The sequence below is a fragment of the Lissotriton vulgaris genome, chromosome 3_1, assembly GCF_964263255.1.
Source record: "Lissotriton vulgaris chromosome 3_1, aLisVul1.2, whole genome shotgun sequence".
Lineage (NCBI taxonomy): Eukaryota > Metazoa > Chordata > Amphibia > Caudata > Salamandridae > Lissotriton > Lissotriton vulgaris.
In genome coordinates this window covers 909,241,521-909,529,878 of record NC_141689.1, presented here as the reverse complement: position 1 = coordinate 909,529,878, position 288,358 = coordinate 909,241,521, and the positions used below count along the sequence as shown (strand labels likewise).

Here is a 288,358-nt window from a genome sequence, read left to right as displayed (position 1 = left end):
GAGCACATTCAGGTCAAGGGGGAGACGATGACTGTCTCGTTTGTCAGGTCCAAAACCGATCAGGGTGCGATTGGGGACTGCATAATCATACATAGGATGCCCGGGTCTCCCATGTGCCCTGTTGTTTGCGTAGAGGAATATTTGGCGCAGAGGGTGGCATCATGGGGGGGGACCTTGTTGAGACACGCTGACGCCACCCCACTGACGAGGTTTCAGTTCCAGCGGGTGCTTGCGATGTCGATTTCGGCCGCGGGCTTGAACCCCGGCGAGTTTGGGACCCATTCCTTTCGGATAGGGGCTGCTACAGAGGCTACAGCCAGGGGTCTGAGTGTAGAGGAAGTAAAACGTGTGGGGCGTTGGTCCTCGAACTGTTATAAAAGGTATGTGCGGTTGCACATGTTGTGAAGCTGTAATGATGTACTCACGCTTCTTGTTTTTGTTTGTTTTTCAGTTGCGCAAGCCTACGAGGCGGGGCGGACTGTGCAGTCGACCCGACACCTGGGGACCAGCGGTCAGACATCACCGGCTGTGAAAAAGGAGGTGTGGGTCGTGGGCCACTCATACGTGAGGCGTGCCGCGGACGTATTCAAAGCAGGTGACATGATTCACGTGGCTGGGGAATACGGGTACAGTGTGTCCTTCTACGGAAAGGGCGGGCTCTGTATTGACCAGTTTCAATCATTTTTCGAGGATTTGTTAGGGCGGACAAGGTCACCGCCGTCTATAATCATAATCCATCTTGGGGGCAACGATTTGGTGGCCACTGGTAGACGACTTCTTCTTGAGGCGATGCTTTCCACAGTAAGTTGGTTGGCAAGAAGTGTTCCAGGGTGCACAATTGCATGGTCCCATATGATCCCACGAAAAGTGTGGCGGGGGGCTATTTCGGTTTCTGCTCTGAATCATTCAGTAAGGAAAATTAATAACAAAGTGAGTAGATTGTTTCGTTCAAGTACACTGCATTCTATTTCGCATGGTTGTATTAAAGGGGACAGTATGTATTTGGGGGATGGTGTTCATTTGTCCCGGGTGGGGAATGAGTTACTCATAGGAAACCTCATAGCTTGGTTAAGGGGTTTATAACATGACCTTTAGGCAGGAGTGGTTGTGGGGGGTCCGGATAGCCGGTCAACTATCCGGCCTGTGGCGGTAAGGTCATGATCGGTGAGCAGTAATTGGAAGATCCCTATGGGGGGGCGTCACCCATTACGGATGGGAACGCTCGGGGGAGGTGGCCATTGGCCCCTCAACGGGGAGGCGGTCCCGTCTAAGGATAGGCCGCCGGAAGGAAAGGAAAGGTGGTCAAAGCCCCTTCCTGGATAGGAGGGGCTACGGGCCCTCCTGGGGAATTTCCCGGGGCCAGGACATCTGCGACGGCAGATGGGTAAGTTGTGTGGGGTGCGGGAGGGGGTTTACGCTACCTTTTAGACACCTCACACGAGTCCTCGGACGACCGTTAAATGGCGTCGAGTTCATTGGGGCCCCCGTCAAGTCCAAGGGAAATTGGTAGATGCACTTGAGGTACGCCTCTGTGCGGTCGCGCCCCTCACAAGTGAGGGTGGTATTTCTGGTTTAGGGATCTGACACCGGTTACGACCTTGCCGTTGGCCCTTAACGTTAGGATGTACAATTTCAAGTCAAATGTTTTGTAGAATGTTAGTTCGGCTAGGAGAACCTTTGTATTAGAGATCTGTTAAGGTTAGCCAAACATCGTAATGTGGAAATGAAATTGTACATAATATGAAACTGTTATTTTAATGTTTTGATTTTGTTTCATATTTTAATAAATACGGCCGGGAAGGGTAACTCCCTTCCCGCCTTCCAAAAGTTCAAGAACTGTTTCCGGTTTCCCAATTCTTGGGGATTGTGTTGAGAGGGGGTGGCGGGTATCTCAGCCATATGGAAAGGGGCGACCATTCGGTCCCCCCGAACGTATGGTGGAGTACCACGATCCCCCCGGGAAGCCATCTTGGGCGGGAGGCGAGTCTCGGCTGGTATGCCCGAAGCGGCATAGCCGGGGCGCGCCTTTTTCCCGCCCTAGAGTGGGTTGTCCTAGACACTGACGCGGCCGGCCACGCCCTCGGAGGCAGGCGGGGGCGGGTTTACGCCCGCCCTGAAGACGGATAAAAGGAGCAAGAAGCCAAGAAAGCATCCTCTTGTTCCTGTGCTCTGAAGCTGCACCTCCCCGCTGCACGTGAGCTCGAGACGGAACGAAGAGCCAATTTTGACCCACCCACCAGCCCCTGAGGACAGCTAGTTGTTTTTGAATAAAGTTTGATGTGGTAACTCTGTTTTTTGCAGGTTGTGATGATTGTCGTGAAATTTTTGAATATGCAATAAAGGACGGTTAATTTCAGTATGTTTTTGCAAATAAAGTAATCTTGCACTAGTGTTGATCAGTATTCATGCTTGTAATAAGTTATGTTTGTTTTGTAATCTTAGTAAGTTAGGTAGAATTGTCGTATTTATTTTGGTCGGGCGGTAAGGTCATGATCGGTGAGCAGTAATTGGAAGATCCCTATGGGGGGGCGTCACCCATTACGGATGGGAACGCTCGGGGGAGGTGGCCATTGGCCCCTCAACGGGGAGGCGGTCCCGTCTAAGGATAGGCCGCCGGAAGGAAAGGAAAGGTGGTCAAAGCCCCTTCCTGGATAGGAGGGGCTACGGGCCCTCCTGGGGAATTTCCCGGGGCCAGGACATCTGCGACGGCAGATGGGTAAGTTGTGTGGGGTGCGGGAGGGGGTTTACGCTACCTTTTAGACACCTCACACGAGTCCTCGGACGACCGTTAATTGGCGTGGAGTTCATTGGGGCCCCCGTCAAGTCCAAGGGAAATTGGTAGATGCACTTGAGGTACGCCTCTGTGCGGTCGCTCCCCTCACAAGTGAGGGTGGTATTTCTGGTTTAGGGATCTGACACCGGTTACGACCTTGCCGTTGGCCCTTAACGTTAGGATGTACAATTTCAAGTCAAATGTTTTGTAGAATGTTAGTTCGGCTAGGAGAACCTTTGTATTAGAGATCTGTTAAGGTTAGCCAAACATCGTAATGTGGAAATGAAATTGTACATAATATGAAACTGTTATTTTAATGTTTTGATTTTGTTTCATATTTTAATAAATACGGCCGGGAAGGGTAACTCCCTTCCCGCCTTCCAAAAGTTCAAGAACTGTTTCCGGTTTCCCAATTCTTGGGGATTGTGTTGAGAGGGGGTGGCGGGTATCTCAGCCATATGAATCTGTGAATGTATAATTTAGACTATTTACAATTTGTTAACAGCTATATTTGATAAGATTTAATTAAATTAGTTTAAATTAGTATTGTTTCTCTTACTACGAAGTTCCTGCAATATGGAACAGCGGTCCTCTTTAGTGAGCGGCATGTATGTCTTTTTGGAAACCATTCCTTGAGTATTCTGTGTCAGCTCAAATTCTGTGCACCCATTACACTATCCAGTTTGTGTATATGTGGCTATGTCCTTCTGATCCCTTGCCGGTCTTTTTTGTCTGCCATTCAGACTGCGTGTGACTTAGATTACTTCAACTAGACATAACGGTTCAAGTTTCAATTATATTCTAATGACTCACAATTGTCACAGGTTTTGATATATTGGTGACCCAATATGACTGCTTGAAAAATGATCTTGCTAATGTCCAAATAGCTTAATGTCCTGAGAGTGCTTCCTGAATGAGATCGTACTACTGTTCTATCTAAAATCAAGCATCCCATCTGATATGCCACTTCTGTTGTTGGTCTACCAAATGGATCCTCTGCCCCATCTCTCTTTCCCTGTTACAAAATGGGACTCCAACATCCATGGTGTTTCTAGGGGGAGAAAAACCAGGCAGTACTAGGAACCTATTACCCGCTGCTGGTACAAGGTTTCAAGTCTGGATCACCAACCATTCAGCAAATGGTATTTGCAAATGTGTGTCCTACAAAAGCTCACCTGGTATATACTTTTGCTGCAGCCAGCTCACCAGCAGTGGGATACGGATGTAGTTACCAAGGTGTTAGCTCAGCCATCGCCCTCAACCATTATCATGTTTCTTTGCCTTTTGATTGCCAGTGGTACAGTCTATTCCATGAGGCGCCTTCACCATGATTTAATCCTGTCTCAATGTGCCTGAAACCTCAGCAGCTAGGCACAGTCCAATGCACATGTTCTTCTTCTCATTCCACAGTGCTCCAGCCCCACCTCTCCTCATTAGCGTTGGGCTAATTGCAACCCCTCTTCTTCTGACTAGAGCTGGCACCTCATATTAGGCCCTCCAACCCAGTAATGGCTCAGATTCACAATAAAGCCGGGCATCAGCGTCCAACTGGCGGATCCTTTCAAAGCAGTTTGGGACATTTTCTAGGGTGAAGGACCGGAGCGTCATGGACTTCCATCTGCCAGTTAGAATGACTGAGCCATGTTACGACTGAGCTTATGTTAATTTATATTGAACTTTCCTCAACTCCTGAACTTTTATGTTATAAATGAACTATTATTTGCAATCTACAGCATTCACCAATAGTCGGAGAATGTAAGAGGTAATGACATTTGACCTTTGAGCTCCAAAATATTTCAGCTATATTTCTAGCTTTTCCATAGCGAACATTACATAGATTGCTAGAGATTATGTAGTAATACCATTACCTTTTTTATGCAGTTTATGGTGACTTAGTAGGACAGACTGAATGTTAAAGAGTTTTGACCCTTGACCCCAAAATATATTTTCTGCAAGTGTTAAATTGCTATGTGTCCTCCCATCATGAATCCAATGGTAGTTTTGTGAAAAGTCATGAAATTAACTTTTTATTTTTTGGTCGAAAGTGTGTGTGCCAATGTGATTTAAACCATGATATGAAATATCGTATTCTGATGAGGATTGCATGGTTACGTCACCATAGCTATTAATCATGATTTTCTGTCATGAAATGTACTTTCCAATAAATGGGTGAGAAGTCAAGTAATTTGACAAGTGACCCCTAAATATTGAAAACTAGGCATGGTAAATTTTTCATCAGCATGCAACTAAATTTAAATGGCGGGTGTTTGGACAAAATATTGAGTTCAAAATATTGGAACACATAAATATTGAAAAAAGAATACTGTGATATAAAAATACCATGGTATAGAATATCGTTGTCAAGAATATTGTTTTTTGTAAGTAATATTGTTGTTCAGAATATCTCTGTTTTAATATAGTTTTCAGTAATATAGTTGTAAAAATAATGTTTCTTTGTCATTTTAACATGTTTTAGTTATAATAATTTTAGATGTTAGTATTGTTGGTATAATTATTATTAATATTAAAAAATGTAGCGTGTAATGTAAAGTGGTTTTGTTTTTATTTTTTTAATGTTGTTAGTGATTTAGAGTGTAATAGCAGATTGCTGGGTGTTTAGGGGTACAGGGTGGGGAGTTATTTAATTTAGAAGTTGGCTTACTTTATTTTTATTTTTTCTATCTCTAATCCAGTTTTTAATTGATTATTAGTTATATAATTTGTTAAGTGTTAAATTATATCTTGGATTTTTAAAAACATGTTTTTATTAGCAATAGTAAGTTATATTTTAGTAGCAGATTGTTGGGATTCTTGAGGTATAGGGTAGGAAGTTCATTAAGTTATAAAAAATATATAAATTATTGTTAATTAGCTTTTAATTGTTCATTAATAATTTAATTGATTGTTAAGTATGTAAATAGTTTAATACTGATTTATTTAAGTTAGAACTTAGTGGAAAGTGTCTTGGTTTGTATGGGAATAGAGTGGAAAGTTGAACTAAATTAAATGCATTTTGATTTATTGGTTTTCTTCTAAAAAATAGTTGATTCTTGGTTATGTATGTTACATGATTTATTCATTATTTGTAATTCATTTGAAAGTTTTATTCATTTTAATATGTATTTTAGTTTATGTACTTTTATGCTTTGTTTTGTAGGTGGTTTATTACGATGAAACTAAAAATAGATTATATGTTTTATATAAATTGATATTTGGCTATAATTTAGTAATTACTCATTATTTAGATGTAATGTTTTTATATGGTTTTTAAAGTAATTGATTTACTGATAAGTTTAAATGTAATTTGTTTTTATGTATTCATTGACATTAAATAAATAATGATTTCATAATTTAGTTTTTGTAGTTAGTGAAGTTGATATTATATATCATTTTGTTTTATTTTTTTATTTTTTTACTTATGTTAACATTTTGCATAAATATATATTTATTTCTGTATACTAGAATTTTAAAATGTTTTGTAGTGAGTGTTCAAACATCTTTACTAAAACAATAGGATTTGTATTCATGTATGTAATTCTTTTTAAGTCAAACACTTTCACTGTTGTTGCTTAGACTGGAGTGGGAATAGCAAATCTATTCCTTCCAAAGACCAACACTTTTAATACTGTTGCTTAAACTGGAGTGGGACGAGTAAATTTAACCCCTCCAAAGTTCAGCACTTTCTCCACTGTTGTGCAGACGAGAGTAGGAATAGTAAATCCAACCACTTCAAAGTACAATGCTTTGCTTACTGTTGTGTAAACTGGAGTGGGAATAGTAAATCTAACTCCGTTGAAGCTCAACCCTTTCCCTACTGTTGCTTAGATTAAAGTGGGAATAATACATCAAAAATGCAACACTTTCTCTATTGTTGTCTAGGTTGATATGGGATTAGTAAATGTAACTCCTCTAATGTCCAGCACTTTCCCTTATGTTGCATAACCTGGAGTGGGAATGGTCTATCTAATTTTTCCAAAGTCCAACACTTTTCCTACTATTGGTTAAATAGAATTTATATTATTATTTGTTTATATTTTTTTTATTGTTTTACTGTTTATAGCATTTTTAGTAAATGTGTTATTTGGGGTTTATATTTCTAATATTTTATATATTGGCTAGTTTTATTGATATATTTTGTTATTGATTGTTATCTTTTAATGATTTTTTATTTGTGTATGTATTTTGTACATATATATCTATACATATGTATGTATATATATATATATATATATATGATTTTGATCAAGGCTCCCCGGAGGCGAAACGCGTAATGGCCGGCAGAGTTTGGAACCAATAAAGAAGATTCTGTGCACTTAACGGTGGTCTGTGCTCCATTTGTGAAACTACAAAGTGGCTGGGCAGTGGAGTTATCAAGATGTATCTATACATATGTATGTCTATATATTATATATATATGATTTTTATATTATTAAATGTAAAATAATAAAAATGTAAACTGCAAAATAAATATTTGTGTTAATTGTAATGCACTATATAAATATATATTTATATACATATTTACCTGTTAGTGGAATTTATATTATGGTAATTTTATACATTATAAAATGTAGCATTTCTAATGTAAACTATATATATATATGATACCCAGAGACAGTATTGACGTTTTCCACGATGTGGTAACCAACGACATTAAGAAATTATACCCCAGAACTAGAAACAAAAAATGTAAGAAATTTTCCAATATCAAACGGGAATATGCTAATTTATTGAAAAAACTAAGTGACAACCATGAAATTGTTATAAAGAACTCTGATAAAGGGGGAAACTTAGTTATCTGGCCCAAAAAAGACTACATAATAGAGGCTAAATCAACTTATAAAGAATATACTAATGCAAAAACTATTTTGAATAAATTACTTGGACAATGGCGCAAAGAGGGACTAATTTCTTTCGAGGAATACAAATTCATGAATGTTGAACATTCGGTCCTTCCATCTTTATATTTAATCCCGAAAGTGCACAAAAAAGTAAGCCCCATTCCTGGCCGCCCCATTATTTCGGCGATTAAAAGTATGGGTGAAAAAGTTGGAGAATATGTTGATTTTTTCTTGCAGGACATAGTTAAACATTTACCTAGCTTTGTCAGAGATACTAGCGATTTTTTAACTAAAATTGCCAGTTTAAAGTGTAGTGCCAATATGCTGCTTATTACTCTGGATGTAGAGTCGCTCTACACCAGTATTAATCACACTCACGGAATGTCAGCTGTTTGCCATTTTCTAGCTAAGCGCCCCATTATGTTTTATGAACATAACAAAGTAATTCTAAAACTTATTGAGTGGTGTTTATATAACAATTTCTTTCTTTTTGGAAAAGATGTTTTCAAACAACTACGAGGTGTTGCAATGGGGGCCTGTTTCTCTCCCAGCTATGCGTGTTTACACGTCGGCTGGTGGGAGGAACAGGTCCTTGCAACCAAACACAATAAGTGGATGAGCGAGCATGTCAGATGTTACTTAAGGTATATCGATGATATTTTTATTTTGTGGGAAGGAAGTAAGGAGCAAGCAGATGAATTTATTGCAGAGATAAATGACAACTCTCTAAATTTAAATTTCACAGCTCACATTGATTCTACTAAAACACAATTCTTGGATGTAGAAATGTATGTTTCTGATTCTTCCATTCATACCACATTACATAGAAAATCTACCGCTGGCAATACTACCCTGCACGCGAGTAGTATGCATCCCAGACACACTATTTCCAGTATGCCCCACAGAGAAATTTTAAGACTTAAAAGGATATGCAGTACCAATACTGATTTTGAGTCTTGTCTAAATGATATGATTATCTGTTTTAAAGCACGAGGATATAGTGATGACAAGCTCAAATTAGCCATTGATAAATCCAAACTTAGAAGTAGAGAAAGCTTATTTAAATCAAATGAACAGGAAAGTGATGTTCAAGCCATCCCTGTTAGGCACAATTCCAATTCCAACTGTCCACACCTGATAACTACTTTTAGCAAGGAGGATAGACAACTCAGATCCATTATAAAAATGAACTGGCCCATTGTTTTAAGTGATAATGTTTTAGGACCTACACTTCCTCAGTCCCCTATAATCACTTTTAGAAGAGCTCAAAATATGGGATCATCCTTAGATAAGGCAGCACCAGAGCTAAAACAGAAGAAAATCTGGCTACAGCCAGCTATGGGTTTTCATAAATGCTCTAGCTGTCGAGCTTGCAAATTTGGAACAAACACCTCTTGCTACTCAACTCCTTTTTGTCCTGAAGGTAGGCCAATCAATGGCAATTTTAATTGCAAAACAGATCATGCTGTATATGTCCTGACGTGCACCTGCGGCTTAAACTATGTTGGTAGTACTCGGCTGCAGGTGCACGTCAGGATATTGCAGCATCTAAGAGCCATCATCTATAGCGATCCGGCCTACCCGGTTGCCCGCCATTTTAAGACTGTCCATAATAAGGATGTGTCATGTCTAAAATACTTCGTGGTGGGAGCCATTCCTGTATCTAGAAGATGTGGTGACCGAGATCTTATGCTCAGACAGTTGGAATCTAAAATGATTTTAGAATTTGACAGTAAATGGCCCAATGGATTAAACACTACTGAGGAGATGCATCACTATATATAAGTTTACTGTATATTTTAAACTTTTTGCACTCTTCCATTTCATCACTTTTAATATGTACAGCTGTTCCACACTCAATAGTTAGGATCCCTATTATTGAGTGTGATATCATCTTCAGCCATTGTACAGTTATTCCTGGTTGTTATATATCCTTTAGATTCTAATTTGGTGGTCCCTAATATTTTCTGATCAAGTTTGATATATACGATGAAATGTGGGATGTATATAAATGGAGTAAGATCATAAATATTTTGATACGGTGATATTAATCTATTTATTTATTTATTTATATATATTTACTTGGTTTCTTAAATCTGTACAAACTATCAATTTGTGTATTTTTTTTCTTTTTCTCCATTTTTAGATATGATATCTACATTCAAAATTGAAAATTTCTATTGCTTTTCTATTTTACATTATTTATGCATTTTTAAATATATGTATATTTATTTATAAAATGTATGATGATCCTTTTTCTTCTTGCTATTTATAATGTTTACACATGATTCAATGCATATATCTTGTTGAGATTCATGGTTTACATACATTTGCACATGTTTTTACTGCTTTTTAAAGATGGTTTAGGAAATTTTAATACTACTATCTCAGGGCTCTGGGAACATATAGTTGTGAATATTTAGTGACATCTTGAATATACAGTATGTACTACTTTTTTGCACTTCTTTGCTATCTTTGCACAATCTTTTGCACATTTTTCATGCACTTTACCTCAATTGTCGCTTTTTTAGATGTTGCACTAGTCACTTTATGGACGTAATTATGAAATGAATCCGTTGTTAAATTCTGCAACATATAACATGTATGTATTTATACAGAAATATGTTTTTTGCTTCTAAAAAATCAATGTAATTGAATTTTGAAGCTATTTGGGATTTATCCCCTTATTGTTTTGTTAAACAAAATGTTATATATATATGTTAAATAAACGGATGGAAAGTATGAACACACATATATCCTTTCCTTCTTTCTATGTCTATGGTCATGTGACTTATGACACTGTCACTAGAGGTGTGTTCACCTTCCTAAGCATATATAAAATGCAATTGGCTTTCAGTGCAATTACAGTGTGATCAAGGGCATGTCGGCCCGAAACGCGTAACTGTTGTTCTGTGAATAAAGAAATCCATCTTGCTGTACCTGGTTGGTCCGTCTCCTTCTATGCTGGCATAGCGTGCTGCTGTGGCTACGCAAGGCGAAACTGCAAGGAGTTAATTCTCATATATATATATCAAGACAGCGGACGCTGTCGAAACGCGTTGGTTGTTTTTGTTTTGATACCCCCCTGGATTGATGGAATAAATATAATCACTATAAACAAGCGAATCGATTCCAATTTTTGCGACTCCACATCTCCCCAGAACTGGGGAACCCTGTAGAAATATGTATATGTATATACATATATATCCTCTTGTAGCGAATGCAGTTGTGCTGCCTGAGCGTCAGGTGTGCCCTCTTCAGCTCGCTTGCCTTCACGCTAACATGTCACCAACATCCTACAGAGATTATTACACAAGCACACAGCACTCCAGGCAGTATGGAAAATCTACGCGTTTCGGTTGCACAGCCACCTTGGTCACAGTACAGCGCCATTTCTGATTCATTTTAATTTTATATATCAACCCAGTGCATAAACATAAACAGTGGATAACCAGTATTTCTCTCACCCTTCATACATTTGGTTCGGTTACAAATTCACTACATTATATAAGGTTGTGTGCGATTAAATAAAAAAAATTAATGAGGGTCACCATATATAATGCAACCTCTATGTATATATAACTGCATTTCATAAACCAATTGTAACAAAATTACATACCTTAAGATACCATATGACCCCCTGTCTTATTATAATACAAGTATGGCGGTATCACCCAAATCATATTCAGGTATATAGAAAACCCATACAAAATTTAATTCAATATTTCTCAGACCGCTCAGTGAGCTACCAAACAATACAATTATCCCCAATATTTAACTTACTTATATTTTGCCCCAATGTTTAACCTATCCCAATATCTGGATTACTGTGGTCACCACTATATTGAAGATAATCCATACATATTACTAACCGTGCAAAGAATAATAAAATGCCTCCCCACTACCTACTACCTAATGAAAAGAAAAATTGTAAGGTATATTATATCATATATTCTGGTTAAAAATCCATTCTGAAGATGAATGTGTGTTTGTAACATGATTTAAGAGATTACTTACAATTGCCTAAAAATAATAAATATCGACAAAGGGGATCTTTGAAAAGAGGAGTAAGTCAGGCAATAGAGAAACTTATTAACAATGAGAATATCATAGTTAAACCATCGGATAAAGGGGGAAACATTGTTCTATGGAAGAGAGACTTATATTTGGAAGAAGCTTATAGATACCTTAATGATGAGGATTGTAATTTCAAAATAACTGAGATTGAATACATAAGGGCCGTTGAGGAATTTTACAATCCTGCTAAGGGAAAGGAAGGAACAAGATCTCCTGAGTTGGGATGAATCGTATTTTCTGAAACAACCTTACCCCAAGATACCTCTGTTTGATAGAATTCAGATAGTGCATTAGAATTTAACAGCACCATCGGGTCACCCAATCATTGCAGCCCAGGATAACAACTTTGAAAATATGTCTAAATACATAGATCATTGTTTGAACCTTATTGTGATAATATTACCATCATATATACAGGACACAGCAGATTTTCAGGCTAGAATATTTTACATCAAATGGGAATTTGACATGTATGTAATGATATTGGATGCTATGGCACTATACTAGTATAAGGCACAGTGATGGTTTAAATGCAGACAAACATTACTTAAGAATAAGACCTATTAAGTATGTGGAACATAATAAAATGTTGATAACAATGATGGCCAAGGACATGTTTGTGTTTAGTGATAACATATACAAACAGACCAGGGGAACGGCCACGGGCACCTGCTTCACCCCAGTTATGCCAATTTGCATCTTGGCTGGTAGGAGGAGCAGGTGCTCTGTGTTATGGAAGAAGGGACAGAGCATATTATGCTGCAAGTTAGATACATAGATGATCTGTTTTTACTCTGGAAGGAAACATTGAAACAAGCCAAGAAATGTGTGGAGACTCTTAACCAGAACAATTTATATTTTGTAAAATCATTAAAACTAAAATAGAATTTCTGGATGTGTTGGTAAAAGTAGAAAAGGAAAGATTGGTAACCCCAATGTACAGAAAAGCCACTGCAGGCAATACCATCCTTCACATCCGTAGTTTTAATCCCACTCCCATAATCAAGAGTATCGCATTTGGGGAATTTTTTAGAGCACTTTCACTGTGCAGTACAGAGGAACAATATGATGCTATGGAGGCGGAAATGATTACTCGCTTCAGAGCCAGGGGATACTCAAGTAGTAGCCTGAATGCAGATTCCAAAAGGCTAGATTGATAAAAAGAGATAAACCCTCTTTAAACCAAAAAAAGCTAGATAAAAAACCAATAAACAGAGGTTTATTAAATCATGAATGAATGAATGAATGAATGAATGAACAGGCCTTTTCCGTGTAATTTACCCTCTTTTCTACGACAGGTTTTATTTTGCCTCAGTTGCCGAACAGGCCTTTTCCGTGTAATTTCCCCTCTTTTCTACGACAGGTTTTATTTTGCTTCAGTTGCCGAACTCTCCACTAGCGCCAAGAAACCGTACGGTGCACGCTGCACTTTATAAATGTTTTAAATTGGAAATTGGAAGTGGAATTTGTAACGCGCAACTATGCCCAATGGGCGTCAAGGCGCCTAACTCAAACAACTAGCTGAGGGCAATCAGATACAGGAGCTTACTGATATGCTTTAATGAAACACCAGGTTTTCAACGCTTTCCTGAAGAGATCAAGTGAAGGCTGTGATTTGATCTCCAGGGGAAGTGTGTTCCATAACTGGGGTGCCAGAATGGAGAAGGCCTTGCTCCCCATCTAGCCTTCTTAGCGCGTGGGACTACCAGTTGGTTTAGCTCTAGAGAGCGCAAACATCTATTCGGGATGTACCTAGTAAGCAAGGATCCCAGGGCATCAGCCGGGCCTGCCATCAGGGCACTGTACGTGAGGCAGAGAAGTTTGAACGAAACTCTGGAGGGAATAGGGAGCCAATGGAGATTCTTCCTAGCCAAGGTCGCAGAGGACAGCCAAGGCAGGGCCAAAACAAAACGCGCCGCCGCATTCTGTACAACCTGCAGGCGCTGCAGAAGGCCCTTGTTGGCCCCGGCATAGAGTGAATTACAATAGTCGAGCTTTGAGCCAACAAGAGCGTCACAACCTGCTTACGTGCCTGTGGGGAAAGATAATGGACGATTCTTTTCAGAGTCCTGATGACACCCCAGCAGGTGGCCACCGTCCTATTGACCTGAAGTTCCCTGGAGAGCCGGGTGTCAAAGATGACGCCTAGGTTCCTAGCAGATTGTGTAGGAGTGGGGCAGATACCTAAAGATGAAGGCCACCACTCCCCTGACCACATGCCCTGGTCTTTGCCAAAGACCAGGACCTCTGTCTTGTCACCGTTCAACTTTAGGGAGTTGAAAATCATCCACTCTGCAACAAGTTGCATGCAGGACCTAAAGTTGAATGCGGTGACATTCACAGAGTGGGTCAGGGACACCATAATCTGCGTGTCGTCGGCATACGACACTACCTCCATCCCCTGGGATCTTACTAGTCTTGCAAGGGGGGCCACGTAGATATTAAACAGGGTCAGACTCAATGCCGACCCCTGTGGCACCCCACATTGCAAAGACTTAGCAGGGGAGAGGTAATCTCCAAGCATTACACGCTGCTCTCGTTGCTGTAGAAAAGAGCTCAGGAGACTGAGGGCCGGTCCTGCTACCCCTGCCTCCCTTAACCTGGATGTTAAAGTACAGGGAGACAGGGTATCGAATGCTGCTGTAAGGTCCAGCAGTACTAGCACAGTGGTTTGACCCAGATCTACTTTCCGGTGGATATTATCCGCGACTTTAGTCAAAGCAGACTCCGTGCTATGAAGCTTTCTAAAGCCATGTTGGGACCCATCCAGAAACCCTGAAGCATCCAGGAAGTTGGAAAGATGACAATTCAAATGGGCCTCCAACATCTTAGCAGGAGCCGGCAGAAGGGATATTGGTCTAAAGTTCTTCAATAGACCAGGATCCAGGGTAGGCTTTTTGAGAAGAGGTTTTACAATAGCCCTCTTCCATGCCACTGGGAAAATACCTTGTTCCATGGCTCCATTCATTATTTCCAGCATCGGAGGAAGAATGATATCCCTACAGTCCTTTAGTATTTTCAAAGGAACCGGGTCCAGAGGAGAAGCTGATTTCGTTTTATCTAGGAGGAGATTGAGTCCCTCCAGGGAGAGCGCAGGGAATGGTTAAGGGCCTGAGGAGCATCCACGTCCCAAGATTCCAGATGTTTAACTCGAGAGGAGTCCTCCTCACTCAAAGAGTTCCTCTGTGATTGTAGAGCTAGATAGATATCATCTATTTTTTTATAGGAGAAATCTGAAATGTTGTTAAAATGTAGACGGTGATAAAGTATGCATGGTCCTGCATAAACATCTTATCAAAATGATTTAATAATTGGGCAGAATATACCCAATCACCCACTAATTTGCTTTAAAAGGGCTAGGTCCATAAAAGATCAATTGGTAAGAAGTGACCTGAATATACAAACACCTAAGCAAACTTGGCTCAGACGTAAAGAGGGTTTTATTAAATGCAATCACTGTAAAGCTTGTTAGCATGGGGAAAATCTCTCACAGATTATAACACCAGTTAACCAATTGAGAAAAGTGAAAGGACACTTAACTTGTAAAAGTGAATACATTGTTTACATGCCATAATGCCTATGTCCCAAAATCTATATAGGAAGCACAATATTACAGTACATGAACGCATGTTGCAACATCTTAGCGCTATAACAAACAAAGATAGAAATTATCCTGTGGCCAGACATTTTGAGAAAGTACATAATGGCAATTTACACCTTATGAAATTCAGCTGTTCAGCACAAGTCCCTAAAGACAAAAAAAGTGGGGACCATGAAACAAAACTGAGACAATTTGAAAAAAAGCTTATATGGAACATGGATTGTAATGAACCGCAGGGCCTTAACACTGACAAAGAACTACATGTATTTTTAAGATAGCCTACAGCTATGCTTTCTTTCACAAACACACATTTACCTTCAGTATGGATTTGTAACCAGAATATATGATATAATATACATTATAAGTTTTCTTTTAATTAGGTACCAGGGACACATTTTAATATTCTTTTCACGGTTAGCTTCTATGTATAGATCATGTTCACTATGGTGGGGACCGAAGTGGTCTACATATTAAGGGAGGTGAAACAAAATGTGTGCCCAATGGGACAAATTATAAGTAAGTTAAATATTGGGGATAATAGTATTGATTAGTAGCTCAGTGGGGCGGTATGAGAAATTTTGAATGAATTTATATACGGGTTTTCTATATACCTGACAATGATTTGAGTGATATCTCCATACATATATTATACGAAGACAGGGGCTCATATGGTACCTTAAGGTATGCAACCCGTTATAATTGGTTTTATTATGAAAAGCAGTTATATATACATAGAGGTTGCATTACATATGGTGATACCATTAGAAATGTTTAATTCATCCCACACAACCTTGTATAATATATTGAATTTGTATTATGATTAGGAACACTTAAATATATTTAAATTTTGATCAATTTCGGTAGAAAAAAAGGTAATTTGACTTTGATTTTCCAAAAACTTGACAATTTTTCTTGTAACAATAATAATATGCTGTAAGTCAGCATGTGCGCTTGTAAATCACTGTGAGGAAGCACTTACCACAAGATGGAAACATCCATGAGCAAAAAGACCAATGCATGCAGATAAAATAGTGTTTGTCTAATGAACAGTCCGCTTTTGCTTGCTAAAAGAATCATCCAATAGCAAGCAACCAAGCTGCACTTAAAGCTCAGTCATGTGTTTTTAAACTGATGCTACCAACATCGAGAAAGGCAACTATGCTGAAACGTTTTGTTGGCAATGAATCAGGAAATAAGACCCGTGAGTGCTCCTGTTTGCTTTAAAAAAATTAATTGTGAATGCCACTTTCACCGAGGAGGGACCCGTTGTGTGTAGTGTTCGGCAGCATTTAGTGGCCTTTGGAATCACATGTTTAATTTGACTGCCAGAACTGCTGAAGCCTGAAAGCAAGAATGTGCCAGCTAAACATTGAGTTTTCATTATTAAATGAGGAGTGAATGGTTACCAAACCACTGCCAGCAGGTATATTATACGCAATATGGCAATTTCGGAAGAAATTAGGATAATTTGACTTTGATTTAAAAAAAAAAAAAAAAACTTTTCTTGGAACAATAATAATATGCTTTAACTCAGTATGTGCGCTCGTAAATCACAGTGAGGAAATACTTACCACAAGATGGAAACATTCACGAGCAAAAAGATCAATGCATGCAGATAAAATAGAGTCTGACTAACGAACAGACCGCTTTTGCTTGCTAAAAGAATCATCCATTAGCGAGCAACCAAGATACATTTAAAGTTCAGTCATGTGTTTTTAAACTGATGCTATCAACATTGAGAAAGGTGACTATGCTGAAACACGTCTGTTAGCAATAAATCAGGAAAAGAGACCTGTGAGTGCTCCTGTTAGCTTAGAAAAAATGTATTGTAAATGCCACTTTCACCGAGGACGCAACCCGTTGTGTGTAGTGTCTGGCAGCATTTAGTGGCCTTTGGAATCCTTTCATCACAAAGGCTCTGTGCCGAAACGTGTAGATGCTTATTACTGACGCTCTCAGGATACAGCACACACAGTGAGAATATATATATATATATATATATATATATATATATATATATATATATATATATATATATATATATATATATATATATATATATATATATATATATATATATATTAACGCTCCAAAACTCCCAGGAAAATGACTCCAAAGGAAAGTAGCACACGCAGGGGAGGTTTCCACAGGTGTTTAATGAAGAAACCAACAGCAAAGACGCGTTTCGCCTTGGGGCTTCGTCAAGTTGTGCAGAGAGCCGAGGCGTGCGTCGGATTTAAAAGGACACCATGTGAATACATGAAACAAAGGTAGGACTATACAGTACATTCATGGTCGCCATGTTGGAATGGTGAAATTAAAGTAAACAATTACAAATAATTCAAAGCGATATCATCATGAATACCATCACGGGCTGAATTCTTTCTTTCTTAGAGGGTGTGACTAGCATTTCGATATTCGATATTATTGGGCCTGATAAACAGGCTTTTATTGTGTACATTTCTTTGGTTTGCCGAATAATGGTATTCATGATGATATCGCTTTGAATTATTTGTAATTGTTTACTTTAATTTCACCATTCCAACATGGCGACCATGAATGTACTGTATAGTCCTACCTTTGTTTCATGTATTCACATGGTGTCCTTTTAAATCCGACGCACGCCTCGGCTCTCTGCACAACTTGACGAAGCCCCAAGGCGAAACGCATCGTTGCTGTTGGTTTCTTCATTAAACACCTGTGGAAACCTCCCCTGCGTGTGCTACTTTCCTTTGGAGTCATTTTCCTGGGAGTTTTGGAGCGTTAATAAAAAAACGGGTACACCCCCGTTTTCGTGTGCACCCACTCGTGTGTGCAATTGGTTGGTGTCTGGGAGCTATTATATATATATATATATATATATATATATATATATATATATATATATATATTACCTACTGGCTATCGCCAGTAGGTATATATAGTTAGGATTTTTTCCCTATGGGATTTTTGAAAATTCTATGTCTAATAACTTTGGCGTTTGTGGACGGAATCGGCTGAAATTTTCAGGAAAATGGCACATTTTGTTTCTGAGCAGCCCCTGAAAATTTGGGGGGGTTTCGTCAAGGGGGGGCCGAGAAAAAAGGGGGGTCCCAAAACGCATTTTTCCCATGTTAATTTCCATAGGGCGGTTGGCCTCACTTTTAGCTCGAACGGCTGAATGGATTTGCACGAAACTTGGCAAAATTGTAGGGACTGTTAGCCCGATGTGCCTTTGCTAGGTCTCAATATATGTTCTCCAGTGGATTTTGAGAAATTAACGTTCAAAACAAGATATATATCTGTAACAGCACTCTGGGCTGCGCTCCGGTCCGCTTACTTTCCGCGAAACGGAACTTTGCGATGCAAAGCTGATTGGCTTTCCGGTGTCTGTCAACATTCTAAACAGTCCGGAGCGGCCGCCATCTTATCTCTCGGTAGGATCGAGAGAGAAGAAGAGGTGAAAAACGAAGGGGGAATTTAATGAAAGGGGGCAAGGTAGACCCCTCTTGACCCCCTAGGAATGATGTTGGGGTTATTAAAGGGTCCCGTGGGGAAAATAAAAAAAAATTGATTTTTCACGGTAGAAGCGCTTCCCGGGCCGCGAACTGGGCCGCAAACTGGTAGCGAAACGGGAATTCGCCATTTTGTGTTTCGTTTTAATTAAATTACTAGGTATAAGGGGGTGCGGGAGACGTATCCTGATCCCTTATGTTTTCTGAGGGTGGCTGAGGAGGATCATATATGTTGATACATGTCTTCCAGCGGCTGTGCGTGAGCGTTTTTTTTTATTTGCTGCGTGACGTCTGTTAACGTTCGATTCGATGGAAATCAGGAAGTGTTGACCGCCAATTTGTCACTGCGATAAAATATTTTGTTATAAATGAATCCTTATTGATAAACATTGTCTTCGCCATCATGCCTTTTTTCCAATGCCACAATTTTGTCGTGCACGGCAGCCATTTTAGATGCCTTGACCAGACCCACTCTCTGCACGCCGTCGATTCTCAGCACGGCTCCCCACCCTCGCAAGCATCTCCCCCACGCACTGGTCACCCCCGCTCTCTCTCTCATGCATGGGCCATAAACTTCCCCCCATCTGCGCTGCTCTTCCCTGAGAATCACACCCTGTGCCCGCCCGACACCTCCCTTTCACCCTATTCACTACCGCACCCTCTGACACTCCTCTTCCTCTGTGTCCGATTGTCCAGGCCGGTCCCAGGCTATCACCTAGCCCTGCGGATGTAGTTTATGGCCCCAGCTGTAGAGAATCCAGACATGCCAACCCTCCCGATTCAGGCGTGAGACTACCGTTTTCAGTGCTAGTCTCCCGCCTCCCGATTCCTGCAAGCAAAAACCCGATTCCTCGGGGGTTTCAGCTGACAGGGCTTGGTATTGTGTTACGTGCTAATTCTTCCAGGAAACGTCAGAGGGCCGATGCAGGGGCTCTAGAAGGGGTGATAAACCATTTAAGCCTCATTAACAAGCGCATGGTCTTTTTAGTACTCGGGCGGCGGTGTGTGTGTGCCCTTTTTCAGGAGCGGGCGGGGGGGGGGCACTGCCAGCAACTTGCCAGGCCAGGCAGTGTTCAACACTTGCATCACCCTTTCTCTGCCTGCTATTGCGCTCCATGCTTCGGAAAGGTAAGAAAAAGAACGTGCATTTGAGTTTGAAATGTCCGATCCTGTAGCAGCACACTTCCAAAGCCCACACATGACAATAACCCGATTCAAGGCCCCGTTCACCCGATTTTTTAAAAATATATAGCACTCCAACAAAGTAGTAGGATTATAAAACTTTATTAACTTATAAATACATAGAACGCAACAAAAACTGTAAATACATTTAAAAAAAAATTGGAAAAAAGAAGCAACAATGGTCAGTAGCTGTCTTTTGTGCGAATAGTCCCAAGGCAGCACAACATGCTGAGTTCTGGACGGCACCCAGGTGATGTCACCTGGGTGCCGCACTGGTTTTTGGTATCCTACAATGCAGCTCAGAAAAACAGTGTGGGGCGCCCCGGGGGGTGCGCGGGGAGGCCTCGTCAGTAGCGGTCTGTTGTGCGAATAGTCCCAAGGCAGCAGAACGCGCTGAGATGTGGATGGCACCCAGGTGATGTCCAGTAAGTTGCCGCACTGGTTTTGGTATCCTACAATGCTGCTCCGAAAAACGGCGTGGGGCGCCCCGGGGGGGGGGCGTGGGGGAGGCGGCGTGAACGGGCCTCCCCAGGTGGAGGCTCGTCTGCTGTACTGGGGCGCCCCTTTACCGTTTCAGTTCCCATTCCGCCCGCTTTTGCTACACTGTGCCTCATCCTCCATTCAGCTGTTTATCGCCCGCTCTTGCGGCTACAGCGTCTCGCTCACCATGTAGTTGAGTTGCGCCCACTCTTGCGGTGCAGCGATAGGCGGCTGCCATAGGACTCTTAAAATGGCGGACGGCTCTTCGGATTTGGGCCTGGTCCATTAAAATGGCCCTGGGACACCTTGGAACTCGGACGCTTGCCTGATAGGGCTTGGGCTCCATTCTCGAAAGCGTCCCCTCAGCCGTGAAGATTCTACAAAAGTCTTGGGGGCCCTCGACTCCTGCAGGCTTCCGGTGGGGAGCGGCTGCCATGATTGCTCGCGGAATGACCACGACGGAGCCACGAGATGGTGGTGCTCTCATGCTGACGCCAGCTTCAGTCTGAATCATCCAGAAACAAGGTGGGGCTTTCATCGTTTGGGAAAAAAAAATGTTCTAAACCAATGAAAAGTGTTATTTTTAGGTCATATGACCAAGCCTTCCATCATTAGGAAACCAAAAGTAAAATGAACCAATGAAAAGTTTTATAAACAAGTCACATGACCTGTTATGTGGCATAGGGCTACAAAAAGCGTAGAAAATCCGTTGGCACGTGAGGCGGCGTCAGTAGCGGACCGATGTGCGAATAGGCCGAAGGCAGCACAACGCGCCGAGATCCGGATGGCACCGAGTTGGTGTCCAGCAAGTTGCTGCACTGGTGTGGCTATCCTACAATGCTGCGCTGAAAGTCGGCGTGGGGCGCCCCGTTGGCCTGTAAGGTTGCGTCAGTCAGTGGGGGCTGTGCGTCTCCCCCAAGATGGAGGCTCCTCGGCTGCAGTGGGGTGCCCCTTAGCGTTTCACTCGCCGTCCAACTGAGTTGCGTCCGCACTTGCGGCTACAGAAGGCAGCACAGCGCGCCGAAATCTGGATGGCACCGAGGTGGTGTCCAGCAAGTTGCCGCACTGGTGTGGCCATCCTACAATGCTGCGCCGAAAGACGGCGTGTCCAGCTGAGTTCCGGTCACTCTTGCGGTACAGTGACTCGAACGCGCCGAGATCCAGATGGCACCGAGGTGGTGTCCAGCAAATTGCCGCACTTGTGTGGCCATCCTACAATGCTGCGCCGAAAGACGGCGTGTCCAGCTGAGTTCCGGTCACTCTTGCGGTACAGTGACTCGAACGCGCCGAGATCCGGATGGCACCGAGGTGGTGTCCAGCAAGTTGCCGCACTGGTGTGGCCATCCTACAATGCTGCGCCGAAAGTCGGCGTGGGGTGCCCCGTTGGCTTATGAGGTGATGTCAGTAGTGGACCGATGTGTGAATAGGTCGGAACCAGCACAAGGCGCCAAGATCCGGATGGCAAGTCCTGGATGTTGAGTGCCATAGTTGAGAGTTCTGAGCAGTGTTTGTAACACTGTCTGAAGCTTATTTGCACCTGCTGCAGCTTCATTATTGCCCTGGTGTGGCCAAAGATCGCCCATGACATAGGCGGCCGGCTCCCGAGGTCCGGCAGAACTTTTTTCCTTTTCTTTTCTGCATCTTGTCCCACAATCCGTTTGACCTGAAGACACGACCAGGTCCCTGAATGTGTGCAGGGGGACGTTATTGATTGAATCAAAATGGCGGCTTCACACAAAGCTGACTCAAGCGTTGCTGTTGATGCTATACAGACAAAAATTGGTTTTCAGTTTGTACATTCTTCAGGATTTTTTTTTCCATCCAAGGCTGATTGAGAGTTTGTAGAACAATGGCTTCAGATTTTCAACATACTACTCTTCAACATTCTTCCTAAATGTAACAATGTGAGACTCACTAGGAGAACGGCTGTTTATCTTTCCTTTCAAAATGCTGCCAACAATATTTTCTGAATGGAAGACACCATCTTGTAGCATAAAGGGCCGAAAGGGGTTCTGGTCTGGACGATGGTTGGTGGAGACATTTTGAGTATATCTTGGACCTGCCCGGCCTCGCCCAAAATGGCGCCGGTATAAATGGGACTCGTAACTCCTTGTTGTGTACTGGTTGAACAACCTTGATATCACGAGATATGAATGCAGTTTTGATGCTCATGGCGGGCGGGGACGAGAATTGATTGAATATTTCGACATCCCTATTGATATTAAGTTCTGATGTGTTATTGATTACTGTACTATTGAAAGTTCGAATTAACGTCACCCATGGTACTTGCCCGCAAATGTATATCTAGATAATTTTTTTGTAAGTGGCCCTGTCGTATTTTAATTACAAAATGTACGTCCACCGATTCCGCAACTGTTAGACACCTTAGTTCTTGCAACCTAATGGCCCGCTCGTTACGTTCCTCTACAGTGTAAATGTCTCCTCATCATATACGATTTCAGTTTGCTCCGTGGCCGGCCCACGTGGTTATAGGCCCGTATTTGTATACTGACATTTTCACAATAAAGGTTTTTAAAACAAAACATGGTAGTAGTATTTACATTGGTAAAGTTTTTACTTTTAGTCACTGTTTTCGAATCAGTAAAAGGCAAGTGAAATAAAGCAGTCCAATTACATGACGGATAAAAGGTATAATACGTAGGAACGCAGTAAAGATAAATGGTCAAGGGCAGTTGTGTTTTCCACTCCTGCAACATAAAGTGATCGATAAGAATCTGATAATCAGGCGTATCGGCGACTAAGACAGCAGGCCGAGCCTCTTTTACTCAACGGCTCCGTCATGGGACGAAGAAACGCCCTTTTTCTCGAAAAAGGAATATATTTTACTTGCAGGACAGTTGTAAATTTTCCGGGAAAGTACATTAGCCTGGAACATTATAACATATATGTTTAAAAAAAAATAATGTTCGAAACCAATAAAAAGCGTAATTTTTAGGTCATATGACCAAGCTTTTCATCATTAAAATAACAAAAGTAAAATGAACCAATGAAAAGTTTTATTAACAAGTCACATGACCTGTTATGCTTACGTTACGCGCTGCGCGCCGCGCCCCGGATCACTTCCGGGTGCGCTAACGCGGCGTGTCATATAACGCATTACGCGACAACGTAGGTCAAGAATATAGTCAAAATGTCTCCACCAACCAGCGTTCGGAACACAACCCCTTTCAGCAGTCCAAAAAGTTCTGTTAAATGACAACAGAGGGGACAGGCAACAAGAACCATCAGTCAAAGAGGGGAGGGCAAGTTCTTCTCTACCGGGTCATGTTGGGGCGCTACCGGAACTGATCGAATTGGTAGTCTACAGTGTTTCTGGATGTTTCAGACTGAAGCTGGCGTCAGCATGAGAGCACCACCATCTCGTAGCTCCGTCGTGGCCATTCCACGAGCAATCATGGCAGCCACTCCCCACCAGAAGCCTGCGGGAGTCGGGGCCCCCAAGACTTTTGTAGAATCTTCACGGCTGAGGGGACGCTTTCGAGAATGGGACCCAAGCCCTATCAGGCAAGCGTCCGAGTTCCAAGGTGTCCCAGGGCCATTTTAGTGGACCACGCCCAAATCTGAAGAGCCGGCCGCCATTTTGAGAGTCCTGTGGCATCCGTCTATCGCTGCATCGCAAGAGCGGGAGCAACTCAACTACATGGTGAGCGAGACGCTGTAGTCGCAAGAGCGGGCGGTAAACAGGTGAATGGCGGAAGAGGCACAGTGTAGCAAAAGCGGGCGGAATGGCAACTAAAACGGTAAAGGGGCGCCCCACTACAGCGTGTCTTCAGGTCAAACGGATTGTGGGACAAGGTCCAGAATAGAAGAGTCATCAAAAGGCAAAAAGTTCCGCCGGACCCCGGGAGCTGGCCGCCTATGTCGGGGGCGATCTCAGGCTACACCAGTGCTATAAGACTTGGGGAGGGGGTCGGAGCCAAGCGTCTTCTCCGAGTCCGTGCCATCACACCGCCCCTCGGGGGCCTCCGTCAAGCGGTTTAGGGAGGTACCATATCACATTGTTTTCAAATGCAGTCAGGTCCACAAACGGCCCTCACTTACTTTGAGAATAGTGAAGCTGCAGTAGGTGCAAATAAGCTTCAGACAGTGTTACAAGCGCTGCTCAGAACTCTGAACTATGGCACCCAACATCCAGAACTTATGCCATTTGAGAATGGCAGTGACATCGAAGCAACTCAGGGACCAAAACCATGAACGTACTTTCACGTATGAAAATCTTACTTGGGGAGGGGGCAGGAGGCAAGCGCCCCCTCCCAGTCCGCGCCACCACACCGTATGTTGAAAATCTGAAGCCATCGTTCTACAAACTCAACCAACCTTGGATGGAAAAATCTAGAAGAAAGTACAAACTGAAAACCAGTTTTGGTCTGCATAGCATCAGCAGCAACGCTTGCTATCAGAGTGCATGAGTTTCATGCTCGATCGATTGAGCTAGCCGGATCGGGCAACAAAAAGTATAAAATAGTTATGTAAATAGTTATTTAATAAAATGTTTTACCCTGTTACTTTGCTGGTGTGTTGTATATATTTTTAATATTTGCATAGGGTTTGTCGTTATTTTGGGCGGGGTGGGTGACGGAGCCGAGCTGTCTTGCAGCCCTCATGGTGTGGAGCTCAGTTCATCTCACTATTTTCGTATTTCTCATGAAGGGTTGTTCCTAATGTTTCTATTTTAGCGAGGTCAAAAAGAGATCCAATTAGTGGCCTACTGATTTTGCTCGATTACTTTTATTTTTTTACACAATTTTTCATGATTTTTCACTATCTGCAAAGACTAAACAGAGTATTGCGACTTTGTGCTTGTTTGTAAATAGAGAATGAACCAAAGAGAATCAATTGTAAAACAGTAAATGCTTGGATAACAATCAATCAAATGGAGAGACAAGCAGGCACGACGGATTACAACGGGGGTAAAGGCCTGCGTTAACTACCCTTCACTATCTGCAAAGAGAGAGTACTACTAAGAGAAAAGAGGGGAGGGGGGGGGGGCAGCGTTCAAAGCACATCAGCGTGCATAAACACGAAAAAGTTTTTACCTATCACGTACTTGACATTTGACAGCTTTTGATATTTGCTATTAAAAAACCATTGAAATTCACAGAAAAAACCATAGGTTTTAGGCCATATATAGTTAGGAATTTGCATTTACAAAACCTTGAAAATTCACTGAAAAGACCATTGGTTATAGACCATATATAGTTAGGGATTAGCCTTTTCAAAACCTTATTTTACTCACACAAAACCATTGAAATTTCATATATAGTTAGTAGCACTAACTATATATCGCGCACCCGCAATCCACTGCTGATGATGTCACATATTACATCATTCATGACATGATTAGTGACATCACTGATGACATCACTGATGACATCTCAAATGACATCACTGATGACATCACTGATGACATCTCAAATGACATCACTGATGACAACATCCAGTGACTGTATGTTTCTGTAAAGTTAAAATATGTCTTACATATTGAAGAATGAGTGGATGTATAAGTGTCTGGAAGAAGGATTTAGTAGGTGCATGACTGACTGTATGAGAGAATGATTAAATGTGTCTTACTGAGTGCATGGGTTAGTGACTAAACTGTCTTAATTTGTGCATCATTATATCTGTTGTTCTACAAACTGCTGCATGTGTTGATCAGTAGCTATATGAGTAACTGTATGGGTTATTGATTGGTTGTCCAAGTATTTGTATGGGAGACTGAGTGTGTGTGTATGGGTGGCTGGGAGGTGTGTGACTCTGCACATAGATGTGTGAGTAGTTGATTCACTATATGTATGGGTTCAAAAGTGCATGTGGAAACAGCTGTATGGGCGGTTGACTGTGCATGAGTGTATTGGTGAGTGAATGGATATCTCAGTGCTACATGTCAAAGTAAGTACATATGTAAAACACAGTACATGTGAGAGTTGACATATATAAATAACTGTGCATAAGAGCCAGTGAATGTGTGAGTGGCTGTATGGATCATTGTGAACATGTATCAGGGATTGTATAAGAGAGTAAATATGTGTTAGTATATGTTTGAATAAGTAAGGTGTGTATAACTGTATAGTTGAGAAAATGGAGGTGTGATTGATTCTTTGCATGACTGACTAGGTGTGTGAGTAACTCCATGGATGAGTGACAGTCTGTGACTGTCTGTTTACACTGATTGTATCTAAGGTTATATTAGAGTCTGAAGAGGTTCATGGTATTATCACATGAATGATATCATTAGTGATGTGATCAGTAATGTCAAATGAGATGTTATCAGTGATTTTATCAGTGATGTCATTTGAGATGTCATCAGTGATGTCATTTGAGATGTCATCAGTGATGTCATTTGAGATGTCATCAGTGATGTCATCAGTGATGTCACTAACCATGTCATGAATGATGTAATATGTGACATCATCAGCAGTGGATTGCGGGTGCGCGATATATAGTTAGTGCAACTAACTATATATGAAATTTCAATGGTTTTGTGTGAGTAAAATAAGGTTTTGAAAAGGCTAATCCCTAACTATATATGGTCTATAACCAATGGTTTTTTTCAGTGAATATATATATATATATATATATAGATATATATAGATATATATATATAGATATATATATATATATATATAGATATATATATATAGATATATATATATAGATATATATATATATATATATATAACTGGAAACTGTTTACTTGGTCCAGCAGCCCTGAGGGGACCGGAGGAAGAACTTTGTAATGCGGATGCACTTTGGGAGTCTTACCTTCATCACTGCAAAAGACATTGGAGCAGATTTTTACATTTTCTTCCTGCCTCCCATACCACCGGCCCAGCAGCATGATGATGGTGCATGCTGGGAGTTGGAGTTCTCCTATGCTCACGTGACCTCCAACAGGTGAGCCTATATACTAGGGGAGGAGTCCAGTGTCAACCGCAGCACACAGCGAAGCAGTTATGGTGAAGCTATTCAGAGACTCTGGTTTGGAGCACGGGCACTGAGGAAGGCATCGTTATGCCGAAATGCATTTGCCGCTACCAGCTGGTGTTTTCGTTTAATAAAGGGCTTCCAAAAGATTCCCCTCTGACCTCCGCGCTTTTCTTCTTCGAGGGAAGTGGTTCTACATATATTCGCGCCAAGCCAGGAGCGCGTCACGGAAGGTCCTGCTTACAAGTTACCCAGACTAGACTGGCATTTCACTGCGTGCAGTGTTCTGTGGACTCGAGGGATCGAGATGTCTGGAGTACGCCGGAGGGACAGGAGGAACAGTGCGGTGGGAGGGATTGGCCCCCGTTAGATTGTTGTGTTGCCACACGGCGATCCCGCACAGGTTCAAAACTGTTTACTTGGCCCAGCAGCCCTGAGGGGACCGGAGGAAGAACTTTGTAATGCGGATGCACTTTGGGAGTCTTACCTTCATCACTGCAAAAGACATTGGAGCAGATGTTTACATTTTCTTCCTGCCTCCCATACCACCGGCCCAGCAGCATGATGATGGTGCATGCTGGGAGTTGGAGTTCTCCTATGCTCACGTGACCTCCAACAGGTGAGCCTATTTACAAGGGGAGGAGTCCAGTGTCAACCGCAGCACACAGCGAAGCAGTTATGGTGAAGCTATTCAGAGACTCTGGTTTGGAGCACGGGCACTGAGGAAGGCATCGTTATGCCGAAATGCATTTGCCGCTACCAGCTGGTGTTTTCGTTTAATAAAGGGCTTCCAAAAGATTCCCCTCTGACCTCCGCGCTTTTCTTCTTCGAGGGAAGTGGTTCTACATATATTCGCGCCAAGCCAGGAGCTCGTCACGGAAGGTCCTGCTAACAAGTTACCCAGACTAGACTGGCATTTCACTGCGTGCAGTGTTCTGTGGACTCGAGGGATCGAGATGTCTGGAGTACGCCGGAGGGACAGGAGGAACAGTGCGGTGGGAGGGATTGGCCCCCGTTAGATTGTTGTGTTGCCACACGGCGATCCCGCACAGGTTCAAAACTGTTTACTTGGCCCAGCAGCCCTGAGGGGACCGGAGGAAGAACTTTGTAATGCGGATGCACTTTGGGAGTGTTACCTTCATCACTGCAAAAGACATTGGAGCAGATTTTTACATTTTCTTCCTGCCTCCCATACCACCGGCCCAGCAGCATGATGATGGTGCATGCTGGGAGTTGGAGTTCTCCTATGCTCACGTGACCTCCAACAGGTGAGCCTATTTACAAGGGGAGGAGTCCAGTGTCAACCGCAGCACACAGCGAAGCAGTTATGGTGAAGCTATTCATAGACTCTGGTTTGGAGCACGGGCACCGAGGAAGGCATCGTTATGCCGAAATGCATTTGCCGCTACCAGCTGGTGTTTTCGTTTAATAAAGGGCTTCCAAAAGATTCCCCTCTGACCTCCGCGCTTTTCTTCTTCGAGGGAAGTGGTTCTACATATATTCGCGCCAAGCCAGGAGCGCGTCACGGAAGGTCCTGCTGACAAGTTACCCAGACTAGACTGGCATTTCACTGCGTGCAGTGTTCTGTGGACTCGAGGGATCGAGATGTCTGGAGTACGCCGGAGGGACAGGAGGAACAGTGCGGTGGGAGGGATTGGCCCCCGTTAGATTGTTGTGTTGCCACACGGCGATCCCGCACAGGTTCAAAACTGTTTACTTGTCCCAGCAGCCCTGAGGGGACCGGAGGAAGAACTTTGTAATGCGGATGCACTTTGGGAGTCTTACCTTCATCACTGCAAAAGACATTGGAGCAGATTTTTACATTTTCTTCCTGCCTCCCATACCACCCGCCCAGCAGCATGATGATGGTGCATGCTGGGAGTTGGAGTTCTCCTATGCTCACGTGACCTCCAACAGGTGAGCCTATTTACAAGGGGAGGAGTCCAGTGTCAACCGCAGCACACAGCGAAGCAGTTATGGTGAAGCTATTCATAGACTCTGGTTTGGAGCACGGGCACCGAGGAAGGCATCGTTATGCCGAAATGCATTTGCCGCTACCAGCTGGTGTTTTCGTTTAATAAAGGGCTTCCAAAAGATTCCCCTCTGACCTCCGCGCTTTTCTTCTTCGAGGGAAGTGGTTCTACATATATTCGCGCCAAGCCAGGAGCGCGTCACGGAAGGTCCTGCTGACAAGTTACCCAGACTAGACAGGCATTTCACTGCGTGCAGTGTTCTGTGGACTCGAGGGATCGAGATGTCTGGAGTACGCCGGAGGGACAGGAGGAACAGTGCGGTGGGAGGGATTGGCCCCCGTTAGATTGTTGTGTTGCCACACGGCGATCCCGCACAGGTTCAAAACTGTTTACTTGTCCCAGCAGCCCTAAGGGGACCGGAGGAAGAACTTTGTAATGCGGATGCACTTTGGGAGTCTTACCTTCATCACTGCAAAAGACATTGGAGCAGATTTTTACATTTTCTTCCTGCCTCCCATACCACCCGCCCAGCAGCATGATGATGGTGCATGCTGGGAGTTGGAGTTCTCCTATGCTCACGTGACCTCCAACAGGTGAGCCTATTTACAAGGGGAGGAGTCCAGTGTCAACCGCAGCACACAGCGAAGCAGTTATGGTGAAGCTATTCAGAGACTCTGGTTTGGAGCACGGGCACTGAGGAAGGCATCGTTATGCCGAAATGCATTTGCCGCTACCAGCTGGTGTTTTCGTTTAATAAAGGGCTTCCAAAAGATTCCCCTCTGACCTCCGCGCTTTTCTTCTTCAAGGGAAGTGGTTCTACATATATTTGCGCCAAGCCAGGAGCGCGTCACGGAAGGTCCTGCTGACAAGTTACCCAGACTAGACTGGCATTTCACTGCGTGCAGTGTTCTGTGGACTCGAGGGATCGAGATGTCTGGAGTACGCTGGAGGGACAGGAGGAACAGTGCGGTGGGAGGGATTGGCCCCCGTTAGATTGTTGTGTTGCCACACGGCGATCCCGCACAGGTTCAAAACTGTTTACTTGGCCCAGCAGCCCTGAGGGGACCGGAGGAAGAACTTTGTAATGCGGATGCACTTTGGGAGTCTTACCTTCATCACTGCAAAAGACATTGGAGCAGATGTTTACATTTTCTTCCTGCCTCCCATACCACCGGCCCAGCAGCATGATGATGGTGCATGCTGGGAGTTGGAGTTCTCCTATGCTCACGTGACCTCCAACAGGTGAGCCTATTTACAAGGGGAGGAGTCCAGTGTCAACCGCAGCACACAGCGAAGCAGTTATGGTGAAGCTATTCAGAGACTCTGGTTTGGAGCACGGGCACTGAGGAAGGCATCGTTATGCCGAAATGCATCTGCCGCTACCAGCTGGTGTTTTCGTTTAATAAAGGGCTTCCAAAAGATTCCCCTCTGACCTCCGCGCTTTCTTCTTCGAGGGAAGTGGTTCTACATATATAATTATATGTATCTATCTATCTCTAATATGTGTATATATATATATATATATATTGTCAATCCACAGGTTGCATGTAAGCAAACGCGCACTCTGCCATATGTCTGCTTAAAGAATTTTATTCCTCACATAAACGTTACGCGTATCGACACTAAGTGTGTCTTGTTCACACGTTAACCAGCAAAACAAAGTGCCTGTATTAAATAAACATTGACAATGGACTTAATTCATCGACATAGAAAAAGTACACGTAGTTGAGGCTCGTTGGTGACAGAGGTAAATACGAGTGCCATCTTAGAATGTATACAATAACATCACATTACTATATGTATTGATCATATAAAGGTGCATTTTGCAAAGACTCAAGTATGTCCAGCAGAACATAGATAGGCAAAAGAAATACTTATAAGTAATTTCTAACTCTGTCTGTAAAAGCATGTAAATCAAGACACTTCAAGCGGTCCCCCTGGGGTATATTACATGGGTGCTGTACAATGTCTGATGAAACAGTAATCTATCTAAGGTCTAGTGCCTGTTGGTGAATAGAGTGCATGCATTTGATTGCTAATAGCGGTAGGTATAAATCTCACAGGACAAGTGCCATTGTGAAAAAAACTGAACATGCCAAATTGCAGAACCACATTAAGAATAAGCAGAAATACTTTGCTCTATGATTTCATGAGGTCTAGTGCCTATGAAATATAGAAAGGAGTACTATGTTTGGCATTCTGTTATTTGTATCCAACCAAGTCCCAACATTCGTGTAATGGTTTGTACAAGCAAATAACCTTCAGAGATTAATTTCTAAAGGCCATGGAAAAAGAAACAAACAGTGAAAAGTGGATTCCTTATCTTAACATGGTGAAGTGACTTCATTCGCCGAAGAAAAGGGTAGGGAAGATGTGAAGTGAATAGAGAAAGTTGTGTCTCCCTTCCTTTCCTCCTGAAACACATATACAAATAATTAAAATCTGCATTAAAACTGGAATCAAGAAAACTAGATAAGACATACTAGTTTCATATGGACTGCAATGAACACACAATATATTACTAGAGCACATCTATTACATATATTGTACATGCATAAATTCAATGACATCAATTTGAATTGCTATTCTTCATAAAGATGAGTTGGCAATTCCTCGTCAAGATTGTGGCCCCTCGGGGGAGGAGCCAAGATGGCGACCGGAGCAGACCTGTAGGCTCCCGGCTCCGCCAGCCTTTCAGCGCCGCACCGACATCCTGACACAGATCCTGGTGCAAATTGGCGACAAATTGTGTGCGGCGCGGCGCTGATCTCGGCGATGTTTCCCCGGACTCTCGACCTGCCCGGCGGCCGGAGATAGCCGCGGAACAGCCTGCAGCCCTGGTCCCCGCCTGCACGGTCTCTTCCTGCCGTGCCCCGGAGAACTGCTGACGGCCGGAGTGCTCGATCAGCGCTGGCTGCTGGACCACCGGTGAGATCCCCGCGATGCGCTCTCTGTGATAAGCCACCTGAAGCGACTCGAAGCGGGCGGGGAGAAGGAAGCGCTCGCAACGCTGCAGCACCCCTTCGGACCGGCTCCTTTGTTGGCGGCGGACGGTACGAGGAGAGGCTTGCTCGGCCATATTTGTTTGACCAAGATTGCCTGCCCCATGCCTCTCTACCCGGGTCTGCCACAGGGCGCCTATCCTGCAATGTGTGCCTCACTGGCACGGTATACAGTGCTCCTCCAGCATTGAATGGGCAAACGCTGGTACTTCGTCTATCCTGTGATTACCCCGGAGTCTCGCCATAATGGCTTTGCTTGGTGCTTTGTGTGGTGGGGGAGAGTGCCCGCTCCCGCCAGTGGCCTGTGTTGCCCCGCCTGAGGTGGGGTCCGAGTTTCCAGAGACTCCCCAGGGAAGCGAGAGGCAGGAGCTACAGCCCACACTTTCTCTTGGCACCGTTCTGTCCGCCCTGTGCGACCTCCGTGCGGATATGTGCCATAGTTACGGAAGATTGGGAGGCAAGCTGGACGACATGGCGTCTGCGCTACGGCGGGAGTGTACCGCGTTGACCCCGCAGAGCTGCCACTCGTCTCCACCTACATTCCACGAAGATACAGCGCCTCCTCCTGCCTGCTGGTCACCTGTGCCCGCTTCCGATTTTGTTGGCGCCCAAGACTGCCCGCCTGGCAACTCCGCCCGGGATACTTTGTTTCCCCCTTTAATGGAGAGTGCTACATTGTTGTCGGACTTAATATCGAGTGCGCCTTGGGACCTATCTACGGCAGTGCTGGTTCTATCGACGGCTCCTGTGTTGTGTTTTTTGACTTTGCTGCCTAAAAACTCATACTATCCTGAAGTCTCGGTGGATCTCCCTGCTACAGTCGACGGATTTTCTGGTGACTTTCGACGGCCATTTTGTGTTCCTACTTCACTTTCGTTCTTTCTCTCGCCATGTTGCTTCTTTGTTCTACAGTGGGCGGGCCTCTCCCGGGGAGCATATCTGGGGGTGTATCCACGTTCGGGCCAGGGCTAGGCTGATTTCCTTATTATCGGCTTCTTGGCTGGTTGAACCGGGTTTGGGATTATTTTTATGTCCAGTTTAATCGAACGCTGCTAATTGACGTCTCACCCCTGTATCTGCCTTATTGCTAGCCGGCTATCCTGACCTTGGGGTGGGAGATGTATCTGTGACTGGTGGGGACCGGGATTGCCTAGAATTGATCCTCCTCCTGTTCTACTTGTTTTTGAGAGTTGGTGATTAGGGTGTCCTTTTCTCACTCTCTATATTGGATGTTATACCTTTTTTCTTTTTCTCTTTCCTTTCTTTTCTTTCTCGCTACATTTCGGGTTTATTGGGCGACAGACACACTGCTGGGGGGGGGCAGGCCGTAGCCTTTGCATGCGTGTAGGGTGGGGGGTTAGTAGTTAGCTTCTAGTTATTATTTCTATGGTGCCTTATTTTATTCCTATTGTTGATTTTTTCCTTTTTGTCTGGGTCCATGTCTAGATTACTAGAGGTTGGGTGGCGGCGGGCGACTGGTGGGACGTTAGAAGGGTCATCTAGTTGGCTCTATAAATTGCTGCCATGCTGCCTGGGAGGGACTTGACGGTTGGGTCGATATCCTGTGGAGTGATTTATAGCTAATGTCATGCTCCTCCCGCATGGATCCTTCCTTTTGCTTCTTCTTCTCTTACGATTTGGGACAGTACGATTTGATTCAATGATTGCGCAAAAAAAAAACTTTAAAATTAACCTTCACTGGTTCTGGGACACGGTACTACAGCAATTAATGTGTAACTCTTTATTGCTTGACTAAGATGATGGGGTACTACTGTGTCACCGTAATGCTTGCACTGGTGCTTTAAAAGTTTTGTGGCCGGCCGGATGGTTGTAGGCCCGTATTTGTCCTTCCTTCATGCACAAATAAAGGTTTTCAAAAAACTTTTTAAAAAAAATAAAAAAAAAGATTGTGGCCCCTCGGGAATCTACTTTCTAACTCCATGATCCACTTAGATTCTTTTTTACTAAGTGCTAGGAGACGGTTACCACCTCTTTTGCCCATGTTAACCTGTTCCACTGCATAGTATCTCAGTAAAGAAGTATTAGATTGGTGGAACTCCTCAAAATGTCTGGCTACTGGGTAATGGGTGTCACAATTAGTGATAGCTCTGAGATGTTCCTGTATACGCTTTTTTGCCATGCATACTGTACTTCCCACGTACCTTATTTTGCATGGGCATTCCAGGATGTATACAACAAAGCTGGTGTTACATGTGAGAAATTGCTTGATCTTACGTTTAGTGGTTTGCCCGGGTATGTCTATCTCTTTCACCATGTAGCTTGATTTACAAGCTCGGCAGTGGCCACATGGGTAAAACCCTTTGAGCCCCTGTATATGTTGTCTCTTATTGCCCGAAATGTCGCCTTTGACCAAGATATCCCTAAGATTTCTCCCTCTCCTGTATGTGATTTGGGGTCTTTTTTTCATTCCTGGGCCTATCACATGGTCAGACTGGAGTATGTTCCAGTTGTCTACTAATATTTTACGGACCTTATCTGATTTGTGATGAAAAGTAGTTATCAGTCTGGTTGTGTTGTTCTCATTATCAGTATAGGGTTTAGGTTTGAGGGTTTCTGATCTTTCTACCTCTGCTGCTTTTCTCATGGCCTTTTCTAGCACCCATTCCGGATAGCCTCTTTCCCGAAATCTGGACATCATCACTTCTTGTTCTAGCTTAAAGTCTTTCTCATTACTGCAATTTCTCTTGGCTCTGAGTAGTTCCCCATAGGGGATACTCCATTTGAGGGGGTCTGGGTGCGCACTAAGCGCATGGAGAAGGCTGTTCCCAGCCGTTTCTTTTCTGTGTAAGCTGGATGTCAGCTTTCCATTATCATTCTTGACTTCTGTATCCAGGAATTCAACTCGATCCTCACTTATGGTGTAGGTTAGTTGTATATTATATGTATTCCTGTTCAGTTTCTCAATGAAATTCTCTGCTTCTTCTCTTGTGCCACTCCAAACTAAAAACAGATCATCTATATATCTGATCCAATTTTGCACTTTAGAAAAATCCTCTCTGAGACTCTCATCATTTGTCAGCTCCTCTTCCCATTTACCTACAAACAGGTTTGCGAAACTCGGCGCGAATGCAGAACCCATGGCCGCGCCACGGGTTTGTTTGTAAATTGCCCCATCAAACATAAATATATTATTTTTGAGACACAACTTCATCATTTGTATTAGCATGTTGGTATGTTCACAGTAGCCTATTTCCCTCTTTTTTAGATAATGATAGCTGGCTTCTAGGCCTTGGGTGTGGTCTATGATAGTATAGAGGGCACTCACATCCATGGTGATAAGAAGGAGGCCCTTAACCCACTGGATAGTTTCAAGTTTGGTTAGAAAATCAGTGGTGTCTTTAGTATAGGAAGGTAGTTGGCTAACGTAGACCCTGAGAAAGTAGTCGACATATTTAGACAAGTTCTCGTTTACCCTGCCAATGCTAGAGATAATGGGTCTTCCCGGAGGTTCACATGGCATTCACTAGTGAAGAAGAAACCAGGGACCAACCCAGAGACATTGGCACTTTGTTTTGCTGGTTAACGTGTGAACAAGACACACTTAGTGTCGAAACGCGTAACGTTTATGTGAGGAATAAAATTCTTTAAGCAGACAAATGGCCGAGTGCGCGTTTGCTTACATGCAACCTGTGGATTGACAATTAATTATCGGCATTTTGGGTTCGCCGATCAACGCGCCACCTGACGATGGGAGCAGGACCCCAGTAGAACCCATTCTGGCGTTTGCTCATATATTATATATATATATATATATATATATATATATATATATATATATATATATATATATATATATATATATATATATATATATATATATTACATACACACATTCAAAATGTATTTTGTTTTACTAATGTAAGTACAGGAACACAATATTGTGGCAAATTGAATTTTTGGCATGATATTTTTGTCAACGATGTTGTTTACCATGATAATGTGTCATTAATCCAGATGGCGATCAGTAATTATGAAGATCTTGTCATGTGTTTACACTGAGAAGCTTCCAAGATTCTGATAATGGCTTTGAGCTTCAACACTGTATAGCAGCATTAACCATTCGTAATGGGCGTGGTTTAGGCGCCGACCGGGATGGCCGTGTGAGCGTGCAGCTCCGCGCCGAGTCCCGACAATAATCCTGCTATTCCTGCCATTGGTGCCCCCGGAGGTGTGGATTCGCACCATAAGGTGTTGCTTAAGCGGAGGGGAGACTTTGACACTGGTGGGACCTCGGAAGACGTGCGGAGATCTGACCCCGGAGTCCAGAGGAGCCGGGCCGTGGACAACAGAAAATGGCGGCGAGCGATCCTTGAAGGACCCAGGGGCTGACGCGCCCGAGCTGCACCGGTGCTCCGGTGGCAGCCAACAGAACAAGCGGAGTGGGGGTTAGAAGGAGGGTGCCCTCGGAGCCGATCCTGAGGAGCGTAGGTATCGAACCCCGGAGCTCGGTGAGTGCGGCGCCCCTCCCCCCCCCGCCCTCCGCTCCTTGAAATGGTGGCCGGGTAAACAACAGGCTGCTCCTGGACGGCGATGCCTGCAGCCAGCGGCGGTTGCGTTCCTGGGGAGCTGGCCGGGTTTTATTGGCAGGGGCCGTATTGGAAGGCGGGCTCGGCCACCTACGAGGGGAGCGCTGCGGGCGGGCAGCGGGCTGCAGCTCGGCAGCGGAAGCGGACACAAGCTGAATATCTTCAATCCTTGGATGCCATGGAGCGCTGCGGTTCCCGGGAGTGACTGGGACTGGATTGGGGCGCGCCTTGCTTGCCGGTGGGGGCCTTGGGGAGCCTCAGTCAGCGGCGGACACCACCCGCTCGGAGAGCTCACGCTGTGGTGGTAGAACGAACGTGGAGCGAGAATTGGGACAGTGCTCTCAGCCCACTACAGGGCACTGTCTTGGGCAGCTGGCGAGATCGGCTCTAGAAGGCGCCCACTTGCACTCTCAGGGGTGTGCTGCGGGATCGCGTGCCTGGTTTGCGAAGTCCCCTGGGCCTCTGCTGGAGCTCTGGAGGCCCCACACAGCACACATACATAGATCGTCTGTGGTAGTCCGTGGGTGGCAATGTGCTTGGTGGGCACTGCAGAAAGGAGGACAGAGCATGGACGGTCCTGGATGGTGAGCGTGGAGCCCTTGTGTTACTAAACATTGATCCCCACGGGGAGGTGCCAGTGGGTAGAGGGCCTGTGTTGGAGGTGCTGTTAACTGGCGTGGCCCTTGGTGGTGGAAAGGGAGGTGCACCTAACAGGGTCAAGATGGCCGCTCTTGGCGGGGCTCTGACTACGCCATTAGGGCGAGACGACGCGACCGCCTTGGTTCAAGATGGCGGAACCCAAGCCCCACTGGAGGCTTCAACGCCGGAACAGAGGCTGAACCTGCGTCTCGACGCTATCCTGAAAGCGATCCCCACGACGAAGGAATCACTACACCAAGACATAGTGCAGGTCGCAACGGGGCTGGGCCTACTGAGAGCAGATCATGCCAAGCTCGCGGACAGAGTGAAAGAGAATGAGCAATTGCTTCAGGAGCTGAAACCAGCGGTAGTGACCGCGGAACACAAACTGACAGATATCTTCGGCCGCTTGGCGACTCTGGAGCGACGGGCGGAGGATGCTGAAAGTCGTAACCGGAGGAACAACGTGAGGGTGGTGGGTCTTCCGGAAAAAATTGAAGGAGGTGACGCCGTGTCCTATATGGAGAACTGGTTTAAAACGGTTGTGGCACCGGAGGGTCTATCTCCCTTCTTCTCCATGGAGAGAGCGTATAGGGTCCCAGCCAGACCGCCCCTGGAGGGCCGACCGCCTAGACCGATGGTGGTCAAATTGCTGCACTATAAGGACCGTGACCTGTTGATACAGAGGGCACGATCTCAGGGCCCCTTTCAAGTGGACAACAGCAAAGTTACGGTCTTCCAGGATTACACGCAGGAAGTCCAGAAAAACAGAGCGTCCATTTTGTCAGTGAAAAAAGAACTGAGGAATGAGGGGATTCAAATCAAATCAAATCAAATCATCTTTATTCGGTTTCCATTTTTTTGAAAGCCATAAAAGTACATAAAAAACACAATAAATATTAAAAATCACATTCATTTTGTATCGAACTGTACATTAAAAACATATTTTTAGAAATCCATCTTATATCAAATATCAAAAAGGATTCTCCATCAGGATTCATAAGTTCCGTCGATGCCTGATACATAATTTGAGATACTGTACAACCGATTTTGTCATCAGGTTATTTTCCAGAAATTGTAGTGCCAGGTAGGCAGGGCGACATCTGCGAATTTTTAGAACTTTTAGTACTGGTATTATTCACCGTCTGCGTAATGGTGTATAAAATTTGCAGAAAAACAAGACATGAATTGTGGACTGTGGAGACATTGAATCACAAGGGCATACTGAGATATTATGTGTCCAGTCATTTTGTTTAGGAAACAGAACCAAGTAGTGATATAAATTAAACATAAAACGGGTAAGAAGGAATTTTTCATATTGTGTTAAATCATACTGCAGGTACGGTTGGATGGTGGGAACCAGCTGAATTAATAGGCAATGCTGAACTGATGGCTTCCCTAATTCACTCAGCATCCGAAGTTGAGATAGATGCGACATTCAGATTGTTTTAAGTTCTTTTTTCGATATGTCTATTACTGACAGGGGGTCGTCAAAGAACCTCAGGAAACCAATGTCTATAAAAAAAGATTTCACGTAGGCCAACCATTTTATCTTTCTCATGTTGTCTAATTTCAGACAGTCCTGAATTATTGATTTTGTGAGCTGGCACTCGTCCGTTGCCCATATTCTGCGCCATAACATGATCGGTTGGATTTTGATGATGTCAGAAATAAAGTCCACCCCGAGTTCGAGGTGACATCCGTATGTAGTTGTACTTCTTGGGACGGCCAGTAGGAATCTAAGAAAAGAGTTTTCAACTTTTTGTAGTTGTTCGACGTTTGTCGTTCCCCATACCCCTGCTCCGAAGGTGGCTGTACTTATGCATTTGGCGTTATATATCTTGATCATCTCGGTCGGGGGTCTTTTTCCGAGGCTAAGGGAGAAGGCCTTTAATGCACCAATTGTTCTTATGAGGGACAGTTTTCGGGAGTTGACTGCTTCCTTCCAGTTGAATGCCTCGTCCATAGTGATGCCTAGATAGGGGTACGTATTTGTTATTTCAAGGGGTAGGTTGTCCACGTATATATTCTTTACTTTTTTCCCCTTGGTACCCGCGTGCATCACATATGTTTTCTTGATGTTAATTTTCAGGTTTAAACTGGTCATGAAGGAGCAATAGTTATTTAGGGCCCGTTGAAGTTGGACTGGAGTTTGGGCGAGAATTACCGCGTCGTCGGCATATAGTAGTGCAGGAATCTGCCGACGACCGGCTTCTGGGAGATCTTTTACATCCTTTAACATTGCACTCTCGAGGCCGTTGGTATAGAGCGTGAATAAGAAAGGGGCCAGTACACACCCTTGTCTGACCCCCTTCTGTATGGGAAAACTGTCTGTCAATTGTCCGCCTGTCCCAAATCTAACCTTTCCAGTGGCTCCTGTATATAGTTTGCGGAGAAAGTCGACTATTGGTGGTTCAATCCCCATTTGCAGCATTATTGTCCAGAGTTTAGAGTGTTGCACACAGTCGAACGCTGCTGTGAGGTCGACGTAAACCATATGTAGGCAAGATCTTTTTGCGTTTACGTATTTTCCGGCTAGTAATGTTAAATTTAGCACTTGATCCACTGTACTCAGTCCTGCCCTAAATCCGTATTGCAGGTCTGAGAGTACGCCATGTTCTTTCGACCACTCCTGGAGACGATCAAGAAGTATACGCCCCGCCATCTTTCCGATCGAGTCCAGGAGGAAGATTGGGCGATAACAGGAGGGACTTTCCCTCTTGCCCTTCTTAAAGATGGGGACGAGTATCGAGGTGGACCAGGAGTCAGGAAGGTTAGTGTTCTTTGCCGCGTTTAATACTTTGGTAAGGAGAGGGGACCAGAGGTCAGGTGAGAGTTTATAGAAGTCCATTGGGACCGAGTCGGGTCCTGGTGATTTACCTGTTTTGGCCATCCTTATAGCTTTTATCGTTTCACTGAGTGTAAAGTGAATAGCTATTGGATACTTCACAGGCAGAAGGGAATCCTGGGAGGTTGAGTCTACAGATTTAACCTCACCAAATACTCCTGAAAAATGTTGCACCCAGTCCTGTGCGTTTATGGCTACGTCCAGGGAAGGATCGTCATTGTTGTCTGTTAGAAAGGGATTTTTAACTATCTCCCAGAAAGCTGTGCTGTCTTTTAAAGTGCTGCTTTTTAGTAGTTGTATCCAGAGGTTTGCTTTTAGGTCCTTTTTTCTTTTCCTGATTGCTAGCGTATAAATTTTTCTTAAGTTGATTACCTCTTGTCTGTTTCTTTCTTTTTTTGTTAAGGCCCTCTTTAAGTCGGAGTAAGCTTTAGTGCATTCTGTGTCAAACCATCCCTTTCTTATTGCCTTGTTATGTTTATATGGTTTGGTTAGTTCATTTCTTATGTTATTCACGATCTCTTCGTAGTTAGTCATGATCTCTGTTGAAGATGTCGAAGGATCTAGGCACTTGTCTATTTGGTTTTTGCATGTTTTAATTATTCTTGTATTGATGGCTTCCTGATCTATTTTACTCCATTTGAGGGTGTAGCCATTTAATCTGTCCAGTGTTAGTACTTCCTGGTTGAGCATTCCGAAATTGGCCTTATCTTTTTTCTTTCGGTGGGTCGGTTCTTGATAGGTCAATCTTAGTGGGAAATGATCGCTGAGTGCGTTTTTGAGCACCTCAAAGGTCCTAATACATGTGGCTTTATTACTAGATATTAATATATAGTCGATTAAAGTTTCGAGACCTCTTCCGTGAAAAGTAGGAGTAAATTGGGTTATGGGGGTTTTTAACAGATTGGCAAACCCTATGTCCAGTTCGGCCATGATTACAAAAAACAATTTGATGGACAGAATGTAGATCAATGTCTTACATTCACCCCAGTACAAGGATCTGGGCCTAAATCCATCGTTTTTTGCACTCCACGCCACCCTGGGTCAGATAATGGCTTTATGCAAATCAGCTCTGACCCTGTGCCCCATGGGAACAGTCCAGTCCGAACTACAACAGCCATATCTTTCCCAGACCGGAATCAAGCATCCGAGGACCAGACCGGTTTCGAGGTAACACCTCTCATCAGCCCGGCTAGCTTGACTCCAGTGGTGTGGAGGCTCTGGGACCCACGTCTGAGCTACCCCAGTACACTCAGGGAGAAAATTACAAAAAACAATTTGATGGACAGAATGTAGATCAATGTCTTACATTCACCCCAGTACAAGGATCTGGGCCTAAATCCATCGTTTTTTGCACTCCACACCACCCTGGGTCAGATAATGGCTTTATGCAAATCAGCTCTGACCCAGTTCGGCCATGATGGCCTGCATGTTGTTGCCTTCAATGATGTGGGAAAAATGGGTTAGGCAATTTCCTTGTTCGTCTGGGGTCCCACAGACGGAGGTATTACTTTTATTGCATAAGTGAAGATTAAAGTCTCCTCCCCAGATTATTGTATGGGAGACCTTAGCGTACTTTGTTTTGAGATCATTGGTCTGATTCAAAATTTCATTTAGGGTCTTGGTCAGCTCCGTCGTGTTCATATTGTTGTAGAAATTTATGATGGTATAAACCTCTTGATTGTGGGAGTTGTTTCATGACATGGCCAGAGGTTGGAAATATATACTGTTAGTCCTCCTTTGCTTCTCCCTGAGTTTGATCTTATTGCTTGGGAGAAGAATGTTTTATATCCCAGTAGATGGATTGGGTTGTTAAGCCATGTCTCCTGGAGACAAATTACATCGCTTGATTCGATCAGTTCAAGGAAACTTTTTTCTGCATGTTTGGTCGCTAGTCCCGCAACGTTCCAGAATAGCACCCTCTTATCAAGATTTTCTAGAGTTGCAGTGAGTGTCGTATTCTGAACAATGATTTCTTCAAGTTGGATGGGTTGTGAGTCGGATGTCATATTTGGGGCATTTGCCTGCACCTTTTGGGCTGTTTGTGGCGTTGTTAGGGGTCTCATTTGAGCCTTGGAAGTATGTTGTGAGTCATGTGTCATATTTACCTTGATTTGAGTTTTTAACATCGCAGTTGATTCGTTTATCCTGGTTTTTGACACAAGGTGATCTTTATTGGATACATTGCTTAAGGGGAGGCTAGCTAAGTTGTTTGGTGGGAGTCTGTTTTTCGATAAGGGAATCTTATCATAGATCTGTGGTGATGGTCAGTCGACCATCTCTAAACAACTATAGCTGTTGAAAGTTGGTATTCCGGCCCATGGTTCCCTCTGTGGTGGTTGCTGAGCCCTCCTGCCGTAGATGTTCCAGTCATCCCGGTCTTTTTGGTCATACCCCCATTCTCCTTGGAATCTGCTCCTTTGAATGTTTCCGAAACCCCAGTCGCCCTGGCTCCAACTTCTCTGCCCGTGGTCATGCTGGTTACAAGACCAGTTTGACGGCCAGTTAGGGTCCTCGGCACGATGACCTTGTCGGGGGTAAAAGAAAGATAAGCGTTTGGTGTTTATTCCACCACTACCTTCCAGTGAGTCCCAAGAGCATATATAATCCACAGCACGGGGATTTTCAAGGTTGACTATTATACAGTCACCAGGGATGGTTTTTGGTTGGTGACCTATCCATGGAACCCTTCTGACCGTGGTGATTCTGGTGATGTTATTGGGGTGGTTAGGTCTGTTAATATTCAGCCAGTACCGGGTTTTGTTTAGCAAAGACCAGGTTGGTTCGTCTGCGTCATTGCTTAGTTCTGGGACCCCTGTTAGAATGACTACATAGGGAGCTGCCTCCGGGGGGAGGTTTGCTGGTTTGGTCCATCTTTTTTTTGGTCGTTCAGGTTTGTTGGTGTGCCTTTGTGTCTGGTCGGGCTGTGAAGGTGTGGGTGCAGATGGTCTGGGTGAAGCGTTTGCTGGGGGAACTTTTGCTGAGGGAACACTTGCTAGTGGTTGGTTTTGTGTGCCTGATGCTGTTTTAGGGGGTTCTTGAGAGGGTTTAGTTTTGATTGAAGGAGTTGGATTTTTTGAGTTTTTCTCTGAATTGCCTATTTTTACGTTTGGGGTTTTTGTTATCATCGTGCTATTGACTAGTTGTTTTGAATTGTTAGCAGACTTTGCGTTTCCAACTAAAGGTTTAGGCCCAGCCGAAATTGATAGGTCTTGTAGTCTTGGATTTGTGGATTTTTTTGAGGAAGCAATTAGTATCGCTACTTGTTTTTCTATCAGCTCTAAGTTTTTATGGATGGGTTGTAGCTGATATTTAACTATTTCCGCTATTTCTTTTATTAGAGAGGATTGTATCTTATCGTTGTTCAGATTTCTAACTCGCGGTGGCACTGATTTTTTTTGGTGGGTTTGGTTGGAATTGACTCCGTCGTTATGATCTTCAATTGTAAGTATGTCAGTATTGATGTTACTGTTAAGTTCTATAACTGCTGTAGTTTTGATGGTATTCGAACTCTGGTCTTTATTTGAATCACGAAGATTAGGATGTAGGCTAGATTCAGAGGTCACTACGTCTGTTTTTGCGTGGTTTCCTGAATGAGATGTTGGATGTTTCGGGATTGCTCCTTCCCTTATCCCTCTAGTTTCGCTCTGTATGGGGTCATTTTGAGGTAACTGGGGGCTTGCAAAAATGTCGAGGGTTTGATCGAGGCCCTGGGACAATTGTGAGTCAGACAATTGTGAAGATACCGAAAGGTCAACTGTATTTGGAATTACGTGAATGTCAGCGTGGGATTCCAACGTTGTGATATTATGTGATTGTACATTTGGTGTTCGTGCCTGTGCCAACAGACCCATTGATGAGCGTCTTGCTTGCTCTAGTTCATAAGAGACACGTCTGTCAATCAGCATTACAGTTTGGTCTATAGTTTAGTTCACCTTGGTGATGAATTGGTCTATGGGGCCAGCGGAAGTCGTCATATTTTTCAATGTTTTGCTTCTAGAGCCTCTTGTAGACATTGTGTGAGGTTTGACCAAGTGAGTGATTAGTGACGGTTTGCTCCTGGTAATAAGGGATGAGTACTATACGATCCCTCCCCAAACAGTGTGTTTAGTTTATGGTTTGGAATTACCTGATAGCAGATGTTAGGGGGGTGGGCCCAGCCCAGTCTTCTCCGGTCTGTGACGGGCTAGGACGGGCCCACCCTTGGCCCAGGCTTCGCCCAGCATCCCGCTCGCGTCCCGCGAGAGGGAACAATGAGCACCTTTATGCGCCTCCTGGCGCCGAGTTATGACGGTGGGGCTGGAGACCTCGAGGGCTGCCGGGAGTTGTAGGCAGCCCCTCGCCTCACTCCACTCTACGGCCCCGCTGTCAGAAGGTAGGAAACAGCAGGGCGGCGGGAGGCTGGCGGTAGGGGGTCTCAACAGCCCGGGGACGGTTGCTTTCGAAATCTCCTCTGGGCGCTGTGCAAATACAAGTTCAGGGAAAGCGGGGAAATAACAGCGTGACACCACTCGCTGCAACAATGAGCACCTTTATGCGCCTCCTGGCGCCGAGTTGTGAAGGTGGGGCTGGAGACCTCGAGGGCTGCGGGGAGTTGTAGGCAGCCCCTCGCCTCACTCCACTCGGCGGCCCCGCTGTCAGAAGGTAGGAAACAGCAGGGCGGCGGGAGGCTGGCGGTGGGGGGTCTCAACAGCCCGGGGACGGTTGCTTTCGAAATCTCCTCTGGGCGCTGTTCAAATACAAGTTCAGGGAAAGCGGGGAAATAACAACGTGACATCACTCGCTGCAACAATGAGCACCTTTATGCGCCTCCTGGCTCCGAGTTGTGACGGTGGGGCTGGAGACCTTGAGGGCTGCCGGGAGTTGTAGGCAGCCCCTCGCCTCACTCCACTCAGCGGCCCCGCTGTCAGAAGGTAGGAAACAGCAGGGCGGCGGGAGGCTGGCGGTGGGGGGTCTCAACAGCCCGGGGACGGTTGCTTTCGAAATCTCCTCTGGGCGCTGTGCAAATACAAGTTCAGGGAAAGCGGGGAAATAACAGCGTGACACCACTCGCTGCAACAATGAGCACCTTTATGCGCCTCCTGGCGCCGAGTTGTGATGGTGGGGCTGGAGACCTCGAGGGCTGCCGGGAGTTGTAGGCAGCCCCTCGCCTCACTCCACTCGGCGGCCCCGCTGTCAGAAGGTAGGAAACAGCAGGACGGCGGGAGGCTGGCGGTGGGGGGTCTCAACAGCCCGGGGACGGTTGCTTTTGAAATCTCCTCTGGGCGCTGTGCAAATACAAGTTCAGGGAAAGCGGGAAATAACAGCGTGACACCACTCGCTGCAACAATGAGCACCTTTATGCGCCTCCTGGCGCCGAGTTGTGACGGTGGGGCTGGAGACCTCGAGGGCTGCCGGGAGTTGTAGGCAGCCCCTCGCCTCACTCCACTCTGCGGCCCCGCTGTCAGAAGGTAGGAAACAGCAGGGCGGCGGGAGGCTGGCGGTGGGGGGTCTCAACAGCCCGGGGACGGTTGCTTTCGAAATCTCCTCTGGGCGCTGTGCAAATACAAGTTCAGGGAAAGCGGGGAAATAACAGCGTGATGAGGGGATTCAATACTCCTTGCTCTTCCCTGCCAAATTGAGGGTGATTTTGGATGACAGGACCCACTTCTTCCAGACTCCTGACGAGGCATGGTCGTGGCTTGAACTGTACCGTGCTGGGACGGATCGCATGAACAGAAGTGGAAGGGAACGGCAGAAGCCGGTCCGGATTAGGAAGTCGCAGCGTATCCGCACCCGGAGCAAACTCCAATGGGCTGTGCGAGACGCTCAGATGGCGGCCGACAGGAAGGGAGAATTGGCTGCAACGGCGAGCATCACGGGGTCACAGCAGGAGAAAACATCGGGGGGATCGGACTCAGAGGAGGAAGGAGAGAAATCTGGGGGGGACGAGTCGGGCACGGGGAGTGCTAAGGGTCCGGCGGTCACGCCACAGACTTCGGATGGACTGTTTAACGAGTGAAGTCTCGGAGCACTGAGCAACTCCGAGGTCCCCATTGGAACGAGCTCACCAGACTTTGATGGACTACCAGGTGTGGGGCTGTAAAAGCAGCATGGGACCGTGGGCTCGGGGTGGGAGCTCTGCCCACTTTGGATCGGCGCTCGATCACCCTCTTGTGGCCCTTAAGGCCTTCTGTGGTGGCGACCACAGATTAGTGTATTGTGTGGGATGTTGGTGGTTTGGAATGGGGCTGAAGCTGTGTTATTAGGCCCTGTCCTGGGGAGAGGGGTTTGGGGGGTTGTGTGGGGGGTTTTGAAGGGGGGATACAACTGCTGCGATGCGGAGAGTAACTGTTTGTTAGTGTCAATGTGCAGAAATGTATCTTATGGGGACGTTACCTAATTTAAAATGCATTACATGGAATGTCCGAGGACTTCGAACGATGGTGAGATGCCATAAGGTGCATGCCTATTTGGTGAGCCGGGGCATACAGATAGCGATGCTTCAGGAGACTCATTTGACCAAGAAGGAATGTGGGGCCCTACAGAGGAGGTGGCGGGGTCAGGTGTTTGGCACAACATACTCCGCATATGCCAGAGGGGTGCTAATATGGGTAAGAGCAGGGACACCATTCCAGGTCACGAACCAGAGGGTTGATCCTGAGGGTAGATATGTAGCGGTTGTGGGCCGACTTTACGGTAGGGAGGTGGTCCTGTGTAGTATGTATGCCCCCAACTCCGATCAGGCCCACTTTTTTGAAGGTTTAACAAGCTCGCTGGCTTATTTCCTGGCTGGCCCTGTTTTATTGGGGGGCGACTTTAACTCGATCACTGATGTGGTGCTGGATAGATCGCACCCGCAATTAGCCGACTCCCCCGTACGCAGGCTGGCAGCTCACAGGAAGGATTGGCAAGAGAAGTGGGGTCTGGTGGATGTATGGCGGGAACAGCACCCTGAGGATAGGGATTACTCCTACTTTTCCACACTATACAAATTGCATGTTAGACTAGACTCGGTGCTGTGTGGTGGCCCTTTGGCGGCTATGGTGACTCACACTGAGTATTTGGCCAGGACCATTTCGGATCATAACCCCTTATTGGTATCAGTGCAGTGGCAGCAGGCGAGGTCAGCGGTTCCGTCATGGCGGCTGCGGCCTGACACATTAGAAGATCTGGTGTTTTGTGACACGGTTCAACAGGGCATTGACCGCTATTTTGAGGAGAATGAAGGCTCGACCACGTCAAGATCAGTGGAAAGGGATGCGATGAAAGTGGTGGTGAGAGGCGTGTGTATGGGTAAATTTTCGAATGCGAGGACGGCAGTCTTGAATGACTTAGCGAAGGCGGAAGAGGCATTGAGGGGGCTGGAACGGCAAAGGCCTGAGCAACCGGGTCTACAGGAGCGATTGATGGAGGCTAAGGAGGTGGTGGCGACTGAGACGGAACGGCTGCGGTGCTATGATTATAAGTTGTACGCCAGTAAGGTGCATGAGGAACGCGATAAAGTGGGAACGCTCCTTGCCAGGCTTGCCGATCCAGAGCCTAGGGGGTGCCCGGTCAGGAGTATAAGAACAGAAGAGGGGAGCGTAGTCCATTCGCAGTCAACAGTTTTAGCGCGCTTTCAGTCCTATTATACGGGACTGTATGAATGCCAACTGGAGGCGGAGGTCTCTGAGATAGGCGAATACTTGGACTTGATCCCACTGCCGGTGCTGGACGAAGAGGATGCGGAGGGACTGGGGGGCCCCATAACATTAGCAGAGATCAGAGTAGCTATTAAACAGATGGCTCAGAATAAAACGCCGGGGGTGGACGGCTTACCGATAGAATTCTATGCTACATTTGTTGATGTACTAACGCCCAAACTATTGGTGGTGTACTCAGAGGCAAAGCAGCTGGGGTGCTTGCCTGAGTCCATGAGGGAGGCATTGGTAGTGTCACTGTTGAAGCCAGGCAGGGATGCGTTGGATGTGACGTCGTACCGACCCCTGTCTATGTTGACGGTGGATTATAAGATCTTAAGTCGCATCCTGGCCACCAGGTTACTGCCTCACATGACCGCGCTAGTGCATAGCGACCAAGCGGGATTTATCCCGACTAGGAACACTTCGATGAATATACGTCGTCTGATCCGAATTTTGGATGGTGCTGGGGCTTCGGCCCCTGACCCCGTGGTGTTAGCGGTTGATGTCGAAAAAGCTTTCGACAGCCTCGAGTGGGAGTACCTAGATGGGGTGTTGCTGAAATTCGGAGTCGGGGAGGGGTTTCGGAGGTGGACAAAGGTGCTTTACTCGTCGGCGAGGGCGCGTGTGCGTCTGGGACCGATTGTATCTTCGGCTTATCCTGTTTGTAGGGGTACGAGACAGGGCTGCTCACTGTCCCCCCTGTTGTTCGCATTGGCGATGGAGCCGCTGGCGGCACAGGCTCGATCAGGTGCAATGTACAGTGGGATCGCGCAAGGGCCAGACTCGCATTACATATCATTATATGCTGATGACCTGTTATTGTACCTAGCAGACCCTGGGCAGTCCCTAGAAGGAGCAGTGGATATGTTGGCTAGATTCGGCCAGCTATCAGGCCTTAGGGTAAACTGATCCAAGACCTGTGTATTCCCATTGCGGGCGGGTGCGCCCTGTCCCCCACTAGCGAGAGAGGTGTATGGGAGCCCTCCTGCTTCACCAACTTGGGTGTGCGCATTTACCATGAGTCTACGGACCTCTTAGAGGGGAACGTGGGGTGTTGCATTCGCGCGCTGAAGGGTTGCATGGATTTTTGGGCCTCCCTCCCTCTGTCAGTGTTGGGCCGAGTAGCATTATTGAAGATGGTGGCACTCCCGCGGCTGCTCTACTATTTCCGGACATTACCAATATGGATCCCGCAGCGGGTCTTTAAGGAACTGAAGATGTTGGTGACTGGCTTCCTTTGGGGTCATGGAAGACGTAGGGTGGCACTGGGTACCCTGACTAGACCCAAGGCTGAAGGGGGGATGGCAGTCCCGGACTTTGAACTATACTACCTGGCGGCACAACTGCAGGTATTGACACAGAATATTGCTAGAGAATTCAGGGGTCCTGAACGTGACCGTGGGATCGGTATCCAGAGGTGTGTTTTGTCATATATAGTCATGCAACAGAAATTGGATACGAGGGATCTTACGGTGGAGGAAAGGACGCTTAAATTATGTTGGCATAGGAGTTTGAAAAGAGCGAAAAGAGACCGGCCGTATGCACCTGAGATACCGTTGGGGATGCTGACCGCGCTGCCGCATGGGGGCGATTGGTCTCAGCTATTGGAATGGGAGGGATTGGGCTTGCAGATGGTGGGGGACCTGTATATCGATGGGACCTTGGTCCCCTATCAGACGTTACAGGAGAAATTTGGTCTACCAGACGGGACTTTTCTATTGCACGCGGCGGTGGTGGCTGCGATGCAAAGGATTTGGAGGGGAGGGCTGGCTGAGCCAGAAGTGACCTTGGCATGCCAATATGTGGTGATGGCCACGGGCACTGTTAAAGCGGTGACTTGCCTCCACACTAGAATGCTGACAGAGGGACTGATGCCACTGCTAATGCTGAAGTCGCGATGGGAGGATAGTTTGGGCAAGCCCATTCCGGACACTGTCTGGAGCCATATGCTGCGACGGACATGGAAGGGTACGAGGAATGCACGATTTCAGCTGGTGCATTTCTTTATTGTACATAGGGCGTACCTGACACCGGAGAGGATAAAACAGTACTTTCAAGTGCCTGATGCAGTGTGCCCGAGATGCTTGGCGCCCGAGGCTGACCTGGACCACCTGTTGTGGGGATGTCCGAAACTTGGGGCGTATTGGCCGGCAGTGGGGGAACTCCTGAATGAGGTAACGGACAGGGAAGTGGACTTTGATATGGCGGCCTGTCTGCTGCTCTGGTTCCCTCATACTAAGAAGACGAAAATCACGAGTAAATTTATTGACCTGGTACTCATGTTGGCTCAGAGGGAGATAACTTGGCACTGGAAGTCCAAAGAAGGCCCGTCGGTGAGGAGATGGATGAATGAGCTGTTGAAATGGTCAGGTTGTGAAAGTACTATCAGAATGCGGCAAGCTACTAGAACTGGCAATGAGAAATGCTTGGAAATGGCGAGAGCCTGGGAGATGGTGGTCCAGGCATTGCGTGACTATTTGGTAGAGGATGCAGAGGAGGAGCAGTGATTGTATGGGACTCCATGTAGGCTAAGTGATTGTAGGTAACTCCTGATGGGTGGCGTGCTCCAGCGTTAGTACAGACTAAGTGTGCCCGCATCAGCAGCAGTTGAGGGGGTGGGGGGGGGGGGGGGGTGTTAGGGGAAGTAGCTAGGCACCGCGGCACAGTTTAGGAGAACCAGCGGATAGGACATAGGGCTGGACCATGTAGTGCGGGGCACCCGTAGACCGCGGACAGGCATCCGGGATTTACCACTGAGGGGATCCGGGAGGAATTCTCGGGAATGACAGAGGGGGACCTGCATTGGTGCGGGTGAGAGTTGCTGACGGTGTCCCCATGAGCAATTTGTGTCAGTTGGTGGTGCGTGGGGGGTGGGGTTTTAGGGGGGTAAAAGCAGATACTACATGTGAAGCTGGCCGGACGCCCGAAAGGACCAACACTGAGGCATCTTCTTGGGAACAGAAGACTTGGCGCGCCGCCCAGCCTCCGGGATGTGGGCTAAATGGCTGTGCAACATACCTATGTCATTTAAGCTTTGTGTGATGCCGTAAGTGTACTGGTTGGCCTATTCTGAGGTCTTGTTTCTGACTCTGCAATAAAAATATGTTTTAAAAAAAAGAAATTAACCATTCGTAATGTATTATGAATGCTTCTCATTATTTTTCAATACATACTACTACATAGTGTTTCTTTAGAAGTTCCATGAGATGTAAATATGGATTAGGTGAGTTTACTTGTCACATAATTACACATATACCACCAGTTAACTTATTTTCATAACTAAGAGCCTGACATATTCTGACTGATGGCATATCGTTCTGCTATAAGGATGGATATTACCCCCGACTCCAAGCAGGTGGTCTTTTATAATGCATTGACAGGAACTGCAGTCACATCCCTATCCAAATACCTTGGGAAACCTTGGACACACACCGAAGTCACACACAGAAACAATACTTGACATGTTGGGCCACCTTAGCATTATGGAGCACATTCCTAGCTCTTTGCTGACCTTGGCGTAAGGGCAGTCATCCCGAAATCTATAGAATTCAAAAGGCCAAACCTATTGCATTTGTAAATTATTGTTTACATTTGCTATAGTGTCTTTGAGCTAACAAAAAAAACGGCATGCGTAACTGAAGCAGCAAGATACTGACTCAGATTGTTATGACAGTAAACAATCAGTAATCAAATGAAGGAAGCTAACATATGAAAGTACTTAACACAGCACAATGGAACGATCATGAAAGCATGCTGCTGCCAAAAGCAACTTGAACCAAGATAAGTATTTTTGAAAGCAAAACATTGTTTAAAACCCCTTCAAAGCCAAAAGATTAGTTTAGAGTCAAAGGAATACGAGGAGAGAGATCCGCCTTGCAGGGCCGAGAGCAACATTCATCACTGCCACCCAAAGAGGAACTTCTTACTCCGTACAATAAAACAGCCACCCTAAAACTGTAGATTGTCCCCTGTGATACAGTAGTTGCTCTTGTTCCTTCTACATGCAGACACTTTACCATAAGCAGCTGATGTGCCACTGCAAGGACAACACACCAGATTGTCACAGACACAGTCAGAATAGGTTTCACTCATACAATGTTTTCTGCACTCAGGTGTCACCTAGGTGTGCAGAGAGCTGAATGTAGGTCCATAAATTCCAAATGCCGATTTCTGGAATCAGGGCTGTGAATTTTCCCTAATGGACAATCCACTTATCCACGTATTGAAGTCCACCTACATGGCATAATTTTCCACAGGTATAATTATATTTCATGTAGAAAAGATGGGAGGAAAGTGGTATTATATGGAGGAGGTCAGTGTACATGCAAACTCATATGAACACCAACAAAGGCGTGCAGTTGTGCAAATTCACAAAAGGTTTCTGTAGAATTTCTCATGCAGAAGTGCTATGAGAATCCACTCAGGTGAAAGGCAGGATACACAATACTTTCAGGGTTGTGAATGGCACAGAACAGCATTATACTTATCGAATATTTCAGGGAAGGTTCAATGCCTCAAGTCTTACGAATTTTTCATATTCAGAGTATAATCCTTTGCCATTCCTCGAATTCCAAAAAGTGTAAATCTATAGCCAACATTCCTTCTACCTAGAAAAAACAGTAATATACTCACTTAGCACCTGCTTATGAGTTAGGTGGTCTTAGAGCGGCTGTCACGCTAGTGCCACACTCCAAGACCGCCAAACCAATAGGCAATCCGCCCTCCGGATTGTGAGTTGTAATCCTGGCGGGCGGTCCTGGATTGTCGTCTCATGGGGGTGCCTTTCTAAGCCTCATTGTGTTATGTTCCTGAGTTAGGCCCTCCATGGGGCGACAAAGCTATCTACATTTACATGACATTGCTAATCTATACGTACAATGCAAGGCTGCTTTCTATTATAAAAGATGAGCATCCAGCTAGATAAGCAGAGGAGGCACTTTCGCTGACATCGAGGTCCTTCCATGCTGAGGAATCATCACGCAGCAGTCTGATATATTGTGAGGAGTGTCTAGTTCGTGATCAAGACGGGGTCCACTATTCTATCTCACCAAGATGTACCTATGTTGTAGGTTGGTGACGAACGATAGATATGTTGAGTTTATATCCAGTTGCATTATGCTAGGGGCTGTGAGGTATGTTTTAACTGTCAACAGCTTGGTATTTAGAGCTTCCCTTCTTGTCTGTAAATTAGATAGCAAATGAACTTTCAGGTCATTATTAGGAATAGACCAACAGGTGGTAGAGTCTACAAAGAGATGATGTAACCTAGCTAGGTTCAAAGTAGATTCGACATATCGTAGCCAGGTTATCTTACCCCCGTCTAATATCAAAACATCTTTTATAATATCTCTTGTCAGTGTAAGGGTCTCCTTTCGCCATATTGAATGCCACATTAAAATAGGCGCTACAGAAATTTTATCGGTAATATAAGGGGCTCTAAAATTCCATATGGCTTTTATAATTGGTGCATGACTTTGGCAGTGAAAGTAACTTTTTTTTAAAGTTATCTTTCTAGTGTGGGATACTTTCAATCAAACCCCTCCCCGCCCCTCTCGCTACTCATGACAGTGGACTTTTAAACATAGTGAACCGTCCCACGGTCACTATATTGATGAGTACATCCTGCAATCTCATTAACGGGTACGCTTACCGAACCCAGTCCTTATGCCTCAAGTCTTAATAATATTCCTCATCTATTCATTTCTGCACTGCAGCCTTTAACATCTTATATTTTGTTTGACCCTATACCAGGTGCATTCAATATCCCAGCACCGCAAAATTCTTTACGTATCCCCATTGTTCAGATGTCTCTTCAAATCTGCTAAGGAAAACCCAGCATGCATGCATACTAGTCCTCCTGATAACACAGGTTGTCACTTTGGGCACTTATATTACACGCATGTCTGTAGTGGCATCTTTCCTTATTAGTGACCTGAGCATAATATGTATAGGGGCTCTCCCTGTATAACACTATTCTGTTTTCTTTTGGGTTCTCATTCATGTTATAAGCTTTTTCTGCCCTCTTTTTTTATGAAGTACGATATTTGGTGTCTGTAGGGATTTTCCATATATCCATGATCTAGTCAACTATCAGTTTTTTAAATACTTTTGCATCTAATATTTTTTATCATTCTCTTCCTATGACAAGTCGCATCAACATTCTTTTAAACATTAGTCTTGACTATTTGTCAAGCAGAAACCCTGAGTAGGACCCTCAATATGTAACTTAAATGTTTTTTCTATATATATCTTCTTTAGGATTCATAAATACACATGGCTACCTGATGAGACAAATTTTCTACAGCCATGCCATGCCATGCCAAACATGAATGTTCTTTAATATTTAAACCATGCTACAGAAGATGAATTGAAGTGACTTCATTATACGGCCCATGTCTTGTCCTAAAATATATACAAACCTTGTATGACATTTTTACAAAAAGTTATGCAGCATTAGGTATTGCATGAATGCATCAGTGTGCCTGAATATTTACAGTAGGAATCATGGACTGACAATCTGGCTGATTATAATCTAAGCACATATATATTGTCCTCATTGTGACATTGTTTTTTATGATATTTTTCTTCAATCTTTAACAAAAAAATTAAATAATATACATATAGAAAATGTTTGAATAAATAAAATATGTATTATTGATACTCAACAATATCTGGGTGTTTACATATTAATATTGTCAATTTCAAGGTCCACTCTTAATTGTAGTTCCTAACTGTTTTCTTTACATTTGGAATCTAGACCCTGATTTAGGAAATTTAGTCAGGGGTACCACTATTTTTGCAAACATATATACATTGTTTTAGCAACATGGTAGAGCTATATCTTCTATTTACGTTTTTGGTGCTTGTAATCGCATTGTTTATTTCTATCTGTGAAGGAACAGGGGTGCATAAATATAGGGGGGGGGGCACAGTATGCCCCCCTTGCATGCACCCCCCTGTTGGGCCCCCTTAGTGTCCTCACTGCCACCCTCTTCATGGTGGGCTCACCGCCATAAAAAGGGTTGCAGTTAGGAAACTTGTAATATGTTAGCATATTACAGCCTCACACCGTTGCGCCACTGCCATGGGTTCAGGGATCCCCGGTGGTTGCAGCGGTCCTGTAGCGGTCCCACCACTGCAGTTGTAATACGACAGGTGGACCGCCAGTCAGCCGGTCCAGAGACAGCAACCACGGGTTTGGCGGTCCCATGGACCACAAAACTCGTAATGAGGACCTAAGTCTTCAGCTCCAAGTCCCGCAGTTCTAGGGGGGGTGGGGGAAGGGGGTGAAATTGCTCCTGGTATTACCAAAACCAGGGATATCATGAGAATCTATGCTACTGGTTCAATGTCCACATTCTACCCTGCAATTCAATGCCTTTTTTTCTTTGACAAATTTCTTCAGTTTTGACCCAGAGGAGTTGTTCCCAGAAATAAAGTGCAGTGTGGGGCATGTAATGCTTATTTTGGTGGAAACTACTGTTTCCAACAAAATCGGTATTAATGCCACATGTATAATGTGGGCCAAAGTGGCAAGATTAATTCCACCGAGATAACTATGAGATACAAACAGTAACATATCTCTTAATGGATGATATTTATTCTATCTCAACTGCCTAGAATCATTGAATATTATTATGTAACTACCTGAGCAATATATAAAATTATTGCCACTCCTCCTTTAAACAGGTCCTCTAAAATGAGTCCAATTAAAAAGGGTTCCCCCAAATGAAATATCATGTTTTGAAGAGAGGTCTAGTTTGTTGTTCGTATTTTCACTAACTCTCCATCATAATCAGGATAATAGGTACAACCGTAGTAAAATACAGTGCTTATGATGGCTTACCAGATCTCCATGAGGGAAGAATTGCCCACCTGCAATATCAGGTTGAACAATTAAAGTAGTGATACCCACAAGTGTGCATTCAGCCCATTCTCATCCACAATGCCCAAGAGGGGTACCCCAGGTGTGAGTTCAATGTAATGATCCAAGACCTCCGAAAGTTCATGACTGATATGTTACCAAGAGGCTGAAAATTTCAGACAGGCTCAAACTATGTGAAAGAAGTTGGCTGGAGACATAAAGCAGTGAAAGCAAGCTCAGTTCTCAAAGATGAGGTGTGCCCAGATGGATTGCCATGCGATCACAGTATCAGAGCTCCAAGAGCGTTTTTTCCATCTGGGCACACCTTGTCTTCGAGAACTGAGCGAGTCTTGGTTCTTGTCGTTTAGACCAGTGTGGATCGAGTGTATTCTGCCTGTCCTCCAATGCCTGTTCTGCAGACAAGAATGCAATGGGAGCTATATCCTGTAGTCCCTATAAACCTATGTAGGATCTGCATGTTTAGACAACATACACTATAGGATTGGTGTTAGACTGATTCTAGACACCTCTACCGGATATGTTAGCCTGTATACCAGCTAGCTCACAGTGCCACTGGAAACCCCTCTTACCAAAGAGAGAATCGTTCTTGGCAACTATCGAACATGGTAACACTGATCCCTCAGGATCGTGGAAACAGTGTACTACTTTTTGCTCAGTCACTCGTGCTCATTTAGTCTAAGACAGATACACAGAATAAAATGTGGGGACGTTTTTCAATAAGCATTTATTGAGCCAGCGCCATTTTATTGTAGAATAGGTGTGCTGAAACAACCATTAGACAGTAACAGATATAAATGATTATAAGTACTAACAGAGTAAAGGGTGGTTGATTTCTACCATTGTGCTAAAACAATGAATTGAAGCAAGTATTTAAAATACATGACAGTAAGATGCGTACTCCTACGATGCGACCCTAACTAGATGTACCCGTGTGCCTACCATGTACATAGGTTTAAAGCCAAGAATCCCTCTAGGAAAAAGTCAACCCCATTACCTGAAGTGAGAGACTGTGGGACCCCGTCTTGGTCTTGAGATGGCCACTCGGCAAAGGATGTTAGACCACTGCGAGCTGGAGTGTCTGCATGCAGGAGCCTCAGCCTCTCTTGTCAGTGTGTTGGCATGGAAGTCCTTTTCTCCTCCGACTACCTCAGCAAGATATGGTGTATATATACCCAAAGTAGTACCCCCTGGGGATAAACCTTGCTGTGTCATGTCGGACTATGATGACGAATGGAATGACCCATATACATAGTTATTATGCAGGAGAGGATAGGCCTGCTGTTCTGCTGAGATTCCAAGAATCCTCATGCATAATGGATGACTCAAGCTTTTCGGAGAAAACCTCATGTCATCTTTCGACATTACCGTAACTAGGTAAAAGGTCAGTACTAAGAACCGTTATGCGGTGTAATGGTAGGGTAGAATATAAGTGAAGGTTAGGTGACTACCCGAGCCTATATTGGGGTACTTATATGAAACAAAACAAGGCGAAAGTGGAAATGTCTAAATGTAGGTTCGAGAATAGCATTTTGTAGTGCGAGTAGTACTATTGTAGTTCCACAAAACATGCTACAAGATAGAGCTATAAATACAGACAGTTCCCAAGACCTTTGTTTCTACATTGCCAGAGGTAGCCAGTTGTTTTGCGTTGTCTTTGTGCATAACTCCAGCTTGTTGACACAAGTGTGTGTAGAAAAGCATGTGTAGGGTGTCTAAGGAATCCAATGTCTATGTAACTGGAATTTATAAGCAGTGAAATCTTTTTGGTACAAATGACAAGATTAAATTGTATTTTACTGGTATTTATATGGTCCTCTCCTACTCTCTTGATGTTCAAAGCACACACATTTAGTATTTGGAATCCCAAGTGAGGAACCACCCCATCAGGCCAGGTTTTCCCCAAACTACATGATCAGAGAGCTGATTGCTTCTGGTAGTCAGTGATCTGCACACCAAGTCTGCAACAGAAACAATGCCTCACAAAACACAAAACACACAACACAATTCATAAGACTAAGATAGTATTCACACAGTTATCTTATGATAGGAATGATAATACCCACTAATAAGCACATGAAGCAGAAGGTAATAACACTATTTAACAAATGATCCTGGGCTAAGTACAATCTGGGGTTCTCAATTGTCTGCAGGCCAAGCAGTGCAATCAATAGCAAATCATAACACCGTAACAAAGGAAAATAACAATCTCTTGACAAAATGGTTACTTTGTAGCGATTCCTTAAGGTTATGTTTATGCTTCACAACCTAGAGGTTTGCAGACATCTAAACACCACAAGGAACACACAGCAGAACATCAACTCGTTAGAGCATCCCTGGTGACTGAAAAGGATCGGACAGTCTCTCGGAATTTGAGTGCTGATGTGATTCTCAAGTTGATGAAATAAATACAAGAGGTGCAACTGGAATAGCACAAAGGGTTGGCAAGAGGCCACAAGAGTCTCTCAAAGAGCCTATCATGGCCTCCAGTGAAGATGTTTTAGAGGTTCCATGGAGGTACATGAACATCCACAGTTATGAAGGTAATGATGTCATGAGCCTACCTCTGGTTTCCAGTTGAGGGGTATAGTTGACCTCAAGGCAATAGGCACACTTCTGAATTACCTTAGCTTGCAGGTTGGTCACAGAGTCCAATCTTCCAGCAGAAGTGCAGGACAGCAGAGCTTCAGCACAAGTTTCAGGACTTAGCCAAGCCAGAATGCCATTGATAGCACCCCGGCTCCAGGCTCTGGGGAACAACCTTTAGCAACAGTGCCCACATATGCCAGAAAACTGAAGGATAGCTTCAGGTTCTATGTACAAAATCAGGCAGTTGGGTAGTAGTCCACTGCCAATCACAGTGATTCATCTTTCAGTTTTGAATGCTCAGAAAATCAGGCTATTTTCTGCCTCAGAGAGACTTCTGTGATGGCTCTCTTCTCAGAATCCTTTGGCAGCAGCAAAAGGAGTAGAGGAAATTGTGGTTGGGGTTGTCGTTAAAATAGCATTCATTCTCCATTTTGCAATCCCAAATCTACACTAAATTAATTTGCCACTGACGGTTACGGTAAACCCTAATGAAATCTGTACCAGTGATGCTCTCTGAGCCTTTTACTGCTCACTATTTCTAATGCTCATGAAGACAGAATAGCAGTGATGATGGCCATATTCACAAACATTACCTTCATGAAAAACAGTGAGATAAAGAGGATGGGGCAGTTGTCAGCCCCACACTTCTAAACATGTATTTACAGAGGCCAGTAGGCAACTCTACAGGGAGCTAATGTTCACCCCAAAAACAATAACCAGATGCTACCAGCCAGTACTTTTACAGACTGGGATTAATAGACTCCCCCTTAAGACAATAAGGAGAGGACATCTGTGGAGGTTCTCTCCATTCACAGGACCCACCAAGGGTGTACTTCAAAAATGCCAGGTTTGCAGTTTGATGAGCCCTGTAGATGTGAGGCCCCACAAATACTGTCAAAAGGCAAAATCATCAGGAACATCTACAGATAAGCGAAAAAGTCAGGGATGGCACACTTACTCGTTGTGAACACTCATTCCTGACCAATGGATTGGTGCTAAAACTGAGTTTGATTCACTCACTGTCTGTATAACAGCAATATACATAACCTCAAGTCAGAAGTCCTTACTTAATAAAAACAATGTCTACATTGTAAAAGGTACCAGGGTCTGTTATAACAATTTCCCGCTTATCCTGCATGCTGCCATTGCAGTGTTGCAACAAGAATAAGTCACTCTCAGCAATGTTCATCAAAGTATCACTTGTGCAGGCATTGTAATTACACTGTCTGTTTCCTGGTTCTGGTGTCATGGCAGGAGGGCAAGACTGGTGAGGTGTCACCGGGACAAAAAGCTGGAAGCCCAAATAATAGGTATCCCTTTCACTTATCCTCATCACATTCTAAAAGAGAAGCTAGGCCTGTAATCGTTTCCCCAAGTTTGTTACAGACATCACACAAAGGATCACAACTCAGCAGGCCAAAATCTAGAGAACAGTTGGTGTTCTCCATTGTTCATTTACCATCCTCGATTAATCACTTTCCCTATGTGTACTACCTGCCAGACTCTAGGATACAGTTATGACTGACCTTAGGAGATTGTTGAATACATCCATTTCTGGCATTCAGTGGAAGGGACCCTCAGGTCCAAGAGCAAGTGGTCCATTTTCCTGTTCTAATCTTGAGGGAACCATGTCAATTGTCAGTAGACTTACTCTGAGAGCTAGCCACTCATTAGTTATCTGTGTCAAGTGATCCTTCTGAAATCACAATGACACTGTAACCAGTTTAGTTAGCTTTGTACGCAGTGGTGTGAGATGTTCTACTGCCCCAGAGATTGCCTCTTTCCCTTGACCATTGTTCTGTTGATAGGATAAAAGAGTCATGTATCCAAGAATTTGCTCAATCTGACATGATTTTCAGAGGATGAGGTTGGGTTGTTGAACTCTCCTGTTGCCAAAAGCTTCTCTTGTAGTTCCGGAACATACGCTCATTCTACTGCAAAACGTCTGAAGGATGCCTTGGAGGAGCTGGATCCCCTAGTGTGTTTGTTGTTAGTCTACTACTGTACTTCTTTCAACCTGGATGTGGGACACCATTTCCCTACTCACCCACCATTTGTTGTCAGTGCTTGGTATCTTGCCTCTTTATTCTGATTAGCGTCATAGCTATAAAAAAGACTGTAAGAACTTTACATTTTCATAAAGGTTATAGGGAGATATTCAATTTCCTTCGCTCTTGGGGACAGATTATTCACCCTAGCAATCAATGAGGTTAAGCCAGTAAGCGTGATCCCAGATGCTACAGAAAATGCAGGATTGTTGCTTGTGAACTGTGTTTGCTCTCCTATGGAGCGACTTCAACTCCTTATTTGCTATTGCTATTGCAGTTCTTATCACTTTTTGCATCAACTTCTGTCCTCAGACAAAAACAGGAACTCAGCTCTCATACTCATTAACATCTCAGCAGCTTAATACTTTGCGGACCACAGATTCCTGGCATGGGCTTGAATACCTTAGTTAATGTAATCCTTTCTCTCCAAACTCAGCAAACAACTTCAATTAAGACAATAGTATTGTCATGTCACAAAGTGTCATGTGCGTTACCACAATCCTCATTTCTTTCATGCCTGCCCTTGAACGTCAATGTGTCCTACAAAAATATGTAATTTTGCCATAGCGTAACTGTAATTGCTGCAGTATTCATTCTCCACTTGCTGCCCAATGCATTTAAGTTGTGCGTGTTACGTGTAAAGCATTGTTTCGATGTCTGGCCCTCGAGCCAAGGATTTCTGTTACGTTTGCTCACTGGCAATGGTTTACATTCCTGCATCTATATGAAGGTTGTTTGCTTACTTTCTTATGACTTCAGAATCTTGCACCTGTGTAACTTCTAGAACACTGTATGCTAAGACCTGGAAATTTGAGTCTTGTCTTTGCTTTAACAGCTTATACTCATGTGCGCTGCTGGGAGGAATCTTGGTCACCCGTTTTTGTGATTCGCAGGCAAATTTCTTTTTGCTGAATAACTCTTTTTACATTTCAAATTGGCATGTGAGTAGACTGTTTTTCACAGTTCATTGGTGCAGCATTTAGAGCAGGACCAGGTGAACCTCCAAAGGCCTGTTGATTGCACCAAAAGTTAGTTTCTGGTAGGAAATCGGCCAGAGAATTAGGTCAACATTTTCACCTCTCTGGACAATGTTTTCATGTGAATAATAGAGCTTCCTTTGAGAGAATGAAGTAAATACAGAAATATTATTATTGGCAGGTTATGAATCTACCTCACAGCCATTTGAGTGACCTGCCAACCTACGGATACCACTCTAGGAAATCTGCCTTTTCTGGGAAGTCACCCCAGGTTGTTTGTCTTTTTCTGGATCCTATTTAGTTAGGATTTAAAACTCTGTGCACTTTACCTCTGCTAACTGTAGCGTTTTCCCCAGACTGGGTACGCGCAAATGACGTCACCCACTGAGCTTAGTATTGCACTTCCTTTATCTTCTGCGTGTATCGCAAACCCAACATTCTAAATCAGCCTTCATCGCATTCCGCTCTAAAACCGATGTCATATCTCTACGGAGTCCATCAGGAGCCAAAAAGGTTCTGTCATTTTTAACTCGCAAGAAACTACACTAACCAGAAGTAAAGTGCCTGTGCTTCACCTTTAAATATGGTTACATTGGCTTACTCCTGACTTGTCTGTAAGCTTGTAAGTATTAATATGGTGTAGAAAGTGCACCCAGGCCCTGGAAGTTAAATGACACTGCTGGACTGTAGCACCTATAGTGCCATCCACCACAGTGGCAGTGTAGACATGGCTGCAGGCCTATCCTGTGTAGCCTGCCTGCTGCAGTGCAAAATCTGCAATTATACCTCTCAAAATAATCCCTTTTGACAAGCAAAGACCTCCCTTTTAAATATGAGTAAATTACCCCTAGGTAGCCTTGTAGCCCACAAGACAAGGTACACAGTACTTAAAAGTAGAACATGCAGAAAATTAACATTACCATCTCTATAGAGTTACAGGGTCCAAAAGGCTATTTTCACTGTGGAAGACCTAGCTTTCCTATGTAGAAAATCAAAGCACCAATGAAATACTAATACTGCATCTTGGGAATGGGACTAGCTAGAAAAATAAATAAACTACTCTTTTTAATAGTTATTAAAAATCCAATTGAATGGTGAGGCTGGATTTTTAGTAAATATTGAGGAAAAGCAACTTTTGAAAAGTTTTTGGGGACTAATTTCCATTAACTCTCTTGTAACTTCCAGCTTATGCTCACCCCGGAGAAGAGAGGTGAAATGTCTCCCGGGAGCAGACAATAGACTGACCTGACTGGGCAGAGATGACTCCTCTGAGCTCAATAGAATAAGCAAGGTGGAGGTAGTGGTAATTCTGTTGACAGCACATTGTCAAGTCCTGCCTAACTCCCATATTGTTGTACAGAATGGCAGACAATGCTTCTGCATTTTCAAGAGAATATTACTAGCTAGTTACTTCTAATAAAATAATACATATCTGTGCCTACCTAGAAAATAAGGGTCAGGTCCAAGCCCTGAGGCAATGCATAAACCATGGAAAAAGTAAAATAAATTCTGCTTCTATCACAGTTGCATGCAGGTGCTTTTATTTTACCAGCTTTTACCCTAAGTTACTTCCTTGTCGATTTGTGAAGAGATATGCAGAGTTATGCAGCACAAACTTTTTCCAGATTTCTCTATTCGCTGTGTTTTCCCAACAGAATGCTTTCATGCATGAAATTACAGAATGAACATCTGCAGTGTTCGAATGCTCATAGGCAAAATCTACCCAGCTGCAAAAATCACGTGGGTATTATTTTCAGTTGCTTGAGTATGCCCTTAATCCCCGTTAAATGGAATTCTTGCCCCTAGGTGAGGTTACGTTGGTAACCAATGCTTCCTGCTGCTTTTGACTTTTAGTCACTGCCAAGTGGCTTCTACAAACGAGGCTCGTCGCTGCCCGGACCTGCTAGATTTGTATTTTTCCGAACAAATAGTGGGAGTTCAGTTAATATGAAACATTAAAAGAATTTTCCGTTAAATATTTTTTTTATTTATACGAAATAAACGTTTTACGTAGATTTGGCCTGCTGCTGCTCTAATAGATCACAGTTTGTTCGGAGTATGGCAGCCAAAAAGGAAAGAGGCAGGAAACAGAGGCATGTGACTGTTTTTGGTGGTCGAATGTAGTTCAGATTTCCTGCTTATAAGCTCAAGAGAAAATGCTGCTGATGAGTCCTTTGACCTGAGAACTTCAGACTGAAGTACAAACACATCCGGGGCAGCATCTGTTCTATCAATATACATAATGCTCAACGCTATTGTTCTTAAGTTTCACCTCTCATGTCTGGGGCATTGTCGAGGGTAAAGCTGTTTTTAAGTAGGAAAACATGTTCAAGATTTACCACCCAGGTCGAAAATAACGTTCAACATCTCAAGACGCAACAGGTGTTTCCTTTAACCTTAAAGCTCTCATAAATGTTGACCTTCTCATGCACCCGGATGTAAATGCAGCCACACTAATAAAACAGCGACTAGCACAAAACATTCTTAAAAACATTACTAGAACTCGAGAACATTGTTTTATAGATGTAGGCATGCATGACTTCCCACTCCAAACAGCACAGCAGGTTCTAGGTACCTGTCCTCATGTGCACATATTTGTTGTCAATCGCTTCTTTTCCCGTCATCCCTTTCGACCTCACTTCCATTTCTCTTCCGACGGTTGTCAACTCACAATCAATCTCCCTCTGCATGGCATCAGCAAAGGTGCTCTATATTCTGCTCCGTGTTAACAGAATCCATGGAACCACTGCCAGCTGTTCTTTCTTCCTTAACAAAAATCCTTAATTAAAACAGGACATATTATTTCTTGTTAGACAAAATCATCTTATTCAAAATAGCAATTTCAATGGATCTCAGATCATCCGCAGGTTCCATCTCTCGCTGCGCATGCCAACTAGCAGAAAATGTCCCTGATTACTTATTACTAATGGTCATTACTCTTAATCCTAGTGTATACTCATACCAGTCATTGATTGTGAGGTAAGGATTTACCTATAGACCGAAAAAACAAATGAGCAAATGGGATCACTGACATAATATCGAGGGACAGAATATCGACCATCAAGAATATCGTTCAAAACATATCGACAGACAAAATATCGAGTTTCTATCTACAAACAGGTAAGTACAAAAATATTGACTTAAAAATATCGTTTACTAAAACATAGTTTTTAATAATATCGACTTTACTAAAAACAATGTTAAATTAAATTAATATTAAAAATTAATTACTAAAAAATACTTAAATTAACTTATAATAATTAAATAATTAATGAAACTTAAAAAAAATTGTATTCATATTTGTTAAAACATTCATATATAGTAACAAAATATAATTAAATAATAGCCAATATTATTAACGTACAATAACAAAAGTATAAAAATTACTATTCCCACTCCAAAGAGTGCAAGCATAGGGAAAGTGTTGGATAGCGTAGGGGTTAAAATTACTATTCCCACTCCAGTGAGTGCAACAGTAGGGAAAGCGTTGGATAGCGTAGGGGTTAAAATTACTATTCCCACTCCAGTGGGTGCAACAGTAGGGAAAACGTTAGATAGAGTAGAGGTAAAATTTACTATTCACACTCCAGTGGGTGCAACAGTAGGGAAAGCGTTGGATAGCATAGGGGTAAAAATTACTATTCCCACTCCAGTGGGTGCAATAGTAGGGAAAGCGTTGGATAGCATAGGGGTTAAAATTACTATTCCCACTCCAAAGAGTGCAACAGTAGGGAAAGCGTTGGATAGCGTAGTGGTAAAAATTACTGTTCCCACTCTAGTGGTTGTAACAGTAGGGTAAGCGTTGGATAGCGTAGGGGTTAAAATTACTATTCCCACTCCAAAGAGTGCAACAGTAGGGAAAGCGTTGGAAAGCATAGGGGTTAAAATCACTATTACCACTCCAGTGTGTGCAACAGTAGGGAAAGTGTTGGATAGCGTAGGGGTTAAAATTACTATTCCCACTCCAGTGGGTGCAACAGTAGGGAAAGCGTTGGATAGCGTAGGGCTAAAAATTACTTTTTCCACTCCAGAGAGTGCAACAGTAGGGAAAGCGTTGGATAGCGGGTGGGTGAAAATTACTATTCCAACTCCAGAGAGTGAAACAGTAGGGAAAGCGTTGGATAGCGTAGGGGTAAAAATTACTATTCCCACTCCAGAGAGCGCAACAGTAGGGAAAGCGTTGGGTAGCATAGGGGTAAAAATGACTATTTCCACTCCAAAGAGTGCAACAGTAGGGAAAACGTTGGATAGCGTAGGGGTAAAAATTTGTATTCCAACTCCAGAGGGTGCAACAGTAGAGAAAGCGTTGGATAGCGTAGGGATAAAAATTACTATTCCAACTCCAGAGGGTGTAACAGTAGGGAAAGCGTTGGATAGCGTAGGGGAAAAAATTACTATTCCAACTCCAGAGGGTGTAACAGTAGGGAAAGCATTGGATAGCGTAGGGATAAAAATTACTATTCCAACTCCAGAGGGTGCAACAGTAGGGAAAGCTTTGGATAGCGTAGGGATAAAAATTACTATTCCAACTCCAGAGGGTGTAACAGTAGGGAAAGCGTTGGATAGCATAGGGGAAAAAATTACTATTCCAACTCCAGAGGGTGCAACAGTAGGGAAAGCGTTTGATAGCATAGGGGTAAAAATTACTATTCCAACTCCAGAGGGTGCAACAGTAGGGAAAGCATTGGATAGCGTAAAATTTAAATATAACATACTTATAAATAATTTTTATATTTAAAATAATGTATAATTACATTTTTAAATAAATCTACATCATTTACAAACAATTAATAACTATTAATATTATGTTATGTTTTTTATGTGTGTAGATGTATTTGTAATCTATAGTATTTTTTAATAAGGTATAAGTAATTAAAATAATTAATGAAATTATTATTAAGTAAGTATATATTATATATTTTATGTTTATTTTTAATTACATTTTTATTATTAACTATGTATTATTTAATAATTTTAAACAATATTATATATGTTTAAATATGTTTATTTTATTTATAAGTATTAGTGACTTTATTTTCCTTTTTTTTTTACAGAAAAAAACGATATTTTTAATTACAATATTTTTAACATCGATATTTTGGTTTCGATATTTTTGTACTTACCATGTTGTAGATAGAGTGTCGATATACTTGCCTTGGATATTCCAGCGTCGATGTTTTGTAGGTCGATATTTTGTCTGTCGATATTCTGTCAGAGGTTCCATCTGTTGCTCTCAGCCCATCCAGGGGCCTAAATTCTGTAGAGGTATGAATGAGCCAATCAACAAAACACAGAATCGCATTCCATCTCTGGAGATGAAGAAGAGCAATATATACGGGCACAATTTCCGTAAACATCTGGGGTGGGCCAATTTCAGACCATCTTCATCTGTCACTCTGGAAATTGAGAAGTCACCTTCTGGAAGCCATTTACAACTTTCTCAGACCTTCTGGGTTTAAGGCCGTCACCAAACACTGAGAACGTTTTGAGAAGGGGGTTTGACAGTCCGAACAGTAGCAGACTGGATTGAAAGTGAAGAATTTGTACACACAGCCTCATGTTTTCCTGCTAATTGAGGCTTAAGTGAACCCTAGCGCCATGAAACCGTCAGGTGTACGTGCGCTTTAGAAGTGATTTAAACTTAAACTTAAACTTTAAACTTAAACTTAAACTTAACTTAAACTTATGTACTTCTGATGTTTTGGATCTATGGGTATATGAGGTCCATCAAGTCCACCATTATTAGATAGCTTTCATCTGATATCAGAGGTAAAACTTTCTGGAGAGTCTCCATCTTGCAACATATTGTCTTTACCCACAGGTTCAGGAGTTCCAGATTGGTCACCATTCTAGACATCCTAAGACTTTCAACACCAGAAATATTGTTTAGTAATTTCCTTTCTCACTCTCTCTGTGGGACTGGAGTTACTGCATTTTTGTTCTGAAGATCAAGGATGGCATCTGAGAATGTTTCAATTGTTTCCTAAACTTTAGGCCATGGAATCTTTTTGACACCTGAATCTGGGGTGTACAAATCCTATTTGATATCCTGTCCTGTACTACTCTGGCGTCTGATGGAATTGTTCACAATATTGCCTAATGTTCTAAATTTGCCTTCCCACTGGCAGGTCCAGGGCAGGCTCAGTATAGCCAGGAGCAATTCTGCTTGTTGATCCATTCTGTTGCCTCTTTTTTAGAAAAATTCTTGCATTGCTTCCGACACTGGACTCCATGAATGTGTTTTCTTGATAGTTGCCTGAATACAAGAATACTGAAACAAGGAAGAAGAATTTTTCTTACCCTTCAGCAATCTAATCATTCCCCTAATTCTGATCCCAAAAGTTTCACCCCCTAATAAGGCATGTGGAAAGTAGCTGCTTATCTGAGATAACCTTGTTTCAAGAATGGGTTTCTTCTTGTAGAAATAATTGTACATTCAGCCAAAGCTGCCACCCTCACCACATCATAATACACATCAGAAAGGAATTGAGTTTGTCTTTCCTTTCCTTCTAGGGGGGACTGAGCACTCAGCTCATCCTTGATTGCATGAAAAAAATGTAAGTCCCAAATCAATTCAATTCAATTAAGCTTTATTCGATTAGCAAAATCATAAAAGCATACATTCAAAGACAATTATTGACTGGGCACTATACTCCCCATATACCCCAGATTTCAGGGCCAAAGAGAGCCTGAATAGGCATTCTTTAAGGACAAATCAACTTTCCTGTCTGTGATAACTTTGAGGACAATATCATCTGTTGTCTAATAAATACAACTTTGATGTTAAAGCGAGGGGCAATAATCTTGTCAGGGGCTTTCCATTGCTGTGAGATAAAGTCCATCGCATAGGCGTTATTAGACATGTCCAATTGACCTGCCTTTTCGAACTGCTTTAACCCCTTCCATGCTGATGACGAACCCCAGCCGTCATGCACTACGGTGCTCGTGTGCTGATGACGGCTGGGGTTCGTCACGGCCCGCCCCTGTTCGTGCTGTTTACAGCACACCAGGGGAATCGCGGCCGCATCGAAGGGGTTAACAAAGCATCAAATGAGGTTCTTGGCATCTCCCTAGATGGAAACATCATATTTTGTCGCACATGAGCCACCCTAGAGGGAAGTATCTCATTTTCAACAAACTTTCTTTTCTATTCTTCAGAAGGTAAGGATACCTAACTATTAGACCTTGAAATGTCAGAAATATATCCTGTTATCTAACATCATCCGTGGTCAAGTATTTTTTAGGCTTCTTTTTAAAGGCAGCAATTGCTTCTATCACTAGCTTCTTAAATGTTCCATCTGAAATTCCAAAGAACGTTTCCTCCCCAGATAAGAGGAAGAGAATATATTGATATAATATATGTATATATATCTGCATCCTTTTTAGCATGTTTTGGCATCTCGGTCCTAACTTGGAGGCAGGAAAAACAAAACAGGAGAATGCTGGGTAACCTTGGCTATTTAAGAGTGCCCAAGGGAGATTGAGACATTAACCTTGGATAAAGAAACCAATACGCTTCATGATACATCCAAATTTACATTTTTAATAATGACACGGATTCCCAATAAAGAGCAATTTAGGGCTTATCCATAGTCATTTTTAACTGGGACCCTCCACTTTTTCAAGAGGAATACTTTATTACGAGCTCCTAAACTTTTCAACTTGGTTGAACCCCTTTGGGTGGTACTCACCTAAATGTATGAGAAGAGGCACCTATGATAAAGCATGCCATCATATGATGGGTAAGGTGCCTCCTCTAATATCTAGAATATACCCATGTAGGACATCATTTTAAGCCTTAAAAAGAGGACTAACTAACTCTCGGCGATCATACATTTGTGGTGTGAGCTCAAAGGAGATGGGCAGAGCTTTGTTTACAGAATTTCCTGATTTGTCTGTCCTATTTGGAGGTAAATACTTAAGTAATGAAAGAGACGGAGATGCAGGTCTTAGAGGTAACGAACTTGATAATTCAAATGTGTCTATGTCCAGTTTTAATGAAGAATGTTTAAGAAAGTCTCAGCATTTGCTCCCATTGTGTCAGTGGTCTATGAATCTCTTCTACCAGAAGTATTTTTTTAAATATTTGTGTCTTGCTTCAGTCCTTGAATTTATTGTTTCTTTAAAATTGGATGACAATATTTGCCAACAGATGCAAAAGCCTGGGAGCTTGTGCATCAAGCTCTCTGCCTGCGCTGGCACACAAACTGCTGCCTAGTGCCAATGCAGGCACCCTTGCACCATGATGAAAGGGTGCCTGTATTACAGGCAGGATGGATTGTATGCAGGAAGGGACACGTTCTATAAAAAAAAATGTACGTTGGCTACTGCTACCTTATAAAACTTCCCCATACAGTTGGCAATTTCATTCAAAGCACATACAAACAAAAGTTTAACTTACGTATAGAATATGAGAAAAGGATTGCCGTCTGGCTGCCCCACTGACTTGAATAACTATCTGTAAATATCCATCAACGTAAGTTTGAGATCCATGTTGTCTCGGAACTGATGTAAAAATATGAGAAAATAATGAGAAATGTATCTCTCTAGCAAATGTTAGCATATAACAGCAAACTTCACTTGGAGAGTTAGTGTGATGAGATCCATGCTACACTTACTCCTTAAAGATTCTAGTGGATAACAATCAAAGAGGTTACAAGGCAGCAATATTCACTAGTTTGTCACCTGCTTTTTTACATGTCAGCAAAATCAACATAGTATACATGAAATGCGGTCAACCTAGGAAAGGATTCATTATAGGGAGTCAATCAAGGTAGATGAGACCATCAGGCATATTAAGCAACATTCATGATAACAACATATGTTGTATTTTATATATAGTTTTTGTAAAACATTTATATTTTTGTAATATTGAATGCAGATTTGACAATGTTTTATGCTCCCAAGATGGAAGCCACATTCATAAGCATCTTGCATGTCTTCCGATACCAAGAAGGTGACCACATTCATGCAAGAATTAAAATGACAAACAAGAAAAAAAATGTAAACTTAGTATATCAATATGTTTACAGTGAATATCCCTGCTACTCAATAGCTGTAATTCATATGATTTTGTCTCGCTCAGTTCCAAGACTGAATTGATCTAGACTGATCATTGAATGTTGTTCCTCATTGCTATTGCTGAAAGTTCTTTTGTTCCACTGATTGCTACTGGATAACTGACACTACTGTTTGTGCACATTTGGACATTTCTTCAAAGGTGATATCATTTTCAGAACTGATTCTATTGAACTGAACTATGTTTGGGTTGCAGAGTTCCAGTCATCTCTTGCTTCAACTGCTTTAAACTACTTAATTGATCTTGTGTTTCAGGACACATCAAAACTGTATTTGAATTTATTCAAGGTAGTTGAGTATTTATGTTCTCCATGTATATAACTTCAAATCATTTGACAATCTAGAATTTATACTGAGATTAGTAGTATATTTTGCAAGAGAATATTCAGTATTCACAAGCACACATAGCTGCAGAGGTTTTCCCAATCATAGTTAATGTTGTTTGCTTTCTTCAGGACTTAAGTGAATAAGACAAAGCCATACCTAGTCCAAGAGAGGGTGCTATGCAGTGACATGTGTCTTTCCTAATTCCCATTTGCCTGTGTGCTCAGGAGTAGTGTTTTTTATCCTTCTCAGGGAACAAGGTGGGAGCGACAGAACAGAATCAAAACCCAGACATCTCCGCGGTTATATAACATTATCTCACACTGATTTGCCCTATCTCCTTTAGCATGCTATTGAAGTATTGGGGATGTAAAATATTATACAGTTAACTATAAGCTATCATACTGCCTGATACACCTGTAAATGCTATACCGAGTGACGAACTTCAGGCATAATAAGCAACTGCCACTTTCACTGGGACCTGTCTTTTGTACAGTTTTAGAGTTGCATTAATTGTTCAAGACACCTGACAAAGAAAGTACAGAAAATTATATACATTTACCAAACCTTTAAATGATTTAACAACAGCATTTAAAAGTGTAAACACTTTTTATTACACAACCTGTACACATCTAAGTAGAAATTCGAAGAATTGTACTGATGCCACTGGCTTGGATGCTGAGATGTAGAGAAATTAACAGGAACAGTTGCATGATTGTTCAGCGAATCAAAAAAGATGTGACCACAATCTCCTTTATTTGAACTGGGCACAGCAATGCAACCTGTCACATTAAGTTGCGTTTCTTTTCAGTGACAGTAATGGTACTTCAGCACAATGCCATGCTGCTGGAGGATAGCATGCTTTGACATTCCCTTCCATTGCTACATGCATTGTCTTATGGGATCGGTGCGCTTACATATGCTTTCTTTTATTTCCCTGTTAGCGTACAAGCCGCTCTCGTCCTGCCAAGTGTTGACGCCGCACCGCTTGCAACCATCTGTGTCCACGAACTGAGAGGGGCACATCCTATATGCCGCGGGAGGGGCACTCACACCGCGGTCAAGCTGTGTGAAGTAAAAGGAGAGACACTTTAAAAACGCTGTTAAATTCCGTCCTCATTCACACAATTTGCGCAAGAATACTAACAATTACATAAGGGATGGAGAGACCTGTAAGCGCATGTGCTGGCCAATGGGATTCTTAAACCACAGAACACTCATGACCCGTGATTAGCGTAAAAGGCCATTTATTAGGACATGGTTGCAACATATTAACCTTATTAAACAATACCATCAAATTTGTAACACTATGCACGATCCCCCATATATGACGCCGACATTCACATCTCACACCGTCTTCCGTTCCCCCAAGTGTCGTACCTTGTTCCATCCTTCCCTGATCCAATCCTCACATTCTTGCCTTCTCGCCAGGCTCTCTTTCTTTTCTCTCCCAAACACCCTCCCCTAAACTCTCTCCTCACTCTAGAAGGCACCGCACACTTAGTTTTCACATGAGCTCTGTTCTTCCCCATCAAGGGTGTGGAAGAACCTGTATGTGACTCTCCAACCCCTCAAGACTTTCCCCCTACGATCCCTGCAACCTGTTTAAAATTTGGCAAACAACGCTGTAACACCATTAGCAGCCCTCTGCCACCTCAGACTGTAGGGTGGGCGGGCTGACAAACTTTTATTAATTCCCTCTCTACCCCACCTGGTGATGGACAGGATCCGGAAGAGGCAGATGACGCCTCTCCAGACCCTTATATATTTCCCCTAACACCCGACCCTACCCCCTCCACCTACCTATCCCCGCCCATGTCCTGTTTTGAGCACGAAATCCCCCCGGGAAAGACTAGCCTGTGAAGTGCTTTTCACTGGGGGCCATCATTGTGAGGAAGCTGTCCTTCAATGACTGAGCTCAAACTTTCACTGCAGGCCCTTGTGAGTTGTAAGCACAAATTAAGACATCATGTGTTTAATAAATTCTTTCCTTATTTAGAGTTTTTCACACTTGAATTATTGTTGGAAAACCTTTATTTTGTGCACAGGAATGAGGTCTTAGGTTATACAATGAAGAGAGCTCTCTCGCGCTTCTTGCTCCGGTTCCTATGTCTTGCCCGCGTCCCGGCAGTCGCATCCTCTCGTGTTTGGCCCGACATAAATCATCATGCATGAGGAAGGAGATGCAATGGCCAGGCAAAGAACCCCAAGACATTACATCCTCCCACGATAAATGTGTATGGGGGCTGGTGGGTAGGTTGGTAGACAGACAGACAGACAGACAGACAGAGAGAGACAGATAGATAGATAGATAGATAGATAGATAGATAGATAGATAGATAGATAGATAGATAGATAGATAGATAGATAGATAGATAGATAGATAGATAGATAGATAGATAGATAGATAGATAGATAGATAGATAGATAGATCATACTTGTGTTGTGCTACGGCATTCAGGGGTCTTGATTTGTCTCTTTGATCAGGAAGGGCAGCTTGAAGACAGAGAGGGTAAAACAGGAGGGATGGAACAATTATCAGAAAGAAAAGAAGAAAAGCCAAAAGAAGGAGTAGAAAAAGAGAGTCAAAGTATGAAGGGGAAAAGGATTGCAGTGAACAATTTATTGTCTGCTCCCTGAAGATCGCAACATGTTAACTTGCAAAGTTTAGAGTGGAGATATTGTTCTACTTGCTACTGTCAGCGAAAGGTGTTAACTGTGCTTGGAACTGGTGTGACGATATTAAAGTGTACCACTTTTTTGTGAGTTCTTATATTGGAGCACTGATTAATACAAAAAGTCAGGTATGTACCAGGAACAGAAGTTTACTAACCCCAGAAAGGAAAAAAGGGCCAAAAGATACTCCGCTGCAGAGTCAGGGCAGAGGCTTTATCAAGATCCAGGTGCACGCACTCTTGTGAGAAAATATGTCCACAGAATTTCAGTGAGGTTGTCTCTAGCTAGCATCTTACTTTGTTGAGCACGAGACATGCTTCCTGAAGAGTTTGGCCTACATTGATCAGCTTCTTGTCCGTTCCCCCTTGGATTTCCCAAACAATATTATGTCATCAATGTATTTCAAGTGTTAACTCACAGGATTTCATCATGGAATATCTTAGCAACTGAAAAAGGCCAAAGCGGAGGTGCTTGTATGGAATCAAGGCACAGTGGGTTACACAGGTTATTGTGTAGTATGACCCTTAATCTAGCTCGAGGTGGCTATGGCCTCTGTTTAAGTCCAGAATGGAGATGTGCGGACCATTTATTTGGTCAATCATGTCTTGGATTCTTGATACGCTTTCATGTTGACTGGCCAGATATGTCTGATGCATGTCAACGCAGATGCAAATTCCACCTTCAACTTGTTGTTTAGGTACTGGTACAGAGGGGGAGGTGTGTAGGGGTGGCCCTTTAACACGTATGATGAAACTGTGCTCCAGGAGGGTCTGGATTTCCTCTTCTACTTTTTTTAGATGCCAAGTGGGATGCCCCTGAAATCTTGAGCTCTGACAGTTTCATCCATGTGAATACAGATCTATCTGTCTTTTATTTCGTCTGTGCCATGCAATAGGGCTGGAAAGAGGTACTCCACATCACCTTCAACATCAATTGACACCTCATCTATAGTCATGAATAGTATCTGCGAAAGGCTTAGTTTGATGGCCGACCTGAATCTCAGGAGACATCCAGTGCTAGTAGCAGTTTTAACTACATAAATGACCACAACAATTGAGTGAAAGCCATGTGTTAGCTGAGGGTGAAAGGCATCAAGATATCTGAAAGGGTTATATGGAGCCATATGTGAAAATGCATATCCTGGTAAGCAGAAGATCAGGTTTATGAGGTGTTTGACAAAGTCAATGTTGGTCATAACATTGATGGTGGCACCAGTGGACCAACATCTTATTGTCACACACCCTAATCACAAGATCAGATAGTCCATCATTATCTTCTGATTGCACACTACTCTCGATTGAGAAAATATTTGCACTTGTATGATGTTCAGTGTCCAATGATATTGATCCAGATGATGAGGATGGTGATCTGCGTCACACAGGGACCTCACTAATCCGGAGCTGTGAATAAGTTGCGTTCTTCAACTTTCTATAAGGATGAAGTCTTGGTCACTGGGGGATTGTTAGCTGAAGACATTCAAAATGCCATGGATTCTACAGACACTTTGAAAGTGGCCTAATGTATTCACTAGTGGCATCTGCTTTGTGAAGCTGAGCACATACCTGAATGTGAAAGGTGGAAGATGCAGTAACAGCAGGCGGAAGACATAGTGACAGCACGTGCAGGGTCCTTCATAAGCAAGGTGCATTCCTTCTAAATGGTTAATAGATTTGTTATTACATTCTTGAGTTTGTGGTGACCCATGACCTTAACCTGATTTTTGAACGTGCAGGATGTTCTACTCATAGCATGGATATCATCTAGTTTCCTTGGGTTTTGCAGCAGCTACTTTCGGAATGCACCAGATTCACAGCCAGCAATTACATGAGAGTGAAGGGCTTCCTCACAGTTGTAACTGGCAAAATTACAGTGCTGACCATGCTCTTTTAGTCTCATATTAAATGAGTCCATTGTTTTGCCAGGTTTTTGCGAGGTTGAGTGGAACAGAGAGAAAGCTCCCAGAATCAAAAAGTTTCTTTGCGAGGAGTATATCATCAGACTGTGCTTCAATCTATCTCATAACACTCCCTCCACCTCTTCAAATTTGAATATCACGTCACGAGTATATGGGACAACACAATGTAATAGGAGGCAGATAAGGCACCTCTCATTCTCAGTGCCAAATGCAACTGACATCAAAGTCCTTAATCCAAGTGCACCATCTAGGCCCTAGATTGTTAATGCTACTCATGCTGAAAGGTAGCAGGTCCCAATTGAAAGTGAGTCAAAGACTGGTAGATGCCCTGAGAAACCGGCTCAGGCATCTGTTGACACACAATATTGTAGGTCTGTGAATCACGTTTGATAGTAGAGTCCATCTTCAAATGACAATGTTAGGTAGAGTCAAAGCGCCAGGATACCCTCTGGGTGACAGACTGCGCTATAAAAGTATGCGATACATACATACATACATACAATGTTCACATGATGCAGGCTGGCAGAGTTGAGGACACCTGGGAGAAAGGATGAGGATCACCAGAGTGATGTAACATATGTGGAATCCAGGTCTCTTCATCGCCAATGTTGAGCTGCAACTATTAATTAGGTCGAAGGAGACATCATCTGTGATATAAATTGTTTCACTGGGAGCTAGTACCTTGTTAGTTCTTGCTGTCAAGAAATGTTTATTTTCTTGATTCTTGTCTTTATTTTGTGCGTACGCAGTGTATGTATAAGAACACGGCCTTGGGCTATCACATTTTAAGTATAAACTATAATAAGTGATAAAACCACACTGAAAAGATAACAACCCCCATCAGTGTAAACATATAAACTATGATAAACACCTGCACAACCACAAACTAAAATGCTATTCAAAGAAAGGAAAGTGAGAGAGAACAAGTCTATTTCATTTCATCCTGAAAGTGCCAACACAATATAACTTTGTTACATAAGGTAGAAGAAGGAAAGAATGGTCCAATATTATTCTGCTTGAGTTTTGTCGTTTAGGGGTGTCCCTAAAAATGTGTGTCTTCTTTATTTTTTTTCCTCTAGTTTTGTGTGCTTGGATTAAAGGTGCAGAGTTTAGAAACAGGTTTGTGGTCTGATCTATTTTTTATACATTGTAAAGAATCTGGGACTATTAAAACCATATTTGATATTTTGGCAGTGCTTAATGATTTCATTAGTTGGTGAAATGGCTGGTTCATAAAAATCTTAGCCAATATGTACTTCATATTTACCTACAGATACAGAAATGGTAAAACCCTTTGATTTGATATATCAGCCCTCATTTCTAACGAGCCAATATTGAGAGCAGGTGAAAGGCCAAACACCACACGCTTCAAACATTTAATGCAAGTTGTAGTCACAGGTACCTGTGAAAAAATGCTGTCCCTGTACACATAGGATACTGGTGAAAACATGGGACAAGGTTTTCCACATATCAACAGAGTTCATAGCAGCAATGTGTCCCATTGTTATGTGTGATACTTTTAGCTATTCCTGTCTTTTTACCCAACTGCACTTTACTGCTGGGGATTTTGAGCCCATATTTACAAAGTTAACAGCTAAATTTCAATTCCCAGGACACAATACGATGCCTTTTAAAAGGTCGGCCTGGCGTAAAGTGAGACATTTGCCATGGTGACACCAGGTAGCTATAATGTCCACACAAGACCAGCACCACCTAAATGTGGTAAGACAAAGAGTGCAGAAAGGTAATGGCGAGCATGTTTCAAGTATCAAACTTCAGATGCCTTTGAATGCAGGACTACACATTTATCTGGTGTAATTCAAAACTTTAAAGGTTTCACAAGGTACTATGCTGTTGGTAAGGATAACCACCCCTACATTGTCATAATATTCAGTAAGGAGCAGATGAATGGCTACCAGCTGTGCTCACAAATGTGTTTATAAAAAAAATTGAATATATCACTCTGACTTTTAAATCCATTAATAACCCTGCAAAGCAGAGCGAGTCCTGACATAATGTGTGTGAGAGGTAGTATCATGTGAGAGAGGGCAATGAGGTGTGAGAGTGAGTGAGAATTCAATACACAGACTTCATATGCTTAAAACAGTCTAACATATGCCCATTAAACAAACTGACAATGGGAAGACACTACTATCCCTGCATTACTTCCTTTAAATTAAATATGTGTTTTATAACAATCAATAGAAAAAACGTTTTGTACCCAATGGAATAAGAATTTCTTTTATCTTTTGGGGGATCTAGGCATCTGAATAAACACTGATAAGCACTGACTTAAAAAAAGGTTTGGTAAACACTGAGCAAACACCACTGAAATCCACAGAAAATAAACACTGAAAACAGAAAAGCCAGGCTATACAATAATCTCAAATGAAGGGAGTATGGCCAGGGTCGGATTGGGATCACAATTCGGCCCGGGCACTGACGAAAAAAGTGGCCCACATTCAAGGGGCGTGACCTTTCATGAAACACCATTTGCACAGACAAGGAATGAAAGTGGGAGGATACTGTTCTTGCACAGGACACAGGGCCAAGGTTACCATGGCCTACATGCTGAGCAACTAAAAAAAATAGCAAGGCCCCTTTTTGTCACAAAATTATTCCAGCCCTCCAGCACAGGAGCACCTGAAAAGCAGCAAAGCCCCTGCTATTACTAACCTACTTAGCCCTCCCCAGACCTTCAGCTCAGGAGCACATGAACAGAGGTAAGGCCCCTGCAATTAGTAAATTAATCAGCCCTCCAGGCCTCGGGAAAATGTCCTGGCAGGGGAGCACAAAACACAGCTTTCTGGGTCATCCAAGGTAGCCAGGTAGCCAGGGGGGAGGCTGAGGTGAAGCTGGTGCATGAGAAGTGCCTTCCCAGTGTGTTCTGGCAGTTTGAGTGTTTATCATTTACTGTAGTATTACCCTTGTACCTGTGTATGGTACCCTTTTGTAACTTGCACATGTCACTTTTCTCTGGCATCACACTGTATGCTACCTTTCACTTTTGTTTGCTTTAGATACTTGCACAAGTGCCACCATTGCCTATGTAACGTTTGTTCTTGTGCTGGAGTGTCTGCTATTAATTGCAGTATTATACCTCTACTTGTATTTTGTACGCTTTTGTAACCTGCACACATATCTCTTTTTCCTCCTGTAATGTATCGTTTGCTCCTCTTGTATTTTGGTTGCTCAGTATTGTCACTTTTGATTCAAGTAACTTAACGTTTGCTTTTGTAATTTGTCCACTTGTAATTTTTCTCCTCATGTATTATTGCTGTTCCTAGTGTGAAGCGCTCTGACACCTTCGGGTAAAGTCCGCGCTATATAAAATCGCATAAATAAATAAATAAAATAAAAAAATTCCAAACATCACCTGGCCCCCACAGCAAGACCCATTCTTCCTCGCCCACTATGCCCTGAATGTGAAGGGCTGTGGGCGAGGTGTTAAGACTAACACCGTTTCTGGGCTGCATGGGCGCCAGGGGGCCGGGCCGAGGTGCAAATGGCTCAAAGGCCTGAGAAACACCTGGCCCCCAGGGAGGCCGATTCTTGCAAACAATCACCCCTCCCCAGCCCAGCCTCAACTTGATTGCTTGGCAGGGCAGGGGTGAAGAGAGGCCACAGCTGACAATCGCTGTCCGGCCACACAGCGAGGCTGCTTTCATTTTCTCTGTCTGTCTCCATGCACTCTTTGGGCCGTTTTCTTTTCTCCCCTTTCCTAGTCCACTCTCTGTGGACTGGGACGGGGAGGAAAAAACGGCCCACAGAGGGCACTGAGGCACCGGCCCTTCGGCCCAGTCCCGAATGCCCGCCTTGCCAATCCGCCCCTGAGTATGGCATCCTCTTGACCTTCTTGGTCTGAGTGCTCTCCTGCCCCATCCCAGCCTACCTCCCTGCTGATTGCCTCCTCTCATGCATAGACCGGAAATCATCACGTCGCATTAGGAAAGCGACACAATGGTCGGGCCCACAAGCACGACACACAACTGCCCCAAATCTACAATTGGGCCCTTTTCTAATGGGTTAAAGAATTGTGCAGCAGGGCAGAAGCACTAATGCACAGTGGAGTGGCACGTCACAGGCAGTCAGGTTTGCCCCCAAGTATTGCATGCTGGCAATCACTTGCGTTAGTATGTTCTACCAGCAACTGAAATCTGCCAGTGGTAAGCCCCTGTAATATCTTTGGAGCAGGGCGTGCAATGCATGTGTGTATGGCGCACGTGGCCTGCAAAAAATCAAACACGGATGCCAGAGTGGATCAATTTCTCTTTTGCACGATTTTGCCAAATTAGCATAGATTTAGCAAGTTTTTGTCTTATTAAGAGTAATCGCAATAGGGCACAAACTGCTTTATTTTTGCTTGGCTAACATAATAAAATATGAAACAAATATATTGTTGATTGACCAGTTTTGAAATGTAAAAGAGAAAACTAAGATTCAAGTACAATAAGTTCGCATGCTTTCTTTTTACAAAAAAACACATGTCATGCGTGAAATACAGTTGCGTAATCTGATACTGGACAAGCATCCAAAACCGAACAAAGGAGAATGTGTTACATTTCACCAGTATAACATGCATGTGAAGTGACCCATGCCGTTAACCGTGGTATTTATGTTGTATAACGATGGCTCGTGTGCAGTAGGTTGAGGAAGTTGCTCGGCTGCTACAGCATTCTGAAGGAGAGTCCAAAAGCAGAGCCTCCCTGGACACAGATCACAGCTGTGCTTCACTGCAATAATGAGCACCAGAGCCAGGACATCTGCAGCAAGGCTGGCCCAGCACACCAGCCATTCTGTTTCACATTACACTCAGGGTAGACACTATAAAGCAGTACTCGCATTAAATCACAAGGGCTGACGACTTCAATATGCCTCTTCTGGGCCCATAGGAACGTATACACCTGCAGCATAGTTTCTCCAACTTTAACTTACATGTTTTATGCATTATGGCTTTTACACAGCTCTCAGCCTCACGAATTTTGGTCATTTTGTCGCTCTTTAGACAAAATATTTTACTGTGCTACAATTTTATCAGCAGTAGACGGATGAAAGGCTTTGTGGGCCCTTTCTGAATTAAAACCTGTAGATTGAGAGCTCTGATGAGCATGCATGACCCCAAAGCATCACCTCACGAGGCTGTAACCATTTACAGAAAATACATTTTCGGGTGGGGGGTTGAAGCCTGATGCATTCATTCTCTGCATAGAGGGTCCTTAGCGGAAGCCAGGTTCACAAGCTGCAGGCCCTATCCTCTCATTTGGCACCCTTTCTGCAATGTTCACTGCTTTCCATTACCAAAGCCATTTTATTAGCAAATTGGTGGCAGTTAAGGTGTCAAAGGTGGGCGAAGGGGGCTAACCAGGCAGTGCCACGTGGTTCCGAAGGGTAATTATGGCACTCCAGCTGCACATGCCGTTCTGGTGAATCCATGTCTATGGTTTCTGTTACCTTTTTCCATCTGTCCAACCTCATCACCTTGTGAAGGCCTCCCTATCTGTGAAATCTTAGATTTTAGTGTAGCTCTAATGTATTCCTTGCAGTGGTGGAAACGATTATATTTGCAAGTGTTTGTATGTTCACCAACCTGTTGTTAACTTATTTTAGTGGTCTGGGGACCACCCTAAAACCGGCAGGTGGCAGATTTTAAAACCAGCAAAGTCAGTAAACTTTTCACCTTTCTGAGGTCGTTTAAATCAGTGCCACTAAAAAATACCATACAGCGACACGTCACTGTGTGTAGTGCACCAAATAAATTGCCATTCATATACCAGATTTCAGTGCGTTGAGAAAGGAGGAATGTAATCAATTGGGCCAAGATTGCCCATAGGATGTTTTGGAGACAAAATCAATCACAGGCGTTTTTTAGGTGTAAAAAGGTAGCTTTAGTGGAAGCAAGCTGGGCATATCAACAACAACACCGTTCGCATCCTGCTGTACAAACTAAAATGCCCTAAACAGTGAACAAATCAATTACAAGCTAGCTCATTCCACCTCCTCTAAACATTTACCACCCCTTTTAAATTACCCTGTACTTTATCAATCCTTATGCCTCCTTGAGGCTACTCTTAAGTTTTCCATGGACCCTTCTGCTTTTCCCTTCTAGCAGGTTTGTGAGCCCATTGACCAAGGCTGCCATCCTTGTGTTCACTCCTTGACTCTTAATCCTCCTTTGACGCTTCCCTGATATCCCAAATACTAGCCTTAGTGCCCTTCAGACCATATGCTCTTAAGCGATTCCACCAACCTTAATTAATTTTTTAGGTCCAGACTTCAAGACCTGCTTTAATCAGTCTGTATGCATCAAGTCATCCTCTTTTTAGGTCTCGCCAGAGCCAATGTGCTTGCGCATTACTCCGGCGAGATTATAGTAAGCGGAAAAGAAAAGTCTACCAAAACGGCTGTGGATTGCATACGGTTCATGTGATCTATGTGCGTGCACACCATCGCCAGATACATAACACACCACCATTTGTCTGTGCCTCGGCATCAGACTTTAACATCTTTATGACTCCTTTGGCGACATTGGTGGAGTCTTTCGGGGCCCAGATCGTATTTTACGCCGACGATACCCAGCTCCTCTTTTCATCTCAGAAAGGAGAAGATTTTGACGGAGAGAGTATCCGTGAGTGCCTTGGGGCTGTTTTTAAATGGTTCCAGCTAAACAGCCTCAAGTGCAACTCAGATAAATCCGAGATACTCTTCTTCGGTTGCTTATCTGACCCAGAATGGCATGAATGGTGGCCTGCTGACATGTTCCCTCCAGCACACTCGTCTCAGATAGCTAAGAATCTGGGAGTTAAGATCGACAATGGGCTGACATTAAAATCCCAGGTTCTGGCTCTCTCGGGAACCTGCTTTGGTCTCCTCAAAATGCTACGAAATGTTCTTCCCCCTGCTCTCGGAAGAGCACAGGAGGACCACGGTCCTGGCATTAATCGGCTCAAGATTGGATTATTCCAACATCCTCTATCTTGGCCTGCCTGAGTATCTCCTGCAACGTTTGCAGGTCGTGCAGAACGTGGCCGCATGGGCTATCTTTGGCCTCCATAGACGTGCCAGAGTATCCAGCCTATTGCAGTCACTCCACTGGCTGCCCATCCGGAAGCGGATAGAGTTTAAGGCCTTGACACTGGCCCATAAGGCCCTGCACTCCATGGGAGCTCAGTATCTCCAAAGGAGACTTGCCTTTTACCATCCGGCTCGTTCTCTGAGGTCTGAGTCTTTGTTTTTAGCTGAGGTTCCCCGAGTAAAAAAGGCGCGCATTGGAGGCCGCTCTTTCAGTCTGCGAGCTCCGCAGCTCTGGAATTCTCTTTCCACTGTCACTGCGCAGCACATCCAATCTACTGGCCTTCAGGAAGGGCCTTAAAACATGGCTCTTTGCCCAATAGCGTTCTTTCCCCCCAGTGCTGGAGCTCTCTACTCATTGCAGCAGTTCTGTTTTATGTTGTTGATGTCTGTCTTTTCCGGTCACTAATCAAAGCGCCGGGACACTCCTTTGGAGTAGCCGTGCGCTATAAAAGACCAACCTAACATCAATAACATCAATAAAGGCTGCGTTTTCCCAGCCCCCAGCGTGCACATCGCGCACCACCATTTGTCTGTGCCTCGGCATCAGACTTCAAAGGCTGCCGCTTCCCCGACCCCCCGCCACAGCAATGCTGAGAGCTTGTTTCTGGACGAAAGTGAAAGCCTACCATGCTTGTTTACAGTAGCCTTGCTCCTCAAATGCTGTTGATGTGTTGTCATCTCTCTAGGGACACTCAGCTTGAAAACACTCGACTTGCTAGCTGCAATGCTACATCCGCTATGCTTTGCCTCTAGACACGTTGATCCCTCGCAGACTGTGCTGACTCTGCCCCTCCTGATTCTGAAACTGACCAACGCAACCACCACTCAGTCTCTTCTCTCTGTCTATGATGTCTGCCCTGTCCCATTTACTTCGGACCCTCACCCTCACACCTCCTCACCCTCACACCCCCTCACCCTCACATTCACACTCCCTCACCCTCACACACCCTCACTCACCCTCACCTCCATCACCCTCACCCCCGCACCCTCACCCTCACACACCCTCACTCACCCTCACACCCTCACCCACCCTCACACACCCTCACAACCTCAATCCGTCACACCCCTCACCCTCAAAACCCTCTCACCCTCACTCACCCTCACCCCCTCACACACCACATCACTCAGGAACATCCCCACATCACTCTGGGACACCACCACATCACTCAGGGCCACCACTCAGGGGCACCACCACATTACTTAGGGACACCACCACATCACTCAGGGACACCACAACATCACTCAGGGACACCACAACATCACTCAGGAACACCACCACATCACTCAGAGACACCACCACATCACTCAGGGACACCACCACATCACTCGGGAACACCACCACATAACTCAGGGACACCACCACATAACTCAGGGACACCACCACATCACACAGGGGCACCACCACATCACTCAGGGACACCACCACGTCACTCAGGGACACCACCACGTCACTCAAGGACATCACCACATCACTCTGGGACATCACCACATCACTCAGGGACACCACCACATCACTCGGGGACACCACCACATCACTCGGGGACACCACCACATCACTCGGGGACACCAGCACATCACTCTGGGACACCACCACATCACTCAGGAACACCACCACATCACTCAGGAACACCACCACGCCACTCAGGGACACCACCACATCACTCAGTGACACCACCACATCACTCAGGAACACCACCACATCACTCAGGGGCACTACTCAGGGACACCACCACATCACTCAGGGACACCACCACATCACTCAGGGACACCACCACATCACTCAGGAACACCACCACATCACTCAGGGGCACAACTCATGGACACCACCACATCACTCAGGGACACCGCCACATCACTCAGGGACACCACCACATCACTCGGGGACACCAACACATAACTCAGGGACACCACCACATAACTCAGGGACACCACCACATCACACAGGGGCACCACCACATCACTCAGGAACACCACCACATCACTCGGGGACACTACCAAATTACTCAGGGACACTACCACATCACTCAGGAGCACCACCACATCACTCAGGGGCACCACTCAGGGGCACCACCACATCACTCAGGGGCACCAACACGTCACTCTGGGACACCACCACATCACTCAGGGACACCCCCACATCACTCAGGAACACCACCACATCACACAGGAACACCACCACATCACTCAAGGACATCACCACATCACTCTGGGACATCACCACATCACTCAGGGACACCACCACATCACTCAGGGCACCACCACATCACTCGGGGACACCACCACATCACTCAGGGACACCACCACATCACTCATGGGCACCACCACATCACTCAGGGGCACCACTCAGGGGCACCACCACATCACCCAGGGACACCACCACATCACTCAGGGACACCACAACATCACTCAGGGACACCACCACATCACTCAGGGACACCACCACATCACTCGGGCAGAGCCACATCACTCAGGGACACCACCACATCACTCAGGGACACCACCACATCACTCTGGGGCACCACCACATCACTTGGGGACACCACCACCTCACTCGGGGACACCACCACATCACTCGGGGACACCACCACATCACTCGGGGAAACCACCACATTACTCTGGGACACCACCATATCACTCTGGGACACCACCACATCACTCTAATACACCACCACATCACTCTAATACACCACCGCATCACTCAGCCCAACCACATCATCACTCAGCACCACAACAGCACTGTCCTTGCTTGCTACCAACAAGCATTGCCATAGTCAATAGGACTCGCATTAGGAAAGTGTAAGTTATGGGCACTGTGAATAACAATGCTATAAATTTATATATTTTCAAAACCAACACATATTAAAAAAATCTGTAATTTACAATACAATTGCTCACTCTTTCCTAATGCGAGACCTATTGCATTGCAAATGCTTGTTTTCCATTGCTTTCCATTTGTCGATGTCAGTGTCCTTTAAAAGATCCCTGCTTGCTAGTGGTCAAACCTGCCTCTTTGTCCCTCCTTTCTCTCTTCTGTTCCTCCCACAGAGCAGGGACTTAGTACTGTCTCATTCCGCTCTGGTTCTTTATCTGTTCTCTGAAGGACACTATTTTTCTTGTTTTCCTGCTCTACTGCTGTTTGGCTGTTTTCTGCTTAAATTCCCTAGCTGCTTACATTTAAATATAGCATTCTTCCCCCATCCCTCTTAACGCCACAGTTGTGTTACTGCTGCGCCTCCCACTCCCTTGCTTGTTTTAGTTGCTGTGAGACCAGCCCATGTTTTGGGAATTGTTCCTTTTTTTTGTTCTTTTTTAACTTGTGTGTGCACTTTGGGCTGAGTTTTTCTGTTCATAATCCAAGATTTAGTTTCGACATGAAGTAATTACAGTTGAATATAAATTGTGTTTATTTTAACCAAAAGGTGTTTGTTTGTATTAACAAGGTATTTTTACATTGCTTTCAGCCCAGCCCATGTTTTAGGAATGCAAGCTTTTGTTCCATTTTAACTGGCATACCGTGCGCACATTGGACTGTGTTTTTGATCCAAAATGCTAAACCCAGATTGCTTTCAGAATTAAAAACAAACACTCACCATGAGCTTCTCACCGTGATGTATCAACCCTTTCGAAATGAAGCATCCATTACATGGGATTTATTGTGCACCAGCATGTTCCTTTTCTTATTATGGCACCTTGTTATGCATTTTTTGGTTTGATAGTTGCCTGGGATACTTTTTAAGCTTTTAGTTTAAATATTTGGCTAACCTTGCCTGGCTTAACCCTTTGCGTGCATTTGTCGGCCAACGGCCGTCTCGAGCACTACCTCCGTAGTGTTGCGAACGTCCGTTGGCCGATGTGGCCCCTCCCACTCCGCTAAGCGGCGGAATTGCTGCAGTGGTTAAGTGGTTAACAGTCAATGTTGTAAGGATCATGTTTACATGGGCTTTCTATAATTTATGTGCTAGTTTGTTTCGTACATACTTTGCCGCGCCTTAACGGGCCATCAGAAGAACCATTCGGCTTACAATTTAATGCGTTTCAAATACTTCATTGACCCCTGCGAGACTTGGCATGTCTTACATTCCCAACCCAACTGGCATTCCCAACCCTATTGGTCGTTCAGAAGCAGCAAGTTCTCATCCATCACTGCTTTAAAAGTGCTTGCTTCATCCACTGGTCTACCAACCATTCAGAAGCACTAATTTTATTTAAAATGTTATTACCATACTAGTGGCATCCTCCCCAACCCTACTAGCCTTTTAGAAGCAGCGGTGCATGACATAGGACTGCTTTATAAGGTACCTGTTTCGTAACTAACCCTACACACAACGCCAATACTCTACTGCTTATTTGTTTCATGCACAGTCTGCCCGCCTTAAGGGGCCATCAGAAAAGCCATTCCGCCTACAATTGACTGCGTTTCACCAGCCGCGGCCGGTAGTGGTAGTGCTTGCCGGGTGGTGACGTGGGGAGGGGGAGGGGCTGGGTGGGTGGTTGTAATGTATGGATTACAGACCTTAACAGGTAAGTAAACATAAAAATAAATAAAATGAATTTCGTTGCGTGCACTGCGCATCACCAAATGTGATGCAGTGCGCGCAATGAAAATCGTTTTATTTATTTATATGTTTACTTACCTGTAAAGGTCCATAATCCATACATTACTACCCCCCACCCTGCCCCTCCCCCACCCCCCCCCCCCCCCCCCCCCCCCATGTCACCACCCGGCAGGTATTCCCACTACCGGCCCGGCTGCGTTTCACATGCTTTATTGGCCCTTGTGACACGCAGCTTGTCTCAAATTCCCAACCCTTTTGCCCGTTCAGAAGCAGCAAATTCTTATTTGTGACTGCGAGTAGCAGGATTCTGCTTAAAATGCACTGACTTTGATTCGCTTTACCAGCCGTTGCTAGATGCTGCATTTCTCACTTCCCCAGCCCTACTAGCCATTCAGAAGCAGTGGTTTCTTATATGTCACTGATTTATAAGTGCTTGCTTCATCCACAGGCCTACCGACCGGTCAAAGGCAGAGATTTTTTTTAAATGTCATTACCTTACTATAGGCTTTATCCCTACCCCTACTAGCCTTTGTTTTTAGGTCTGGTTTAAAATTGCTGTCCCTTTAAATGCAATACATTGTCATTTAAGGCTCTTCCTTTCCGAATACATTGAAGGAGCTAAAACGGAGCACATTACACCTTCTAAAACAGCAGCCTTTCAGAATTGCAATTGGGAAACAGGGATGGAGGTTGCAGTCAAGTGTTATATGGCAGCCAGCCTTCTGTCTATCTTAAGCACACTATACTATAACGCGTTCACACCTCTTTATACATGTTTGGTGGGTGCACCAGGATGGAGACAGCCCTGCTGTGACCATACCCCGTATTCAAATGCTGTGTCTGGTGGTTACCAGGTTGTTTTGTTTTAGGGACCAGTGATATAGATTTTATCAAACAAAAGGATCAAAAGGACGAAAGCAACTAAGATATTTATCACTGTAGTTAATGCAATCTGCAGAGCAGATAGAGGAAGTGAAACATTTGCAGCGCTCTTGAGATTTGTGCCACTGCCAACTTTGGGGCTCGACAGAAAACTGATGTTGACATTTACTTGCGCTAACTAACTAAACCTTCTTCAAGCTGGCAGCCAGCAGTGTGTTTATTACGAATTCATTCACTCAAAAGTCTTTTCTAGAATTACATCTTGTTTGGTCATACTCAAACTACATTATGAACTACAAAGTTTTAGTTATAATAAATAGTGTTATAATTTGTAATCAATCTGAAAGCATAGGAGTGGATGCATCGATGAACGTGGTCGTCTCCTCTGAAAGTGATGCTGACATCGCACATCAGGCAGAGGTCATTTATGCAACTCCTCTTATGAACACTTGACCCAAAAACACTAGCAAAACAGTAAAAATGTGATCCTCTCATATCATTGAAAATCTCACGATGGAAGAGAACCCTCGAAGCACCAACTGTGAATATGTAAATGCACATTTTCATACAAATGCCAAAAATAATACGCCTGTGCTTAATTTAGAGCTCAAAAAAGAATACATAGAAATAACTGGCGGGTCCAAAAGATTTTCTTAGAACACAGCTGGCGCTGTTGAATGCCGGGGTTGCTGAATATCAAGGAGGTGGGTCTTCATTCCACCTCATGCCACTTTCTTCCACCACCCTACACTTCTTGCCTCTTTCTCCCACATTTAACAAGTTTTTTTTCTCAAAATGCTTTATTCGGTATGCAGTGCACAACCATATAAGCAAAAACATATACACGTATTAAAATCATCACAAATACAAGTAGATGAGAAGACAGAACGTCTAACTCTTGAAACTTAAAACACATGTTATCACTAATGTAAAGACGAGATTATTTCTAATTTCATATCGATTGCAAAAATGACAGATATTCTTAACCGGGCGCGTCGTGTGCAAATCGCAATAAAGTGCATTAATCTAGGCTCAGCAATGTGCAAATTTTGCTTTTAAATGCTTTCGGGTAATACAAAATAGAAATCTAAAAACAATTTAAAATTCCAAGAAATTACATAAAACACAATTATTCTTGGAAATTAACGTCACATAAAAATAGAGGAATACAGTACTTAATGCTGGGCTCAAAGATGTGCAAATTAAGCTTCTAAGTGCCTACTGAGAGTGCAATTAACAGTGCTTGCATCATGAGTGCCCCGGTTGTAGTATCTACTGTGTTATATAGATTTCTCTAGAGACTTTCTTTAGTGACCAAGTAAGGTGCATCAGGAGTTTTCCTGCTAGGACGTAATTCCTGCTAGGACGTAAAATACAGATCACAATCACACCCTGTTTACTTAAGATGTTTCTTATCTAGATGTAAAAACATAACTAAACTCAGGCTACAGATTGGTTCGATGTTGAATACAAAATTTTAAGAACCTTGACATGTTTATGACTGTAAGCTCTGAATACCGCATTTGAAGAGCCAAAAAAGCTGGTCGGCATTGACGTAAACCCATGAGTTTCAATAACGGAATCAGCCAACGTTTTCTCGGTTCAGAGTAAAATTTACTAAAAAGGGTTACATGGAGAAGGGACTGCGCTGAGATGCCATCACACGGGCATTGGATTGGCTGCTTAGACCAGTCGTTTGTAGCTGGAAAAGTAATAAAATGATGGAAAACGTTTAATCTAAATCTAATGAGTAGGAATGTTTCGTGGTTAGATAACTTCAAGATTAGATAGGGCTCGATCCTGTCAATAGTTTGAATTGACAGTGAGTGCTGTACAGAAATGTTATTCGCTTCAACAGACAGTCGGAGATCAGCTAGGTGTTTTAAACATTCGTTTCTTATCGACTTTCGTGAGATCCTGGCCATTTCCTGAGGATAAAAATAGTAGTTCTGCAGGCCCAAATCACAGAGGAACTTCTTAACATATTGAAGCCATGGGATCTTATGAACGTATTCTAGCTTTAGGCAATCCGTTACAATGGCTTGGGTAAACTTTAATTTGTTTGTTGTCCATATACGGTGTCATAACAGAACTGGTTGCATCCGGATGATGTCGGAAATATAAAGTAAACCCAGTTCTAGGTGGCAACTGTATGTTGACGTGGATTGGGGTACAGCAAGTAAGAATCTTAGGAAGTTATTTTCAACCTTTTGGATAGATTCACCTTTTACATACCCCCAAACCCCGGCCCCGTAGATGGCTGTGCTCACACATTTGGGGCGATAGATTTCAAGCATCTCTTTGGGCGGTCTTTTTGCAAGCCTCTGGGTAAATGCTACTAATGCCATAGTGGCTTTCAAAAACTGCAGCTTTCTGACCTCAATTGCTCTTTTCCAGGTACCCTTCTCATCTATATAGGGATAAGTTGTTGTGTGGTCAATCCTGGAATTGTTTATGTAAATATCATTTCCCTTTCTTAATTTGTTACCAGAGGTCATTATGTAGGTCTTTTTTATATTAATTTTTAGGTCCAAATGTGACATAAATGTATTGTATCGATTTAAGGAACGCTGCAGTTCGAGTGGGGTGCGGGCCATGATGACCGCGTCGTCCACGTATAGAAGTACGGGGATTGGGCGATTCTGGACTAAGGGAAGGTCCTGGCTACCTTCCAACATGGCTGCTTCTAGACCGTTTGTGTATAGACTGAAAAGGAAAGGAGCCAGGACGCAGCCCTGTCTTACTCCCCGCTCAACATTAAATGGTGAAGATAACTGCCCCCATGCCATATCTTACTCTTGTGGTTGCATTTGTATAGATTTCTCTCAAATAATTAACCTGAGGCTTGTCAACCCCCATTTCTATCAAAATGGCCCAGAGTTTTGCATGTGCCACGCAGTCGAACGCTGCAGTGAGATCGACGTATGACATGCATAATCTACCACCCTTTGTGTCCACATACTTGCCTCTAAGTAACACCAGGTTCAGGACCTGTTCGATGGTGCCATGGCCTTCCCTGAAGCCGTACTGGAGGTCAGATATGATGTTGTTATCTTCCGTCCAGCACTGTAGGTGTTCTAATAGGATTCGGCCCACCACCTTTCCCAGTGAGTCAAGTAAAGAAATAGGGCGGTAACACGTTGGACTGTTACGGTTCCCTTTTTAAAAATCTGGACCAAATTGGACTCCGACCAAGAGTCCAGGAGACCGACCTTGCCGGTAGCTTCTAGGACCCTGAATAATAAAGGTGCCCATAGGTCCATGTTAAGTTTGTATAGGTCCACGGGAACCCCATCCCCTTCCCTCCTCTGCTAGCTGTCAGGGCTAGCTCGACTTCGGCCAAGGAAAAGTCTAGTGCCGTTGGGCTAGGGGGGTCACTTAGATTTGCAGGTCCCTGTCCGGGACTCCCAGAAGTTTGTATGGGAGGCTCAGTAAGGCTGAACATCTGGGAAAAATAAGCTATCCATTCCCTTTCAGTAATTGTGGCCTCTATGTTGCCGCTCTCTCTTGGGCCTGAAAGAAATGTTGAGTTGATAACCTCCCAGAATGCTGTAGGATCTTTAGTTTTACAGCTATTATGCAGGGCAACCCAGTGTTCCTCTTTTAATTCTTTCCTTCGTTGCCTAAGTATTTGGTTATATGTTTTCCTTAGTTGGATGACCTCGGTTCTATCTCTTGGGGATTTTTTCATGGCGGCTTTAAGGGCGGAATAAGCTTTGGAACAAGAAGAATTAAACCAGCTGGTCTTAGGTTTTCTTTTCCCTTTAGAAGTGATGGTTAGAGCCTCGTTAACGTTTTTGGTTATTATTTTAAAATTATCTATAATCTCCTGGGGAGACGAGCATTCGGCCAGGCATACACTAAGTGCTGTCTTGGACCCTTTAATGATCTTTTCCGTTATTATATCAGGATCAATGCGGGTCCACTTTATTGCATAACCGTTTGGTCTGTTCATCGTAAGATTTTCGTCCTGAAGCAATGTTTTTGGCTCTTTATGTGGCCCTATCAGTTGCATTGTGACAGAAATAGGGAAATGATCACTAAATACACAGTCATGCGTGGTAAAATTAGTGATAAGATTAGAAGCGTTAATTGCCATGAGTATGAAGTCAATGCAGCTCATCGCTCCTCTGCCATTATACGTGGGGGTTAAACTAGTGGCAGGTGTTAGCAGCTCATTGGCAAAAGACAATTGCAGAAGTGACATTGTCTCGTTCATGTACACCCCTTTTGGGGAGTGGGGAAAATGCGTAATGTTATTATCATTGTAATCAAGGAAGCCACAGGTGATATTATTGTTTCTCTACATAGTGCTAGATTAAAGTCACCGCCCCATATAATGGTGGGATTTTTCCCTTGATTGATATTAATATAATCTAGGAGAAAATGGCGGATTTACTTCAGTATTTCCAACAGGTTGATTTCTTGTAAATTATTATAGAAATTTACTATCACTATGTGTGTTTGTTTGCTTATGTTTATTGTAATTATCTGATAGTTCTCCTAATTTTTTATAGAGCCAGTTTCTACTTCTTGAATTAAGCTGGAAACATAGACCACTAGCCCACCTTTCGCTCGCCCTAAAGGTGAAGAAAGTCCTGGGGAACAAAAAGTTTATAGCCGCTTAAATGAATGGGGGATACTGCCCATGTCTCCTGTAAACAGAGGATGCCATAACACCGCACAAATGTTGTCCACCCTTCTTGATTGATCTTAGACCGGAGACTGGCAATATTCCAGAATATTAAGCTAATAACTAATCCTCCCCGGGAATCAGCCACTATCTGATGGGATAGATTTGAATGTCTAATTTCTTTGAGAGGGGAATTATTAGTTGGACAGGCCGCCACTAATTCTAGGTGTTTGGACTGATTTCTCTTATGGTCAAAGTTAGAAATTAACGATTCCTTTGCCTGTAGTATAGGTGGCAACACTGGGTGAGAGGGCGGAGAGAGAAGGGTTACCAGGGATAGATTATCTTGGAGGTGGTCAGGGACTGTTGGTCGTTGCTCTTTGTTACTTGCTCCCACAATATTGGAAAAAAGGGTATTTATTAGGGGTGTTAGTTGTCAGTCCACCTCCTCTATTAATGCTAAAAGTTCAAATCTAATCTGCGTTAGAATAGAATCATTGGGTTTTATGGAGGAATTAGACGCTGGTCTACAGAAGAAGCTGAGTGGGACAGAGAGAATTGCTGTTGGTGGAGTCAGCGATTCCTCAATATCGGCTAGAAGAGAGCGAACAGTTCTTGGAGTGTTGAAATTTATAACAATGCAGTCCCCCTGAATACTTTTTTGGGAGGGACCAACCCAACCTACTCTCCGTACCATAAGAATTTGGTTGATTTTTTGGGGATGAAAATGCTTGTATTGTACCAGTCAGTCTACTACTTTGTTCCGGAGAGAAAGCCAGGATTCTGGAACTCCGTGTTTTAAAGGTGGAACGCACTGTAGGTGTTCTAATAGGATTCGGTTTAGTACCATGACGTAGGGACATGATGCAGGTGGCAAATTTAAACAATCTGGGTTTGGCTGGACCCTACTATTGGAAGAGTTAAGTAGCGCCTTTTCCTGTCTATGGTTATTGGGAATCTCTTCGCTATCAGTAGCCTCCGATGTAGTTCCCCCAATGATATAATTTTGATTCTTTTTTTGCGATATCATTTCAGGACCAGGTCCAACTGCTATATTACATTGTGTGGGTGGATGTCTTGAAGGTGGTAAAAAGTTATTTACAATTGAAGTGGGGTAAGAAACTTTTGGCTAGCTATGGGTAAGTCAAAGCCCGCTTTCATTTGGGTCATCTTGTTCTCTAAGCAGGCGAATTTTTCAACAAAAAGGAAGGAGAAAAAGGAGGCCATTTCCCCGCATTTTTGTTCTAAGATGTTTTTTACATGGGCTTCCATCTGTTTCCCTAGGTTTTGTAGGTATACCTCGGGATTGCCAAAGGGGTGGCCTAACTGAGTTACGGGGGAAAATTGACTTTCGTCTGTTTGGGTTCCTACAGTACATGAACCTACCCCAACAGAGGCCTTTCCTTCTTTGGCCGACTTGCCTCCCTTCAGCTTTGGATCCGTAACACAGTTTTGCTTTTGTTTAGATTTTCCCAGAGTTTGAAGGCCCCTCCCTCTTGGAGTACGTATATCATGCAGCCTTTCTCTTAGTTTAGGTGATTTTAATAGAGAAGGATCTGCAGGTGAGGAAGAGAAACTTAGGGAAGGTGTGTTGTTCAATGAAAGTGAGCTAATATGATCTTCCTCCCTAGCAAGTGGAAATTGTGAGGGTTCAATTGAGAGCCTACGCTCTGCTAACTGGATCTCCTGGTTGATTAGGGATTCAGCTCTTAGTTAATATGCATCTAGTGTCCCCGCTGTACTCTTACGTTTCTCCATCGTTAAGGAGTCACATTATGATTCTTGAGAGACAGGATGTGCTTTGGGCCCTAGGTTTCAGAGTAAGAAGGACGGGACTTTATACAACAATGTATCAATACACAACCATTACTATTGTCCGAGTCTTAAATGTTTTTACTGTGGTAGGTGATATGGCCGGCAATGTTGTAACACCAAGGGACTGGGCCCGCCCCGGCCTCTTCTGGCCCCTGATGGCCACAGATGGCTCGCCCTTTACTCGGGCCTAACCCGGTGCCCGCCCACGCGCGTCCCGCATGGCGGGAAGGGCTAGCCGTCTATACCCCCATGAGATGAAGGGGGAGGAGCGTGCAGTCCGCTCGTGGACCCCAGTGGCACCTGGATCTTGTAGGTGCTCTTCGTACCCCTGCGCTGGTTCTCCTCGCGGTAGTCCGCCCTTCAAACAAACCGCCCGCGGCAATGCGTCTCCAGCGAAGCGGGAGGCGCGAAGAGCAATTGTAGCCCCCAGAGGAAGGGGGAGGGGCGTGCAGTTCGCTCGTGGCCCCCAGTGGCACCTGGATCTTATAGGCGCTCTTCGTACCCCTTCGCTGGTTCTCCTCGCGGTAGTCCGTCCTTCAAACAAACTGCCCGTCGGCAATGCATCTCCCACGAAGCGGGAGGCACGAACAGCAATTGTAGCCCCCAGAGGAAGGGGGAGGGGGGTGCAGTCCGCTCGTGGCCCCCAGTGGCACCTGGATCTTGTAGGCGCTCTTTGTACCCCTGCGCTGGTTCTCCTCGCGGTAGTCCGCCCTTCAAACAAACCGCCCATCGGCAATGCATCTCCCCTACAAGTTACTTTTCTTCCCTGATTTTTCCGTTGGTCACTGTTTTTTTATCTCCCGTCTCCTCTTTCTTTCTCTCTTTTCTGCCTTGCTCTGTCTTGCTATTGGGCAAAAGCTGTTGAGGAAAAATAAGTCCTGGCACAAAAAATGTGTTTCAGTGCCCGGCACCTGCAACCACCTGCACAAATTAACCAGTGTGCACATGAATTATTCACCCATCCCGTCCTTAGACACCAAACAATTTTTTTAACGTTCAGCTTTCGACAGATAGTCAAGGCTTTTCTGAGGCCTTATGCTGTCAGGACAATATAGACATATACTGCAACTACACACAGGGTGAGACAAAACATGTAATTCCAACCAGATTGTAAACTTCTACAAACTATGACCAAATGTCAATAACGAAAATGAAAATGTATGGCAAATGCAATTGGCAGACCACGTAAATGCATTCATAGTGGGTTGGTTGCAGACTTTTGGGTGCGAAGATAGAGGAAACTGCATGGGGTGAACAGAAGGATAGTAAAAAGATGCCAAGAAAAAAATACTGGCCTTGAATAAAAGGTACCTGATTTAGATGTCTGAGTAAATGAGATAAATGGGGCCATGAGGCAGGGTAAATGCAATGAAGGTGAGCAAGAGGTTGACGTGCTGTCTAAATAATTGTCTGCATGCTTTGCCACTGTCAGACTGACTATCAATAGTGTAGTATTTTGGGAGCTGACAGACAATCCCCTAACCCAGGTACTGTCATCCAACGCCAATCTGTTGCTCTTGAAGAGAATGCATTTTTCACATTCCCAACTTTTGTGAACTAGAAACTAGAAGGGGTGCCAGTGAGCTGAACGCTAGTTTTGGCATTTATGTAAAGACATCAGTTGAATGAGTTTGTCAAAGCAAATCCACATGTTTGCAGAAGTCACCTGATCAATATTTTGGGGGTCGTCAAGAAACTCTGAATGCAACAACTCACACCCACAAGTGAGTGGTGTAGCAGTCACACCCAGAATAAGTCCAGTCTCAGCGTCCGAAGATTAGTTAATTTGAAAATGTCAAAATAAGAAGAGGGTTTTGTTTTTATAACTTTGATGTTTCTCGTGGACTGTGCTTTGCTCTACCTCAGCCGCGGCCGCTGCAGGTAAGAGCAGTGGGGCGGTGGGCCGGCTGGAGAGGGATTTCGATAGAGGACCACAATGGAAAATTAAATAAATAAATAATTTCCTCTTGTGGTCGTCTCTCGAAATCCCCCCCAGCCGGCCACTCCACCCCACTGCTCTTACCTACATCAGCCGCGACTGATGTGCCTGCAACAGGAGAAGAGTATTTCTTTAACACTGGTCAACAAAAAATTGATTCTCAGTCTCCCAACTGCAGGGCAGGTTGTCCTCCCGAGTTATATCCAGGTAAATCTCTGTTTCACGGAGAATGGTAGATTATTGTAGGATCACGAAGAAATGCTGCACTGCAAAAGTAGTGTACTACGAAAGACCTTGTTCAGGAACTGAATCTGGCTATACTCAAGGACTGAAAAAGAGGTGAAGAAACTCAGGCGGAATTTCATGGTGTGACAGGTCAAAACAGCTGAGCAAAAGCAAGCAAAAAAAAAAACATGGACTATAACTTGACAACACCGGTTGACCACATGATACACCAAACTGATGTTAAGACAATGGTTTTCTAATTAGGGGTTACTCTAGCATAATTTTCAACTCATAAAACTTGTGATAAAGTCCTAGTAAAAGGGTGCTTCAATTAAAAAACAGATAGCCATAGCACTGGCATTTAGTGGGCATCAGTAATTTTCTGGATCTTCTAACTAATCTTGAGCCAGAAGAGGGTTTTACACTAGCTCCAGTGAATCTTCTGTGCTGTCATTATTAATATATTTCATATTTATGGTTGTTGCATTTATAAACAAATGTATGAATAATTTCATAATTTGTTGTACTGTGCTCAGTGGAAGTTTGAAGGCATCATTTTGTTATACGGTTGACTCAAATACCTCTGTCTTTAAGTTCATTACAATTGGCTTACTTACAGTACTTGCTTACGAGAAGCAAGGCTTGCAGTAAATGAGGCGCAGTTACTCCCAGCTTCGCTACTCAAAAGCAACGTCTATAAGTACGAAGTGCGTGTTTACGCACCGCTTGCAGGTTTTCAAAACACATAAATAAAAGGTATTTTCATTTACAATGCTAATAGCTAAAACTCTCGCAAATGTGAGACCTATTGCAAGGCAAATGCTTGTTTTTAAAGAAACCCCTTTATAATAACATTGCCCGTATTCCCCCCACCCTGCTCCCAAGAAAGGCTGTGCCAGGGTAGTAGGTGGGCTCCAATATTGTCTCATGAAGGAACGCTGTTCTCCTCGAGAGATGTACGATGAAATCATTGATACCACCATTTGGCTGCTTCGTCATCACACCCATGCCTTCCCTCGTCCAATAATCATCGGGCAGAGAGCTGCCACACCGTCCCCTAATAATATTTTTCCCAAAATATTTGCCACATTCGCATGTCCTCTCTCACTAACTTTAATAATCATATCCTATGATGAGGTGTGAATGCCCACTCATGGCAAATGCCAAATTCCTGATGACAGCTCAGCCTGGAGCAACTGCTCAACACACAAAGTTGAGATGTCCTAATATCTGTTGAATCAGATGCAGTTTACATTTATTCTTAGTTAATACATATTCTGTACCACAGCAACACATTGTAGCAGAGGAAGGGCAAAAGGGGGTCTGATGGTTTTCGTATCGCTGATTACAACCCTGAACTTTTTATCACCAGAATGTTATCAATTTATCTGGCTATCTTCTGAGTGTCATTCTGACATATTAATAATTAATTATTACAATAACATTTTTGATATCTCGCGTGCACAAGTGGTAGAGGCACTGGAAAGGGATTTGGACTTCTGTATACAAGGAAGAACATGAGATTTGTTTGTAATATGGTGCAGGGACTTTAACATCACCAGATGCCCTCTTCCTGCTAAACAATTCTTTGGCCTAACTGATGGCAAGGAGAGGGGTTAGATCATTTCAGACATTGTTCTTATTATAACATCCTAAATTATTTGATGCTCAAATATAACTTGATAATGGCAGAGATGTATTATTATATCTGTCATTTACCTTCCCCTAGCTATATTGGGAGGGGAGCTAACAGCAAAATTGACCATATAAGTGTTTCTAGCAAGTCATGGGTGACTCCAATTGATTTTAATGTGGAGGAAAACTGTATAGATGATCACAATCCGATATTTCTCATAATGTAAATGAAATCAACACTGACAAAGGAGTCTCAGACATTTTTTAACATTGACCTAGAAGGACTAGAATCAAATGATCTAGAGTGAATCCATCCAAGTTTACCAAAGCTCTTATTATAGATAATAGAGCCCACTTTCTGATCTGCCTGGATCAGGTCGAAAGTTATGATCACATCATAAGGGTCCCTGAACAGATCTCCAATACTACAAATCAGCCCCTCACTAGAAAGGTTAAAGATAATGGATAGAAGAGTTGGTTTTGCCAAAAGTACACACGTGCACTTAGTGATCTTATTAGCCTATTCCATTCTACCCCTAGGGACAGGAATGCTATTCAGGACAGTAGTAAAAGACATGAAATATTATTACAGAAAGGAAAAAAGGACTAGGCTATTTGTGAATTTACATAGACTCAAGACTGTAAGACAGGGTACAAACCCTTTTGGTTGTTCATGAAGCCCTCACCCACCAACCTGGTTGGTGGCATGCTTCATCATCGGGCCCACCCAGTGACACTGAGTGTGTCCCGGGTATGCTTCGACGCCTGAATACAGCGGAGCAGGTATGTTTCTGAGTGTGCAGTGTAGTGACGTGAAAGTGAAAATTTAAAAGCTATACAGGGATTGTGTACTTTTGAAAAATGTGTAGCACTCGCTAAGGTGCTTTACATGTGTGAGGGGGATTCCCTTACGGAGGCCGCAGAGACAACAAGAGGTTCAACGCAGACACTGACCGAAAGTTTCGGTCCACTCCTCTGCCGGACTACTCCATGGGGCAAATTTGGCAACAAGCCAACTAATGCTCTAAGAGGGAATCCCCCTCACACATGTAAAGCACCTTAGCGAGTGCTACACATTTTTCAAAGTTACACAATCACTTAAAATTAAGTACTTTGCACATACACACTGAGGAAAGCCAGTTTTAATCATAAAGGCCTCGCTGAAACATGTAGACCACACCTGGATGTAGGAGACCCTAATTAACACTCCTATACATCAAACAGCCTTTTTCAATGCTAACAGTGACCCAGTTATTAAAATATAATTTACCCTCGGGTACTGGGATCGCTGTATAGCTTTTAAATTTTCACTTTCACATCACTACACTGCACACTCAGAAACACACCTGCTCCGCTGTATTCAGGATTGAGGAAATGGTGCAGTATGCTCTGCCTCCCCTGTTACCCCACTGGTTTTTAGTTGAGAAAGTTTTAAGAGGGCTGGACAATAGCCCCAAGGGAAAAGCTTCAGGACTGGATGGTGTCTCTCCGGTCACTTATACATATTTGCCATCATTATGGACGCGCCAGTTAACAATGATACTGAATGATGCTGGCACTGGCAATCTACCTTTCACCTGAGTAGAATCATTTATAGTACCCAAACTATTACCGTCAAATATCACTGCTCGATTCATCTGCCAAATTAGTAGGAAGAGGCATTCTAAAGAGGTTGGAGTAATGGACTGAAGACAATGCAATCCTAACCCTGGTACAGTATGGTTATAGGCGAGGGTTAGAAACGGTAGGGCAAGGTCTACATTATTATTTAATAGTGGGGAAATATACAAGAGAAAAAGAACCCTTTTGATTTAGTAAACCATTAGAAATTGTGGATTAGTATGGATAAATTCGGCACTCCCAAGGACATAATCTCCTTTCTAGCCCATGTGTATAACAAATTGATGGCCAGAGTACATTTTAGCCCGACTGGAGAACTAACGAATGCAATAAAAACTGAAATAAGGAGTTAGACAGCGAGGCATACTTGCCCTCTTTCTTTTTTCTCTATTCATATATGGGGTGGATAAAAAACTTAATTCCCTTGAGACTGATGTACCAAAAGTCAGAAAGTGGCCCCTGCCCATACTTCTGTACGCCAATTACGCTGTTGTAGTTTCTCAGACTCCCTTAGGCTTCAGAATCTTATAAATGCTTTAATAAAATTCATGGAAGAGTAAGCTCTATAGATACATTTACATTTAAAAAATTCTGTGAGTTAAGATGGGAGGAGACTAAAGACACGTCCACTCTACATTAAAGGGATTCCCATAAGAAATCTTCAGAATTTTTGCTATCTAGGTTTACAATTTCCCTCGAAGGACCAGTAGCAACAACATAGTGGGAACTACAGAGGGGATGTTTAACTTTGCTGTCAAATTTGATGGCAAATCCATTAAATAAATCTTGCCCCTTTATAGTGTAAAATCATTTTTAGCAGCTCTGTATGGTGCAGGTGTTTGGGCTCAATGAAGCAGTTCAGCGCTTTAAAGACAAGAGAATACATTTCTGAGGTGACTTCTCGCTGTCCCACAATCAAGTAATGAAACAGTGATTTACAAAAAAGTTGGGTTCCCTTATATATCAAATACAGAATACTCTAAAACTTTGATCTTATTACACTCAATATGGACCAAACCTGAAATTGCGCTCACAAGGGCAACCTTTATATATTGCTTAACTTTGGAAAACATGCTTAAAATACCTTGGCTTGCAAATATCAAGGTTATGCTGAAGAGTATCTGTAATCCAAATGAAGACTCTTGGAAGAACCCTGACACCATAGCCCTGGTTTCGTAAAGAGAACTCAAGGACCACTTTATTGCTAAGAGAACTCAGGATAGAATCCAGCGAGATGACAATAAAATCACCATTGTGAGTTACATGTCCATTTATAATCACGTACAATGCAACCAGATTGAACTCTGGTTACCAACTCTTATCATAGATATATTCTTAATTGTTTTTGATTAGGTATAGTCCACGACTTAGTTGCATTCCTAGGAACAGGGTGCTGGGTTACCAGATGGCTGCATTTGCCCTTGTGATAACAGATCAACTAAATCAACAATGCATTTGGCACTCTGTTGTACATTTTATATTGTACATAGAAAATGTTTTTTAAAGCCATTACTTCTGAGGGAGAAGTTGTATGATTATCAGGAAGCTTTTAGGTTTTTGTGCGGACTAAAAGATCTGCTAGTGTGTAAAACTGTTACTACATATTTTTTACATATGCTTTATGTCTTATTAGAAAGAATATTTATGTCACTGGTGGTATACTTATCAGTTTTTACATTTTGCAACTTATATGTGATCACAATTGTGAAATTAACTTAATCTTTGTGGCAAATTTTTAACTATGTGTTCTTATGATGTGTACTTTTATGGTTATATATTTTTTTTAAACCAAATGAGCATTTACTGTCTAATAAATATTCTAGCAACCCACTTAATGTTTGTAACATTTCAGCGGGTAAGTGTAACCCCAAAGCTACTGAGTCCAGTTCTATGCCTAAGAATTTCAAACAATTAGTAGGGTCCTTGTTAGAAATGGGGATCTCTAGTTTGCAGCGGCTGGCGCCGAGGCCCAAATAGGAATCCTTCTTCCTAAGTCAGAGTAAGAGGGCTACACCCTTTGATAACCCCTGCTCAACCCTGTGGTAACGTAGCACGAGCCGAGAGGCAGTGTGTGAAGCATTTATGACCATACACAATAACGCAGGAGAGACGCTACGAACGGACACCACAAGTAGTTATAGAAAAATAGTTATCTTTATATAGACTGAACAGGAGGCTAAAAACACTGAAGGAGCCACAATGCACCACATTACAGATTCACTTCAACAGCAATAAAGGCACTCAAAAAGGGTGTGGACGAACTTAGTTCGAGGCCAGGGTCCACGCAAGCCAGTGATGCACAATGTACCTGAGATTTAAAGAGGCACGGCACGTAGCCTCACAAGGAAGCCGCAATGATGACAGGCGGACTCGCAGCGACCACAGCTCCCAGCTGTAGCTGTCCGCGGCATGCACTCATGATAATCCTGGGACGGGGCTTAAAGGCGAGCACCCAGCAGCATACGTAGGTGATAAAAAGATCCTAGAAGTTGTGAGAAATGTGGGCACTCAGTGGCACAGCTCCTCAGCTGCAGCGGCCCACAATAGTGATAGCGATGATTCTAGTAGAACAGCAAATACAGGCACTCAGCGGCACAGCTACTCAGCTGCAGCGGCCTACAATTGTGATAGCGAAGATTCTCGTAGGATGGCAAATGCGGGCACTCAGCGGCACAGCTCCTTAGCTGCAGCGGCCCACAATAGTGATAACGATGAGGATGCATGACGTTACAACGCATGCTTTTAGCACGCATGCTGTTACAATGCAAGTATTACAACGCAAACCTTTACAACGCATTACACTTGGGGGTGCTGGATAGTGAATAGTTTAATTTACTATTCCAACTCCAGTCCCTGTGGACACTAGGGAAGGTGTTGGATAGTAAATTAAAACTATTCCTTATCCTAGAGCGCCCCCCAGTGTAATGCGTTGCAATGGTTTTCGTTGTAATACATGCGTTGTAACAGCACTGCGTGGTAAAAGTTGCATTGTAAAGGTTGCATACCAACGATGACTTTGGTAACACAGGCAAATGTGGGCTCTCAGCGGCAACAGCTCCTCAGCTGCAGCGGCCCACAATAGCTTTAGCGACGACTTTGGTAACACCGGCAAATGCGGGCTCTCAGTGGCAACATCTCCTCAGCTGCGTCAGCCCACAATAGCGATATCGATGACTTTGGTAGCACAGGCAAATACGGGCTCTCAGTGGCAACAGCTCCTCAGCTGTGGCAGCCCACAATATCGATAGCGATGACTTTCAGCCCGCGTTCCCCGTAGTAGAACCAGAGGCTCTGGAATTCTCAACAGAGGCCTCACCGGCAAGTAGAATCCCCCTCAAATAGGAATCCAGGCTGCTGATGGGTGAAGTCTAATGTCCCTGAGACTTCAGCAGGAGGCAAGCTCACATCAGGCCCTTGGGTAGTTGCTTCAGGAAGATGGATGAAAGTTTCAAAGTTCTTTCCCTCTAGTTACACGGACAGAAGGTCGTCTTGACATCCAGAAGTAACACATCAGGTAGGGGTTTTAGCACAGATCTTTATACTCCAAAAAGCCTTTGTTCTCAAAAGTCACAAACTCTTGACCCCGCCAGAACCAGTTTGGTCTCGTCTGGGAGCACTTTGTTTACAAGGCTGCATCCTGCCTTTCAGGAAGAGGGGGTCTGCCATCAGACAGACACACAGTGGGAGGTGGAGACATCATTCACCTTGCCAGGCACAACCCTGCTCACATCAAAGGGTCACCCCTCCCCATACTCCAGCTGCAGATCTCTCTGTTCTATCTAGGTCAGGCTCAGCCTTCCCTGTCCCTCCAAAACCAGGCAGCCAATACACATAACAGCAGAGCCCACTGGAAGCTTTAGGCAGGAAAGCACCCACCTTTCAAAAGTGGCACTTTCAAACATGGAACACAAAAATAATCTTCACCACAAGATGCACTCTAATATTCTGAGCTCAGGCATACTAAACTTGGTTTTCCTATCATGTCCCTTGGGTCAATTTACAAGATGGAACATTTGCGCTGTAGCACTGAATGGCAGTGGCATAGCGCCCAGAGCATCTAACACCAGCAAACACAGAGGAGACAAAAGCGAAAAGTGGAAGGGAAACCCACTCCAATGGTGCCAGGTCTAACAGCCCTCTTTCTTTTCCTTGGCTAATGGTATACCAATAATTAGTCCCTTTCTTCAATATTTTATTAGCTGTAAACACTCACCTCTGTGATTACCCTTCCCTTGTATGAGGGAAATCATCAAGGTACTGCACATGCTCTGACCATGCCACCTTCTTTACTGTCACTTCCAAAATATGCTGAATATCTTGAAAGCCGCACAAGCTATTGCCCAACCCATGGGCATTGCCCTGTCAATATAGTACTACACATGAAACTGAATTTCCAACAGAGGCATGTCATGCAGGTGTACTGATAGAAGCCTGACAGTAGGCGTAATGTGACTGAGTTGAGGAGCTTTGAGAATGTGTTAGTAAGTTCGGTTTCCTTATTGTTGATAGGGTGCAGACCACGGCTGTTGCGAACGTCCATGATAGCCTGGTAGAAGATTTTAAGATCAACACACCATTTAGTTGATTCCCAGGTAAAACAGTGGTCAGGCTTCCACTGCCATCACCACTACTTTGATTAGGTGATTGTATAGAACGAGTTTTACAATGCCACCCTGTTTTTGCAGGACACTGACTGTCGTTGTTTCGGAATAGTGAGTATTAGAGGCATTTTCCACACACAATGGTGGGGGAGAAGGTTCTATTCTTTTTGATTCACCTTTCAAATAAGTTTTTTTATATCATTCTTTGAATTACCTTGCCATGCACCTTGAGAATCCTTGATATCCTTGTAATTGAGAAAGTTGACATTATGTTCATATTAGTTTCAGGCCCCTGATGAAGAGCTTTTAGAGCTCGAAATGCATTGGGCACAAGAGAAGATTCATCGTCTTTGATTACTTGTTACACAATAATGTCTTGGAAATAACTTTATGTTGATGCTGGAATGTTTACATGAGAATTTTGTTTGTAATTCTGTGAAGTAAATTCGATGAGTATAAACAGTTAAAGATTGATGTTTATTTTTGAAAACATTTTGTAAAAATTGTTTAAAAAAGGTGTTTCTTGAACCACATATAGCAACAGTGAATCGAGGTTAAGTGTGTTACACACTTAAGATAGTAATGTGTGCTATTGCCATTCCTGCGCCACTTCCACAAATGCTAATCAACCCAAACTGCTTCATCTCTGTTAGTTTGCACTAGATGAGCAATCTTTTTAATCAATGTAATTAATAATCAATCTACCCTCTGGCCATGATAGATGATGAATCAGCCTATATTCCCTTCTGTCTTTTTAGGGATCAAACCAATCGGTGATAAAATCAAATTATACATTGGATGTGTCTCATATGGTCCCGCAATCCTTCCCCTGTCCATCTCTTTTTCGAGCTTCTCCCGTACTAACTTCTTTCCCCTTACTAAATTTGAAATGCTCTGGCCATACTTTAGCTCTTGGTATTCTGAAACCTTGCATGAAACCATGCTCCAAATAACCTCAAGCTCTGTGGTCAGAGTATTATTGTAGCAATCCTTTCAATATCTCAAGTTTAATTGGCGTAATTGCCTTTTCCAGGTATACTTTTACCTTTGCCCTCACACTTTGCTCCTTGTCCGACATTGCACTGTATAAGAAGATGACTCCTATTGTATTTTTGGCATTTATGTCTTAACTTGCAGGGCTATCTACAAAATGCCCATTTATTGTAATTTTAACAAGTCACCTCTTCCCCCTTCTCCCTCTTTGGGTGGGAAGCCATGGAAACTGTATAATGGGGAGAGGAAGACCATTGTGTGATGTAGGTAACGGCCTAGTAAGCCTCATCTGCTTTGAGCATGGTTCATTATCCAATTCACCTATTAGCCTTGTTTACCTTATTCAGGTTTTTTCTGGAACCAAATTTTTTGTCATGCGTGTCAGGCCACCAAAGCTGATACTGGCCGTCCTGATCATGTCTAAATATTTCCACAAACTAACACTTATTTCCAGTTGTTTTTCACACCTCAAATTAACCTCCTCTTCCTTCATCGTCCTAATATGCACTGTTCCTTTTATCTTCTCACATTATCCTTGAAGTGTCTCCTTCGCTCTTGAGGACCCTTTGGAGCCTTTGCCATCAAGACTGGAATCTCCAAAGATCAAGTCAGATGCCTACTTATAACACCACGGTCCACACTAGGAATGTCCTTGGTTACTGCACCTGATTCTTCTGTTGACAAAGATATATTCTGGATTGGTATGTCTGCTCCTCGATGATGTGGCAGAGATGCCAGATTTCTTGAATGCTCAGATTCTGGTGGCATGTCTCTTTAGCCAACTTTTCATGTTTAGAGCTGAACTGGCACTTTCTAGGCACTGCTGCTGCTCTGCCACACTCAAGTTCCTCAAATGCCTTGCTTCTCCCAAACGGTTACTATTCCCTACACGTTACTTCATATTGGGCTCTTTCAGCCTTATTCATGAAGGCTAAATCGGCTCGCAAAGGGCCGGATTCTGAGAATCCGGCCCTTTGCGAGTGCGATTTTTGCATTTGGGATTCAGCATCCCAAATGCAAAAATCGCTAATTGCGATGTCGCAAATGTGCGAGGAATTACATTTAAGGAATCTCTATTAGAGATTCCTTAAATGCAATTCAACATCCAATTTAAATTTGCGAATTCGCAATTTCTTGCCGCAATTTACCGTGAGGTCAGACCTCGCGGTAAATTGCGGAAAACTCAGAAAAATGCATTTAAATGCATTTTTCTGAGTTGCATGTTACACACACACATGTCCTTTGGACATGTGTGTGTGCAACACCTGTGTGAAATGTCATTTGAGGGGTGCTACAGGGTGTCCTGTGGACACCCCTGGCACCCTTCAAATCGCAATCTTATTTGCGATTAGCTAATTGCTAATCGCAAATAAGGAATACTCCCCATTCATTCCTATGGGCCTTTTGGCCCATAGGAATGAATGGCGAGTTATTCCTTATTTGCGATTAGCAATTTGCTAATCGCAAATAAGGAATCAGTAGGAATCGCATTTTATTATGCGATTCCTACATGATTACCGTTTTGCGAGTCCTTAATAGCGAATCGCTATGATTCGCTATTAGGGGCTCGCAAAACGGCCCCTTCATGAATAAGGCTGTTTATCCTCAGATTCTCGTTGAACTCCCCTCTGTCCTAGGGGGTAGAGTTTCTGTCTCACCTATGCTTTTTCACTAAGGCCTTTGGTGATATGATCCTGATGGAAGCCCATGTTAGCCTTTCTTTAGCACAGGAGTGGAAGACCCAGGTAGTGACTGGCCGCCAGACATGCGGCGTTCCTGCAGTCCTGATTAGGATGTGACCGCCACCCTGGTGGTCGCATCCTGCATATTTGACATTGCGGCAGGTGCTGCATACAGCAGCACCCGCCACAATGCCAAATTGGCATGTTGTGCATTTGCATGCACAACGTGAGAGGCACCGCGCGCTGCCTGCCACCTTGTGCATGCAAATGAAGGGGGGTACCATGGGTACCCCCCAAGTGCAACCCCACCCCCCAATCTCCCCTGGGCCCACAACAGGCTCCCAGGAAATATCCCAGCCAGCCTTTCGAAGGCGGCAAAGCCGTCATGGAAAGGCCTTCACAACACACCATCCTAACATGGATGTTGGTACCTGCTAAGCACCCCCACCATATTAGGGGCCAATTCTGCCTGGCCGGCAATCGGAACGATTGCCGACCGGCGGAAAAGCGTCATATGCACATTGCGTCCACCGCGAAACCCCCCGCAATTGTAATATGGCTGGGCGTTTCACTCGTTACGATGTCGTGGCGGTCACCACAGCCAGATCAGTGGTGGCGAATGTCACAACATCATAAGGAGCCCCTAAATTATGAGTCCACTTACAAATGTATGGAATTATGGTGGAATTTGAAGTTTTAACTTGGAATAACTAAAAGAACATCTTCAGAAGACTGGCAGACATGAGTTTGCCATGTCTACAAGATAATAACTGATCAATAAATAATAATGATTGAATGAACTCTAATTTAGTATGTACCTAATATCAACTCACCTCAAATGCTAGAGTTCTTGCCATTTTGCAAATTACACAGAGAGGGTAAATGGAGTAGGTGGTTGTTTATTTTTCTGGCACGTAAACCCTGCTAGCCTTCTTCCATTTTCAATATGCGTATCTTTCCTTTGGCGCTGTGCTTCTGTAAGCCCCAAGTGTAGAAATGGTGCATGGTAGGTGGATGGAGTACTAAAATATTGAGTTTCAAACACCTGCACATGTATCGACAGACAGTACCCTCAAAGTAAGTTACAATAGCAAATCTAAACTTTCCTGTGAAGGGTCAATATTGTGGCGTGCAGGTCTATGTTTCTGAGGTCTATATTTTGATTTGCATTTAGGAAATGCAGTAATTGAAACAACTTAAAGGGTAGAGGTCAATGAAATGAATAGGTATAGTGTGCAGGCTGTTGATCTGAAGGTCTAAATGTGTGTGTCTCGGTAGCACCAGATGCAACTTAATTGTAGCCAGATTTGTTTTATTTTGTATTTTTCTTTGGAAATGAGCTACACATCCGACATGACACTTGTATACACAAGTTGACTGCTACAGATAAACAGGACCTCACATGCAGTTGGCTTCAGCAATGGACATTTGCAAATTACTGGAAATTATCTTCACTTAGAGAAAAAGAGATTCAAAACAAGGCGCTGCATTCCCTGGTATTTCATTCACATCAGTTAATGGAAAACCTGATATAACCCATGAAGAACTAACAAAATAAACTATTTATGGAACATATGAAATGGAACTATATAATGCAGAAAAATATAATCAACATTACAAGCGTATTTACAAAGCAATGCAGTGTTGACAGGATGGTTCTATGGACACCAGTTCTGCAGTTCTGGTCTAATTTAACAAGCGCTATCAAACCCAACAAGTTTGGCTTCTGTGTAGTTCAAGCACAGACACACAATATCCTGCAAACGTTGCATAAACAACAGTGGCAATTGATGCTTAACAGGGGTGGCAAGCAAGAGCAGGGTGCTGGGGGATTAAAACAAAATCCACTTATCATCAGGCAGGCTTCCGCCTTTCAGTCCTCAACGCAGGAAGCAGGAGTCAGAAAGCTTCCAAGCTCCCCTAGCCAATCACGATGCTGCTGTCACCAGGACTGCAGTATCGTAATTGGTCTGAGCCCCGTGGTTCGGCACTCAGACAGGGACTAGGAGCTTCTGCATGTTCTCCACCCATGCTGTGCAATACAGCCCAGTGGAGAACATGCTAAGGGGCCGATTCCGATCTGGGTCGGAAAGCACTCCGACCGAGCCGGATCCGGGATGTTTTCCGACCAATCCAGACTCCTGCAGTCCAACCGAGCGAGTACAATACGGCCGTATGCTGTCGGACTCGGTTCTGTTGGACACTCGGTTCGGTCGGACTCCCATAGAAGTCAATGGGAGCCGGTCGTACCACGCGTACATGGGCTCCCATTGACTGAATGGGTACGTCGCAGACAAGTGCTCCCCCTACAGTGGGTATGCGTTTGTGCCATCCGCACCGTACATGCCTGTGTTGGGGAGACCCATGGGTCTCCCCCTGTGTCTGAGTCGTAAGGCTGCGGGTAACAGGGGGTCTGTCGCGGACCCCTGAAGTCCAACTCCGGGAGCTATTGCGAGTCGGAAGCTCCGACTCGATCCGGCTGTCCGAATCGAGCATCGTACTAGCTCGGTCGTGAAACGTCCCCATTGCCCGCTACGGTTTGCTTGTGACTGAGTCGTATGGAGCGGTTCAGACCTGGAAACAATTCGGACAGAGATTTCGTGAATGTTCCCGTCGTATTTCGACGTCCGGATCCTTGTATGACTCGTACGGAAATTCAGCCTCCGATTCGGTGCCCTTCCGACCGAGATCGGAATGGGCCCTTATGTGTGCATAATTGTTTGGCCGGCCCAAGATGGCCAGAAAAACTGGCATGCGCACTTCAGAGAGCGACTACCACTCCTCCTATGACAGCCCAGCCCCAGCTGAGCAAGAATGAAAAAATTAAATTATAATAACTGCATTATCATTTTATTTTTCCTTTTCAAACTGCTCACAGAACAGTGGGGCAATACTCCTCCGCCTTAGCGGAGGATCCGCCCCTGGTGCCTTCCATATCTTGATGGGCCATCCCCAGGCTGATGAGCCTTCCTTAGCTACAGTGGTGAGAGGAGTTGCCACTGACACATGAATAGGGCTTTGTTTGTCCTCACACAAATCTTTCTCCACCCACCGTAGTTTGTCCTGTGTCAGGTAAGAGAAAGGCAGGGTATTGTGACCTACAAAGACTTTACTTTTGAGTTTGCGAACAAAGGCAGGAAGGGGTATAAGTCTTGGACCTCTGACACCTTAAAATCAGAACACCTCTGGGCTGAGGACATACTGAAAGGAAGAACAGCTGAATTGCTGTTAGGAGATACTGCCACTTTGCTGGGTGGTTTGCTGTGCTGGCCTGCTGCTTCTGCTTCTGCCCTGGGAGTGAAAGAACTGGAATTTGCTTTCTGCTTCCTGCTTTCAAGCTTCTAAAGGGCTTGTATGTGCTTGCCTACTGTTAAGAAGCCTGAGAGCCATCAAAGACTTCACCTGCATCTTGCTAACGCCACCTGGACCTCTCTGCTGGAAGTCCAGATTACAAAGTGGTGTCAAATCCATTCCCAGCTGTTGCCAACGACAGCAACTTATCGACGCTGACTTCGTCATCGAGGCCACTACCTGCACCCCGGCCTCTCCGACAACATCGTTTTCCACCAACGTTGTGTCACTGTCTGCGCCTGAGCCGAGGGCACCGCTCGTAAAGAGCCAATGCACTACTCCGACTTACACTGCTGCCCTGACGCCTGTCGACACCAGCGCCTCAACCACATCATCATGGAGTCGATAAATGCTGTGGGTGACCTCACAAATTTATCAACACTGCACTATTGCAACAAATCAATGCCTCGCTGCCAATGCCACATCACCTCCCCAGCACAGCAGTAAGGAAATTATGCTGCACCAGCAATGCCTCATATCCCCGAAGCTCTGCAAAGTCCTTTTGTTTCATCGTTTTCAAGGTACTGTTACAGGGGGTCCGTGTGACTCCACAGCCAGCCCGCGTCTCTTGCTGTCGGCACCGGTCTGTTGGATTAGTACCTGTCATGATATCGAGATAGCCCCAGTTGGAGCCATTGTTTTCTAAGAGCGATACATTTTTAAAGTAATCTTTTCAAACGTGATATCTGGCTTTGTGTATGTTTGATTTTTGTTGTTTTGGTCTTGTTTTATTCAGATAAATATTGTGTATTTATCTAAACCAGTTGGGTCTCCTTTTGTAGTATTTTCACTGTATTACTGTGTGTCTATGTACAAATGCTTTACACGTTGCCTCTAAGATAAGCCTGACTGCTCATGCCAAGCTACCTAGGGGGTGAGCAAGGGTTATCTTAGCTATGTGACTCCCTTTTCCTGACTAGAGTGAGGGTCCCTACTTGGACAGGGTGCAAACCACTGCCAACTAGAGACCCCATTTCTAACAATCCTCTTCTTTTAAAAAGGCATGTCTTTAAGGTGGCATATCTCTGGCCCATAGGGCCAATTTGAACATGTTTGGGCTCACTTTGTTCCTGGTGGTCACACCTAACCACCACCAGCATTCAGCAGGTCTCCTGGCATCAAAAGGGGCAAATTTTACGAGGAGCTGGGGTTTTTGGCTCCCTATGCCAGGCATAAGGGGCCCAGTGCCACTGGTCCTGGAGTGATCCATCATAGTCCTGGAGGTAAGCTAAGGCCAAAGCCATTAGCATATACTTAGGGGCCTCAGGTGGCTTCTCTTTCCAGTTGGACATCCCTTTGCCATTGTTGCTCCGAGGTCCAGGGCCTTCTCACCTGCCTCTTCCTTATCCAGGGATTGTAAGTGAGGGTGCAACGTTTTAGGAGCCAGGCACTCCCTGAAAATTCTTAGGATGCTACATCATCTCTCCACCTCTGTCCCATACCTTCTGCACAGCATTCTGAGACAATCTAAAATGAAGGTTTCAAGTTGTTTCTGGTAAAAGCTCCTCTGAGAGCCTCAACTCCACCAGATAAAATATCTGCAAGTTAATAAGCTAGCCCCTCCTTTGTTGCCTCCAGAGGTCTGGGCTTCCTCCATCTGTTCCAGTAGGCTTAGGCTGTCCCAGAATAGATACAGTGTAACACACTAATTAACAGATGCAGATTCTATCCCCACTCCTTTAGTTTCACATGAACGGTGTGAAGCACTGTTAATTGTTCCATTGTGTAGGGAGAACTTTGGTCCCTGTGCTGGGGAACAGAATAATTAACTTGGCCCAGTAAGGAGGGCAAAGACCTGGAATCTTATTATGAGCTGTGCTAGAGAAAATGACAAATCCTGAAGTGCCATAAGATATGTATATGGATAATTGGGGAGTGTAAATTCAAACTTGGTGTACATGTTTTACCCCTGTTTGATACTTTCCCGGACCTTGTAGGCCTAAGTAGTGCAAAATTGTACTTTAGAGCATAATTTTGCAATAGTAGGTGCACAATGAACACACCACAGACCTTAGTAAGCATTACCAACCTACACTATGGATGCCGACTCACATTATAAGGTCTACCCCTTGGACAGTGCCAACCCTTGAAGAGTATCCTTCTGCGACAGGCGACCTATACACACATACCATTCTACAGTCAACAGTATTCTCGCACGCTCGACTCGCACACATGTGCGCAAACGTGTTCATGTGTAACCAGCCCTGAGTCTCTCATTATAGCTGTGCATGAGTTGCCTTATCTTAAAAGGTGGATACTGGTAGTTAACACACTCAGCCCAATTACCTGTAATTTACCATGAGTGATGAACAGAACGTGAGACTCACTCACAGTAACCGCACAAAAACCAGGTAATCAATTGCATAAAATCCTTGGTGGACTAAATGGGCAGAACCCATTTGCTACACTCTGGGTTGGAGAATTAAAATTGACCAGGGTCCTTAGTATCCAGAATTTCCTTTACACCTAGGACCTCTTCATTAGCTAGGATCAGTTTACTAACAATGACTTCCTTCATGCTGGTGCACTTATTCGCTGGGCATTGGGGTGGAGATGGTGTATCCAGTGGCAGCTGGCACAGCTCTGGGGGTGAGCTAGGGTGGGTGGGTGGTTTTCATGGTGTACAGAAAAAAATGTACCTCCTTGCCGCGTCTCTCCTCATTGTCTCTTGCCGTGGCTCCTTTGGCCGGAACTGGAAGCACCCAGGCTCCCCTAAGCCAATCTCAATGCTGCAATGCACCGCTGCAATGCAGCGTTGTCATTGGTCTAAGCACTGTGGATCAGCACTCAGCCAGGAAGTGGGAGCCTGAGCATGTTCTCCACCCAGGCTATAAAGCAGCTTGGGTGGAGAACATGGAAAGTGCGATTACTGTTTGGCCGGCCTGAGATGGCTGGCCAAACATTCATGCATACTTTACAGAGTGCCCACTACTCTTCCCCCTGCTCTGAGACAAGAGCAGCCCTGCCCCGCCCCACCAAGCTGCCGCAGCAGGAACAAATAAAACGCTAATAACAATGAGTTATTATCATTTAAATTTTCCTTTATTTCCACTGCTGAAAGCAGTGCTGTGATGCTCGCCGCAACTGAACTGGGTTTGACTACTTGAAATCCGGGGCACTCAACACTCCATCTTGAAGAAATGGCATCCTGTCCCCAAAAAAAAAGAATGTTGAGGTTCTGCTGTCTCAGGCCTATAACTCCCAGGTGCATGTTTGGATTTTTCAATCACGTGCATATCAAAATGATCTGCGTTAACAGATGGAAGCATACAACTCATAAACAACAAGTAATTCAGAAAAAAATAAGTTTCACGAGTTTCCTGCAAGACATCAAAGGTACAGAATAAAAGGCAAGCGTCTGTCTCTTCTCTCACAACTTTGGTCCTTTGTATCACTAGTATAACCTGATTAGATAGTCCTATCAGACTGGTAACACTGTGTTTGTAGGTACAAAGGTGCAAGGCCAAAAAGAAAGGTGACAAAGACACTTTTTTCAAATATGTTTATTCACGTTTTGTTGACAATATATATTCAAACACCGGAAGGTGAGGCTCATCTGCATTCTGAGCACTCATCTGCATTTTAATGGGTCTTCCTGGGCAGGGGGAGGAATGGGAGGGGCAGACACTTATACTTCAATAGGTAGTTTACGGTCCACACACAAAGCACTGATTTACCCACACAGATAGCCTGGAAGACAGGACTGGGTTGAAAGGGATCCTGGTGCACTTCAGAGAGCTTCTTTGAGGTCACCCCCTACATCAAAGGCACTTTTGGGTACAAGTACTTGGTCTCTTCCCCCCCTAAAAGCAGACACTTCTGAATCTTGAACTGAACCTCTGTCAGAAGGACTACTGTTCTGCTGTAAGGACTCAACTTGACTGCTTTCTTTGAAGGACTGCTTTTCCGCTTGATGCCCGGCTGCCTTCTGGCCCCCGACTCTACTGGAAGGACTTTGCCTTCCCCCTACGTGATCTCCAAGGGATTGCTGACTTGCCTCCTGTTTTCTGAAGTCTTCAAAAGTCTTCCTTCATTTCTGCAGGTGCAGCTGGACTTCAGTGGGTTCTGCTGCTGTTTTGCTACAAAATCGACGCAGAGACGACTTTGCAGTAATCGAAACCGAAGCATGACCAGTCGACGCAGACGCAGGAGCTGATTGACAACATCGCCTCGACGGACTATGCAGCTCAACATCGATGGAAAGCACAGATCGATATTAATGCAGGGTCTACATCACAAAGGGGTTCGACACCCAAGCTTCCATTAAAGGCGCGGATCAGCACCGATGCTCGCCTCCATCCACAGATCACGGACGACAAGGCACCTCCTTGACTCCTCGCCTTGAGTCTTCGACATCAACACGTTGCTCCATTCAAGGTACTTTGTTAGCAGGACCGGTCTGAGCCCTGTAGCCGGCCTGCCCTTGATCGCAGTTGGCCCGAACTTTGGATGTACCACAGTCTAGCATAACCTCAAGTAACCTTTAGTGCTATTGACTTCTAAACACTGTTTTTTGCATTTAGTCTTTAAAAACTCATATCTCAACTTCTACTAATCAGAATTTTGTCGTTTTTGGTCCCATTTTGCTCAGATAAATATTTTCTTTTGTTCTAACCTGTGTGGAGTCTGTGTTAGGAGTTTTCATTGGGCTACTGTGTGTGTGTGTGTGTGTGTTGCAAAAATACTTTACACTTTGCCTTTGTAGATAGGGCTGACTGCTCTGTGCCAAGTTACCAGAGGGTGACCACAGTTTATCCTATTGTGTATCTAGCTTACCCTGACTAGAGTGGTGGTTTCTGCCTGGCAGAGACAGAATATCAAGTACAAAATATCGAGTTGCACAAATATCGAATCATTAATAGCGTTGGTCTGGAATATCAACAGCAAGAAAATCGTGGTCAAGAATATCGACTTAAGGTAAGAAATATTGTTTTTGAAAATATCGAAGTGTTTAATATCGTTTGAAAAAATATAGTTGTTAAAAATATCAGGCCCGATTCACAAATGTAATCAGAGACAAAATCCTTACTTTACGACTTTCGGTATTCACAGAAGGCATTTAGGAGTAGTAAAGTTTGTTATTATTGTTATGTATTTTAGTATATATTTTATATGTATGTGATGTATGTTTCTTTGTGTAAGATTTGTTTGTATTTGTAATATATGTGTTACATTTTTAGTAGTTATTAAAAAAAATGTTTTTCATTTTGCGCTTTTAGTACCGTTGCGGGTAGTGGGTTTATAGGGGAATAGGGTGGGAAGGGATGTAATTATATTTAATTTATGGATTAATTTTTATTTATTAATCTTTGTTTAATTGAGATGTTATAGTGTTAAATGTGTAAATTCATTTATTATTAATTAACTAATAATTGGTTGTTAATTATTTTAATTAATTAATTGGTAATTAAGTATGGCAATTGTGTAATTAATTGTAGGTGTGTGTATTGGTGTTTGTAGGTGTAAATGGTGGGAAGAAATGTATTTTTAATTTATGAATTAATAATTGGTTGTTAATTGTTTTTAATTAATTAATTTTGGAAATTGTGCAATTCATTTTATGTGTGTGTTGTGGTGTTTATATGAGAAGAGGGTGTGAAGTCATTTGTGTTTAATTAATAAATATATAGTTTGGGTTTTTTTAAACTTGTTTTTATTGGCATTTTGTTATTTGAACATTACAAATCATGTATACAGACATATAAGCGATAAAAAATATACTGCATTCATATAAGTCCGCTATAATATTGGTGATATGTGGAGCGGTTCTATAGGCGTCATGCAACAGTATTATTCAAAACTGGGGCGCAAACCGGGGAGAGGAGCATGGACGTGCAGAGTGCGGGTACAGGGGATTGTGATACGGGATCGGGTGTCGTACGTTTCGCTGGGTTGCGTAGCAGTGTACCACTGCCATGTGAGAAGGGGCTTAAATTGGGCCACTGGCGGGGTTCAATCGTCTAATATGGTAGGATGTGGGGTACATCTGCCTGCATCACTGGTGCGCCGTCAGGGGGAGCTCAAGGTCCGCAGTCGTGCCTGCGTAGGTGGGTGGGAGGTGCTGGGGTTGGATGGACTGGCGTCCGGCTCCTCACTACGTGTTGATTGTTTGAAACGGTGTAATAGCACAGCCCACTCCATGGAGATGGGGTGTTTTCGGATTCCCTTGACTTCTTCTTCGCGTAGCGCGTCCTCCTCCGCCACTGCCCACTTACATACCGCTCCCACCCATGCCGCCAGAGAGGGGCCCGTGGGGGATCTCCAGTGCATGGTTATACTCCTTTTTGTTAGTAATAATGTTAGTGAGATGAAACGCTTGTGTGCTTTAAGATGCTTCTGAATCCGGAATATGCCTAGCGCACTAGCTTCCCACGAGTCCAGGGTTGTGATTCCCGTGAGATCTCTTAGAGTATCATGGACCGTTTGCCATAAGGATCGAAGAGTGGGGCAGCTCCAGAACATGTGATGAAAGTTGGCCTCTGGGGAGTGGCATCTGGGGCAAAGGAACTGAGTGTCGGGGTAGAATTTTTGCAAGCGCGTCGGTGTCAGATACGCCCTGTGGAGGATATAAAATTGTATATTTTTAAATTGGGCGTTCCTAGACACCTTTTTGGGAGATTCGAGGGCTCTAGCCCATTCCGTCTCATGTAGTGGGCGTCCTATTTCGTCCTACCAGGTGGCACGTAAGGTTGTTAAGGGTGCGTTTGCGAGTTCGCGGAGCGCCTTGTATAGCCATGTGACTAAATGTCATCCAACCCCCATATGCAAGATTGTGTGTATGACCGGGTGTGTGTTCGGTTCCCCGGCATGGAGGTTGTGGTGGGGACAGAAGCATTTGAGAAGTTGGTGATACCGTAGGAACTGACCCGGAGGGAGACCGTACTCGTCCATAAGGCGTTGGAATGGTTTAATCTGCCCATCTTCGAAGAGGTACTCCATGTCTGTGATCCCACACGCTGTCCATGCCGTTAGCATGTTAGCCGGATAGTAGGTTTCAAGTCTAGGCCAACCAACCAGTGGGAGTAATGGGGAGTATGGGGGCACTCCGGTGACATGCGGTGAACTCGTAACATGCATTGGCGCGCAATTGTTACTTATAAGGGGTATGTACGCCTTGGTTTGGTGCCCGGTAGGAGAAGGCGGGTGAGTTCCGGAGTGGGAACCCGACCAGTCGGGGTGTGCATCTCATTCGCATGTCGACCTGCTGTCCAGTAAGACAGCCATTGAAGTTGTGCTGCTAAAAAGTAGGATTCAAAGGATGGGGCTCCTAGGCCTCCCTGAGTGGATTATTGTAGTGTCTTCAGTGCTATTCTGTGTCTGCCCGATCCCCAAATGAGCGTGCCAAGGAGGGAGTTGAGGTCGCGAAAGAAGGTTTTGGGTGCGACCACTGGCAGATTCGCAAAGTGATATAAGAGCCGAGGGAGCATTATCATTTTTGCCAACGCCACTCGGCCAATTGGGGCTAGCGGGAGTCTGTTTCAGAAACCGACCGCTGACCTAAGGCTAGCAAGTGCCCTGCAATGGTTTCCCTCGAAAATATGGGCCGGGGAATGGTAAAGACGGATCTGAGGTACCTGGGGGCCTCTGTGCTCCAGGACTCTCTCTGAGTCCCCATCTACACGTTGTGAGGGGGTAGGTTCGGAAGGAATGGGTAGACCGTGGATTTGTCCCAGTTTACTTTGAGCCCGGAGGCGTCCGCGAATTCTGTGAGTGTCGTCCATATAGGAGTCAGGTCGTCTGTGATGTCCCGCACGTATATTAAGAGGTCGTTGGCATACATGGAGGCGCTATGAGTGACATCCGCGAGTGGAATGCCCCAGTTTACGCCCTCCTGACGTAATCTTACAGCCAGTGGCTCGACCGCGAGGGCGAAGAGGAGGGGTCAGAGGGGGCAGCCTTGCCTTGTGCCCTTCCGGACCTCGAATGCCGTGGAGATGTGTCTCCCTAACCGGACTCGTGTGGTAAGTTCTGTATATAATAGGCGTGTATACGCTAGAAGAACGGGGCCGATGTTGAGTCGGTGTAAGACGGAGAATAGATATTGCCATGTGATGGTGTCGATAGCTTTCTCAAGTTCGAGAATGAGACAGGCTGAACGTGTGTGCGTGTCTTTCACCTGATCCTGCACGTGAAAGATGCGGCAGATGTTCTGGGATGTGTTTCTGCCAGGGACGAACCCGCATTGATACGGATGGACAAGGGGGCGTATTATTTGTACATATCTATCGGCCAATATTTTCCCTAGAATTTTACAGTCGGTGGATAGCAGAGTAATGGGACGATACGATGCCATAAGTTGTGGGTCCCGGTGCGGTTTCAGAAAAGTTACAATTACAGACTCCCTAAGGGATTTGGGCAGGATCCCCTGTTCAAGGGCCGACTCAAACATTAGTGTCATCTGCGGGACTAGTAGGGGAGAAAAGGCCGTGTAATACTCTAGTGGGAGTCCGTCTAGGCCTGGCGCCTTGTTACGAGATAGGGCATGTATCGCTTGGGTGATTTCTGTGGACACTATCGTCGTGTCTAGTGCAAGCTTGTCCGCTGTCGTGATTGTAGGCAGCATTAGAGATCAAGGAAATGATCTATTGAGGACTGTGAGGGTGGAATCGGAGTACTATAGACCGTTTCGTAATAGTGTTGGAACGCTAACAGGATCTCGTCCTGGGAACGCACCAGGGTGCCACCAGGGTTGATAATTTCGGTAATTGGTTTAACGTCGGTGTCCTGCCGCACTAACCAGGCGCGCATCGTGCCTGTTTTATCTCTTTCTTTATGCATCCGGGTGGCATAAGTTCTGAAATTGTATTTACGAAGGTCAGCACAGGCTGCTTGGTAAGCCGTCTTGGCTGTGGCTGTGAGTGCAGCTTGTTCCTTGGTGGAGTCATCTTGTTTGGTGGTTGTGGCGAGGTGTTGTTCTGCTTTGATGAGTGCCTGCTCTAGTGTCCGCCTAACCCCCGTGATTTGTTTAATGCTTTCTCCCCGGGCCACCACTTTAAATGCATCCCATTCCACCGAGGAGGCCGTGCCTGCATTGTGGGTGAAGAAGTCTTGTATGCTTTGTGTTTGAGCATGCTTAAAGACCTGGTCGGTTAGGCATTCACGGGGCAGTCGCCAGGTGGGGACCGGTGGGTGTGGGGGACGCCAGTTCAACCGTAGTATATGGGCATCATGGTCTGAGACGATCCTGCCCATATAATCCGTGGACAACATTTTGGGGAGGATTGGCGCGGAGCAGAGGAACCTATCCAAATTATGGGGGATGGAATGAAATGAGTAAATTCGGTGTGTGGGTGATGAAGTCGCCATGCATCTGTGAGGGCCCAGTGCGAGGTCCAATCCCGAAATTTCTCCATTTGTTTGGGAGCCGGAGAGCGCAGGGGTGGGGGGTGTGAGCGGTCCAGGGTGATGTCAAGTGTGCAATTATAGTCCCCTCCCAAGAGCCAGGGAACAGCGGTGAATTGAGCAAGGATCCCCGTGAGATGGTCCCAAAATGTATCCTGTTTTAGGTTAGCGGCGTAAATGCTACCTAATAAGACTGCCTGGCCATCCAGAAGTCCCTCTAATAAAACGTACCTGCCTTCCTTGTCCACTACCCGTCTGAGTTCCCGGAAGGGAGTCCCTCGTCTAACCCAGATCAGGGCACCACGTGCGTATGCTGAGTATGTAGTGGCAAAAACCGTGCCGCGCCATTTAGCCTGTAGTTTGCCCACTTCGGTGCCAGTAAGGTGGGTTTCCTGGAGGAATGCGATTCTGGTGTTTTGGCGCTTTATGTATGAGTATACATTGTAGCGCTTTCTCAGTGTGTGTAGACCCCTGACATTGAGTGTTGGGACATTAATGTCCGATTGTTGTGTTGCCATCATCCTTCTGGGGGAATCTGTGGTTAACGAGATCCCCAATCCAATAGCCCTCCTGTTGGGGGAAGCACCCAAGGGACCCGACATAGTGCTGCCGAATGTGTGGCATGTGCCCTGACTCGTACCATGCTATGAAGGGGGTGGGACAATACCAAACTGGGGCTGGAACTGACTAAACTGGGGTAGGGAAACAGTCCCAATACATAGGACACGTCGCTGGTGGCGATATATCCAAATGAATTCCCTGCTAGGGGAAAGGTGTGATAAGAACCTGCGGGGGTGGCAGTATGTCTACACGCGAGACTGCCCGCGGATCAGGCCTTTGGAGGATCAATGAATGTTGCGCTTGAGCCAACACATTACAAAAGGAACGCTTGCACAATACTAAGGGAGTTCAGTGTGAACCGGGCGCCCGTGACTATGTCCGTGGAGTTCATTCACATTGAAGCGGCACCCAATTGTCCGTCCAGGATGGCATCAGCTGTTTGTGGGGTGACCAGGAGGTGGGTGGTGGAGCCTCCTCCGGACACTGTGTCATCGCTGTAGTTTTCTCCCTCCGATGTGAATACCTGTGGGGGCCGATCGATGTCCTGCATGAGGGGCAGCGCTTGCAGATCCATCACCGCCTGTAGGGCCTCTCGGCGTTCTCGTACTATTTGTGGCAAGTCTGGAGACTCTTGGGGAGAAGACCCGGGCCTTCTGGTGGTGCCATTGTGAGGTCACTTCGGGCCGCGTCTCCTGGATCTCGGTGGTTTGGGGCTTGAGTTGCGCTGAGTCTCTGCTCTGGACTGCAATGGGCAGTGTTGTTCCACCCAGTCTTGTGCTTCCTCAGCAGTGGCGAAGAACATGGCGGAGCCCTTGTGTAGGACCTTGAGTCAAGCAGGGTACAGCAAGGAATATTGGACATTGTTCGCGCGTAGTTGCCTTTTGACATCGAGGAATGGAGGACCGCTGTTGTTGAACTGGGCGAGCATAGTCCGGGGAAATCATAATTTGTTTGTTCTCCACTTGTAGGGGACCTGCCACTCGGGCCGCTTGGAGTACTGCGTCCCGGTCGTGGAAGTGTAGAAACTTTGCCAGCATCGGTCTCGGGCAGATCCTGGCGGCGGTCTCGAGGCAGGAACCCTGTGGGCGCCTTAGATGGAAAAGAATGTAGTTCGGTCCGTGACTGGGGTAAAGGATTTTATCCAAGTCTCCATATAGTCCAGGGGATTCGAACCTTCAATTCCCTCCAGCAGACCCAGCACGCGTATATTACAGCGCCTCGACCGTCCTTCCAAATCATCTGCACGCTCAACTATGACCGCCATGCGGCGTAGGACCTCCTGTAGCGTGGTTTGCTGTGTTTTAACCACGGGTTGTAGGTTGGCTAGTGTCTTCTCTCCATCCTTTACTTTGTCCGTGGGTTTCCGGTGATCGTCGCGGATTAGGCTGATGTCGGTTGCCAGGGTGCCCAGTCGCTCCTCCATGGACAGCCGGGATAATTCGATGGCCGCCAATACCTGATCCAGTTTTGCCGATACAGTTGGGTCAGCCTGCAATGTATTGGTTTGCGACCATGCCCGAGTGTGTGGCATATTCTCTGGAGCTGTTTCTGGCACGGAGGGTGTTTGTGTGACCTTTGGTTTCCCCATAGCAGCAATCTCCGGGGGATAGTGCTCGGCGTCACAGGTGAGAGAGAGCGCGTCGCTCTGCGGGTTTTCTGCCCAGGTATTTGGGGGGCGAGGAGCTGAGCGATGCCCACCAGACTGCCATGTGGCTCGGGTTGTCAGTATAAAGTCGCTGCTGTCCCCAGGTCCCTCGGAGCTATGTGCACTGGATGGGAGGGGAGGGAAGCAGTAAGATAGGGCCTCCAGATGACACGTTGTAGATATGCAGAGCGGGGGCCCCCCAGCTGCGTGGCCCAGTGACAGAGATAGTCCAATATACGAGCCTGGGAGAACTAGCACTCCTCCCTGTTAGGGTCAGGCAGCACTTGTGGCAGTCCTAGGAAGCAATTGACAGTTCGGCAGTGTGGCCTCACCGAGCGCTGCAACAGGGGGTATTGGGGCACGCAGCTCACCTTCAGTTAGTTGGCTGACGGACACGTCTAGGGAATCGCTGCATTCGTATCTTCACTCGCGGGGCTCCCGAGGCGCCATCTTGGGGTCAGGCGAGTCGAGCGAGTAGAGTCCTCCGGGGGAATATTGGCCGCACTGGTGAGCCTCAGGTCTCAATGTCCGCATACAGGTGTCTGTCCATTTGGGGTGCCGCTGTGTGGTGCACTCGAATCGGGACACTGCGTGGAGTAGCGGCACTTCGGGATCTCCAAAATGGCAGGCTGTATCTACTCGTATCCCGGAGTCCTCGGCTCGGGTGGGTCCGGTGTTGGGGGGTTTTCCCGGCAACAGGCCTCCGCCGGCTTCACAGTCTTCTCCGGGTTGGCAGCTGGGAGATGTAAAGCCCCCGACGTCCAGATGAGGCTGTAGGCGCGGAGTCGCGGGCGCCATCTTGAGCCTCGGCGCCCACCTCCGGTGGGTCGATTGTCCCTTTCCACCGCTGCCGAGTAGATTACCAGGGACTGCGGGATCACCTTGGATGTCGGGTATGTTCCGACTGATGGTTTTCGACGTTTTGGGCTCTCGGCGACCTCGGAACCAGGTAGGATGTCAGCTCGATCGCGGAGTCTCAGCGGCACACAACCGCCATCGTGGCTTGCTTAGCCACGCCCCATTAATGAATATATAGTTGTTAATTATTGTTAATTATTTGATATTTATTTTGAGTAAATGTTTATTTTTTGTGTTTTATTTTTTACTTTCAAAAGGGTAAAGGGTGGGTATTAAATAAAGTTTTTACATTTAATTATTAGTTGTTAATAGTAATAGTTTTTCTTTAAAAAATAATATATAATTGTACTTTATTATTTTATAGTTTAATTTAGGTGTCTGTTGTGGATATTAAAGTGTTAAAACTTGTGTACTCATTTAATGTTTATTTTTATTTATTTTGTATTAATAAGATGTTTTTTAATTGATTATTAATTATGTTAACTATGGAAATAAATGTAATCAAAAAATGTGAAGTGTTTTGTTACTGGTGTGGTGTTTCAGGTATGAAATAAAATAAATGCATTTATGTTTTAAATCATTTTTGTGTATGTTAATATGTGCTACTTTTTCATCATTATTGTTTATAAATGTATTTATTAATGTATTTATATATTATTTGTAGTTTTGTATATGTAATTAATATTGTAATAGGTGTTCTTTTTATGTTTAATATATTTAAATTTATATATTTTAAATATTTTTTTTATTTTTATGATTTTTTTAAATGTGTAATTCTTTTGTATTTTTACCTACTGTTTAAGTTTTATTAGTAATTTTTACTACTGTTGCACTCACTGGAGTGGGAATAAAAATGTTTACCCCTCTGCTATCCAACACTTATCATACTGTTGCATTCAGTGGAGTGGGAATAGTATTTTTTACCCCTCCCTTATCCAACACTTACCCTACTTTTGCACTCACTGGAGTAGGAACAGTTTTTTTTTTATCCCTCCCTATCCAACACTTTCTCTACTGTTGCCCTGTTTGGATTGGTAATTGTAATGTTTGCCCCTCCCCTATCCAACATTTTCCCTACTGTTGCTCTTACTGGAGTGGGAATAGTAATTTTTACCCCTCCGCTATCCAACATTTTCTCTACTGTTGCACTCACTGGAGTTGGAATAGTAAATTTAATTCCTCCACTATCCAACACGTACCCTACTTGGGCACTCACTGGAGTATGAATAGTAATTTTTACCCCTCTGCTATCCAACACTTTCCCTACTGTTGCAATCACTGAAGTGGGAATGGTAATTTTTACCCCTCCGCTATCAGACATTTTCCCTACTGTTGCACTCACTGGAGTTGGAATAGTAAATTAAATTCCTTCGCTATCCAACACTTACCCTACTTTTGCACTCACTGGAGTGGGAATAGAAATTTTTAACCCTCCGCTATCCAACACTTTCCTTACTGTTGCACTCTTTGAAGTCGGAATAGTAATTGTTCCCCTCCGCTGTTAAACACTCTCCCTACTGTTGCTATCACTGAAGTGGGAATAGTAAATGTTACCCCTCCACTATCCAACACTTTCCCTACTGTTGCACTTATTGTACTTGGAAGTGTTAGTTTACATTTTTTTAAATAGTTTAATGTTTTAATTTACTATAGATAGTTTTTTTATTATTGATATATATGTATATTTTTTTTTCTGCTTTTATATAATTTTAAAGTTTAAAAATTAAAGTAATATGTATACGTATAAATTATTGTTTGTGTGTTTGCATTTTTTTAAATTAAGTTTATTTTTTATATTTAGTTAAATGTATATTACATTTAATTAATTTTGTTAAAAATAATATTAGTATTTAATATATATTATTTAATTTTGTATATATTTTTTAATCAATATATTTTACATCTATATTCTTTACCTCAATATTTTGGAGTCGATATTTTTGCACTTACCTGTTAAGGTATGGGAGCCGATGGTGGTGACATCGATATTCTATCAGTGAACCGCCTGGCCTGGGTGCTCGCCTCAGCCAACAGTGAATCACATTTCTAACAGTGCGTAAGTCTTTGTGGGACTTGTATCACAATGAGTTTGGCTCAACAGGATTGTGGGTGGTGCTGTTAGAGGTTTCTTTTTTTTTTAAAACATATTTTATTAGTTTCATATAGTACCACTTGGGCGGTCGCCAGACATAATTCACTTGATAACGAGATATCACAGAATCCACTGCAATGGAATAAACAATTGGTACCAGCTGTATATAAATCAAGGAAAAACAAACTAAGAACTGCACGTTGGCTTCACCACCCCACCCAAATTGCAATGCAAAAATCAGCACACACATGTACCCAAAAAGGAACCCAGTGCAGCATTCATAATGACCCACATGCTTCCCAAGAGGCTGTTTCTATGGGGATTGTGAAGGAAGAAGGGGAAGTTCGATGTCAAGGTATGTAGCCCACCGAGACCATATCTTCCTATGTTTTTGAGGGCAACCTCTAGCTTGAAATACTACCATCTCCGCACCCATGAATGTATCCAACTCTTTTCGCCACTTCCCCAATGTTGATGGAGATGCTCCCTTCCACAATTGGGCTATATCTCTCTTGGCAATTGTGATGGCAAACAAGAGTAGATGTTGCTTATATCTGTTCCCTCCTATGTCTTCTGTACTATGGAGCAGAAACAGTCGGAGATTAAACGTCAGGGCCAGGACAGTACCACGCTGAGGTATGATGACACCCTGCACCAGAAAGGCTGTAATGTGGAGCAATTCCACACCATGTGAAGGAATGTCCCCTCCTCCCCACTGCAGCGTAGGCACATGGGGGATGGCACTATACCCATCATCCAGAGACGAATCTGGGTGTAATAAACACGATGGCCGTATTTAAACTGAATAAGGCAAAATCTGGAGGCTACTGCTGCGCCTTGGGGGCTAGGTATCGCCTCCACCAAGTCATTGTCAGTAAGATCAGGGATGTCATCCTACCACGCTTTCCTTGTTCTATGTAGGGTTGTGGTGGAGTGTGTCATCAGCGTCTGGTAAATCTGTCTAATTTTGTGCGCAGCGAGATCGCCCATAAGGAGACGGCCTTCAAACAAATGAAATTCAGGGAGGTCAGTGAGATTTGCCAGCACGGGGGCTAAAGCATGCCGTAGTTGGAGATACCTGTAGAACTGTGTTTTATGGAGGTGGTACTCTTCTTGCAATCGTTGGAAGGTTTTAAGACGGTGCCCCGCATAATGTCTCCTAGAGTGGAAATCCCTATCTGGTCCCACTGTCGTAACCCCTGCAGAACAATGACCTGGCGTAAGTAATTACCATGCCATAGGGGCGTCGACTGTGTCAGCCACATGTTCCATACCATACTTCATATGGTTTAGCGCCACAAATTGTTGTTCGGCTGGCATGTGGTAAGAAGCCGAGCTTCTGTGCGCTATAGAGTAATCGCAAAACCGGGGTCGCTTCCATGGCTGCGGGCTCTAATGCGAACGCCGGGTCCACAGGTGAGTTGTACCACCAATCATTAATGATCAAAAGGTGGGCCGCCACATAGTAGGAGTAAACGTCAGCAGCTGCTATGCCTACACAATATGTAGACTGTGCGCATGTCTGCAGTGCCACCTGGATCGCCCTCCTCCCCATAAAATGTGTTATCATAGATTATAGCATTAATCTGTGAAAACCACGCTCTCAGAACATGATATGGAAAGTTTTGGGGATGGTAGAGCACTCTGGGGAGAGAGACCATTTTAAAAATGGCCAATCGACCATATTTCAGCGTTAGCGATCGGTATTTGGCCTACTACATCTGGCTCTTAGTGAGATGAGGGAATACAATTGGTCCGACATCTGATCCGATAGCCGCTGGGGGGGAATGTCTCGCAGGAACTCAGCAATTAAGTTGCCCGACATCTCTTCCTTCTGTGCGTATATAGCATGGAAAAATGATGGGCAAATTCCTCCGCCACCTCCTCGGGAATGTATGTAGAACAGCGTCTCTGCCCCAATGGCTGGAACCATGGCCGGGGACTTTCGGGTCTGACACAGTCTATGCAACATTTTACTTGATTGTTCCCCCCACTGGTAAATTCTATATTGAGACACCTGCCGAATTTCCTTGGCCTCCTCTGTGAGGTGGTGACTGAACTACTGTTGTGCAAGTGACAAGTTTCTCCGCAGGGACGGAGTAGGCACTCTCGTTTATTGAGCCTCTAAGGAGATGCACAGGGTCTCTAAATCCACTCTCTGCATGGAGCACTTGCGTTTTGCATGGGACCTATAGCTAATGTCTACCCCTCGAATTGTAGGCTTCAGAGTTTCCCACTGGGTCACCTTAGAGGCAGTGGAGGTGGCATTTATGGTGAAATATTCTTGAATGGCTGAGTGGAGGCCCTCTTGGTATTTAAGATCCCGTGGGTGCCAAGGGGACATGCGCCATTTAAGGGGTTGCTGGCGCACCTCTATGAGAAGTATCACCGTAACTGGGGAGTTATCAGACAGCCCTCTTGGAAGATATGAGGCCTGAGCAAACTAGTTCACATAATTCCGAGGTGTGAACAGATAGTCTAGGCGAGATGCCGATCCATGCACTGCCGAAAGATATGTGTATCCCATTTCAGCCGGATGGTATTCCCTCCAAATATCAGATCATCCCAAAGCCCCTGCAAGCAACAACAATTTCGGGGGACCAGTGGAGGGGGCAGCCCCGGGAACCTGTCTGCTGTCCAAAGGCATCATAGTGTCGATCCAGTTGCAACCCAAGAGGGTCAAGCCCTCTGGTAGTTCGCCCCACTGTCTAGTCAAAACTTCTATGAACGTGGTCCATAGGGGCGGGGGTGCATATACACTGCAGAGCGTGAGCAGCTCACCATAAAATGTACCTGATAAGATGACAGATCTACATGGTATAACTGTTGGAATCCGAACCTAGCCTTATTGCCCAGGAGATGGTCTCCTTCAAAAAGAGGATGTCAGCCCCGTAACTTTTGGCTTGCCGTAAGATGACCCCCGCTTGACCATGTTGAGGAGCCCTCTTACGTTCCACGTCACCACTGTTAGTTGGTCCAACTGGGAGGCCATAGCGTGATAAGTCATGGGACTAATCTGGATCTACCAGCACTGATCTGCCTAATGTGGAATGGGATGTGTGCCTGCATGCGTAAACAACGAATAACAAAACTTTCCCTCCCCCCTCCTGATACTGCCAAGAACAAGGAGCATCTGTCGCGGTGAGGAGCACCCCAAGACCCCAACTGTGGATCCCAGAGACTCCCCTCCAATGGATCCCAACCTCCCCGAAGAACATAACCGTGGGACTAGTGACTGCGATAGTCAGCTGCCGTGCATAGTGTCCACCTCTGCTGCTGTTAAAGTTTTTAATCCAGTTCACATACTGCATACTAATGCTGGGCACTATGTATTTTTTCCATATGTTTAAGGAGTACTGTGTCCCAGGATGCCAAGCAATTTGCCACCTTGCAAATGCTTTAGTGTGCTGTCAATGACATGTTCTGTGCCTCCATCCACTTGAGTAGTTCACCACTCCAGCTTGTAATGGCTAGTGCACTAGCCGATTTCCATGCTATAGTCAGTTGTCTTTTGGCCAAAAGAGATTCAGAATTGGCAAATCTGCATTTTTCATACTTTTCTGCAAATCTACTAGAGACACCCTGGGGCAGATAGTGAGTGTGTTGCCTGACGGCATGTTTATACTTGTTTACAGGGATTGGATGCAAACATTTTATGAAGCCATTTTGGTGTTCAGATATGCGAACTGCAATATAAGGAATTGAATTTATTTAAATATTTAAATGCAGAATACTACTATTTAATATTTAACAATGTTTTGCCAATCTGTGTCTATTAGGTCAGTGCCCAAGTCCCTCGTCAAGGTGTCTCACAAGTAGTGGAGAATATCCCCAGTCATTTCTCTCATTGCTAAGTAAATTTATGTAATGCTCATTCTGCCGTTGACCAGCCCAAGTAGAGCGTCTAATACTTGGTATGTCAGTAATGCTTCTCTCCCACCAGCCAAGACCTTCTGCACCAACCTCATTATTGGATTATGTGTCAGAAACTGTCCCAAAGGGATAGAGCACTACTGTTGCAAATATTGGGAAATGTGTACCACCATCAGAAAGGTCCCCCATCATCTCTACCCCCACATCTGTCCTCTGTCATTTAACTAGTAATTTGTGTAACTGAGCAAAGTCTGGAATGCTCCACAGTTGCAGGCTAGTTGAGTATGCTGTCTTTTTTTTTTTATTTCTGTAATTTTTTATTGTATAAAAAAATATATATTTACATGGAGCATGGGATATACATGAGTGGAAGACATAGAGGAAGAAGAAAGAAGAAAGAAAAGAAAAGAAAAAAAAAGCGCCGGGGGGGGCGCCCTAGGGGTTGGAGGTTCGGCCCGCTTGTCTTTGCGATAGTTCGATTGTCCAAGTTCTGTTGGTCGTTGTCTTCTGCCTCCTCCTTTGCGATGCTTCGTTGTACGTTGGTATCTCTTTCCCAAGCCCCGGGCAATAGTGAGGAAAGGTGAGGATAGAGGTCGAGGTCGATAGAGAAAGTGCTCGGGTCCGCAAAGTGTGCCCCCTCTGTTGTTGTCTGGATTCTGCGCCTATGGGGGTTTATGTGATGTTAGGTAGTGGTCTAGGGGTCCCCACATGTTCGACTGCCTGTGGGTTTTCGGTGAGTGTTTCGCTGTGATGTTATCTGCCCCCCTTAAGAACGTGACCCAGTTGAGCCATGCTTGGGGCGCAGCTTTTGATGTGTCTTTCCAATTACTTAGGACCGTTTTGACTGCAGCCGTCAGCAATAGGTCAATGAGGTCGCGATCTTCTGTCGTTGTGATTGACGGAGACGTAAAACCTAGGACTAGATTTGGGAAATCTATGTGTATGTCTACTCCTGTGATCTCATTGATAAGTGTTCCAATTCTGTTCCAGAATTCCCTGACCTTAGGGCAGCTGAGCAGAAGGTGTTCTAGGTCTCCCTTCCCTTTGTCGCAATTCCAGCATGTATCGCTGTCTCGGATCCCCAGGGAGGCCAGGCGGGCAGGTGTCCAGTATACCTTGTGCACTAGCCAATATTTGGTCTGGTTGAGCGCTGCCGTTATTTTTTTCCTAGTAGAGGATCTCCACAGTTCTGCTTTCTCTGCTTCGCTTAGCTCCCTCCCTGCTGCCGCCCCCCAGAAATTTGTGACTTTATCATTTAGTTTGGTGTTTTTGGGGCGGAGGACTTTGTATAGGTGTGCTACTTGGTGTCCTAGTGTGTTGAGACTGGCTGCGAGTTGTATGAGCGATGGCGTCCGGCTGTTGAGGTTTGCCTTCCTGATAGCCACTTTGATTTTCAGGAAGTTGTAGAGCTCTATGCTTTGTAGGCTGTGTGTTTCTTTGATGGTGTCGAATGTTGTGTACGCGCCCTGTTTCTGAAGGTCTTGGGCAGTGGAGATGCCATGTCTGTACCATTCATGCATGTCTAGGACCTTATCTCTGTATTTCAATCTAGGATTGAGCCATATGGATTGGAGTTGGCTGCCCCTTATTCTTGTTGTCAATAGTTTGTCGACACTCAGGAGAGCTGTTTTCGTGTTCTTCGGGACGGGGTTGTCCTTGACTGCTGGGTGTCGGGTGGCGGTAAGGAGGGTGATGGGGTTCATGCCTTTTAATAGTCCACGCTCTAGTGTTAGCCATGCTGGGGTGTATTCCTGTCTTGGGTCCAGCCAGTGTAGTCCCTGTCTGGCTATGCATGCTACCTGAAATCTTTTTAAGTTTGCTATGTTCAGACCGCCCTGTTCTTTTGTGAGCCTGAGCTTGTGTAGGCTTATTCTGGGGTTTTTCCCTTTCCACAGGAAGTTGTTCAGTATCTTGTCTAGTCTCTTGTGGAAATCTTCTGTGGTAGTCAGTGGGAGCATGGTTAGCATGTAGTTGACCACTGGTGTTAGCATCATTTTTATCGCTTCTACCCTTCCCCACCATGTTGTGAATTTGGGGGACCACCCTTCTACTTTATCCTTAATTTTCTGGATTGTTGCCTGTTCATTGTGTTCCAGTGTCGTTCTTAGGTCTATCTCAAAAAGGATGCCCAGGTATTTTATGGGCTTCTGTTGCCATGTTAATCCGGATGTCCCTAGTACCGTTTTTGTTGTGTGGATGTTTAGGGGTTTGCACTCTGATTTGTCTTTGTTGAGTTTGTACCCCGAGACTTGGGCGTATTTCTCAATAGTGTCAGTCAGTGCTTTAATGGATCTTTCCGGGTCTTCTATGACTATTAGAACATTGTCCGCATACGCCGCTAACTTAAAGGTTTCTCCCCCTATTGGTATCCCTACTATATCTTCATTTGTTCTAATCATCGTAAGGAGTGGTTCAATGGCTAATAGGAATAGGGCTGGTGAGAGTGGGCAGCCTTGTCTCGTACCCCTGCCTAGGTTGAGTATGTTCGATGTATCTCCGTTGCTCACCACCCTTGCTTTGGGATTGCTGTATAGGGCCATCACCATCTTCCTGTAGTTTGGTCCTAAACCGAATTTCGCCATGCAGTGATCTAAAAAAGGCCATGAGACCCTATTGAAAGCTTTCTCTGCGTCTAGGGCTATCATGACTGCGGCATTGTTGCTTCGGGAGGAGTGGTTAATTATGCGGCATAGTCTCGTGTTGTCGTGGGATATGCGGTTTTTAAGGTAGCCCACTTGAGAGTTGTGTATGAGTTTGGGTAGGTATGCGTTGAGTCTATTAGCAAGTATTTTTGCGTGGATCTTGCAGTCTACATTGATGAGGGAGATCGGTCTAAAGTTCTTCGCCTCAGTTGTATCCTTCCCCTCCTTTGGTATGACAATTATGTTTGCCTCAGCCATCGAGGGTGCCATGCGTCCAGCCTGGACGCATTCTGTGAATACCTGTTTCATTGTGGGTTTGAGAATGTGCAGATACTGCTTGTAGAAGCCAGCTGTGAAACCATCTGGCCCTGGTGCTTTATTGTCCTTGAGGCTTGCCGTGGCCTTGTCTATCTCATCCTCCATTATGTCCAGCTCTAGGATGTCGCGTTCACGGTCTGATAATGTGGGTGTGGTTATGTTTCTTAGCAGCTCTTTGCCCCCATCCTCCTTTAGTGTTCCATCCCTGGTGTACAGCCCCTCATAGAAATCTCTGAAAACCTCTAGAATGTCTTTGTTTGCAGTCATGGACTTGCCATGTCTGTCTTTGATGGCCCCTATCGTGTGCTGTCTCTGTTTCCCTCTTAAGTAGGATGCTAGATTTTTGCCCGCTTTGTTTGCCGTGCAGAGGTTAATAGATTTATATTTGTTAATCCAAGTCCCTGCTCGCTCACTCAATATTCTATTGAGTTGGTACTTCTGTTTGGTCAGGTTCGTGAGTGTGTTCTTACATTCCATTCTGGCTATGTGGCTGTTCTCCAGCTTTTTAATCTCATTCTCTAGGTCTTCAATTTTTTTGTTCCTTTCTTTGTTCAATCTGCCCTTGACTGTCATGACTGCTCCCCGGACGGTGGCTTTTAGAGCGTCCCATAGTACCTCCCTGTTTCTCTCTGGTGCGTCATTCATTAGCATGTATTCTTTTATCGCCTCCTCTATCTCGGCTTTCGCTGAGGTGTGATGGAGTAGGCTGTCATCGAATCGCCATCCACGGGTTGGCTTTTCGTTGTGCCTGCCCGCCAAGGTTAGACTTATGTGCGAGTGGTCTGATACTGATCTGGGTCCTATCTCCGTGTGGTCTATGAGGTGGGTATGTGTTTCTGACATGAGGATATAATCTATTCGGCTGTATGAGTTGTGTGGGTTGGAGTAGAATGTGTATTCTCTGGCATCTGGGTTGCTTAGGCGCCATGGGTCTCTCAGTCTGAGTTTGGCGCAGAGATTCTTCAGGATGTTGGGATTGTTTGTTGATTGGCTTGGTCTGTGTGGGTGTTTGTCGATCGCTGAGTCAAGAACTTGGTTCATGTCTCCCGCGACTATCAGCAGGTCTTACAGCGGTAGGGTGTGTAGTTGTGATCCTACCCCCTCCCAGAATGATTTGTCTTCGGTGTTGGGACCATATATGTTCGCTACATGAAATGTTTCTCCCGCTCTTCTAAGGGTGGTCACCAGTGTCCTTCCTTGGGTGTCTGCTTGTGAGTCTACCACTGCTAGCTTGGAGTTTTTGCTGATAATTGTTACTACCCCATTCTTCTTATTCTGTGCCGGAGATCCCACAACCTCGCCTATCCAGTTCGCACCTATGCGCCCAATGTCTGCTGCTTCTAATCTCGTTTCTTGGAGCACATAGATGTCGCCTTTGAGTTTCCTAAGGTGCTCAAACACCTTCCTTCTTTTGACCGGACTGTTGAGACCCTTGACATTTAGGGACACTATCTTAATGTTTGTCGCGATGCTGCTCTGGCTGGTGTTTTATCATTTTATGATGCTCGTGTTTCGCGGTCTATTTGGCCCTTCCTTGTGTGCTTGTGGTCTCTGTGTTGTATGTGGTTCTCGGTATCTATGCCCGCGCTTGCTGGACCTCGACATGAGAGTATAGAGAGGAAGATAGTAGAAAAAGAGAAGATAATAGAAAGTAAGCCCATGTATACGCTCCCCGCTCCCCTGGTCCCCCCGCCCAACCCTCTCCTCCCGCCCCCCGCCCTCCCTTACTTGCTGAGTGGGTGTGCGACGACAAAGTTCCTCTGCCCCGCATCATCCCTGAGGTAGATTTTGTGTTCTTCCTTTAGTGTAGCCTTGAGGTAGGATGGAAAGAAAAAAACACAGTCTTATTCTGTCTCTGTTGCATAGTGGGCCACTGGGGTTGCCATCGTCCGGCGGTGAGCCTCGTTGTATCTGTTTGGGAGTACCCCCAGGCCCTTGTGTCTAGTTACAGCTCCTGTTTATCTGTTCCTGGTAACTTGAGGTAGATACGTTGTCTTGTGTTCTACATATTTCTTAGTTTAGTGGTGCGTCTTACTCAGGTTGTCCGCTCACGTCTGGTGAGGCACTTCTTTTCGCTGCTCCGGGGCTTTTTATCTCCTCCATCTCTTCCACCGGTGGTCATCGTAGGTAGTTCTTTAGATCTCCTGGGCATTCAAAGATCATTGTTTTCCATTTGTCTGTCACTTTGAACCTGGCCGGGCAAACAAAGCTGAAAGTAGCGCCTCTCTTACGCAGCGTTTCTCAGAGGGCCAGGAATCCTTTTCTTGACTCCACCATTGGCTTCGAGTAGTCTTGGTTTAGCACGATCTTGCTTTCCGCCCACGTCAGATTCTGGTTCTTTCTGGCAAAGGCAAAGATGGCGTTCATTTGGCTCAACCTGAGCGGGTTGCAAATTATCGCCCTTGGCCCCTTGACTGTCATTGGTTTCCCTGCTGGTACTCTGTAGGCCTTTTGCACCTCGAACCTTCTCTCAAATGTGATGCACGTGAGTTGTGGGATCATCTCCTCTAGCATGGCTGCACACGAGCCTGCCTTGTCTTCTGCTCCTTCTGGTATGCCCAGGATCCTTACGTTGCCTCTTCTCGCCCTGTCGTCTTTCTCCGCTAGTTGTTTTTGTATGGCTTTTGTGGCTTTCTGCAGTTCTGCTATGGCCTTGGTGTTCGCACTTGTCTCGTCTTCCACTGAACTTATTCGGCCTTCTGCTACTTCCATTCTTGTGTTTGTTTTGTGAAGGTCCGCTCTTATAGCCGCCAGCTCGAGCTGCATGTTCTCCACCTTGAGTTTTGTCTCTTTCGCCACTTCATTGCCCTCATTTATTCTCCTTAGGATGGTCTCTAAGGTGACTGTTTCGCCTTTAGTTTTCGAGGGGGATCCCTGATTGTCTATTTTGGGTCTTTTTTGCTCCTCCCCTTTCTTCCCCTCATTGCCCGTCATTGTTCCAATGCCTCTTCTAGATAAGATGTTGCTTAGCCGCCCTTCTGCCAGGACCCCCATTGGTACGCTTATTGCCCTTGACACCGGCACGTGGATCCCTTGATATCTGTACCTGCTGGGCTCTCTGATGTGCCTTGTCCTGGTCTTTGCCTTTGGTCCTGCCAGCGTGTGCTTTGTCTCGTTCGCGGAGGTGTTGGGGCTGTTGTGGGGTTGATGTGGTTTGTGGTCATATTAAGCACTTGTCGGTGTGTCTCTCTGAATTGGCGTTGTGCCTCTATGCGCTCTCTTGGTTGGGGCTTCCACTTTATTTAAGACCAGTGTGCCCTCATGCTTCTCTTTACCTTCTTGGCGCTTGCCCGTGTTCCACGTCTTGTGTGCTTGTTTCTGTGCCTTTTTTGTCCTGCGTGTGCCTCTTGTTGCCCCCACTCGCCCTCCGCTCAGGCTTAGTCCTGGTGTCCCTCTGTGTTGACTCCCGTGCCCTTGGCTTGCTTCCCCTCCGGGGCCTGAATGCTGCTTTACCTTTTGTGTTCGCAAGACCCCAGGTGCAGGCGTTCGCGGGGATTCCGTTGTGTTGCACACCTTTGTGTGTAGCGCGATGCGTTGTGCTTCTTTCCCCCCTGGCGGTGCAGGTACAGTTTTGGCGGTAGATCCCAGTGTGCAGTGTGCACGGGGCTGTGTGTGGGGGTTTGCTTGCAGTTTTCAGCGCCCGCCCTGGTACTTTGTGGAGTTGTTGCCCGCTGGTCTCACCCCACGGGCTCCCGGTTGCAGCCTCCGGTTCTTGTATGTCTTCTGCTGCCCTGCCCCAGGCGTGATCCTACCTTCTCCGATCTGCCGGATTGGACGCTGCTGGGTTCGCGCTCTCTCCGCCTGCTTCCCGCCTGTGGGGGGCCTTTGCGCTTGCCTCCGGTGTTGATTCCCGCACTCTCCTTGTTCGTGCGAGAACTTCCGGTTGGGCTTCTCTTCCGCTTCCGGTCTCTTGCTTCCGCCTTCCGCCTGGGATCGGTGAAGACTTCCGGCAATGGCGCTCTCTCCTGCAGCTACTTCCGGTTGGGCGCCTTACCCCTTCGGTGGGTCACTCCTTGGATGGCCCGGTGGGTCGCTGGGTCGCCGGGCAGTCTCCTGTGATACAGCCTGTCTCTCTCGCTGTGCCCGTGTTGATCACCGGCACTGGACACCCTTCTGCTCCACGGACATCGGATATCGGCGTAGTGTGAGTTTGGCACGTTTTGGGTGGGTCTCCGCTTCCGATTGTCGGGGAGTGATGGCACAATGCTGTGGTGTCTCCTCGCTGTGCTCTCCGTTGTTTTTCCTGTCGGTGGCTCCCACTAGCCTCAGGGCGCCATCTTGTACTTCTCATTGTTTCTGTCCGTGGTGGGGGTGAGGGCTGATTTCTTGGTGTTATGGCTACTCTTCCTTCTTCTTCCGTCCGTTTTCCTTCAGCGCTGATCTTCCCCCGCCCGTTTTTGTGCTTTGTAGCAGGATCTGGCTAGTTTGGCTGGTTAGTTTTCTCATTTACATTTACTAACGTTATATCTTTCAGAGGGACTGAAGGTCGCATGTGTAATGGGATGCATGACATCCCAATGCATGCTTTTACCACGCATGCTTTTAAATCGCATGTTTTACAACGCATGCCTTTACAACGCATAGTGTTGAGGGCTGCTGGATAGTGAATAGTTTAATTTACTATTCCAACTCCAGTCCCCGTGGATAGTAGGGAAGGTGTTGGATAGTAAATTAAATCTATTCCCTATCCTAGAGCGCCCCCCAGCACAATGCGTTGTAATGGTTTGCGTTGTAAAAGTTGCGATGTAAAAGCAATGCGTGGTAAAAGTTGCGTTGTAAAGGATGTTTCCCGTGTAATGTGAAGTACCTGTGTAAGGTGATGTCATAAGGAAAGTGGGGTTATGTTGCCAGACATTTCTGCTAGGGTGTCTGGCTATATATGCGTAATTCTGTGATTTCATCTGTGAGGCCTTTAGGGGCTGTAATTGCAACGCATTCTAATGTCCAACAAATGTGATTAGTATTGTCATTCTAAAGTGATGCTTAAACATGTGTTCTTGATGCTGCGCTTAGGTGAAGAACCCAGACTGATAGCCCTTACGATGTAGAGGTGTATACTTCATAGTCATTAGGAAATGCTCAGTCAGGGTTGTGTGTCACCAGAGCAAGTGTAACTATTTTAAATGCTTGCTGAGGTAACGGGGTGGGTCGACGCTGGGATGATAACAGTACGTAGGGCCCTCGCTCCAGGTTAGGTTCAACTAACTTCATTTGGGGGCAAGATGATGTGCATACATGGGAGTGGTGGTACTAGACTCCACCTACCTGCAGGAGGGGTGGAGATGTTATGCAATGTCAAAAAGTAATTCTAACAGTTTATGAATATTTGTAAATTGGTGCATAGTATTGAGTAGTGTGTGTGTTTAATAAATGTACTTACTTTTATAAAGCAAAGTACAGACTAGACAATCAGTTCTTGAGTGTTATTGCTGTGCCCCTGTAATGGTGGTTACTAGCCTACACCACCACCCTTGAGTAATCCTTGGACTGCTCTGCAACGCTACCCTCTGAGAGTCAGGCGCTAGAATTGGGTGTTTGGTTCCTAGTGAAGGACAAATGTAGTCATGTTATTTGTGCAGGCCTCACAGATACTGCCTCGTTTTCCAACATAGGGTCAATCTTTCCCCATCCTCAAGTACACCCTTCATCAGACTATTTTGTTCCCTGTCACCCTACCGATGGCCAACACCTCTGGCTGTCTCTGAGACTGGGACTGGAAGATATAGTGTGTCTGAGGCCAAGTAAATAACTCTAAAGGCTTCAGAGATCTACACTGGCAGAAGAGTTGGGGACCCCTTGTGAGTGTGCTGCAGCCCATATGCAGCAGGGTATTCTTTCTCCCTACATGATCCTGGGGCTCTACATAGCAGTTTCTGAAGAGGGTCTTCAGTTCCTGGAGGCCCGCATGAGTACCGAGTCTAGGTGTACAGACTTTATAGCACAGTGGTCATAGGACAATTGTGCTTTGTTCCTTTTTCTCAAGATAATTATATTTTCTCTTTGTGGCTCACACCAACCATGGCAAATTCACAGGCTCTAAAAAGCACAGTGTGAAGGGCTGTATTACACATCAGGTGATGGTCTACACCAGTGTGCAACCCCATCGGGTGTTCAAAGGGCAGACTAGGGATGTGCATCCAATTATAAACAAAATGCTCTGTCTGGGGAATCACAAAGAATTCTCACATTTGCCCAAATGTATTGGCTCCTTTTGTGACACCAAATTACACCAGGAATGTGAACATATGAACATGCACTCTTTGCAGGCATGAACCCACTATGCTCACATTCTACAAAGTTCACATACTATTATGTAGAGACATTCTCCTGGATGGTCAGTCATCTTCACCTTGAAGATAGCAAGCTTGCAATCTTTGATTAATTGCGGTGCACCTACTTGCTTAGCAAATCCCTAAAGTACAACTGGATTTAATGTCAAGACAAGGAGTCTAGGTTTAAGAATGAACTATTTTAAGTCCACTCAACATCGACAATTTTGACTGCACCTCCACTATACTAGGCTCTCACTAATTGAGACAGGTAAATTGAATGAATTTGTTGTGCTTACTCAGTCCATTACTGTGCATTTATCTATTCAGTTTGGTCAGGTGTAAATGAAACTGTGCATTTCTGTTTGTGAAGCGAGTGTGTTTTCTGTGTATTGGGACAGGTGCCCTGCAGATATTTCAATCTCATCTTCGATGAAGCGTTCATATGGGCTCTATGCGCGGAACTCAGCGAATGCCTCAGGTATTTTCTGGTTATGGGTTGGCTATCCTGTGCAAGGAGATGTGAGGGGCGGAAGAGCAGCAAGGATGTCAGTTGAGTTGCTTCTTTGCATGAGCATCCTCTGTTCTGATGGCAGATGCTGGTGAATCGTGCTCAGTCACATTGTCATGGGTTTCATCTTGCTGGTGAAATCTCCAAGATGCAGCCATCCATTAAGGTATCTCCTGCTGTAGATTCTTTGTGAGGGCAGGTTCTGATATAGTTAATCAAGATTTGGGGGTATTTTACAATTTTGAGTGCACAAGCACAAGTCTTTAGAGCCATATTTGTTTGGACACTGAGTAACAAGGGATGTCAGTTTGGGTATATAGTGACAGGCATGATGTTGATAAGAACAATCATGTCTGGTCCTATGTGAGGTTGCTTTTAGAGGAAGGTCTTGGCACTGAATTCATTTGGAGAATGACAAATTAGTAAACAGTTCATTAACAGGGATATTAAGAAGGAAAGCAGTAAGGAAAGTGCACTGACGATTATCCACAGTTGTACAGAGAAGAACACTGTAAGAACTATTCCTACAGTCAAACTACTAAAGAAAGTTAAACATTTTTCTAAGAAAATGAACACCTCACTGGAACAGCTGGGACAAAAAAGGAAAGAACATCTAGATTGGAATGATTTTGACTCTTAAGTGGGCACCAATGAAGACATGCATGTAGCCAGTGCTCTATGTAGCACATCTGGCATGAGTGCAACTTGCCCCACACAAATACCTCAGGCAGGTCATGGTGAGGTGGACGAAAGTTTTAAGTACTTTACGTTTATAAAGGTGGATTTAGAGTGCTGAATAATCACAACATTCATATTAAATTAGACGAGCCCTACTTCACATTATGTTAACCACTGAATTTGCAACCCATTAGACAAGAAAGCGACTCATGTTGGGCTGGGTGATCCCAGTCCACAACAAGCAGGTGTGATCCTAGATATGGATCTGGACTTAATTTATTTTTTGTTCTCAATGGGCCATGAACCTACATAATTGATTAAAACATTCCCTTAAATAAGCTGGAATAGTTGTTGTATTTATTTGTACCATTAGCTAGGCTCTTTGCAGTAGCAGCCCGTGGAGGGAGTGACGCGGGCGGTGGGGCGGGGTGAGCGAGAGGCAGGGTGGGGGGTGGTAAACTTCGGCTCACGGCCGACCGGAGAATGTAAGTAAATAAATAAATAAAACAAATTTCATTGTGCATGCTGAAACTCATTTGACGTTTCAGCGCGCGCAATGAAATTTGTTTTATTTATTTATGTACTTACATTACTCCAGGTCGGCGTGAGCAGGAGTTTATTACCCCCACACTTTCTCTCCCCCGCCCCACCGCCCAATGGGCTCAGTTAAGGGGGTTTGTAGAGGATGTGCTCTTTTTCAGGAGCAGGATTCACATTCTGTCTCTGCTTGGAAAAGCTAATTCTGCTCTACTGTCAGAAAGACATAAGGCTTTCCATATGTTAATGAGTGCTAAACTGGGAGGGGGTAATCGTGATTAATGAAAGCAACTTCGGATGTGCTATTTAAACCCTAGTATTCTCGCATCTTGATGGTAGTAATATTCCATGACCTACGATTCTACATGTCTACACCAGCATGTTTCACCCATGGCCTGAAGAAATATGATCACAACACCACCATCCTGGTGGAAATCCATTAGCTTCCCTAGATGACCCGCACCTCTTTAAAACCAGCAGCATAATTTACAAAGCCATCAAGGCCAGCACCCCTGCTTTTTCTTGCAGACACGTTCACCATCTCTGGTAGATCCTGGCACCACTGCGTCCAGGACACGATCAAACAGCAGACTAAGAAATGGAAAAAAGAAAAATATCTATGCACCCAGACTCTGGACAACATCCCATGTCTATCAGGAGTGCCCCAAAGCTGCTCCAATTTCGGAAAGAGGTGAAGACTCAAATCTATAAAGAACACTACATCACAATGCATTAACCTCTCCTATCACCCATTGACTTTATGCTTGTCTTTAATCCTGTATAGTGCTAGACTGCCTTTTGAGTAGGTTTGCACTATAGAAATACAGTATAAATACATACTTTTCCATACATAAGCCTGATGTCCCGGGTTTATTGCTTGGTGATGACCATGTCAAACCTCGAAGAGAATATTATTCCAAATTATTTTCTCTGGAAAAGGCTGAAAGCAGGTGGGTCAAGTTAGTTTTAAAGGATACATACTTTCCACGGCACACATAAATACATTCCTTGTGTGGAACTATCACTGGTGGCTCAGTGAACTAATGCATCCACTCCATGTAACTGTATTTCATCTCAATGTCACAGTTTCAAATCCCGGACAGTTCACTGAGCCTTTCTTCTTTCCTTCTGAATTTCATAAAATGAGTATCATTTGGAATGAGGAAATTGGAAACGTATGTTATCTGCCACTAGTGCTAAGGGACTATTCAGTTGTGAAGGTGCACTCTACAAATACATTTGTTATGTTACCTTGATTTTTTTGGGAAGGGTTTAAAAAGTCACTTTACTTGCCTGCCTTCCGTGTTGCAAGCCAGGCTTTTCCATGAAGCCAAGGTCAGTGGCTTCGAAATATGGAGGCTTGAAATTTCTCTATATGTGAGGCATATGTGTGTAATGTATGAATGGAAGGACCCTGCATAGGGTCCAATGACTCTAGCAAGTGGCGTTCTGATCTTTATCAGTTGTAATTATGGATACTACTTCTTAGATGACAGCATTTTCATCAGAGAAGAATACTGTCCAGGGTTGTCCAGTGTAGTGGTGGATTGGAACTCTCAATTCTAAAGGACAACAGCATTCAGAAGTTGGACCCCTATGTGTTTCAAGGACTTCGGGATAATGTGTGGCCATTCCAAATATAACAGTATCGTTTGCACCTGATGTGTTCACTTCCTTATCAATTCAGATGAAGCCCAGATCCATGTGCACGGGTAGTGTATTTTTATCGGCAGGGCAAGAGAAGCAATAAGGCTTATGTCTTTCTTCATTAGACAATCATTCCTCTGGCATTTCTCTGGTGATTCCTCCTGTGACAAGACTTCAACTGGATCTGGTGCTGGTGTCCCCATTTTGGCCATCTCAGCTGTGGCATTCGATGTAAAAGGAAATTACTCTACAGGATTCTTGTATCCTTCTGCTGCATCCCATATGGCTTCTGGATGCTCGAGGATTTCATTACCCTTTGATTCCTTAAAGATCTCTTCACACTCACAACTGGAAAGTGTTGTAGACCTGACAAGTGTGAAGGCCTGTCAGAGAAGGCTTTGAGCTTCCTTAGCCCAAGGTCCAAGAAAGGGTGTGATTCATTCTGTCAGCCAAGGATTCATTGGTGTGTGGATGAGGAATTGGATCCTGTGGGAGTCAGTCCTGTGAATGTTGCAAATTTTTAAGTGATGTTTTAAGGGTTTCGGCTTACACTATGGTTAATGCTCACTGGTCTGCTCTTCTGGTGATTCACTCCACTTTGGAATTGGATCCATTGTGCTAGAATCCTCTCATTCAATATAGTATGAAGATCATATGGTTGTGGAATGCACCTCAGCTGCCTTATGATTGTGTATAGATCAGGGCTCTCCAACCTTCTGGGTATAAACAGCTACTTATGTCCAATAAAAATCACCCGAGCTACTAATATTATTACTGTTGTAATAATGACCATATCAGTCATGATTACACTAGTGGCCACCCCATACAAAACTGTCAGTAGTGATCACCTCATTGCATCAGACGGGGCTGCCAGCAGTAATGTGAACAAGAGTTTATCAATATGGATTGCCTCTACGAGGGTAATATATAACTGTCATTGCTGCAGTGCTCTCTGTACCAAGGTAATATCATGAGCAATAAGCTCCCTATATGATTTATCACTCAAATATCAGCTTTAAATATATTTTGCAAATTCAACCATTTTTCTCCAAACATAAATTTCTGAAAAAAGTTCTGAAAATACACACATTTTCATCTTGAATGCATGCTTTTTGGTAGACATATATTAATTAAGCCAAACAAAAGCCTCTAATTTAGTAGGCTGGGCTGCACACAGGAGAGGTACTCATAGGTAGCTGGAGAGCTACTCATTGGAGAAGTCTAGTGTAGATTGTAAATAAAGTATTAGGAGTTTCTAAGGAACCAGCCTGAAAATAGGCCTCTGATTTTAAAACAGTTGACAACATGGCTTTGCTATATTTAATTTTGTCTGGCTAGGGTTATGATGTAAGAGCCAGAGTTGTAACTTCTTAAACTGTTAAACTCCTGAACCAGTGAATTTTGTCTTGAGAAGAAAGAAGATCAAAGAGAGAGTCAAGTTCAATTTCTTACCTCTTTTCAGGAACACACTTAGGGGTCAATTATTGTGTTGGCAGATGGCCCGTTGCTCTGCCAGGAGGCAGAAGTAGATTACTCTATCCCCCTGGGGGAGGGATTGCACTCCAAATGTATAAATCACTGCGAAGCTGGCAGTCATTTATAATCCATTGGCAGGAACTACCTTCTTAGCAGTTCCTTGCAATGCATATCGCTGTTTGGTGCAGGGTTGCGTTACCATGACGCAACCCTGCACCAAACATTTTAATTTTTTGATTTTGAAAAAGAAAATCCCAAAATGACTTTCAAAATTTTAAAAAAGAATGCTGTGGTGTAGCAGTCTGTACAGCGTACGTCACTTCGTGACGTCAATGGATATCCGGCGGCGGCCATGATCTCCATTGGCGCGCGGACTACGTAACAGTTTGGAACGCGATTCCGGCGCTCGGGGTAACCGAGCTAATTTAAATAAAGAATAAGTTACCACCATCATCTATGCCTCTGGTGGTTTGTGCAAGGCAGAGTGTGGGCAATGTACATCATTACAATAGCGATGAGGCAGTGACAGTGCCGGCAGACTCAGGAAGGCACTCAGAACCCACAACAGGGCAGGGACAACAGCGTGCCCAGCCCCCACTCGCCTGCACGTGCCTTAGGCGGACCCGTCCGAACACGAGAGTACCGGGAGCGTGGCAGAGACACCGCGTCCACACAGCCATGCCACAGAGCCACACCACCAAAGCTGAGGCATCCACCGGGGCCACCACGGACGACGCAGGACGAAGCCGCCAGAGGACGCCGCACAGCCTCATCGCGGGTGGATAAGCGAAGGAGCACCCCAAGTAGGCCCCCGGTAAGCTGGCGCACAGGGGCGACGACCCAGAGGGGACAGAAAGCAGTCCCTAGGAGGACAGCGTGAGTGCAGAGCACGGACACCTCAGCACAAGCCCCCCTCGTGGCGCAGAAGTCCTAGAGCCACGAGCCAACGACACCAGGAACATGTGTGCGCAGACATTTTCATTGACGAACCCTGTGCCCTTCTTGCCCACGGTTGGGGAACCAGAGATGCCCTGGGAGGACTGGAAACCCTACTTTCTCAACTACCTATCGCTGTTAGAAGAGGAAGGTGGAGAAGAGTTCTCCAGCGCACGACGCAAGAAAATACTACCACATAACCTGGGCCCAGCAGGGCAGCGTCAATACCTCCACCTCGTGAAAAAGGAAAGACCAGCTACAGACACTGATGTGTTTCAGCATGCCTTAGAGGATCTAGATGCGCACCACCGTCCTGTCGTGTGCACAGCCATAGACCGATTCAATTTCTTCCAAAGAAAACAGGCAAAGGGAGAAACAGTAGACAAATACGTGGCAGCGCTACAAAAATTATCCATCACATGTAAGTCTGGCGCCCTACAGGAGGAATTATTAAGAGACCAGATAATTATGCACACGATTAACATATCCGTACAAGAGAAGCTGTGGGTAAATGGCGATGCACCCCTAAAGGAAGTCGTGGCCTTAGTGAAGAAGGCGGAGATGTTGAAAAGGTGCGCAGAAGCGGGCAAACAGGAAAACACCCACGCGGCGGTGTACAAGGTGTCGGACAGGAAGACGACGGAAACTCAACAGACCACGGGGCAAACAGGAGCACGCAACAAGAAGAGGTTTATACCCAAACCCAACAGATCGCAAGGATTCAGGAACTGGAACAAGGACGCATGCTACAGATGCGGAAGCAACACATACGCACCCAACGACAAAGGGTGCCCAGCGTTCAGTGTCAAATGTTCCTATTGTGGGATCATGGGGCACTACGAGAAAGTTTGCAGGAGGAAGACATCCAGAAGCGAAGTCAAGTACCTAGCGTCAGACTCACGCAAGGAAAATGAAGAGGCGGAGACCGAGGAAGACGATGAAATCCTGATGGTGGGAGAGCAAGTTCTGGGATTGGAGTGCGCCACAGATAAGAAGCCCAAGTGTGAGATGACAATAGGAGACATACCAATCACCATGGTCGCCGACTCTGGATCACCATACACGATCATTCAGAGAAGTGTGTGGGAGAGGGATTTCGCCCCCAAGACCAACCAGCATCTACTACTGTCGGACATCCCCCCGGTGACGTTCACGGGCGAACCTATCCCAATGGTGGGATACTGCTGGATGCCATTTGAATTCAAAGGTAGAACGACAGGAGGAAAACTATACGTGGCCGATAAAGGGCCGTCAGTGTTGGGCTGGAGAGACCAAGGAGCCCTTGGATTAAAGCTAAATCCGGGAGGACGCACACAAGTCCTCATGACAACGGACGCGCTGGATGAAGGGGCGCAAAGATGGCGAGAAGAGTATCCAGCCGTGTTCCAAGAAACCATAGAGCGCATGGTGAAATTCACGCACAAAATCTGCTTGAAGGAAGGAGCTCAACCCTCATGCCATAAAGTACGCAACATTCCGTTCAGATGCAGAGCTGCAGTACAGGAGGAACTACAGAGGTTGGAAGAGAATGGAGTAATAGAAGCAATCGATAGCGCTGAGTGGTTGGCGCCATTAGCGGTTGCTCAGAAACCAAACGGAAAGGTGAGATTGTGTGTGGATCTCAGCGAGTTGAACAAGAACATTGTCGTGGATAAGTTCCCTCTCCCCAGAATAAATTAAATGCTAGCAAAAACTAGGGGTGTGCGATGGTTTACCACAATTGACTTGACATCGGCGTATCATCAGGTGGCGTTACACAAATCGTGCAACCATATCACAGGGTTCATTACTCCATTTGGCTGTTACAAATTCTTAAGGATGCCGTTTGGGTTGGCCTCGGCGGCCGCTGTTTTCCAAAAGTTGATGTATCGCCTGTTTCATAAAATGGAAGGCATCCAGTTTTTCCAAGATGACATATTGGTGATAGGGACAACAAGAGAAGATCACGACAGAAAGGTGAGGACAGTACTAACTACACTGATGCAGAATGGACTGACAGCCCAGTGGGAAAAGTGCAAATTCGGCGTGAATTCTGTCACATACTTGGGACACGAAATCAGCGATTGTGGGATCGAACCGAAAGCCTCGAACGTGACAGCAATCAGGGACTCTCCCACCCCGGGGAACAAAGAAGACATCCGAACCTTCCTGGGGATGGCAGAGTTCTATAGTAAGTTTGTTCCCCACTTTGCCTCAAAAACTCACTGTATGTAACAACTATTGAAGGACAAGTCAACGTTTAAGTGGACCGAAACAGAACAGAGGGAGTTTGAAGAAATGAAACGGAACATCTGTGAAGCCGTGCCCATACAAGGGTTTGACCAAGACGCCCTGACCATATTGACTACAGACGCCAGCGACCGTGGATTAGGCGCAGTGCTGACGCAACACACAGACGAAGGGGGAAGTGCCACGATAAGCTTTGCATCAAGGGCCCTGCCCCGAACGAACAAAAGTTCAGCGTCATAGAAAAAGAAATGCTAGCGGCGGTATGGGCAATGGAGAGGTTTCGGCAGTTTCTATGGGGCGAGAAGTTTTTACTGCGCACTGACCACAACCCCTTAGTGAAAGTGCTCAAGTCGAGCGGACACGACCACGCGACGCCCAGGATAGCGAAAATGACGTTGAGACTGCTAGACTATGTGTATGAGGTTGAATACATACCAGGCCACAAAAACAAGGTGGCAGACTTCTTGAGCAGAGCGGCGTCCAAAGAGAGAGCCGAAGACAAGGCCTGCAGCGAATGGGAAGACTACGACATAGCGACCACAGGGGACCCTGAAAGAGCCATAAGTGCCCAAGAATGGGAAATGGAGTATGCCAAGGATAGTACGCTCAACGCCGTGAAGTCTTACGTGACCACAGGGTGGCCGGACAAGAGGCTGCAGGACAATGGTGTGAAACAATTTTGGGAAATCCGAGAGGAGGTCTCCATTGGCGACAATCCATGTTTCCTGCTGAGGGGCGCCAAAGTAGTCCCCCCACAGTCCTTGACAAACCAACTCCTAGCTATGGGGCATGAAGGACATCTTAGCATCGTCAAGACCAAATGGAGAATGAAAGAAGACTACTGGTGGCCAGGGATGGACCAACACATTGAGAAATATGTCCGTGCATGCAAACAATGCAGCAATGCCGACAAGACCCAAAGGATGCTACGTCCACCCCTCGGGAAGTACGACTGCCCAGAAAACCCGAGGGAAGAAATATCCATAGACATTCTGGGGCCAATTCTAGATGGTCAAGGCACGCCAAAATACCTCACCGTACTCATAGACAGGTACTCGAAGTGGCCTGAAGTGGACATCACAGAGAACACAAACAGAAACCATACTGGCTTTTCTTACCTATACCTTCATAAGGGAGGGTATACCCAAAGGATTACTAAGTGACAATGGGTCGCAGTTTGTCTCAACCAAATGGGAGGCGTATATGGAGAGGAACGGCATAGCCGTGAGACGCACACCGATATACCACCCTGCGGGAAACGGCCTTGAACGATTCAATAGAGTGATCATGGGGTCGGTCCAGGCAGCCATCAGCCAGGGCAAAGACTGGGAAAAGGAAATAAAAAGGTTGATGTGGGCTTACCGCATAACGCCTACGGCCACAGGGTACAGCCCGTTCAGGATCCTGAGAGGGCGTGAACCGTTCACCAAGGACAATGTTGCTTGGAAACACCTGACAGTTCAAAGCCACTGGTCACTGGCCGTTGTCCGGAAGAATTTGGAGAAGGCCCAGTCGGTGTACGCTGAACATTACGACAAGAGGCACAATACCAAGGAAACCACGCTGGAGAGAGGAGAGTGGGTAAGAGTTAGGAATCCCACAGTGAAGAAGAAGGATGACAGCAAATTTACCCCATCGTTGCAAGTCATGGAACCGTATTCAAGGTCAGCACTCCTCAGCGATGGCAAGGTGTGGTCTCAAGACCGGATGGCGAAGTGCAACCGCATTGAAAATTGGAACAACATAAGAGAGGCGAAAAGAGACACGCCGAGGAAGGCGGACCCCTTTGGGAGCAACAGGGAAGGAGAAGGCGCTGTGAAACACGGTAGAGACCAGGCTATGGGAAATGAGCCATGGACACAACCGACCCAAGAGTCGACGAGAGTAGAACTGGAAGAAGAGACTGAGTGTGAAGGCCAGGACGCCGGGGACACACAGAACTGTGAACTCACACAACAGTCTCCCATCAGAGGGACCCACGGTATACAGACATGCAGAGGCAGGAAGATCCACCTACCCAGAAAGTTTGAAGCGTATGACATGACCTGCAAGTAAGACTGTTCCTTATCGTTGTTTATTGTTAAAGGGGGGAGATGTGGTGTAGCGGTCTAGCTTACCGCGTATGTCACTTCGTGACGTCAACGGATATCCTGCAGCGGCCATGATCTCCATTGGCGCGCGGACTGCGTAACAGTTTGGAGCACGATTCCGGCGCTCCCGGTAAACGAGCTAATTTAAATAAAGAATAAGTGACCACCATCATCTGTGCCTCTGGTGGTTTGTGCAAGGCAGAGTGTGGGCAATGTACATCATTACAAATGCTCCTCCCACCATTATTTACATCTTACTGTCCCGCACTGCCACGGTTTGCCTGGTGGGGGCGGACAGTAAAAAAACAGTTACATGCTCACCCATCTAAATTGGGCTGACATGTAGCCATTTCTCTAATGGATCTTCCTTCGTCTGGCCGTTGGAGAGATTTGGTTATGGCAGTGAAGGAGTAGTCAACTCTGTAGACAAACCTATTGTCCACCCACAATTAAATCGGGCAGGCAGACCATTGTGTTGGTGGTGTATACAATCGGTCACAATAGCAACGGAATACACACCACGCCAACATAAATTTCGGCCCCTTACTGGTGTAGTCAGAAGTGCCAGAGAATATGAGTCCTATCTATGCTTCATAACGTAACATACATTTGTAAAGTGCACGCTCACACGGGTGGGGGGGGGGGGGGGGGGGGTATCATGGCTCTGGATAAAAAAGGCTGAGCGGACCTGCCAGGATTTAAACCTGTGACCGGAGGTAAAACAAAGGTACCTGGAGAGTCTACAGAGTCACCAGACCCAGCCACCAGACCCCGTCAATGTCTCATGTTTGGGGCCTATTTGGTTAGGGGTAGGACGCCATCAAAACCGAGCCTTGTTGTGTGTCCGTTGGATGATATTTTGAGGGCAGCTGAGCGGTCTGACAAACTTCAACTGTTGTTAATATCGGAGCCAGTTTCTGCATATATTGTTGAGGGCCTATAATACACATACATAATCTTAGCATAACTGTCAGGCGCTGGCATAGGTGATTCTCCGTGTTGAGAGAACTTCGCTTGTATCAAGCATTCAGAGTCTGACTAAGACTCGGAAAGAGGATTGGGTCTATAATAAAATAACTTGTAGCGTTTATCTGTAGAGACACGTTACCATTCCTAAAGGCTCCAAATAAGCAAATACTAGTACAACAGCGCCCTCTATGGGTCCCGCAAGTGAAAAGCAAGGTAACATTTGTACCGTTTTCAGACATAAATTATTGACAAGTGCTCGACTTAAGGTGAAAAATCTGTGTTTTTTAAGAAATCACTTGTGACAGCTTCGCAAAGAAAGAAACACTCCAACCCACTTACCACACTTGCTGTTGCCATAGTTACACTCTGGGTCATTCAGGTGTGAATTTTGATGCACAGACAAGTGTAATAAATACCTTGGTATATGTTTGTAAAAATCCGAAAAGCTCAGATTCCTTGGGTTTTAACCAGATTTCAAGTGCCTTTATAACCACTCCTCTTACGCCTCTAGCAACATCCAGATAAATTTACGCATGCGGAAACCATGCATACGTTGCGAAAATTACCGACACCTACACATATGTGGCTTTGATGTTTCTGCCCTCCAATAAAGTTGTGGAAAGTGTCCTTATTCAAGAATTATGTGTAAAAGGGGCAGGATGGCAGGTATATTTTGGGGTGAAAGGGGCGGCGGGGGTTCGGGGGGAGGGGGGGTACCAGGAACTGGCGCTGTGGTCTCGAGGCCATGGAGTACATGGTATGTTGTAGGGTCATGGCGCCAGGTATGTGTGAGCGTTGAGGGCTGGATAAGAAGGAATCACAAGTTGACACCAAGTCACCAGAACCCTCCGTTTCCAGGCTCAGACTTTGCTTACATAACATCCAAATGCAGACTATCTATAGCCAACTACCCTTCTAAAAAAATCGTTTAAGGCCTTTTTAGTCAGCCTCAGTTACTTATCTATCCTCCCTTCGTTCTAGTTTAGTTTTAGTTATGTATTATCTTCTACTACGTGTCAAATGCTCTTAGGGTTGGGCATTTGCACTAATAAAATATTAAATCATATCAAGTCAATCAGATCGACGTATTATTCAAGTGGATCAATTGCACTCATAAATATTAAAGGAAAGGCCAGGACTAGATGCTCGAAGTCTCAGTGACATGGGGCCATAGAGAAACCCCTGCAGAGGATGGTGGTGCATAAGAAATCCAAGGAAATTATATTCAGACCTGCAATATTCTGCATTATAAGTCCTGTTATATTCCTTGTGCTCTGCATTAAAAAATCGTGTTGAGCGTCAAGACAACATGAGTGGAAATTTTCTGTCTCTATGCCACCGTTCCGCACCTCCCAGAAAGCACAAGTAGCAGCACCATTCTGACAATGTCAATAAGTAAACAATGAACTGAGTCATGGGGTCAGTTGGGGTAGCTAGAAAAGAGTGGGGTCCAGAACAGGGTCAGAGAGGACGGAGAGAAGCGCACAGGTGGAGAGAGGCAGCAGGAGAGAACACGGGGGCTCCAGCAGTCTAGGAAGAATGGTCAGTAAGGTGGGATTGCTCACGGGGAGAGAAAGAGTCTGGCATCCCCCACAGGGGTTGAGCGGAGGGGAGCAGCAGCCCCAAGGAACCAAAGAGTCGGCATGCCATCTCTAGTTACCTCACATTTTAGCAACCCTGTCTTGGCCAAACCCAACCAGATACCGGCATACACCAGCAAAATGTATGGCGTCTGCGTGATGGGAGGAAAGCGTATCATGACAGGCAGCGACTTCCTCCAGCGATAGCCAAACCCTGTGGGGAATCCCCATTAAGACCAACAGACCCCTTGCATGCAAAGTGTCATGTTCTGCCACTGGTCCACCTTTTAGAGGAAAACGGTCATATTCGACCAGGGCTCTTCTAGCTCCATTGGCCAGCTGCGTACAGACGTGGATGTCCTACAACTGATTGATACTCAATATGGACAACTTTTGCTGCGTCCTTGTTGCTACGTCATTGCAGTGAAGAACCAGTTTTGGAATACAGTTATTCATGCTAATGGCTCACTATGAGAGACATACGTAACAAGAAGAAGAACAGCAATGATGATGACGATGAGGACAACGAAAATTGCAGAACTGGGCATACATTTGCAGAGGCGCTCCTTCGCTATGGCGGAGGAGTGTTGCCCGACTGCTTATAAGCAATGCATTGCAAAGGAAACATAAAATGATAATAAATTTGAGTATTATGTTTCCTCTTGCATGGCGGGCCGGTGGGCGGGGCGGCTCTGCTCTTGGAGTAGGGCAGGGGAGGAGTGGTTTGCCCACTCCTAAGTTAGCAATGACTAACCAGTCATGCACACTTTCCCTGTTCTCCATGCAGGCTGAGAACAGGCCCAGGTACCCATTCCCTGGTTCAGCGTCGAACCAGGATGCTCAAAACGAATCTGTGCTTCCTGTGCATCAGAGAGCAGGAGCACAGGCGCAGGACCAGTGCAGCAATGTAAGTGTTTCTTTTTTGTTTTATTTTTTACTGTTCCCCCATACCCCCTCGCGACCTAAACACCCCCCTGCAACCGCACCTGTCTCACCACCCGCAAACCATGCCGGCCGCCACTGTATATCTGTTCACAGAAAGAAGGGGTGTTAACCAGTACAGGAAGAACCTACATGCAACTGGCGGGCAATGGGCCATATGCATGAACACATTTTCCCATAGACACAGAATGGACAAAATCCGTTGATTCATCTGGCCCTATATCCGTTGTGTCCCAACATTTTAAACTCTCTTGAATAGACATGAATGTAATCTTGAAGGACACAATGACAGAGATAGCCGTGACATTAAAAAGCATGATTATTGTAAATAGAAATTTTTTACCCCGTTCCACATTTCACATGAGCAGAATAAATCAGCCAGTAGCATTTTAACAGCAAAACAAATTGTAAACCCATAATGATCTACTTCTATACTTACCAAGGTTGGTATATAACGACATGGAGGCACATACGCATCATTGTATGTTGTATTCAGGTACCTAAAAGGCACATTTGGAATAATTTACTCTATAAGAAAATAGGCTGCAATAAATTAACGAAAATAACGCGCTTTATATGCAGCACTTGCTTTTTCAGTTTTGCCATTTAGTAGTACTGTAAATGTGGTATCATTACCAAAATCAACTATACATAAACCCTTAGAGTTCATAAGGTGGTTTGAACATTCATCATACAAGTACAGATATTGTTTTTCATGCATTTAACACAAGAGTACATATTACATATTAATTTTGCACCTTTAATTGTGAAAAAATAGGTAGAAAAAACAGTTTACAAATATTATTTCCTATTTCTAAATTTGCAGTAATTTCACACCCATTGGTTGTAATAAGGCAAATATTTGGGATCGTAGCATCAGAAGCATATTCCAATGGGCTGTTTAATTCCCGATTTGGCCCAAAACGGAGTTTACGCCCTATTTGTGTATGACGAGGTGAGAATACTGCATTCCTTATGCTCCCTTCAATACGGTAAGCATTTCTCCTGCTAAAAGTTGGTGAAATGTGTAGTACACATCCCACAAATGAGGAGTATAATCTGGGAATTCACATAGAAATTCTGATTTCCAAAGTCATTCCCCTTTCCCCTAAGGGAATCTCACAACAGGCTGGTGGTCCCTTGCCCTAGAAGTACAAAACCAGCAGTATTTGTCTTAACAGGTGCAGGAATACTGACGCATGTGTCCCATAAATGTTGGAATCGCAGTTTGAAAGTTTTAAACATACAAGCATAGAAGACAGGATGCAGCCTACCTCAGGTTGCATCTATGCAGCAATATTTTAAGGCTGCAAATGTATGTGTTAATGTGTGAGATGGAAAACATACGTAGCTAGCCGGCATTAAATATTAAGAGTGCTTAATTTGAGCCAGTGGTTTAGGGTGCTCGACACCAGCACTTAATTCGCAACACCAGCACTTATGACAATCTACCACAGGGAGGCGCTGTCTATCTAATTTAGAGATGAGCACAACAACAGTTGTTTATTAATTCAATATACATTACAAATGACTAACTCCTGCCATCACAGCCATTCTTATACATTTGGGGGCCTGGAATAATCTGAATTGTCACACTTGTAGGAGTGTGATGGTTAGTAGTTGCCGTAGTTGCCTTGGTTCTGTCATTGGCAGAGCTGGCAGGGGCAATAGTTGTGAAAGCTGCAATGGCCCCTTGATGCGGGCCCTAGCACATATATGTTTACAAATTAAGCACTGATTAATAACAATTCATATTTTACAAGGAACTTACAAATCTAGGTAAATTACCCCAAATCAGTGTTGTCACGAGAAGAGTGTTATGCTTGCCGACTAATGAAACATGGGAAGCCTGGTGGTGCAGAAGCGCCCTGTAACCAGCGCTTTGCTCTTCTGAGGTGCTAGGTCACTGCTTGACCTGATCCCAGGCAGCTTGCAGTGAGCACCATCTGTCAGGTGGACGACCGCATGACCTTCTACACGCCCACCCGCCAGCTACGATCGACCAACCACGCCCTCGCCACCGTACCACGCATCCGCAGAGCCACCGCCGGAGGAAGATCCTTCTCCTACCTGGCAGCCAAGACCTGGAACTCCCTCCCCATTCACCTCCGACGTACTGAAGACCATTTCTCCTTCAGGAAGCAACTCAAGACCTGGCTGTTCAAGCAGTGACACACCCCCTCCCCCAGCGCCTTGAGACCCTCCCGGGTGAGTAGCGCGCTATATAAATGTCGTGATTGATTGATTGATTGATTGATTGGAGCAAAGGGACTGATGTGGTCTGCTTCCCCCTGGGACTGCTGGAAAGTTACAGGCTCAGAGGTGCTTCACCCACCTGAGATGCATACTTGTCTGCTCCAACGTATAGATGCCCGGCACTTGATTAGACTTGGGTGGGTGGAAGCCTGGCCATCAACTGCCAGAGGAGGGGTGGGGTAGTTGGTGAGCCAGTGGGATTGGTGCTCCACAGGGCAGCAGCTCTGGTGAGATACAGGCTGAAGGAGCTGCGTGGAAGGGTGGCCTAAATTGGTAGTGTCTAGTTGCAGACATAAAAGTGTCTGCCATTGATCACTACAGTGTGGGGAAGGGTTGTGATGGCAGAGCTGTTGGGAGGAGAAAAATTTAACACATGTAGGGGGCCAGAATATTACAGGCTGGAGTACTCACACTAGCATCCACGTGTTTTTCCAGCCAGTCTAACATTGTATGCGAAATGTTCTACATGCATAGAAACAGATGCCATTTAAATATTTGCAGTCCATGAAATTATCAGCATTGGAGGCTGCACGCTCTAGCATCGCATATAAATTGTGTGAAACTGCCATTTTTGAGACTGCTTTAATATGTGCATGCCAGTCAGGGGTCTAATAGACAGAGCAACATTATCAATGCCTACTAGAAGATGTGAAGGTGGTGGAATGGCAAAGGGGCAAAGAAGTTGGAATATACACAGCTGGGCCGACGTGACCCAGAGTGGAGGTGGTGGGATAGACCATGCATGTAAAGTAATAGCAGGTGAACCCTTTGCAGACAGTTCAAACACCATTGAATTGAAAAGCTGATTTTGAAGTGCAACAAACAAGTCCTATAGAGGAAATATGACACATTGACTGCTTCTAGTACTCCTAAAGAAATGTCACAAAAGGGGTAAGAATCTGTGATCATGGTGCTTGGCCACAATGAAGAGGCAACATGGAAGACTTCTTATTAGGATGAAAAGTGCACCAGTTAGGGCTTTTGGATTGGAAAAAGAAAGAGAATGTCAAGCATGCTTTTTAACTGATTATCCCAAAGTTATTTCACAACTTAAGGACACTTAAAGACATCAGTGGTGGCTGCTTCTGAATAGTACACATGGGGAAAGGGGCGAGGGGGTGTAAAAATGTCACTCCCCTCCCGGCTGCCACTTCTCCTCTGTCCTTCTTCTGTCCACAACGCAGGGAAGCAGGATGCACACAAGCTCCCCTAGCCAATCATGAAGCTGCTTTCACTAGCGTGACAGCAGCGCCGTGATTGGTCTGAGCGGCAATGTTCACCATTCATACAGGGACTTGGAACCTGGAATAGTTCTCCAATCGGCTGTACAAAACAGCTGGGTGGAGAAATACTAAAGTGCGCATGATGTTTGGCCTGCCCAAGATGGTTGTATGGCATTACAACGCGGGCTTTTACCCCGCATGCCATTTCGCTGGAGGGCGCTGGATAGTTTAATTTTCTATTCCAACTCCAGTTCACGTTGACAGTAGGGAAGATGTTGGATAGAAAATTTAACTATTCCCTATCCAACAGCGTCCTCCAGCGAGAGTCGTTGTAACGACTTTCGTTGTAATCCCTGTGTTGTGATGGCATTGCGGAGTAATCCCCGCGTTGTCATGGCTGTTCACCGCCCAAGACAGCCTGCCAAACAGTCATGCCAAATTATGGTGCATCAACCACTCCTCCCCATGACACAGCCCAGCCCCGCACCACCCAGTACTAAAAACCTAACTGCTGCAGTAGGAAGAAATACAATGAGAATAACATTGCATTATTATCATTTTATTTTTACTTTTTGCAAGCGGCAGATGCTCCTCCACCTCAGTGGAGGAGCTGATGCCCAAAGACATACAATTTTACAGGATAAACAGCATGCCCACTCAGAAATAGACCACAGCAGCACCACCACTGGGTTGTTTTTAATCAAACAGCAGTGGTACAAGGGAAAAAGGGACATTTTAACAGAGATAGGAAACAGAGTGCAATGTTTTATGACGCCAGGTGAATCTCCTTCTATGCTGATTAAAGTACAAAAACACAGTACCATTGGAAATCATTTGAAGAAGTAAAGCAGATAACGATTAAGTGGAACACAACATATACTGAATTACAATAATCCTTTTTCGGGGGAACACAAGTTGAAAAAAGTTGTTATTTGAGAGCGTATCCGGGCCACTGGGAGAAACCGAATAGGTGTAAATGCGGCGAGACTCGCAGCTTGAAGTTTTGACTGTGAGTGAAGATTTGCCTATCCCTTTGAGCCCATGAAGCGGTTTGCACCATAAAACACTATACCCCGCCTGGTGAATAGCAGGAGTTTGATGGACGGGTAAACCGTGAGTTATCCTGAGGAGAGTACAAATTGTTTATCTACCCTCATTCCCATTTCCTAACGGTGTGGGCAGGCCTTAGCGTGCTTGGACCCCCGTAGGATTGTTTTCAATTTTTAAATTTGGTCCTGAAGAAAGCTGAGCTGACCTTAGCTTTAACAGCAGAAACATGTTGACCAGTCACTTTCTGAGGTCCCTGGACAAAAATAAAAAAATCCAGCGGCTACACAGTTTTTAATGTGAACAACTGGCCCCTAATAAAGTCTGTTGAGGCACAGTTGTGATCTTTTAAACACACACTTTTTTGCACTGATCACTACTTTCACACATAGCAGCTCCGCTGCACTTGCAGGCGTGGTAGCACACAGGTGGGGATAGTCAGCCCCCCCTGTGAACGAACCCCATGATGAAGCATGTCACCTCTAGGATGATTGAGGGTTCTTTTAGAAAATAATTAATTTTCCATTTTTTCCCTTTATATAATTAAATGACCATTTATATCTTAGGTAATTGTTCACCTTGTTTTCACTGCGAAATAGGGTTTTCACTGGTGTTCCTTTGGCGCTCTTTTGTTGATGACAGTTATTTAAATAAGGGGTAGGAGAGTAGCCGTCATTCCCTTCCTCTCTTGTTGTATATACACACATATTTGAGAGCGTATACCATGCAGTGCACTATAGAGACATGCTGAAGAAATTAACATGGTTGTGCATATAGGCATGATTTCATTACAAGACAGGAAGCCACCATTATGCATAAACTCCTTTAATGCCACTCCTGCCAATTCTCATTTTTAGGTCTTGACTACAGCATTGCTTTAGCAATGCTTGTTTGTCGAGATTATAGTAAGGCTTTCAAAAGTCTACCCAAACTGCGGATTGGGTACGATTTATGTGAGCTAGCCACATCCCACACCATTTGTCTGAGCCTCTGCATCAGACTTCAAAGGAATCCGCTGCCCTGCCCTCCCCCATCAGACTTCAAAGTATACCGCTTACCCCCCCTCCCCCTCTGCCACGCAATGCCAAGAGCTTGTTTCGTGCGTGGCTGACTGGATACACTGAAGTGCCCTTGCAGGGGAACGCCAGGTAAAGCTTTGGCTCCTTTCACGCCTCAGAATTGGTTCCCAAGCAGGGCACATAGGAGCCGGGTCCTCATATCCACAGCTCAAGCACCGCTTCAAGGACCACTCACCGGTGTTACAACATGCTCACGGTTACACCTAGTGCTTGCTTCTTCGTGAGACTTCACTCGGAAGTGCATGGGGCTCTCAAAGCATAAGAGCCGCCTGCACCTCTCGCTTCACTCGTTTAGTGCTGATGAGCCTTAGGGGTCTGCGAATCTGAACACTTTTGTCCCTGTCCACTTTCTGACAGGCTCTCTCTGCCTGTCTCACGTGACCTTCCTACCGGGGACTTGTGTGTAAAGTTTCTGATCTACGGCGTTTACCTGTCAAACCGAGCTGTGCCACTTAGTAGCGCTACAAGCGCGCAGTGCTTGACGGGGCACATCTTCCCCGCCCATCTCGTCTTTCTTTAGGCACCAGACCCAGTGCTCACAGACATAATTTGCATGCAGCTCTCGGATACATCTGTGATTCTTTTCAAGCGTGGGGGTGCAAGTAAGCAGTGCGTGTCCTCAACGGCTCTGGGGAACAAAAAGCACTCTTCCATACATCAAACAGGGATCACCAACTACTCGAGGTCAGCTTTCTGATGACCTTTAAAATCTCGCAAATGGCCTACGCACTTCTCTTTCGTTCGTCTTACTTCGGTGACGTTCCTTCCTTTCCTTTATCACCGCGACCCCCATCCCCACGTCGCCCCCTCCCCCATCCACTCATTGCCCTGCACGTATTTTTTCTAACCACCAAATACTGTGATATAGTCACTAAAGATTATGTTCAGAACTAGTATAACGTTTAACAGCGCACTACATAGATGAACAAGAAACCATTGGTGTCTTGTGTGGTTATCTTTAATAGTGGAGGCGAGCAGAGCAGTCCATTTATTATCACAAACCTTATGGGACTTAGCACAAAAGGACCCTGTGCACCACCGTAGATACAGTTTCATTGCAAATTCATTGCAAATTAACAACACTGAAAATGGAATGAAACGTGCTTTCGGGTTACAGTATGTCAAAGCGTAATTCAGCTGACTGGGTCCCACTAGTTATTGCCTTTCTTTGTAATGCGATCTGAACACTTTATGCTTCGTTTCATTTGCAAAATGCACTGGCGAGCCATGGGCATGCCGCAGCTCCCGATTTATGTAACTGCTGCTTTCAAGCTTGTGAACAGAAGCTGCTCGGTTGCAAGTTAAATGCTAATTCAACACCCCACGCACACACAACCACCCCCCACACACACACAACCCCACACACACACAACCCCACTCACACAACTCCACACACACAACCCCAAACACACACAACCCCCCACACAGACACACCCCACCCCCACACACCCCTACACACACCCCACACACAACCCCCGACACACACAACCCCACACACACACAACTCCACACACACAATCCCACACACACAGTCCCACACACGCAACTCCACACACACAACCCCACACACACAATGCCACACACGACCCCAGACACACACACCCCACACCCCCACACACACCCACCCCACACACCCACACACACACATACAACACCACACACACAACCACACACACACAACCTCACACACAACTACACACACAACCACAGCCACACAACCACACAATAACACACACAATCACACACAACCACAACCACACACACACACACAACCACACACAATAACACACACAACCACACACACAATCACACACAACCACAACCACACACAACCCACACAACCACACACACAACTATCGATCTATCTATTGCACTCACTCTATCGCCCTCACTCTATCTGTCTATCTACCGCACTCTCTCTATCTATCGCCATCACTCTATCTATCTATCTATGTATCTATCATCTATCTATCGCACTCACTGTATCTATCGCTCTCACTCTAGCTATCTGTCTATCGCCCTCACTCTATCTAACTATCTATCTATCTATCTATCTATCTATCTATCTATCTATCACCCTCACTCTATCTATCGCCCTCACTCTGTCTATCTATCTATTGCTCTCCATCTATCTATCTATCTATCTATCTATCGTTCTCACTCTATCTATCTAATGCCCTCACTCTATCTATCTATCTATGGCCCTCACGCATCACCACAGCATCACTCAGGGGCACCACAACATCACTATGCGCTACCACAGCATCACTGAACGCTACAGCATCACTCGTCGCCACCACAACATCACTCAGCGCCACCACAGCATCAATCTGTGCAACCATTCAACAACAACTAGTTCAAATATGTTCTCTCAATGTTTCAAGCTTTATTACAAATGTCACAAGAAGATGTTAATATTTCACTTCTGTTCTTGGATTTTCGTCACAATAATATACACTGAACATAATCTTCACAAAAGTTATTTACAAAAGTTCAAGCTATTGCCATTATAAATTACAATCACTTTTATGTAAGTATTAATTATTAAAAAAAATTCAAAGCCATTGTTATTTGTAATAGCAATACAACTAAGTCACGTAAATACAACACATTGCATTACAAATGCTATAGGTGTCACATTAGCGAACGTTATAACTATTGGCACTGTAAATGACAAAGCTATTATTTTCGCTATTTTCAAAACCAACACATAAATACAAAATTTGTCATTTACAAGACCAATTGCTCATACTTTCCTAATGCGAGACCTATTGCATTGCAAATGCTTGCTTTGTAAATGCTGCTCAAGCAAGTTAACTATGCCTATGTTTCTCTATGTTGTTGGTATTCTGAATGTGGTGGGGAACCCTTTTAATTTTTAGGTGTAGTGAGTATGAGGTTTAATGGGAATCCAAAACTTAATTTTTTTTGTTTGTAATCTGGAATCATAAGCAAATCTTTTTGTGATCAGGACAGTCTTTATTCGGTATACAAAAGTATAGCGATAAAAGCTAAAATACAGATAAAATAAAATCAGATTAACAACAATGGCAATTAAAACAGCACAGTATAAGTATCATGTACCAACAGAACATTTCATATGATACTATCATGAAATCCATGCAAACATGCCAGGGACACAATGGTCAGTGCTCTACCGGTCCGAGTTTAAAAAATGAATACACATACGCCAATCAATCATGCTAAAAGCAAAGGTTTTAACCGTTTCCAGTGGTTACTCGATCTAAAGTCAATACCTTTGTCAAAAGTGCAAAAGAGGAGATCTACAAAGGACAAATAGAAATGGTGGTAAGTGGAAAACAGTGCCAGAAACTCTTGCAGTCTAGCCTGCTCTAACATAAGTGTAGAAATATAACCGGGACAGACAAGAGGCAAGAACTCTCGTTTTATGTTAACACTTGCACATTTAAAACACAAATTAGTTTTCCGAAAGCCCCTGTTTTCCCCCAAAATGTGCTTTGTGCAAATGTAAACACAGATAAAATAAAGTGCCTTGTGCATTATATGTAACAATCCCTATGCAGGCATACCGTACTAGCTGCCACAAAAAATGGGGGATGTGTATTTTCTCACCAGCTTTCTCAGGCGAACGGCAGTAGATATGTATTCATAGACCATTAGACATATGTATTTTGTTTGAGGAGCTGCAAATAAAATAAGGCTGGTGTGCATCTTCTAGCGTTCATATACTTTAATAGCGGAATTAAAAGCTGCCTCCTTGGTACATTATATACAACTTATAGTGGAAGCACCATTTTATATAACCTAGCTAAAGCAAGTGTAGATTAACACTGCATGAAAGAAATGATTACTAGGGAAAATAGATTGTTACAAAACACGTCCTGTGTCAGATTGTACCAAGGCACAGCACTACAACTAACAGATATCACTATTGGACAGCTCAATGGAGTGTGTTTATCAACTGAAACTGATATTATAGCTCCATTTTAAGAATGGATGAAGACTGCCTTACAAGTAGGTTGACCCAAGATTCGCCCCAATACATGCCCTGCTGAGTTGCAGGGAGCTGCCGTGAAGAGTTGCTGGATCCATGGAAAAATTAAGGCAATGTCAACATTGATGTCGAAACATGAAAAGATAGGAAAAGGATCTTTTGGTTTATCGTGTCCAAAGCCATGGTACCTGGCATTGCTTCTGTTACCAAGAGCAACGCAGGATCATCAGCCTACCAGCTTCTCAGTGGTCATGATAGAGTTATAGGCACACCTTGCGGTGCCCTCATTTGCAAACAATACAGGCCAGAAGGCATCTATATAAATTTGGAAGGTTAAACCTCCAAATTACACTAAAAGCAACACAAAAGCAACATCAAATTCAGTTTTCTTTACTAATGTCGCCAGAAAGGACCTATCACTTAGCTTACTGACCATATAAATAGATTTATTATCAGATCTTTCCAGACTATTAGAGGCAGGATATGTACCGTGTCACACCTTAACGAATTGATCATTGCGAAACAAGACAGACAACAGAAAGCATATTCCCCAGTCCACAGCGGGCCATACCAGCATACACAGATAGCTTCTGCACAACATGAAAGGTATTATTGGCAATGCAGTGCGGTATATTAGGTTGTGTGAATTACCTTCCAGCTCAGTCATTTATGGGTTTCATAGCCAGGCTTCCCAAGATCATACCCTGAGGACGGGGTGATAATGCACAAAGGTTTGCCGGCGTGCTAATTGGAGAACGTGCCAACAACTTACATTAGCTCTTTCTGAATGCTCAGGTAACCATTAAACCAGTGAAAAGGCTTGAGAATGTGTGGAATGCAAAGCTAAGCACATTCCGGGGGCTCAAAACACGGCTGCTGACGCTCTTTCACGTTTCCATTGGCAGCGGTTCTGAGAGGCGTGGCCACGAGCGAGGGAAGAGATGACGCCTTTCCCGGCTCGGCTTTGGCACCTGCTGCGGTGGCGCAGCGCATCAGAGAATTAGGCGAGATGTCATTGGCACCTAGAAGGATGAGGAGATACCAGACTTGTGTAAAGACATTCTGTGGAATCATGGGCCCATGGGAGCGGGAGGCTTCGAGACTAGGGGAACAAGTGCAGGCATCCATGGTTTGGGCAAGAATGAGGGTAAGAGCCATTCATGGATGGCGGGGCATTTGTCGGCTATCGGGCACCATGCTCGCCTGTTAGGTCAGAGAGACCCGACAACGTTATTTCCAAGTAGGGCAGCACTCAAAGGGTGGGCGAGAGTTATGCCCAAAGTGGCAGATCAGAGGACCCCCATAGATTATGACACTCTAAAGAACATGATAGACGCCTTGCCTACAGTTACACATTCCGCTTATGAGGCAGCCCTCTTTGCAGTGACGTTTAGCCTTGCATTCTTTGGAGCATTTAGTATAAACCTCCAAGACAGACCAGTCAGGCAAGGGTAGGAACATCACATTGCAGCGTTGGGTAACGACAATCTCTGCCCGGTGGCCCTGCTGGCCACGTTCCTGTCCAGCCGCCCGCATGCAGACGGGCTACTGCTCATTCACGCTGACTGTTCCCCAGTAACAAAGTATCAGGTGGACCATGTGATGCTAGGGTGCTTATTTTGGGCAGGGTACACTACAAACGGTGCCAAGTTTAGTTCACATTCCTTCAAGATAGGAGCGGCTACCACGGCCTTTAGGGTGGGCCTCCCAGTCGAAGCAATTAAAAAAGTAGGTCGTTGGGAAGCCAACTGCTACAAGGAGGTATGTTAGACCATTGAGCGTGATACGCCCTGTGAGCAGACATGTGGTTAATGACGTGTAAATAATGTATGTAACCCGTAAACCGGGACAAGAGTAAGATATTATGGTTCGGAATTAGCAGCCAAGTGGTGTGTGTTTGATGTTGCAGTGCTTTAAGTTTAATAAACAACAATTTCAACATACTGTGTTTTATTGCAGGGACAGAGGTGTGGGTGATGGGGCACTCTTATGTCACAAGATTGGCGAGATGGGTGAAGGCCAACACCTGGAAGCATGGTTTTAACAACACAAACATATCATGGCTTGCTGCACGCCAAATCCATTGGTTGCTGGGAATCTGATGGAGTACATTTGTCCAAAGTGGGCATGGCGATCTTCTTATTAGACTTAGGGGAGGGGCTAGAAACAGCCGGGTGTAGATAAGGGAGGACTAAGGCTAGGTAGTGGGGGCTCTGGGCGCAGCGGGTGCCACGCCCAGGGCTGTGGATAAAGTACAAGGCGACCCCCCCCATGCAGGACAGGCGCAGGAACAGGACCTGAAGCCCCAGTGCAAATGCACAGCGCTGAGTCATATATAAGCTGAGGGGCCCTTCTTGGGGACTTGGTTCAACGGCACCCCGTTAGTCCTTAGGGAGGTTGTAAGCCTGAGCAACCGGGGGTTTGCTAATAACGCCCCGCCTGGATGGGCAAGGTGTGAGTTGACTCTCCCTTGTCTGGAGGGTGGGGCAGGTGGACGATAGGTCCACCGGTGGGAGGCTGGTGCCTCCCAGGATCGACACCTGGCTAGGGCTATTGTGTCCGCGTCATTGGCTCAACTTCAGGCACCCTGCAACAAGGGGTTGCGGGGTTTAGGGGGGTCACCTGTCAGTTAACCCGCTCTGTTATTTGTATCACAAATAAACCTGCAACTTCTTATTCCCAACTTACTTGTCTGTGTATCATTTGGGTGGTGAGGGTTGTGGGACGAGGTTTACCGATGAAACTACTATGAGGGAGGCCCGAGGTCCCTGCAGGGGACCCCCATAGGAGGGCAAACCCCGTAGTAGGGCGCAGGGAACCGAGGCCAGCCCATGGGAGGGCAGGGGGGGGCGGGGTCACGCTAGGATAGGCCACCCCCCTTTTTTCTTGGGATGTTATAGGGGAGTTCCTCCCTCCTGGCGCCCTCTTTTGCTGCTGCCCCCTCCTCACTGCGGTCGTGTAGGCTGCTCCTCGCCAGCCTCAGGCCCTTTAGCCCCCTAGGCCCTCTCCCTCACCCCCCACGACACCGGGCGCGAGGCCCGCAATTTCAGCTCCCCTCCCTACCGCTCACCCGCTGAAAGGGGGGAAGTGGGGAGGGGGGAATATTAATGATGTATTTATGTTTTCTAGGTTGCAGGAGGAGTTACAAGGCGACCCCCCCCCCATGCAGGACAGGCGCAGGAACAGGACCTGAAGCCCCAGTGCAAATGCACAGCGCTGAGTCATATATAAGCCGAGGGGCCCTTCTTGGGGACTTGGTTCAACGGCACCCCGTTAGTCCTTAGGGCGGTTGTAAGCCTGAGCAACCGGGGGTTTGCTAATAACGCCCCGCCTGGATGGGCAAGGTGTGAGTTGACTCTCCCTTGTCTGGAGGGTGGGGCAGGTGGACGATAGGTCCACCGGTGGGAGGCTGGTGCCTCCCAGGATCGACACCTGGCTAGGGCCATTGTGTCCGCGTCATTGGCTCAACTTCAGGCGCCCTGCAACAAGGGGTTGCGGGGTTTAGGGGGGTCGCCTGTCAGTTAACCCGCTCTGTTATTTGTATCACAAATAAACCTGCAACTTCTTATTCCCAACTTACTTGTCTGTGTATCATTTGGGTGGTGAGGGTTGTGGGACGAGGTGTACCGATGCAACTACTATAAAATCTGTGTGTGTGGGAGAATGGAAACGTGAGATATTGTTGCATTGTGTTGGCAGTGACAAGAGGGAGATAATCATTTACCCGCTTCTTTCTTGTCTCTGTCACTGTCGTTGTGCACATACAGCTAAAACATCTTGTTTAAATAGCTTTTTGGCGATAGTAACCATTGTGATAACAAACCTCTCTCCCAAGCAGGGCGAGGAGCTCCTTCACGCACCTCAGGCAAGTGTAGTTCTGTACTTTGTCTAAAGACTTACAATCATTAATTAAAGCCTGGTTAAGCAAGGATTCCTGTTTAACCCAAAGCGCTAGAGGTGCCAATTTAACATGGTTTTCTAATGGCAAAGATCCCAATTCTGTGAGGCAGAGGGACATGGGAAGGCTGTTTGGCACAGATAAAAGTCTTCTTCAGAATATATTTTCAGCAACTTGTAAAGCAGCATCACAGCATCCCCACACCCTTGCCCCATGTGTGACCATAGAAAAACATCCTTTGGGGTAGAAAGTAATCATAACATTCAGAGGTTTATTACCCAGCTTCCCAGCAAATATAAAAAAGGGCCTCAGTAGTTTGCTTCAACCTTAGATTTCTGGCGTTAATCAAATGAGTCCACGTACATTTTTGATTAAAGGGTATTTCTGGGTAAGAGAAGAAGGAAACATATAATAGTTTCTCACCGTTAATGTATTGTGTCTTCAAAGTTGTACAGGGCTTTCCTGTGCCCATAGCAATGAGTTTAAGAAGTGTTCATTTTTAGACACAAGCCATTCATGAAAAACTTTTGCAGACCTAACCCGTCCTTGAATTTAGGACACAATCATCCACATACAAAAGGATGCGTAGTTTCCTAGAGCCACCCTCGGTACATTAGCTTCTTCTAAATTTAGATCATTATTAATGTGTGTATAGGCAGAATAAATATGGAGCCAATACACAACCTTGCCTTATGCCATGTTTCATTTCAATTGGATAGGTGAGCTCTCTATTCTTCCCATAACCTCATTTGACACATCACTCCATCATGCATCCGCACCAAGAAATGAACCAATGCAGAGTCAATATCCACCACATCAAGCATCTTGGACCACAGTTTCCCTCTATCCACCCATTCAAACGCTGAGGTTAGGTCCATAAAACCTAGGTGGATAGTACCACCCTGTGTCACTGTATCTTTAAATATGACCAGGTGGAGATTAAGGCACTGTTCCACAGTGCCAAGTCCTAGACTGAACCCATAATGAACTTCAAAAAAATAACCCTTGTCCATCACCCATGCTTCCAAGTGTTCAAGCAAAATTCTGCCAATTAATTTACTTGTGGTGTCAAAATAAAGAAATTTGGCGGTACCTTCGAGGATCTGATCTGTTGCCTTTATTGAAAATAGGAATTATGTTTGAGCAAAGCCACAATTTCGGATGGCGCCTTTATAGCCACAATTCTCATACCATTTGTCAACAACGGGGCCAACAAGTCGGGGTATTCAAAAAAGGTCAGATAGTACACTGTCAGGGCCGAGGGTCTTAGTTCGCAGAGTACGGTACAGTGCACAGACCACCTCCCTGTTAGTGGGGGGGTCTATCTTCTTACTGTCACCTATCAATGTGGGGGAACGTTGTTCAAATGACTATCGGTTCCATTGTTGTAACTGTATGCCCTCGTGAAGTGCTCAACCCAGTCACTGCAGGGGGATAGTAGAATCCATATGCATGTTGTGTTCATCTATGGGTCATTTACAGTCTTCCAAAACAAATAGGGATGCTTGCTTATGCTTGCTACTTGTAGTTTTTCCCAAGCTTCACATCTGATGTTTTTTTCCTCTTGATAATGGTCTCTTTATAATTATATCTACAAAGTCTCACCAACCACCTGTCCCGGGGAAAATGTTTTAAGGCACGGATAAGGTTTTTATGTGTCTTAGATCAGTTTCTATGAAACTACCTATGAGATTTGGGTTTCCCTTTTCCTACTATGGCTTGTTGCATGGCAGATTTCCTCAAAAGCATTTAGCATGATATTAGGATTGAGCTCATCATTTAGGCAAGCTAATATCCGATCCCCACTTTTTTAAACAACATTATGTTATGATTAGAATGTATGATGACAAGGACTAACTTCGGTTCAAACGGAATGAAGATGACTTGAAAATGGGGAGAATCCAAAAAGGTTTTAATAACTTTTGGGGAGAGTGGTTGATATTAAGGTTAAGAGGCCACCTTTATGATGGGCTCCTCTTGAGATTTCAACTGGAGTAGGAATTGAGAGGAACTCATCAATAAAAACTGTGTAGCTTGTTCAGGTTTCCTGCAAGCAAACAATATTGAAGCGCTTAATTATGTTATACCAACCAGCATTTTTAATCGTAATAAGGCGGCTAGCCATGTTACAAAATATGCTTTTAAAATCAAACTGTGCAAAAACATCTACATCGAACTGACCTGGACTAAGAGGTGGAACAGTTTTCAGAATTGTCACCAACGGGAGAGCTTCCGGTGGAAACTGAATGGTTCTTTGCAAAGTAGTTTGTCACTGCGTGTACCCTTTGTCAGTGGATCTTATGGTGGATTTATCTACACCCTCCGAATTCATCTGTGGAGTTGTTAGGAATGAAAAGAGATAGGCCAATGTGGTGGAACTTTGATGAAAATCAGTTCTTGGGGCCATGTTAGAGGGTTGGGATGTGTTCCATAACCTCGTTGGTCACCCTCGTGTCTCAAGTTGCGCCCTGTACAAGTTGATTACGGCTGTAATGTTTCCACGTTAGCAGTAGAAAATTCAGTCAATGCAATGAAGTGGCCCTGGCCAGTCAAAGATTTTGAGATGGTGTCAATATTAATCAAAGTGGTCATTAGTGGTGTGAAGACTTTTTTAAGTGCTGCATCAAAACTAGCGGTCAGCTTGGTAAGTGTAAGAAGAGCCTCATAGATATCTTTCCCATATCTGGTCAAAGGTTAGCTCATACACTCAGGGTTGACAGCTTTACTAAGGTTTCACACTTGTTTAAGCATGTGGCAGTTAATTTGGAGGAACTTTTGGTGGGACCACTGGCCTTTTTGAGTGGTGGGGAGCTCATTATTTCATCTGTGTCTTATTGAGATCAATTTATAGATCGTCATTAGGCACGCATGGATTAGGGATTGTTAGCGAGGCATCTTTATTTGCATTTAAGGGAGGTGTACTGAGACTCTCAATGACACAGGGGACAGATTTCGTTTTAGTGCTTTGTTTGTGGTGCCTAGCTGTTCCTTAACACATTCTATTTCATTATTAAGAGTGCCCATAGCATTGGTAAGAAAGTTCGTAATAGTAGCAATTATTGGACACTCTTTGGAAGTCGGCATGACGCTTCACCTCTTTCCCATCGTCCTATACGTTCAGGATGGAGGCAAGGGATTGTTCTATGGAGGTGGCCAAGGTCCGAAAGCATGGAAATAAGGAGGGATGGCCCTTCCCAGAGCCTCGTGGCCTGGGCACCTCCCGTGCTTCGGTGAACCAGCAGTGCTTTAGCAGCATCAACTTCAGGCCCCTCCTTGGATCAGGGAAATAATGAGGGACAAATTCTCACCGCAGCAGGGGCCTCCCAAAACACACTGAACTACAGGTTGCAGGCACTGTGAGTGCGGGCAGAGAAACCACCGAAGAGCGCATCCCACAATACAGGGCACCAGCAGTGCTTTAGTAGCATCAGCGCCTGAGGTCCCTCCTTGGATCATGGAAAGTCTAGGGGACGAAGTCCCACCCTAGCAGGGCTTACCAAAACACACTGGAACATTGGTTGCAGGCAAGGTGATCGCAGCAGCTTTAGTTTCTGTTTGTAAGTAACCCGTGGTAGTCGTTAGGATTTTATAAGTAAAGCGTCTTGGCGTATTAAGGTGGAAAGAGGTAGGTATTGTTATTGTTTACCCTAACAGAATTGCTTGTGATTTGGGCACGTAACAAACACACATGGGGTTTGTGAAAGTAGTCCCTTTGAGGCAGTGCAGAGCACAAGATTTGTTTGAGCCTTGAGAATGAGCGCGTCATTGCTCTTAATCCCCATGAGAATTAGTGCCATTTTCAGTTAGGCAGATTCCCATAGAAAACAATGTAAGAACGCGCTAGTGTGCCTTTTAATGTTGGCAGCCAAAGCCAATTGAACGGTGCCTGAGAACATTCCACTCTCAGTGTCAGTTGAACACTCGGTGTAGTTGGTGGTTTTGAGGGGCTCTATTTGGTGTTTAATTTTTCAGGATAATATTGAAGGTGAATGAGATTAAGCTTTTGGTGACTATTTTGCTTTTTCACAGGTATTTGTAAATGGAAAAAGAGAATAATTCTGTGGTGATTGTTAAAGGGGTAGTTAGCTATTATGTCATAAGAAGAATGAAATATAAATAAATTAAGGGGCTCATTAGGATGGCGGACGGACCTGCGGCCGTCCGCCATCTGACTGTGGAGTCTCCATGTGTGCAGAACTCCGCACACATAAGTATAGCGAGTGCAGATTGGTAGGAATCCGCAAGTTGTTTGTGAATCTGAAAAGTAGTAGATTTACACAAAAGTGTACGTTTGCCTTTGTAAATCAGGCACAGTATTTGCACGACAATGGTGGCATTAATACATTAAATCTTGATAAAAAATGTTGTTACATTTATTTGAGAGCATAGCATCCACGTGCAAATTAGGACTGGTAGAGCCTGACTAATCATCATTAACAGTATGGGCAGCCAATTATACCTGTAGGAATACCCTAGAATAGAACGCAAGATAACTTTACAGATATTGCTCGGTCATGTAACACTATAGAAAAACATCAAACAACTTTGTATCTCATAGAGGATAAACATCAGTGACAACATACATCTACCAACTTTAGTGACCTGATGGAGGGTTGAACAGTATTCATTATACACCTTTTATTGTTACATTACCTTTGAACATTTCTTGGAGGAAGACATTTTGTTACTATCACTTAGGAGTCGATTCCGATTCGGGAAAAAACGCTCCGAATAGCCGTTTGGAGCGTTTTTCCCGTACGAATTGTACCCTGCAACGTCCCCCGTACGTACGACGAAGTACGATTCTTACCAGGAGCTGGACTACGTACGAATCGTACAGAGACTGTATGAATCAAATCCCCGTAAGAATCTCCCTCGGAACCCGCTGTACGCGACATCCGTATGGTTCGCGGCTGGTTTATGAGACCCAGCAAGTACGATTCTTGTGGGGTACGCATCGTACAACCCTTTTTCTATGGGAGCTGAAAACAGCTGTAAAAGCAGAGTTCGCCCAGAAACAGATATGGAACGGCCCCCCCGGGTATGGTGCGCACACTCCATGATCGCAGGGGTACGGTGCATACCCCTGCGATAATGGGGTGTACGCACCGTACCCCTGCGATCATGGGGTGTACGGACTGTACGTGTGTATGTGATTGTGTGCTTTTCCGTACGAATCGCCCTTACCTGACGTGGACCGTACGAATCGCGTCCTCATACCCCGGTCCGGATCGTACTCGTCGGGTCGTACGGCATGTTTACGATTCGTGCGGAGAGGGCTCCGGATACGAATCATACAGACGTTTTTTTTTCAGGATCGGAATCGACCCCTTAGTCTGTGTTCTCTCTATCTCTTATTCTTGTGCAATTTATGTCTTAATTTAAAGTTGTTGCTCAACAGAGGAAGCATATCTAGGATATTCTTAATCACTTCTATGTACCTACTTATTTAGGATAAATGTGGCTTTAGGCTTCATATACAGTCATACTCTCATTATTGTTTCAGGAATTTTGCAAGGTTTGTAGCACCTTTAGGTGAAGATTGCTTTCTGTTTTTCAAGGTTTGTAGGATTTCAGGGCCTAAAATTGTGTATTTTTTTCAGATTATTTTGGCTTTCATCCTTGTTTCTTTTAGCAATATCATAATTCCCCGAGTCAAGCAGATGTTCTGAAGAGTGAACCTTCAGCTTCACATGTCACCTGTATCACTGCAGAGCCCAAAATTATGTAAATACTGTTTAGTTTCTTCATATGAGTCCTTAGGATAATAAATTACTTCCTATGGATTTGTGTTTTTTTCTTGGTGATATCTGCCCCGATTTTGTATACTCCCTATGATAAAGTATAGGGAAAAGTACAAAAAAGTGTATTTCACACGAAAAAATAATTAAAAATATTTTTAGGCGAAATAATGCAAAATTCTCCTAAATATTGATTTTAAAAGTAGAACAGAAGAAAATGGAACAGGACTTTTTCCGTGATTTTGAATGATAGGTCTTAATACAACTGCATGATCTCTACCTAAAAATGGTATAAGTGATCCAGTAAACATAATCACCATCTTATCCTGGCACATTGCTGGTCTAAAAAAAGGTGTATCTAGATACAATATGTTTGTGTGATATGTTTTCAGGAAACATGAAAAGAGAACAACTCTCACTAAAACATTATTTCTGTGGGATAGTATTGCAGTATCATTGGTTGGTCATGTGTATTGCCCGACTTACTACTGTTTTTTTCAGCAGTAGTAATTTTGTAAATAACAATGGATTTATTCTTTTGTGGGTGGGCGACACCCTTCCCTAAACCCATCTTCAACCCTCCCTAAACTTATCCTTACTCTTCCCTAATACCCTCCCCTTTTGCAGCAGTATATCCCTTTCTCCAGTCACTCCCCTGTGTCCATCCAACATTTACTACTAACATCTATGGCATTTTTCACAAAGATAACTTACACTTTAAAATAATTTACAATTTGTAGTGAGTTTACTACATTCAGCTATTTACAAAATCTGAGTATAAGTTACTACTTATAAAAAATTGCACGTCCAGCACCACACACAGCCAACCACAGGTGCTGCAACACCCACCAATACAGAATAATGGAGCTATGAAAATAACATCAAATCCATAGGAAATAATGTTAAATTAAATAAAAATTATTTCAAATAGTTAAAAAAATTATTATAAATAGTTTAAAGTTAAACATATAAAAATAGAACATATGTTTTATTTAATTATAAAATATGAACACTATTTTGTATATATAAATCAATGGTAACAATTTTTATTAAAATCTTCCTACATTATTTGCCATTAATTCAATAGATCACTTTTAACGATTATCAATGCATAATTCGTTTTGTCTCTAGGTAGAAATGTATTTTTTAATTTAAACTTCAGAAAAATTATCTTAATTTTATTAAAGATTTATCTGAAAATAAGTTAAGGGTTCTGCAGCATTATTTATTTTGTCCTACATTTTAAATAAATACATACAATGAATTTACGTTTATATTTAATATAAACAGATCTGCAATTTTTATTTTCAAGTTAAATATTTAAAAAACTTCCTATACTTTACCGTAGTGAAATTCTGCAAGTGTGGGATGTTGGCCTGGAAAGAGTTGAAGACAGATGTAGAATGATATATATGAGAGGAAGTCGGGAAGTGACTGAGGTTGACTAGAGACAGTCATAAGTGACTTATTGAGGTGGATATAAACGCTTCCATCTTTGTGGTTGCTTCATGGAGTTAGGCAGAAGGTGGCAAGATCAGTGTGGAGGGTAGAAGTTGTAGGGGGGCCTAATAGATCATCCCAGGTGTCATTGATAGCTATGAAGCATGGATGTAGGCTACAAGAGTCAAAATGTTCTGTAATGAAAGAAGACTTTTGCACACCAATCATGTATGTTATATGCCAAAGGAGACAGAGAACTCATTTGGATTGGGGCTGTAACAATCCAACATTTGTGATGTTTAAACCCAATAGCTATACAAGTTGTTTGTTAGTCAGTGATGTATGAGAGATGCAAAACAATGTGTGGGAGTGGATAGTAAGGAATACCATATAGGAAAGGCGTTTTAAAAACTGTGAAGTGGAGAAGTGTAGAGGAAATGAGACGTAAAACATGATGCTGGAGATATCGATGTTAGAAAAAGGTTTCCATTCATGTGCAGTTGCTTGTTGGCAGTACTAGCAGACAGTAGTTGGAAGGACAGGCAGTATTATTCTTATTATTTTAAGAATTTGTAAAGCGCAAACTGTCGCCATTGCAGGCATCCTGGCACTGACAGAATCTGAGGAGGATTGGGGGGTGGAAACAGAGGGGACTTGGGCTAGCCCGGGCAGAGCCAAGTTTTAACCTTTTTTCTGAAAGGTAGGAGTTCATTGGTATGTCTGATCTCGGTGGGGAGGGTGTTCCAGAGTCTAGCGGCGGTAACCTCAAAAGATCTACTTCCGGATCTGACCTTCTTGAATCTGGGGGTGACTACCAGTTTGGCATCCGAGGAGCGGAGTTGTCTAGTAGGGGCGTACCACACAAACTTGGATTGTAAAGGGGTTGGGCCGGAACCATGGAGGGCCCTAAAAACAATACAGAGGGCCTTAAATTGCACTCTCTGTCTAAGAGGGAGTCAATGCAATTGTGCCAAGGCGGATGGTCCATGGGATCTCCTCGGGAGCCCCAAGGCCAGTTTTGCAGCCGCAGATTGGACTCTTTGGAGCCTGTCCAATAGATACTCCGGGGCCCCGAGCAGGAGGGCATTGCAGTAGTCCAGCCTGCTCAGGATAGTGCATCTAACTACTTGGGCACGAGCCTGGGTGGGAAGGAGGGGCAGAACTTTCCTTAAAGAGCGCAGAATGGCATAGCAGCAGGCAGAGGTTTTCTGAACATGGGTCTCCATGCTGAGCTTGTGGTCAAGCATGACCCCTAAGTTGCGGACAGAGTCTGCAGGCTGTACATTAGAAGCAGTTTCCGGGGGCCAGAAGTTGCTAGGGAATGGACGGGGGATCCTCGAGCCACTGTTAAAAAGCACCTCGGTTTTCCCTGCATTAAACTGTAGTGAATTATTCTTCAGCCACCTTGATGTCTCCCGCAGGCAATTGTGTAGGATCTCTATGGAGATAGGGTCCTCTCCTTCCAAGGAGAGGATCATCTGCGTGTCATCAGCGTAATTAATGGTTTTGATGCCGAAGCTTTTGATCAGAAGAATAAGTGGCCTAAGGTAAATATTAAAAAGTATTGGGCTAATGGCAGAGCCCTGTGGGACTCCGTGCGTTACCGGGAAGAAAGCAGATTGGAAAGGAGGTAGAGATACCGCTTGATGCCTGTCCTGCAAAAAAGAGTGGAACCAATGCAATGCCGTATCCCTCACTCCTGCCTCCCATAGGCGTCTCAGTAAGATTTTGTGATAATGTATGCTGTGTATGTGGGGGCATACTAGTGCCTTAATGGCTTGTAATCATACCATTAATCCGTGGAAAGCTGGCATGTGGTATAGCTATAGTAGTGATATTGAAGGTTTGTAGAAATTATAGCATTTTTTAATAAGGGAACACAAGAGGAGTTAGCCTTTAAAAGTACAGAGAATCACATAGTGATTCATTTTCGAGAGGCCTAAAGATTAGTGGATTGATCATCTGCTTTTGAAAATATCAATTAAATAAAAAGCAGCAAAAGTGTAGGGGGTGTTTATATATAGGCTGATTAAATACGCAAACTTGCACTTTTTTGGGAAAATTTTCTTAAACAAATTGGCATTGAGTTTAGGAGAGCTAGCAGAAGTTTATGAAAAAATGATAGTCTTCAATGACATTTAAGATTTCACTGCAGGGTCCTCTAATTAAACCATGGATCCAGAAAATCTAGTAGGGTGGGAAAGAAATTGTAATGGTGATGTGTATGCAAATGTTAATCACTAGATTATTGAGCAATCTTGATTAAAATCTTGGAGAAAATAACTTTTATTTCTAAGAATAGACTCATATGCTAGGGCATTGGAGGGAAATTCTTCACTTTTCTCAACCATGAATACAATTTCCCTAGATTAATTTAAGAACATTAAACAGTTGTGTTTATGTTACCATGGGCCACATGCATCAACCTATTTAGGAAGTGCAAACGGTCCGAATCGGTAAATTCGTCCTTTTGCGATTCCTAAATAAGTTTTTGGGATGCATCATGCATTTTTGTGAAATTCGCTATTTTTAGCGATTTCCAAAAATGCGATTGCTTTTAAGGAATCGCAAATTTGCGATTCCTTAAAATCAATGCATGATTGTTTGTCAAATTGCGAATTCGCAATTAGGGGGTGCAAATTACCACGAGGGTGAACCTTGTGGTAATTTGCGAAAAAGTATTAAAATGCTCAAAATTGCATTTTAAACACTGTCATGTTACAGAGATACATGTCCTTAGGACATGTGTGTGTGAAACATGCACTTTAAAATACATTTCAGCGGTGCAGGGGGGGTCCTTTGGACCCCCCCCTGCACCCATGGAACGCATTAACATTTTGCGAATCGCTAATTGAAATTCGCAAAATGTCATTGCCTTCCCATTGATTCCTATGGGCCTTTTGGCCCATAGGAATCAATGGCAATTGCGAAATCGCAAATTAGAATTCGCATAATATTTGCGATTCGGTAAAAATTGCGATTTTTACCGAATCGCAAATATTATACGACTAAAATCATGCATCCCATTTTGCGATTCCTTATTTTCGATTCCCATAAAATCGCAAATAAGGAATCGCAAAACCTTACAATGATGCATGTGGCCCATAGTGTTTTTAATTGTGGAATGTGTCTTAGAGTTACAATAAGTTATATTCAATAAAACTTGCTTTAAAAATAAAAAAAATAAGAATAACGTTCCCAAACCAATTTAGGTAACTAAACATGGTTAAAAGAACACAAAAATGAAGAAGAGCTAATGTACAGACAATGCAAAAAATTCCCTCGTGGCCTCAACCTTATTTATCAATCGACATTGTTCAAGTATTTTCAGAAGATCATTTCTAATTAACAGGGGTACGCTAATTTATTCAAAATATATTTGATATTTTATTCATTTTTTTCAACACATATCAAAATTACTTTTCATATTTTTATATATATTTCTTTTTTGAATTTTCATTACATTATTCTTTTCAGTTGCATTAGCTAAAAGTCTATTCTTCAAATACATATATAACAAATTTGGTGCACAAAAAACATTTTTGGGGGTTTTTTCCTCTCATAAAAAGATCAAAGATACCCTCATAACCACAAACCTATCATCAAACATACACTGCACATTCATTCATCTACAAGCACTTCAATAAGCAGTCAGGACAATCTCTTTTCTCTGTATCTGAGGTTGTACAGGTAAAGTTAGTTACTCTTCACGCCAGGTCGACGCGCCTTTCGGTGGGCTTGTACCACTTTCCTCAGGACCAACAGACAAAAGTATGGCTCCTTAAAGTGTGGATACAGGGTATCCTCTAAACACTCTCAAAGCGTATGGCATGAGATGTACATCACGGCATCCTCGTGGTGTAACGAGCATGGCGGCCGCATGAGAGAACTCTGAAGAAATACACGGTTGATGTTGGGAACCCAGCAATGATGATTCAGGAATAATAATCTACAGGACAATACCAATGAAGATATACTTGTTAAACTGAAAGCAAAGTGTTAATGGAACCTAGGCTATTGATTATTTGAACACACCATTCAAGCGACGCATATCGGAAACCTGCGTGCTCTTTGTTAAGGCATCTCGCCACGAGATTACGGAAGTTTAGCTACTGACATCTCATGCCATACGCTTGAGATGGTTTTCATATCCATAAGTCCGCACTGCCTGGAAGCCAAAAACACAAGAGATACGAGCCAAAAGATAGGGGAAAGATCTATCCTATATGGGAAATATATAGGTGCTCTTGGACATTAAAACATTTGATGACAAACGATAGATTCAAGTGAAACTCAACTCTTTAAGTTGATAATCCATGTAAGTAATTTTTCTGTGTTACAGGAAATTGGTTAATAATTCTGTGAGCTGCCTGGAGCCACTGAGACAAAAACTGTAAAATGACATAGGGCCAGTAGAAGAATTTGAGGGGGATGAAGCACAGATGCACCCCATACAGATTGCAAAGAGGGTAGGTTTCAGAGTAGTGCAAGTCCTTTATGTGCGCTAATATACCAGAGTGCAGCTACAGAGATTTGATAAACTTTCTACACCCTACTGTCTAAAGAATGTTGTCAGGAAGATACCTTTTTCCACACTTACTGGGAATGCTCTAAAATCCAAGTTTTCTTGAGTGAAAGGGGCGTAATGTTGTCTATGTTATTTGGGAAATGTCAATCTGTCAGCTTTGTTGGATGTATGGGGCAAACAAAATCACCCAAACGGCTTAAATTGTTTGTACACCTTCATTTGTCATTCATAGAGACACAAGTGGCAGCCAACAATCTTGCCAATGGAAGCTTGGTGTGCCAACATAGACTGCTGCTTGTTAACAAAAATAACGTTGTATTCTTCAACAGGGTGCCTTGGGAAGTTTAGAAAGTTGGGGGTTCTAAAACTGGCATTTCAGAATGTTATAGTCTGTGGCAGTGATTCCCCCCACCCTTCCAGGTAGGTCGCTCCCCCTCCACGTAGCACCGCCTGTGCCCGTTCTCTTCCTCGCTGCCCCCGTGTCTCTCTGCCCAGTTTTTCCTTCTGCTCCCCTCGAGGCCCCCGTGTCTCTCTGCCCATTTTCCCTTCTGTGGCTTAGCTGCCCCTACATTTATGTGACCTTTCTGCCCTTTCTTGGGACCTTTCTGCCTCTGTGCCACTCGTTTCCCCCGGTTTTTTTGTGACCTTTCTGCCCTTTCTTGTGAGCTTTCTGCCTCTGTGCCACTCGTTTCCCCCAGTTTTTTGTGACCTTTCTGCCCTCTCTTGGGACCTTTCTGCCTCCTGTGCCACTTGTTTCCCCCCGTTTTTTTTTTACCTTTCTGTCCTTTCTTGTGAGCTTCCTACCTCTGTGCCACTCGTTTCCCCAGTTTTTTGTGACCTTTCTGTCCTTTCTTGGGACCTTTCTGCCTGCTGTGCCACTCGTTCCCTCGTCTTTTGTGACATTTCTGCCCTTTCTTGTGACCTTTCTGCCTCTGTGCCACTCGTTTCTCCCCGCTTTTTGTGACCTTTCTGCCCATTCTTGTGACCTTTCTGCCTCTGTGCCACCTGTTTCCCCCCGTTTTTTGTGACCTTTTCTGCCCTTTCTTGTGACCTTTGTGCCTCTGTGCCACTCGTTTCCCCCATTTTTTGTGACCTTTCTGCGCTTTTTTGTAACCTTTGACCCTGCTCGCAGGCAGGTCGCCCCCACGCCGCTGCTCGTCACCTGACTGCCTGCTCCCTGCCTGCCTGTTGCCTCCTTGTTTCCTGGATTTTTCCCTCCCCTCTGCCCTATGCACCAGTTCCCGTGCCCCCCCGGCCGCTCCCAATCCGGCCCTTTCCCGCCACTGCTTCCCTGCGGCTCCACGCCCCCTTCACACCCATTCGCCTCCCCGCTCCCGCCTCTCAGCTCCTCCTCCATCCCAAGCCACCTCATATGCAGGCTGAGAAGCGGCTGCACAGTGGCAGCGACCCTGGCGCGCCGAAGACGCACCTAAGGCAAGCCCGTCTGCGCCCGTCCGCGCCTGGACCGCACCCAGCGCCAGTACCCCTGGTCCCCGCGAACACCACAGCACCAGAATCCACTACAATGCCAGCACCCTCCACGCACTCAATGCCAGCTGAAACCACACCTGCTTCCAGGCCGCCCCGAAACAGACCCACAGACCCTTCTCCTGCCACACCTGCAGCCTCACCTGCGCTAGAACCACCAAACCTCCAAGGACAGGACCCAACCACCTCTGCTGCATACTCCTCAACACCCGCTCTACATGCAAACACACCGTCGAGCTCCGGGATCTGCTCGACACCTCCGCCCCAGATGTGGCCTTCCTGACCGAGACCTGGTTGAACGACTCCTCGGCACCCGACATCGTCATAGCCATCCCAGACGGCTACAAGATCACCCGCAGGGATCGTGCCAACAGAATCGGAGGAGGAATAGCCATTATGCACAAGTTCACCCTCAAGGTCGCCACCCACGCAGACGACACCTTCAACACCGCCGAACACCTGCACTTTCAGATCCACACCGACCCTAACACCATCCTCAGAGGAACACTCATCTACAAACCCCCCGGACCCTGAGCTCAGTTCAGCGACTCTATTGCTGACCTCGCCAGCACCCACGCACTCGCCTCCACAGACTACATCCTCCTCAGTGACCTGAACTTCCATTTTGAGAACAACAATGACGCCAACTCTGCCACCCTGATCGACAACCTTGCCAACCTCGGCCTCAGACAACTTGTCACCCCACCCACCCACACCGCTGGCCACTTGCTGGATCCCGTATTCTCCACAGAATTTCACATCGCCTTCAACGACACCACCGAACTCCACTGGACCGACCACCGCTGCATCCATTTCACCTTCAAGAAACCAACCACGCACCACCGCACCCAACAGCTGCCTCGCTGCTGCTGGATCAAAGTCACCGAAGACCAGCTGATCACCTCCCTTGCCAAGAACCCACCCACTGACCCCACCAACCCAGACACCGCAGCCCGAAACCTCAGACAGTGGATCGACGACTGCGCCAACACCCTCGCCCTGCTCAAGAAACCCTCCAACAGACACGCAACAAGAGAGCCACCTAGTTCACCATCAAGCTGCAGACCTCTAAACGTGCATGCCGGAAACTGGAGAAGACATGGCTCCACAAACGCACACCGGACAATCACGCAGCCCACAAGGGCTCGACCCGCAGACACCACCACCTCATCAGATTAGCCAAGAGATCCTCCTTCAAAGACCGCTTGGATAACAACGCACATGACAGCAAAGAGCTCTTCAGCATCGTAAAGGAACTCTCCAACCCCAGCGCCAACGTCAATGACATCCCGCCCTCACAAGAACTGCGTGACTCACTAGCCATCTTCCTCCACCGCAAGATCGCTGACATCCACGACAGCTTCAACACCACGACCACCCCGACTACGCCAGACTCCACCTCCCCTGTGAACACCACCAGCGCCGACCGCCTGACCTCCTGGTCCAACATCAACGACGACGAGACACGCAAAGTCATGAACTCCATCCACTCAGGATCTCCGTCTGACCCGGGCCCACACCACGTATTCAACAAAGCAGACGCAGCAATCGCACCCCAACTACGGAAAGTCATCAATATCTTCTTCGAAACAGCGACATTCCCGGAAAGCTGGAAGCACGCCGAAATCAACGCCCTCCTCAAGAAGCCCAAAGCGGACCCCAAGGACCTCAAGACCTTTCGGCCCATCTCCCTGCTCCCGTTCCCGGAAAATGTCATTGAGAAAATCCTCAACATGCAACTGGCCCGCACCTGGAAGACAGCAACATCTTGGACCCGTCCCAGTCTGGATTCAGACGAAACCACAGCACCGAGACAGCCCTCATCGCCGCCACAGACGACATCAGGCGCCAACTAGACATCGGCGAAACATCAGCCCTCATCTTCCTGGACCTGTCAGCCGTCTTCAACACGGTCTGCCATCGCACTCTAAAGACACGCCTCCTAGAAGCTGGAATCCAAGAGAAGGCTCTTGACTGGACCACATCCTTCCTCTCCGGCAGATCCCAGAGCGTCCGCCTCCCGCCCTTCCGATCCGAGGCCACCGACATCATCTGCGGCGTCCCCCAGGGCTCATCCCTCAGCCCGATGCTGTTCAATGTCTACATGGCTCCCCTCGCACAAGTGGCCCGCCAACACAACCTCAACATCATCTCCTATGCCAATGACACCCAGCTCATCCTCTCCCTCACCAAGGACTCGCACACCGCCAAAACCAACCTCCACGAGGGAATGAAGGCCATCGCTGACTGAATGAGGAGCAGCCGTCTGAAGCTGAACTCGGACAAGAAAGAGGTCCTCATCCTCGGACCCACCCCCTCAGCCTGGAACGACTCATGGTGGCCGACCACACTGGGAACAGCACCAACACCCACCGACCATGCAGGCAATCTAGATTCATCGTCGACTCCTCCCTCTCCATGTCTAAGCAGGTCAACGCCGTCTCCTCCTCCTGCTACAACACCCTCCGCATGCTCTGCAGAATCTACAAGTGGATCCCGACCGAAACAAGAAGAACGGTGACACAGGCCCTCGTCAGCAGCAGACTGGACTACAGCAACGCACTCTACGCAGGAATCCCAGCCAAACACCTACGACGACTATAACGCATCCAAAACACCTCCATCCAACTGATCGTCAACGTCCCCCACCGCAGCCACATCACCTACCACCTGAGAGACCTACACTTGCTCCCCATCGACAAGAGGATCAGCTTCAAGCTCCTCACCCATGCACACATAGCACTTCACAACGCCGGACCCGCCTATCTGAACAACAGACTGAGCTTCCACACCCCCACCCGCCCGCTCCGCCACGCCAGCCTCGCCCTCGCCGCTGTCCCCTGCATCCACTGAACAACCTCTGGCGGCAGATCCTTCTTCTACCTCGCCGCCAAGACCTGGAACACCCTCCCTAGCCACATACGGCAGGCCCAAGACCTACTCGCCTTCAGAAGACTCCTCAAGACCTGGCTCTTCGAGCAGTAGCAGCACCCCCTCACCCCTCAGCGCCTTGGCACCCTCACGGGTAAGTAGCGTGCTTTAAAAGTACTCTGATTGATTGAGAATGAAGTGGCTACAGAGATTTATATGATGAGTTTGATGAGCGATCAAATTACAAGTAAAGGACATAATTAATGCACTACTCAGCCATTGCTAATTTCCGTGGGATACAAGTCATGTGTTCATTGTTAAGTATTGTTTGGAAGTTTATTTTTCTCAAAAAAACTGAAAACCAATAAAATATATTTTAAAAAGGAAGAGAGTGGCCATTGCATTGCCTGGTAGAATGCTGGACATGGCATAATGATGAGAATTCGCACCATATTGTGGGCTTCCATGGTATTAGGGAGCCTCACACTTGGCATAGTGGTGGCAATTCTTGGCAAATTGTAGGTGTCTATGGCATTTGACTGCAAAACATAGGCCTGCCTGGCAGAATCTCTTCATATGTGGCTGTAGTGCATGAGTATTTGATGAAAATAACATATTGATGTTTAACACTAAACATGTACTACTAAGTAATAAGAAGCTCATATACCAGGTCAAAACAGTTGTATTTCATGAAAATTACAAGCTTTTTTGGGGATAATAGAATTATTGTCCAAAAACTAAAAGCTTATATTGAATGCAAAAATGTAAGCTTTGTCATACATTGAGAAACTGATATTGAGGAGCAAAATGAATGGATTTTCAAACATATTTACAGTGATAGTTGTGAACTGACCACTGCTGCTATCTGAGAGGCTAGTCTGTAACACTTTCACAGCCTTAGAACTGCTCAATGAGCCTGCAAAATCTGTCTAGTGCTACTGAGCACATTGTATTGTCTGCTACTTTGCAACTTGTGTGATTTTTAGCTCGAGCCTGGGCAGCGTATGCGCTGCTCTGCGAGGCATGCTGTATTCAATCTATGGGCTTTCAACACGCCCAGCACTTTTGGTTGGTTGGCCTGCCTTTCAAAATTCCTTTACTCTGGTTGGGCAATAGTGTTAATCTGTCCTGCCTTTGGGTGTTTGGTTTCCTCCCAGTGGACTTCACCGATTGTTTCTTTTTGTTGGCCAGCTCTGGCCATCTGTTGCCTCCATTCTCGCGCTCTCTCCCTCCCATCATTGCTGCCGTCATTTAATCTCCCCAGTGCCATTCCGCACACCACCACCTGTCATTATCATTGCTTGTGTTCGCTTTTTTTAAACACAGTAGCAGCTATGTAGAGCTTCCGTTATGCTCTTCTGTCAAGAAATGTGGCAGCTTTGGGAGACCGGAGCTTTTAGATCATGGCGTAAAACTTACAAGGGGGCTCCGCTTCTTTTTTCAGCACAGCACCAGCTTTCATCAAATGCCACGGCTTCAGGAGGCCGGGCACTTTTAATATACCGGTAAATGTTGCTGTATCCTCAATAATGTGCTGCATGGCTAAATACGTAGGTCCCAAAGGTGAGCAATTGAATTTCAAATGCTTGTTTTTTTTCCTATCCTGCCCATTCCAAGTGAACATATGGTTAAGCATATACTTGGAAGTGTCAGAAAAGAGAAATTAAAGAACTTGAGTCTGAAAGTGAAAATAGATATTATGAAAAAGATAGGCCCTGTGAAAATGAACTTTCTGAACTGCTTGTATGACCTTTGGGTTTTTAGACGTTTTTAGGGGGGACTTCCCTAAAATATGCATAATTTTGAGGAAGTCTAGTTGATCACTTCACTCGTATGGGTGCACCACTTTCATAGGTCACCAGCCACCAATTCTTCTCTCCACAAAAAAAAAATCCTTGTAGAGAGTATGAGGAAGAGTCAGAACACTGGGACTCGTACCTCCGAAGGGCAAGTAAGCGAAAGTGAAGGACCCTACTACTGCTTTCCTTTGTCTGCAGGGAAGTGTCATAGAAGGAAATATTTATTAGTCCCACTGAATGCAACCAATCTTCTATCACTTCCCATGATAATCCGGGACTGATATGGTACTCATCAGGTCTGTAGGTGATAAGTGGGAGTTGTGAATCATTAACAGACAGTGCTCTTTAAATGAACTGTATATGTACCTGCTCACACTTCCTTAAACTTGAGTGCAACAACAAAAATTAAGCACTAGCTGAAATTAAACAAACACAGCTTATAAAATAGCCACTCTGAAATTAGCCATCTGTTTTCACATATAGGGTAAGCATAAATACATTGTTTTATATAACACTAATTGAATCTCAAGTGAAAAACACTTTGCTTGCTGGGATTCTGAATCCCCTACATATCATTTTCAACGTAACTTCACAAGTCCCACAACTTTGTCATCTGCTGATCAAGCTTCAGGACCTGCAGAATGCAACTTCTCCTATACTATTAGGGATCCCAAAATTCTAGTCAGCCTCCCAAGACTTACATAAACGTTACTGGCTGCCCACCAAAAAACTAATTATTTTCAAAGTCCTCTGTATCATCAACAAGGACCTACATGACCACGGCCATCAATATTTCAGAAAGAGGCTTCAATGTTATACCCCTGCCAGAACTCTTCATTCTACCTCAGCTAAGAATGTCAGGACTTCCCGGTTTAAACTGGCCAACTGAGGAGACAGGAGTTTCATTGGTGGTACTGCTAAGGTATAGAACAGCCTTCCACTATATTTAAAATCGTAGACCACCATGCTAAGATTTAGGAAAGATCTAAAATGTGGCTTTTTTCAACTTAATCTCAGCAGCAATTCTGCTCATTTCTTTTTCTCACAGCAAGCTGTAAACTCTATGACTCCGCAGCACCAAGATGCCTCATGGCATTCACGCGCGTTACCAAAATTAACATTACTGAAGGCCAAAAGGGCAGGACTGGCTGAAAGTGTCACACATGATGACACGGGACACACAGCTTTTATGAACATTTTTGAAAGAACAACTAGGTTTAATTTTAAAGACCAAAGACAAATAAAATGCTAACTGTCCATTGGAAAATAGTGTGATTACATGGATGTATTTGGACTTTGCAGATCTTCAAAGTGCAAAATATGCAGTTGTGGCAAAACAGAAACCCTGCACACCCCTGATTAATCCTGAATGGGGCATTATCCCCAGGTGCTCAGCTGCTATGGACACCACTGCAACCTTATGCAGAGAAAATCCAATAGTCCAAATGGGAGGCGAGCATACTCCAACTGCAATGAAGTGACAAATGTTCAAGTATTCACTTAAAAATGTGCCTTTATTTGTCCTCACAAATTAGACAAATCAAACTTTAACAGTCAATGTGTTTTATTCCTTTAGACAAAATGGAACTTCTTCAGGGCAGAGAAATGTATATAATATTCAAAGAGAGAGCAGCTATCTCTTATGCAGTTTGGTTTCACAACAGTATTGATGAGCTGTTATATGATACTGTCACTGCATGTCTAGCATGATGTCAGTTACATCTCAAAAACTATACACTACATTTTATTAAAAGTAATTTTTTGGAAGCGATTACTCTTTAAATGTATTTAATCACACATAAACTTTAAATGGAAGTAAATATGCTGACTAGGGGTGGCTCCAAATTTGCGAGTGTAAAGTTACTACAAGTAATTTTCCACTCATGGGCAGAGGTCTCGTCACTGAGATATCCCTATGTTAAAGTATAGGAAAAGTAAAAAAAAAGTTACTAAACTTAACAAATATTGCATTGCTAAATACTTTTGTAAAATAATTTTAAATACCTTTTAAACCTAGAGCAAATAAAAAAAGACAGAACATTATTATTTTTAAAGTTTATTAAAAAATAATTAAATATATTTCATTAAATTATATTTATTTTAAAACTTGCACAGTAAAAAGCTTTTTTGTATTTAATATGTAATAGAATTGCTAAAGGTTATGTACAGAATTCGTTTTAATAAAAACATTTTTTTAAATAGTTACATTTATGTTTAAATTGTACAAATTGTACTAAAAATATAACAGTTTACTATTTATTATATAATTAGATGTATTTTTCTAACATTCAGTCAAATTAATTTAAAAGCCAAAATAAGTTCATTTATTTTAACATTAATTTTCTATAGGGTTTAATTTTTAATTACTCTTCCTTATTTTCTATGGAAGGGTGTTGCTTCCATTAGCTGGCCATGTAAGGTGCTAGATTTGATCCAAGCCTGTGTTGGTGCACATTTATGACTGTTTTGGAATCTTTTTGTCTGTAGTAACTTTAAAAGTGAAATTTTTGAATAGCAATCGACTTAGGGCCAGATGTATCAAGCCTTTTACCATTTGCAAATGGGCCAATTCGCAGAATCGGCCCATTTGCAAACGGTAAAAGGTTTTTGGGATGTATCCTCCCAAAAGGCATTCGCAAAATGGGGAATCGCAATTTTTGCGATTACCTATGTTGCAAATGCATTTAGGGAATTGCAATTTGTGATTCCCTAAATGCAATGCAGGAAGCAGGTAAAAATTGTGACCTTCCTTTTAATCTTAATCTGATTTTAGTCGGAGATCATCAGGTTTCCGTTAATCTCTTCGTCCGCCTCTGCATTTGTAGTGCATCTGGTAGGCCGAACGCGGAGGCGGACGAAGAGATTAACGGAAACCTGACGATCTCCGACTAAAAGAAGTCTTCATACAAAACAGAAGAGGAGTATCAAGAAACCTGAGATGCGCCACACACCCAGGACCAGGACATCAGTATAAGCCACACAATGACACTTATAAAAGTCCTACACAGAATTTCCCAGCCCTGAGGAAGATCTTCTGATAATCCTCTTGGTCCCCACACGAAGGTCGAAATACGTCAGCACCCCCCACACTGAGGCCAAGGGCTTCCCTGTTTGGAATTGGCCAGACCCAAAAACGACTCCCACTTAAGCTGGATTGAGACAGTTTTTGTCTTTGATTTTGACAGGTTCTCCCTGACCACCCCACTTTAGACCTAGGAATTGTTTGCATAGAGGTCGTATAAACTAAAGAGACCCATTACTTTGGAAATATAGTAGGACTACCTAAGTAAATCAGATTAAGATGAATGAATTCTATGTAATATATGTTTTGTTTCCCTGTCACTGTATACAGAACTATTTGTAAATTGTTTGTCGAAAAGTCTATTGTTAAGATTGTATAATATTCCTGTTGTTGTGAAAAAGAAAACAAAAGCAAAAACAAGTAAAAAAATCGTTTCTGTCAAAACCACACTGTGAGTTTTGCTTTTTGCAAACCAAGAATGTATGATGGCTCCAATATGTTTCGATGACAATCAAAAAGTATTAAATGTACTTGATTAATCAAAATTTACCTTCAGATAAAAGATAATCTGAGGTCAAAAATAGATTAGAGCATTTATGGTCCAAGAGGTACATGTTTTTTTGCCTTGTTTAACTGATTTCAATATTTTGGTCCTTAACTGAATCAATCCCCTCTCTCTAAACTGTGCCTTATAATAGAGCCACCACTGCGCCAAGGCTGGACATCATAATGATCAGGATGCTCACAATACGTCAGTCATGGCCACTATTATGCCTGTGGTGGCCAAACATAGGTCAGTCATGCTCACGATATGTCAATGATGGCTACCAATTTGAATAATTACACCAAGAATGCCCAAAATATGTAAAGCCTGGAAATTATTATGCCATGGGCACTATTATGCCAGAAATGGGCAGACTAGTGCCAGAGAAGAGTCCTATGTCATGGGGGAGACACATATACATTTGGTGGTTTTTGACACCAGGATAGCTCCCAGGGAGTAACTATTGAAGAAACACAATGCCAAACACACATACTGACAGATGTACAAATGCATTTGCACACATGTATACACACAGAAAGAAATCAAGCGGGAGTCAACCCATTATTTGTAAAAATGAGACTCTCAAAATCTATCCAGGACAAAGTTTTCTTTTTTATAACAGAACTCAAACTAACTGGTAATTACGGTGTTATGCTACATCATAGAGTTCTCCCTGACACTTACAGTCCCGAGGCATGCTTTTACCCTCAACCCTCGAGGAAGCACTGCTGAGATGGGTGGGAATCTAACGGTTAACACTGCCTATAAGGTACCCTGGTATATGTTTTACTAAGGGTCCATTTGGCAAGGTTAAAATCTGAAGGTGATGCTTATGGGTTTCTATCACTCAAGCATCTCTGATTTGGTCTACATGTTTCAGATACCCCCAATGCCAGAAGGATGGTCTTGTGGCTTTCCTCAGGACCAATTTAGATCTCTAAACTGCGCACATTCTGTTAGCCATGATCTATTTGTCAAAGCAAATTCCTCCCCGTCTCACTCTTGCAAACCATTCATGCAAACCGATCTGAGGAGACTTCTTAGTTTAGTATCAGTATACTTCTCTCGCCCATTAGGGTCCTAAAAGGAGAATGTGCCTATGTCAAAGGTTGGTGCTAAGGTCCACCTAGTTACAGTTTCCAGACCCTTGATTTCTCACTGGCCGGAAGTGGATCTCTTGATCTAGTCCACACTTTCCTCTGCTCCTACGCTAATCAGGTACCCAACATACCTTCTCTCTGGATCCTCAAACAGTGGGCTCTATCTCAAATCCAGCAATCACAAGATGTGTTTTTTTAACTCAACAGACTTGCATGCACTTGTATCACCATTAAATTCAAAAACAAAACTGTAGTGCTTACATTTTTCCGTGATCTGGATGGTGGCGTGGCAGAACCGCTCCATACCCTCTTTGAGGACGGCAGGTTTCCCTGTAAATATACCGGAGTGTTATAAGACTGAGAGTTGGTACTGTAGATAAAATTAACACTTTGTGAAGCTGGCTAGCACAATCTCTGCAGATCAAAGAAATAGTTTAATTTTGTTTAAATTCTTTTTATGAACAATGCTCATGAGACCATTCAGCATCACACAATTAAATAGTTCAGATTTGAGAGAAATATCTATCTAACAGAAAAGTCCGTAGTTTATTGTGGTAGTTGAGTAGAAAATGGTTGTTAAAAGTAAAAAATTGCGTTGGTTTATGCAGCAACTCATCAGCAATATTTCTGTGGTATGTAAATAATATTTTCCAGGAGTATATGGATATCTTTAGGGGCATTTATTTTAATGATGAATCGATGTATTCATGAGCAAAGGCAACCCATGAGGATGCGGCTACAGGAAAGTTGAAAACATGATCTGGTGATGTGGCCTAAGGGACAGAGTAGCCAACTTTGGATACGGGGAACTGGGTGCGGATCCTGGCATCGGCTTAACATTCTATGATTCTGGACAACTCACTTAATCTCCTCATTGTTTAAAAAATACTTCTTACCTTGTGTAATGTAATCTATTGATCATGTAAAGGTAGCAACATTTTTTCCCAATAATTAGGGCAGTGAAATTAATTCATTTAATAAAAAATATAGCCAGGGGGTTGAGACACAGCTCCTCTAGAAGGGCATGTTGTCCGGAGAACCATGCGGCTGGCTGAATCCCCTTATTTCCTGATATGGAAATGACCACTTTACACTGAGCATCCCAAGGAATCGATGAAGGGGGAACTCTGCCTTTAATCATCGTCCTTGGGAAGCCTTTGTAGTGCGTAATGATTTTAGAACAAGGCGTGACAGCAATTCATCAGACTGCTCCTGACAAGTCCAAGATGGGCGTCATGACACTCAATAAGTCAGAATAAGCAATGGGCAGTGGAGAGGATCGCCAAATGGGGTGCAATGTCCTCTTAGCTGAAGCCTTGCTGCAGTGGGATTGTGGTGGTTCTGATGTCGGATGACTGATGTTGGAGTAGTCCCAATCAGACGGGGACATATATTACAAACAGCTGTGGCACCCAAGAGGATTGACTCTGGGACAGAGGTAAGTGGTTGGTGCACCACCTCACCTGCAGCTGCAAAGGGGAAACTTGGAAGAGGGAACAGTGCGATGAGGCAGACCAGTGGGCTGACCCGCTAAGAGAGCGGAAGTCATCCTTCTCCCCTGAGTTGTGCACAAGATCTGCATACATCTGGGTCGAGATGGTCAGAAAATGGTTTCTGGACGATGATAGAGCTCCCAAACACTATGATTACACAAGAGGCCTAAGGAGTATTCCTTTTATAACCACATACATGACTTCATGTCCAGCTAGACTGCATACTGTGTATATGTTCACTCTAGTCCTCTGTATTGCCCACGGAATACCTGGGTAGGATACAAGTTGTCCATAATCAACTATTACTTGATATGGCATGCGGAAGACAGCGTATAACTGTCCTGACTTGAAGATCACAGAATGCCATGCTAGAGGACTGACCATTTAGGGAATCATTGATTGGTGCCATATGCCAATATTTCCCCAAAACTGTAGGCTTAGCCTCTAACACTTTACTGGAATGAGAGGCCGTCAAGGTGGGGGTGGGTTAACCCCTACGCTGCGAGGGTTAATCCCCCGCTGTGCTGGGGGGGAAAGGGGCGCGCACAGCGCCCCCATGCTCATGATGAGCTCGGTGCTCCTGTGCTCATGACGAGCTCAGCTCGTCACGGCCACACCCGTTCCCATGGAACGCTCGTCACGGCCACACCCGTTCCCGTGGAACGCTCAGCACAGCAGAGGAATTATCCCCGCAGTTCCACGGCTGATGACGAGATCAACTCGAGGTTAAGGGCAACTGTATTAAGGAGATGGTGGGAGTGAGGAAAGTACTGGAGGAGAACTGATTGCAGACACTGCTAGCCACAGGAGTGTATAATTCATATTGTTTGGGGGTCAAGGCCAAGAGGTTTTCATGTTTATTTTGTCCTTGGGACATGTAGGCCCAACCCCCAGCAGCACAAATCCTTTGCTGACAGATTACACTACCACACTATGGATCAGGGAAGGGCATTGTCTGCAGTTAAGGTAACATTTGTGTCCATGTGTTAATGCTGTTCAAACTTGTATTTATGGTTTAATATTACAAAGCCTTTAATATTAGGGTGAGTGCTCTAAGGAAATTTTGAAAGTTCAGACTGCTCTACGGACAGTGGTTCCAGTATAAAAACGTGTACACCTGTTTGCAATGTTAAACAATATAAGGCTACATATAACGCTTCCAAGATGCTCTCTGATGAGATGCAAATATATGTAAAAGCTTGAAAGCAAGATTGATGATTCTTTCCTTGCAAAAGGAAATGTTCATAAAAATGAAAAAAATGCAACTAGGAAAAAAAAACGTTTTGCTAAACTAATGTGAAATTGTAGGTACCATTTCTTTGAAGCATCGTTTAGAAAAATGTGTTGATGCATGCTAGTATTTCCAAACAATATTCATAACGGAAAATCATTGTAACCAATTGCAATAAAATTATAGGAAACATGAAAATACATTAGGGTAGGAAAGTGCTGGTTGCCACATATTTGAAATTCATTGCTCTTTCACGCTATTTGAAACTGTAATATATCAGCGAGTCAAGCCTCCAACGATTAGATTTTCACATTTTGAAGCAAAGATTTTCCTTGAAGGATTTTTGATCTGTTCTTTTGATTCTAAACCAGTACCTCAAAAGAGCACCATTTGCTCACAGTTGCTGGTCAATTAGTCTAATTTGCTTGATGATTGTGGAAGGTTAAAAATTGTTCTAAGTGGTATACTTTGCTCCAAGGAAAAAGCGTAGTGTTGGTATGTACTTGGCGTTTATGACCTTTAGAAGTGGTGACAAAGATGGCCATCTAGGGTTTTAGACAATTTTTATAGTGCAAATCTTAATGATATTGCTGTGCCTTTTATTAATTCTGCTCATGCCTTGCGATCACCTTTTTTCTGTATGGTGACAACAAGATAAGTATTGGTTTTCCCAGTTTCAATCGTTTGCCTGCTGTGTTCCAATCTGTGCCCTCACCCTTTTTCGAGCCAGATTGCAAAACCTTTGTATTTCATAGATTATTTTAAATTGGTTGTGTGACAATAGTAGTGTCTTTAGTATGAGTTGTAAACCAATTCGAATGGTATCTAAAAAGACTTTCACATCCGCAAATTTTATTGTGCTTACTTGGCTGCCGTTTAGATTGCCCGTAGCCTCTTGAATTAATTAATGTAGCCTCACTGTCGGTAACAAAAAAATTAAAAAGGAGCGTCAAAAAGGCACAACCCTGCTTCAGCCCTTTATTTGCCAATATTTGTTTTTGCCAAGCGAGTGTTATCCCCTAGTTTAACCTACATACAGTTATCTGAATATAGACTCCTAATGGCATGCAACAGTTTGCCCAGGATTCCCCATTTACCGAGTTTAGCCCAAAGTACATCTCTGTTCGTGGAATCAAAGGTTTGTTTTTTAAAACTACTAAGTATGTATATAGTTGGCTATGAGCGCTAGTTGCATTGTATGGTAACAACATGGTTGCCATGATGCTATCTAGTGAACTATAATTCATTTGAAAGCCCATCTGGGACCATGGAAGTATGTTCCTTTCTTCTGCAAAGGTTTTGAGATAGTCTAGCAATATGATACACAGTATTTGGACTCTGTATCCAATAGGGCAATTAAGTCGGATCTTTTGGTAGCCTTCTTAAGAAGTGGATAAAGATGTGACTCTTGCCAAGAAAATATAAGTAATCCCGTAGTGAGGCATCTCTTAAAAACAGTTTTCAGCGTTTCAGGCCAATACTCAGATTTCGACTTAAAAACTACAGAGGGGATTGCCGAGACCCCCATCCTCAATTCGGGGATAAGCAAAAGCAAGCCTGGAAGCAAGTGAGTTGTTAACTAGAAGGTACTGCTACTCCCAGGGCAAAGTGAAATCGTAGCTGGAAACAGACAGACTTCCAGACTGTGTCTGCTCTACGGTACATTACTGGAGCACAGGGCAGCAAGGAGCGCTGGACCACAGACACACAAAGTGAAGCAAGTGCTATTCACAATGGGCGGCTGACAGACACTAGTGATCTGCTTCTATAAACCTCTTGTTTCTGTGACAATGATGAAAGTGACATGCCTTAGGAGGGAGGGAGAAACAGAACTGGGAAGAGAGCTAAAGGAAATGAAATGAAAGACCTCTCACAAATACTCCCATACTGTTTCTAAAAATACACACTTTGAGTAGACTGACTGATGGACTGGGATCTCTGCTTCTAATTATATACCCAGCAGATGTCTCAGATCATCTCAACTGAATCTCCTTGTTATCCCCCGCACTAAAAAGACAAGATGGGGAGGTAGAGCCTTTGCATCAGTGGCCCTTCGACTATGGAATGCTCTCCCCTGCGAGCTCAAGGCTCTTTCACCCCTGCCCCTCTTTAAGAGAGCTCTCAAGACCAGGTATTTTGAGAAAGCCTATTATTAATCAGTATATGGTTATGCAATATATTATGTTAGGCGCCTTGATGCCCATTGGGCTAAGTTCTGAGCGTTATAAATTTATTTTCATTTCATTACACACAAAGTGGTCATCTAAATGAGACGCACTTGTACCCCAATTTAGTTAAAACGATGTATAATTTAACTATTACAATAAGCGATACTTTGAAATGTAAATACTCGAAGCACGCACGTTTGGTGCTTTTAGTTTACTTTTTTAATTTGTGATTGCAATTTAGATTATATGAAATTGAAGGTGGACATCACTGTGAACGACTTGGGAGAAAAAACGGCATCTGTAATGGAAGTTTGGAATGTATAACTGGCGCATTGTCTATATTCCTTCTTTTTAAATGACTAATAAATTTGTTTGAAAAAATATTAAGTAAAACGTAGTAAGAATAATGATCAATTCATCCTTGTGTGTTTTATTTCTATCTAGGCAGAAAAATCAGAGTCTATTCAGAAGTACTAATGCAATCATACGAAGCACTGAGACTGAGAGAGCACAAGCCCAAGATACACTAGGGTGGACTGCGTCTACCCACTCATTTCACAGGATGGACGCCACCCACCCAGCCAAGAGGTTTGGTCCCACAGAAATATGCTAAACGTGTCCCGGTGTAATTTTAAGACACCACACATTCAGCGGCGTCTGCACGTTGTCAGCTTTCCTTCCCAGAAGCAAAGTGCAGGCAAGAAAGGGGGTTATCAGATTCCAGCTATTCCCATAAGAACAAGCAATTACAATGCAATGGTCTCGGCATTATTAAAGGTAAAGCTATTGGCATTGCTTATGACTTTTTTTTATCATAAATAAATAGCAGTCATTTACATTGCCAATAGCTTAATCGTTAAATAAATGGCATTGTCGTTTATAATGCCAATAGCTTAATCGCTCGCATATGCATGACCTATTGCATTTACACCCACACAGAGCAACACACACACACATACAGAGCCACCCACACAGAGTCATTCACATAGAGCCACCCACACACAGACAGAGCCACCTACAAAAAAGCTATCTACACAGAGCCACACACACACAGAGCCACACACACACAGCCACACACACACACAGCCACACACACACAGCCACACACACTGAGCCACACACACACACAGCCACACACACACAGAGCCACACACACACATACACACAGAGCCATACACACACACACAGAGCCCCCCAGACACACAGAGAGCCCCCCAGACGCAGAGAGCCCCCCCCACACACAGAGCCCCCCACACAAACACAGAGAGCCCCACACACACACAGAGAGCCCCACACACGCACAGAGCCCCCCCACACACACAGAGCCCCCCCACACACACACAGAGCCCCCAAACACAGAGTGCCCCCCCCCACACACAGAGAGCCCCCACACACACACACAGAGACCCCCACACACATACAGAGCCCCCACACACACAGAGCCCCCCACACACACACACACAGAGTGCCCCCCCCCACACACACACAGAGCCCCACACACACACAGAGCCACACACATACAGAGAGCCCCCCACACACAGAGAGAGCCCCCCCATACACAGAGAGCCCCCCACATACAGAGAGAGCCCCCATACACAGAGAGCCCCCCCCACACAAACACACACACAGAGCCCCCACACACACACACATAGCCCCCCACACACACACAGAGCCCCCAAAAACACACAGTAACTTGTGACACACAGACACAGACATCTACTCACAGACACATAAGTGATACAAACACACAGTAACTTGTGACACACAGACATCTACTCACAGACACGTCAAGTGATACAAACACACAGTAACTTGTGACACACAGACACAGACATCTACTCACAGACACCTCAAGTGAGCGATACAAACACGCAGTAACCTGTGACACACAGACATCTACTCACAGACACGTCAAGTAATACAAACACACAGTACCTATTGAGGCACAAATAGTGTCAGTGTGAGGTACACTACCTCACACTGACACTGTCTGCGCCTACTAGACACAATCTACTCTCAGACACATCTAACGGTGCAAACTCAGGGCCTGGTGACAGCCGCGGCTTCTTCTGACAAGGACACGCGTGCACTGAGGAACACAACCCTCAATGCACGCAGGTGGCGGTGTTGTGGAGCAGAATTGACTCGGTCGTTGTGATGCTTTAGTTAATGAACACGGTGTCTATCAGTAGACGTGTAATATAGCGCCTGGTGCCTCTGCTCGGCGGTGCTGCTGCTAGGCGCTGCATGGGGTGCTCAGGTCCACAGAGGCACGCGGGCTCGTTAGTCTGGACCCTGGGGCGTTGCACGAGTGCGTGTGAAAGGGCATGTGTGTGCATGAGAGATGCGTGCATTCGTGGTGACCCCTGGCGGAGCCTGCAATTTCTCTCCCCAGCCCCAGGGACCCGCACCGACTTATGAAATGATTGGGGAGGCGTTGTAAATACGACTCGTCGGCTCGAACTAACAGAGAACTCCTAACACAAACAAGCTGAGGCAGCATGGCCGCTGAAGAGGGAGGGAGGGGTGGGACATTTATGGGCGCATAATCTACTGATGAAGGGGGGACACCTCTGAAGTGTCCGGGCCACACTGCTGTGGTGTCTGTCTGTCTGTCCGGCGTAGGGGGTCAACATGCTCAGACCGCCACTCTGCCCGCCCCAGCCCCGCATGCATTCTTCTAGTCTCTTACTCAAAATCGCCGTTTCTGCTCTGCACGCAATAAAAGTTCGAAAGGAAAAAAACAAAAATATGTCTACTGAATCAGACACAGACATCTATTCACAAACACATAAGTGATACAAACACACAGTAACTTGTGACACACAGACATCTACTCACAGACACATAAGTGATACAAACACACAGTAACTTGTGACACACAGACATCTACTCACAGACACGTCAAGTGATACAAACACACAGTAACTTGTGACACACAAACACAGACATCTACTCACAGACACCTCAAGTGAGCGATACAAACACACAGTAACCTGTGACACACAGACATCTACTCACAGACACGTCAAGTGATACAAACACACAGTACCTATTGAGGCACAAATAGCACGCACTGACACACAGAGTACACTACCTCACACTGACACTGTCGGCGCCTACTAGACACAATCTACTCTCAGACACATCTAACGGTGCAAACTCAGTGTCTGGTGACAGCCGAGGCTTCTTCTGACAAGGACACACGTGCACTGACGAACACAGCCCTCAATGCACGCAGGTGGCGGTGTTGTGGCGCAGAATTGTGGTGACTTGGTCGTTGTGTTGCTTTAGTTCATGAACACAGTGTTATGTTATGTTATGTTAAGGGGGTGCTTGTAAAGCGCACTGACACCGTGGGTTTCCTGGCGCTGATTGGATGCTAGGGGAGCAGAGGGATTTTAGCTAGATTGAGGAAACAGCCAGGTTTTTAAAGATTTACGGAATTGGATAAGAGTGTTGGAAGTCTTGACTGGGAGAGGGAGAGAGTTCCAGAGTTTGGGACCAAGGTATGCAAATCTCCGACCACCAGATCTACAAAGTTTGATGGGGGGGACAGCCAAGAGGTGTAAGTGTGATGATCTGAGATTGCGAGGGGGGCAGTAGGGCCGGATGAGGGATTTCAAGAAAGCAGGGCAAGCCAGTGCAACTGGATAAGGAGGGGTTTGGCCGACTGCCATTTCGGTATCCCGAGGGCCAGTCTCGCCGCCTGGTTTTGAATGATTTGCAGCCTATAGATGGAAGATTTAGGCAAGCCGTAGTAGATGGAATTTGAAAAATCCAGGCGGGAGAGGACGAGGGCCATGATGACTTGCAGCAGGGCATCTGGGGTGAGAAGGTAAGCCACCTTCCTGATCCTGCGCAGCTGGAACATACAGGAGGAGACCACCGTCCCCACCTGAGGCCCAAGGGATAGTCCGGCATCAATAGTGACCCCAAGACTTTTCACCGCGGCCACCGGGATAGGGGGGGGGGCAAGTTCTGCCGGCCAGAAATGCGAACCCCAGTGGGCGGAGCTCCTACCAGGAAGGAGGAGCTCCGTCTTTCCTGGGTTCAGTTTTAGTTGGTTCTGGCACATCCACTGAAGGATATGGGACTAAGCATGAGCGGATTTTGCGGATTGGCAATCCGCGAATTTTGCGGATTTGCGGATTCGCAATCCGCAAAATCCGCGAATTCCCGCGAATTTGCGGATTTTTTTTTTTTTTGTGTTCGCCCGTGTTTCTGCCAGTTCGCGAGGGTTTTTACAATTTCGCAATTTGCGAACTTACCTGTCGGGTCGCAAGTTTTGCGAACTTGTTGTTTCTACGTGTCCAGCCTGTTTGGGACACTCTTCTTCATCACTGCCACTCTCTGTCACCACTGCCACTCTCTGACTACTCATGCCACCCTCTGGCCCACCCATGCCACCCTCTGTTTCATCACTACACCCTCTGGTTGTCCAGTGTACATTATTTTCGGCAAAGCAAAGCACACCTTCCCTGCCTCAAGTGACCTGAATTAATTTGGGGCTGATTAATGTGTCACAGAATAGCTGGCACCTGCTTCCTTAGTGCGCCCTGATTAGTGATCTTTTGCACTTGCTAAGTGCTTTCATTGTTGCAAAATTAGTTACAACACCTGCCCTGCCCCAACTGACAATAATGAATTAGGGGCTGATTAATGGATTTTAACTTCCAGCCTGGCTCCTGCTTGTCTCCCTTAGCTGTAATTCAGGACCTTTGTGGCATATGTGTAACTATTCTGAGGTTCAGAGCAGGGTCACATAATAGTTTCAACTGGCAACTGAACTCTGGAGGGGCCCCTCAGGAAGCACTACAGGAAATGGCTACTAATGATGTGCCTGAACTTTTGAACCTGGTAAGTAGTTACTTTCAGTTTTGCCAAGATCGTATTTCTGCAATTTTGCACTTATTCGCGGGGCGCGAACTCACGCGAACAGTGCGAGCAGTGCGAGCAAAATCCGCTGCTCGCGGATTTGCGGATTTTGCGGGAAATTCGCAAATCTCGCGGATTGCGGATTTCCCGAAAATCCGCAAAATCCGCGAGCGGAACGGATTTTCCGCCCACACCTATAGGGACATGACTGCCTGGAAGTTAGAAATAGCAGAGGGAGAGTTTAGAGGAAAGATGTGTTGCAGGTCGTCCGCGTAATTAAAAACGGTGACGTCCCACTGCCTCAAAGAAAGAAGAAGGGGCGGAGATAGAGATTGAAAAGAAGGGGGGACAGAGAGGAGCCCTGGGGGACCCCACATGGCAGGTGCTCCCTAGGAGCCCTGAGAGTGCCTAGGCTAAGGGTCTGGGATCTCCCGGTAAGAAAGGATTTCACCCATGCCAGGCCCTGGATGCCGGCCTGTTCGACACGGCGGAGAAGGATGTTGTGATCCACCGTGTCGAAGGCGGCCGACAGATCTAATAATACCAGGGCCTGGGGGGTACCCTTGTCAGCTCCGTCTCTCAGGGCATCCAGGACGGCCAAGATCACAGTCTCCGTAGAGTGGCCGGGACGGAAGCCGGCCTGGTTAGCTTCGAGGAAGTTGGAGCTCTCGATGAACCCTGAGAGACAGGCGGTGACATGGGCTTCCAAGATTTTAGAGAAGAAAGGCAAGAGAGAGATAGGACGATAGTTCGCCGGGACGGCAGGATCTGCTCCCGGCTTCTTCTAGAGAGGCACCAGGACGGCTTCCTTGAAGGAGCTAGGTACCGTCCCGGAAGAGAGAGAAGAGTTCAGCAAAGGAAGAATACAATCAGGTAAAGAGTGGCAGATGTCCCGAAGTATGGAAGGCGGACAGCGATCATCAGGAGAACCAGACTTAATGCGGACGGCCAGAGTACTTAGGGATGTAGGGTCAAGAGGAGGAAATTGAGTGAAGGAAAGAGCGTTGTGAGGAGGAGTAACAGAATCAGCGCCAGGAAGGGTGGCCGGAATGGTATCCTTAATCATAACAATTTTTTTAATAAAGAAAGTGCTGAGTGCATTACAGGATTCCTGTGTGGGGACCTGAACCGGGAGTGTCCTGGGGTCTGAGGTGAATTCGTCGAGGACTTTGAAGATTTCCTACGACTTACAAGGGGCTGAAAGGATTTTCTCTGAGGCATAGGCTTTTTTGGCTGCAGAGATGGCTGATTTATACTTATTGCAGGCTGCTACATAAGTATCTCTGCTTGGCAAACAGTAGTCTCTTCTCCACTTGCGTTCTAATTGGCGGAGTTCCAGCTGTAAAGCTTTAAGTTGGGGGGTGTACCATTTATGAGAATTACTGTGCCGGGACCGGGGGAATTTAATTAAGGGGGCAAAGATGTCACTGGCTGACGTGAGCCAGTCAGAAATATGGCCGTCTAGCTCATTGATGCCAGTATTGTTAGGAATAGGGGGGCGTGTGTGGGACAGATGGAGAATTAGTTTAGAAGAGTCAACAGCCTTCCACTTGCGAGCGGTGCCACCCTCCCGCGGGGGGATCCTGATCTGACCGGCCACCGAGATGGTAATGTCAATTAAAAGGTGATCAGACCAAACACAGGGTGTGGTAAGTGGGCAGGAGGACTTGACCCCATGAACCCAAATGTGGTCGAGAATGTGACCGCCACTGTGGGTGGGCGACTTGACTAATTGACTAAAGTTCAGGCTCGAGAGAGCTTCGAACAATTCAGTGGCGTGAGGACCTGCATCCTTATGCTGGAACCAATAATTAAAGTCCCCGACGATGGTTATACGGGGGGAGGAAATGGCGAGGTTGGCAAGCTGTTCAGTGAAGGATGCGGGAAAAGAAGGCATAGGCTGAGGAGGGCGGTAGAGAACCACAAGGGTAACTGCGCCTACCTCAGTCCCGAGGCTGAGAACCAGATTATCCACTTCAGGGAGGATCATAGAAGTGGAAGCGACGATCTTAAGGTTCTTACGAATTACTGCAGCGACCCCCCCCCCCCCGGGGCGGCCCCCTGTCTATCAGTAGACGTGTAATATAGCGCCTGGTGCCTCTGCTCGGCGGTGCTGCTGCTAGGCGCTGCACGGGGTGCTCAGGTCCACAGAGGCATGCGGGCTCGTTAGCCTGAACCCTGGGGCGTTGCATGAGTGCGTGTGAATGGGAAGGGCGTGTGTGTGCGTGAGAGATGCGTGCGTTCGTGGTGACCCCTGGCGGAGCCTGCAATTTCTCTCCCCAGCCCCCGGGACCCGCACCGACTTATGCCCCCCCCCCTTAACCTCCCCGGGCACCTTGTCCTGGTGCAGACATAATGCGAGCCGGAGTCAAACGTCGCACATTACATGTGCGTGTAACCCTTGTCTGTTAGGGTTTTCCCAAAGCGCTAAGAAGTGGCGTTGAGGCGCTAGGTGAATATTAAAGAAAACAGACATTTATGGGCGCATAATCATCTGATGAGGTGTCCGGGCCACCCTGCTGTGGTGTCTGTCTGTCTGTCTGTCGGGCGTAGGGGGGTGAACATGCTCAGACCGCCACTCTGCCCGACCCAGCCCCGCATGCATTCTTCTAACCTCGGGATTCTTACTCAAAATCGCTTTTTCTGCTCCGCACGCAATAAAAGTTCGAAAGGAAAAAAACAAAAATATGTCTACTGAATCTTAAGAAATTATTGGGGAGGCGTTCTAAATACGACTCGTCGGCTCGAACTAACAGAGAACTCCGAACACAAACAAGCCGAGGCAGCATGGCCGCTGGAGAGGGAGGGAGGGGTGGGGGCCCGAGGGAGCGGCAGTGCATGACGGAGGAGGGCAGAGGGAAGGGGGGGAGGCGAGCAGCTCCGGAAACACCACCACCTTTCTCCAAGGCGAGGCGGAAATGCCTCGGAGAAACACACGGCCATTTTCGGATTCGGGGGTGTGTTTTTGCAGTTGAGTGACGGATGACGCCAGTGATTAAAAACTTCAAAAAAACACGCCCCCGAATCTGCTCAAGACGGGGCCTGAACCGAGTGACGCCCCTCTCCTCCAATGGCTTGCCAGCATTTACGAGGCCAGCCAATGGAGAAGAGGGGCGGGTTCAAGCCCCACTGTAGGGAAAACATAAAATCTCGGGCTCCGCCCACACTGCTTACGCAGTGTGACGCTAGGCCCGAGACCTAAAAACCCAAGTTAAGGGACTATCGGGCCTCCTTTAGTTGGAGTATCCTGGCTGGAAGCTATCTGGAGCCGTAGAACTGTGGATCGATGTAAGAAAGGACAATGTGCGTGTAAGATACAGTACAAAGGGGTGTCAGACTGGGAGCCAGTGAGAAAGTATTCAATTAACAAAACAACAGACAAACTTGAGTGATCTGAAAAACTAATGCAGTTCAATAATAATCATTAACAATATGTCACATTTAAAATTAGTTCGTTATTTTAAACATAATTATGAAGTTACCTCTCGGTAATAGCTGAATCTATATTGTCTGCATTTATCAAACTCCTCGGTATGTCTCTTTGCAAGTAGTCTTTCTTTAAACAAATCTGGGTTAACTGCTCTTCGGTTGTTGTTTTCCAATCCTGGAAAAAGAAATGATATAAAAAACTGCCTGTATTTAAATATGTGTACTTGCCTACATCACATACATTTTAGGATTATTATGGACTAACAGAACTATTATTATTGCATTCAAATGCCCCAATTATTCAGAAAGAACTGAATAATGTTAGATCATATTAATTGAGCAGGTTGTCTAAAATTTTAGCAGTGTTCATTCTCTGCACAAAATACTCCTGCATCGTTATACGTAATTACACTGGCTGATTTAAGTCGCTGTTAGCCATTGTTCAATTGTAAAAGATTTTGTTGTTAACCATTACTTTTCTTCATTTCCATGTCACTTTGCACATGAGCACTTCTATGAACATATTCTATGCACTCTTTGGAGCAACCGTGATACAATCTTCTCAATATATGTATGCATTACTAGCTTTCTTAAAAATATAAATTGAATTTGTTTTGAAAATGTAATTTGTAGTTTCTTCCTTTCTCTCTCACTCCCCAGATCATAATACATGAATTAATATTGTATACCACGAGTACACTCCCCCCCCCTCTTCACCCCTCACATATTCCCATGTTTACGTTTTCGGACTCCTGCTTTCCAGCTGTAGCCACAACCCCCTTCCACGACACATTAGAAGGATGCATCTGGCCACGTGTCCGGCCGCGAGACCGGGCGCGGGCAGCATCTTCCGAAATCGCAGCTAGGCTACACCATCCGTCTGCTAAGCGCACCACACACTAGGCCGACAACCAGTGAGGCCCCACTGCTCACTAAGGCTGTCCTACATCAGGTCTAAGGCAATCTGTGCACGCACACCACTAGCCCCCTACTCCACCGGCACGCCCTCAGTGATCACTGTTCCGTTCAGTGGGTTTTGGTGCCATGCATGCCGGAAGGGCACGAGGCAGCGCAGCTACAAAAAAAATAAAAACATGGGACACACCGATACGAACTGTTCTGTTTTGTTTGCAGAGTTAACGGTTTACTTATAGGAAAAATGAAAAATAAGACGTCACTTACAGAAATAATTGTGTGCTGAACAAGTGTGATATGACCAAAGTACCTGAAGACTAGCTCACTGAAGACAAGTAAGGTGCAACGGAGCACCTTCCCCTGTAAACCCTTACCCTCATGATCCATCGCCTTGTTGCAGCCGGCCCGCAGGGTTGTAGGCTTTGCTATATGTACTGCACCTTTGAACAATAATAAACGTCTTAAAAAAAAAAAAAGAATTAATATTGTATTTTTCTTCTTAAGAATGCGGCCCCAGGGGGAAGTCAGGTCGCAGACCAGTCTTTCCCCAGGGTTTTTGTGCAGGCCAGGAAGAACACGCTAGGTCAGGGTCAAGGGTGGGTTTAGGGGTGGGGTTAGGCGAGGTTATGAGGGCCAAGAGAGGATACTGCATCCTCTTCCTGCACTCAACACCACTGGGGAGGGAAGGTAATTGTTGAGTGTAGAGTAGGGGTTAGAGTGATGGCTATTGCAATCGGACGATTGGTGGGGACATTTGTACGACTTGTAGGCTAGTTTGATTAGAGAACATCTAGGACCGAACAATGTCGATCCCAGATGCTGCGGCGGTTCGCGTCACACTGCTGCTAATTGCCCAGGTTGGGCGAGAGGACCTCCTGCAGCCGGGTGTACTGGGGCAAGCCTGGACGGGTCTGACCCGAGCGTTGAGGTCGGCGTCTGTGGGAGTAGCTGAGGCGTTGGTGGCATGTCAGGAGGAGCCACCACCGAGAAAATCAGCTACGTCAGGTAGGGTGCAGGCCAAGAAGACCAAACAGGTCGGGAAGCGCAGGGGCATGCATCAGAGCATGCCCGCGCATGTGACAGGTAATGCAGGGCTAGGAGAAGCTGTAGCTGGGAAGGCTTCAGCGCGACCGTCGGCATGAAGCCGGGGCTTGTCTGTGTGAGAGGAGGGGGGTCTTGCTGGGAAGGCCAAGCCAGGTTCCTCTGCAGAGGGCCCAGTCCTGAATGATGGAATGGAGTGGGGAGAGGGCCTGACCCTGGGTGCACAGCCCAACGGGTTCCTCTGGGCAGGGAGGGGGGGCAGGATGGCCCATTGGATCTCCCCAGGAGGCCTGGGGTGGTGAATTTGATGACAAGGGGGTTTCCTGAGAACGCACAGAACGCACAGACTGAGGGTCGGCCTTTGCTGGGGGAAGGCCAGGGGGTACCTGGAGGGGGTGTGACTGCGCAGGGTATCCCTGGTAATGGGGGAAAGGGACTGGAATCATTCTTCAGCACTTCCCAGGTGGGAGGTCATTACTTTGGAAGAAAAGGATCAAGGACCAGCGCAGGCTGATCCAAGAAGAGGAGCAGAGGGGACAGGGATGATGACCTCTGGGAGGGGGGGCCCCTAACCCCACATCAGAGGAGGAGGAGGCAGTAGCTTTGGAGGAGGGTTTGCGGAGGGCAAAGGGCAAGTGGGTGTGGGTGGAGGATAAGGGTCAAGCCCAGACGAGTGTAGGAACAGTCAAGATGGCGGTGAGACCCAGTAGTGTTGGGGCCTCCTCAGGTTGGAGCAGCCTTGGGGGGGCCCAAGCCAGTGGTTGAGACTAGTAGATGGGTGGGGGTGCCGGTGGGGTGCTAAACGTTCCCAAGAAACCGGTCGGAAGGAGCACGGGGTCCGCTGCGACCCACCCTTCATCGAGGGATCGGGGGGCTGCAGCAGTTGTAGAGAATGTATGTGACGTGATAGGCTTGCACGGTAAAGGTCAAACGAGAGCTTTGAGAGAAGTGATGTGGGCACCTGAAGAATGCAAGGAAGAGCTGCACTTGGATTATGGGGATGAGAGTGAAGAGTTGCCACCTGGGGGGTGGGGGGCATGGGAGCATCAACGAGGACAATTGCTGTTTTGCAGGAGGCAAGTGTGGCCCAAGGCAAGACAAAGACGAGAACGCAGAAGAAGACAGGTCCAAAGGGAGTGGACTGGGAGACACGGACGAACCTGACAGGTGAGGGGGAATGGTGGGCAGCATGGGAAGGAGGTCCTAAAGTGGGGCGTGAGAAGGCCTGCCGGTCTGTGGGTGTGGGGGATGGGTCTGTGAGGGACACAGGAGTGGCGGCATGTGCACCAGCGGCACTTGCGGCAAAAGGGAAAGAAGAGGGGGCTAAACAATTGGTGGCGGCAAGTGTACAGACAGACAAGTCAACGGGGAGCTGACAGGAAAGACAAGACACTGGAGGACAAATGTCAGAAGAAGCTCTCGTATGGGTCTGGCTATGCCATTGGGGTCTCATTTATCTGAAAAAAGGAGAGGCAGGATCTGGCGTCATGAGTATGTGGACGTTTTCAAGCTTTTGCATAGGAAGATTCAGGCTAAAGAAGGGTCAAAAAAAGAAGAGTGGTAGTTGACCAGGAGGCCCCTGGTGCCCTATACAGGGCATTAACCTTATTAAAATATATGTAAATCATCCGAAAGGCACAAATGCATTTTGGGGGTTTCGCCTGGTTGAGTTGTGAGTTAGGAGTTCAGGGCACGAATCAGTCTTAACCCAGATAAACCTTGCAGGGAGGTGGATCAGGAATTATGGATGCAGTGGATGTCATCCACGCAGTCGTCTGCATCCACACTTACAGCAAGAGGCCTGCCAGTGACGTATCAGTCTCTTCCAGCACATCCCGCCCAGGCTGAGCCGGGGGTAGCAACAGGGCGCCAGGGGGTGCAGTTACCACTCCTAAACAAGGAGGAGGGAACACAGGAGCATGCTGGAACTATAATAAAGGTTATTGTTCCAGATATCCCTGCAAATTTAAGCATGAATGCTCCTAATGTGAAGGGAGACACACTCTCACGCAATGTTTCACTTTGGCCACACCATCCGAACAGTGGAGGACAACTAAGGGCAGAGGACAGGGTGGGCCCAAGGTCTCCTACCCCAGTAAGAGTTTAAGCCAAGAGCCCTTGGCTCTCAAAGTAACTGGATAGAAAAGCTGCGCTAAAAATTAATTCGGGTTTTACCGAGGGTTTCCAGGTGGGGTACAAAGGTCCCAGACAGGGATGTACGTTGTTATAACGCATGCTTTTACCACGCATGCCTTTACAATGCAGGTTTTTCAACGCAAGTCGTTACAACGACTTGCGTTGGGGGGTGCTGGAAAGTAAATAGTTTAATTTAATATTCCAACTCCAGTCCCTGTGGATAGTAGGGAATGTGTTGGATAGTAAATTAAACTATTACCTATCCTACAGCGCCCCCCAGCGCAATTTGTTGTAATGACTTGCGTTGAAAAACCTGTGTTGTAAAGGCACTGCGTGGTAAAAGTTGTGTCGTAAAGGATGTTTCCCCCCAGACAGAGAAGATGGGCAGAAAATCAGAAATCGGCCAAAGAACTACCTGCAATAGTGGTGGTGAAGCTGAGAAAAGAGGTGGAGGAAGGTAGGGTAGTGGGCCCCTTTGACGATTGGGCGGTGGACAACTTGATTGTTTCACCTCTGGGGGTGGTTCCTAAAAAGAAAAAAGTGAGTACAGAATGATACACCACTTGTCGTGGCCGGAAGGGAGGTTGGTCAGTGACTTCATCGTGGAAGAGGACTCGAGGGTGCTGTACGCCTCAGTGGACGATGCGATCCTGCTGGTAAGGGTGTGTGGGCAGCGAGCAGAACTGGCTAAATGTGATGTGAAGTCAGCGTTTCTGCTCCTGCCTATACACCCTGCGGATTTCTCGTTGCTGGGTATGCAGTTTCAGGGGGCCATTTTTGTAGACAATGGGATGTGCGATCTCCTGTGCGCTGGTTGAGATGTTTAGCACATTTCTGCAGTGGGCATTTGAGAAGATAAGTGGTCATCTGGAAGTGTCACACTACCTGGATGATTTCTTATTTATTGGCAGAGGTCAGTCCGGAGAATGTGGGAGGGCCTTGCGACAATTCCAAGACATGACGAAACACTTTGGGGTGCCGTTGGCACCATAGAAAACAGCTAGGTCCAGTTGTAGGTTGACTTTCCTGGGCATCGAACTGGATTCTATCATGTGGTTGGCCCAGTTGCCAGCAGGTAAAGTACTAGAACTATAGAAATTCCTGTTGCAGGTGATCGGAGAGAAGAAGATCGATTTGAGGACTGTACAACAACTCATGGGTTCCTTGAACTTTGCTTGTAGGGTGGTGAGAGCTGGGAGGACATTTTGCTGATGCCTGGGGATGGCCATGTCTGGGGCTGGGCTCCCGCATCACAGATTCAGGAGCTCGATGTCAGTCAGGGCCGACCTGAGAATCTGGCATACATTTCTGTCTGACTTCAATGGAGTTGCGCTGGACATTTTAGAAGACAGGACGATTTGGCAGGTTCAAATCTTTTCGGATGCTGCAGGGACTTCTGGTTTTGGTGTTTTCTGCGACGGCCGTTGGCGTGCAGAGGACTGACCAGAACACTGGTTGAAGCAAGGGAGAAGCATAGCCTTTCTAGAATTTTTCCCTTTGCTAGTGGCCTTGGCAGTGTGGGGCACTGAATTACAGAACAGGTTGGTGCTGTTCCATGTAAATAACATGTCAGTGGTTGAGCTTGTGAACAAGCAGAAGGCAAGGAAATTAAGGGTATTGTGACTGCTGCGTGGTTTCATGCTGAAGTGTCTTCAATTGAATGTAGTTTTTTGGGCGAAACATGTACCGGGCGAGTAATGACATGCTTTGTCTCTTTCGCAGTGGCAGAGATTTCAATGGCTGTCACCTGGAGCGGACACATGCACGACCGTGCTGCAGACGGCATCTGGGCCTGGGGGGAGTGAGAGTGACAGGCCTGGTTGAGAAGTCAATAGCAGACTCGACAAGAAGTAGCTACAGGCTGGCCTGGAATTAATTTGGATCGTTTGTGGGCTGGTCCAATGATGCATGGAACATGTCAAGGAGGGACACAGAGCAGGGAGTGATGCATTTTGTTCTTAACTGTATCAATAAAGGTTTGTCGCAGACAGCGATAGCCGGGAAGTTGGCAGGAATCTCTTTTTATTGTAAGTCATATGCTGGTTTTGATCCAGCCAAAGATGAGTTATTGAGCAGGATGCTCAAAGGTTGGGGAAGGGAGCGGGGGGCCCATGGAGCCTATTACTTTTGAGTTGCTAAAACAGTTGTTGGGAGTTTTGCCCGGTTGTTGTTATGATGGGCATGAGGTTGCAGTTTTCCGTTTATGCATGCTGTGGATGTTTTTTGAGGCGTTTCAAGTGTCAGAGTTGTTGGGTACTAAGGTACGGATAGGCAGAACATTTGCAGAGGTACGGCTGGATGGGGGACACTTGGGGATTTGGTTGGGGCAGTCAAAAACGGACCAGGCAGGGAGGGGAAAATGGGTTTGGTTGAGTGAATCCGGTTGTATGGGTGCGTGCCCAGTGCAAGAATGGCGTAGATTTCTGAGCAGGTCCGAGGGTAGATCGGGTAAAATATTTTGTCATGCGTCTGGTCTGAAAGTTTCTGCTTTTCAGTTGTTGGCGGTACTGCGCATGGATTTGCCGCGCGTAGGTAGAGATCCTGCTAGGTATGGCATGCACTTTTTTCGCATAGGGGCAGCTGGGCTGGTCTTGGGATAGGATACATCAGATTGGGAGATGGAGGTCCAGGTTTTGCGAAAAATATGTGCGCAAGTAAAAGAAGGTTCTGGTTGTAGGGGGGGTCACTTTTGGCGAACAGCGTACAGTCCACATTTGCAATGCGTGGTTTAACATATTTTTCTTGCCTTAGGTTGTATGAGGCGTCCAGGGGCTACAACGGTGACTGGATTATCGGACACTCTTTTGTGCATTGGGCAGCCAAGTATGCGGATCGCCAGGTCTACGGCCGTAACCTGGGTCTGAAGAGCAGCCACTATGAAGTGCATTGGTGGGCAAAAGGAGGTATGTGTTGGGGGCCGTTGTTGCACTGGCTCACAAAGATGACTTCACAAAGAGGTGCCCAGATATGTTGGTCCTGCATCTGGGGGGAAACTAATTGATCAGGTTGTCAGGTTTGGCAATACTACAACTCAGTAAAAAACACGAGAGGTGCCAGAAGTCTGAATTCGTTGGAACCTATAAAGTGTCCCCTCTGTAAGACAAAACCAACAGGTTAATGTACAAGGAAAAACATTACCAGAATGTGAATGTAGAGCCTCACAGGAGAAGAGGCTTAGAAAGAAGACTAAAAGTGCTTGAAAAAGTACCCATCAGCCCACTCAATAGCAGAACTTCGTCATCTGGGTTATATGATTGAAATAGTGGTATCCAGTATGCCCTTCCTCAGGATGAACCCGGGGCTAGCAAAACTTGGACCACATGGTTGACCCTCAACCATAGAGGATGATCGAATACAGGCTGTAAGGGCAAAGTTGCAGTGCTCAAGAATTGTGAAAAAAGGAAAAGGAAAAGAATTGTAATCCAAGTGTTCTAAAAATACCTATCTTGATGTCATAAGAAAAACTTTATTGGGTCTGTCCATCAAGGTGGTATGTTTAAAAGCAGAGAGATAATAGCATGCAAGGAATTGCTATTCACCATGAGTGTAAGATGGTCGACATGTTTCAGCCTGGATAGGCTTTCTTCAGGACCTATGATGCACTACTGCAACACTTACTTTCTATATTGTGAAAGAAAACTACAGAACAACTCCAATTTCTTGAATGAAAAAATTGGTATATCTTCTCCTGTGTGAAAGAGACAAAAGACATAAACAAAAATCAAAGTTCATGTTCTTAGGACTATCATATGTGCTTTTCCAATGATTAGTCCCATGATGTTCAACTCACCCAAATTGTAGGGAGGAAACACCTCACCTCACCTGGCGCCCGCTCAGGGTAAAGGAGGCCACGCACTAGAAAACAAAACATTTGTTTAAATTCATCTTTAAAATGAGGACTTAAAAAGTCCAAATGGTTTTTTTAACAGTGACACAAAAAAGGCAGGTCAGGAGGTCAAAGGTGGGATAACACTACTGATACCTAGGTGATGTACACCAATCTCAAGGCAATCAGCAGCTTCCTAAGGTCAGAGTCACAAATCTCATCCGACCCAGAAGCGCCAAAACTGACCCAAAAGACAAGCGCCTCCCAAGTAGTCTGAAGGATATTTTCATCCAATAAAATCTTAATCCCAAATATGAGTTTTGTCAGAAGGAAGTATTGCTTTGCAGACTGCTGTCTAAATGAAAACTCCTATTCTTCTGCGCAGCATTCTTCCCTTCGCTTCGCAAATAGAGCGCACTCACCTCTCCGTTGTTGCCTCAGTCTTTGTGCTGAGCCGAGGGGGAGGTGGAGACGCTGTGTGCGAAGCCGCGAGTTATCCGACTGTCACCGAGGGTGACATATGTAGATACACATACTGCTGTGTCTTAATGTATCCATCTGCACTGAACTAAACGTGCACGCATCATATAAAGGGTGTTTGCTCCAATATTGAATATGCAGATAATTGATATATAAACCTACATATTGTATCAAGGTGACGACTTTCTGCCTTGATCTGATTAAAGTAACTTCTGCATTTGGTTTGACTCTGAGTAACATCTTGTCGTTACATTCATGCACGTATATTTTCAGGATCGACCATTCTTCCTGACAATTGCACATGTTTTGACAAATGTATTTCCGTTTCCAGTTGAGTTGACCAATGACTATCCATTGTTTTGGTAGACATGCAAGTTTCTAACAGCGGTCCGCTATCTCGTTTCAAAACAAAATATGGTTGCTCTCCGGTACGCCCGTCAATACTAGCAACATTGCAAATTGTAGGTCATCCTGATATGGGAAACGAGGGTTGTGCACACTCGACATCACTGCGGGTATAAACATGACTCATAAGTAAACAAAGCCGGTTTTCCTTGGTTTCCGTTTCCTGAAAACGGACCAATCGAACAATTTAAACTTTACCGGGGCTCACAACTTGATATCCTCAGACCAGGATGAGAGCCGCGGCTGCATTGGCTACGCTTGCAAATCAAAAGATATGATTGGCTGATGAAGATCCAATCAGCGCATCACCGCATATGGCTCCCCCTCAGGTCCGCAACAGTCGGATAACTCGCGGCTTCGCACACAGCGTCTCCACCTCCCCCTCGGCTCAGCACAAAGACCGAGGCAACGACGGAGAGGTGAGAGCGCTCTATTTGCGAAGCGAAGGGAAGAATGCTGCGCAGAAGAATAGGAGTTTTCATTTAGACAGCAGTCTGCAAAGCAATACTTCCTTCTGACAAAACTCATATTTGGGATTAAGATTTTATTGGATGAAAATATCCTTCAGACTACTTGGGAGGCGCTTGTCTTTTGGGTCAGTTTTGGCGCTTCTGGGTCGGATGAGATTTGTGACTCTGACCTTAGGAAGCTGCTGATTGCCTTGAGATTGGTGTACCTCACCTAGGTATCAGTAGTGTTATCCCACCTTTGACCTCCTGACCTGCCTTTTTTGTGTCACTGTTAAAGAAACCATTTGGACTTTTTAAGTCCTCATTTTAAAGATGAATTTAAACAAATGTTTTGTTTTCTAGTGCGTGGCCTCCTTTACCCTGAGCGGGCGCCAGGTGAGGTGAGGTGTTTCCTCCCTACAATTTGGGTGAGTTGAACATCATGGGACTAATCATTGGAAAAGCACATATGATAGTCCTAAGAACATGAACTTTGATTTTTGTTTATGTCTTTTGTCTCTTTCACACAGGAGAAGATATACCAATTTTTTCATTCAAGAAATTGGAGTTGTTCTGTAGTTTTCTTTCACAGTATAGAAAGTAAGTGTTGCAGTAGTGCATCATAGGTCCTGAAGAAAGCCTATCCAGGCTGAAACATGTCGACCATCTTACACTCATGGTGAATAGCAATTCCTTGCATGCTATTATCACTCTGCTTTTAAACATACCACCTTGATGGACAGACCCAATAAAGTTTTTCTTATGACATCAAGATAGGTATTTTTAGAACACTTGGATTACAATTCTTTTCCTTTTCCTTTTTTCACAATTCTTGAGCACTGCAACTTTGCCCTTACAGCCTGTATTCGATCATCCTCTATGGTTGAGGGTCAACCATGTGGTCCAAGTTTTGCTAGCCCCGGGTTCGTCCTGAGGAAGGGCATACTGGATACCACTATTTCAATCATATAACCCAGATGACGAAGTTCCGCTATTGAGTGGGCTGATGGGTACTTTTTCAAGCACTTTTAGTCTTCTTTCTAAGCCTCTTCTCCTGTGAGGCTCTACATTCACATTCTGGTAATGTTTTTCCTTGTACATTAACCTGTTGGTTTTGTCTTACAGAGGGGACACTTTATAGGTTCCAACGAATTCAGACTTCTGGCATCTCTCGTGTTTTTTACTGTCTAGTTGGGGGACAAGGTACCAAGAGGTCTATAAATACGATTTCCCCTGAGGCCCTCCATTACTCTTTGTCTTTTGTGAATACTACAACTCATGCAAAGGGACCTGGAGGTTGTGAGACGAAATATAGCAGGCACATGCATTGTGTGGATTGAGTTTGTACCACAAAAAATTTGGAAAGGGGCAGTGAAGCCGGTGGAGGTGTAAAAAGTCTGCAGGAAGCTCAACAGAGCTATGAGAGTTTTTTGTGCCTCTAAGGACATTAAAGTAATTAGACACGTTGGGCTCTGACTGGAAGAACCTTTGCTTTTCAGAGACGATGGGGTGCCCTTTTCACAACTACGGAATTGGTATTATATGATGAAGATGAGGGAAGTGATAAGTAAACTGTGGAATGAATCTATTTGGTGTTGTAGGGAAGTGTCTAAGTGAGGGCAAAAGGTGCACAGTTCCAAAGGGTGGGGCAGGTAACCACCCTACGGGGGTTACCTGGTTGACAGTATTTTGGAGGGGTGGGGAGTCTTGGCTTGGCACACCCACCTCTTCGGGGGAGGGGGGAGAAAAAGGTGAATGATGGGGGTGCGGGATGCAAGAGTGAGTTGGTGGGAGATACAGGAGAGGAGGTTGAAAGATAAGTGAGGAGGTGAATGGAGAATGGGAAGAGGCACAGGGTGGAATGGGTAGTGAATGGCAACGGTGATGGCAGAATGGACGAGGTGAATGAAAGGTTGGTTTTGGGGGATTATTTAAGTTAATTGGTGTTTGGTTAAAGCTTATATTTACAGCATGTCCTAATAAATGGACTTTTACGCTTCAAGACCTGTGTGGAGTGTATTTATTGCACGAAGTGCCAGGAGGACTACAAAGTTGCATGTACATCGTTATGAGGGCAACTATAAAAACAGCACAAAGGAAAGGAAAAGATCCAATATCATATTCAACAAAGTTGTAACAAGTATCTGCATACCAAACGTCTGGCTTGGGTTCGTGTACTTCCAACTATGAACACATGATGGCAGTAGAATGCCATGCAGGTACTTATTAAGCTGGAAATTACAGTGCCGACAATAATGGCAAGTATCTTTCTCCAATATACCGGGCCGTGTGCAGTATGAAACTCATTAGAAACTCATTAGTAGATGGAAATCGACCGCTAAACCTGTCTAAAGCCAGACGCTAAGACGTTTTCAAATCTAAAGTTTCGCCAATCTGTACGGATGGAGAATTCACATTTGCTAAGTGCCAGTACACTATAGAGTACAATATGGTTACTGAATCAGGCACAATATATTTAGCGGCCTGCAACAGCAGAGGGCCGAATCACATATCACCGAATGTCTCCTGCATACATTAGTGACATCGCGCATCATGGCTCGAGCACAGAGCGCACGCAGCACAATGAAAGGGAAGCAAACCTAGACCTCACACTTGCTTTGTTTAAATCACAGCAGTGTATTCCAGCTATACACATGCATTGCTAAGCGAAAAATGTAGCTGAGTGAACGGAATACTTGCCTCGTCTGTGGTGGTCCCAAATCTATTGTATGCCGATCTGCGCAAATCCCTGCTACAGGGGGGGGCTTCCATGGCGTCATAGTCTTTGGGGTCAGCCTGTCGAGTTTCATGCCTGTACAAAAAATAGGGTATATTGTCACCAACCGCTGCTAATATTAGGCACACATTGATAACGCCCAATGAGTGTCTGTCGAACTGGCTTTGTAATGCAGGATGTCGTTTCAGGTAGGCCCTGTTTATACAATTGGACCTCCTTTTCTATTCCTGTTGGACCAAGCCCTACCTGTGGGTATTTTTCTTCTGTATCTGCTTCAAATGTTTTTGTCACAGCCCAGTTCTTTCTCGTGTCTATCTTTATGTTGGCGCTGTCTTTATTCGCATTTCACACCGAGCTCGTCCAACTGCAACCGAAAGTAAAATATCTGTGGTGCAAATTCGAATGACGGTCAGTCATATTCTTCAGTAAGTCTGTGAACTCACCATAGAACATTTTGTGAGCTGACACTAAGTTCAGCAACAACCATAGTGATTGTGGATTGCCCACGGTGGCTGGAGAGCCTTATACAGTCCCTCACCTGACCCACCAAACATGGGTGGTGTGTTTGTCATTGCTCTCCCGACCTATCCCCTCGGTCCAACAACCACTTCAATTGGGCTGACTGAGATCCAAAATGTCAGCTAGGTTTCGAACCAGGCCAGCCCTATTCACTCCTTACTGTGGATCTCAATGGATGGTAACTAGAAATAGTTTTCGATTCTGTTTCCATTTCTTACATTATATATAGGGCACCTGGTTTTACGGTATTTATTTTTTTCGCCATTTCACCAATTTTATCTGTATTTATCTCTATTTATTTTTAGGTTTTGTGGAATAATTAAGATGAAATTTGTATATTGCCACATTTATTTAACCGATAAATAGGCACTCATTCTTGAAAGTCTGCCAAGTTTCAGTGCTGTGAACACCCGCAGAAGATAAATCAATATACTTATATTTATAAAAATATATACAGACAAAAAAAAATTTCGTTTGTATTTATCTGCAAAAATCAGTAAAAACTGAAAACAGGGAGCCTTGATTATATTCATGTTTTCATCAAATATAGCTATTTTATGCGTCTTTGCTACCCTAACGTTGCTTTATTCTTATTTTTATTATTTTTTAGTTTTGTTTTTCCATTCCAAGTTATATTTTACCATTATGTTTGGAGTTTTGGAAAAATAACTCTCACATTCATGCTATTAGTACCTTAAATTACACGTTCTTCTATTAGACACACATCAATAAAGTATTTGGACAGTGGTAGTGAGCCTTAAAATATATTTGCATAGTTAGATGTATTGAAATCAGTGAATATGGTAACACATATTTTGATTTAAATAGACATTAAAGAAACATCCAACATTATTCAATCAATCAAATGATCTTTATTCGGATAAAAATATCCATAAAAGCACAAATCATCACCACCAATAGAAACATGACACAAACAATTATGTTCCTTTTAAAAACAGGTAAATATACAATATTGTCCGTTACATATGCAAGGTTACATGAATAAAATGAGATAAAAATGTAGAGGGCCTATTAAGTCAACATCATTAATAGCAAAGTACAAATACAAGGGTTTATGGATCGGCAGGCAAAAATTGGCAATAAAATGCAGATCGGCATAATTTAATAGCATAGTACAAATTCAACGGTTTTAGACCAAGGTGCAAGCAGCTTAATCTAGCAGCAACATTGAGCAAAATCGCAATTTATAAACATTAGACTAAAGTGCAAAATCGGCAGTGTTTTGTAATTAAAGTGCAATAGAATAAGATATATCAATCGATGATACAAATCAAGATGGAAATATTAGCAACTAAAACATCATTTCCGATTTTCCTAATCCTTTTAGCCATTAGCAGTAAAGGAGTCTTAAAATATCAGATGATACAAGTATGCGCCAAGGAGACTAATTAAGGGGTACAGTGTACAGATATGTTGCATATTTAATTATCTCCTTGAGGTTCAATCATGGAAGCACGTGAACATACCGCGGCTTGCAAAAATGAGCTTACTCGAAAAATCACCTCATCACTTCCTAACTGCAATATTTTGTGATATACTAAATTAAAATCAGTAATGACTCGTGCCTTGAAGTAAGAGATCAAATACTGTTTGGTGTATCTTACATAAAATTCACAAAAGAATAAGAAATGTAACAATGTTTGTTTACCGCCTGTACCACATGGGCAGCATGACTTCTCAAGATTATTATTAAATCCTATTGGGAAACAAAGTCAGTATTTTATGCTGCCATCCCTGAGACGGAAAAGTAAGCTCCTTTTCCATCTCCTGATGTTTTTCCTAAGATATTCCTGTGGCATATGATAATCATTACTTGGTGCCACAAGAATAGGGATGTATCTAGCAATTGATGGTTTACAGTACTCAATATTTTCTCTTTCCTTACGGTACAGGTCATACAATGCCCACCTTACTGATTTTATACTTATGCCATCAGTTGCTAATGGGTGGAGGAAGATATGCTCCATCTTCACACTGATTAGACTATTTTTTATAGCACCAATCCATGGTAGACTGCTACCCCTGTCGCATTTAAGGCAATCTGCTATTATCTCTTGCGTTAAGATAGCGGCAGGATTCCGCCATATCTTTAACCAGAATAATGCTGGACGGGATGTAATAAAATCCCACACATAATGTAGATTCAATTCTTTGTGGCATAAATAATTCAGGGATGAAATCTGTGCCCCAAGGATTTTTCTACAGAATCTATTTTCCTCACTTTGGATCCCGCTGCAATTCACATACCCCCAGACTTCGGCGCCATAAGTAGCCGTTGGTACACATTGAGATTTATCTATCTTTAGTAGGGGTAGCACCACCTCTGCCTGTCTTGGCTGCCGTAGGCTGATGATAGAGTTAATTGCTTTGCCAAGTTTGTTTCTGCCATGAGCTACATGGGCTTGCCATGAACCTGACTCTGAAAAGACTAAACCCAAATAAGGAAAAGTGCTGGTGCCTAATAGGGAATCATTACCCGATGTTATATGGTTAATGCAATATTTTTTTGGCCCGCAGGACATTATATAAGATTTTTTTTAATTAGTGCAAAGGTCCAAATCTGCCATAAAAGACACAAAACCAGTAATTAAAGTGCGAAGTGCTTTCGGAGTGCGGCCCATAAGGACCGCATCATCCGCGTATAAAAGTACGGGAAGCAATTTGCCATTAATTTTAGGAACGTCACAGGTTGACTTGGACAGAGAGTTGTGTAGTTCATTTATGTAAATGATAAAAAGTAGAGGGGCCAAGACATACCCTTGTCTAACCCCTCTACCAATTAAAATGTCCATGGAGACGTCCCCTTAGTTGCTTATCCAAACACGTGCTTTCAGGTCTCTGCAAATACGCCAAAAAATAGACCAGTCGCTCATCCAGCCCATACTTTAAAAGAATCTCCCATAACCGTGATCTGTTGACAAAATCGAACGCTGAGGTTAAATCCATAAAACCAAGGTATAGTGGAACTTTTTGGGCAATGGTATATTTACCCAATATAAGATTTAACTTCAAACACTGTTCCACAGTACCAACGTTACTCCTAAAACCCAGCTGACAACAATTTAAAATTTGATTGTCTTCTGCCCAATTCCTAATCTTATTAAAGACAACCCTGCCCAAAATGTTCAAGGTGTTATCTATCAACATCCAACATTATTCTAGTAACAGTGTTGGGGATGGTCTATGGAATCGCAGGCTATGTGCCTACCTTGCCTAATGAAGGGATGTCTAAACACATGTAAACTTAACACACATCCCTCTATTTTATTCTGTCCTACATGTTCTTGAACAAAATATTATTTCATTATCTAAGTCAGTCATTTGATTAGTAAATCCCAAATTAAGTTTATGAATTTTCACTACGGCATATCTTCTTTAGGGTGCTGGGGTGAGGTAAAGAATTACAAATCAAGGTTCTGAATTCGTAGGTGGATTATTATGCAACAAAAATGGCCTATCATGAGCTCTGCAGTTTGCAATTACTAATACCAAGACACCATGTTGATGACAAGGCTAAGCATCCGCCTACGCAACGCCTTTAATAGTCATCCAAACACCCCCACATGTTGTTATGAACACCCAAGTGCAGAGGGTCGGGGATACTCACATGCAGGGGGACAAGGTAGTGAAAATGCGTTACTGCTTAGGATGGCAGAAGTGCTGGAACAACCCCTGCAAGCCTGGCACATTAAATGAGGCTGACATCATTTATGTGGTTGTTGGTTTCAATGTGTTCATAAAACACTTTAGTATGCGCCACAGCCAATCAACAATCCCGGTGACACACGTCAAACTGCTCTTGACTCAGGAAGTAGCTGTTGAGCATAAACATTGTTTTCTACCTTGCAGACGGATAATTGGGTGATAAAGGTTGATGTCAAAGACCTTCTATCCTGGGTAAAGAAGCAGCAAACCTCTGATACATGTGAGCAAATGACGTTTTATGACACCTCAAAGCCCCCACAAAACAAAAGAAAATATTATGGAATGTGGGGAGGAGTGTAAATGTACCCAGTGTGGCCAGTGAAGAGGCCTGTCTTCTTTGTAATGGTTTTGCTCTAGGAAGCCAGAGTGACAATGGTGAAGAAAATCCCACATTGCGTCAACATTATACAAAATATGCGCACCATTATTACATTGCATGAACATATGATTCGGCCTACAGCTGAGGTGAAAGCCATAATACATGGAGCATGACACAGGACGAGGTTTTTTTAGTAGCACAAAGCAACCGGCAGTCTTGCATTCTTCAACAAAAACCTTCATGCTAATGCACTCTCACCACCTGGCAGAAGGACCAGATATGGGCCTGCAGAGCTGTAAAGCGAATGGCACCTAGAGACCGCGGCAACAAAGAACGCTGCTCAGAAACTTGCTGGTAGGCGATGTCACAGCTCGAGGATGGTTCTCCAACGGGTAGCTCAGGAGCTACTGGTAGCTCGCCAATACCCTGGAGGTAGCTCCCTGTAGTGCAGCCCAGCGTAAGTAACTCAGAGGGTCTAGCAGTTTTAATGATGGTTGCGCTATATATTTCTGTACGTCAAATTGTGAGTTGTTTTGTAGCAAAAGGCAAGATATTCTTTCTGTGTATTTACCCAATATGAAATGTTCGCATTTCATAGAAAACACATTTTGGAAAACTAATATGCTAATGTTTGAAAGCAAAAGGATTAAAATACAAAATATAGTCATAGCTGCTCTTTGAATAATAATTCAAACCGAGCTGGGGATGTTTAGGCCTGTTAGTATTTCCTTTATACCATTGCACATTTTCTCCTGTGGCTGTTTTTTCATTAGTCATGTGCAGGGCTCGAGTCGGGGTACCACGCGGGTGGACGGCGTCCCCCCACTTATTTTACGGGGTCTTACCGGGTGGACGCCGGCCCCCCTGTGCAAAAGCTGTGCTGAGCTGGCGCTAGCGCGGTCTACGGCTCCGGGTCATGTGCTGAGCCGACAATTCCCAAAGACAGTATAATTAAGGCCCCAGGCAGGGCGCCTCCACTCCAGCAAGTGAGCCATTACCGACACAGGCACCCCCCCCGGCAAGCCCATTCAGTGATACGTCATGGCTGGAGTCAGGTTACAAAAGCACAAACAGCCCCTCCAAAAGCTCCTCGAGTGCGATTCCGAGCCTCGCCCCACCTCTCTCGCGCTCCTCCCCTTCGGGGTAAACTGTCTGGTTAGCTAGCTCAGTGGGTAACAGCAACTGCCTTAGACATCAGTGTATGCCGTGCAAGGCTCATGTTTTTTTTCTCACTTTTCCACCATCTAGTTTTACCCAAGTGCACTGGGCAAAAGTTGGGCTGTTGCAAACTTTGTCTACTAAGTAAGACTATTCTCGATTACGGACATTCTTAGTAGGTCATTGCGTCACTTTCAGATGAGCTCTGTAGAATGATATATGAAAGGTTTCTGCAATATTAGGTACTTGTTGCCGTTTTGTAAATTATTATTATTTATTTTTTAACTGAATTTTGAACTGGTTGGGGTTTGCACAGGCGGAATGCGACACGCCAGCGAAGCCGCAAGCCCCCTTCTCACAAAAGATAGGCCCCTCCATGCATGAGCGTTTCCCCACTTCTAGTTTTTTTTACCTTTCGTGACGTCACTTCCGGTCGTGCCGTCACTTCACGTATTTGTGCGTTCCCCCACTTCTAGGTTTTTTACCTTCTGTGGCGTCACTTCCTGTCGTGAAGTCACTTCCGTCTCTGAGCGTCCCCCCACTTCTTTATTTAGGACTAGTGCCCTGGTCATGTGGAAGCACTTTATATTCATAAAACGTTTCCTGATATTGATGTTAGCAACTCTTCACTGTTCCTTACACAGTGGGAGGTTGGTGTTCTTCTACAATATCGAGTTTTAAATATCGTCCTGAAAACATATTGCAACCAGAATATTGGCTTTCACAATATCATAAAGGTAAGTATTTATAGAAGAGTTTAAATTCATTTACATTCTAAATTTCACATCTATTTATCTTAAAAATATGTGAACCTTCAAGGTACATAGATGTGAAGTTAAAAATAGTAAACCTATACTTACGTTTTCATGTATGCTTTCATGATATTGTATTAGTCATATTCTGGGTTTAATATTTTGACCTGACGTAATAGTTTGTCACTTGATAGTGTGACATACATGTGGGTGGCCACTACTAGTAATCCTGCAAGGTGTGGTCACTGTAGTGATTGTATTTGACGTGGTTACTGCTGCAGAAATAGTCAAAGCCGTTAGTAGCTCAGGACCATTTTTATTGCTCAGAAGTAGCTCTCGATATAGAAAAGGTTGGAGACCCCTGCTTTAACCTGAAGCACAATGCCAGAAGACGAGTCTAATTGAGGACGCAGCACAGGGAACTGGGCCAGTGATGACAGAAAAGATGGGCTGCATCGCAGAGTGTAGTGTGTGTTGGGGGGGGGCGTACTCGTGTGTGCCAACATAAGCCGGTGAGGAGCTAGGCGAGGGAAGCCCTACGTGACAAATACTGCCGCCAGCTGCGGCGTGGGATGTGTGCTGACGCGGGGAGGCAGAGAACTGACATCAAAGCCCCCTCTCGCCATACTGGTAAGGTAATTTGAATAATTTAGTGGAAGGACACATGATGAGCACCTGAATAGAAAACTGGGGGAGGGGGGCGGAAGGAGCCCATGCGCTGCCAATCGTATGACCACAGACTGACCCTGATGGAACAGGAAAACATCAAAAATGCTGAAAAAGAGTCCTAGAGCCCAATTAAACCGCGGGGAGTTTCTGAAGGACACATGGTGACTGGGCGCATCAAAGGCCCTCATTACAAGGTTGTTGGCATAGAATGGGGTATTAGACAGAAGTGGTAACCATTACCCCAGGATAATGGATTTACAGGGCTTTAAGTGGGATAAAAAAAACTGGGGGGTCTCTCAGAGGGCGTGGCGCTGTAATTAAGGGCGTGACTGAAAAACACATAAACTAAAAATCTGTGCTTAGCAGTTTGTGCGCCTGACTGATATAATACAACAAAGTAACATTACACCTAGAATAAGCCAGGACTATTAGCTCTGTCAATTAGTTTTAATTGCATAAGATTTTTTTTTTAAAAGCAACAACTAGAGCTTCGTTGTATAGAATATTGAAAATGCTGCTGTTCTAAAATGATGAGACTGTGAAAGAACTATAACCAGTCCTTTTGAAGTTACATCCTAGTGATGGGAGGTACTGCTGCAGAGTTAAGTTTTTTTTCTCCAAGGGTGAGGGCAGAATTGTTTCAGAACCTGCTCTTTAGAACTGCTGGTGCTGAGCACCGGCAGGACCTGGCCCACTTAAAGCCCTGTGCGTTTACCAAATTAGGTAATTTTACCCTATGACGCGTTTTCACCAGGAAAACGAGGGATAGCTTGCGGAATCAGTTTTTAACATGACAAATTCCGCATGTTTCCCCTTTTCTCCAGGCTCCCCCCTCCTCAATAAATTCCTGCAGGTTTGACATGCCGGAATTTATCAGAGGAAAAATGCGACGGTTGAATAGTTATCACACAACTCGTAATTCCGATCGATGTGTAAACGTGTGTTTGAACTACTAACGGGGGCCCAAGCATCCTTCAAGGAAGGGGACCATGGAGCATGTGAAGAAGGGTTCACCAGCACAACTGAACTCTGCTACATCACAAGGTGTTAGAAGATGAGACTGCCAGGCTCAATGCTGCTCCATAGGACATAGAACACACAATAAAGCAGACCAGGTCTGGAAAGAGTGTGTAGCTGTGCTGGCCAAGGTGCAATGATGGATGCATGCATGAATGTCCGGTGCTGTAAAAACACTGGCTAGATAAATCCCATCAGACCACCCTTTATGGTGGAGTTTGCGTCATGTGGGATGTTACTGATCAATCCAAATCACAAACGACCTTGTAGTGTCGATATTGAAATGGATGTCAAGAATCTAGCCGTGATATCCATTGTTGAAGTGATATTTTGCTAAAGTGCAGTGCGTAAGTGAGCTAAAATTGACTACACGGGCATTGTAAAGTATTCAGAGTGCACTACATGTGTCAAGTGTTAAAAACACGCCGAGTAGTAAGACTACCCCATGGCGTTTTGTGCAAATCGGTCGACATGTTTCAGCCCATGGGGCATTGCCCCGGCTTTCTTCAGGACCATAAAAAGGAAGGCTACTGCAATAAACCATGTATTAAATCAAAACCACAGAATGTACTGAAAAAGGTACATATCTACCAGGAACCTTCATATTTGACTGCCCACTGGAAGGAGAGAAGACCATCTTCTTCCTAGAAAACAAGAATTGTTTCACAAACAAACACCATATTACACACACGCTCCATAGGACACCCATATTCAGTAGGGTAGCAACCGGGCGGACCCATCGGAGTAACCGAAGACTGGCTTAACTACGTCTCACATTCCCTTTCAGAGCCGAGGACCTAGATGGTAACAATCAGCTGATGATTCATTGTTCATATCATCCTGGCTGTACAGGAATCAAGAACTACGATGAAACAAAAAATTTGGCCTCAGTTGCAGCTGAAGTCAATCCACTGAAGTTGGACCAACTTAAACTGTAACGTAGACCAGCAAAAGGAGAATCTAAAATAGCCAAAGTAGCCCCTGAACTGTCTCACATACATCCACAAGATCAGGACCTGATTCCAGCAATGCTCAGCAAAGGATGTGGAGGAGTGGTGGAGAAGGAGCAATGTCTGCATAGGGGGCATGCCTGAGAAAACAGTGGGCTCCTCGACCGAACACTTTCTGGGAGACTGGTTTGTGAAAGTGCTGGCTGCAGAGGCCATTTTGAAATACCTAGCAGTTAAGAGGCCGCAAAGGGCACCAGTGCTCGTCATGGCTCGCCACTACACCATGCCCAATTATTGCATGGTTATTGAATTACAGAGCTTGAGATACTTCAAGCAAAACACATGCTCTGTGTTGTTCATGGTAACTCAACCGTGCACGTTTTCCATAACTATATACCAAGAGCTCGAAGAAACACAGCAAATTGTTTTGCAGTGTAGAGCTAAGGGAATGAAATATAGGCTTCTGTCCCTGGCAAAGCTGAAGATAATAGCTGATGGCTGATCACATTTCTTCACGGTGCCTCTGTGGTGAACGACTGGATTGAGGATAACTTTAATGCGCACGATGAACAGTAAGACATTTGCAACGTGGATCAGAGGAAAGGATGTTAGAGGAGGATTTGTCAAGTGAAAGTCCTTAGACCTTCACATATGAAAGGGGCAACAGACAAAGTGGCTGTGTTGGAAAATCTAAGGAACTTTATCCAGGAGACTCACAAAGATGGTGCGTGCGATCCTTCAAAGGTTCACTGAATGCGGACTTTGCATTCATCACTCATGTGACAGCACCTCTGGAGGGCCCGTGGGGACTTCATTGACCGCTGATATCCTGGCCTGATGCCTGTGATCATAACACCTATAGGGGTGCTGCAACTGTTCCATTGCACTTCCTTGAGTCACCATGAGGTGGTGTGATGAAGGGATAGGGAAAGGATAATTGGCCATAGAAGATAAGCGATGGGGCACTCATAGTAAACAATGGCTTATCTGTCTCTCTTAACTTTTAATCACACTTGAGAGCAGAGGGACAGCGCGGCACATCTACCTTTTCTTCTTCATTGGTAATATGGTAGGTGTGGGAGAAATGGGAGAATACTGCAAGAAGAGGTGGAAAGGGAAAGTGCAAAATAAAATTATAAGACCATTTGCAAGTTGTATTGAGTAAAAGTTGATATCAGGTTAATGGGCTGAGGTAAGTTGGGAGGGGAGATGTACCCCGTCCAGCTGGGGTGAGGTAAAGAATTACAAATCAAGGTTCTGAATTCGTAGGTGGATTATTATGCAACAAAAATGGCCTATCATGAGCTCTGCAGTTTGCAATTACTAATACCAAGACACCATGTTGATGACAAGGCTAAGCATCCGCCTACGCAACGCCTTTAATAGTCATCCAAACACCCCCACATGTTGTTATGAACACCCAAGTGCAGAGGGTGGGGGATACTCACTTGCAGGGGGACAAGGTAGTGAAAATGCGTTACTGCTTAGGATGGCAGAAGTGCTGGAACAACCCCTGCAAGCCTGGCACATTAAATGAGGCTGACATCATTTATGTGGTTGTTGGTTTCAATGTGTTCATAAAACACTTTAGTATGCGCCACAGCCAATCAACAATCCCGGTGACACACGTCAAACTGCTCTTGACTCAGGAAGTAGCTGTTGAGCATAAACATTGTTTTCTACCTTGCAGACGGATAATTGGGTGATAAAGGTTGATGTCAAAGACCTTCTATCCTGGGTAAAGAAGCAGCAAACCTCTGATACATGTGAGCAAATGACGTTTTATGACACCTCAAAGCCCCCACAAAACAAAAGAAAACATTATGGAATGTGGGGAGGAGTGTAAATGTACCCAGTGTGGCCAGTGAAGAGGCCTGTCTTCTTTGTAATGGTTTTGCTCTAGGAAGCCAGAGTGACAATGGTGAAGAAAATCCCACATTGCGTCAACATTATACAAAATATGCGCACCATTAATACATTGCATGAACATATGATTCGGCCTACAGCTGAGGTGAAAGCCATAATACATGGAGCATGACACAGGACGAGGTTTTTTTAGTAGCACAAAGCAACCGGCAGTCTTGCATTCTTCAACAAAAACCTTCATGCTAATGCACTCTCACCACCTGGCAGAAGGACCAGATATGGGCCTGCAGAGCTGTAAAGCGAATGGCACCTAGAGACCGCGGCAACAAAGAACGCTGCTCAGAAACTTGCTGGTAGGCGATGTCACAGCTCGGGGATGGTTCTCCAACGGGTAGCTCAGGAGCTACTGGTAGCTCGCCAATACCCTGGAGGTAGCTCCCTGTAGTGCAGCCCAGCGTAAGTAACTCAGAGGGTCTAGCAGTTTTAATGATGGTTGCGCTATATATTTCTGTACGTCAAATTGTGAGTTGTTTTGTAGCAAAAGGCAAGATATTCTTTCTGTGTATTTACCCAATATGAAATGTTCGCATTTCATAGGAAACACATTTTGGAAAACTAATATGCTAATGTTTGAAAGCAAAAGGATTAAAATACAAAATATAGTCATAGCTGCTCTTTGAATAATAATTCAAACCGAGCTGGGGATGTTTAGGCCTGTTAGTATTTCCTTTATACCATTGCACATTTTCTCCTGTGGCTGTTTTTTCATTAGTCATGTGCAGGGCTCGAGTCGGGGTACCACGCGGGTGGACGGCGTCCCCCCACTTATTTTACGGGGTCTTACCGGGTGGACGCCGGCCCCCCTGTGCAAAAGCTGTGCTGAGCTGGCGCTAGCGCGGTCTACGGCTCCGGGTCATGTGCTGAGCCGACAATTCCCAAAGACAGTATAATTAAGGCCCCAGGCAGGGCGCCTCCACTCCAGCAAGTGAGCCATTACCGACACAGGCACCCCCCCCCCCCCCCCCCCCCCCCCCCGGCAAGCCCATTCAGTGATACGTCATGGCTGGAGTCAGGTTACAAAAGCACAAACAGCCCCTCCAAAAGCTCCTCGAGTGCGATTCCGAGCCTCGCCCCACCTCTCTCGCGCTCCTCCTCTTCGGGGTAAACTGTCTGGTTAGCTAGCTCAGTGGGTCACAGCAACTGCCTTAGACATCAGTGTATGCCGTGCAAGGCTCATGTTTTTTTTCTCACTTTTCCACCATTTAGTTTTACCCAAGTGCACTGGGCAAAAGTTGGGCTGTTGCAAACTTTGTCTACTAAGTAAGATTATTCTCGATTACGGACATTCTTAGTAGGTCATTGCGTCACTTTCAGATGAGCTCTGTAGAATGATATATGAAAGGTTTCTGCAATATTAGGTACTTGTTGCCGTTTTGTAAATTATTATTATTTATTTTTTAACTGAATTTTGAACTGGTTGGGGTTTGCACAGGCGGAATGCGACACGCCAGCGAAGCCGCAAGCCCCCTTCACACAAAAGATAGGCCCCTTCATGCATGAGCGTTTCCCCACTTCTAGTTTTTTTTAACTTACGTGACTTCACTTCCGGTCGTGCCGTCACTTCACGTATTTGTGCGTTCCCCCACTTCTAGGTTTTTTACCTTCTGTGGCGTCACTTCCTGTCGTGAAGTCACTTCCATCTCTGAGCGTCCCCCCACTTCTTTATTTAGGACTAGTGCCCTGGTCATGTGGAAGCACTTTATATTCATAAAACGTTTCCTGATATTGATGTTAGCAACTCTTCACTGTTCCTTACACATTGGGAGGTTGGTGTTCTTCTACAATATCAAGTTTTAAATATCGTCCTGAAAACATATTGCAACCAGAATATTGGCTTTCACAATATCATGAAGGTAAGTATTTATAGAAGAGTTTAAATTCATTTACATTCTAAATTTCACATCTATTTATCTTAAAAATATGTGAACCTTCAAGGTACATAGATGTGAAGTTAAAAATAGTAAACCTATACTTACGTTTTCATGTATGCTTTCATGATATTGTATTAGTCATATTCTGGGTTTAATATTTTGACCTGACGTAATAGTTTGTCACTTGATAGTGTGTCATACATGTGGGTGGCCACTACTAGTAATTCTGCAAGGTGTGGTCACTGTAGTGATTGTATTTGACGTGGTTACTGCTGCAGAAATAGTCAAAGCCGTTAGTAGCTCAGGACCATTTTTATTGCTCAGAAGTAGCTCTCGATATAGAAAAGGTTGGAGACCCCTGCTTTAACCTGAAGCACAATGCCAGAAGACGAGTCTAATTGAGGACGCAGCACAGGGAACTGGGCCAGTGATGACAGAAAAGATGGGCTGCATCGCAGAGTGTAGTGTGTGTTGGGGGGGGGGGGGCGTACTCGTGTGTGCCAACATAAGCCGGTGAGGAGCTAGGCGAGGGAAGCCCTACGTGACAAATACTGCCGCCAGCTGCGGCGTGGGATGTGTGCTGACGCGGGGAGGCAGAGAACTGACATCAAAGCCCCCTCTCGCCATACTGGTAAGGTAATTTGAATAATTTAGTGGAAGGACACATGATGAGCACCTGAATAGAAAACTGGGGGAGGGGGGCGGAAGGAGCCCATGCGCTGCCAATCGTATGACCACAGACTGACCCTGATGGAACAGGAAAACATCAAAAATGCTGAAAAAGAGTCCTAGAGCCCAATTAAACCGCGGGGAGTTTCTGAAGGACACATGGTGACTGGGCGCATCAAAGGCCCTCATTACAAGGTTGTTGGCATAGAATGGGGTATTAGACAGAAGTGGTAACCATTACCCCAGGATAATGGATTTACAGGGCTTTAAGTGGGATAAAAAAAACTGGGGGGTCTCTCAGAGGGCGTGGCGCTGTAATTAAGGGCGTGACTGAAAAACACATAAACTAAAAATCTGTGCTTAGCAGTTTGTGCGCCTGACTGATATAATACAACAAAGTAACATTACACCTAGATTAAGCCAGGACTATTAGCTCTGTCAATTAGTTTTAATTGCATAAGATTTTTTTTTAAAAAGCAACAACTAGAGCTTCGTTGTATAGAATATTGAAAATGCTGCTGTTCTAAAATGATGAGACTGTGAAAGAACTATAACCAGTCCTTTTGAAGTTACATCCTAGTGATGGGAGGTACTGCTGCAGAGTTAAGTTTTTTTTCTCCGAGGGTGAGGGCAGAATTGTTTCAGAACCTGCTCTTTAGAACTGCAGGTGCTGAGCACCGGCAGGACCTGGCCCACTTAAAGCCCTGTGCGTTTACCAAATTAGGTAATTTTACCCTATGACGCGTTTTCACCAGGAAAACGAGGGATAGCTTGCGGAATCAGTTTTTAACATGACAAATTCCGCATGTTTCCCCTTTTCTCCAGGCTCCCCCCTCCTCAATAAATTCCTGCAGGTTTGAAATGCCGGAATTTATCAGAGGAAAAATGCGACGGTTGAATAGTTATCACACAACTCGTAATTCCGATCGATGTGTAAACGTGTGTTTGAACTACTAACGGGGGCCCAAGCATCCTTCAAGGAAGGGGACCATGGAGCATGTGAAGAAGGGTTCACCAGCACAACTGAACTCTGCTACATCACAAGGTGTTAGAAGATGAGACTGCCAGGCTCAATGCTGCTCCATAGGACACCCATATTCAGTAGGGTAGCAACCGGGCGGACCCATCGGAGTAACCGAAGACTGGCTTAACTACGTCTCACATTCCCTTTCAGAGCCGAGGACCTAGATGGTAACAATCAGCTGATGATTCATTGTTCATATTATCCTGGCTGTACAGGAATCAAGAACTACGATGAAACAAAAAATTTGGCCTCAGTTGCAGCTGAAGTCAATCCACTGAAGTTGGACCATCTTAAACTGTAACGTAGACCAGCAAAAGGAGAATCTAAAATAGCCAAAGTAGCCCCTGAACTGTCTCACATACATCCACAAGATCAGGACCTGATTCCAGCAATGCTCAGCAAAGGATGTGGAGGAGTGGTGGAGAAGGAGCAATGTCTGCATAGGGGGCATGCCTGAGAAAACAGTGGGCTCCTCGACCGAACACTTTCTGGGAGACTGGTTTGTGAAAGTGCTGGCTGCAGAGGCCATTTTGAAATACCTAGCAGTTAAGAGGCCGCAAAGGGCACCAGTGCTCGTCATGGCTCGCCACTACACCATGCCCAATTATTGCATGGTTATTGAATTACAGAGCTTGAGATACTTCAAGCAAAACACATGCTCTGTGTTGTTCATGGTAACTCAACCGTGCACGTTTTCCATAACTATATACCAAGAGCTCGAAGAAACACAGCAAATTGTTTTGCAGTGTAGAGCTAAGGGAATGAAATATAGGCTTCTGTCCCTGGCAAAGCTGAAGATAATAGCTGATGGCTGATCACATTTCTTCACGGTGCCTCTGTGGTGAACGACTGGATTGAGGATAACTTTAATGCGCACGATGAACAGTAAGACATTTGCAACGTGGATCAGAGGAAAGGATGTTAGAGGAGGATTTGTCAAGTGAAAGTCCTTAGACCTTCACATATGAAAGGGGCAACAGACAAAGTGGCTGTGTTGGAAAATCTAAGGAACTTTATCCAGGAGACTCACAAAGATGGTGCGTGCGATCCTTCAAAGGTTCACTGAATGCGGACTTTGCATTCATCACTCATGTGACAGCACCTCTGGAGGGCCCGTGGGGACTTCATTGACCGCTGATATCCTGGCCTGATGCCTGTGATCATAACACCTATAGGGGTGCTGCAACTGTTCCATTGCACTTCCTTGAGTCACCATGAGGTGGTGTGATGAAGGGATAGGGAAGGGATAATTGGCCATAGAAGATAAGCGATGGGGCACTCATAGTAAACAATGGCTTATCTGTCTCTCTTAACTTTTAATCACACTTGAGAGCAGAGGGACAGCGCAGCACATCTACCTTTTCTTCTTCATTGGTAATATGGTAGGTGTGGGAGAAATGGGAGAATACTGCAAGAAGAGGTGGAAAGGGAAAGTGCAAAATAAAATTATAAGACCATTTGCAAGTTGTATTGAGTAAAAGTTGATATCAGGTTAATGGGCTGAGGTAAGTTGGGAGGGGAGATGTACCCCGTCCAGCGGTAAAAAAGGCTGTCTCAACACTATTAATAGGCATACACACACCCCATGTACAACACAGGTCAACAAAACTTCATACTTGCTACCTACTTTATGTGTCTGGAGCTAAAGGGACTCTTACTAACAATCGATCATCACAGGAGATCTAAATACATTCTGTTCATTTGGAATGTGAGGAGTGTGGCTATCCCTAAGAGGTGATACAAAGTGAACGCATACTTGAGACATAGCGGTATACACATAGGCATATTGAAGCAGAGTCATGCCACTAGAGAAGAGAGAAAGAAATTATAAAAACTTTGGACGGGACAAATAATTGCAAGAGGCATTTAAAGAGGAACACTGTGGGAGGTTTTTAATGTGGTGGCAAGGGGAATCTGCATAAAACACTTTGGGTGAGGCCAACACAACAGGGCGGACTGAGAAAAGGAGAGGACCCTATAAAAGAACAAGATAGTCTCAGATAACACATAGAATGATTCCCTGCTCACTAGCAGAGAAACATATGCTGAAACATTAGTAAGGTTGAGTTACACAGACTTGAGAAAGTATACAGAAATGATATGTGTTGAGGGGGATAAAAGGGGTGGGCTATAGGAATATATAATAAACCATGATAATGACAAACAGGTGACTGAACTGTGAAGGTGTCTTGGACCTGCCCCTTTTTGCAGGGTTATCCACAAACCTTTCGCCTTCCTCATGCATTTTTCTGACTTCGTTTTTGCTGGCTTTAGGACTCTGGACACTTTACCACTGCTGACCAGAGCAAAAGTACAACTGTGCCCTGTGTAAAATCTATTGGTAATTGGTTTATCCATGATTGGCATATCAGATTTACTAGTAAGCCCCGAGTAAAGTGCACCAGTGTGCCCTGGGCCTGCAAATCAAAGGCTAATAGTGGGCCTGCAGTACTGATTGTGCCACCCACATGGCCACCCACATGATTAGCCCTGCAAACTTGTCTCAGAACTGCCCCTACGGTGTCTGTGTGTGCATTTATAAACTTCCATTTTGACTTGGCTGGGGCACCCACTTGCCAGGCCCAAACCTTCCTTTTTCCTACATATAAGTCACCCCTGAGGTAGGCCCAAGGTGGCTCCATGGGCAGCGTGCAGTGTATTTGAAAGGTAGGACATGTGCTGTTGTGTTTTACATGTCCTAATAGTGAAATAGTGCTAATTTCGTTTTTCACTATTGCAGGACTATCTCTCCCACAGGGTATCATGGGGATTGCCTTGAAATATATTTTAAGTGTAATTTCCTATTGGGAGCAGCTAGAGATTTGCAGTTTGGGGTCTCTGAACCCAACATTTCAAAATACATCTTTTGGTGAAGATGGATTTTAAAATGCATGTGTGAAAGTGCCACTTTTGGGGGGCGTGGCTTGCAGCCGATCAAGATGGCCGCAGCTTAGAGGAGCTACCAGGAAGGCGCAGGTCCCACTAACAATCGATACATCATCCGGTCACTAATCCTGCCCCAAAGACGCACAGAGCGAGCGGATCATGCGGGGCCTCTGCAGATCCCACTTCTGGACGAAACTGACACTCCGCACGATTTTGAGACCGTGGCGAAAGGAGCAGCCTAGTCACGCAGCTGAAGCGGAGGCCTCAATTGGTGCAAAGGCTCGCTTGAGACGTGCACGGCCCGGCGAGCTGAAGGCGGCGAGGTGGGTGACACAGCCGATGAACGGAGACGGTATTTGGAAGCGACTGATCCACCCGACAAAACGGCCCCCATCGTGGTGGGAGATTGCAACGCCAAAAGCACAGCAGGTGACGCGGGGAGTTGTGCAGCACCCGGGACAGCGCCGGACCGATCTGCGCGCATCTAAATTGAAGACAGGTAGAGGGGAACATTGCCCTGGCCCCAAAAGTCTCACTGCCTAACACCCGCATCAGCAGTGCTCTCTAAGCACAGAAACTGCCCAAGGCCACACATACAATAACGGACAGACCCATTAGCTGCGGGCCTCAAGACTCAGAGAGGGCCCACGGGGAAAGAGTGTGCAAAATAGCATTGGTGTAGCCCTGCAGGATCCAACAGTAAAAGACGCGGCCAACTACCAACCGGCCCTGCTAATCATAAATCGGCGGCGCGGCAAGAAAACCGACAGGCCGCATGTGGATTGAGGTCACGTGACAGGCGGCGGCAATTACCGAACAGTGCCTCAATACCTATCCGCAGATGGGGGGCAGAGCCCCGCGCACGACCTCCCAGGTCAAGCTGGATAAGTATGCCTACGCAAAAGACTTTCCAGCCCTGCCTGAATGACAGGGCCCATTAGACAAGGCCCCGGTACTAGAGGGAGCAGCCAAAGTAACGCTGGAGGATATTATGTCCGCACTCACCAATGTGCAATCAACGGTGAGATCAATCTCCACTGACGTCTCCTTCCTGAGGGCAGACTTACAAAAAATGGCCACCAGGGTCACCGAAGTTGAACAAGTGACGAAGACCCTTACTAAAGACACTGCCACCCTGCTCAAAAAGGTCGGTCATCTAGAGGCCGAAAATAAACTCATGGCAGCAAAGCTTGACGACCAGGAAGGGCGCTCATGGTGCAATAACGTAGGAATCACGGATATTCCGGAAAGCGAGGGCGGCCCTGCCATGGATCTCTATTTAGAAGACCTCATAAAAACCATACTTCAACACAGGGGGATCTCAACCTTTTTCTCTGTGGACACAGGGTGCCGGGGGGTAAGCCCAAGCCTTGGGGACCCCCAGACCCATCCTGGCCCACATCTTTAACTTCCAAGATAGGGATGCCATGCTACAAACAGCAAGTGTGGCCCGCCGCTACGCATTCAAAACTCAGTGGTCTTCTTCTTCCCGGATTATAAGGCGGCAGTTACAAAGCATCGCAGGAGCTTCCTGGAGGTTAAAAAAGAACTTTGACACAGAGAACTACCCTATTCAATGTTGTTTCCGGCGAAACTACGAGTAGAAATGCCAGAGGAGGCCCACGACGGGCTCGAGGGATGGCGACCGGTGCAAGGATCCAGACGGTCGGAGAGAAGCCAACGACAACTCAGGAAGGAAGACGACCCCAGTGATCACAGACAAGACCCAGAGGAAGTAAACTCTCCGCAGACCGAGGCCGAGAAGTGACGTAAGGTGACATTGCATGGTCAGGCCCGACCCGAACCAAGGGACACATGTACAGCTTGGGCCACCATGAGGTGCACATCTGAATGATGGCGGTGGTTCGGCCAGACTGGTCTTCCCCCCGGGGGGAAAAACAAAGGACCGGGGCAGCATGAACAATCTCTGAGGCATAACGCTCCAAAGTTGCATGATTGTCTTTGAGGAAGGGGTAGACTACGGTGCCTCTCGGACTTCTCCCCCCCACACGCAAGTACTGTTTAATGGGATTGAAGCACTCTGCTGTGTTGGGGTGGCAGTTAGTTTGGGATCCATCTGGCAGGGGAGCAGGGAGGGGGGTTGTAGAGGGGGGCTGTTTTTTTATTTTCGGTTTTTCAGGCTCTTTATTTCTCTTTGTTGGCTATCTACCTTACGGCACACATGCGAGTGCACACACAGGGGACGTGGTCGTTCCCGCGAAAGTCACAGGACATGCTTGGCACACCACAAGATAGTACGATAAACTATGTCATCATCTACACACTCCATGAACACCACCATAGAGGCCACATGCTCGCAACTAGATAACAAACTTGTTTCAGGCGCCCCCTTGGCCGTGATATCCTGCAATGTGAATGGCCTGGGTAACAAGATAAAGAGAAGGCTGGTGTTACAACACCTCATGAGACAGGCCCCGTCAGTCACCCTCCTACAAGAAACTCACCTGGTGGGTTCGGCCATCAGAGCACTTGACAGATGGGGTTTCAAAATGGTAGCGCACTCCGAATTTACATCTGGTTCTAGAGGGGTCGAGATCTTGATCCGGAAAAGCTACCCCTTGGTAGTGACCAGGACATGGACAGATGACCAGGGACATTTTGCAGCAGCCTTTTGTCAATGGGAGGGGCGCGTATTTAATTTTGTCACAGTATACATCCTTGCGGCGCTACACGCACTTGCCTTCCCGGCTTTGGGTGGGTTTCTGCTGGGTCTACCCCTCGGGGAACTCATAATAGGGGGCAACTTCAACACCACAATGAACACCAAATAGGATAGGTATCCCCCAAGGAGTCACTAACCGGGTTCATCGCCTCTACAAGACTTTACAGAGGCAATAGGACTCTTGGATGTTTGGCGCATGCGAAACCCCACAGACCATCAATATACGCATCACTCAGGCGAGCACAATAGTCTTCCCTGTATAGATTACTTTCTCACTTCCAATACGGGCATTGATAGAATACAGGAAGTAAAACACCTCCCCAGAGGCATATCTGATTCGCCAATACTGTTGACATACACATCACACCTCACGGGAAGGAGACGCATTTTCCACATCCACCGGGGTATCTTAAAGTCCCTAGTATAAGGAAAGCCTTGCATAGGACTTCGGAACACTACTTTCGGGAAAACTTGCGTCCGTGACCTCTCCAATTGTTCTCTGAGAAGCCTACAAGATGGCTATGCGCGGACAGGCCATCTCAGTGATCTCTGTCCACAAACGAGGTATGACACAAAAAATACTAGAGATAGAAGAGGCAGCTGACTGGGCAGAGGGCGAACACACCAGAGACTCTAACGACACTAATACGCACGCTCTCAACCTCTCTAAACAAGCCTACAGATACCACGCATGGGAGGAGGCCAAGACACGCATGGCGAAAACACAACACACGATTTATGAGGTAGGGGACAAAGCTGGCAAATTGCTGGCATGGCTAGATAAAAAAGAGAAGGCCTGCCGCTGGGTGGCGCAGATGAGAAGATTGCCCACTGGGGAGACAGTGGCGGACCCTAACAACATTGTCTCGGATTTTGCAGACCATTATGGAAAGGTGTACACCCCTGTAGCAACGACAACTATTGAGGAGAATTTAGCATTCCTAAAAAACTTACAACTTCCAAGACTGACACCACAGGATGTACACTACTAGAGGCTGACCTCACAGCAGAGGAGGTTGCTGCAGCCGTTAAGGTCCTCCAGTCAGGGAAGGCATTAGGGCCAAATGGTGTCCCAGTGGAACTGATCAAGCAGGAGGCAGATCCGGTGGTGCCACATTTACTTAGAATGTATCAAGCCAGTTTGAAAGAGGGGACATTGCCACAGGATCAAAGGGTGTCGACACTGATAACGATACTCAAACCGGGCAACCCCCCCCCCCACCCAGGAGTGTACCTCCTACCGGCCGATTTCTCTCCTGAATGCAGAAGCGAAAATATTGGCAAAGGCTCTAGCAGCAAGACTGCAGCCTCACTTAGTAACACTCATACACCCAGACCAATCCGGCTTTATGCCCAGTAGGAACACGGCGATGAATCTTAGATGACTGCAGGGTATACTGGCTAGTGGGCCTTATATTCAGGAGGATGCAGCCATCCTTTTCCTAGACGCCAGTATGGCCTTTGACCGAGTGGAATGGCCATTTCTATTTGCAGTACTTAGACATGGCTTCGGCCCCAAATTCTGCGCTTGGATACAGCTGCTCTATGCACGGCCCTTGGCACAGGTGGTGGTCAATGGGAGATTGACAGAGGACTTTGTGCTGGGACGGGAGACTGGACGGGGCTGCCCACTCTCCCAACTACTGTTTACCCTTGTGTTTGAGCCACTAGCAGTGTGGATACGGAGAGACCCCGTGATAAAAGGACTGACGTGGACAGATGGATGGGAAGACCGCATCTCTCTGTACGCAGACAATATATTACTATACATGACATGTCCATTAACTGCCTGCTTGATATTTGCGAATCCTATGGTAAGGTCTCCTGTTATTCAATCAACTGGGCGAAATCAGTGCTCTATATTCTAAAAGACCCTCCACCATGTTTGCCCCGAGGAGTGATGATACAGATCGCTGGGGATGGTTTTAAATATCTAGGTATCAATATTACGCCTCGTCCTGAGCATTTCATTGAGCACAATCTGCTTCCGCCCCTGAGGAGGCTAAGGAGCGATGTCAAAAGCTGGCATTCCTTTCCATTGAAGCTACTGGGGAGGGTGGCGTTATTTCAATTGATGGCTCACCCTCGGTTTTTATACACACTGCAAAATACACCCAAAATACACCCATACCGGTTCCAAACTCCTATTTTAAGTCCATTGAGGCAAAGGTGGGCACCTCCTGTGGGAAGGTAAGCCGCACCGCATAGCTATGTGCAAGCTTATACGGAGCTGGTATGATGGCGGAATTGCCCTACCCAATGTTCAGTTATACTATTGGGCCTCTCAGCTCATTGTAATTAATCAATGGCTATACGCCCCACAGGACGAACCAGCTCTACGCATGGACAGGCACGTTCTGGGTACGGACGGAATTCTGAGCGCCCTATATGATAAATCCAAAAACTGGTCGGTCCAACGGCTCACACCATACAGATATGGTACAGGGTGCAACGAGCTCTGGGATGGGAAGGGGTGATCACTCAACATATGCCACTGTGGGATTCCCCCAGGTTTGGTAGGCTGCGTTTGAGTAAAGGGTTCGCAAGATGGGACCTCATAAGCATCTCCAGGGTCGGTGACCTATAGAAAAAGGGCGAGGTGGTCCCTTTCGCACAGCTGCAGGTGAAATACCAGTTGGCAGGGACGGAACAGTATCAGTTTATGCAAATACAGCATGCACTGATGAAAGCCGTACCTCAGGGAACTGATTTACCTGAGTCCTGCCCACTTGTGGACTGTTTGCTGACAGACCACCTAACCAAAAAGGCTATATCGTTAACATATCGGAAGCTGGTTAACAATCAGAAAGATCCCACAACTAACCTAAAGGAGAAATGGGAGGCGGAGGTGGGGAAAATGAGCAAACAGAACTGGCAGGAGGCATTGGCGTCCCCGCTGGAGGTGGCGACCCCCTCCAGATTAAAGCTTGTGCAACTTAAAATACAGCACAGAACATACTACACAAGACACAGACTACATAAAATAGGGAGGGCAGATACAGCGCTCTGCTTGAGGGGTTGTGGTCACCAGGGTACTTTCTATCACACCATATGGGACTGTCCCAGCATTACTCAGTACTAGAGGGCGGTTATGGCCCGATCTCCCAGGTATGAGGATACGACGTCCCCCCCCGAACCACGGAGATGCCTGCTTAATGTGTGGGAACCCACGGATCTTAACCATGCAGAACAAGTCTGAGAACCCTTGGCATTATATTTGCAAAGAGGAATATTGCGCGACACTAGGGGGCGCCGAGGATCCTCTCTCACCAACAGTGGTGTTGCGACCTAGACGGTGCCATGGTCACAAAAAGGGCGGTCTTTATTAATAGGGGCTGCCCCCCGAAAATGTCAGTGTGTCTGGGGAAAGTGGAACACGTTTTGGGGCAACATTTGTGCCCCCCCACCCGAGGACTCATATCCGGACTTGAGTGACTAAAAAAAATTGGTAATGTGCTCATCATGGGACACCATCTCTGTAGGGTGGGGGGAGTACAAACTTATACGTTGGTGTGATGGATGTAACGCTATGATTTCATACATGTACTATGTATAATGGTGTTGCCTTGTGTGTTATGTCAACAACTGTACTTGTCATATGGTGACCGATTCTACTCGATGTGTACTTTTTTCAATAAAATGTTTACAAAAAAAAAGAAACAAAGTGCCACTTTTAGAAAGTAGGTATTATCTTGCTTAACAATTCTGTGACTCTGCCTGTTTGTAGAATGCATGTCTGGGTTGGCTGACCATTGGGCTGTTGTGCATTCAGTCTAGGCTGTCACAGAACGGGAGCTGAGGTGTGCCTTGCATGTCCTGATGGCTCATCACCAGGCGTGAACTAGAGTGGTGGGAGGAGTTGTCACTTACACTTGAATAGGGCTATGCCTGACCTCACACAAAGCTGTCTCCCCCGTAGTGTGTCTGGAGCCAGGTCAGGGAAAGGCAGGGTCTTGTGCACTATAGAGACTTTCCTTTGAAGTTTGCCTACTTCAAAGGCAGAGAGGGGTACACGTATTAGACCTCTGGCACCCCAATATCAGAACACTTCTGGACTGAGGTCATACTCACAGGAAGAATAGCTGGATGCTGTAGGAGGGACTGTTCCTCTGCCTGTTGCTTTGTTGTGCTGGCCTGCTGCTTGCTGCTTCTGTCCTGGGAGTGAAGGGACTGGACTTTGCTTTCTGTAGCCTGCTTCCAAGGTTCTCGAAGGGATTGTGCATGCTTGCCTCCTATTAGGAAGTCTCAGGGCCATCAAGACTTCACATACCAGTGCATGGGCTCTTCTGCTGAGAGTCATGGCTTGCCAAGTGGTGCCAAATTCAGTTCCTGGGCTCTTGGAAGTAGAATCTGGTGACCTGAAGGATCTACGCATGGACTCCCAGTGCCTGTTTTATTGCTGTATCGCTGCAAAAGTTCAACGCAGCACTTGCTTGTGTTTGTAAAATTGGTGCATCTGCTCCACTGATGGAAAATCGATGCAGTGCCTGCTTCTCTGCTGTCGCATTAAAGCAGCGCGTCTGGATTTTTGACATATCGTCCCTGTGTGCTGATTCTTTATTGACACTGCACTGCAGAAAGGGACCGAGCTGTGTGTTCAGAAACCAATGCATCACCTCCCCTTCCAGTAAGGAACCAACGCATCACCCCCTGCCAGTAAGGAACCAATGCATCAACTCACCTGCCTAGCAGTTAGGAACAAACGCATCACCTCCCCTATCTGTAAGGAACAGCAGTATCACCTACCCTGTGTAGAAAGAAACCAATGCCCTGCTTTGCTTTTCAAGCACCTCACCTACCCTGCACCTGCTTCGTCTGTGATTTTATTTGGTGCATCTAAGGTGTTTTGTGCTAAAAGAAATGCGTCTATCGATTTCTGTGGACTAAACTTGATTAATCTTTTGAAAGTGATATCTTGACTTTTGTATGTTGGATTCTTGTTACTTTGGTCTTGCTGTATTCAGATAAATATTGGCTATTTTTCTAAACTAGTGTGGACTAATTTTGTAGTGTTTTCACTTTGTTACTGTGTGTGTATGTACAAATGCTTTACACATTGCCTCTGAGACAAGCCTGACTGCTCGTGACAAGCCACCAAGGTGGTGATCAGGGGTTATCTTAGCTGTGCTCACTTACTCTGACTAGGGTGCAATCCATTGCCAACTAGAAACCCCATTTCTAAAAGGGTGAGAACTTAGATATAGCCAAAGTAATATTAATGCCGTATTTAAGGTCCATTATCAGCAACTATGGCCCAGATGTAGGATGGCAAATACAGGTCGGTAACGGCCGTATTCGGCCGTTACCGACCGGCATTTGGGTTTTGAGATGTAGGGCGCCTTAATTTTACCAATTCGGTAAATTTACCGAATCGGTAAATCCAGATGTAGGTGGCACTTTAAACAGTGCCACAGGCCATTACCGATTTGTTATTTACCACCAAATACTATTTGGTGGTAAATAACGAATACCTGTGTACATGCACATCTGTGCATGTACACCTGTGCCATGTGACACACATACATGCCCTTAGGGCATGTATGTGTGCCACATGGCACACAAGCCAAATCAGGGGTGCAACAGGGTGTCAAAGTGACACCCTGTTCCCCTTGACAATTCTGTATTTTTACCGAATCGGTATTTACCGATTTGGTAATTGACATTGATTCCTATGGGCCTCAAGGCCCAAAGGAATCAATGGCAATTACCGAATCGGTAAATACCTATTCAGTAATTACCGAATCCTACCGATTCGGTAATAAATACCGAATTTTTAGCTCCATGTCATTTACCGAATCTAGAATACCGAATCGGTAAAATTCGGTATTTTAGAGTCGGTAAATGAGGATTTCCTACATCGGGCCCTATATGCCCATGCTCCAGCTTGATCCAGCTGGAAACATCACAGTGCATCTAAGGGAGTCTCACTTACATAGACTCTTCCAGATAAGGAATAGCTAAATATCCAAATTACAATGGCATATACCAATTCCACTATCCTCTCATTGAATTCAGAGAAAAATCCAAGTATGGCCTACAAAGGCATATGAAGGGTTGCTCATTCTCACCTCCTAGATCTCTATGGAAGCAGAGAACCTCCTTGATCCTACTAAGAAGACACTGTTAGTGGTGATCCCAATGCCAGATTTTGACATGCTGGACATGACCTCTTACAGTCCACTGTCCAGTCTCAACATTGATGAGAAAATATTAGTCAAAATCTTGTCATCTGATATACTACAGGTAATAAAGTCATTAGTAGACCATGATCAGTACACCTTGATCAGTCAGGATTTGTATCTAGGAGGAGCATGTCGTACAATCTGAGAAGGATGTTCCATACTATGCAGGCTTAGGAGAGCTGCCGGATCCTCGCGATGAGGTGATTGGTATGGAAAAAGCAGTTTATACAGTTATTATTACACAGTTAATTGGGACTTTGTCTATGCCACTAACCCACATGCATTAAAGCAAATGTTGCAATTGGGTCCACCATTCAGTCCAAAAGGATTTTTTGCTTTTGATCACCCAGTTTTTTGGACCATTACTGTGGGTTAGCCTCACTACCTGAGATTCACTCATGGTAAATTCATGGTAATTGAACTGAGAGTGTTTACCGCCAGAGTCCGCCTTTTAAGATAAGGCCACTGCAGCACAACTAGAGTTGGTTACATGTGAAGACAGGTGCACACGCGTATGTGCATCTGTGTAGGCTGCACGTGTCAGACTACAGTTGTGCACAAACTTGCATACACAGAGGACTTTAGGATACGTGGGTGGCCATTCCCCTACCATCCCCTTGAGCACATACAAGATAAAATATGGTGCTGTGATTACAACTAATGGTATTGCGCAAGGTTTGACCTAGCCACGCTTCTATATTATACAGCTGTGCACAGTCTGGTAATTGCGCATGGATAGTCTAGTGCAGAAGGGACTTTGCAAGGATTGATGCTGACCTCGGATAGGCTTTAGTGGGCGTTCATAGATAGGTCAGTGGGGTTTAATGGAAAATCTATAGTGCTTTCACTGTACTATACATAGAGGTGAAATCTGCCTCCAAGTCCTACACTTAGGCCTATGCAAACCAGCAAGATGTCAAACTGGGGTAACAAATGCATGCCAAATTTGATTTTGAAGTTGCTAACAACATGATTCAACATCTAATGGGATAATTCAGGAATTATTATATTTCTCTTGCTCAGCTCATAATCAGATTCTAGGCCTTTGTCCCACCTGCTGATTCAAGTTAATTACTCTACTGTCCAGCAGTGGGAATAAAGGCTTCCCATTGCAAAAGGAACAATTATTAATGATTGACCAAGTTCTTCGGAGTGACAAAGTCCATGGGGGAAATATGCATCTGATAATTAGCTTGTCAAAGTGCAACTGGCTGGGACTGCCCAGGCCCACTAAACAAAGGAGGAAGCCCAGACATCTAGAGACAACACAGGAGGGGCTCAACCTTTGAAGTTTTGGTAGTAAGGGATCTGGCAGTGATGTCAGCTAGGGGTGGAGAGGAAAATCTCAGATGAACTCTGCTCAAAGAAAATTTGACTGCGTCATTTATGGTTGCCCCAGCATGCTGTGCAGGAGAGTTGTGACAAAGGTGGAAGGATGGTGCAGAGTTCTAGGATTGGCCTGGGTTGCCTGGCCTCCAAAACTTTCTACCCACAATTAAAAACCCCTGCACAAGGGAGAAACAGAGAAGAAGATCCTGAACATGAGTGTCAACGACAGCAGAATTATGGTCGGCTGACAAGAGCTGACAAGAGATGGATTGAGGACTTTGCCACCATCTGACCCCAGGACTAGGATGTGTCTCTCCAGGGACTCCTTACGCCTCCTGTTACCAAATGGGGTAAGATCTGGACTCCACTGCAATCCCAGGTGCTCTGCAAGGCAGCCTGGAGGCTATCAGGCCTGGTAGTGTGAACAGGAGGATATTCTTCCTCTGGCTGGTGGCAGAGGAGCTGCAAAAGATGTCCCCACCACTAGGACAGGAGCACCAAGAGCTAGGCAGAGGAGGAGGCTGGTGCAGGGAACCAGTAAAACCAGATCCCCATAAAGTGCTTGCTTTTAGATGCCAGGAGGCCCATTGAGATAGAGTTGGGGCGTTATTCTGAATATGGGCTTCAGGACCCACGAGGGGTGTAATGTGAAATAAAGGTGTTGCCAAAGGTATTTCCATCTACCTGATGTACATATTCGTAATTTTATGTGTATTATTTTGTAATGTTTTTATATATACATAGGCCTTGTGTGTAATAGTGTTTACTTTCGAGTACTGTTATGTTCTGCTGTGTCCTGGGAGTTTCCAGAGGACTTGTTTGCATGCAGTCCTGTTGGTACTGTGCTGCTACCAATAAAGAAGATTTAATAAAATACACAGCGTTGGATTTAACAAATATCGATGAACTATGAAGACATATCCGCTACATTTCATGCAGCACAGGAGTGATGCTGTCTTCATTGGACCCAAGAAGGATTTTTCAAAAATTTCCAGAAATCAACAAACTCATCTTAAATATCGTCTTAGAAGGATAATTACCACACGGCTATCAAGAATTTCCGACCCCACCTGGTTTTACTGTAAATGTTTGAAGTTTTCCTGATATTTCTGCCAAAGTTCAACATTTAAGGAACTGTCTCCATGAGATACTGTGCCCGAGTTCCACTCGAGACGCCTTAGCACAAGGGGCACATCCACACAAATTGCATTTACAAGTGAGAAAGAGATATTTCCACAGCAATACTGACGCCGTACTCACCATCATAAGCGCCGTACATCACCACTGTATGCGATTCCGCATTCCGCGCATTATTTGCTTAACACACATTTGCAGAAGTGCTACAGAAACCAAAATGCTACTGTCTGTACAATGTGTTGGTGAAAACGTGCTCTGGAAACAAAGCGCTGCTGACTGAACGTGATTAACGACAAACCGAGTGGTATACTTTGTATGCTTTGACAGGGATTTCTGTGGGTGTCGTTTTTATACCATACGGATAAACTTTAATTTGTGCACATTAATACAGGATCTCATGAAGATAACGTATTAGAACACTTGGTAAGGAACTGTGTTTTACTAATAATTTAAGACATGCAGCTTGACCCTCCTTCACAATTTCTGCACAGTAAGGGAGAACCACAGATTAAATGGGTGAGATGGAAGGAGACGTTTTTAAACTTTCCAAGCCTGTAGATGGAGGCAGAATGGCAGCAGAAAGAAAGAACATTCTCTTACATTGTTTGGGTTCAGAAGGACAGGTAGTCTTCAGAACTTTACCACAAATAGAGAGTCACAGTGATAGGAGTGTTTTTGATGAAGGTATGCTCAGGATGGAGAATTGTTGTAAGCCCACAATTGTTGCAGATAAACAGGTTTAAATTCTACACTCATGCACAAGAAGAAGTGAAACATTTGATGAGTTCCTCACAGGATTACAAGCCCTATTCCCAAACTGCAATTTTGTATCCATTACTGACATAATGATTGAGACCAAATTATTGTGCATGTTAAAAGCAGACAAAAGAGTAGTGGGTATTGAGCGAGCCACATTTACAGGATATTATTAATACTGCTAAAGCCTTAGAACAGTCACAGAGATGGATGAAGTCTTTGAGCAAGGAGAACAAGAGTTCTAATGATGATGTATGCAGTGTGAATGCTGGTGACTCACAAGGGGTGGGCAGTATCACAAGAGGAATGATAAAAATATTCATTGTTTTAGGTGTGAGAGCCCTAACCATATTGAGTCATTATTGCCAATAACCAGCAGTGGGTACAAAGTGTACTAAATGTGGGCGTATTGGACACTTTGTATGCATGTGCCAGGATTTAAAAAAGGGATCAATAGCATGACGGTCAAGGGAAATGTGTCATGTGTGGGTTATGAATTTAATCACAATGGGGAAGGTGGAGGCAATGTGAGCTTAGTGCTAGTTAATAAGGATATTTGAGAATATTTGGATAAGGAGGGAGCAATGAGGCCATCCAAATTTATTGTTCGCAAATTGAACGTTGAATGAATGGCCAATTCTGGTTCACTATGGACTATTACTATGAAGGATTATTGTGTGCTACAGTTGGGAGGCAGATTATGTTTGGACACCCTGAAGGAACCAGAAATTATTACAGAAAGTGTGGATGGTTCCAGAATAGACATTGAGGGGTACGAGGAAGTGGAACTTGAATTCAAGGGCAGGGTAAATCAGCTAAAGCTGCTTGTGGCTGCTAGAAGTGTCAGCTTGTTGGGTTGCAAAGATCAATGGAAGCTGGAAGTCATTCTCAATCCAAGAAGTAAGGAACCTGTTTCTGACGGCATGGGTAAAGATGGAGTGATTCAATAGTTCCCCAGGGTATTTGTGGAGGGTTTGGGGAAATGGAAAGGATTAAGTCATAAAATCAATGTGAAGGAGAGTGCCATCTCTGTGAAACAAATCTTCTGCGGTGTGACAGTGAATGTGAGACAAGAATTGAAAGATATGTTAGAGGGTCTGATCAGAGATGGAATAATTGAAGAAGTAGAGTCTTCAGAGTGTGTATCCCCCATTGTTCTGGCTCACAACGTGAACAAAAGTATGAGGTTATGTGTAGACTTGAGAGTCCTAAATGCAAATTTGGTGATGGATTGTCATCCACTGCGAACATCAATGAAGCAATGTGTATGCTGGAAGGAACGAGAGTATTCTCTACATTGGATTTTCGTTCAACATACCACCAAATTAACTGAGAAGTCAAGCATTTTACTGCATTTCTCACTTCCCAAGATTTATTCCAGTTCATAAGGATGCCCTTTGGCTTAGCTTCTACGCATTCATATTTCAGAGGCCAATGTTTCACATTTTCAAGCACTTGGTCTAACACTTAAAGAGGAAACGTGCAAGTTTTTCTGTGACTTAGTCGAGTATCAAGGGCACATGTTGTCTGAGAATGGTGCGGTTGCAAAAAAATGCTTGGTGGATGCTATTATTAATGCTCCTGCTCCAGATAATCAGGAGAAATCCTTTTCATTTGCTGGGCTGGGCGAATATTACAGCAAGTTTATACAAGGTTTTGCCGCTAAAATGGAACCTCTCAGGGAACTAACGAGAAACAAAATTTATTTGGATTGAAAAACAACAAGCAGCGTTTCAACAAATCAAAGAGGAGATTGCACCTGCACCTTAACACAGTTTGCATCCTAACTGCAGATGCCATCTATTTTCATATTGGAGGTGTGTAAGGTCAAAAGAGTGGGAACGATGAAGGGTGTGTAGCCTTCTGTCCAGGACTGTCAGTGAAACAGAGAGCCGGTATGCAGTAATTGAAAAGGAACTGTTGGCATGTGTGTGGGCCGTTGAACATTTCTGGAACTATGTGTGGGGAAGCAGCTTCATTCTTAGGACTGACCAACAGACATTGGTGGGGATTGTTTCACCAGGTGGTAGCGGGAATTCCACTGCTCATATAGCTAGATTAACATTTAAATTACAAGAATACAACTTCAGTGTTGAGTATCTACCAGGCAAATATAATGTCAAGGCAACATTTCTGTCCTGATTGGCATGCACTGATGACAAAAGAGCTGAGGAGCAAAATTAAATTGAGATGGTTGCGACAGTTAAAGCTTTTGTGTGTGCAGAATTCACAGGTTTGTCAGAGATGGGTTAGAAAAGAGAGACAGAAGAGAATGGAGTGCGGCAACTGGTCAAGAAGTATTTGATGGAAGGGTGGCCCATAGAGAAATGAGTGTCTCCTGAAGTAGGAGCTTTCTTCCAGGTTTCTGATGAGTTGGACATGGAGGGAGATCTAATTTTCAAAAGAGGTAAGTGTGTTCCTCCATGCACCATGCAAGAGAAGATTTTGGAAATGGTGCATGAAAGGCGTCAATGAATGCCTCTCATGAAGAGGCTCATCAGAGCGAATCTTTGGTGGCCTGGAATGGCTATAATGGTAGACTGATTGGTGAGAGAGTGCATGGTGTGTAAAATAGTGACAAAATGCTCTTGGTTTTCCCTGCGCCCTCAAACCTGTCTCGTGGCTGTATTCACCTTAGGAGAAAGTGGCTTTTCGATATCTCTGGTCTGTATAACAGTTTGCTTCAGGAAGCAGTTTACCACCGGAAGGTGCTTTGCTCTTAATTGACTATCACTCAAACTGGCCAGATGTCAAGTTTGTTGCACATGCCACCTCTCTGATGGTAATCGAGTTCTTTATAGAAAAGTGTTTGCTTTGGAAGGGTGCCCAGAGGTGCTGGTGACAGGTAACAGGGGGCTACTAAAATCACATGAAATGGAGGAGTTTTTGATTAAGTGTGGCATCAAGCATGCCACCACAGCATTATACGAACCAGGGGAAAATGGTCAGATTGAGAGCTTCAATCGTGTTCTTAAGGATCGTATTGAAGTAGCCAGTGATTCTGGGAGAGGGTGGAAGAATGTTCGAAGAGAGAGACTTTGGATGTATCACACTACTCCTCATTTGGTTACTGAAGTGAGCCCTTTCAGTTTGTTGAAAGGAAGAGATACTATATTGAAGTTGTGTTCATGGTGGATAAAACAAAGAAGATGACAGAAGTGAATTGCTTAGATCTTGGTAAAGTAGATGAAAGGGTGAAGTAGAACAGGAGAAGATGAAAATGAGATATGATGACTATGTGTGTTTCATGCATAGCCCAATTGTAGTTTTCCCTATGTAAGCCTAGATGTATGCGTTGTAGGCCTCATTTTCCTTTGCACACATTACTATATAAACACACTTGCTTTTGTGCCACCTTGTACTTTCACACGGAACCTGCATATGTTTTCGCGCTCTGTTCTTTTCCTGGGATTTAGTCTGAACACCACAGACAAAGTCAAACAAAAATGATCCATGCTATTCTTTCTGACCAGGCACTAGCACCTAGACATAATACAAGAGGGCAGCTGTTGTTTATGAGCACACATGTCTTACCATATAGATGAGCACATGAGATAAAAAGACACACATGAAACAACAGTTCGGAGACAAGAGCGCTGCGTCTGCTGCAATGTAGAAAGTCCATCTGTGAATGCTAAGGTAAATGGTCTGCCAGTATTCCCAGAAATCTTTGATATATAATCATTTAACTTCAGTAGCAGGAGCGGGGGTTTAGGTTCCTCTGTCCTATAAAATGACAGGGCTTTTTATGGTCTACGGATTATTAATCATGCCAACAGTATTTTCAGTATGCATTTGTTTTCTAATTGTGGCATGTATACTGCATTTCAGGGCTTAAATAAATATACTAAACTTTCTTCGTGTCTCCTGGTTATCTTGTTGTGGAAAAGTACAAGTGAAAGAGTAAAAGGTTGTTTCCTATTACCATGATCCCTGAGAGGGTCGAGAGTGTTGTGTTCTGGGAAGGTTAGGAGGGCAGGTGAGGCATTACAGCTAGTGGGACTCGGGCTGATAGATACTGAGGTGGTAGGGTGACTCAGGCCCTAGACACTGATGTTCTATGGTTCCAAGCATAGTTCTGTTCCAGAGCAGAATCCCTGCAACATGGCGCCCAACTGGGGTCTGCTAATTACTTGTGGGAATCCTGAGTAGTGCTCATGCTTATCCACAATACCCTTGCAGCTTTCCCCGAAGATGTCCATGGTGTTTGGGATTCTCCTCCACAGATGTTAAGGAGTATCTAGTTCTGTTTGGTTTTTCAAGCTAGAATATTTAAAGGATTTGTAGCCCTCATTGTGCTACACTTTGAATCCCTCCTTAATTAATTATGGCTCAGCCCATTGTTATTTTTGTTAACTGCCAACCGGCAGTTACTCAGCATTTGTTACAACAAGGTGTCCCTAATGCGGGTGCTCCTGTGATTCTTGCAATTGAGGCGGACGCAATGTTCAGCTTTGAGGTTTTTTACTCATGAGTCATATTCCTGGCTATTGATGCTAATGATAATACTTTTCATGAACACACTATACCCCAAGTTCCTAATGCATACCGACCATATGCACATACAGAGATTTCCCTTACCGTCTGGGAGCACCAGAATTGGTTTAATGATGCCCATCACCATGTGCTTAACGCTGTCCGCATAGGCCCCTTATGTACTGATGCGGCCACATGGTCGGCACTAGCCGGCTATATCCCTCAGGTACTTGAAGCTTATGTTATAAGTCCTGCAATTGTTCATTCAGTTATGGGCAAACAACAAAGAAATTGTGAAGAAATACCCTTTTGGATAGCCCAAAAAATAGATCAACTTAAAGCTGTGTTTCCCCTTATGGGACCACAAGACAAGCATAGAATTTTAACCATGCACTTACGGAATGGCCTGATTCCCCCAGTAGTGGACTGCAGTACCTGGGGACTATTTCTGCCACAGTTTACTCTTTGTCATGGCACTCCCTCAATGGCCGTTCTACCGAACTTCCTCAAACAAATAAAGAATGAGCATGGGGCATGTCCTGCCCTCGATTTGGGGATGAAACTTGTATGAAATTTCCCCGTCGTCTCCAAAATTATTCTTTCTGATGTTAAAAATGAAGGAGCATCTTTGCTATACCTCAGCAACTTATCTCAGTGGCAGCAGCCGACCACGAACGAGAGTTACTTGTCATTATTTCTAATATGTATACGTCTCTAGGACATAGTACCACCGCTTGGCAAGCCTAGCTCTGACCAGGATGCGAGACCTGCCCGTGAATTTCCTAAAAAAAACATGGGATGAGTCTAAACAACAATAAAAGCCTAGAGAACACGGAGGTTCTCCACCTCCGGAGCCCTCTGAAAGAAGTTAAGAATTTCGTAATCACACTGAAATAAAGACTCCAGACAGGTTCTCTCCGTTCCTTTCAGGAATCATCTGATCAACAATACGACAGAGGAGGGCAATCTGATCACAAACAGGAAGAGTACCTGAAACCAAAAAAGGAGACACAACGCTCGTCTGAAATGAAAATAAAGAAGGAGGATAGACCTCCACCATATAAACCCCCTTTTCAGAAAAAGAAGTTGCTGCATGAACTGCTAAATATGCCACGGGTGGTGAGAACCCTCCTCCTGAACAGGAGTTGGGCGGTGACTCTCCTCGGCAGCGCAGCAGAGGTCAGCACAGTATGCTGGACTCTCCACCAATTTCTGGTAGCGAAAGCAACAGAGACATCTTGTCCCTGACGGAGTCAAACAAGCATTGGCCCCCACACTTTATCATTATCATACTAGTTGGGATAAGGATTCTCTTTACCATGTTAATTCCTATACGGTCCAAACCTCAGTCACACCTTCAGTATCCTATAATATGGGATGCGAAAGCACCCGTTAAAGAACTTCTTTCCCCAGGGAGTAATTGAACCCTGCGTGTCTCCAATGAACAATCTTCTTTGTTCCTGTTCTAAAACCAGATCATTCATATCGCGTTGGCTTACATTATAGGCATTTAAATAGTCATACACACACATTTGCAGTACAAAATACCCGTAGTACTGCGCTCATTAATAATATTGGGCCAGATATACAACCCTTACATTTTGCGACTCACAAAGTGCATCGCTTTGGGACTCGCAACCTGCGATTTGCAAAATGCAATGTACAACAGTGTCTCAGACACTGTTACCGATTCCCAAAAGGGTCGCACATTGCATGCCTCATCAATATTTATGAGGCAAATGCAATTTGCAACCCTATTGGGAATGGCTAGCACTCCCAGGAATGGTGGCCTGCTGGGGTCAGCAGACCACCATGTCTGGGACTTCTTTTTAAATAAAGCAGTTTTTCTTAAAATGCAGGCCATTTTCCTTAAAGGAAAACGGGATGCATTTAAAAAAGAAAAATGAAACTTTTCAGATTTTTGGGGACCACTGCCTACTCTTAAAAAATATTTTCTCACACACTCATAAAGGGTAGGTGGTAACCTGCGAGTGTTTTACGTCCGCAAATGCGTTCACAAAACAATAGTACATGGCAGTGAGTCTCAAACACTATTTTGCGAGTCAGTGACTTGCAAAATAGCGTTTGTACATGCCATTTCCCTTTTTTGTGGTCACAAAAGGGCCAATCTCCAATTTGTGAGCGCTAAAAAAGGGTCGTACATCTGGTCCATTATTTATAAAAAATATAAAACCACATTGGATATGTCCAATGGTCTTTTCAGTCACAATTTGGCTCCAGAGAGCCATGCCTGCACTGACTTTAGCGCATTGGGATTCCACAAGCGCTACTCCTGACTTCCTTTGGGCTATAAGAACAGCCAGGAGTTTTTGCAATAAGAATTATGTTGATTCTTCATGAAATTGACCCTGACGCTCTGTCCTACATAGATGATATCTACTTAACTGACGATGAACTGAACCCCCATTTAGCGAGAGTGGATTCCATTGTATTGCAGTTTGCGGACCCCGGTTACAAATTCAACTTCAGAAAATCTTACATAGCTTATCTCAGGGTCCTTTTCTTAGTATATGGACTTATGAATGAGGGGAAAAGTCTTGCCCCTCATTTTCTGGACAAGTGTGCTTAGTTACAACCTCCCAGTACACTTTTTGTTCAGAATATACATACCTGATTACTCACAACGTATTAAACCTTTTTATGCCTTAATACATCCTGATTTTTCTGCTTCCTACTGGACATTAGAACATACAGACACACTCAGATCTTTCAGTCTGACTTGCTTGGTACACGCCATTTACATACTTGTCTCAATACTACGAATTTAGTCGTTCACGTTTTACCGAGTGCAATTAGATTTACATGTCACCTTCAATGAAGAAATTCTGACTGCTGTGCTGATGACCATCCTAAAGGAATCTTTCCCTTAAAGTTTATGATTACTGGAAAGATAGTATTGATTTGAAATCGATTTGGGGTATGAAGTCCTGGCAGGTTCAGGGCACGGAAGCCTTGTTTCATGGCTGTTTATTTCCCACACAAATGATTTTCCTGAATGAAACAATCCAGCAGACTCCTTATTTGGGATTGGCAAAAATGTAAGAAATGAATGCCCTGACCATTACCTCTGTTGCCTGCTTTGATAATGTGCAGAGTTTTACAAATTACACAGAAAAACAATTAAATAGCATAGTGTAGAACGGTACATTTAATTCTTTGTTTTCGAGTCCTGGTGGGTGGTTATTGTGTCCAGTGGACATAAATGATTGTCATGCTCATTTTCTTATTTGCACACCTGAGTTTAACTCAAGCAGACCGGATCCCCAATACTCTCAGTCAACACATTCTGGTATTATTACCACCTATTCAGTGGGAAAGTTCTGTCAACAATGGTTGGAACAATCCACACTGTCTGCAGTAAAATAACACATGTCTCTTCTGCCAGAGGACAAACATTTGTCAGACTTTCTTTTGGGTCCCAAATCCCCACATTCTAAAATATTTATATATGCTACTTATAATGAATTTTGGAATTTATCCCAAATTGGAAGCTGCTATACGGTTAAGACAAATTGACCAAGATAATTTAGATAAAGTGTTTGCAGTTGTTGATAATAGCATTAATGTGTTGTCATCTCGTATTTACAACTTAAACAACATTGTGTTGTCTGTTATTGATATTATGCAAAGTGACATGTCAATGTTATATCATGGGCAAAGTCACCTTAGATCTATTATGCAGTATAGCTGGGCGCTTCAAACACTTTAGCATTACTTGAATTGCAGTGATCTGTTTCTCCATTTTAATTTAACACATAAACAACAATTGATGGCCATGAAAGACTCAACCTATACAATGCTGCATTTAGAAAAATTAGAACAACTCCTATTCACTATAGCTGAAATGCCTTCGGCGGTGTGGTTAATACACTGGGTTATTTCACTGTGTAGATCGACATTTCAATGTACAGTTTGCATGAAAAATTTTCCTGTAGGTAGATACAAACTCCTAGGCAGCAGTTATATACATGAATTATAGTTACTCCCCTTTGTTTATCATTATGAACGTAGCGACAAGGACGTTTTTATCACCGATGAAGAATGTGACTTTACTGTCTGATATTCACTTGTTTGTAAACACGTTAAAATCCACGGTGCATGCAATACTTCAGCGCCTAATTTGGCTTGTTATTTAAAAGGATTCCTTGTCCCGGCAGTTCTCCCTTTCATTAGGGTACTCTCTAATGGGAGTTATCTCATGCTCAGTGATTATGGGGCATATGTATCAAGAAAGCGTTTTGCAAGTCCTTAATAGTGAATTTTAGCGATTCGCTATTAAGGACTTGCATAAGAAAATGTATGTAGGATTCACAATATTAATTGTGATGCTACTTGGAGCATTGACTGTGTAGCTCTGGAATGTGCACATTGAGTACCGTTGAGACTGCCTCTGCCGGGGACCCACTGCAACCTGTGATAGCATGACTCCTGCACTACAGGGACAGGGATCACAGCCTGACACAGGCAAGGCGCAAAGGCGACTTCCGAGTAGATAATGTGATAGTTTAGACTTTCCCAGATTTTTCTAAGGAGGCGCAGAGGCAGAGGGCTTCCTTTCAAGAGGCCAAGAAGAAGCTCCACCAACTCGATTTCAAATATGCAATGATAGTTCCACCACTGTTGAAGGTGATGACTCCCAGAGGGGACCGAATACTTCTGCTCTCCGCTGGAAACCTGGGACTGGCTGGAGGGTTGGCGGGGCGTGGGCCCCGGCTGAAGTCCCAGGCGGCAGAGGGCACGACAGGGTGGTGCTCACTGCAGAAGAAGGGGGAGAGAAACAATAGCTCCTACACAGGAGGAAGTGCAGTTGGGGCGCCAGAGTGCGATGGAGTTGGTGGCAATGATCAGCGGTAGGGGCACAGGGCGTGAATCGCCGGAGAGCAGACTCGGACTCCGATCCCGGCTCTACTGTCTCAGAGGGTCCGAGTATGGAAATGCCCAAGGTGACACCAAGTTCGTCCAACTACATCATTTGAGCAGCCCAACTGACTGGTAAAGGGCAAGGACTGCCATTAAGGTGCTTTAGCAATATCTGGGGGATGTCACACTGAGAGGAATGCAGGTTATGTCCATCACTGAACCACAACAACAATACGGTGGAGGGGGACCTAGGGGAAATTTAAAGACCAAGCTCTGGGTACTATCCCCGACAGAACCAATAAACAACAAAGGTACCAGAGGGTCTCAGGTAAAAGTGCCCATAAACATAGAAAACCAACCAAGGACTCACCCTTGCCCCCAGGTTATGTTGCAGAGAGCTCTCCGTGGATGAGGAAAAATACCCATCAGTCACCATTCGGATCCGCCCTTCATCATTTGGGATTTTATCCGTACCACCCGTCAGAGATTATTGGTACTCTCCTAGGAGGTCAACCCGGTGGTAGGGGGTATCCTCACTTGAGTAAAGAGACGACAGTGTGGTATTTTTCCTCATCCACGGAGAGCTCTCTGCAACATAACCTGGGGGCAAGGGTGAGTCCTTGGTTGGTTTTCTATGTTTATGGGCACTTTTACCTGAGACCCTCTGGTACCTTTGTTGTTTATTGGTTATGTCCATCACTGGCCATAAGATTGATTCAGGGTGGATGGATGGTATGCTGGCCGGGAGGGCGGCGGGATTGCACCCCTCAGTTGGGCATTCCCTTTGTAGCTTTCCACTGTTATACTTATTATTTGTTCTTGTTTGGATGGGGGATTCCAATCTGCTTGTCCGGGGGAGGGGGGGTTAGGGTATCTGTCATGAGTTTTAGAACTCGAAAGTTGGGCTTATTCAGGTCGTAAATCACTGCAAATGTTATCTTTTATTGGGCATGCCGGGGGGGGGGGCAGAGAGGGGAACGTTCTGGTAGTTGGACGACACGACGTAGATCATGGCCGGCCTTCTAACGTATAATTTTTTTCTCATTGAATATCTGAGGAATGCAGTCTATGTCCAAGAGATTTAAGGTGTTTGCATAAACGAGTGTAGTATCTTGTATATATATTTATGCTTCTCCCCTGTTGCTTTGCCCTTAGCTGCTCAGCCAGTGTGAATCCAAAATGTGGTAATGAAGATCAGATAGCCAAAGTGTTGCTTTACCTTATTGAAAAAGCATTTCTACAAGAGACACGCCTGACAGCTAAAGAGGGGGCCATATTGCAACCTAAATGACGGGGGCAGGCAGTCTACAACACATTTCCAGCATACATGGGGGTCCTGATTTGGATTGGAGCAGGGGTTCCCTTCCTGCTTGTGAGTCAGATAGTTGACCCTGATGGTAGATTCGTAATGAGAAGAGGCCGACTGGAAGGATGAGACCTATCCATAGTGAATGTGTACGCCCCGAACGTTGACCAGGGAACACTTCTAACAAACCTGTCCCATCAGCTGCCACTTTGCCTGACCTACCCGACGATCTTAGAGCGGGACTTTATTTATTTGTGTGGCCAATGTTCACATGGACCGCTTGCATCCCCGCTAGGGACTCACAGACTGTTTGTACAGCCCGCGCGTTTACAGAATGGCAATGACATTGGGGGCTGATAGATTCCTGGAGACAGATGTACCCGACTTGGAGGGATTACTCCTTTTTTCAGGACTCCATAAACTGCATGTCAGGCTGGATTTTTGTGCACCCGGGACTGCATAGGTCATGCAATCTAATACTTGACCCGCAGTATATCAGACCATAATCCCATTCTCTTGAGACCACAGTGGGCCAACCTCCCCCGTCCATTCCCACATGGAGACTTAAGCTTGCATCACTATAGGACAAAGTCTTTCGCGAGATGATACGGGAGAAAATACTCCGATACTTTGCCAATAATACTGGTACGGTGTCCTCTCCACAGATGGAGTGGGACGCCTTGAAGGCAGTTCTTCGGGGCCACTGCCTGGTGGAGGAGAAAGACATAAGACATACACTGCTGGAGTAGATCCAGATGGCTGAAAAAGCACTCAGGGACATAGAGATCCAACGCCCGGAGCAGCCGGAATTACAGTCTGCACTATTAGAGGCAAAGGAGGAAGTGGAGCTCCAGGTGGAATGGCGTAGATGTTTTGACGTTAAACAGTACATGGACAGGACGCATGCAGAAAGGGACAAATCTCGTTCCCTATAGGTTTGGCTGGCTAATCCGTCCAAATGAGGATCGGTAATAGTGGACCTAGAGGATGAAGGAGGCAACAGAGTATACCCCCAGTAGGGTATTAATGGCATATTGTCCCGATACAGGTATATACAAAAGGTACCCCCTTAAAGATACTTTATAGGTCCAGGAGTCAGGGGGATAAAGGACAACACACTGAAAAATGCTCTTGCTTGACCTATGTTAATGCTTTTTAGAGGCTATAAAAAAGGTCTTACGGGCTGTCCATCATGAAAAATTTAGAACAAGCACAATAATACAATCATTTGATTATTGGTATTATTATTTCTTTATAGTCTTTTTTATATATATAAATGTAAAAAACATAAGATTTCATTTCATATTATAATAAAAAGCAGAAATAGATAATTAGACAAAGTTAAAAGCAAGTTGAAAGAAGCACATAATATTCATCTATGCTAATACATCAATATTCTTCATTGAGGTGACTTGCAAAATTCTATCTATCGTGCCAAGACAAATCTCCAAGCTAAGCTTAGGAAAAGATGCCAATAGCAGTAAGACCTGCACATTCATATGGTGCACCCCCTAAAAGATCAACCACAAAGCAATCATTCTCACCTGACGTACCACATCCTCACACATGTACATTTCACACTGGGAACTACCTTAACTAACATAACATACACCAATGAAAATGGCGGAGAGAGGACACTTCAAACATAATCCGTAATGGTGTTGTCATATTCACCTGACATTACTTAACATATTACACTAGTATTACACCAAAGAACACAACGGCGGCGCAAGCATTTTTTGAGGCGTTGCCTTTGCCACGCCTGAGAGAGAAGGAGGCAAGAGTCCTGGGAGACATTATTTCCCCACAGGAGATATCACAAGCAATTAAACACATGGCGTGAAATAAAACCCCGGGGTCCAACGGCCTCATGGCGGAATTGTATGCCACCTATTCCTTGGAACTAGCGCCTAAGCAGACTGAGTTGTAGGGAGAGGCTAAGACCAGCAGTATCCTGTGGGATACCACTAGAGAGGTAGTTACCTTTCCTATCCTGAAATCAGGCAGGCCGGTGCACAGCCGCTCACTGTACAGACCCCTTTTGATGCTGAATATCGACTATAAGATCCTGAGCAAGATCTTGGCGACCTGTCTGCTATCCCATATGATGCGCTTGATACACCCAGATCAAACTGGGTTTATCCCGGGTGGCAATACAGCGACTAACATTAGACGACTCCTGACTATTATGGTGACTGATGAATATGCCTGAGAAGATGTAACTGTGTTTGCTGTCGATACTGAAAAAGCTTTTGACAGCCTCGGATGGCACTAACTCTATGAGGGGACGTTGCACATGGGAATGGGAGAGCACTTTGTAGCCTGGACGCGATTACTATACACAAGACCAACTGCCAGGGAGCATTCCTGCAGGATTAAACAAAACAGGTATTGGAGGGTCCAGGGGTATTTTTAACGACCACACACTGCTATAATCCCCAGGAATACAGTAACAACAATAGAATAGCGGTGGGTCAAAGAAAGGAAATGGCTTACTCTACAACTGACAGACTTGTTTACCAGGGGTACTTCATTCAGGTTTGAAGAAAATACCCATCAGTATTCGACCTGATAGGAATTTACTAGTGGCTATTGGTTAAAACCACTAGATTCGCACTACTTTTTTATTGATTTAGAAGCAGTGAGGTGTTTATTAAAGTTTCTTGCCTCCTGTCTATCTAATTTTAACAACACTATTTTTTGTTTATCATCACATTTTGTTTCACATGCACTGCTTAACAGTAGTCTCCTGTTGTCCCAATTATTTGTTTTTACATCACTGGGTTACTTTTGAGTCTACCTAAAAAACAGCTGTCGTAGACTATCTTCGTTCGTGGTATGGAGGAACCCATATGATGACAAGGGTGGCACAGGTCGAATACTGATGGGTATTTTCTTCAAACCTGAATGAAGTACCCCTGGTAAACAAGTCTGTCAGTTGTAGAGTAAGCCATTTCCTTTCTTTGACCCACCGCTATTCTATTGTTGTTACAGCATTCCTGCAGGACCATATCATTGAGTTGCCCGGTGGAACGGGGGACATGACAAGAATGTTCTGTCTCTGCTACGCTTTGCCAATGCTATGGAACGTTTGGCAGCATATGCTAGGACTGGTGGAACATTTAGGGGACTAACAATAGGGAGCGATTGCCACAAGATAGCACTATATGCATACAACCTGTTGATCTTCTTAAGCCATACGGGAGAAGATCTGAGGGAGGGCAGAAACCTGCTGGAGGAATTTTACCATCTGTCTGGGCTGCAGGTCAATTGACAAATATCCAGGCTTTTTCCCATGACGCGGAGGGGGCATCCCCCCCCCACCAATGCATTTACCAATTGCGCAGAAGGAATTACAGTGTCTGGCTTACCTGGGGCTCAAGATCTACCATGACAGGGACAATCTGTTAGAGGGCAATTTAGGACACACAATTTGCTCCCTAAGGTTCTCCATGAACTTCTGGTAGACACTACTGCTTTCAGTGATGAGGAGAATAGCTCTCCTGAAGATGGTGGCTCTTCCCCGGCTCCTTTATTTTTTTTCTGTACTTCCACTATTGATCTCTGGGGTGCAGTTTAAAGAACTGAAAACCATGTGCCATTTTGGCTGCTCTCCTCGTCATTTCTTCAAGCGGACCTCTTCTTGGGCCTGCTGCACCTCGTTCATAAGGCAAAAAAAACACCTTGTGAGACTGAGAGTATATACAGAGGCCAGGTAGCATATAGTCCTCTAGGTAAAGCGGCAATTCCGATCACGGCGTCTGTAGCTTCAGTTTCGTCCTTGATAGTGGCGTTTACTTTCCAGCTCTCCACCATTACGCAGGTCTCTTCTCTGTAGCTCAGGCGTTGAAGCTGACCGACGAGCTATCGAGGCGAGAGTAGAGAGAAGCATTGGGGTGTGTTACACAAACATCATGTTGCTCCACTGCAATGTCCAACAATGAAGGGAGGCCTCACAGTCCCTGTTTTTGAGTTGTATTATATAGCAGCCCAACTGCAGTGGCTAATACAGGGAATTGCGCACAGACGTAACCCCCATCGGACCACTATTCCCTTCGTGCCACCACTTCATGATCTTCTTAGGGTTCTTTTTTGAGTGCGAAGATCCAACCTGAATGACTCATGTGAGTTTCGTACATTGACGAAGTGTTGGAAGGGAGGTATGCAAGAATATGCACTAAGATCCCATGCCATACTCAACAGAATTACCTCTAGACTTCCTACATGCACTTCCACATAGGAGAAACCGACAGGGGCTTGACCAATGCGTAGAGGCAGGGATTACGAGGGTGGGGGACCTTTATAGGGACTCAAGGCTATGACCGTTAGAGGATTTTGGAGCAGAGTTTGACCTGCCTCAGGGACATTTTCTGGTTCACAGGGCACTCACATCAGCAATAAAGAAACATTGGAGAAGGGGATCCACCAAAGCCACAACATCCCAGAGCTGTCAATATATGGTGCTCTCAGCAGGTACCATACGGACAGTTTCATGCCCCTATAGGGTGCTACAAATAGACCAACAGCTGCCTTTACACATCCTGAGGAATAATTGGGAGGAGGAACTCGGAATCTCTATTGAGACAAAAGACTGGTATAACTTTCTGCGAAGAACACCAAAGGTCTATAGAAATTCACATTTTAAACGTACCAATTATTACATACTACACAGAGCATACTTGACAACCTAGCGCATAGGCAGATATTTCCAAATACCAGACTCAGCATGTCCTCGGTGCGGAGAAGATAGGGCGCACATCCTTCACATGTTCTGGGAGTATCACGGACTACACACTTTCTGGGAGGGAGTCATACAAATGATTAAGGACTGCATTGGGAAAGAGATCCCACATACCCAGGGCATTGCATTGTCTACAGAAAGGGTTCCCCCACCCTGCAAAGACAAAGATAACGGGGAGGTGTCAGGACTTGACATATATTATTGTCAAATGCAAATGCGAGATAGACAGTGTGAAAAAGGGAACTGGTAAAGTGGGAAATCTGCGAGGGAAGAATTCTCCTGAAGGAAGCACAGTGGGGCATAGGTAAAGTGGATAGTGCCCGAGTCTGGGGATACATTTGGACTACTCAGCTAATACAGAGCCAGATACACCAGGGGGTTCTACCGTGAGATCCCCATGATGGCATGACTACAAGCTGGAGTCCCACTCAGAATCAGATCCCCCTACAAAAGTGTGTATTGAACCTGCCCGACTATAGAGCAGGGTGCCCCCACAAGCTGAAGCCTAATGGGATACCTCATTTTCTACCTGCAAAGTTGGATATTACATAGAGCGTGATGTACTGACTTTCAGGGGGAGGGAGTGTTGTTGTATGTTTTTGATTAACAATGACAGACCATACTCTCCACTATGACAATAATTGCCATGCCTCAACAATGCACGGCAGATGTAATGTATACCTTGCTTACCTCTGAAAACAAATTAAGATCTGTTTGAAAAAAAGGCTAAGCAGACTCAAAGCATCATTGTTTCAGTAAGAAGTGGATCTTACATCTGCTCGCGTGACCTTCGAATAGCAAGTGGATAGAACTTCTAGTGAAATACAATCATTGTTAAAAACTAACCTTTGCAAACACAAGAAGATGGAAGCAGTGCTGAAACCTTTTGACAACTCACAACCAGTCAAGAGATCTGGGTTTAATCCACCATTCTTTTGCTCACTGTGCCACTCCAGTTTGGACACAGCCATATACAGATCAGTCTTGACCCTGCTACTCATGGGAACAGTCCAGCCTAAACTGCCAGACCAGGTCCTCACTGGACTGGAAACAAGCATCTTGGGAGCGGTTTCGGGGTATCACCCCTTATTAGCCAGGCTACCTTGAATCCAGCGGCACAGCGAGCAAGGGACCCACATCTGGGCATACCCTCAGCCCCTTAGGGCGAACAAAGCAAACATGGACGGAGTACTGAAATTTTTCAACCATTCACCCCCAGTCAAGAACGATAGATTCAACCCAGATTTGCGATTGGGGTTGAGTGGTTGAAGAGTTTCAGCACTCTGTCCTTCATCTTGAGCGCCGGCGCGTAAGATAGCCACACTTTCATGAGGCTCCTGCAGTCCGGGGGTACTATCCACCATCATCTTGCCCCACCAGCAGAGATTCAGCCTTGTGCTGTAGTCTCCCCTTCTACTCACAACACCTCACTGAAGAACGGTTGGTCTGTCCCTCGCGGAACCGTCCAGCAGGAGAAGATGGGGGAGACACTGAGCCACGGGCCAGCGACTGAGCTGCACGTGGCAGTATACTGAGCAAGAGCAGAACCTAATAGAGGTGTCCCCAGCCTGAGGAGGCTCACCCCACCAGTGTGTCACAGACAGGGTGCTGCAGCGGGAGGCCAGGGCCAACCCCCCCCCCTGGAGACTCTTCAGTGCAGCCCACCTCAGCTGCGTGTGCTAGGCGCTGTCAGAGGTCTGTCAGGAGGGGCCGCACTCATTCAAGTAAGAGCACATTATTTGCGGCGGTTGGGTGTTGGCCCATGCAACAACTTCTCACTGCCAACATTAGGCCCTGTGGGATTACTGAGCCTGCTGCAACAATTCCTTGCTGCCAGCACCGGGCACTGGGGGAATCAGTGAGACCGCATTGCCACTTGGCTTGGGCTCGTGCAGAAGCAGGCCTGCCTGCGGTGCGACGTGGATCCGGCTGGGCCATGTAACAAACCAGCCTTGCAACCAGGTGCCTAGCACCCTCCAGCCTCCAGTGAGCTGGGCAGAGATGGGGGTCTGCTCATGCCCCTTTACACATGGTGCACTTAAGCTAAGGCGGGACCCGGCCCCCTCCCTATCACTTCCATTTTGGGCCACTTGGGAGTGAGCTCGGCCTTCTTTGATATCAGTGCTTTGCCTCAGATGCAAACAGTGGTTCTGTTAGGATGTGGTGGGGCTGACCTCAACATATATGGGGAGGGGACAGCCCCCCTGAAGAATACTGGCTGGCTGGGCGCATCAATGGTCTGACCTAAATCCTCAAACATTCTGCGGTACTTTGGGCTATACACCTACTGAGGGCATGGGCAGTCTTTGTGCCACCCCACACTGTACCTACATGTGGGGGTGGGGTGGTACCCAGCCCTTTTTGGCACTAGATCATTCATCCTGCTGAACTTTGTGCCCTGGGCTGCCGTAGGTAGCGCATAATCCACCATATACTTTCATACATACTGCCCCTCCCCGACAGATACTTATGGAACTGTAGAGAGTGCATTAAGAAGGTCAAATCAAAAGGACATCACTCCAAGCTACATATTGACTCCTGCAATGACCAGTGGGTGGTTGAGACTGGGTAGAGTTACCAGCTGGCTCATTCTCAGAGGCACCTTTGGACTCAGCTGACATGATCGCCCTGCTGCTAGTGATGCAACAAAGCCTGACCTCCATCGAAATCAAAATGGATTTCATGTGCAGCAGTATGGACAACATCACACGCAAACTGGAGAAGCAAGATGGTCAACTCCAGGAGGCCCAACAGCACATCTCCACAGTCAAGGGTACGATCTTTTTTCGAGGGGATACCCCCTCGAAAAAAGTTCTCAAGTTAAAAGGGGCTGAGAATGAGGATTTAGAGGCACGATCCCGCCACAACAATCTCCGCCTCTTGGGGCTGCCTGAATCCACCAATAGTGTGAAATTGGAGGATTATGTGGAGAAGATGTTGATTGCTCTTTTCGGTGCAGGTTACTCATTGTGGAACATGCATATTGCACCCTGTCAGCCCAACCTCTGTTGAGGGCTCCTGCACCCCCATTTGTTACCACACTTATCAATTTTCAAGACCTTGATGCTACTCTTGGGAGTTGGTCCCAGTTGGAGTACTGATTAGTCTCTAGAGGGGTGGGATCCTGGGTGAGTCAGATTAGACATCTCACACATACTTTTTCGGATCATTCTCCTATATTTCTTTTACTATCTATTCCTTCACAGATATCAGTGGGAGTTAACTGGCGCCTTTCTCTACTCAAATTATTAGACCATCAATTTAAAGAAGAGCTAGGGCAGGATATCTCCGAATTCTTTAAATGTAAGGTTGGAACGGTACCTCTTGCTAGCACTGTATGGGATACCTTAAAGGTCCCCATCTGAGGGGAATATCTTGTTCAGAGTGGGGCGGGGATTGCACTTCTTAAGGGATCACTTATTCCGCTTTCAGAAGGATCTTAAGCATTTAGAAACTCAACAATCGGGAACTGCAGATCCCCTGCTAGCCCAACAGTTTCAGTCAATGCTATCAGAGTTCCATGAGGAGGCCACTAGGAAATGGCACTTTGGTGGGTGGGGGCACTCACCGATGAGCAGTGGCGATGTTGCTGTGGACAGATAGGGCAGATAGTAACAGACTCCAAATTTTCCATTACAAATTCCTCCACAGGGGGGTACTACCCTCCTGCCAGACTACACAGCTTTGGAATTAGGGCAGATGATACATGCACCAGATGAAGGATGGCTGGAATTTGTAAACAGCACAGTGTATATATAAGTACACCTTTGTGGTGTTTAAATACTGCAGAGCATGTTTTATTTGTTGCATATGTGTTCTTTGGCTATCGCTATGAATTCCAGGTAAGGGAATTTAGTTTATTTAAACATATTATTGTGGGAAAATGTTCGTAACTGATGAAGTAATTAGGCCGAAATTACGGTGCCATAAATATCTAGAAATTGGAGTCCAATTTGTGCAGGTTTTGCATTGGATGCAGTTCAGAAATACAGGAAAATGGATCTGCAGAATAAGGCTTATGAGTCATAGCCTATAAGAAATTGAGCATATCACAAATGTTTAGGCCCGTAGACTATCTCATAACACTAAATTAATGAACAGTCATCTCAGACATGTGGAAATTTTTGCATTTATAGGTTCCAAGTTTTTTTTCTCTTGAAAGAATGTGACGTCGAAAATACGATGCAATCGGCATTCGAACTGTGAAATGAGTGACTGCGCATTTCTTGGTGATTTAAGCATGCTCTCCAATCTATGCAAACACAGCCTTCTAGCATTCCTCTCTGCGTCCTGTAATTGAATATATGACCCAAATGGCATCAGTTATGGATAGTTCTGCATTCACTTCCATGTAAATGCTGTAGATATAGTGAAATTGGGCTGTGCGTACGCCTTATAATGTCGCCAGAAAATTTGCAACAGCTGCTTGAGAGAGTGCAAACTCAAGTAAAACTTCAAAACCTGTAGACCTAAGTGTGCGAATGATGTGAGGCAGCACAAAGTTGTACCAAAACAAACGAGTCAACTTTTCACCAATGCAATCTATTTGCTCCAAATACCAATAAGATATTGTGGTTGCAAAGATTTCTGTGACTCTGAAAGGGTAGTTTGACTCCATTCTTTAATTACTGACTGGGTGCAGTGTACCCATTCTAATAGGATATGTGGAATATATCGCACTGTAAGGTTTCCAAAAGAGTATGCAGTCTCCTGTCCTTTCACCCCTGCCACCCTACCCCTGGGCATAGCAGGTAATTGCACATTGACATTTAGAGCTGCCTCCTCCTTAATCTGAACCAAGCAGAGGATCTGAAATGGCTTGTCATGTATACATAATGGGTTCAGGAGCCACATAGACACACTGTATATCTTGCTTTCACACGTACCTCTGTTTAATGTTGCTAACAAAAAAAGAATAACTGTGTTTGACCAACTGGTATACAACATACCTAAAAGATGCCGCCAAAGCCAATAGCTCTCACATAGGCAAGACCTATTAGCTTTACCAATGCTTGTTATAAATTGTTGTTGTGTCTCTTCCTTCTTGTGTGGCTTTCTTATTTCGTTGTTTGGTGCTGTCAAATGCTTTTCACATTGTTCCTTTATTACACCTTGCTGCTCGAAGCTGCAGTTACCCAGGTTTGAGCTTACGGTCTACATAAGCGCCTGAATGGACCCATAAGTGTTTTGGTGAGTATATTGCATGATAGGCACCACAACTATATCATGTAATACACCCAAATCCTCACAGTTGAAGTTTTCTGCTTCATCTATTTGATGCATAAAATTTAGATTTTTGACAGCCTGGTGGGCAGAAAATCTGGATTTTATTAAGGACACGGAGGCTAAGATTCTGCAAATCTCCTTTATTGCCACAGCTCAGCAGTCACAATGAAGAGAATATAGAACTCAAACAACATTCCAATACAGTAAATAGGGCATGAGCACACATCCATCTTCCTTCTTTGTTGCTGCTGCTCAACAAGATAAGTACCCTCATTACATTCGTGTTATACAGTTTATTTCTCCACCTGTTTGTACTCTCACATAACTGGGTCCTATTGATCCTACTGTGTGATATCTCCTCTCTAAAAAAGATTTTTCCTGTGTGTGTATTTCATCTTATTAAAAAAATATATGTACTTTACTATTCTTTCAACTTTCCATGCTGGGACTTTATCTCTCTTACGAGGCGCTCATTAATCCTGCAGACGCATAATTCTTTCTTTTACTATTCATGAACTAGACACACGCGTACTTTGAAAGACGCGATCTCTTACCGTTTCCTGGCCGTGCTGTGAGCGCGAGCCACGCCTGCAGCCTAACGCGTCTATTTCATCAGCACTGTGAGCGCTAGCCAAGCCTGCAGCCTAACACGACTATTTCTTCACTGTTTTTTCCCTTCTCTGCCCGCAACCTTCACGGTCATGTCGTTCTGTTTCCTTCGGCGACCGCGGCCTTAACACTTCCCCGCTCCTCTTATTATGTCTTTCTCCCCCACCGCGGTGCGCTTTTCTATCGCGGGGGAGATGGCTTAAAGAAAAGGCCATAAGGAGCAACCACGCACGCAGAGGATGTGCGCGGTTGACTAATCAACAGCAGACAACACTTGGCAGTTGCTGCTGTTGATTCAACACGACGCGACCGGGTTTTCCTCGAGCATAAAACCAGTATATTAACTCATTCCCGCCTTCTTTTTTCTATGGCCACAAACCAAATTTAACCCCTTCCATCTACCTTATTTTTTATACTGATTAATCATAAATCAAACCAAAAAGAAAGTGTTGCCTACCTAATCCTTTGATCCCTTATTTAAAGAAAATGAAAAAAGGGGGGTTTAATATGGACTTGAGGTAGATTATTTCTTAGTTAATTACTGATTTATATTCCCCTACAATGTTTCTTAACCCAGACTCCAACCCTGAAGGTAAACTAGAATCAATGGTCTCTAAGGCCATGGACAAAGCTATGGACTCTTTTAACGAGGCAATCAATAAAAAATGTGAAATGCTGATTCCCCTCAGATGGCCCTGCTATTCCAGGCTTCCTCGTTCTTGAGCTACCAAGTTAGTTACATCTTGGAGACCAGATCTAGGCAAATCAATTGTGAGTAGGAGAGATCGGTCTTGAGAGCTTTCGCTTTCAGTCTCTGAAGATCCCTGTAATGTAGAGGTCCAGGAAAAATTGCCTGGATGGTCGAAGAAAGAAGACCCAGTATTCTTGCCTAAAATTTCTAGGGACAAACTTCCATTGATAGCATCTTTCTGAGTTCTCTCCGAAGTTTCTTCATCTTTTCTCTCAGTAATCTCAATTCTGCATTCAGAGTGTTGACCATTAAACCCAGAAATTGCATTTCCTGGCTTGGTATTATACAAGATTTCTTTGTGTTCATCACAAAGCCTAAATGTTGAAGTAGGCGGATAGTAAGGTCTGTGTGACCAGCTACCGTTGATTTGGACTGACCCATTATAACTATATAGTCCAGAAAATAATTAACCTTATGCCCCTTTCCCTTAGCCATGCTACCACCGTAAGTAAAACCTTGGTGAAACACCAAGGGGCTGATGAAAGGCAGAAGGGGAGGGTGCAAAATTCTCAAAGTTTTCCTTCTCACGTGAAGTGGAGGAATTTCCTGTGTGGTTGCCAAATCGGGATGGACAGGTAGGCACACCCTTTAAATCTAGACGAGTTAACCAATCTCCATTTCTCAAAATCTCCCATAGGAGGTGTATTCCCTCCATTCTGAAGTGGTGGTATGTTACCCATTTGTTTAAGTTTTCAGATTTATGACAGGTCTCTGTCCTTTGTCTTTCTTTTCTACCAAGAATATGTTGCTTACAAAGCCTCTTTGCAAGCTCTCTTTTGTTGCACCTTTGGCTAACATTTCTTTCACTTCCTGGGAGACTAATTTTCTTTGTTCCTGAGAAAAGGTTATTTCTCGAGGTTTTTTAGTTTGGACGGGGGTATCTATAAACTCTATTTTGTAACCCTTGACTGTATCTAGAATCCATGGGTCTTGAGTTATCATAGTCCAATTCCCAATCTAAAGGGACTTTCAAGATTCTTACCTGTGGAGAAACCTCTGTTTCTTCTCTCTCCTCGGAATGGTCTTGTACAGTTTCTCTGCCTTTGCGGGAAGAAAGATTGGTTTCCATAAAAGGATGTCTGTTCGAATTTAGAGGCTCGTCCCACATAGGGTCTTGAGGATGATTGTCCGCAGCCGGGGAAACGACCCTGCATTCGCCCGGCCTTTGCAAAAATGTTGTATTGAAAAATACTTTCTTTATGTTGCGTTGCGACTTCTAGATAGAGCTAAATGCCCCGACATATTCAGCCATATCTCAAATAAAGTCCTCTCCAAAGAGGAATCATTGAGAAGAAGGGCATCCATCTTTAGTGGCTAGTTTAATTCGTTTTGGGTCAATTTTTAGGAGAATTCCTTTTTTCCGTTCATTAGAAATAGCAGTATTAGCGTTGCCAATCAGGCAGATGGTCATCTGGAACCATTGGCGTAACTCTTTCAGATCAACAAGTGTGCCACCAACGTAGGCATTTTCTGCTAGTTCAAAAATGTCGGTTAATGGGCCAATTGTGTCCAAGAGGCGATCTTGACAGGATCTTAGGCTTTTGTCAATCCCTTTACTAGAGTCTTTGGCACCCTTGGCTATAAAGGCCACAACCTCAGGGTCAAGTTCAGGGGTCATAGTGATTTTATCAGGAAGGGATGGGCGCGGGCACTCAGATCTCAGTCTTCAACTGACTTCCTTAGGGATTTCTCTTCTCAGCCAGAACCTGATATAGTCATGTCATCACTAGGCACTTTTGAGGGGCTTAACACGGCGGTGCCTAGTACGAGTAACAGTGACTGGGACAAACTGGAGGAATTGAAGAGAACCCAGATCAAGACTGCGCTCCATGGCCTACTCATGTCTGAGTATCTAAGAGTAAATACAGCACCACCAGGCTTGGTGGTCCATAACGAACCGTTCATTTTCCTTGAGGATAAAACTTTCAGAATCGACTGGTCCCAGATCTCGTGGCGATGCACCAGGGATTGGATTGTACTAATTATAAAAACAGCCAGCAGACTAGCATCTGATTTAAAAATTGAAATTCAAGCCATTGAAGTTCGACTGAAGAACTGCGAGTCCCCTGCCGCACTCAAAAAACACTTGGAAGAATTGAATAAAACACTCAATGATTTCGAAACATCCTTGAAACTGAGCAAGTACGAGAAATTCAAGAAGGATACATCTAGATGGATACAAGAGAAGGTCTATCCCTACATCAAGGATGATTACCGTTCCACTACAACCAACACCACTGATGATGACTCCTCAGACAGCGGTTCCACCGGCTCAAACTCAGGCAGAGGACGAGGATACCAAGGCACTCGCCAGAACTATCGACGATCACACTACCAGGGAGTAAGAGGTTGGAACAACCATCCGCCGCCAATGATGTACCCACACCAGCAATACGGGCCCCCACCATTTCAACACCCACAAGGACCATACCCACCATGGTCCTATCAACAACAAGACTATGGCTATTACAATCAGAATCCTTTTTTAGAGGTGCGCCATGTTGGCAACAGGGGGCGCATCCGGAGGGGAACGACCGTACACTGGACCGAAGGAGAAGAAGATCCTCCGAGAGTGGCAACAAGGAGCATGACAGGGGTATCCAAGAACAGGAAGTAAGCCTCGTTGTAAACCTGACCGATTCAACCCTGACAGAAGCTCAGATGAGAGTTTTGGAAAAAGGCCTGGGGTATGTCCCAACAGCCAACATGGACAAATTCCTTCTCTATAAGGAAATCCAAGAGTTCATACGACGTTTGAAGATACAGGTTTTCTTCAAGGACAAAGAAAAAATAACGGATTTGGGAGACACAGGTCTCCGCTCCAAGTCTAATGTCACACCTTTGGACAGTACCCTACCTGTGGAACTCCTTACTTTTGAGAAGGCGGTTATGAAAGACATCAAGGATATGGACCCAAAGGAAAAGAAGGTTTTCCAAAACATCACCAAGGATGAACGAGAAGCCTTACATGAACTGAGCAACAACCCCGACTTGATAATAAAACCAGCGGACAAAGGAGAAGCGACGGTCATACAGAGCAAATTACAATACAATAATGAATGCGTGAGATTGCTTCAGGACCAACGAAACTATGAAATACTCAGGAATGATCCAACCGAGAGGATCCAAGTAAAAATCAACACCATGGTGGAAGAAGCACTGGCCCACAGCTGGATAACAAAGAAGGAAGGTGATTTTCTGTGTCAAAAAAACCCAAGGACACCATACCTATATACGTTACCCAAGATACACAAACGAATGGATAACCCTCCAGGATGACCGATTGTGTCTGGCATCGGTTCAGTGTTGGAACCGATCTCAAAATTTGCAGACGTTTTCTTACGCCCGATGGTGCAACGCACTAGTACATACCTGAGGGATACTAAGGATGTACTGAATTTGCTGGAAGACCTCCCCTTTGATCCAAATTGCCAACTAATGATCAGTTGTGATGTAGAGAGTCTCTATACGAGTCTCCCCCACAATGAGACGCTCAGTATCATTGAAGACGTCCTATTTGATGACGACTGGGAATACCAGACACCTAGGAACATTGTGATGGAGTGCTGCTCCCTCGCTTTAAAGGAGAATTTCTTCGAATATGACGGGACTCTGTACTTACAAAAACATGAGACCAGCATGGGGAGCACATTTGCTCCCGGCATAGCTGGTCTTTACGTACACAATTTGGAAACCAGGAGGATCCTACACCCCAATGACCCATTCAGACAAAGGATAAAAGTTTGGAAGAGATACATCGACGATATTCTGATCATTTGGGATGGGGATGAGGATACATGACAACAATTCCTGACATGGCTGAACTTTCAAGACAAATTTCTCAAGTTCACCAGCACGGTCTCCAGAACCAGTCTGGCGTTCCTTGACCTGAACATCTTCCCAAGAGATGGAAGGCTAATGACGACTACACATTTCAAAAGTACAGCCAGGAACTGCCTCCTCTTGTACCAGAGTTTCCACCCCAAACATCTCCGAGATAACCTGCCCTACGGATAATTCCTCCGTCTAAGACGGAATTGCACGGAAATTGAGAGTTTCAAGGTCCAATCATAGGATCTGAAGAAGAAACTAGCAGTCCGCCAATATCCAGAAAGAATAATAAATCAGGCATGTAAGAGGGCACGGAACAATTACAGGGAGAGCCTCCTGGAAGAAAAGACACCCAAAGAAGAGGAACAGAGACCCATATGCATTACCACATTCAACACCTGCTCAGACAGGGTTTCGAAAGTCATCAACAAACATTGGAGTATTCTAAACAGTGGGGGACTCCAGTTACCTAAACCTATGTTCTCCCACAGGAGGGGGAGGAGCATACGGGACATCCTTGTACACACTAGACCAAAGACCATCAACAATAACCAAGGACGGGACACTAACTTTGTGAAAGGCCACCATCCATGTGGTCAATGTAAAGTATGTTGCCTGACAAAGAAGACCAACAACCTGGTTTTTAGAAATGGATCAACCTGGGAACAGCGAAACTTTACAACGTGCAACAGTTGCAACGTAGTGTACCTCATCACGTGCCCCTGCCGCCTCGAATATGTGGGAATGACGAGCAGGGCAATCAAGACCAGGATAGGGGAACACAAGAGCACAATCAGATGCCAAAGAGCTAGTACTAAGCTGACCGCTCACTTTTTGGAGAAAGGACATAAGCCTGATGATATCTCATGGACAGTGATAGAGCAGGTATCCAGGGAACATATGCTCTTGGAGAAAGAACAAAGGTGGGTGTTCCGCTTGGACACTAACAACTACGGCCTTAATGATGATATTCCATGGGGCCAACTCTGACATTTGGAACGGCCATTCATCACATTAATGATTGCGCCATACACCCATCGCATGGCATGCCACAGCAACAGTAATCATGATGACACGAGAACAATGAGACCTTGAGATCTTAAACCATTAGGCTATCCGTATGATAGTTTCAGCAGACAGAATAAAACAATAAGAACATGGGCTAATGTGAGACTTAGCATAATATTGAAGAACATAGTGCAACATGTCTTGTGGAAGGACCCACGAATAGCTCCCAAGTTCTCATAAAGACAATGCATAGACTCTGACCACGCTGGGAATATGGTTCATACATTCAATATGACACTTTTCACTTTTAAGAAAGTTCGAGCCCGCCTATCACATTCAGGGAGCCTCCTGGCAAGCTAACTAAAATAAAAATAAAATAAAAATCGCTTCCAAATTAATTTAATATGTTGCGGCATGAATGAGATTTATTTAGAAAGTACTGCGCAGATTTTCCAAAAAACGCGATCAAGAGAAGAAAAGATAGACGACAGACTACAGACCAGCAGTGTCCCGATGGGCGCCGCCATTTTGGGTCAGCTCTCTAGTCTTTTTTTCAAAGGCAATCATGACTAGGCTTTTCTTCCGGTATAAGAACACAAGCCGAGGCAGGACTCCGGTCACATCCACGGAGCTGCTGAAGAGTATGGAATAAAGCCAGATTAGGCATGCGGTCACGTAAGTCTAGGGTGATTAAAGAAAAACAGGAGTTCTTTGCGAACCTCACTACCTCTCTGTCTTCGGCTAGAGAACTCTTTAAAATCGTCGATTCTCTTTGTTCTCGCCAAATGCCTGATCCGGTTGTGAGCTCGCAAGAGCTGTGCAATAATATCTCCGACTTTTTCCACAAAAAGATCGAGGATATCTATTTTGCCCTGGAGATACAGAGGAACACTTTGGGGGACTCTTCTGCCCAAACCCTAGCCAACCTTGAAGCCTGGTCCAGTGATCCGGCACGGACCTTCTCTCAGTTTCCCCCACTCTCTCTCTCTCGAGGGGCTAGATCTCCTGTTGGAGCCGACAAAATCAGCCTCACCTTTGGATCCATGTCCCCTGAAGACTCTGAAGGATTGTAGGCATACGCTTTTGCCGCCCCTGCTGGAAGTGATGAACGGCGCATGGCCCAAGGCATATTTCCCTTGGTGTGGAAAAAGGCTATAGTGAAGCCCCTCCTGAAGAAACCCACCCTGGACCCAGAACAGCTCAAGAATTTCAGGCATATATCCCTGTTGCCAGCCCCTGCAAAAATGCTCGAGTCGCACCTGAATGCACATCTATCTACCTTTATTGATTCCTCTGGCTTCTTGGATAGTTCCCAGCATGGTTTCAGAAAGGCCCATAGCATGGAATCTGCCCTGACTATGGTTGTGAATAATATCAGGATGAAGGTTGACTCGGGCCAAACCACTGTGTTGGTATTGCTTGACCTCACAGCAGCGTTTGATACCCTGTCTCCCTCTACGTTAACATCTCGTCTGAGGGAGGCGGGGATTACAGGGTCGGCCCTGAGCCTTTTGCACTCTTTCTTACATCTGAGAGAGCAGAGGGTCATGCTTGGAGAGTTCCTCTCCCCTGCCAAATCCCTGCAGTATGGGGTGCCACAAAGGTCAGCCTTGAGCCCGACCCTATTCAACATTTATGTGGCTCCCCTGGCCAGGTTAGTAAAATCGCAGGGAATGGAAGTCATCTCATACGCCGATGACACGCAAATCATGGTGTCTCTGGCCCACTCAGTCACCACTTCCGCCGTCAACTTTAGGACCTGTATGCAGATGGTCTCGGAGTGGATGATTCAGAATTCCCTAAGGTTGAACGGTGATAAAACCGAGATCCTGGTCTTTGGCAAGGACCAGGATATTTGGTCGAGTGAGTGGTGGCCTCCATCCTTGGGAAAGTGCCCATCTCCTTCCCAATCGGCCAAAAATCTCGGCGTTCTGTTTGATACCTCCCTGTCCATGACCTTACAGGTCAATCGAACAGTGGCCACGTGCTGGGGAGTAATTAAGATCCTGAAAAAAATCGTGCATTATCTTTCTCCCCAAGCTCGTAACCAGATAGTGGTCGCGTTAGTGGGTTCCAGGTTGGATTACTGCAATGTTCTTTATGCAGGTGTCAACAAGGGACTCACACAGCGCCTTCAGGTTGTCCAGAATGCTGCTGCGCGCTTTGTTTTAGCCCTACCCAATGTATCTTCTACCACGACAGCTAGGAAAAGCCTCCACTGGCTTTCAATACAACAAAGGATCTCTTTTAAGATCCTGTGCTTGACTTTTAGGGCTCTTTCGGATGATTCCTCAAGTCCTCTGGGCTCTTTGTTAACTCATCACATACCCTGTAGGACCCTTAGATCATCAGATCTTGATCTGCTGGTGGTCCCCAGAATTAAGAAAGTTCGCTGGGGCAGCAGAGCATTCTCTAGTGTGGCTCCGAGACTATGGAACTCTCTCCCACTAGAGATTAAAGCCCAACCATCTCTGTTGCTTTTTAAAAAGGCGCTTAAAACTTGGTTGTTCATCAAGGCCTACTTGTAATATTCGCATTCTACTCCTGCTAGATCTTTGGTTAGGCGTCTTGATGCCCTTGGGGCTGAGTTGCGCGATACAAATGTATATAATAATAAGTGAGACCCTGACCATGGGTCTTTAAAAACTTGGTCTTGTGATAGCGGAGGGGTGCGTCTCTGACAGTGAAATTCTGCCGCCCAAAAACAGCGTGAGTGACTGTGTTTTAAACTTTCCTCCATAGTAACCAGTCAACTAATCACCCTAAGACGCAGGCTCATGAGGCCCTATCACCACACTTCAAATGTATGTATCAATTGTAGCATGCTTGCACATTTGGAGGCATTTGCCATCATTTGCTGTCGTTCGTTTTCACGATCATTATTTCAACCATCATGTTTGACTATGACACATTTGGGAGCTTAATAGGTTGATGTCTGGGAGGCATTAAGCCATCATTTGCCGTTTTATTCGCGAATAATACATCAACCGGCATGTGTGATAATGACCCATTTATCAGTATGATGAGGGGATGTTTTTGATGTCACACTGCTAGTGAGACGTTTTTTCTTGACTAGACACTTGTCCTTGAACTGCAAGGAGGCCCACACCTTTGCTTGTTTAAAAACCCACCACCAGATGGGTCGTTTTGGATTGTGAATATGTGTTTGTGTTTGAAGTGTGTATCACGCTTTGTTGAAGTTTTCCAAGGGTCCGTACCCTTTGGCCACGATGGCGAATGGCAGTCCATCGGGTCATATACATAATTAATGTTGAGAATACTTTGGGAAACTAAGCCACATTGTGACTCACGCAACAATGAGCCATGTATGAATTGTGCTTTACATATTGTAATTCTACAACCATGTACCCTTTTTCTCTTTTTCTTTCCACAGAGACCATATTAGGTCATTTTTTATGATAATGCCTCACTAAGGGCCAACTCAAGCCCCGAGGCTAAACCTAGCAGCCGATTTTTGCTGTTAAGTTTTAGGACCATAAGCATTTAACATTTAGTTTACAATTTAGTTTTTTGTAGGGATCAACAGAGGTCCTGATGAGTAGGCAGGAGGGGTCTGCCTATGAAACATGTCATGTCGACAAAGTAGACCACACTTGTAATTCTACTTACTAACCCGCTTTTTAATGTTCCCAGCTTGCGAAGCCATTAAAGTTAACTTTTTCGACTAGCCAGGGAATTTTTACCCTTTTTTTACACTACCATTCACGTAAATAGGTCCCTACACTCCCCAACACATATCACTATCCTCATCACATCACATAGCCTATTGTCAAAAATATAAGTGCTCCCGCGTCACTCGTAGGTCGAAGCACGCCCCGCCCCGTAGAGGGACAGGAAGACCCCAATGATGGGAGAATGACACTATGGGATTCATAGTGTGTGAGGGGTATTTTAAAAACACACAGTGCCCTCATTCTGCCACTCGCAGAGAGGCCTGATTTTCAAATTGCAGTGTATCCACGAGTTTAGAGAATATACAAAATCATATAAAATTAGTCACCACTCACATTGATAGAATCCCATTGTTAACAAGTCTAGTTCAGGAGGGTGATTCTATCATCTCCTCTACACTTCCCCAATTGATTGTTTGGTCGAACATATTCTCCCAGAAGGGGTCAGTAAAGCCCATTCCTGATCCTGAGGCCTTACTTGCCTCTTCAGGGCTTCCCAATGCATTGTCTCCAAGATTCTCAATGTCTGAATCAAAGTTTGATGAGCAGGAAAGATCAATTTCTGCTTCATCGTTCTCATCACTGTCAATGTGAATGGTGGGTTCAGAGTTTGTCTGCCGCCCTTCTGTGATGCCCGAGGCATCGATCTCGTCACCCCCTAAGAAGCGTGAACCATATTTCCCACTTTTTTTTAGACTTCTTAGTCGCATCTGCGTGAAGTTCTGTTGCAGCTTTTTTTGGGGGGGTCTTACCTGCCCCTTCTTTTGCACCCAAAGAATTCGCAGTACTGTAGACGGCCATGCCCTTGTCAGCATTTCAAACTTTTTATTGATTGTCTTGTTAAAAGAGTCCATAGCTTTGGCCTTAGAGACCATTGATTCAAGCTTACCTTCAAGGTTGGAGTCTGGGTTAAGAGACATTGTGGGGGAATAGAAATCAGTATGGAAATCAAATAAGAAATAATCTACCTTATCTCTATATTAATCCTTTTTTTTAAATAAGGTGTCAAAAGAATTAGGAAGATAGCACTTATCTTTTTTTTGTTTGATTAAAACAGTATAAACTAGGTGGGAAGGGTTACATTTTTGGTTTGTGGACGAGAGAAAACGAAGGTGGGAAGGTGTTAATGTATTCGTTTTAAGCTAGAGGAGAAGGATTTGATGGGAGGATAATTTTTTGAACCAGGAGGAAAATGTAAATTAACAAGAAGAAAAGTATCCATATCAAGTCTCACATCACCATTCCAATAAAACGATATACATTGTACTAAATTCGAAGTTTGAAATAAGGTTTTATATGATCTAGATTATCCTGTATTCAGCAATATTGCAAGCCTTCACTCGCATGGCTTTTCCTGAATTTGTTTGCTAGACAACTAATTACACAGAAATGGTCAAATTCCAAAGTCCCTGTGCACTAAGTCTCCTGAATGCAGATGATATCTGCAATCAATGATTTAAAAGAACAAAGTTCTGGAGACTTGGAGGTACAACCAGCCAAATTCCAGGAAAGGACTTGGATTACCCTTTACTAAATCTGGTGTTTATTCTTATGTGAACTTGATTGTTTGGTGTTGAGTTCCCCATGTAACTATCTCAATTTGGATACTTCATCTTCAGAAATCCCAGGGGAATTCATGTGTTGCCCTAGAAATGTATCAGATCTACTTCCTCACCCTACCGAGGTGAGTTAATTTTCCATTATGTTCCAGTTCTTCAAAAGGGACACCACACGTCTGAAGAGATGCAGTATCAACTTTGCCACTGTTTGCCAAAGAACGTATCAAATGCCATGCTAAAAAGTGAGGGATTTCATATGTGCCTCTACTAAAGAAAAAGATCACTATTTTCCAGTATCAGGATAACAATGACCTTTGAATTGAAAGTGACTCATGATCTCTTCTCAGAAAGAGTACAATAATTGCACTAATGAGATATTTTTACTCCTCAAAATGCTCATTGGTTAAATTTCTGATATACAGTTTAATAAATGAGAACAATTCAGACAAGAAGTGTATAATAAAATTGTGAGTCAGAACTTTCATTTCCCTTTCACAAGGAATTTGTTCACAGGATAGCCAATGATCTAAACTAGGGATCCAGAGTGGAATGTAGAAAAACGATTTCAGTTACAGGAATAGTTGGCTGAGGCATATGCTTTTGTATAGAATCATGCCCTCCATTGTCCTACTTTGCATCATGGAAGATTAAATCTTTGAGTGGAATTGGATGATAAGTACATGAAAGAGCTAATATATCGAAAGTAGACTCTGAAGTATGTTCTTGCAAAATAACTTTGGAAGCAAATCTTATTTTCCTTGCTTTTTTTTTTGCCCATCGACATATCCTCTTTAGTCTCCCTTTTCTATCATTTCTTGAGACTGTTGGATTGATCATTGGATTTAGGTTGCTCTAACTTTTTCTTTTTATTAATAACTGAAAAACAGTCATGAGGAGTAGCGGATATAAGATTAGTGTTCCCATTACATGGCAATTTAGGAACTATAAATAGGTCCTTTAAAAAGAACAGCTCTATCTCAGAAACACTTGTGTCTTTCTTGCCACCAGTGACAGAGACCTTTGACCAAGTTCAGGCAAAGTGAATGCCAACCTCTGCAGACTCTCTTGAACATACTCCGCCTTTATTTTCTCCAAACATAACCTCTGTGTGTGTTTGATGGTATTTTTTTTAATATTACAGTCAACATACCAAGAATATGATCCAAATTGGCTGTTGTTTTTTCAAGCAGATTCAAAAGAGGAAGATAAGATTCATTCCAGATAATGACGTGATTCTGAATATTGTACATAGTCAGCAGGTAAGTGAAAAGAAGCATTCAAATTAAGTTTTGACAATCTTGATGTATTGGAAACAGGAGATAAGACATAGGTATTTTCTTTGTAAGATTATGGCTGTGTAAGAGGGATCGCTGGATTGTTATTTAGTTTAGTGTGGACTAATTTACTGAGGTAATGTCTAGTAATGTGTAATCCCTCATAGGAAGCTCCGATGGACCCTTTACAGTGAAACATCTTGATCCCCACTGGAGCTGTTGAGGAGTTAGTCGACTGAACAATTTGCTTCCAGTGCTTTGGTACTTTCCACTACTGGAACATCACCACCCTCAGTTGATTTTAAAAAGTAGGCTGGTGTAGTGGCTAACCCCTTCGGCAAGCCTGTATTCTTTAACCACATGCGCGCTGCTCTTATTCTGCTTGTATGCTGACTTTTTAAAAAACCCATTGTTCATGACGAGCTGGGCTCGTCATCAGTGTTTGAGGAGGCTACACCATGACGAGCCCAGCTCGTCATCAGCCTCGAAGGGGTTAATCGATTAAATCTTGTTTTTTTACATATTCTGACTAAGTTTAAATTCCCAGATCTAAATTTTGTGGCTTTCATTTTTGAGAAATCAGGTAAATAATGACTGCATGTATATGAATACTAATATTGCTTTTGTTTTTATTTTTAAATAAACTCCCACACACAATGGTGTCCTTCCTTTCCGCACTCACTCATTTTATCCTTACCTGCAACCTATCTCCCACTGATTGCACATAAATCCACAGGTTCGACTCTATCCAGCCTCCACAATTCAAATTTCCAGTCCTCATCACTTAATTGCCAAATATCTCAACCCAAAAAACTTAAATAAATTCCACACTTAGACAGCACTTGTTTCGACCAATTCAACAACATTCTTAAGTTAGCCTTTAGACCCTAATATTCCCTTCACACATTGGGCACCTTCTGCCACTCACTGGAAGACCACCAGATAATGTTTTTATTCCTTGCTTCAACAGCACCCACTATTGCAGATAGGAACCCAAGACTACTAGTGAACTCTAGTATGCAACTAGTGTCCTTTACACCCACTGCCACTGAGGCTATGTTCCAGCTGCTGAATATTAGGAAAACGTGGAATAACTTCCCTTTCCAAACAGCTAAATCCCACATAAATATGCTGGTCATGATTAAATTGGATTATTGGATTCCCGTTAGGCACGTAACCCAAGACAGGATTATCAACTTTGTTATCCAGTCACCATTTCATTTGTCCAGACAATCACAGTCACTTTTACCCTAAATCAGGAACAGTGCAAAAATGTCACACACCATATTGTTCCCATGTATTTCCAAACCTTCATCCTTGGTCGTCTTCTAAGAAAAACCCTTTCTCACTGAGTTCAAGACTTCATTTCCCACCCACTTTGTTAAAAGAGACCAAACTGCTGTGACTGGTAGACACTGGGAGCTTTCTGTTGCACGGCTGTACCATATCAAGTTTAGAATGACCTGTCATTCTTAGGGTGGTCTTCACCCGTTTGCCTGCTTAGCTCCTCTTTTTGCTGGCCTTAGGACTCTGAGCACTTTACCATTGCTGACCAGTGCAAAATTGCATGTGTTTCTCCCCTAAACATGGTGAAATTGGAGTGTACATGATTGCCATATTTAATTTACATGTAGGTCCCTTGTACAGTGGAATACCATATACCCAGGGCTTGTAAATTAAATGCTACTAGTGGGCCTGCAGCATTGACTGTGCCATTTCAGTCCCTGTGTGTTCAGTTTACTGTCACTTCGCATTTAAAACGACTTGCCGAGCATTTAAACACCCTTTTAATACACATAAGTCACTCCTAAGGTAGGCCCTAGGTAGCCGGACGGGCAGGGTGCTGTGTAAATAAAAGGTAGGACATGTACTTTTATGTTTTACATGTCCTGGTAGTGACAAACAGCTAAATCCATTTTTTCACTAATGTGAGGCCTACTCCTCTCATAGGCTAGCATTGGGAATTCCTTAATACACTTTTAAGATGGACTTCTTGATTAGAAAGGTGTAGCTGCATCATGTTTCTATCTTTGGAATGGTAATGATAAATCATCTTTAATGGTAAAGCTGGATTTAACATTACTATTTTAGAAATGCCCCTTTTAGACTTTGGGAATTTCTCTGCTCTAACTGGTCTGTGTGCTTTGCGGCCTGTCTCCAATACACGTCTGTTGTGGGTGACAGCCACACTTTGTGCACTCCCTCTAGACAGCCACAAACACAGGAAGGGTGAGTGTGAGAGAACTCATCTGCATTCATCTGCATCCTGATAGCTCTTCCTGGGCAGGAATAGAGGGAGGAAGCTGACACACCTAAATAGGCAGAGTCCTGATTAGCCGCTACTGATAGTCTGGGCTTGGAAAAAAGGGGGGACCTGTGCTCTTCAAGGGCCTGCTTTAAAGTCACCACCACTTCAAAGGCACAGCTAGGTATTAGTACTGGGGCCCTGATCCTACCAAGGCAGTACACTACTGGAGCTATGAAGAACTCTGCCAGGAGTAAAGACTGCTGTGCTACAATGAGTGCCCATCTTTTTGACTGTGGCTCTGGAAGAACTGATGTTCTGCTTTACTGTGCTGCTCTGCTGCCTGCTGATCTCTGCCCTGCTGATGACTAGGACTGGAACCATTTTACTTGAACACAGAGTGGCTACAATGGCTTGCTAGCTTCCCCCCTGTTCTGAAGTCTCAAGGCCATCAAAGACTTCCTTCAACTCTGCAACAGCACCTGGACTCTGTAATCTGTGAGTCCTGCCCTGCCAAGTGGTGAAAATCCAGTCCGTGGCCCTTGAAAGGTGATTTCAACCGTTCAGAACCATCAAAATCACTGCAGTGAGGACTTTGCACCAATTGGAACTGACACCTTGCCCTTTGATGCTATCGTAGGAGCCGATCAATGGCACCGCTGCGACAGTCTACATGGCACGACAGGGGTTCAACGATAAAACCTTCGTAACTTCCTGGGATCGGAACCAACGCATCGAGCCTTCAACATCAATACTTGCTCTATCCAAGGTACTTATTGAGCGGTACCTGTGAGAGTCCTGTAGCTGCCTGCCCTCCATTGTGGTCGGCCTGAACTTTGAATCCACCCCGGTCCAAGTGACCTCAAATAACCCCAAGCACTATTTGCTTCTGAGCACTATTTTTTTATTTGTTCTTTAAAATTCTGAACTCTGGTTCTACTTAGTGGATTTTTGTCGTGTTGGTCTTGTTTTACTTATAAAAATATAATCTCTGTAACCAATGCAGCTCAGCTTCTAGTGCATGGTACCAGTAATCTTTATGCTTTAATTTGGGTATTCTCAAGTCGAAAAATGTGTTCACTGAGAAGTATTTTATAACTCATTATATGTTATTATGTTTAAAACATTAAAAGTCTGATTATGCCAGGTGAAGCGGAATCACCTAACGGAATTCTACTCCTTCTGATCCTGATTAGTTAGGTTTCCTCACAACCAGGTTTTCCAGGTGTGGGAGAACCGTAGGCGATTTTCCCAGCGGATAAAACCATCTGAAAAAATCATATGAGACTTTGGGTGCAGCAGCAGCCAAGTCTCATTCCTGTTTGTTGTTTCTGATAAGGCGAGCTAAAAAAATACTTTACTCTTACACAGTACTGGTGCAAACTTTCTGCACAGCAGTGGTAAAATTACATCTAAAATAGCCCAGTACTGTATAACTTATAGTCAGGAACGAAAAGGTTATTATTTCCTAAAAAGGGCCACTGGCCACGTTCAGAGATGTTTATTGCAGCAAGAATTGTATCCTGAATATTTATTAAAAGAACACATAACTGTAAAAAGAAAAATGGATTATGTTACCCAAATAAATTGCCTGTTCTTTTATAAACACATTGTGAAAATGGGAATCCCTCGATATACTTACCAATTGTAGACCAGGGTAGCTTTCCCATAATCCAAATGGTTTGAACGCAGGGTCAGGGATCCCTTGACCTCTTGGATGCGAGCCCTGGTAAAGTACCCGAACTCCCCTTCCTCTTCCATCGTTTCTACCTCTGCCACTTGTTCTTAGCACTCCTTCTATTCCGCAAACCACCTTGTGCTCCTCCGCACTCGCCAAATAGTGCCAGTTCGTTCCTAGCCCGGTTGTAACCGCGAAACAAGAGACAGCATCGCTGCTAGCGCGCTACAGGGAGGACAAGCTTCTCCTAAAATTGAAATGAATATTGTTGTCTTCTTGAGTGACTTCCTGACCTGGCGAGAGCAGCCTGTCGCTGAAACGCGTTACTGTTAAGGTATCAGTTGCCCCTGGCAACCAGGACGCTGAACCCATTGAAGATCGACACCAGCTGACAGGGAGCAGAGGTGGATGTGAGAGGGAAGGGAACAGACGGTAATTCTTAGGCTAGAGGAGGAGCGCTATGCTTACGGCCGCAGGCAGGGGGGGTACTCGAGGGCTGGGCAGCCGATGCTGCTAATTATCCATGTGCCAACAGCGGTGAAAGGAAGACATGATAGCGTAAGTCGCCTAACTGGAGATTGTGAGCTGAAATGGCAACCTCTAACAAAACATGTCGCAAACTTCGTGAAAACTCTTACCAAAAGATTGTGGTGCAGGTAACTAGAGAGCGATGCGGACTCAGCTGGGAACAAGGAAGCCTGAACTCTACATGATGGAAATTCACATGTTAATAGAGCAGAGCCACCCGACTATGTGCCAACGGAAAAGGGGCAACGCGAACTTTGATTGGGACAGTGAAAGACTAGATAATTTTATTTCAGGACAGGAGTCTCCGATTATGCTAGTCTCATTTCTTTATTTAGAAATGCCCAGCAGCCATGTAAACAAGCACTGGCGTTGCCAATAGGTCTCGCAGTAGGAAAGTTGGAGCTATTGGTTTTGTAAATGACAAAGCTCTTTATGTTTTTAAAATGAAAACAAAAATAAAAGGCATTGTTATTTGCAATTGTAATAGCTCCAACTTTCCTACTGCGAGACCTATTGGCAACGCCAGTGCTTGTTTATTTATGTGTTGGTTTTGAAAATAGCAAAATTAATAGCTTTGTCAGTTACAATGTCAATAGTTTTAACTTTCGCAAATGTGACACCTATAGCATTTGTAATGCAATGTGTGTTGTATTTACGTGACTTAGATGTATTGATATTACAAATAACAATGGCTTTTCATTTTGTAAATAATTAATACTTAAATAAAAGTTATTGTAATTTATAATGGCAATAGCTTAAACGTTTGTAAATAACTTTTGTGAAGATTATGTTCAGTGTATTTTATTGTGACGAAAATCCAAGAACATTGCATTTGCACTTACACACACACACACACACACACACACACACACACACATATAAATGTGGTGGTGGATCTGGGGGATATGGTGGTGGTGGATGTGGTGGTGAATGTGGTGGTGATGGTGGATGTGGTGGTGATGGTGGATGTGGTGGTGATGGTGGTGGATGTGGGGGTGGATGTGGTGGTGGTGGTGGATGTGGTGGTTGTGGAGGTGGTGGCTGTGGTGGTGGTGGATGTGGTGGAGGTGGTGGATGTGGTGGTGGTGAAAGTGGTGGTGGATGTGGTGGTGGTGGATGCGGTGGTGGATGTGGTGGTGGTGGATGCGGTGGTGGTGGTGGTGGATGTGGTGGTGGTGGATGCGGTGGTGGATGTGGTGGTGGTGAATGCGGTGGTGGTGGAAGTGGTGGTGGATGTGTTGGATGTGGTGGTGGATGTGGTGGTGGATGTGGGGGTGGTGGATGTGGTGGTGGTGGATGCGGTGGATGTGGATGTGGTGGATGTGGTGGTGGATGTGGCGGTGGATGTCATGGTAGATGTGGAGGTGATGGTGGATGTGGTGGTGGATGTGGTGGTGATGGTGGATGTGGTGGTGGATGCGGTGGTGGTGGTGGATGCGGAGGTGGTGGTGGATGGGGTGGTGGTGGTGGATGGGGTGGTGGTGGTGGTGGATGGGGTGATGGATGTAGTGGTAGTGGGTGTGGTGGATGTGGTGGTGGTGGGTATGGTGGATGTGGTGGTGGATGTGGCTGTGGATCTGGCTGTGGATGTGGTGGAGGATGTGGTGGTGCATGTGGAGGTGGATTTGGAGGTGGTGGTGGTGGTGGTGGTGGATGTGGTGGTGTTGGTGGATGTGGTGGTGGATGTGGTGGTGGATGCGGTGGATGTGGTGGTGGTGGATGCGGTGGATGTGGGGATGGTGGATGTGGTGGTGGTGGTGGATGCAGTGGTGGTGGTGGATGGGGTGGTGGATGTAGTGGTGGTGGGTGTGGTGGATGTGGTGGTGGGTGTGGCTGTGGATGTGGATGTGGTGGTGGATGTGATGGTGGATGTGGTGGTGGATGTGGTGGTGGATGTGGTGGTGGATGTGGTGTTGGATGTGGTGGTGCATGTGGAGGTGGATTTAGAGGTGATGGTGGATGGATACACACATGGATGGATGCAAATGTGAATGGGTGGGTGAATGGATGCATGGATACGTTTATAGTTGATAGGTGTATACTTGGATGAATATATGGTTGGATGGGTGTGCCTGCATGCGAGGGTGGATGGGTAGAAGTGGCAGCACACGGAGATGGATGAAAGTGTGAATGGGTGGATTTATAGAAACTGGATAATTTCAGATACAATTTATAATAAGAGGCGCTTTGCAGGCAGAGTAGGTAGCATTTGCTATTGCCTCAGAAGACATGGTTGATAAGTAGGTCCATCGCACTAGTGTTAAGATAATTTTGAGCCTTAATATTTTTTAATAGATCGGTTGGGAAAATCATCCATCTATAATACCATGGAACAGTGTAATCATTCTAAAATGGACAGTTCTTTTTCTAAGCTAACAAATCAGCCACTCATTAAAATGCAATTCCTGTACATTTTACATGTCTCCGCAATTCGAAATAGAAAGAAAGCCGGGTGGCAGAAAAAAATGACGTTTTCTAGCCCAGAGTCTGTCTGTAAAGGTGTTAATTCTATAGCCAAAACGTCCGACTACAGTTGCGAATTGCATTAGAAACCTGGTATGAAGAAGCCATCGGAGCAGTTCTCAAACGACCCTCCCAGAAAAAAAAATATATACTTTCGAATTAATTGGTAAACACAACAAGCGTACACATGGCGGAAACAAAGTTATCGAGGTAAAGCTTTGTAAATAAAGGGTGCAGTCTGTAACACTTACCTCGAACGAGAAGTTTAAAACAAAGTAGGGCAACACTGTATCACCCTATCAATGTGCATTTTAGCAACTGAACGCCATATATATACGAATTTTGCATATATAGGTCCGAGTTTAGGCGTACATAAAATGTTGCGTTAAAGATTCAAACTGCATCTTAATCCACTTAAATAAAGTAAGAACCCATAATTAAAAATAAAAGTCACCCAAAAACTCTTAATCAGGCGAGGTTGGTGAAATTACATCAGCTTGATTCACCATAAACACTTTTTAGCAAATGAAATCAAACGTAATTTCCCGAACCGCCTGTGTACTGCAGCCTCTGTTATTGTGAAATAGTAAATATTTGCTTAGGAATCAGTCCATGACAGGCCGCCGCGCTTCGGCCTGATGAGAGATCAACATTATCAGAGCGAGAACGGTCCAGGCAGGGGTAGTCCTCTTTTCATATCTAACGCCTCTAAGATATAGCACCCGCGCTTAGATGCTCGCTGACAATTGTTCACGGGTGTTGAACAAACATGCTCTGTTGTGCATATTCCGCAGCTGTTCCAGCCCCAATCAAACAATAACACAGGGTAAAACGTGTCAAAGCATCCAGCATGGCCTACCCTTCGCTGGAGTTTGATCCACTCCACACGCTGTAGCTCTTGCTTGACACGGACTTTGTGACGGAAGTATTTTTTTCTGCTAAAAATAAATAAATAAACACAAAGTAAATAAATAACCTCATAGCTGCTAGTAAACATCCCTCCCCAGTGCTGCGCTGTCCATTGGAACTAGTGCTGAATGGACGTCCAATGGTCGTGCGCAGCACTGGGGAGGTAGTGCTGCCGTCGGCCAAGGCACCGAGGCAGCACTTAAGGGGCTATAAAAGGTGTCTCTCACACTTCATTCATCGCAAAGAGCTTGTACAATGCGGTAGTCATCACGCATGACATGGAAATACTCCCCACATAGGATAACAAGTATGTGGATCAAAAGAAAAGTGTGATTTAGTGCATGGGGGAGGGGGCATATTTACAAGGCCGGGAGAGAAAATAAAGAAAAAAAATGAGGCGAGAGTGGAGAAGATAAAGAGATAGACGAAAGAAGGGTCCGGCTGGGAGCTGGGAAAGAGGCTAAAAGGGCTGAAAGGGAGGGGAGAATGCACGTAGCACATTCCAATGAAGTCTGGTGGGGGGCGGGGGTGGGGAGCAGGCATATGGTGTTTGAGTGATCAGCCTTTGATGTGCGAGCGAGTGGGAGGGAACAGCAGGGGGCGGAGAAGCAGATTGCCTTCAAGGCAGGAGGCAGGCAGAAGGCATTTAGTTTGTTAGCGCTTTGCTCGCGCTGTCTGCCGCGTTGTTTTGCGCTTATCTGGCACTGTTTTTGCCTTCTCGTCGCGTCTCTTGTGCTCGGACGGCGTTTGCGGCAGGGAGCGTGTGTCACCTCCCAGGGTCAGGGCGCGTGAAGCCTGTGTCCCGTTTCCATGTGGAGTGGAGTATTAAGAGACGAATTGCCTCGCGCGCGTCTTGCGCGAGCTGTTCCCGGGCTGTGAGGCACGCCGGTCACCGCGCATGCGCGGCTCGAATTCCTCTCGCGTCTGGAATTTGTTTCCAGTGCAGCGCCGGCATTGAGAGTTTGTCTGGAGGACGCACACACCCACGACCTCACAGCTGTTCCCTTTGACACCGGAGCTTAGGAAAGAGTCCCGGTTCACCAATTTGCATAGGCTTTGCCGAGAGTGAGCATTTTTGTGTTGACAGCAAGCCCTCCCTCCACCCTCTAACAGTTTTTGGTGCAGTTTTTTCTGCCTTGTCTTGCTTGCTGCAAGGTTTTTTCACTCCCTCAGACTTTGCCATTGGCATACCTGATATTTTAGTCACCTTGTGGGCATTTTGACTTTACACTACCAGTGTACCATGAGTGATACCTATTATTATGAGGATGATGGTGACTATGAGGAAGAGGGGACAGAGTTCCTTGAGCAGGATCTGGTTGAGGCCCTAGACAAAGGGGTTCAACATTCCATGAATAAAGCGCTTGTACGCGCCATCACGCCCCTTAAGCGCCATTTGACAAAATATGCGCAGCAACAGGGTTGGGTGCCTTCGTCGAAGAAATCCACTTCATCTCCTGGCAATCCCCATATTTCTGACTTTCGCAGGTTGGCGCAAACCTTATCCTCTTCCAAGTCTAAGACTCTTCCAGTTGAAATGGACAGTGATGACCAGAACTCCTTGTCATCCTCTGAGGTTTTTTCTCCGCCGCCAAAGAAGAAAAAATGTAAGGAACATTTTGTAGATGCACCCAGGCATCCTTCAGTTTTGACTTTCGAGCCTGCAGACATTGTGCATCCTCATTCCACTGCGTGGCGCCCTTCCCCGGCTGTGGCGGAGTTTGTTCAGCAACATATCCGTCAACCATTTGATAAAGAAGTTTGTGCGCGTCCCCACTCAAAATGTCCTCAACCTGATTTGGCGGATAACCTAGCAGACACGCCTGAGGTCGACCCAACCATGGTGACCTACTTGAAGAAATTTGCAAAGGACCCTAAGAAGGGTTTGGATCGGTCCTGGCGGGCTTGTCAGGACAAGGTCTTGGATCTCCTGGGACCTCTTACTAAGATCTTAGATCTAGGTTTCATGGCCAAGGAATCCTCATCCACAGTTGACCCCGATGAGTTGATTGAATGGGCGCAGCGGGCGATTTGTCAGCTGGGAAACGCCAACTGCGCGCTCTCTAGTGAGCGACGACGGTCCATTCTCCTCAAGTTGGATCCAAAATTGGCAGAACTTTTGGCTTCCGAGGCAGGGGCTGTGGCTCAGGGCCTCCTTTTCAGGCAACCTTTTTTGAAGGAGCTCACTCAATTTGTCAGTACTTTTAGCAGCATTGACAAAGCCCAGGCATCTTTGAAGCGGGCCATGCGTCCGGTTTTCAGCAGGGCCGGACGATACAGGGGACGCTCGTCCGGCCGTGGTCAACAAGCGCCCAATCGGCGAGGGTATCAGTCCCATAGAGGAGGTCAGCAAGATTAGGGCTACGCCCAACGTTCAAATTTCTACCCTTCCAGAAAAGGACGTGGCCAATATAAGAAGGGACGTTCCGGTGGCGCTTCCGGCGGATATCAGGATTCCGCCACTTCAGGTGAGACTTCTTCCTGCATGCAGTGTTGTTCTGGGGGGCAGGATTCGCCTTTTCCTAGACAATTGGCACTCAATCTCCAGCGATGCATGGGTACTGGAGACAGTTCAGGGATACAAAATCGAGTTCTATCATCCCTTGCGTCAGTCCCATCCTCCTTTTCCCCTTCGTTTCTCAAAGCAAAATCAAGAGTTCATCACAGAGGAACTCAAGTCTCTGGAGTTGAAGGGGGCGATTGTGCCGACCGTGCGCCACCCTCATGGTTTTGCCAGCTCAGTCTTCCTGGTGGAGAAGAAGGGAGGGGGATCAAGGTTAGTTCTCAATCTGAAGGATTTCAATGCGGGAGTGGTTTACCGTCACTTCAAGATGGAGGGCATCCATCTGTTGAGAGATCTCCTGCGGGAATGGGATTGGATGGTTCGTCTGGACCTCAAAGACGCTTACCTCTCTGTTCCGATCTTCCCTCCCCATCGCCGCTTTCTGCAGTTTCAGTGGCTGGGGACTTGGTATCAGTATCAGGTTCTACCCTTTGGCCTATCGTCAGCACCTTGGTGCTTCACGAAGATGTTACGTCCGGTTGTGGAGTTCGCTTAATCATCTATTTGGATGACATCCTCCTTCTGGCGGATTGTCTTATGAAGCTAATGTCCCATCTGGAGTGGACTGTCGACCTTCTTCAGTCCCTCGGTTTTCTGGTGAATGTTCCCAAGTCTGTGCTACATCCTACTCAAGTGATAGATTTCTTGGGGTTCAGGGTCAACTCCCTCACTTGTCAGCTTCTTTTGCCCCATCAGAAGATTTGTTACATCAAACGGGAATTGACTTCCGTTATCTCGAGTCAGACTGTGTCATTGAGATCGTTAGCACGAGTTGTCGGTCTCTTAGCGTCTTCCCTGCAAGCGATCTTCAACGGGGCCTCCAATATTCCGATCAGATTCCTCTTTCGGAGGAGGCAAAGTCGGAAATGCAATGGTGGCTGGATCATATGGAAGCCTGGAACGGCCGGGCTCTTTTCGGATCCTCTCCGGAAATTGTGATCGAATCGGATGCCAGTCGTTGGGGCTGGGGGGCCCGCTGCGGCCCGATCTCGACGGGGGGACGGTGGTCTCCCCAGGAACTTTCCACATAAACTGTTTGGAATTGCTGGCAGGCTCATTCGCGATCAAGTGCCTGTCGCCTCTTCTGTCCCACTGCTGCATACTTCTCCGGATGGACGATGTATCAGCAGTGCGATACATCAACAAACTGGGAGGGACTCGTCGAGGTTGTTGGCGGAGATTGCCAAGGAGTTTTGGCATTATTGTCTTCAACACAAGATCACAGTTATTGCGGAGTACCTTCCTGGTTGTCGCAATCTTGTGGCGGATTGGAACTCCAGGTTTCTGAAGGACTTCAGCAACTGGAGACTCCACCCTCGTGTGTTCCGCCAGCTCATTCGGTCTTGGGGCCCTTGTCTGATCGATCTCTTTGCGTCCTGTCTCAACACCCAACTTCCCCAGTTCTTCAGTTGGAGACCGGATCCGAAAGCTCTTGCCACGGATGCTTTCCTTCAACCGTGGCCGAAGTCCCTATGTTATGCCTTTCCCTCATTCATGATGATCCCCAGGGTTCTGGCTTATGCGACATGCTTTCGGCCGGAGTTGATTCTGATTGCTCCTCTGTGGAGGGCTCAGCCGTGGTTCCCAGTTCTCCTGGAAATGGCATGTGCAGCGCCGTTCCTTCTTCCTCAGAAGTGGAATCTCCTGTTAGATCTGCTTCAGAATCTGCATCCCTTGGTTCAGTCAGGCTCTCTCCTTCTCCTGGCGGATTTCCGGGAACGTTCTGTGGTCCCATGCCTTTCTGCGGACGCTACAAGATTTCTCAGCCATGCCTGGGCCCCAGGTACTCACAAACGTTACAGAGGTTCATGGAAACGTTGGAGTGATTGGTGTGCTCAACGGCAAGTTGATCCAACATCAGCTGATGTCTCTTTGATTGTCAATTTTTTGGCATCTCTGTCTTCTTCTGGTTTGGCGTACCGCACAGTAAACAATTTCCGTTCCGCTATTTCTGCGGGTCATCTTCCAGTGGATGAGAAACCTGTCGGAGAACATCCCCTAGTGGCTAAGGTTCTCAAAGGTATTCGTCTGGCTACTCCTCCACGTCCCAAATATGTTTCTTTGTGGGACATTTCGGTTGTCTTACGTTTCTTGGAAG

The 288,358-nt window shown here is 44.9% G+C and overlaps 1 protein-coding gene across 1 annotated transcript; it reads right to left on the bottom strand.

The window, feature by feature from the left end:
- Positions 1 to 71,551: 71,551 nt before the first annotated feature.
- On the bottom strand, positions 71,552 to 280,101 carry CFAP95 (cilia and flagella associated protein 95). The gene is made up of 6 exons (XM_086963071.1): positions 279,762 to 280,101; positions 212,911 to 213,022; positions 201,012 to 201,133; positions 188,021 to 188,089; positions 152,187 to 152,247; positions 71,552 to 72,023 (listed from the first exon to the last, which is right to left on the bottom strand). The coding sequence occupies exons 1-6, from the start codon at positions 279,878 to 279,880 to the stop codon at positions 71,841 to 71,843; spliced, it is 666 nt and encodes a 221-aa protein (XP_086819197.1). The 5' UTR covers positions 279,881 to 280,101; the 3' UTR covers positions 71,552 to 71,840.
- Positions 280,102 to 288,358: the final 8,257 nt, after the last annotated feature.

Coding starts and splice junctions, on each gene's coding strand:
- CFAP95 (XM_086963071.1), bottom strand. CDS start 279,880: ATGGAAGAGGAAGGGGAGTTCGGGTACTTTACCAGGGCTCGCATCCAA. Junction 213,023..279,761: donor GCTACCCTGGTCTACAATTG/GTAAGTATATCG, acceptor TTTTTTGTACAG/GCATGAAACTCGACAGGCTG. Junction 152,248..188,020: donor CATCCAGATCACGGAAAAAT/GTAAGCACTACA, acceptor TGTGCCTTTTAG/GTACCTGAATACAACATACA.